Source organism: Uloborus diversus, chromosome 6 (genome assembly GCF_026930045.1).
Source record: "Uloborus diversus isolate 005 chromosome 6, Udiv.v.3.1, whole genome shotgun sequence".
Lineage (NCBI taxonomy): Eukaryota > Metazoa > Arthropoda > Arachnida > Araneae > Uloboridae > Uloborus > Uloborus diversus.
In genome coordinates, this window is record NC_072736.1 from 48,062,060 (window position 1) to 48,350,417 (window position 288,358).

Consider the following 288,358-nt stretch of genomic DNA (forward strand, 5'->3'; position numbering starts at 1 on the left):
CTCTTGGCTCCTTTAAGAGGTTTTCTGCTTCCAGCCCAGTTACTTCCTATTCCAGACTAATGAGTGTTAAAAAGCACGAAACTGCAGTCCTCGGATGAAATAACAAAGCTGGTGGTGTATTTTATGTAATTTAACATAGTTTATCTAGCGCCTAAAATATAATAAAAAGTAAACAGCTCGTGTATTTTGTTACAGGAAATAGTATTAAGTTTATTGCAAACAGATATCATTTTTTTTTTTATTATGAAGTGCAAAATATAAAAATCAGTTTGTAGAGGAATAAACTATTGATATTTTTAAATAATTAAGGGTTTTTTTCCTCCTCAGTTTAGCCTAAAATGTTTCAATCAACCATTTTGAAACACGATTTTTTTAATGTTTGAAAGTGAAAAAATAAAAATAAAAATAATAATAATAAAGACGTACGAATAATTTTTATTTGATTGCTCAAGATTTTTTTTTTTTATTTATTGAAACCATGTTATCTATACATATAATAAAATAAGATGTTTGTGTGTGTGTGTGTGTGTGGCGCGCATCCCGAGAAAACGGTAAGACCTAGAAAGATGAAATTTGGTATACAGGTGCAGTTTTTGCTGAAGATGTGCACCTCGGGCTCGGATTTTTGATATTTTAATTAGAAAAAAAGTTATTTAATGTTTTATGTGTTTTTTTGCACTTTTTAACTCACAGACCCCGAACCAATCGCACCACACAAATATTTTTTGCACTATAAAGTAGAAGATTTAATTTTAAATATGATGAATGGAAAAATTTTGAAAATAGAGCAATGTTTGTATTTTTTATGAATTTTTCAAAAAACCTTTAATTTGCATTTTTTTTTTGTTTTGTTTTTTTAAATATCATCCTGCGAGAAGTATCAAAGCCCCATTTCTAAAATTTAAGTTGGTAATAGTAAAACCATTTCGCCCTCTTCAGAAGAAAAAAGTTCTTAAAAATACGCAATAGTTTTTTTTTAAACAATTTTTTAATGCTGAACACATTATGTCTTTGAACGCATCAGTCGAAAAAAGCGTTCTTCAATCTTTTATGCCTCTGACGTCACTACTTGGATTTCAATTCGGTATTTACGATGGAATCTTAATCGCAAACAATGTTTATCTTTTCTTTTTACTATACAGCTTACTTCTACATTTTATGACGTGAGGACCACGTGTTTTCCGGCAGAGCTTGCTTTTTTCTTTCCTTTTTTTTGTTTTTGTTTTATTTAGGGAGTGCATTTATTTCTTTTTCCATCCCCCCCCCCCAAGCTGGAACATTTTGCCGAAGCTATATTACGTTACATTTCATAGTTATGCACATTTAATTCAATAATAACAGTTTTTTTTTCTTTGTCAAACGTTACTTTTTGCACACTATGGGGAATTTTGAAAATAACTTTTTTTTTACTCTACTTAAATAAAAAAAAGATGTTTTTTTTTTTTTTTTTTTTGAGTGATCTTGGTTTTTATTAGGAAATAGGAGGGGAGGTTAAAATAAATAGAGATGGATAAGAAAATTTAGAGAAATATCGTAAAGGTAGATAGCCGCCGAAGGCGGCAATCTTGGCGTAAAAATGTGAATGGCACAACAAAAGATAGAGATGTATGATTAATACTGCTGCCAAATTTATTTAAACAGCCACCGAAGGCGGCAAACTTGAAGTAAAAATTTAAATGACAAGTTAGCCAACCAGCCGCCGTTGGTGGCTGCTTGCATAGAAAGGCGAATGGCGTAAGAAAGCGGACCGGCTGGTCGCCGCAGGCGGCTAGTTAAAAATAAAAAGAAAGAGAGAGAGTGAGAGAGTCTTATTCTCTTATGCTGAACATCCCAGCAAATCATTTTGTATCATGAATAATTCGGCAAACTTTAATATTGCAAGCAATATGTTAACGGGGTAGTCTTTTTCTTAGAAAGTCGTAATTCTACTTTATTACAAGCTACTTCTTGATTTAATTGAACTACGGTAATGAAAGAATGGGGCTTGCTTGCACCTTTGGTATTATAATGTAGTTAATGTAATGAGACAGTTTAGCCTTGTTTATGTAAGCTTTTTGGACATATTTGTTTTCACACATATACGTAGCTACGTGATACTCTATTTTTTTCTTCTTCACCAACATATGTTTTCTCTCTAGCATCAAATCTTAGTAACTAATAAAAGTCTAAAACTGGATGTAAATTTTGCCGACATTCCTGTTTTCAACAACCAACATTCCATATTATCATCTGTCTCATTAAAGCACTACCTTCCTTTGCACCTACAACAATCGGTAACGGTCAAACCACCTTTTTTGTTTGGAAAAAGCTGTGAATCTCAGGTAAATCTGTACATAACTGATAGAAGTATTTTATGTTGGGGTTCTACCATTATTTAAAATTTGTGTAGTTTAGTTTAAAACATTTAAGAAAATCAAATAGAAGTCACATTTCAAACATCATTCACTAACACTCATTTCAAATCCATGAGAAAAAATGTGACTGACGCCCATTGAAATCAAGAAAACTTCTAAGGTTGAATGCAAATAGTTTTCAAAAACGGTATAACTGAAGGAACTTGAAATCGCTGATCGTCTTTTTTTTTATACAAAGCAGGATACATGGATGTGCTTTTGAGGAAGCTCTTAACAAATTTGTAGGAAAGGTCAAAAATAAATAAATAAATAAATAAATGCATAAAAAGGATCAGTTTAAACCAAAAACTTTTGATTGCATTTTAGATTTATTTCTGCGGTCAAAATGATTTGTTTGGCCGACCTAGAGTTAATATTTTCAGTTCTGCTAGTCGGAATGCATTTGAACTTGGTATTCAGCATGCTTTTAAACTTAAAAACTCATTTAGATAAAACATGTACTGATTTTTCAATAATTCAAATTTTGTTTATTTTGCTAAATAGAATATCCTTTCTTAAAATTTCATTTTCGCAGTTTTTAAACCTCGAAATTTTTTGTACCTACGTCTCTTTTTTCCCTGTAATATGTTTCTCCCCTACCCCTCAATTATTGTAATAATCTGATTGTAGTATATTACAATTTGTATTACAATTTATATACTTTGCTTAAAAAATATGATGTAATTTTGATATACCAAAATATATTCAGTAATTAGTATGCTAAACGTTAGATGAGTACTGATAGTTTTACTGCAATAAACAAAATATTACAAATTATAAAAATATACTAGATATATATGCATTCGTGAAACATCCGTGTGACATTAATTTCATCAATGGTGTTGCGAGATCAATTTCTCAAGACATAGTATCATTGAAAAGATATTACTCTTATTAGTGCAGACGTTCAAACCCAAATGGCAGAAATAACCCTGACCGATTTGACTTTTTTTTTTTTTTTCAGTAATGTTGAAGTAGCTGAGTGCCCCCTTGTAGCTTATACCTACGTCGCTTATACCTCCCTTGGTAATAACCCATACTACAGTTTCAATCCATTGCGATTGTTGCCTCTCTTTTCGCTTTTTTCCATGAGTGTTAAACGTAATCCAATCTCACATCTCTTATCATTCTGTTAAAACTGTTTGCGTAAATAAAATAAAATTAAATAAGCGAAGAAACACAATACTTATTTTTTATTTTAAGTTTCAGCGCTTCCAAATACGCTTAGCACTAATCTCTACTCTGAAAAGATATGTGAAGAGTCTTCATCCTGTAGTTGTAGCATTTAAGAAAGCTTAGATAACTCATGCAAATAAAAGTGTATACTATTCCTTCTTTTTGAAGTGCAACTTTTTATGCGATGGTCTGAAATTCCTTATCGGAAAGATTTTGTGTGACGTGAGTGACGCAAATTTTTGTGTGACGAAAAGCGCTCTTTTCGCTTTCTTTCTTTCTCGTTGTCTATACAGTGCTGGCCAAATTATTAGACTAAGAGTGTTTTAAAAGCAAATTCTTTATTGATTACATAACTATAGACACAGTAACGAACAGTGAAATAATTATCTAATATTTAGTAGGCATTCCCTTGTTCTTGATGAGCATTTTAAGTCTTTTTGGTATACTTCTCACAAGGTTTACACCATTTCTTAACTTTTTAAAAAATGAGGTAAAAATTATTTATACTGACTATTATACATACTCACATACACATGCTCACTAATTACCTAAAACTAACTTTAAATATAACAGAACACACCAATAAAAAGAACTAGTGAACTGTTTAAGCTGATTGAGGTTATATTCCTGGTAGGTAGATAAACGAAGAACATAAACAAAGCAGACTGTGCTGCCATCTGCAAACATTAAATTATGCTAAAATAACGTAATAATCAGTGTACAGTATGTACTGTACTTTAACAGTAAAATAAATAGTATTTTAGTACAAATAGTGTACAAAAAATAACTCTTTAGTCTAATAATTTGGCCAGCACTGTAGTTGCATGCACTGTGTTGAGTACATCTGTTGAATATCAAAAGTGCCAATCAACGCACTTCGAGTACTGCTTAGTTTTATCTTTGTGTATAATTTATTTTCTTTATCAAAATATACAATATTGTTGTGAATATGCATGAAACGTCTTGACTGGGACTCTATTCTGGGTCTTATAGGTTTGAAGCTTAACGCACTGTTGATTAAGCCGCTGTGCTTGACAGTCAGATTTCACAGTACGGGAACATTAGTATGTGTACGAATACAGCGTAGAAGAAAACCTGGTGTTTAAACATCAGACGTATAGTTGATTGATGTTTGACTGTTTCAGTTGGAAAATGAAAATATTTGATTTTTTTAAATTTAACCTAATTTAGGTGTGAATATTGGGTTTTAACGGGAAGTTTTTATTATTTATTTTAAGAAATTAGTTGATAGATTTCTTAAAACTGCGTTTTACTGAACTTTTTATCAGTTATTTTTCCGACATAGCAACCATCAGCTATACAATAAAACAAGTCTGAATCCAAATTGTTTTCGAAACCAAATGAAAAACTGGTCAACTTGCCCTCTGGAGAGGCTCTATAACGAGTCGCTGGCTCATCTGGTTTGTCAAATTAATAGGCTATACAACCCTTTCCCCGAATTAGCGTTTCCCTAGGACGCAAAATGTTTACTTCTATCGTGTGTCCTTACGAAACACTGATTTTAATCTCAGACAATTTGTAAAACAAAGCTTTAGAATATTTTACTAATGTTTCAAGTCAAACAATTGACTAATAATTTTAAACACATTTTTTTATATCATATTACTTTAATATATATTTTGTCTGGGAATGTTTTGCTGTAATTTGGTTCGGAGAAATTTTCTAGAGGATGGGGACAACTGCATTTGTGAGTCAAAACGAAATGTAAAAATTTACTTCCTAGCTTGTCCAGTACATGCACCATAAGTATTCAAATTTCTGCAAACTTTATTGGACAAGCTAGAAATAAATATTAACATTTTATTTTGACATGTAAAAGCATCTTTGCACTCATCCCGGTTCTTTCCTACCTTTAAATATGTTATTAAAAAACACATAAAATGCTCTTGCAAGTGTTTTGCTTGTTACCCGTGACAAAATAAGACTTGACAGATGGTGCATTTTTTTTTATTAAGAAGAAAATAGACAAATCTGTAGAAAATTGATATAAATAATGAAAAAGCAAGTCCACTTAGATGATGCAATATGTAACATTTTAGCAGTTCAGTAACATTTCTTCCACTTTCACGTTTTCGGATTTTTGCTTTCAATGTGAGCGTCCAGTTACTTCAGCTTGTTTTCTTTCTCTTATAAGGCAGCTAAAATATCTTCATTAATCGTATCGTCATAAACTCTGATTCAAAATGATAATTCTGCAAGAAAACATGTTGAATGGGATTAAGAGAAGAAATTAGAAATTTCTGTCTAAATACACGGACATTTATTTCAAGCTGAAACTCTTATTACACTTATTTCAAGTTAAAAAAAACAAAAACTTTTTGAAGAAATTTCAGTTTGTGGATTTAGGAGAAATACATGAAATAAATGTTTATTTGTTTATTTTCTAATTTTTTAAAATTTTAGCTAGCTGATAGCGAAAATAATTTAGAACCAAAACAACCTGATTTTAAAAGGTAAACATAGCATTCTTTTCAAATTTAGTCATGTAGAAAAACAAAAACAGAGTAATGTGTACAATTGTATCGGTACAATTCAAAGCTAGCTACATACGAGGGTTATTTTTTTTTCAAGGTTCGATCGATTGCGGAGTGAAAGCCAGAAAGTAAAGCTGATTACGCTGTGCGTAGATTCGTTGCGTATCAGGTCGCTGTTGTTATTTCGGAGCACGCAGTGAACGAAGAAACATGTTGCAACGAACAATTGCGTATCATGTCAAGTGTGAAGTGAGTGCTGTAGTTTGATTTCTAAATGCTGAAAAAAATGGTAACTCAGAACAAACGTAAAGGAATGTTGTCATCAGGCATTGTCCTTCTGCACGACAATGCGCGCCCACACACTGCTGCTTTAACCAAAAATCTCCTGCAGCAGTTTTGCTGGACAGTGTTTAACCATCCTCCATTCAGCCCAGACTTGGCGCATCTTCCGATTACCATCTCTTTGGTCACATGAAACGCTGGCTAGGAAGACACGTTTGGCACCGACGCCGAGCTGCAAACCTGCGTACAGAATTGGCTGAAAGTTGAGGCGGCTGTCTTCTATGACAAGGGTATCGAAAAATTGGTACCGCGCTACGACAAATGTCTTAATCGGAGCGGCGACTACGTCGATAAGTAGTTGGAAGGTGTGTGTATACATTCCAAACAAAAGAGTTTCCATTTTCTTTGTGGTCTTCATTTCGTGATCGATCGGACCTTGAAAAAAAAAAAATCCTCGTATGATGTATTTTACCCACATGCTATATAAAACTAGAAAATGAAGAAAAAAAAAGAAATAGACAGAGGCTGCTTTCTTTTCAGAGGATATGATCAAGTTCAAATGCGGTTCTTTTAGCTAATTTGAAAAGAGAAAAAAAAACGTAGAAAAGTAGTAACTTACTCACCAGACTTTGTGCTTGATTTGAATTAGAATGCTAACTAAGCAGAAAGTAATCAATGAAAGGGAAAGAAAGAATGAAAGAAATAACAGATTATAACCTACTCTTTACCTCTAAATTTTACTATTAGGTGCACTTTCTGGAGATGGAATACTGCGTTATTTATTCTTTTTTTAGAACAAATCCTGAAGAAAAGGTTAATTCTTACATTATATTTTTTATTATTGAAAGCAAACATTCCAATCTCTTTTGAGCGGTAAAAAAATGCACAATTTTTGATTGTATTTGAAAAAAGCTGCACACAACTAGGGAAATGTGAAGAACGACGGGTGGTGAGAAAACGACATGTGATATACGCAACACTTAGAATGAATGTATAGCAGCACAACAGTTTCACTTGCAGGAACTGCACTATAACGGAAGAATAGATTAATTGTCATTAAATAGTTAATGAGCAGAAGAAAAAGGTAGGAAGATTCATTCCACTAACTCCCAGGATTACAACTCAGGATTACGTAAGATAAGAGAAAAGTTCAATGGAAAAGCATCAAGTCTGTAATTTGGCTACGCGGTTGGGATTCTAGGATCTAAGAAAGTTTTTGCTCTTAGGACACCTAGAGTTAAGATGCTGATAATTCTCATTCTGATTAAAAGCTTCGAACATCTGCACCAAGAGAAAACTTCAACTGAGGCAGTTTTTAAGGGATTTGACAATACAGGCGAGCCCGCTTATTGGGACATCGGATGAAAGAATATCCCGCTTAATGTAATAAAATGTCAGTGTACTACAACGTTGATGTGTGATATTTTTATCCGGATAATGGAATATCCCAGTTATTGGAATAATTTTTCATGGCAAATTGGTGTATTCCATAAGGCGGGCTCGACTGTAATTATAATGGTAGTTTCGTCTAAACATTTGCAGTCTAAACATTTGGTAGTCGTCTAAACATTTGCAATAGCAGCTCAGTGGTGAGGTGGTTTTGCTTTGGCTGCATACGCCTTGGTCTAGGAGGCAAGGGGGTGATTTTAATAACCTTCAGCGCCCTTTTCGAGTGACTGTGCAGTATGTAAAAGGTTTCGCTTGCAAAAGAGCCCAGGTGCCTCCATCTGATGGTAAACTTTGCGTTAAATACCCATGTGCAAATTACATTCGCGCTTTAATTGTGGCACATAAAAGACTGGATGTTATATCAGGAGATTGCACTAGTTCTGAAAAGAGCCAAAGTACCTCACGTATCCTAATCATAGATAAAACAATCGTTACAATAGTAATTTCGATTTAAAAAAAAAAGGAATTTAGAAGAGAAATCCGCTTAAATTTGAATAAAATAGATGAATAAAAATCACTTTTTTTTTGGTTTAATAAAAAAAAAAAAAAAAAATTCAGATGCATAAGCAGATATTATTATTTAACATAAATTATGTTTTTATAGAAATTTTTTAGCTGACCGGAAGGCAATTTTATGATCGTAGACAAAGTAGTATTTTTAAACCGCAAAATTAAAATTAAATAGCTCACACATTATCTGTCCAAATTCTACTTTCTCCATTTAGCAGAACAAAAGGCAAAACAGGTTCCTCCTCAAAAAGAGCTCCCTTCATGGGGCTTTTTGAATTTCTTCAGCTTTCAGTGAAACTGCAACTCATGTGAGCAGTAACTGCAAAATTAAAAATAAATAAAAGCAAATAAAAATTAAGAAATGAATGAACTCCATGAATACATCTTTTTGTCAGCAGTAACAAATAAAGGTACAAAATGTAACATTAGTAATACGTTCAAACATTTTAGATCCAAATGTATAAATAAATAAAATTTCAAGTTCAAATTCAAAATAATGTATTTAAAAATTGGGTGTATTTAGTAACAAAATTATGGAATTTTATAAATGTAGGGGAGGGTGGCTCAAAGCGAGTAGGTCACCCAAAACGGGTAAGCCTTCGTATGCCCCCCCCCCCCCATGGTGTGTAAGCGGCGATGCATACGTATGTCACGTTTAAATGAACACCCTCGAGTTTTAATCAGTCCCAGCGACGCAGCAGTGAAGCGGCATGGCGCAACCAGGCTTAAAATTAAAAAATTCTAAAAAAATGAAGTTTTGTAACTTGTGATTAGTCGAAGACCAGTTTATTTTTTTTAATTGTCAATAATATTACGTTATTCTGACACCATCAACCTACAAATTACAATAGTCATTTCGTTAGTTTCTTTTTTTAATTTAAGTTATAATTATTGAAATAAGAAACGGGAATTCGTTACAAGCGGGTCGGGCAAAGCAGGTATAGGATTTAATTATGTATTTATTTATAATTTCTTTACTTGTGTGCTGACTTAGATTCTCTATTTCAATAGGATAAGTATAACTTTAAAAAGCTATTTTTTTTTGGATGGCAAATAATTAGTCCATTAATTTAATCAGTTATTTCTTCATATTTTATAAACGAATGTGCTGACTTTAAATTTGATGAGTACATTTTTTTATATTTTTTTATAAGGGCAGGTAGATAGTCAATTATTTTATTCATTTATAACTTCATATTTGGCAATTGTACCAAATCACAATTAACACTCCGTCGGGCGCAACTGATCTATTAGGCACACCTCGAATTCTTTAGTTAGCCACGCCTCCTCAATAGCTCATGGAAAAATGTATTTTCATTTTCTCAAACTTGTGTTACATTCGAAAAATCATGAAAAACTGTTTTATTTCTCTTCTTTGGTGTTTGTAGTTGACAATTTTTTCGTAAGAAAATGTAAACATGCGTAGAAAAGATCAGTAGATCAAAGTGTGCTTCCCAGGCTCAATGCGCCCGATCGTGTTCTACAACATATTGCGCCCGACGGAGTGTTAATTAAGCTTATCCGCTTTGGGTTCCCCGGTAGGGCAAACCGGGCTTTTGAATGTTTGTAAAGTTTGATAATAAATAAATATTGGGTTTCAAATAATACAAAAATTCCTTTTTATTTTGAAGTTCATGAACGCTACAGGAAATAAAATCGAAATTGTTTCCATAAAAATCCAAAAACTAAAATTTTCGAGCGTTCTTCGAAAACCTACCCGCTTTACGCCACCCTCCCCTAACATGTGTATTCAAAAATAGAGATGATTAAACATTCTATCTTTCAAAGCACATTCAACAGCACCTAAAAAAAGTAACATGGTGAAATTATAACTTATAAACATGGAAATAAATTATGATTTCTAGTTTACGTTAGTCCAATTCAACTCCGTTTGACGATACTGAATTTAATGTCTCCAAAAAATAAGTGTTTTAATTAAAATGAGCACTGCTGCTGCTGGCTTGTACAAATAATGTTTTTAATTTAATTTTCTTTCGTTTTTTTGGCGCAAAAAATATGTGACAAAGACCTTAGGATGGACACTGATGGAAAGTATAACAAAGAAAAAAAATAATTTTTCTTGTATTGTCTTTTAAAATGGTTAGATCAAAATCTAAAGAGTTAGTCAGCATGTTACCGCCCTATAACCATGGGTAAGGCAGAAATACATGAAATACACCGCCAGCTCAAACCGAAGAAATGGTTCGGTTCAACTGGAATATTGAAGTAAAGTCAGGTATATTCAGTACGTTACCAACCTATAGCCAGAAATACAAGAAATACACCACCAACTCAGTCAATTCCAGCCGAGGACTGCAGTTTCGTGCTTATTAGCACTCATTAGCCCGGCATAGGAGAGGCTGAGCTGGAGGTGGCGAACCTCTTAAGGAAGCCAAGAGTGACAAACAAACTGGTAGCTAATACAGAATTAGTACTTATGGTTAGTGGGTGGCACAAGGACCGCGGTTTATCCACGGTCCTTGTGCCACCCAACTCGGCGGATAATCGGGAGTTTACTGAGTATAAAGTGCTGGCCAAATTATTAGACTAAGACTGTTTTAAAAGCAAATTCTTTATTGATTACTTAACTATAGACACATTAACGAACAGTGAAATGATTATCTAATATTTAGTATGCATTCCCTTGTTCTTGATGAGCATTTTAAGTCTTTTTGGCATACTTTTCAGAAGGTTTACACCATTTCTTAACATTTTTTAAACGAGCTGATGTGTGCAGCACATGACTTCCTTTTACTCCAATTTAATGTCATTTCCCCATTATTGGCAATATTAATGTGATTCAATTGTTTACTCACTAACTATCACCAACAGTAGCCAAATTTAAACCAAATTAAAAATTTAAAAAAATCGTCAAATTTGTCGCCAAAACTTGGCAACCAAAAGACCGTTGTTAATCGAAATTTACAATGATTTCCTCCCCAAAAGGTTCAAAAGACCCCCTTAGGATCATCCGAATGAAACCAAAAGTGAAGGTGCACATTCCTACGTACTCCCTAGCACACTCCTAGACCCCACTAGGAGTCTACGTACCGAATTTCAATTTTCTAGGACATGCCGGTTCTGAGTTAGGCGAGATACATACACACATACACACATACACACATACATACGTACATACGGACGTCACGAGAAAATTCGTTGTAATTAACTCGGGGGTCGTCAAAATGGATATTTCGTGTGTCTGTAGGTTCCTAGGCTTATATCCACGTGTGGTCTGGTCGTAAAAAAAAAAAAAAAAAAAAAAAAACTCAACATTCATTCCGGTAGAGAAAAATGGAAATTAAAGGTGATTTTCGAGTGAAATTTTTTTCGCGAATACAATACTTCCTTTTTTCTAAAAGGAAGTAAAAAGGAGGTAAAAAATTGCTTGTACTCACTATTATATATATATTCACATACACATAATCTCTTATTACCCAAAACTAACTTTAAATATAATAGAACACACTAATAAAAAGAACTAGTGAACTGTTTAAGTTGATTGAGGTTATGTTCCTGGTAGGTAGATAAACAAAGAACATAAACTAAGCAGACAGTGCTGCCACCTACAAACATTAAATTATGCTAAAATAACGTAATAATCAGTGCACTGTACTTTAGCAGTAAAATAAATAATATTTTAGTACAAATAGGGTAAAAAAAAACAAAAATAAAAACTCTTTAGTCTAGTAATTTGGCCAGCTCTGTATATATAAAAAAAAATAAAACTTGAAATAAGCTTAAGATCTGTAAAAACTTTGAATCAATGGAAACAAACTATGAAAAAAAATAAAGAAAAAGTATTTCTTATTTGAGATATATTTATGTTTTAAAAAGTCTTTATACTAGTCTTCACTTACCCTGAGTTAAAAATTGTAACAATGCTGAAGTTATACGCAGGTTTGACTGCTTTCAATCGTGTAATAAACCTCTGCTTTCTTCGGAAGATGAGGTGATGTGGAACATAATTCAACTGAAACTGAGGTCGTATAAACTAGAAATAAGGAAGAAAATCTTTTGATTATTTTGTTTTGGATACTCACTTATATAAAGTTTACATTAAGAAACAATGTTTTTTTTTTTTTACCAAATCCTGAAAATGTAAGGTTTTCCATTTTTCAATGTTTGTTACGCATGTAACAAACTCTTTGTTACTCATGTAATGTCAACAACGTGTAACTGCAACATGTAATGTAACAGCAGCATCTCAACATGTAACAAACATGTTTGTTACTCATGTAATGTAAAGTTACTCATTAAGATTATATACTGCAGTAATGAAACATTTGTACTGGGAAATATTTATACTGTGAATCATACATAAAATGTTTTAATAAGGGTGGTTACGGGAAGAATATAATTCTTTCCTTCGTCCTGTTTAATTTAATTCAAATGACATAATTAGGAATTTTGTATAACTTCACCATGAAGTCATACTAAAACGATTGGGATATAACCTAGGCAAACTCTCACTCAATAGTTAATGAATTAATGTAACATAGTATCGTATAAAATGTGTATCATATAAACTATAATGTAAAACATAGTGAATATCTTTAATGTGTCCATAGCAGGTGCATTGCACATTTATATGAAAATTAAACTTTAAAATTATAAGTAAGTACTTAAAATCATATCAAACGTGTTAAACATTTGAAGTAAAAAATCAGTACGGTAAATCGCATGTTACCAATTCGCACACAGAATAATCATTGATAGTTTATAGCAATTTTCAAAATATATCTTTTGGAATCTTTTAATTACTGCAAATTTCATACAGCTTCATTTTTGAATCAATAGAAGATGTTTTATGCACTAAAGCAAGGTGTTTTCACCATCAGCTAACAAATCTCAGGATGAAAATTTGGGTCAGGGTATCTTTGAAGAAACGCGTCTGCATAGTTGCTAAGTTATTACGGGGTTGCAATAGTTGTTTTGATTGATATGGATTTCAATGAAAAAATAATTTACCTTCTATATCATTTGGCAACGGAATTATGTCTGGGCTTTTCTCATTACCATCCAACAAACTGTCGGTTGGTTCTTTTTTTATGGGTGATGCATGTCTAAAAACAAAAAAAGAAAAATTACTGCAAATAAAGATGAAACATGAAAGATAAGAAATTACCATACAGCTTTAATGAAAACAATTTTGTAGAAAAGTGCAGGCACGAGTTTAGGGGCTACAATTAACATCTTTCTTCAATGCAGTAGAGATGTGCCTTGTTCTAGATCTCACAATTAAATAAAGTAAAATAGACTATAAAATATTTATAAACGAGCTAATGTGTGCATCACATGACTTTCTTTTACACCGATTCAATGTTATTTTCCCATTATTGGCAATTTTAATGTGATACAATTGTTAACTCTCTAAATATCACCAACAGTGGGCAAATTGAAATCATAATTTAAAAAAAAAAAAAAAAAACGCCAAATTTGTCACCAATTTGGCGAAAAAAACTTGGCAAACCAAAAGCTTTGCGATATGTCCCCAAGTATTTGCCAAATTATAACACCACTTGAGTTTGCATCGAAAGTGTAAAACACCCCATTAGAAACATCCGAATGCAACCAAAAGGGAAGGAGCACAACTATACTACACTAGAAGTCTACGTACCAAATTTCAACTTTCTAGGACATACTGTTTTTGAGTCATGCGAGATATATACGCACATACGTACATAAGTACATATACACCTACACACATACACACATACGCACATACATATGTTCTACGGACGTCACGCGAAAACTCGTTGTAATTAACTCGGGAATCGTCAAAATGGATATTTCGGGTGCCTGTACGTTCCTAGGCATATATCCAAGTGTGGTCGGGTCAAAAAAAAAAAAAAAAAACTCTACATTCATTCGGGGGTGAGAAAAATGGAAATTTAGGCCGATTTTTGATTGAAAATTTTTTCGTGAATATAATACTTTTTTATTAAAAGGAAGTAAAAACAAGAATATTTTTAAAGTGGGAGAAATTAGCAAATGATAAGTGGTCGTCAAAATAATTTAATTTCTTTGAAGGTTCTGAAAGATTTTATATTTTTGCTTTCAATATAACGCACGACATGGCTCAAACTATAAAAAAAATGTAAGTTTACATATTTATTTGTTTCACATTTAAATTGATTATCTAAATTGCAAGTAACCTCAAAATATAATAGAGAAACGTGTTTTGCAAGTAAAACCGCCGTGCTAATGTGAAGCCATAGACACAAGCGTAATCAAAATCATTTTAATTAAAACTTCATAAATTGAAAACAAATTAACAGAAAAGTAACAAATAAACATCAAAATTAATCTTTAGAATAACCTATAAGCCTGATTAACGTACTACAACTAATATTATCTTGCAAAATTTAAAACTCATTTAATCTTACGCAGGATGTGCGGTTACGATGGTCAATCAGCTATCGATGATTAATTTTCTTCTCAAGTTCATTACTGGGGATGATAGAATGTTTTGCAAAAAATGAATTTTATCGAGTTCACGTACATACAAAACATAAAAGTAATGAAGAATAAAAACATTAATTACCTGCTGGGAAAAAATCGTTAGCAGGACAATAATTAGCTGCACTGTAGTTCATTATTATACGATGGAATATGTTGGTTTAATAAAGTCGTAGTTTAATTATGTTCAAAGGAAATGCCTCTTTAAAGTAATGCTGGATCTACATTTCGGACAAAACTCACAATTGTGTGATACTGACACATACACAGATTCACATACAGACAATCGCGCACTTTTATACACAATATTTTACTTTTACAGATATACCATTATCGATATAACTTGTATTTAAAATAAATAAAACTTTACTCGAAGCAAAAAATGTGTTTGAGTGTATATATATATATATATATATATATATATATATATATATATAAGGCACTCCACAAGGCCGCGACATAAAAAAAAACGGGGGATCGTAAAACCGGGGCGGGGGGGGGGGTCTTGCCGCGAGAAATTTTCTAAATTTGAGATGAAAAATAGTGAGTTTTAATTTTTTTTAAAACATTTTATAGTTATATAATCAGCATTAGAACCCCAAAAACTCGACGAGCCTGACACGTATTCTTTGGCTTTGAAAAGAAGGAATAAATGAATTCCAACACGCACAGTATTTTCGTAAAAAGGTAATTTAATTTAAGCATGTCTTTTAAGACCAGTTGTGTTTTCATTAGTGATATCGGTTAACGTATTCAAGTGTAAACAGTCTCTCGATGTCTAGGTCCTTTTTGAAAAACTCAGTTGATTTTTCAAAATTTGTTTCACCTCTTTTTAATAAAAGCAAGAACTCTTGTTCAACTACAATGACCTGTGTGAGTACAGTTGATGTAAACCACACAATAATGCAAGATTGCACCATTTCACAAGCTTCAATGTAATACTTTTCTATATATATATATATATATATATATATATATATTTTATATATATATATATATATATATATATATATATATTTATATATATATATATATATATATATATATATATATATATATATATATATATATATATATATATATATATATATATATATATATTATATATATATATATATATATATATATATATATATATATATATATATATATATATATATATATATATATATATATATATATATATATATATATATATATATATATATATATATATATATATATATATATATATATATATATATATATATATATATATATATATATATATATATATATATATATATATATATATATATATATATATATATATATATATATATATATATATATATATATATATATGACATAGATACATAGGCACATATATAGATACACATGCTTAGTTTTTAATTATATAAAATTTGGGTTTAAACTATAAAAAATTCAAAATCAAAAGTAAGGCACATTCTTATTTTAATTAGTACTCTACATATCGCACACATAGTAAAACATTGCCGCATCTGAAAAAACTACTTTAAGAGAAAATTCAATTTAAATGTAATGCATCTTAACTTCTTATAATAACACACTAACACATCTCAATTTTTAATTAATCAATTTTTTTGGTTTAATTTTTTTTTCGTTTGTCGCTGTCTCGCATTTTAATAAAACTAATAAAAAAGCACCAGGACATGTATACAACTAAAAATCGAATATTTTTGACTTGTGGCGGTGTTGTATTAGGTGTGCGAGAGGATTGAATTTCGGATAATTCTTCTGGAGAGAAAAAAAAAAACAAACATTTTTTTACAAAAAAGTGCAAACGAAGTCGAATTCAACTTACTTGTATTTTTCTTCTTCGAAGTAAGCTCCTGAAAAATGCATTCATTTTTCAGAAATATGACAGAAAATCAGAATTACGAATGAAATAATAAAAGAAAAGCAATATATGGCTTTGAAAGATTGAAAGAATAATCAAAATAGACTTCCAAAGGGTGTCTGTACGTATGCCACTGTAACTGACTACTTGATTGTTAAATGAGCACATGTTTGGTAAAATGCATATGTAATATGTATCAATAGTAATAAAGTTAAATTATACTTAAATTAATCTTAGTACAGAGAGTGGCAAAAATATTATACTCAAACAAACCTTTCTGTATTTTTTGTTGAATTGTTACACAGTTTTATTATCTGAACACATTTAAATGTTTAAAGTTTATTAAAAGTTTAAAGTATATTATGGTAACACTTTACTTGAAACATGCAATACAACAGACTGCCCAGTTATCACATCCAGAGACTGTAGTTTCGTTCTTTTTAGAACTCCACATTCAGGAATAAGGAATAACTGAGCTGGACGCAAATAATGTCTCATTGAAGCTGAGAGTGCCAACAAACTGGTAGATAAAGTGAATTTATCTCACTATCGAGTGTCCGCAACATGGTACGGATCAACTCGTGAACTGAAGGCAAAGCTTGGGTAACTTTTGCAGTAGGTGACCGCCTCTAAGCCAAGATTAAAGCCCCCAGAACTACATGCTATATACCATACAGTCCAGTTATCACATCCTGAGACTGCAGTTTTGTTCTTTTTAGAACTCCTCATTCAGGAATAAGGAATAACCGAGCTGAAGGCAAATGTCATCTCATTGAAGCTGAGTGGGACAACAAACTGATAGATAAAGTGAATTTATCTCACCAACGAGTGTCTGCAGCATGGAGCGGAACAACTCGTGAGCTGAAGGCAAAGCTTGGGTAACTTTAGCAAAAGGTGACCGCCTCTAAGCCATAGTTAAGACTCACCAGAACTACATGCAATATACCATACAGTCCGGTTATCACATCCTGAGGCTGCTGTTTCGTTTTGGTGCTTAAGCATCCATACTACATCCAAACTGTGATAGCAGCAATGGACGGAGTTACTAAATACAGTTGGCTCTCTGTTTAACGACTTTCAAGGGACCACAAAAAATCGTCCTTAAGTAGAAAGCGTCCTTAAATAGAATGTTTTTAACACTATAGTGAACCATCTAAGATCGTGAAAGTCTTTAAATAGAGAAAGTCGTTAAATAGAGTATCGTTAAACAGAGAGCCTACTGTTCTAAATAATTATTTTTTAAACCTATTTATAGTATCAATCAGAAGGTAGCTAACGTTTAAATGTTTAATTCATATTTTAAAAGAGCTTTAAAATATGTTTAAACAATAACACTAAGAAACATCAAGAAAAAAAACAATAAAAATTTGGAAAAGTTTAGTATAGGAATTCGGCCAGCTTCTGATGTTCTTACATAATGATGTTCTTGACATATACTTATCGGCTATAAGTTTTCCCTACGTTTAGACTTTCTCTGAAATAAGAGTCTTTAAAATATCTTAGCAATAGCTAAAAATATAGTCAGTAGCTGGACAAATCCGGTAAAACATCATACTCACAAAGTTAGACACATATTTAGTAACGAATATGTTAAAAAGAACTGTAGGAAAATTGAAGCACAGCTTACAATTCATTATCTTTGAAAATAAGCTGAAAAACTAGCTAAAACTAATGTTAGAGATCCCAGCATGTACATTGTACACTCTATGATTTAAGAAACATTCACGAAATAACTCAGTGAAATTGCGTTACTGTTATGAGTTTGAAAAAACAAAAAAAATGACATTCAGACGGGCGTCATTTAGAGATTTGTTTGCCATTTTGATGGGAAAAAAATTGTCTCTAAAAAGTTCACGAACTATGTGTAGAAGTCTTATATGTCACCAATTTCTCGCAATTTTTTTAATATGTATAGTTCTACACATGCATTTATTCATAAGATTCCCATTGACTTGTAGTCCTTTAAGTGCATTAGAATATTTTACTAAAAATTATTTCGCATTCTACTTGAAAAATAATCAAATACCAGAAGGAAGGAGTAAACCTGCACAATACATAGAATGAATGATTGTAAACTCTTGTCCGTGATGACAAAATGTTTTCGTACGATTAAAACATTTTCGAAGATAATAAGGTAAGAAATTAGGCAAAACAAATTTAGGAAACATTTGTTCTGATGATTAGAAGAGTAGGAAAGCTTTCGACTTAAAAATAATTTGTGAAAATTAAAAAACCTTTATTTCGATCACAAGAACTGGGGAAACTGGGGAAAACGGGAACCTGGGACCACAGGAACAGGATAAACTGGATTAATGTACTTCTTACAAGCCAATTTAAATAAATTTCTTACAATCTCGCATAGTTTACAGTATATGAACACCAACTGATATGGGAGAAGTTTTATGTATCTTCACTATGCCATTTTTTAGAATTCCATCTCTATAGATCCATACAAATCGAATGCTAACTCGGACACAAGCTCTGCAGCAATTTAGCTTCTGTGAGAGTTAGTTGGAAGTAACATATTTTTACGAAGAAAATTACAGCAATAATAATAGCAACGACGCTAAAAACAAAAGTTGTGGAAAGTATTCCACCCCTCCAACAGTGAATTTGCTGCCCCCTCAGCTGCGGTATACTCCTTTGTAGCAAAAGAAGAACTATGAAGTTTCTTCATAATGTTTTCTTCATTGCGTAAGAAAGAGTTAATGAGCTCCACATTTCTTCAACATAATTCCACCTTTAAAGTCAAGAACATGAAAATATCCTTATTTATTCATTGGAGAAAAAAACGTCCTGCTCTGTGGATCTACACAGTATAGGAGAGGTTTCGTGTGAATTCAGAAAAAATAAATATGTAATTTTTAATTTACTTAATGCGTCGGTTTTTTGTTTTCAACTGTGTTAACTATGAATGAACAACATTTGTACTGCAGTGGTTATTATACAAGTAAATAAAGGGGAAACTAAATGTACAACTTAGAAAATAATTTACCTTCACTTTTGCACGGGGATGGGCTTTGAACTCGCATAACAATCACAATGACAATGGCCATAATAACAAGTGCAACAACAACACCTACAAGTACTCCTACGGCCGGTGACATAAAACTTGAAGAACTTCCTTCCTCATCGTAGTCTTCGTCATCGGTGGAAGGGGCAAGCAAGCCCATATCAGTTGAAACTTCACCTTTGCGACAGAAAAAGAAAAAAAAAATCAGTTAAAAAAAAAAAAAAAACTCCGTGAAATGATAGCAAACTCGACACTTGCTGGAAAAGTTGTCAGCACATATCAAGTTTTTTTTTCTTTTAACTTGAAACAAATTGTTTGGAGATAACTGATGGATCAATAGTTCGTACCGTTGTAGTTCAATAAACAAGGAATATGCAGTTATTATCATAAATTAAGGAAAAATCACAAAAAATAGCGATAACTCTTACAAAAACAAGTCAAACCCTGTAAAATTTGAATATGTTGCCGAGTAAGAATTGCTCAATAAAAGTGCAATATGCAAATGAGTGCGCTGAAATCGGAGTGCGTCATCTGTGAGGAGCATAAAAAGTCCATGTTTGAGATCAAGTCTATAAACTTCGCTGTGATACTGCCATAAGAAATCCGAGATAGTCATTTTGTAACAATGACTTTCAGGCATCATTTGTCTGTAGAACTACGATAGAGAGCCATTGGGAGACTAGAGGCAGAGAAAAATCAAACAGAATTAACCAGATGGCAAAATATGAGTCTCTTTCTGGTTCATAGACTTTGGAGCCAATTTCCAACGACAGATTCGACATCCAGGAGGTTTAGCCAAGCGGCTACGACGAGCGCCGGTTTTTGAGGTTATGTGCAGGCTCTAATAGAGCCCCTACTCTGACTCATCTCAGATCCTCCCTTGCTGCAACAATCGAAAGATTGTTGTCAACGTCAACTGTACGTAGAAGGCTTCACAAAGGTGGTCGGTATCCGAGGCCACCAGCCATTTGTGCGCCACTCACACCTCGCCATAGAAGGGACCGTTAACAATGGACGCTGATCAATGGACGGCTTTTCTCTTTACGGATGAGTCTAGATTTAGTTTTAGGCGTTATTTTATATGGAGATAACGTGGAACCTTGTTACCTTGCGTCAAACATTTACAAAAGAGCTTGATACGAAAGAGGCAGTGTCTGTGTTTGGGGTGTCATCTCTTTGGGTGGACGCACAGACCTCCATGTCCTTCCAAGGGGAACCGTGAATGCTCAGGTTTGTAGAGATGACATCCTTGATGATAATGTGCGTCCATATGCCGGGGCAATAGGTGATGCTTTCCTGTTGCAGGACGATATCGCAAGTCCACACAGAGTTCGCATCGTAGATTATCTTCAACAGGTTATAATTCTCCGCATGGAGTGGCCAGCTCGATATCGGGGCTTGAATCTTATCGAGCACGTTTGGGATGTTTTAGGGAGACGTTTAGCTGCTCTTAACCATCTCCCTCGGACCCTTGCCGAAATTCATAATGCCTTGCAAGAGCAATGGCTCCCGCTTCCTGTGTAACTGATAAATCGCATAATTGATAGCATCACACATCGTTGTATGTGCTCTATTGCTTCTAGAGGGGAACATTCATATTTCAGGCACTTTTGCTATAGGAAACTGAAACTCCCGATTTGTTCATTGTATGGATGTGTTAATTTCTATACTGCCATAATTGTCTGATAATTTCTTTTTATGTTTTTTCATATCTTACTATGTGTTGCATATTGTGGGTAAGTTTCATAAAATTCTACATGTAACTTTTTGATTAATCGTATTTTTTATTATTTTTCCTTAATTTATGATAACCAGTGTAGTTTCAGATTAAAAATTTTGGTACTTGGTTTTGTTTATAAAGAAAAATTGTTGCTGCAATAAAGTGTAATTGAAGAAATATATGCATCTTGAAGAGAAAATTCGATTCACAGCTGGATAAATGCCGTAAACTTAATCACATTAGTCCAAACGCCTCCTACCCAAACTTTGAAAAAGGATAGTAACACGAAAGCAAGGAAAACAGGGGCGTACAACCTTTCAAAACATTTTCGTCCCAGTTAAATGTAAGTAGCTTTATTTTAAACTTGTATTTCAAGGTGAAAAAAAAAGTTTACAATATAGATTATTGAGTAATTACTCATTCTCTAGTTTTCAAATGTAACTCAAGAATATCACATCATCTATATATTTTAGTTTTTTTTTTTTTTTTTTTTGACATATGCTCACCGATTAGTTCCGTTGGACATTCGGAAAAAAATCCATAATAGTATGTTCATATTTTTTTATTTAAATATGGAAAGATGGTATAATTTTAACTTCCTGAATAAAATAATTGTATAAGTTCTTAGTTTAGTAACGAAATCAAGTTCTGCATATTTTTATTATGACTGGTTACATTTTTTAAAATTCAATATAAAAAAAAAATAATAACACAACTATTTGACTTATAAAATTTTCAAACTTCGAGGAAATAAGTAGAATTAAACATAACTTGTTTTAATCGCAGTTTAAAATGCAGTCATGGATGACGATCTTGATTTAGTTTGTGCTATTAATTTTCAGTTATTTAGTTTACGTATAAAAACGAAGTAGCCTTGCCCAAATAACATAACTGCAACAGCACGATGAGAATAAAATTATCAGTGAAAGTTATCCATCAGACATATCAAACATAGCTCGTAGATTGTTTAATTTAGAACATTTAAAACGCCCGAAAAAATGCTCCCTTCAATATAATTACTTTCTAGAAATGCTAAATTTAGCAATTCATATCATTCCCCATATAGTCTGACTCTTCGTATTTTTCGTCAAATCTGAGAGTATTAGCATCAATAAGGACTTTTTTATTGCATATTTTTGGATTGCATGCCACTATGGCATGTATTAAGGAGATATTATGTTTAGTTTAAAGCAAAAATATTTTATTTGCTCTACATATTATATGTTTCAGATTTTTAAAAAATATATTAATCAGTTGTTTCTTTCTTTTTCTTGTTTTGTTTACAGAATACTAACTTTGAACCTTTAAAAACCTAACAAGTGTTTATGGTTAAATGTTCATGTTTTCTTTCCAAATTCCACGAAATACGTACATCAGTATTTATTTAATCATAATATTATACATAACTCAACTCCAACTGAAAGAAGAAAAACTAGTGTATACATCTTAGAATACACAAATAGCGAAAATAACCATATATATATATATATATATATATATATATATATATATATATATATATATATATATATATATATATATATATATATATATATATATATATATATATATATATATATATATATATATATATATATATATATATATATATATATATATATATATATAGTTAAGATAGAAAACATATTACTTTAAAATCTTCCATGCTCTTCATACGACTAGACGTGTAAAAAAGTCGTACGAAAAAAAAAATTCCTAGGACGAGGATTGAATTTTCGTTTATATATGTCTCTTTATGAGCATATATGACGTTACATTTATTGCTAGTTCAATTTCTTTCCAGTTTCTCCTGCAAAAATCTCTTCTATATTTCATATATATTCCCCAGTCGTATCTGGCTAAACGAACACGGTGGCTCAGTTTCCTTCTGGAGCTTTGCTCTGTCAGGCAGTTCCTCTTTTTTTGGCCAATGGTAGAATGTTTTCGGGGATGAATCGGGCCGTTTTATTGACATCTGGCGCTACTCCAACTTTCGCCGGAAACAGCTATAAATTTTAACTTTAAAATGAGAATTCTTACTTTGGTCTGGATTTTTTTTCTTGAGCATTTTAGCAATTGCGTATGCGAGTGTGTATTTTTATACACATTTTATCTTGACTTTAAAGTATTTCTTTAGATTTCAGTAGGTAAGTTCAGGTAAAATATTTCACAAATCGCTTAATTCAAAGAACTTTAAACACCTAAAATACAACTGTTTTTATAGTTTTTTCATACGACTTGTTTAGAAAACTAAAAAGACAGACGCTTACTTATTAATAATACGTTGCAATAATAACAGGAAAACTTAATACTAGTGCCGTTAGCAACAGCAAACGTGTTGCCATTACTGTTAAAAATAACTTCTTATACCGAGTAAGTAACACTTTATATCTAATTATCGCCCCAATAAACTTCGATTGCACTTATAGGTCATGGTAACCGCTGAAACTCATGGCAACAAAGAGAGCGCTACAGGGAACCCCTGTTTTCCATTACTTTGCCATTGATTGGTGGATGAACGGGGTTTTGTTCAGCGCCTCTCGCGGTCAAAATGGGCGACATCCAATCAAAAATAAACCAACATTAAAACTTGTCATTGATTGATGGATGCACAGAGCAGATTATAAGTGCATCAGGTAGAATCCATGTCAATTCAACAAGGGCTGTAACATGATAGTCTCGGATTTGTTTTGAATTTAACATATGTTAAAATTCGTAAAAAGTTAAGAAATAGTTTTTTTTTTTTTTAACCTAAACAAATTCCTAGGTCGAGATACCGGCCGCCAAAGATGGCGGTCCTGTCATGATTTCTCACTTGAAGATTTCGTCAAAATCTTTGAAGTACATTATCTCAGGAACGGTAAAACATATTTTGTTGCAGTTTGTTTTAATGAAAAGGATATTTTTTTCTAGTTAAAAAAATATGTCACATTTTGAAATATGTGCTTTAGTTTTTTTTTTTTTTTTTCACAGTCTTTTCAAAAACTGACGTTTAAAATAATGGTTTTGATTTTTTTCAAATATGTCGATTTTAAAAAGTTTCATTTTTTTAGTTTATTAGTACCACTAAGCACTACTTCCCTGAAAAGGAGAGCTTCCTTTTTTTCTTTTCACAGATTTTAAAGGCATTTGGAAAAATGAGGGTTTTTAAGGAACTATTTACGTAATTGCAGACCAGAAAATTTAAAAAAAAATCGCAACAGGTGGCCAGAAAACACCTTTAATTAAGTTATGTAGCGAAACTTTAATTTTTAGTCGCCATTTTATTCTTTATATGAAATTTAGTGAGAACATTCAGCTTAACGATTCTTTCGGCGCTACGCTGAAAGGTTGCGTGGGGAAATGCAGCGAATCGGCTGGAGACCGCGTTCTAGTTTTCATAAAAAATAAAACTCCTGCATTAAGCAGAGACTCAAAATGAAAATTTCGCTATATAACATAATTAAAAGTGTTTTCTGGTCCCTTGTTGAGAATTTTTTTTCTGAATTTTCAGATCTGCAATTACGTAAAGAGTTCCTTAAAAACCCTCATTTTTTCAAATGACTCTAAAATCTGTTAAACGAAAAAGTGGAAGCTTTCCTTTTAAGGGAACGTAGTGCTCAGTAGTACTAATAAGCTGTACAAAAAAAATGAAAATTTTTGAAATTGACATATTTGAGAAAAATCAAAAACATTATTTTAAACTATTTTTTTTTCAAAAGACTGTGGGAAAAAACTAAATCACATAATTCAAAATGTTGCATATGTTTTTAAACAAGAGAAAATATCCTTTTAAATAAAACAAACCGCAAGAAAATATATTCTACCGTTCCTGAGTTAATGTACTTTAAAGATTTTGACGAAAATCCTAATTGACAAATTATGACAGGACCGACATCTGTAGCGGCCTGTATCTCGGCCCAGGAACATTTTGGGGCAAAAAAAAAAAAAAAAAAAAAAAAAAAAAAATCGTATCTCTTAATTTTTTATGAATTTTAACATATATTAAATTCAAAAAAATTCCGAGACCATCATGTTACAGCCCTTGTTGAATTGACATGGATTCTACCATATCAGTTTAACACAGAAAAGTCATTAACTGTCAAGACCCGAAAGCTTTAGCGCCATCTAATTGGCCCATGAGCTCATACTTTTCTTTCTTATGTCATTAGAACACCAAACGTGTGAAGATACGTAAGAGTTCTGAGAAGAATAATCCTCATCTTTTAATCGTTGAAATTATTCTTCTCAGAAAAAACCAGAATAAACGGATCTGGATCTTCGTTCAGAATAAAAGGATACATGATAAAAGAAATACACTTAAACAAACAAGATTTTGAGAATATTTTTCTGTTTAATTAGATTCGCAATAAAGTGTGAAATCGATTTCAGAGCAATGTGTTTGCAATAAATATATGAGAGAAATAAATATTTCAAGAAAATATTATTACATTTTTTTTCAGCATCAAAACCAGTTCAATCCGTTTTTAAAAATTTTACCACAGAGCGAAAAGTTTCACATTTTGTTACTTCATTTTTGCATTTTTTTCGTCCAATATATTACTTCATTTTCGCTTTTAAATTAGCAATATTGTCCAATTTTTTACAAAAACAAATAAATTTGCTTGAATTGGTTTTGAAGAAAATATGCGTATTCCTTTCCCAATTTTTAACTTTTGCATTTTGTACTTTCATATTTACTTTGTATCTCAAGTTTAAGCAGTGCTTTAGTTTGCCAATCAAAAGCCTAATATAATGAAAAATGCGCTGATTAAGAATATTATTGCAATAACCGTATGGTATTATATCGTCTTTACAGTAGTATAAACATGGATTAAGTTGGTTTTGGAGGAAAAAAAAAACACGCTTCTAGCAATGTTTTTCGACCTGATTTAATGGGATTTGTTTCTAATTGCTTTGTGGCGTGATAATATAACAAAAGAAGTATGAATCATGCATTCAGTTTGTTTTGAAACAAAATAACTCATATAGATATCACTACTGAATGTATTTCCCAACATACTGGTTTTGCAAATATAAGTAATTTGACACTTTAATAATTCGTTGCATTTTTCAAATTTTACAAACGTTATAAAATGATATTAAAAACACCTTCAATACAGTCAATAATTTAAGCACAAAGCGGTCCAAAATAATGATAAATTTGTTTTGTATAAAATACGTTACAACTGTTTGTTTTGGCAGTAAATTGCACTTTTTGGCGTTAGATTTATATACAGTGTGTTCCAAATTAACCTGCACAACCTCTATTTTCGCAACCGTTAGTCCTAGATGCATACTTTCCATTGAAAAAATGTTCAAAATTAAATGCAGAGTTCAGGTATTGAAAGTTTGAAGTGAAAATGAAAACGAGTGAAAAAATACGAAATTTAACTTTTTACACGGGCTCTAGGTTCCCTGACTTATATTTTAGGAAATAATATCCATTGATAACTATTACAAACACAAAAAACTTGACAACTGGGGGACCAAAACTCTATGAGATAATTGAGTTCAAAGTAAGAAGATGAAATTGGAACTTATCGCCCTTTCAGAAGAATGACAGGTTGTCGATATATATATATATATATATTAGGGTGATGCTTAAAAATGAACATTGTAAATTATCATCGCTCACCCCTTAAAATTGTTCTTTGACCCAAAATAAATCAGCAGAATTTTTTTCAAATTTATAAAAAAATATTTAGGGGGCGCTACCACGTTTAAAAAATCGAATAAATAAACAATTTAAAAAAAACCCCTGAAATTATTAACGCATTGCAAATGCTACTATTTTGGATGAAGATTTGCTTTTTATGTCTTTTAAGCTATTTGGCTGTGTATACAATCGACATATAACCTCTACTTGACTGTCTGTCCAGCAGTGTGTGGACTGTGTAGCCTGTCTGTCTGAGCTTGCTTTGCTTGTTGCAACGCGCTCGCTAGCCCCTCCCTCTTCCCACGCCATTCAGTCTGCACTCCAGTCTCACTCATATCAGTTGTGTATTGAGTATCCTGTTTCAATATTTAAAATTAACTCTCTTTTATCAGTCTGTATTACCAGCTCATTTTTATTCGTTATAAAACTATGTTCATTTTTGGTTTGTGTTATTTTTTTTTAAAGTTAGGTTAGATTAACTCTCTTTGACTATTTTTCAGGATGGCTAAATGTGGTACTCAGGCTGTTTTGACAAGAAAGAAAACTGAAATATGGTTAATAGGTCCAGTTGCCTCTCAATTTAATGAAACAAAACTACCAACCATCAGGGAGGCCCTTTCCGTCCTTTTTCATTACAAACAAGAACAAAACCAGACAATTAAGGAATCTACTTATTCTACAGTGAATGATATTCTGCTAATCTGGGATAAAGCTAGAATACCTACTAGGCAAAAGATTTATGTCGTACAGAAGCTGGAAAAAATATTCAACGAATGGCAAAATTTGAAAAAGAATAATTAAAATAAAGCATAGAGGTCAGAGAGTTTGAAACAACGTGAAACCCAATGGCAAGATAAAATCGATGCATTATTTGACATAGCACATGCAAATGCTCTTGACATGATTCGAATAGATGAAGATCGACAGTTTTTAATAGCTCAACGTCAAGCAGGCCGTCCAGGAAAAATGGGTAGTGTTGACAAAAAACTTGCCAAAAAAGAGACTGAAATTGAGCTGAAAAAAGCTCGCTTGGAAATTCGACGGGAAAAGGAGTTACAACATATTAAAACTATGATAGATAAAAATCCAGCTGAGGACAATCTTACCGACAGTGATACTAACAGTGAAACAGAACTACCCGAAAAAACTGTGACATGTATGCCGGGGCGGGGGCATTCATCAAATTCTCTACCTAAAAAGAGGGGGAGAAAACAAATAGTCGGTGAAAAAGTTGCAGTAAGCTTGGATGTTACCAAGCTGAGTGATAGAAATGCAGCTTTGGTTCTCACATCTACCATTAAAGAGTTAGGATGTGATCCTGCCGATTACAGTGTTAACTATTCATCGATAAGGCGACAACGAATCAAAACACGACAGTCTTTGGCAGAAAATTTGAAAAAAGAGTTTTCTCCTGACGTTCCTTTAACTGTACACTGGGACGGAAAAATGCTAGAAGATATAAGTGGTCATAAAGTTGTTGATCGTCTTCCAATCCTTGTGTCTGGAGAAAATGTAGACCAACTCCTTAATGTACCGAAACTAGAATCTGGGTCAGGAGAATTGACAGCTACAGCGGTTTACGACACTGTTTTGTCCTGGGGACTATCGGATAAAGTTAAATCTTTGTGTTTTGATACGACAGCTGTCAACACAGGTTCTCGTAATGGTGCGTGCGTTCTAATTGAACAAAAATTTGACAAAAAAATGCTCTGGTTAGCATGTCGCCATCACGTTCTAGAGATCATGCTGGAAACTATAGTAGTTTCTGGACTAGGACCTTCAACAGGCCCTGAAATCTTATTGTTCAAAAGATTCAAAAATGTCTGGTCAGAAATGAAACTCCAAGACTTTCAGAGTGTAAAAACAGATCCATTAGGCTATGGTATTGTGAAAAATCTTGCACCAGAAATCGTTGAGTTTTCAAAGGATCAGCTGAAACAATACCAACCCCGAGATGACTACAGAGAGCTTCTTGAGCTCAGTATAATTTTTCTAGGAGATGTTCCAGAGAAGGGAGTATCCTTTAAAGCGCCTGGAGGAATGCATAGAGCTAGATGGATGGCAAAGGCTATTTATTCGTTGAAAATTTATCTCTTCAGAGGCCAGTTCAACATTACTAAGCGAGAAGAGCATGGAATCAGGGATATATGTATTTTCACAGTTGTGATATATATAAAGAATTGGTTTCAATCAGCTGTAGCCAACTACGCTCCTCTAAATGATCTCAATCTTTTGAAAGATTTGGTAAACTACAAAACAGTGAACGAAATCTTTGCTGACAAGGCGTTGAAGAAAATAAAGAATCATCTCTGGTATCTGTCTGAAACACTGGTTGGCCTAGCTTTTTTTGATGAACGTGTCTCAGATGAAACCAAAACTCAAATGGTGAGTGCTTTACAAAATGATGGACAGAAACATTTGAAAAAAAGAACTACCGTTGACCTAGAAGTCATATCTACAAAACGTTTGGACAACTTTGTCACGTCCAACACCATGGACTTTTTCAGAACTCTTGAACTTGATACAAATTTTTTAAGAAATCCAGTTCAAACATGGAAACAAGATGAAGTCTTCAAGAAGAATTAGGCTACTGTTAAGTCTTTAAGAGTTGTGAACGACATTGCTGAGCGGGGATTAGCTCTCATCGAAGAGTTCAACAAACTTATTACTGCTCAGGAAGAACAGAAACAGTTCCTGTTACTTGTAGTGAAAAATTTCAGGAAGCAATTTCCAGACAGAAACAAACAAACATTGATTAAAATGTAGTTTCAAAGCTGTGTTTTTGAAAGTATCATAAACATTAAACAATCAAATAATTTAGCATGTAAGAATTATCTAAGTCTTACTGAATTTCGTCAAAGGTTGAATGAGAACAAATGTTATTGTTAATGGTATATTGTATATGTTATGTTAATGTATATTATTGTTGTCATACTTATCTATTATCTATGTAATACTATTTTCACATGTATTTTAAACCAAATTTTGATGAAAAGTTAACATGTCAAGATTATTATGTTTTAAAATAATAAAGGAAGTTGAAATCCAGTTTTGAGGTTTTTTTTTTGAAAACCCCATAAGTTTAACCAATGGTAGCAACCCCTAAATATTGATCAAAAATTCTGAAAAAAATTACACATTCTTCCTTAGGTACAAAGACTAAAATAAGGGGGTGAGCCAAAAGAAATCTGACAAAAAATTTTTATGGTAATGATAAGCATCACCCTAAATATATATATATATATATATATATATATATATATATATATATATATATATATATATATATATATATATATATATATATATATATATATATATATATATATATTTTTTTTTTTTTTTTTTTTTTTCATTGCTATTCAAGAAGAAATGCAAATGTTATACCATGTCATTAAAAAACACAATACAAAACCTCTAAGAATATGAAAAACCGCACTCTATGCACACATATAATTTTAAACCCTTGTCAACCGCTATATTTCCCCTCAAAAGGTGTTATTTACGGCGAGTGTAAAATGGTGTAAGTCACAAAATGCTGCTTTCATATCTCGGTGAATATTCTTTGTATTAAAGTCAAACGTTTTGTAATGGAATTACTTTTCAATGGAGATTATTACCCTGAAAATAAGTTAGGGGACCTAGGGACCATAAAAAGTTAAATTTTAAAATTTTTGACTAATTTTTATTGTTGCTTCAAACTTTCAAAATCTTATCTCTGCATCTGTTTTTGAACATTTTTGCAACAGGAAGTATGCATTTTGATCTAACGGTTGTGGCAAAAGAGGTCTTGCAGGTTAAACTGAAACACCCTGTATGTGCATATCTTACTTTCTGATTTTTTAGTTATGTTATCTAAATATACATTTAGGTGCTAAAATGTTTCACAGCATCACGTTTCTTTCGGAGAACTCTTTATTAATATATTTTCTATGTCTTTTTTTTTTTTTTTTTTTTGAAGTGATAGCTTCTTATAGGAGGGTACACCGATTTGTGACATAACGCGCGTAACGGTGCAACTCTCGTATGGCATTCCTTTCGTTCGCGCGTACGACAGAATTGCGCATGCTCGAGGAAATTTTGTTTCTTTATTTTTTGGGTCAGCTTTAAGTCTTAAGTCATAGTAGAAAAAGTAGTGGAACTAACAGAAAATGGATGATCATCGCAACACAACGCAATCTCCTAACGAAAGGTGAGTTTAATAATTAAATATAATACCAATAACATTGTAAACAGTTTAAAACATCATTTAATCTTTAAATTTATTTTCAAAACAAAAACATTTTTGCGATTAGTTATACTAAAAATATCTATTTTCATTTAGGTTTTTGAACTGTGATAAGGTGTACTTATTTTAAACGAACTTCATTCCCGCAGAATCTGCAACGCGGGGGTTATGGGCGGCCTAGAAAACAAAAAACAAAAAAAAAATAAACATTTAATTTGTGCTTCAGAGAATAAAATCTAAACTGACTTAAACTTTAAAATAATCACTCGTTAAAAAGTTAGTTATTTGGGGGGGGGGGGATCCAATAAAGTGTGCGGTTAGAGTCCCTGGTGATTTTTTGCAGAGGGGGGGGGGATATAGATCCTAGCCTGGTCGTAATAATACGCCAGTTTTATCGCTTCAGATTTATGCTTAAACTTATGATTTGTTTATGGTGATAACATTTATTTACAATTAACATTTTAAAACGGTATTAAATCTTTAAGTTTTATTTTAAAAACAAAAACAGTTTTGCGATTAGTTATACTAAAAATATCTCGCTTCATTTAGGGTTTTGAACTGTGAAAAAGTGTACATAATTAGAACAAACTACCGTATTGCCCCGCATTTCCCGGCATGCCGCAAAATATGAGGGTCACTAGATTTTCTTATTCCTTTCCGGCATGCCAGAAAAAACAAGGTCAAAAAAATCATAACGGAGATTTTAATGTTAATTTCGCTTCTGATCGAGCTAGAAATTTAGTATCGTTTCTACAATCCAAATTACAATTACAAATTATGAATAAGCCAGAAGAAGCCACTACAAGTCACGGAACTGTACTTGACGCAGTCTTTGCAAATTTTAGATAACATACAATGGAAAAATTTCGTTGCTTATTATAGCTACCATAAGCCAATTGTTAATTTCATAGGATTAAATAATGATAATAATTTAATCCTACGAAAGTTATCACTTCTGCCGAGCGTCCCGTGACGCACATTTTTTTTTCTTAAGTTTGGTTTCAGTATAGAGAGAGAGAAACGTGACAAAAAATCTGTATATTTGCAACTAAAAATCCACTTTGAAGTGAATATTTTTCCAATTAATAATAATAAAAATAAATTTGAATATAGGAACAAATATAAGTTTTATGTGTATTCTCGACTACATAACAACATGTGTTAAACTAGCACACATTTACCTTTACTTTTCTACTGTATATATTTTTTTTATTTAGTACTGTACATGTCATTAAAATTTGAATTGTTCCCAAAATTGATTTCTTTTTTCTAAAATTATTTTTAAACATTACTGCAAGTAATTGATTTCATAGAAAATTCGCTACATTTGTACATGTGTTACAATCGCACCCATTAAAATCTTATAAAATAATTTATTTTCGATTTAATATTGCAAATGTCATAAAAAATAATCGAAATAAAAATACAAAACTATTTTCGATAAAAATACGTATGATTATTATGGAGCCAGGCTGGAAGAAAAAAAGAGAACTATAAGGCTTAGAAATACTTTTAAAAATATAATTTGCTTCAAAAATAAGTTATTCTTCTTTTATTCCCTACTTTTGCCATTATTAAATTACTTTCTAAAGTGCTAGTTTTCTATCAAATTCAGAGACATAAAAAGATTAAAGAAGTCCTATTGAGGGGAAATAAACAGCATTTCAGCAAAAAGTTGTTATTCTTTTAGCATATTTGGAATAAAGTAAAATCGGCTAAAATATAAGCTCTAAGGCCGTTCTACTGGAAAATAAATAAGAACTTCCCTAAATACAACATATGCTGCCAAAATACGTTCCAACATATGTGGACATCATCCAAATGATATCACTTAAAGTAATGTGCAAGAATTACGCAAAAAAAGACTAAGAAAGAGAAGGAGATAACACAGAAAATGTCTTGCCGGAGAGAAAGAATATAGACTTATATTGGAAATTTAAACAATTCACTTAAATAAAGAAGACCCACGTTGAAGAAGAAGTATTTTTGGAAAAAATTATTTGTTTGATAAAATTGTACAAAAGCAAGGCATTAGTGGAAATAGGTACCATTAAAGTGATTGTGATTAATTTTGTTTCACAATTTTTCAAAATGTTTCTTTGATATTTTGATACTTTTTATTGCATTTAATAGTACAAAACAAACATTTAAACAAAATTTTCTAAAGTATTGCATATTTTTATACAGAAGAAAGAACTAATAGTATTAAAAATTACGCTAAATGTTTATTAGCTTTTTTCAAATTGGTTCTGCCCCCTCTGGTGAACTTGCAACCATTTGAAAAAATTGATGTAAGAAAAATAATTTTAACAATTGTGAAAGAAAAGTTTGAAAGAGATAAATGGCATTCATTATTTTTTTAAAACTTCCCACTTCTATTTCATAGCAGCAAAATAATTCTACAATTAGACATAATACAATTATCCAATAACAATGTAGGTTGAATGATATTGGTAACGTCTTATTATAACTGAAATATTGATCCAAAACAGGCTACTTAAAGGATTTTTGTTGTAGAATAACGTTCACACGGCCAATACGGAATAGGATTCTACATGCAATGCACCAATAAGCTGAAAATCGCAATTTTTGGTAATGTTTCTTGAAAAATATTGTGCATTGTATCTCCTTGAACTGAAAGGAAATTATGTTTTTAAAACATTCAATGAAATTATATTCTCATATTTTAAAAACAAGTTTTATAAAAACCTAGTACAGGTGTCCCTCGTATAACACGGTTAATTCGTTCCCTGTTGTATCGAAACCGTGTTATACGATACTTAGAAATAATGTAAATCAAATGATGTGTACCGTGTTGTATCGAAACCTAGTGTCATAAAAACATGTTAAAATATTAGAGTCATTGGAATTTAGCGTTTTTTAAGTTTGTGTTACTTCAGGCCTGAGAGCCCCAAAACAAATTACATGAACTTTTGCACTCGCCAAATACTCTAGGAGAAGTCATCTAGATCCCAACCTAAACTAAAAGCTACTGAAAGAGCCAACGTGAATCAAAGAGAAAAATATTTGTCTCTCAATTTAAAAAGTATACTGGTCAAATAGTGTGCATGTAAAATTAATACTATTGAAAAAATAAATTATTTAATAACTGGTTGTTTGACGTTTAAATCTCTACATAGTATAAAATGAAGTCTCAAAAAAGTCTTAGTTTGAACGCGCAAGTTTCGAGAACTACCCGAACGATTTCGCTGACATTTTTAGTTTGTTTCTTTAAGGCGGTCCAGGACATGTTTTGAAACTAGTATGTTGTGGCCATCACGAAACTTTCTTCTATCTCTTTCGTATAATTATGATCACTCCCCATGCTTGACAAGGTAGCAATATTTCCAAAAAAAACAACAAAAAAAAAAAAAAAAAACAAAAAACAAAATTACACGAGCTAAAACCTCACCACCATCCCATTTCCCGATTTATCTCAAAAGCAAAGCAAAGAATGAAAATTGAAAATTATTTTAAAAACCTTGCTTAAAATAATTACTAACATTTATTTGTTAACAAAACAAGATGGCAACAGTTAAAACGTTTAAATCATCGCGATTTTCTTCTCATTTTCCTACAATTAAAATCACGCGAATCACGCAGACGACAGTTTATAAAGATTTATCTTTCTTATTGTTGCAATTATAAAGCTATTTTTATTCACACAAAAAAAATCAGTCCCCCATGGAGTGATTGGCCTCCAAAATTGAATCAACGCCTGTTTACATAATGGATTGGCATTTATTCCAAATTTCATCCAGAATGTAGCATTACTTCTTGAGATATTGCACTCACAATGGAAAACAAAGAACGTTCGATTGCGCCCCCCCGCCTTTTCAACTATTGACTCACAAAAAAGATTCAGCTCTTATACCCTCTAAGGGCTACTTGTCGATAAATTTTTGTTTGATTCCGTGCATTATTTTTTGAGATACAGCAGTTACAATTGACGACAAAAAAGTTCTATAGCTCAACCCCCGTTTGAGCTATAGACACCAAAATTGAAGTAACTGTCTGTGATGAATCAGTACCTGTACCTGTTAAGGGCAACATATAAACCAAATTTTGTTTGATTCCGCCAGTTACTTCTTGGGGAACAGCAGGCAAGCATAACTCAATAAACGTCCCACTGCTCCACCCCTCTTGGAGGAATTCACGCCAAAAACCAATGGGCACAAGTTCACATAGGAACACAAATGTGTACCAAATTTCGTCCAATTTATGCGGTACCAAAAACTGGTCACACACATGCGGGACTCACACTCAAACGGACACGGACACACACGCACACAGACAGACAGACATTTTCCAAAAATGGTCGTAAAGGACTCAGCACACCTCAAAACATTCGAATCCGTCAAAATTCGAAATTCGAAAATTTACACGAATCCAATACTTTCTTCTATACATTAGATATAGAAGAAAGTAAAAACAATATTACGCAGTTTAGAGTTTTGGAATTTTTTGCACTGATTTAACATATACTTAATGACAAAAATATTTAAAAAAAATAATTAAAATTTAATTTGAATAAGAATTTTTATTTTTTTTTTCAAAAAGATGCATAAATATCTATGCTTTAATTTTTATTCTGTGATTAAAAAAAATTTCAAACAAAAAATATTTGAAGAAAAATTTCAAAAATTTCAAAGATACTTTTTAAAAAAATATTTTTTTGCAGAAAACGCTTTTTTTTTTAATTACAGAATAAAAATTAAAATAAACTGTTTGAAAAAGATATGCTCCAAATTTCATTACCTTATCTTTATCCGTTCTTGACATATAAGAATTTCAATGGCAAAACAAAAAAAAAGCAAAATGTGAAGATTTTGGTATCCCGGACCCCCTTAATACCGGAAAAGGTTTGCAGACCAGTATCAAAAAATTTCGAACACTATTACACATTTTTATACGCCTCAATCATCAATAAAACACTGATAAAAAAATTATAGGAAAAATTATTACAGTTTTTTTTTTATTACGAACGCAACCTAGTGGTTATAAAGTATGCAAATTTGCAGGCATATTTTTTAAGCACCCTTAAATTAAATAGTAAGCAGCATTCTGAATTTTGCACCAAAACATTTGAATGACAAAGTACATACGAGTATAAGCACGCACTATTATGCTGCTAATATATATGGGTGAACATTCTCCTTAAAATTAAAAACAGTTATATAGGAAACAACAGGGATAAAAAATATAAAGCTACAATTTTTGAGACATACCCATCCGACACACACTTACAAAAAATATTAATTAATTAATTAATTTTTTGTTATTATTTTTCTTTCATTTAGAAATATATTAAGAAAATTATGTTTAAATTCAACATTTTCATTAAGCAGACTATCGCCCATTGTGAAAAAGGAGCATTGTATGCACTAGCTAGTTTTAACGCAATCTTAACTGTAAGTTAATGACCAAAGCCGAACTTAGTAGCCGAACAAGCTTATCAGGGAACATCAGTCTGGAACAGCCACAACAGAGCATCAGTAGTACTGCTAGTAGTACTTTCAAAAGAATCCATCTTCAACTCCGTTATGACACTTCCAGAAAGATGATCGTTAACATGCAGGAAAATGTAGTATCTGGATGTCATAGGCTGCGGTTTGATGTACTCAATTTCCTTTCGTACGCAGACGCACTCGCCTTTCCTGCTTTATAGAGTTATACATCGACTTTACACTCCAGGGTCCCATGTACCTACCACTATTTGTGGCTAACCAGTTCAATGGAACCCTGACGAAAGCTCTGATTTTTTTGATCTAGAACAGCAGTCGAGCAATCCCTGGTCCGTCAACCCAGAGGTATCGTTTCACTGGGAGGACCACGAGTATATTTAACGTCCTCCCAGTCAGCATTAATGAAGATGGTGGAGCTTTGACCGGCCAGGATCGAACCCGGAACCCTCCGGTCACAAGTCCGATGCCTTGGCAAACAGGTCAACACGTCCCTTTTATTGAGTCATAGAAAATGCATCAAATGTGGCTCTCGTAAGCTAAACCATGATTTTGACAATATGTACTTTTTTTTAAGGAATTACGTGAAAAGGGGACGCATTATTTTTGCAAATTTGAGCTTTAGAACTTGAGTAAAACTACTGCAAAATTCACCCAACTCTACTCAGTATCAAATACGCTCAATCCCGGAAGCAGTAACAGCATGACGCTGCGACGTGCAAATTCTTGAGGAAAAAAGTTTTTTCACTTCCTCCACGAATGAGTTGAACTTACAGTTCAAAAAATATGCTTCAGACTGAATAAAAAGAAGTAAAAACAAAAAAGGCTATTTAAATAAGTACATTAGTCCTTAGTGGGTTAGAGGTCAAAATATGTTTCTCCCGAGACTATCTGCGCCGCAGTGTTTCGTTTATTTTAAGGCATTTTAGCTTACGTTTCATTTTTTTTAATTTAATGCCTTAGTCTCTGACATTTCTTGGTGATGATTTTTCATGCATACTGCGACTATTCTTTTGCTGGCTTACATTGCAAACTATTTTTTGGGTTTTGGCCTAAGTCGCTAAGCTGAAAAAAAAAAGAAACATTATTGGGACATACCTCGTACCCCAAACAAGAGGTAAACATTGTCAAGGTCATGCCTCAATTACTGAGAGCGACGCTATAATAAGTAAATTAAAACTGAAACTAACAATTAAGAACCGTAACTTACCGTCAGGTATTAGATGTACTACGCATGGTACCTTCTGTACTCCAGCTTCGTTTTTCCCCCAACACATAATTGTGCCATAATCACCAAGGAATTTTGGAGTGTAGTATAAAACGTTAAAAGTCCTTGGATGTCTTCGTTTTAAGTCAACGTTCCCTCTAAGTGTGTTGTTGAGAGACCACTGGAATGCTTTTGGTCTGGGATCAGCATCGACTTCACAAGTGATGTTGATTGACTCGCCTTGCATTACACTAAATGTTGCTACGTCACGATATCGGCAAACTGGAGAATCTGAAAAAAAATCATTTTTTAAAATATTTTATTTTTTTGTTAGTATTTAGAGAAGAAATATGTAACTAGAGTCTCCTCCCCAATTTGTGCGAAATGCATCACGTTCCATTTTTTATTATTTACTTGGGTCAGAATTTTTTATAGCCAGTTTGAAATCTTGGCAGACAAAGTAAGGCAAGTTGTAAGATAATTGGAATATAATGTAGTCTAAAAGCTATTACATATCACCTTTTATGTTTTTGTAGAGCTAAGTCAGAAATGCATCGAAATTTTAGTATATAGTCTTGTTTGGCACAAGAAATATTATCCGAAATATTAAATCAAACATCATTATCAATAAACTTGTTTTTACAAATACATGTTCTTGAAGAATCGATGATGTTTCAATTATTAGATTTTGCACAATTTACGCACAATTTAAAAAAAATCTACATCAAAATAGATAGACTGCAAGGATGTAAGGCGGACCGAACAGTGAACGAACATCACCTTGTAAATGAACAGCTCGTAATTTTTCGAGTAAGTAAGAACTTAAAATCTTTTTCTAAAACGAATTGGTAGATCTAACTTCCTTCTACGCATTTTTGGAAAGAACACTGCAATAAAATGCTATATTTGTCCACTGGTACTGGTGTTACTCACTGGGTCGGCGTGTACATCTAGAAGGATTAAACATATATCTAAGTATCTACACAAGCAGGATAACACAGGGTTTTCAGATCGTTTTCAATGCTTCCAGTCTCATTAATTTTCGAACACACATTGTACTTTAACCAAACCAAAATTTCTCGATACATTTTTTTCTAAATTTTCAGACAAAAATGTTCTTTAAAATATTCACTAGCTATGTGCAATTTGCTTAAACTGAATTTCAAAATTAACGTCTTATACATTTGTTTCAAGCAAACTGCTACAAAACAGTAATGTGGAAAGGTAAAAGACAGTACCTGCAAGTGTTTGATTTTATTTTTTGCATTTTTGTCATCTATGGTGAGCACACCAGTAGTGGCCAGTGCTTCAGTAGTGGCCGCTTCAAGGTTTGAAGCGCACTAGTAGTGGCCACAGTAGACTATTTTAAACTGTGTGTCAACAATATTAACTACCTCTCTTGAAACTCAATAAGCATAATTTTGCTCAACCTTCCCTTAATCGTCCCATTTTCTGAAAATGCCAGAATTTCAATTTGTTCAACTGTTCATCCATCCCCCCCCCAACCTCTAATTTGACCGAGAGAGTGGCTTCTCCAAAACCTGAAAATTTCAATTGTGGACATCTGGCATTCTCCCAACCGTATAATTTACATTCCTTACTTTTTAATTCAAATAACTAATGAATAAAATGGATTCAATGTGATATTAAGTTAAATTAAGTATTAATAACTTAATCATATTATAGTTTTTCATTTCTTTTTTCAAAGTATTTAAGTATTCTTAAAGTGGCCACTACTGAAGTTACAGGTGGGCAATGTCATTATTTTCAATGATCCGTTCATCAGAGGATCGTTCATTCTTTTGATCCGTTCATTCAGCTCGTTCATTTGAACGACTTCGTTGATTTAAAAAAGTTGCAGGTGAACTCTCTGCATGACATGCTCAAGTACATTCGATATGTTACATTAAATCAGCAATATTCTTTAAAGGAAAAATAACTAAAATATTATAAAAGTAATAAAATATTCCTATGAAAAATAAACAAACCTTTATTTGGGTTTAGATGCGCAAAAAAAGTTATGGTTCATTTTGTAAAATATTTCTCAGTTGCCAAATGGTAAGATATGTTTTCCACTTCAAAAATCGCAATTTTCATTTCAGCATGTCAAAAAAATTCAGTTTTTCAGTTTTGCTATACAAGAAAAATAAATTGTTTGTGACGTCTGAAATTTGAATTTTTCGTGAAATAGTGCACTAATTCTTAATAGAAATATCATATCTCCAAGTTTAATATGGTCATAGGTGAAAATAAAACAAAATAGGTGTCGAAACTGATCTTTTTTGTCCCCAAAACAAAAATGGAAGTTGATAGGAAAGTTATAGAAGACAAAAGATTGACAGAAAAGTGTCAAAGGTATTTTTAGAAAAAAGAACGGTCGTTCATTTTTTAGGTGAACGAACGGATCCATTCGTTTTAAAGATTCGTTCTTTTTGACCCGTTCGTTCGTGAACGACACATCCCTATCCTGAAGCAGTGGCCACAACTGGTGTGTTTATCTTATTGTAGTTTAGTTTAATTGTGAAAGTTTGCTTCTTTGGTTTCCACTGAAAATAAATCACGAAAAAATCTTCAAATTCAAACGCATCCCCATTTCTTGTATGAAGTACAAAGCGGGTTTCCCCAAATATCTCAAAATCTCATGTCTGAAGATACTGTACTTTACCTTCCCATTGTAGAGTAGCTGTAATTATGTTGCGGCATGACAAAAAAAAATATTATTCCAAAAGAGTGGATTAAAAACTGGTTGGGTTTCACCTTTCGTTATAATCTTACCTCATGATGAAAAAAAAAGTTTTAGTAATCTAGTACACATGAATGTTCCTTAGATTTTTTTAAATGATTAATACTGAAAATCGAAAACAGAGAAGGAAGTAAAAAATTAAATTCAATCACGCAAAACTTTCCATTAGTTATAATCCTTTAATTAGGGATTTAATTTTTTTTTTCTATCTCAACTTTCACTTATGCTATTATTACGCTAAAGCACAATCTATGAGAAAATAAAACATTCAACAACGGCAAACTCAGTAAGCGAATCTAGAAAAATATTTCCATTTCATTACCTTATAAGATTAAGCTTAATTAAGTGATGTTCACGGTGGTAATTATCTGGACTTTTTCGTTATTAGAAAAAGTAAAGGATTTTTCAAGTTATGCTGTTAAGTCGAGCTTCCAATGATAACGAGCGTCTATAATGTATTTGTTACTAATTTAGTAATAACACTGCTCTTCCGTTTTTTTTATGAGAAAATAATTATTCTTTATTCAAAATTCATGCAATGTTAGAAAATAAAAATTCAAGAGATTACCTATAAACTGTAGTGATTTATTTTAGTGAGACGCAAATTGCATTTCTTTTGCTAAGTATATAGAATTAAACAGATGAGTAAAAAATAAATTATTTCATAATACAATCTTATTTACAGCTATAATAACCTACTTATTATAACTTGAACGATTTGCAAAGGCTCTGAAAATAATTTATGTAGCAATATGTATGTATTTATTACTTAATGTTTTGAAAACGCCTTATTTGAGGTCCTTTTCTTTTGTTGTTTTTTAAAGCAACCTTCTTGTTAAAATTTAATGTAACTTTGAATTAGGTTTTATTTCCTATTTAAATTTTTTTTTCGGTGTCATTTCAGAAGCCAATTTGTATCCCCGTAGCAAAAAAGAAGGGGTAATAAGTATTAAAAGTGTGTATCAGTGTGTCTATTTGTGGCATCGTAGCTCCTAAGCTGATGAACCGATTTTGATAGTTCTTTTTTCGTTCAAAAGGTCACTTTATCAAAAATGTTCTTAGCTTGTCCTCGCTTTTGTATTATTTTAATTGCTGGAGACATTAATTAAAAACCGACTTAACGTTTTTCACAATTATGGTAGTGAAAACTTACCCGTACGTTAAAAATATTGGCTATAATTGAAAGAACGAAGTTTTCTGCGTTTGATATTTGTTTGGAACTTCCAAGTTATGTACAGTAGGAGCTATAATTTTGTTAAATAAATTATAAATGTAGTTCTAAGCCTTTATACGCGTGATTTGTAGCGGTTTTCATAGTCGGAAGATAAGGAGAAAAACTTCGATTGTTTAAAATTTCTATCTACTGTCAGTTCATATTTATTAACAATGCGTATTTTGACCCACGAAGTTCATCTTGATATGAGGTCGGCCTTCTGGGAAATGTTTTTTTGAATTTTAATTTAATATTAGTTTTGTTGTTGATTTGGGGTTTATGTTATTCTTCAATTTGTTTTTCTTTGCATCCTTAAAAAAAAGCGACACTAAATTCTCTATTTACTGGTTGTTTGTAAAGGTGTTCCCGTCTCTGTTATTTCGTCGGTTGGAGTAAGTTGGGTGTTGGGTGGAACAGGTCAGCGCTGCATTTATGCTGAAATAAAATGCGATAAATTATTTCTAGCATGTCCAGAATCAGCTTTGCTCTTGATCCTGTGTCCTACATCTACCGAGCAAGCTAGAAATAATTTTTTACATTCTATTTATGCATCAATGCAGCACTGTCCCATTCCTTCCAACTCTTTCTCAATTTTAACGGAGATTTCTTTAAAGAGGAAATCATTGTCTTGATTATATTTTCGCCGTAGACGACACTTTTTGAAGGAACAGTGCCATCATTCTGACGGAAATACCGCCCGTAACAGATTTTACACTCGGATAGTTGAATTGGGAAAAGCAAACTTTGAGGTCCTTATCCATATCCGCGGATCTTGATATCAATGATCCGGATTCGGATCCGGATCCGCGGATCTGCTTTTTTACGATCCGGCACATCACTAGTAACAACATATTCCAACATTAATATAGCACTATCATTTTAACGTGGGGTACTTAGGTTTTATAATGGAATTACTAGTTTATATACAGAATATGCTTTCAAAAACCATTAACCGTTTAACCGCCGAACTATTGACGGATGATCAAATTTGAGTAATTTTTTGAAATTATGTCTATTTATGTCTAGTAAATACAGAAATAAAATAAAATTTCCAGAAAAAAATTTTTTACTATGATTTTCAGTGTGTTCCATTTTTGGAACATTGGCGTTTTGCATGAAGTTTTTTTTTCAGAGAATTTTTTTAAACTAAGAGGTTTTGAATGCGGTTTTTATCTTAGCATACTTTATTGCGGAAAAAATAATATTTTAAATTGCATTTGTGTACATATCAGAATTCAGAAAATCCAATACTGAAATATCTAATGCCCATCATATGAAAGGAAGCGTTGCTGGTGAAGTCGTTTCTCGCAATGGAAACATTTCTTAGTCGTATTTTTTTGCACACCGCGCAACGTCCTTGGGATGCAAATACAATATAATGTCTGTCAGACATTCTTGACCGTTTATGTAAATGACAACGAGGCCCTGGAGGACTTTCCACTCGTACTTTTCTTCTTAGGAGGTGAGTTGTTATTTCTCTTCGGAACTCTAAATGCTTCATCTTGACTTCGTGTAAATCACAATGAAGTAACCAACTAGCTACAACTGAAATATTCAGCGCATTACTAAAAAGATTCCACCACCATTTTTTACTCCTCAAATGAGGTCTGTAGCTCCCTAAAAGTTTATCCAAGACGTCCACACCCCCCATTCCTTCATTGTATCTCTTGATAAGATGAGGTTGTGGCACATCTATCTTGCATTTCTGCGCATTTGAGTAACATTTTACAGATGCAAGTGTCTCATGTGTATAACAATTAGATGCTACTGTAACCACTGCATTATCTTTCCAGCTGCACATGTACACTGATCCATCAGATCGATAGTCAAAATTTCCGCGATCTTCTTTAGAAAGGGCTTTTTTGGATTTCCGTGGATAATGGCCAGTTCGGTTTTCACGAATTGTTCCTGTTGCTCGTACACTTTTTTTTGATAGCTGAGAAATTAAGTCATATGAAGTAAAAAAGTTATCAAAGTATACTTCATGCTTAGACGTGTCAGTCAAAACTGATAATAGATCATTTACAACTCTGGATCCTAATTGCAGATCAGGGGATCCTTCTTTTTTGCCTGAATAAATCTCCATGGAATATAAGTATCCACTTGAAGAGCACAGCATCCAAATTTTGAAGCCGAATCTTATTGGGTTTCATCTAATAAACATTTTACATGAATGCCGACCGTAGTAGGGAACCATAGATTCATCTATGCTTAATTTTTCATGAAATACAGCAAATTGTTGAGGGTTTTTACACTATTCTTCGTAAATAAGGAAAACTTTTCTTAGTTTGTCATTTTGTTTTAATTCATGGTTGTCCATCAAATGAATGTTGTTTTTTATTTTTCGAAAACGATTTTGAGGCATAACTGTTAGTACAATTGGCACAGATGTATCTTCTGCACTGGTCCAATACATATCTTCAGAAGGAACAGAATGGTACCCACTCAATAGCAACAAACCAAAAAATTGTAGGATTTCATCTCTGTCAACATCTATTCTTCCTCAGTGATATTGCCTAGTTCATCAGGGGGTAATTGGCATCTATCTACATCTGACAAATCCGAGTCTGACAATGTCTCTAAATAAGCCACAGCTTGTTCTACAGTAAGAAATCTTGTAGACATTTTTTAACATTTATGAACAGTTGGTATACGTCAAACAGAATTTCGTTTCGCCCGAAAACAAAGCTAGCGAATTATTGAACTGCATTTAAAATATGAAGAATAAAACTCTCACTAATATTATTTTTTATTATTACGTGACAATGCAGCTGTCCGAGCAGGTGTGGATTCGGAGCCATATAGTCCGTCAAACAGAAGACTGTTATTATTTTCTTTGCTAACGGAAACGTCATATCCTTTCAAAATATAAACTTACTTGGTTTTGCCAACATCTACATCAGAGTACATTCAAAATGAGAAAAAAAAAAGAAACATATATTACGAAAAATGAAATTTCCCCTTGGAAGTCGAACGATTTACTTCTTGGAAATTTGACTCCCTAAAAGCGCCAATGTTCCAAAATTGGAACATGCTATTTTGAAGGGGTACACCTTTCGGAAATATCATTGTACATTTCTACAAGCATTTTAAAATCATACATTGAAGTATTTTTCACGACTATAATAAATATCATCACATTTTCTGAAAAAACCAATTTTTGGTAAATTTTATAAGAAAAAGTTGCAAAAAGCTAAAAAAACACTCATCTTTGAAAAATCGCAATAAATAATTGAAAACATATAAACAATCAAGCAGGAAATCAAAAAATACTTTGAAATAAGACTAAACTGTGTTAAAAAAAACTTGTTTATTTTAACGTTATTTCTTGGGAAAATTTTCACTTAAATATGATGTTCCATTTTTGGAACATTGGCGGGTAAACGGTTAATGAAACTATTTTAAACCACAACTTGGATCCACAACAATTTGTTCCGCCTAATTTTATATTTCCGAGTTTTAGAATGTCTCTCCAGCGTTGAAGTTCATACGTCGAAGATCATCGAAAATAGTAAGCTTAAAAATTAAGCAGGGCTTAAATATAAAATTCATCGTGACATTAAAATTGCTTAGTAAAAACATATTTCATATCAAAGTTTTAAATTATGAAAGGAAATTTTTGGAGATAATTGCATGTCACATAATCAAAATTCTGGGTTGTACAAGGAGTTTTCAGAAGGTGTAAAGCATATTGAAAACGATAAACGCTGTGGTCGACTTGGCACAACAAACATTGATGAAAACATTGAAAATTAATAAAGTCTCTCGTAAAGTCTGGTGTTAAATTTTCTGGTTTGTAGTAGTTTGTCAAAATAAGTTTATACTTCCGACTATATATATTTATTACCAGACATTAGTCTATATTTTGTCAAATGATACACACGATGCACTCTCTGTTTAAAGATTATTGGTAGACAAATGCATTACTCTGCTGTAGTATCCACTGAACACACCACATCTTACACCATCCGTTTTCTGACGGTTAACAAAAGTAACAATGGGGTAGTTTCTAAAATTTTAAAAGTCATTTTTTCTGAAAGAGCGTGCTTAAAAATATAGGATCTGTCCATTTTTTAAATAAATTGTTTAAGTTTAATATTTTTAAAAAAAAATACTTAAATCGGTGCGCTTTCATTATTTACATTTCTTGCCAATGACATCCCAAATGAAGAAATGCCATTCTGTGTTGCCATTCAGCGAGCAAAATATTTAATTCGCATCTTTACTCACGTGTATTGGCAACGATATGCTTGATATCGCGTAGAGCGCAATTTTAATTCGCTTCTTGATTATCTTAACGTGGAAACGAGGTACAAAAATGCGAAAAATAGCATCATTTGTGACGTCATCAAGACCACGCCTTGTTTGAAAAATCGGACATTTAAAAAAAAAATAATTAAATTAACTGTTGGGAAAATGAAAGTATTTTCAGGGCCCATGTTATTATTTTTGCTTATTCCATCAATTTCAGTGACTTAAAGTACTACTTTTGACTGAAGGAAACAACCCCATTGAAAAAGGGAATTTTTTTTTTCGTGAGTTGAAAAGTTTTAGGCTAAACCAAGACGCAGCAAAATATTGTGAGTAGTGATACCTGCTGACGCGCAGCCCATCTTAAAGCAATGGACACTTCAAGCAGCAAAGTATCCAAAGACAGGAAACTATGGTGAAGGGAGATGAAATGTTTTCGTAAAATGTTTTCAATATTATATTCTTCAAGACTATCCCGTTTATTCAATTGTAACACCTCGTATATTATATTACTATGGAAGAACGAAATTAGAGGATACCAACAGTTACCAGGCGAATTAATTGGATGTCTTTACTACGTGAATATTAGCATTTATCAACGAATGTCGACATTTACCAGTGTTTTTACAATAACACACACATACATACACACACACGTATATATATATATATATATATATATATATATATATATGCGCGTGTGCGGGTGTGTATGATTGTAAAATAGGGAAATCAACCCGTAAATGCTGATATTTGCTTACATAGATATATATAAATGAAAATTTATCATATAAGCTTTGTGCAAGAATATGATTAAAGTGAAGAACCAACTAAAATAAGACATAATTTTGCATATCACGGCATAACATTTGCATGAATTTTTTAATAGAAAAAAAAAATAAATAAATAAATAAATGCCTTTTTTTTTCACTTTGACAATCTCTCACTATTTTGAAAGGGCGAAACTTCTAATCTTATCTTCTGTATTGTCCCTTAAAACGTTGAACAGGTATATTTTCTTGAGTTTTGGGAGTACAAAGTCAAGTTTTCTGCGACAGTATTAGTTTTCAATGGAGAATATTTCCATTGTTAGTTAAGTTAGGGAATATAAGTTATATTCCCTATATAAATATAAGTTAGGGAACCTTGGGTCAGTATAAAAATTTAAATTCGTATTTTTTCTCATGTTTATTTTCGCTTTAAACGTTCAGTATCTTAACTCTGCATCTAATTTTGAACATCTTTGCTGTTGGAAGTATGCATTTAGGACTAACGGTTGCAAGAATAGAGGTCTTGCTGGTTTAAATGGAACACCCTGTATATAAGCATGTGGGTGCGTGTGTGCGGATGTGTATGATTATAAAATGCTGAAATCCGCCGGTGAATGCTAATATTCGCCTTTATAGATATATAGGCGCTAAAGTCACGTAGTGAATTATCTTCAAATTGCGCTTAAATAAATATCTTACATTGCACATCAAGCTTTACGACATCACTCTCTCCTTCTCCCTCAGAATTAATAGCTCTGCATTTGTAAAATCCCCTGTCTTCTCTTCCTACTTTCTGAAGGATTAGCGACTGGTTGTCAATAAGAATTCCTTTAGAGATGTTACTGTGCATTTGGTAATTGTCTTTGAACCACATGATTTCTGTAGCGCTTGGATTAGCCTTGATGTTGCACTCGAAGTATACATTACTGTCTTCTTTGATGGCTGAGTGTTGATTGCTTGCTCCAAGCGCTAATTTCAGCTGAGGAGGATCTGAAATAGCAAAGTTAATTTTACACTACTAATGCAGCATAAGTAAAAATGTCGTTATCTGTAGTAAATAAGCTAAAGAAGATTTTTCAGAATTATAATTCAAATTTGTAAATAAAAAAAAAGCTGCAGCTGAAATATTGAGTATGATTTAAAGGAAACGTAATTTGAAAAATGTATTTCATAAATCATTTGAAAAATAAAGATCTACATTATTAAGAAATTTAGTTAGTTAGAGGCAAATTTGCTGCAAACAAACTTTGTAGGAAAAAGTTTTTGAAGACCATGCATAGAAAATATCTTTTAAATTTGAACGATTTTTCGTTAAATTTGAACAGTTTAAATACTTTAACGTCAGTGCCAACGTCGAAACTAAAAATCAATGTACATCCCGAACTTAAAGGCAGGTTTAAATCAAACAAAGTTTGATAGAAATACTCTTGATGACAAACTTCCGACTGCGACGACTATAATTTCAGGACAATCGACTCGGAAAACGACTCCTGTACCAGAAAATTAGTCGGATTTCGACTGCACGATCAGGGCCCGATTAAGATATCAATGGGTCCTAGGCTAAATACTTTTTTTGGGCTCCATGTATTCAAACTTCATAACTTTAGCCATTGATTGTTACGATTTTAGCCATAGTCTAAATTAATTTCAGTCATTTGGGGGCCCCTAAATATTGGGAGCCCTAGGCCACGGCCTAGTTTGCCTATTTAGTAATCAGACCCTGTCCACCACTCTGACTCCGTAGCTTTGGCAAAAATTTTGACACCGAGGTGAAATGACTGACTCTTAAAAATTTTTCTGACTTCTTGAATTAAAAATCTTCGACTCCTGACTCTGACTACCTAGCCCCAAAATGAGACTAACTCCGACTCCGCAGCCATGGTCTAATTATTGTTGATATGTTCTGTTTTTCTTTTTACTCTAAATTTTTAGTTTTAAGATAAAAACAAGCGCAGATGATTGCGTTTTTTTTTTCTTTATTTTTATTCTTAAACTAGTGATACCCGCACGGCTTTGCCCGTAATAGAAAAATCAAAAGGTCTTTTGGTTCAACTGTGTATTTACAAATAATGTATGGTGAATTTTCTCGCCAGTTGGCTTGTACCCATCTTATGATTCCACGTTATGATAATTTCGTATCTCGCCAATTGGCTTCTGCCCATGTTACGGTTCCACGTTATGATAATTTCGTAATTGACTCGTCTATCTTATGATATTTTTTTTCTGAAAATTGGAATAGAAAAAGAACCATATCGAATTTTCGAAAAATCGCTTCGAGGTGCACACCCCCATGCTACAAACTAACTTTGTGCCAAATTTCATGAAAATCGGCCGAACGGTCTAGGCGCTATGCGCGTCACAGACATCCTACGGATATCCTACAGACATCCTACAGACATCCAGACATCCTCCGGACAGAGAGACTTTCAGCTTTATTATTAGTAAAGAAGTGCATTTGTTCGGGTTTTTTTAATTATCTTTTGGCAACAGGGGAAAACACAAACATTATATGTACACATATTTTTTTGATATGATGCATTTAATTTAATGGGTTTATTATTTTTTATTCTTTGAAAGCGATTTATTATTATTTTTTTTGAATGGACAGTAATACATTAGTTGCTCTGTTTAAAAGGTGCTGCCACTGTATTTGTCAGTGTATTTAATTTTAAACCATCCATTTCTTTAGATGGGCGAGACATATTTTATTTCTAGAAATCAGCTTAAAATAGTAAAAAGTTGTATTCGGAATAACTTGTAATTTTAGCCAATTTTGAGAACATTAATCAAACACACTAAAAAGTCAATATTGGTATATGGGAAAGTAGGCTCGTTTAGTTCTGGACATAACTTCTTGTTCGGTATTATTTTTTAGGTTAAAATGAAGAACTGATATATAAATAATGTTTTCATTTTGTTCAAAACCATAGTATGATTTTTCAAAGGCGAATAGTCAACGTCTAAGTAACATTATCTGAGTTGCTGTTAGTTATTCCGTAAATTCCATGTAAATAGCCTTTGCATTATATGACACTTAAATTTTAGTTAAGTGCATAAAAAATCATTTTACTGTGACACGTTTAACAAAATTAACAGAAATAGTGAATAGAAAAATCCATTTCATAAAAATCCTTTTTTTAAACACGTTATTTGTCCAAACTTTACTTCATAAAGGCATTTTACTTAAATCCTTGCTGATATCAATTTACACTTAAAAAATGCCTTTTTGAAGTGTAAACACTTAAATACAAATTGGTTGAGTGAATTTATTGCTTGAAAGAATTTAAAGGTAGTTTAAAGATGCTTTATGAAAGTTTTATCCGACAAAACATTCCTTTTCTCTCACTTTCTTACCTGCATTGAGATCCTAGATAGAGTATAACTCAGTGATATACTTTTGCAAAATATAGTTTCAATTGTAAATACACAGTTTTTGTATGTTTAAAAATCGCCTTTTTGTCTTTTTTCAAACATTATTACCAAGTTTAAGCGTATATATACGTGATTGTGTGTTTGTATACTGAGGATGGTACTTTTGGTAAAATTTACAAGAATAAGATATACCTGAAAATAATTTCTCACCACTTGTATATAAAGCTTGTGTATATAAAGCTTTTCTGCAAATAACTTACAATTTTTTAAAATAAATATTTTATACATATTATGTTCAAATTAGTTTTAAATGTATGAAAAATTGATTGCTATAAAATACTATCGGTTAACCTATGCAGTGGCGTACGTAGCATGGATGACACCCGAGGCGGTAATTTGTGGTGTCACTCTCCCACCCTACAGACGCATAAGAAAAAAAAAGGATTTAAACATTAAATTCATGAAATTTTCAGAAACAATTACAATTGCATTGTATCGAAATTTTTTGTTTACTAATGTACAAAAAACAAATAATAGTGGCGGGTCCGGGGGTTTACTCGAAAGAAATTTTTCATATTTGTTGTCTTAAAAAGGAATTTTAGAGTTATATTTTTCAAAAACTTGCAATTCCTTTTAGGGTGACACCACCCAGCAGACAGTGACACTCGGGGCAGACCGCTCTCCCCCGCTCTCCAGGAGTGACGCCACTGCCAATAGCATTACAAAAAATCTCGGTATAAAGTCATACCTCGGTGTATTATGTTATACCTCGGTGCATTATGTTATACCTTGATATATTATGTTATAACTCGGTATACATACGGGAACAAAACATTTTAAAAAAGATTGAAACTCTCATTTCCGCTTTCATGAATGTTTACAACAGTATTACTTTAAGCAGATATATCTTCTTTTATAAATAATAGTGATTAGAATTAAAACTAAAAAGGTGTAATTGCTCTCAATTTGAATTTTCTTTATCTTTCTAAAATTTGTGAGATAAGATAACATGTGCATGCGTTACACTGTTATTAAAAAAATGTGGAATTTACTTACCAAACTTTGCTCTTTAAACTGCTGATGTGTCTTTTAAAAACATTTTACAAAAACTTTTACTTGAATACTGAAATTTCAATTTATATATTTGTTTATTGATAGTATTTTTATATTTTTGTGAAATAAACAATAGCAAATTTAATGCATGTATTGAAGTATGTGTTGTTATAGCACGAATAGCAGTAGTTCCCGAAAATCACAGATGCTTAAAATCTATGAAATTATTTTGTGGAATCAACGTTTCTGAACTGTAACATAAACCTCACTAAACAAATTAGATAGCAGACAAACTGCATTTACACACACATACACAAGTGGTTATTGGTACTCCTCATACCTATTGCTCGAAAATGAAGGAATTTGTAACTACTGTACTAACCAATTGGTAGTAATATATTGGATAGGGTAGACCGGATCACGTTTACGCATGGGGCACGTTTACGCAGTGCCCTTTTATTTAAAACGAATTATAACAGGAGAGCCAATAGTCATAACAGATTCATGCTGTTCCCTTTTATTCTGTTCCCTAGCAAATATTCTCAAAAGTTTTTGATCATCAGTCGAGTTTCAGTCTTGCATGCCAAAAGGATTATCGGTTTTTCTTACCAAGTTGAGTAAATATTGTTGAACGTTTTGAAGCTTATTGTGAATAAAAAATACTTAGTCAAGAAAGGACAAATATATAAAAATTAGCAGAATTTTATCCTTTTTTGAAAATTGTATGTGTATGAGCTAAATTGTTAATAAACTTCTTTGCACGTTAAAAATAGATCCAATCTTCACGACGGGGCAAGTTTACGCGTTGACTTCAGAACACCATCACGCACGTTCTTACGGTGTCTTACTTACAAACGTGCCCTGACACTTTTTTCGCTGTCTCAAACCTTTTTAATATTTGCCGGGTATTTAATTTTGAAAATTGCCATTTAAATTTAATTAAGTTACGCATTCGTATCTTTATAGCTTACAATCATATAGTACTGTCTTCATAGCTTTCAGCTTTAACTTTATACACTATTCAATCTGTAAAAAATTTGCTTCATTTAAACGATGGTAAGACAATATGTTCAAAACACTTACAGAATCAGCGTTAGGCGTCAAAATAAATGTGGACACGGGGCAAGTTTTGCAACCGAATTAGGCTAAAAAATAATTTTTTTAAGTGTTGAAAACACAAACTGAGCACCAACTGAATATAACAATTATGACTCCATTAACTACTTCATAAAACCGCAGTATCTAAAATTTCCTATGTTAACATAAAAATTAAAAAAAAAATCATTGAAGAAAATCCTCGTAAACGTGCCTCGGTGTGCCCTACAATTTATTCGTAATGCGAATCAGTCAAAGGAATACTAGTCTCATCATTACATGTACAACGACCTGGCAGCAAGCATTTGCACTTCATACATATTAGTTGAAATTGACTCGTGAATAAATCCAATGTTTGAAATGCTCGCCCAACCACATTATATATTAGATTTCATTATTTCCTAACAATCACACCCACCTTTGTCGTAGATAGATAGTATCTCTCAAGTTAGTTTATCACCTTTTCATAAACATGTGTCGGTAAAACTGCGTTCACAATAAAGCAATGCATTTACGTATATTCCGGACGCTCATTAACAGAGTTGCGAATGGAGAAAGAGTTCTCCCATGGATTTCTCAGACACTTTGTCTCCGTCACGTATGTATATGTAGTTACTTGAAGCAATGATTTCTATAGTCGTTGTATTATTTTTCTAATTTCATTTTCAGATATGATAAAAATAAAGGAAAATTAGATTATGTATATTTCAGGAAATATATTGTATTTTATTCATAAGTAACAATTGGAAAAAATCAAGGTTGTAGGCAGTACAAGTTTTAATTGATTTTAGTATTACAATACATTAAAAAATAAATAAAAATAAAACGACATTAACTAGTTATAACGTTTTACGCTTAGGTAAGTCAAGTTCGAAGAAAAATTTTGTCAAGAAATCAAGAAAGAGCCTTACATTCTGATTTTCAATCAACAGTTAGTACGTTTTTCCAAAACTTTGAGCTGCACCACTTTCGTTGATGATGCTCGATGGTTTTTCAATGCATTATATTTGTTATAAGCAGTCAATAATATTGTTAATTTGACTGCAATGTTTACACTTAACGTAATGTGTCATTGTGCTTATTGATCGCTTGACGTACAGTAATATCTGGGATACATGAAAAAGAGGAAATAATGACAACATCTCGAAGATGTCAACCTACAGCGGGACTTGGAATGCATGATGTCTTAAAATACAACTTTACAATAACCTATGAAATGAGCGGTGTCTCTCAATCATTATTGAATGCTAAGGAATTTATTCCTTTTGTGTGTGTAAACATATTAGTATATCAAGTCGGAGTTAAGATGGAATATTTTTTGTGAACCACAGTTATAAAAAGAATCATGCACCCGTGAATATTAAATGTCAAAAAGGATGATGTTACTAATGGATAACCGGAATTCACCTTACAGAAATCTGACTGCCCAATATTATTTAGCAAAAGATCAAGAAAAGAAAGTACATTTTAAAGAAATAACGTCACCATGGTAGACAAAAGAACAAACAAGGAAAAAAGAGGGGTCGAGTTCACTCAATATAGTTTATAAGAGTTATCACAGTTTCATATAATGTGGGCAAAGTGTCAATACATACACATTACATTAAGCGTCGTCGTATCCGATATTGGTTCCATGGGTAAGGTGGGATGGATTCCTTGACAAGTCACAGTTTTGCCATTGTCCTCGAGTTTTGGTGTAAAAGCGTATGTGCTCAGGGTGAGATTTCCATCTTCTAACACAGTTTCCGTTGTTCCTAATACTTCTTCTCCATCCCTCCACCATGTTATGATTGCTTGTGGCCTGGCTCCTCGAGCTTCACACGTGATCTGTGCTATCCATCCAACAGACAACGGTACTCTTCTGGGCATAACTTTCACCTCCACTGGTCGCACTAAATACAATATTGTAAAGATAGATATAGAAAATATGAATAATAAGCAAAAATTGTTATAATGACTTTTTTTTTTTGCAAAACTTTTAAGTTCTCGACCGCTTACTGATACTGACACTTGCGGATCACCGGAATTCAACCCAGAGATCTGGAAACCCAATACAGTGAATTCTCTCTATCTGAATGCTACCTAATGTGAAAAACTCATATTCTGAACCCATGTTGATGGTTACGGCAATTAAAAAGTCTCCTTCTGTAATTAACGTCCCCATTATTTCAATGTTTTAGTTTTGTCCTATGAATGTCTAGAATAGAGATAATCTACTGTACTTAATAGAGGAACAAGGAACAAAAATACAACAAGTTATATCTTAAAAAATCGTTAAAATAATAAAAATAATAAACAAGTTGCTCTTTTAATTTTATTTTTGATAAAAGAACGTTGAAAAAGCGCAAATAACAATACACTCAGTAAATGTGTTTTCAGCAGAAAAAAATGTTCTGCAGAGCGAAAATCCATATAATTTTGTAGTGCATGTTTTATTATATCTATAAGTTTGTTTTTTTAGATTTAATAGAAAAGGGAGTCCCCTCAAATCACATTTCTGAATTCATTGTTGCTATTTTTGCCATTTAAGTTTTTCAATGAGGAAGGGAGACGAGGGGAATCACCTATGGTAAAGATATCACAAAAATCGTTCATGGTATGTGTAACAAAAGTTTCGCAAAATTTAATGTTTACACAGATCAAAGATATTGTCACACCCATTTAACGATGTGACTGTCAAAGAAAATCATTTTATTAAAAATATGACAGTTAGTTGTTTCTAAAAATCGAAGTATCAGATTGGTACTTAAAATTGCATTTCGGTCCTAAACTTTTCACTGTGATAAAATAAAGCTTTATTTGAGCTTATGCTGATCATTTCAATGAAACGTGATTTATCGTTGATTGAAAGTTACATCGATATTTCAACATTATTTCTCCTCAGAACATCGAAATAGATTTGAATTGATGTACAGCTTGTTAGTTCAAAAGTATGATTTGAAGTGTCAGAGCTCGAAATGAAGTAATTAGTTACAAGCTCCAGAATGGTATCTGTCATACAAACAAAGGCCAATGCATATGAAATGAGCAATGTAATTGATAGAAACATTTCATAGAACATACTCCAATATTTAACATATTTTGAGTATATTGATTTACATCAGACTGAATTAGGATTCATTTGATATAGTATTTGCTGCAATATTAAAGCAAACATTTGATAGTTTAGTGGCTAACATGGAAAAAAGAATCTATTTTAAATTAGATTTAAAAGTAATACGTTTTCAGGTATGCTTATTTGCATATGTGTATTGCAACAGTATTCCTTCTTTAGAGACTGTACTCTATAATGATCTAAGATTCGTCTTCGGATGACCTACTCTAAAGCAGTTTTCTCCTAAGTTACAGCAGGAAAAAATATTACTAATATAATAGTATAGGGTTATCAGAGCAAAAGTGGCCAAATCCTAGGGTTGTCGCGAGTTAATATTTCAATAAAATAGTAATTATGCAATTTTTCTACACGTATCTTGAAATTTTTCAGGAATGTCTTGCTATTGCAGGAAATCTTCCAAATGCCCAGCATATTTTTTTACACCAGTAGATCTAAATTTTCTGCGAATGGCGCATTTCTGGCTGAAAACTTGACATTTTTGTAAGAAACGGTAATATGATCCCTTTACAAAATTCAGCAAGAAATCTGCAGAGATTTTACAGCCTTCTGCAAAATTTCTTCTTTAATTTAAATATATCTGCAGAAAATCTCAATTTATAAGATTTCAAGTGGCAATATCCCTATGATTTGACCACTTTTGCTTAAACAACCTTTACATTCGTATTTGCATTACTTTTACCTGCATTTTTATACATAAAATGCGAGGGAACTCGATGAGGATAGGTCAGCATAAATCGGATCTTCAACACCTGATGACAACTTTTGAATTTTGGTCATATTTCTGAGTGTATTGTCCATTTTTCACGAGAAGGCACTTCGACCCGCCTCCTCGAACGCAGATAACCTTAACTTGGGAGTACCTTTTAATGTGCAAAAAAGTCTTAGTGTCCTTAACATCATTTGCCTGTTGCCATTTTAGTTATTCTTACATTTTACAAACTGCTGCTTTTACAACAAAATGCTATGTCCCGAATATACCTTCTGCCGAAAACAGCGAAATATAATCATCGGATACCACGTGACGAAGGAGGAGTCAAGTGCCTTCTTGTGGGAAACGGACAATACTTGGTCGATTTTGTTGCTTCTTAGGTGTTTATCAGTGTTATGGGGGCTAACGAATTACACTTATTTTTTCTCTTTGTTTCCATTGCAATTTTTTCTTAGGCGCTGTCTTTTCCCGTTTAGGTTAAAACATGAAAACTTCTTTGGAAAAATGTCAAGTTAAAATCCAAGCAAAATCAAAATATTCATACCAATACAATGGAAATTAATTCAAGGATTCGCATTTGGACTAAATAAACGTCCAGATCATAAGCAACATCAAACACAGTAAATTCTAACGTAAATTACTGTTTGCTAACGTTGGACAAAAAAGTTTTAAAATAAAATTTACCAGTTTACGCATATTTTTTTTTTTTTTTTTTTTAATGATAGCAATCGTACAACATCTAAGTGAACCCTCAGCTGTAAAATATGGTCTTACACCCTTGCAATATTTAAAACTAAAACTTCGTTTTTTTACTTGAGTAGATTGTGCTGTTGTATTTATTTAAATAAATAGCTCAAGTTTCATGGTAGTTTTGGCGTAATAAATGCAATACATTGAAAGAGTGAAGCTCACACTAGAGGCAAAATTTATTTTACATGATACTATTTTCTTACTTTAGAAAATCTATTTTTAAATGCAAATATATAAAATATATTACTTACGATTTAAGTCTAGCATTACCATCCCAATTCTTGGCTTTGTGAGATTTGTGTTCGAGGCTTGGCACGTGATTTCTACAAAAAGATCGGATCGTTGTAAATCAGTAAGAATGAGCTCATTCCTCGCAACTAGCTGCGGTGTTATGTTATATGAATCATCTATAATACTGTTTCCTTTCCACCACGTTACTGATGGCAGTGGCTCAGCTAAAAACAAATACATTGCAATGAGTTTTGTGGGGATATTTGCAATTAATCATTAATACATTGGCATGTCTATGAAACTACTTTCATCACAGTAAAAAAAAAAAAAAAACTTCATTGTATCTTCATTTTTTCTTTCATATGAGGTAAAAAAGACTATTTTCTATACAACTATTCGAAAAAATTATAAAAACATTTTTTGTAAGCTTTATAGGCAAATTTTGACACCACTACTCAGTGCCCATGTGTCGTTGCATTAGCGATTCTAAAAGTTAATCTTTTTTTCACTTAGGAAATTAATTGTTATGTCTACATGTCTACAATCTTATTTTTATTAAAATGTGGTTTATCTAGGAAGAGATTAGACCAACAAAGAAACTTTAAACTGTTATAATTGTCTTGTAGTAATTGTTTTTAAACTATGCCTGATACTCTAATGTAACATCAGTCACAAAATTGTATAAAAGTTTGCATTGCTTTGACAAAAACAAACCCAAGTTTATAACAAGTCGTATTCTCTTCATTTACGATGATATCTTTAATATTAATCATTTAAATATTTGGAAGTATCTTAATTTATTTATTTTAAACTTATATAAAATATGTAACATCAGTCACATTTCTCTTATCGTTAATAAACCTCGAAAAAATTGCACAAATCGCATTGACATTTGCAGAAATGCAAAAAAGGAGGTGATATAAACTAATAAATAAAGAAAAACATGACGATTATACAAAAAAAAAGAGGTAGAAGTTGAAAAGAGCGAATGATAAAAAATAAATAAAATAATTTTAAAAACCTTGCATAATTACCAAAGTTAGTTTAGAATAAAATTAAAAATAGAAATTGGGTGAAGAATTGGAACACGTATACGACAAATTTAAAGTATTGAAGTCCCAGGTTTAAACTAGCAGCTGCATTGCCCCTCTTTAAAATAATGAAACCTCAGTAAAATCTGTTAGTTATTCAAAGGCTTTTTGTTATATCTTCATAAAAGAAAACTGCTGCTGTAAAAAATTTCCTGGCATAAAATTTGATAAAGAGATACTCCTAGTTCTTCATGTATTACATTTGAATAAATGTGCTTCATCATCGATGCAAAAATATTTCCAAATGTCACAGCTTCATGCAAATTTCAGAGCTATCATCATCCGACTTGCAGTCAGGTTATAAAGAGTTATATTTGAGTAATACTTTTTTTTTTAAATTCAGAAGCTGTATTAGATGTTTAGCAACAACCCTTTTTTTACAGCAAAGGAGGGGATCCACTTCCGACAGAACACATTCCAAAATTTTTGACTGCAACCGGTGAACGGGTTCTTGAAGAATATGACAAAAAATTGTATCATGAAATGTTAGATGCATAGAAATTAAAACTATGAGTATTTAGTAACTGTCAAGATTCAGGCAGTAAAACACAGGAAATAGCCTGTCAATGTGAATGAAATTTATTATTCACATGAGAAAGGAATAAAATATTTAGCGCATTAGATGTAGTAAAGGCCCGAGGACTTTTTATTTTATGAAATACATCAAAAGTATAACTTTTATAACTTTATAAGTGAACATTTCTAGTATTTTAAATAAAATTTTACAATTTTGAATGCTAATTTTATTTTCAAAGAGAAATAATTTATTAATACAGCAATTTATTGTAAATGTAACATCAGTCACAAAATATTTGTATCATTAGTCAAAGGTGTTAAATTTTTTTTTAATACTTTAATTTTTAAGTTATTTTAATAAAACGAAGTGTTTTCATCAAGTCTAAAATCTCCTTTTTAAGGGGAAGAAATCTGTTTAGATTTATTAGTTCGAAGAGAGTTTGAAATTATATATAAGTCAATTTTCTTAATGTCTCTTCTGCGTAACATCAGTCACGTTTTTTCCTCCTTAATTTCATGCAAAACATTTTTTCCTCAAGTCTGAAAACAAGTGTGTGGGCAGTGATGTACCATATAATGATATGTTAGATCTATTTCAGAAGAAACAAAATTTAATTTCAAGACATTGCTGAATTTATAAGTTAAAGATAGAGTCAAATTGTAACGTCAGTCACCGTGAACATGCTCACATCAAAACTTAGTGAACTTTAAAAATTAGAATACATATACATAAATGGCTACTCCTGTATATAAGGATGTTGGGAGAACTAATGGCCAGATTTTAACCATTTTTTCACCACCGATTGCAACATTATCAGGAAGCAACATAGGCTATAATAAAAAACTTAGTTTCAAAAAGTTATGATGTAAAACAGTAAATTTCATGTAATTTGATTGATTAAATACAAAACCCATAGTAAAAATTCGTTGCCTTACAACATCAATATTAAATCTTGTTGAAAGTTTTTAATCCAGGCTTCTCCAGAGCAAACATGAGTTTCAAGTCATTTAAACATTTAGGAACTCTACTTTTTGCAAACTTAGAGAAACATAGTAGAGAGCTTTTTTTTTTCTTTTTTTTTTGTGTGTACTATTTTAAAACTAAATAAAGCGCACTGGTTTTTGTTTTCAGTGATCTTTGTTTTTGTGAGTTCATATTTTTGAAATTCTTCAAATTTTTACATGCTTAAATGTCGTGCTTTCGTTTCTAGCTGAATACTATTTCGTTCTTTATACTTATCGCTATTTTACTTTTATGGATAAAGAAGAAGCTCTATTTTTAATCTCGTCAAAGCGGTGTGTTTTGACTTATTTCAATTAACACAGAAAACGCATGAAAGTAGCGATTGTTTCTCACAATTATTTCTAGCCCAGGCAACCCCGTGTACTTCTGCTAGTATATAATAAATGTGTTCTAAACTCTAATATTGCGAAACTACTTTCGTCTTTAAAAACTCCATTAAAATCTGTAGTTTTCATATAACTGAATGGTTACAGATGTTACGAATTAACAATATTTTAGATTTGAACAGAAGTAAAATTAAGAATAACCAATGGCAATAATAATTGATTTATTTTTAATTTGCGAAAACATAATGTTACGAAAATTTACATCAAATAAATAAGTAGACATTCAGTACATAGCGCGTTTTTAATTTCAATATGATAAATAGCAAAAAACAAAAACAAACAAACGAACACACACCTTGTATACGAAAAATATTTGTATTGTCTTTTATTTGTATTAACATTTAAAACACAAACATCGAAACATGTTTTGTTTATCATTGTTTTTGTTAACTGAATTTAGATCCGAAATATTGAGAACTAATGTAGTTTTTAGTTTCTAAAGAGTAAGGGAATACATTTTAAATATGGTTAGAGAGCTTTTGATTCATCAAAATGCATGAATCGTGTAATGTAAATCTGAATAGTATTTTTTTGAACCAGCACATATACATTTACAAATAAGCAGGAATTCGTAAGAAAGTGTTCGTCAATTTCCGAAAGCTGCATTTTCTGTAGCGGTCCTGTTAAATAACAAAAAAAAAAAAAAAGTATTCCTATGAGTCCAAAACACTGCAAAAAGAGTTGCAGCACGTGTTTTTCTCCCTCCATTATAACTGTTAAAGGAAAAATACGTATAAATAATACACTGTTAAAACCAGAGGTGCCAGATGGGTGCTATTTGTCGCCCTTAAGTGCAAAGACGGAGCCTCAAAGTGCAATAGCGGCTAGAAAAGATGATTCTGATCCCTTTTGGTACCTTAATGGATGAAAGTTGTTAATGTGCCTCTCTTGTACATGCGTTCCGGCATAATTTCATCAATTTTGATGGCGGAAAAAGGAGTTACAACGTAGTTGTTAGTAAAACATTTTAACATTGAATAGAGTACGAAATTGGATTACAACTCAACATATCTTAGACAAATCCTCAAAATCTAGCTTAAGTACAAGCATTTAAAAGGACCTTTAGCATTCAAAATTTTCGATTTTATGGAAAAAAAATATATGTTATGCATAATTTAATTCTGAACAATTCGATATCTTATTTATTACTATACGCCAAAAACTCTTTAAGTTATCGTAAAAATGCGTAAACTTTCCCCATAGAGATTTATGTTAACAGCAGCTGTTTAAGCCTCTTTTTCTCAGGTGCCGGTTTCTTCGGTTTTCTCGTTTTGCACGCATGATATCTCAGAAAGTGTCTCATTTATTTCCGTAAAACGTTTTTGCATGTTTGTCTGGTATAGTTTTATGATCTGAACCTAAATTTCAACTAAATAAATGAATAATTTAAAAAAAAATAAATAAATTTAGGTTCAGGTCATAAATATAAACCAGATAAACATACATTAAAAGTTTTACGGAAATATATAAGGAAACTTTCCGAAATATTATGCGCGAAAAACGAGAAAACCGAGGAAACCGGCACCTGAGAAAAAAAAAAAGGCTTAAACAGCTGCTGTAACATAAATCTCTATGAAGAAAATTTACGCATTTTTACGATAACTTGAAAAGTTTTTGGCGTATGGCAATAAATAATGTATCAAATTGTTCAGAATTAAACTATGCATAACATATATGTTTTCCAGAAAATCGAAAATTTTAAAGGTTAAAGGTCCTTAGACCCCTAAACCGTAGTGTAACATTTAGTGTTTTTCAACAGGCTTTGTGTTTTCAGAGTTATATGTAAAAGTAGACAACTACTCATTATTCAATTTACTGTTATTAATATTGCAATGTCTTGATGTTTCTATAATAAGTAAAATATACCTAAAGCATTTATCAGTATTTTCTTAAGTAATGGATAAACAACATTTAATAATCAAAATGTTTAAAGTAGTTGATATTTAGAAATCATAGAACTTTTTAAAATTATATTTTTTTAAACTCTCGAATCCCTTTTTTAAAAAATAATATAATGTTATTTGCGAGAGATATTGCGAATTTTTTCCATTGATGTCTATTGTTAGCTATACGAAGCATTTTATAAGTAACTGTAATGAAAATGCAATGACGGAACTAACTGCTACAGCAGACATACTAAATGCCCATTTCTTCTTCATGAAGACGACGTAACTAGCAGAGGAGCAAAGGTTAAAAAAAAAAAGTTTTAAAAATAAATATATCTCTGCTTGATTCCCATGGCTCACGAGTTTCATATCGTGTTTACGTTAATATTTTTCATTAGTAAAAAAAATAACAATAACCTTTGAAATATTTTTTTTTAAAGTTGCAACAGGAAGTCATTTCACCATAAAAGGAGTGTTTCAAAACATAAGTTTACAAACCGTCAGAAGCTTCACAAAATAGAGATACTGATGATCCCTCATTATAAGGCCCAATGATGTCTTGCATAGTCTGACCATGCTCGTCCATTATCACAATTTTTGGAGGCACTAAGAATAAACAGAAGAAAATTATGATTATGTTAAGAATATGCAGGATGTTTTAGCTCACTTTAGTTTCAAAACTGCTAAGAGGGCAAGGGTTCATCGTGACGACTCGAAATCATATAGCAATGTGAGGCCGAAAAAGCTTTCCTGAAATGACGATGTACACAGAAGCAACATAAAGAAAAGAGGCCATCAGTGAAAATTTATTTTAATACAGGCAAAAGAGCAAAAGCTACATGGATCAAAGTGAGTGTTCGAAGTTTTTTCCATCGGCTACAATGCAAACCTCACATCTTTGGCACATGAAACTCCAAACAGTCTGGAAAACTCTCGACATAACTCAAATGTCTTGGGTCGAGAAACCATTTCCGACTCCGCATTGCTATATGATTTCGAGTCGTCACGATGCCTCCTACCCCTCTTAGAAGTGCTGGAACAGTCAACTGATAGCAGTACACACCTTGTAGATGTGCATGGAAAAACGTAGGGTAGAGCAGGGCTAGTTGGGCAATTTTTAACATGAGTGGGTATAGCTCCTCAAACATAAGTCTCAATTGATTGCTTTGCAACCTGATGGCTTAGTAATGTATCACTTTTCAAAAGTGTCCATAATATCTCGTTTAAGAGCTACAGCTGTTGGAATGCAAGAAGTCGAACTTGCTCAACGTGCCCCATAGTTGCGGTAATTTGAGCAAGGATATGGGGCAAGTTGAGCACTTATAATGTCTAGCCGAACCATAAGATAAATGATAACTAGGGATGAAATGAAATTTCTGTTTGACAATAGACTCTTTATTTATAACCTTTTAGTGACAAATTAAAAAAAAAAAAACTTAAAGGTTTTTTTTTCAAAGTAACTGAAATGATTCTGGTTTTCGGATGGATAGTTTCTGATTTCGTTTTTGTAAGCCAATCTTATTTGGAGTCCAGGCGGATGGAATTTTAATGATAAATTTAACAGCCCACTCATAGGCAAGGCAACGAACGTCTTTTGAGGAATATCCATACTAGATTGATGCCATTTTCAGCAAGTATTTTTTTTATAGAGTCCTCTTGTTGGGAAGAAAAAAAAATTGCCTCGGTTTTTCCCAACCCATAAATGAAGCACCACCCTTTAATTTCTTCAAAAACCTTTTGAAAAGTCATCAGCTTGATACCGAATTATTTTGCGGCGGCATTCACACTTTTCCCTCATCATAAATAACCTTTGCAGCATTATTCAAGTCGTCTGTAGTGTAAGAACATCGTGTAGTTTTCCTTTTATAAGTCCGCCTTCTAACAAAAGGAAAACATATATTACTATTTATGTTTTAAGTCGCAAGGATCAGCTGAGCAATAATGGCTCAACTAACCCCAAAAAAAGTCTTAAAATAAAAGTGAGATTACGAAAAAATGGTACAAATTATACCCAGAATCTCTATACACATCAAAAGTATAGTAAATTTATGAAAATTAAAAATTACATGACAGAAAACAGATAACATCGGACTAATACAGACGAAAACTTTCAGCAAATGAGTTTATTACCTTTGTCACAAAATAAATAATGTGCACGTATACTTCACTCATTTGACGAACTGCAATTGTCGATCGCGTGATGAGTTCCCTTTCTATAACCTTTTCTTTCCGCCATTTGATGCATACACGTATGGTGAACAGTTTTCGAGCTACATCGATTGCTCAACATGCCCTTATGCTAAACTAGCCCCACCCTATTTGTTAAATTAAGAACATGGGTATGAAATTGGAACTCTTTGACTTTTTGAGCAATCACGATTGCTAATTGTTTACACTTGACCATCCTTGTTGTTTGGTTCCTTTTTCAACCCCGCCATCCTCCGCAGGTGCGACTTCTCCGGGTAACTGCTTCTCCTGGTCGGTGGCGTCCATGTCCTACACACAGGCACGGTCATACAATCACACACATACACACACGCAAGCGTGCATACACACAGGTCTGCGCACACACACAAGTCTACACATATACATTCACAACTGTACACACGTAACCGCCAAGAGGAGCGACATGAGCCATTTCTATAGAAACAAGTGATTAATGTAGTAACCAATAAGTAGGGTCCTGTAGTAACTCGTGATTGCGTAAAACATAGTTTGAATTCAAAATTTCAGAATTCAAATTAATTATAAACTTAAACAGTTTTTTTTTTTCAATTCTGTCAAACAAGCCAACAGTTTCTTTCGAGTTAATAACTGTGTATTAAAGCAGTTTAAATGTTTAGTACGAAGTTATTTTAATGTGGCGACTAGCTTTAGACAAACTTTCAAAGATATATGCAGTGACTATTAAGAACGAGGGAGTAACAGCTTTCTTCAAAATGTTATAATAAAAGGAAATTTGGTCGAGCAGTTTAAAGAAAAATCCCATTGGCCAAATGCTCTGCTTGATTTATGGTAATTATAGCAGCTACATGTGTAATAGATTTTTTTTTTTTTTTTTAATACAGGGAGTTTATAAAACTTTGCACTAATAACGAAAATTCGCTGATAAAATAAACTACATTAGATTTAATGAAAAATATTTCATTTACTTTAATCATTATCTGAAAAAGTATTTTCATCAACGCTTATACACTTCTAGGTTTGCATCCAAAGTTCTGAGAAGATTTAATCCATTTTCAATTTCGTGCTAGGCACTTTCGCTGCCAGAATTTATCTTCTGGGGAATGGAAGTTTAGTAATAACACTCCTTATTTGGATATAACCGGTTATAGGCGCATTTCACGAAAAAGTCAACCCTTTGTCCTGCTCGTGATGGTTATATATATTTTAATTAAAAGTAAAAATTTTAAAGGGTAATGACATAATTTCTTGCTTAAGGAATCGCACATAAGTTTGTAATAAGTTTAGCAGAAAAAAATATTGATTAATATTTGAAAGTATTATTCTTAATAAAATATATAAGGCGTCTCGTGCAGAACAAAATGACCGTTTTCCGTGGAATGGCCCTATATTAGAATTGACAATGTGTGTTTAAATCAAAGATCCTGGGGAGTTTACAGTCGAAGTCTCCCTCCCAGCGCCCCTTGGGAGTGTTTTCTTATAAACGAGACTTTTAGTTTTCGATGTTAGCCCCATCTACATGGCTTCAGATAATACTTTAACAATAAGCAGAAAACGGTTATGCGATAAGAATAAAATGCAAAAGAAATAAAAAGCATAAATCTAAAGTACATTTTTAAATAAATTTTCTTCATTATTGCAATTGTTTATAGACATCTTATAATATAAAAAAATCTATACAATTTGTTATATAAAACGTAAAATCTAACCTAATATTATGAGACGGATGTAATGAATGAATGTTCTCGACCTCCTGAGGTCGACTCGGCACTTGTAGTCCCCTTCGTCTTCTTTCCGAATGGGGTATATCTTAAGCAAAGGGGGATGAACACTAATGTCGAAATAGGCCCTTCCTTCCATCTCCGGACTTGGAAAGTGCCGTGACTTCTTGAGGGCTGACTTGCGGATGTCTAAAGTATAAATGGGGTTGTCTAAATCTTCTCTGTACCAAAGAATGAGGGTGGCAGCGTCATCAGCTAAGGGCGTAGAAATGTTGCAAGGTAGGGTGGCCATTTCGCCAGACACTGCTAGGAATTCTGGGCGGCCTGAAAGAAGAAACGTGAAACTTAGTAAGAATGACTCTAGTAAAGTATTAAAAAAAATATTAAGCACCGAAAAAGCAATGATGTGATCAATTTTTATTAAAGATTTAAGCGCGAGAAAATCATCTATATATGATGTTACTTGCGCGAATTAAGATTGTTAGGAAAGCATATATTGCAAGGAACGACTGTAAGTAAAAGTTTTGTTTTTTAAAGTAAACACATTTAAATTTATTTACTTCTACGAGGAAAAAAATCATCATGATTTTTAAGAAAAGAAAAATAACAGTTAATATTGGAAACATACTTTTATTATTTAAAGTTTTTTGAGTCAACAAATTTGCCGTGTAAATGACATAGAGTAAAAGTCTTGTAACTCACAAAACACTATCAAAATGTGTCTTATAAAGTCGTTTTTGAAAGGGGAATCAAATGCAATCTTAAACTAAAACAACTCCCTAGTATACTTCTTATCCAGCTAAGTTGCTACATTTTTAGTCCTTTTTTCAAACAAAAAATACTTTCAAAATTTAACAGACTGATAGTCTTTGCGACAATGTTTGCTTTCACTTTTACTTTCTTCGATATGTAATGTATAGTAGTAAGAATTCAATTCGTGAAAAATTTCGAATTTTTACAGATTTGTACGTTTAGGTGTGCTAAGTGCATTTCGATCATTTGTGTGTCTGTCTGTATGTGTGACCGGCTTTTGTTGCCGCTCTAGAGCAAAAATTACTATATAAGATGATATGAAATTTAGTACACATATCTACTCCCATGTGAACTGGTGTCCAATAGTTTTCAGCGTCTATTCCTCTAGGGGGGGGGGGTAATCGAACATATTCTCTGGAGTGAGTGCCTGCTAAATCTCACAAAGTAACGGGTGGAGTAAACAAAATTTCGCCTATATGTTACGCTTAGATGGTACAGGTGCAGATTTAATTATTTTGGCAATCACTCAATAGGGATTGAGCAATCAAACGTTTTTTCTTGTTCCTTTTGCCTTCTTTAACGCGAGAAGTATTGAACAGAATCAAACAAAATGTGTTCGACACATGGAACTTAGAGGGTACACTGGTTGATTCGATTTTGGTACACATAGCTCAAAGAAGGGTGATTCAATTAAAGGTATTTCTTGTTTATTGTTAGTGTTATATCTCCAGGAGTTTTAGATGGAAATTAGAATAAATATGTACTTATATGGAAAAAAGGCGTTGTTTCAATTTTTGCGCTAATAGCTTGAATGAGGGGTAATTTTTGCCATCGTTTGACCGAAAGAAACTATCTCAATTAACACATCAGTATAAAAGATAATTCATATTAGTTCGTCTACCTGAGAAAGTCTTTTAAGCGATTAATACTGTTCGCAAGACTTTTAAAATAATTTAAAATGTTTGCTCTTTGATTCTGCTTTTCCGAAATTTTCTAACTTTGATAAAATTACCTTTTATGCTCTTATATAAAACGGATGCTATTTTAACATTTGAGGTACCATAAAAATGGGATCGCTAAAAGCTGCATACTTTCGAACTAAATCAAAACCTAATTGCTCTAAAATCTGCGTGAATGTAGCCTCAAGCAAACGTTTTTTGCTAACTGCCCTACGCATTTTCATAAAAAGCTTAATCCTTCCTTGATGTTTCCTAAATAATGGTACTGTTTAATGATATAAAACTCTGAGGACTATTGATTTTTTTAAAACCCAAACTAAAAAGTCATACCTAAAAGAATAATTTTGAACCTTTTGAGAAAAAAAGGAATGCAAATACATTTACTGATGCTGACACATAGCAGAGCCTAAAAAAATCGTCTTAGTACGCATAACATTGCACGAACTTGAATCATTTATAATGTTTTTGTAAATAATAGTTTGTCTCTAGTTTCTGAAATTCAAATGAAACAGCGCTGGTCATTTTAATGGTTTTACAACTTTTTTAAATGATGCATTATACATCCTTAAAATCACTGAATTATTTAAGTAAACTGTAAATGTTCTAAATATGTTTTTTAAACAAATTTTAACAAATATACAACATTGTGTAGGGAATATGCAGATTTCTTCTCAAGGGTCAAAATGACCCTTGCCGTATTTCTAGGTATTCGAAGATCGCCGAAATTCTAGTGTTTAGTGTTTTTTTTTCTATTAAGCGGTGTCTTGTAGATATATTTAACACACTGTGAGCAATAGGGAAGAAATGTGTATATTTATTATTTAAAAAAAATAGACATCTAATTCTTAGATGCTTAAACAAAGATTAATCTGCGCACTTTCTCTTTATCGTAACTTTATCCACTTTCTTTCAGTGTGTCAAATATACAAAAGAAATACTTTTTCGACAATAACACTCTGGCTTTTATCAGAAATAAATTGAAAATGGATGGTATGTTCATCTATCTTTTAGAAATGGACGGCGAGAGCAAAGACTGGTAAATAATGTTATTTTATCCGTAACAAACATTGTTGAAGTAATTAGAAAGAAGAGACTTTTATACAATTCTTTTGAGCGAACTTCACTCCCCTTTGAGTAATGTCTTAGGGAAAATAAATCATAGAAATGAGCAATAACGTTACTTTAGAATTACGCACTTGGAAATATGCTTTTAAAAAGATTTATTTTTACAAAAAGCGACAATGGTTTAGTATGTTATTTGTCAGTTTAAATATTAAGTAGGTGACAGGAAAGGAGGATGGATTCTGTGTTAGAAATATTGTTTCCGAAGAAGAGTAAAAGCACGTACTCTCATCGATTTTCCATGGGAAATAGAAGAAAAATAAAATTTAAGAATAGCTTACAATGTCACAAAGTTTTAAAACACATAATGTTTTTTTTTTTCTTTTAATAAACAGAGTGTTCCGTTTTAACCTGCAAGACCTTTATTTTCGCAACTGTTAGTCCTAGATGTATACTTCAAATTGCAAGAATGTTCAAAATCAGATGCAGAGTTAAGATATTGAAAGTTTGAACCAAAAATAAAAATGAGTCAATAAAATTAAATGTAACTTTTTATATACGTGCAGAAGAATGACAGGTCTTCAAATTAAAAAAAAAAAAAAAAAAAAAAAAAAAAAAAACAAGGTATTTATATTTTTTATTGCTATTCAAAAATAAATGCAAGTGCTATGCCGTGATACGCAAAAACACACTACAAAACCTCGAATAATTTGAAAAATCACACACTACGGACACATGTAATTTGAAACACTTGTTAACTTCTATATGTCCCCCCAAAAGTGTTATTGACGGCGAGAGAAAAGTATTGTAAGTCACAAAACGCTGCGCTTCATATCTCGGTGAATATTGGTCGTACTAATTTCAAACTTTTTGTGTTGGAATTATTTGTCAATTAAGATTATTTTCCTAAAAATAAGTTAGGGGACCGGAGGCCCGTATAAAAGTTTGTATTTTTTGTCTAATTTTTATTTTCACTTCAAACTTTTAATATCTTAACCCTGCATCTGATTTTGAACATTTTTCAATCGGAAATATACATCTTGGTTTAACGGTTGCGAAAAAAAGGTCTTGCAGATTAAAACGGAACACCCTGTGTTTATGAAGGCATTTAAACTACAATAGTTTTGTTATGACTCAATGAGAAGCAATGTAGTGATAAAAATAAAACTTCAATGGACAATAGTTTTACATCTCCAAAAATAAAAAATAATAATAATTAAATTTAATTTCAAGATAATTGTTATTTATTTAAAATTTGAATTTAATGCACGTAATGCTACAATACTGGGACAAAAAATGGCTATAAGTCAGTTACATAATGACGTAAGATTATAATATCATGGGAAGGTAAACGGCAGCATCTACAAAATTTAATTTTATAGATATTTGAAGAAACGTGCTTTTCATTCCCCCAAACAATAGCAAAATGTTGGAATATGACAAAAAAAAAAAAAATGCTGATACTGATATTTCTTTTCCCATGGCAGTACAATCAACAATGGCGCATATTTAAAATTACATAATAATATAATATTTAAATTTGTAGAATTTGCAAAGCTTAGCATTTAAACAATGCATTAATACTAACTTTTTTTTAAAAATCCAATTAGGCTTTGAACGGATTTTAGCCATAGACTGCAAAACGTAGTGAGAGTAAAAATAACGAATCCGATTTTTTTAATGTAAATACATTCAACCGTAGTATATTTTGAATATAACTATATTATTGGATTTGAGACAAAATAAATGAAAATTAGTTAAACTTATTGACATCCAGTTTCTCCGATAGCAGTGTTCTTTCTTTCTTTATTTTCACGATTGCTTATTGCTTTTATTTGACTGTTTTGATGTCCTATGATTTTATTTTTCCCCCGCCACGATGTGCAGCATCACCGTTGACCGGCTCATCACGATGCTGCTCCTCTAGCGAAAGCCGTCTCGAGGTTGCGTCCATATCTTACACTTACACGCATACATACACGCACCTACACACACACACACACACATATATATATATACCTTCACACTCACACGCATCACACACACGCATAAATACAGACACTTACACATACACACACGTACACGCACCAACACATACACACACGCATACAGACACACAAACACATACACACAACTACCCACACATAGACATACCCCCCACACAAACACACACCTACCCACACACACACATACCTACACACACACAAACAAAAAAGGCCTACATACACACACACTCGTGATTGCGAAGAACATAATTTGAATTCAAGATGTCAAAGTTCAAATTAGTTTTTTTTTCTTTTTTTTAATGAGAAGTTCCCTAAATTATCGCCGGTGTGTACATCGTTTAATGCCAGAGCTGGTTGAGATACACCGATAAGATACAAACTACTCTCTTAGACTATATCAATAGCATCTTATATAAAATAAGAAGTAAAGATAAAGAGACACGTGTCTCAAATTTACAGAAATAAGAAAAAGTTTTGCTATTTCGTTGTGGAAAAAAAGTAGCCCCAAACAGTTTTTATGAATCATTCTTTCCCAAAATTTCCAAAACTGACAAAAGTTTCTTTTTTTTTTTTTTTTTTTTTTTTTTTTTTTTTTCACATTTTGGAGGCAGTTAGTTGTTAAAGAGCAGATTTTTTTTCTTTTAAAAATTCAAATGTACTTGAAAATGAAAATTAAATATATTTGTGAAATGATTTTTAAAAAATTCTTATTTTTTTGTCTTTCTAACTTTTAATTTCTTGCTAGAAAGAGTTTTTACTATATATTATTCCTTATATCAGATCTTTTTTAAATCATACTCAAGAGTCGAAAGAAAAATAGTAAAAAAAAAGTCCCTTCTTTTCGACAAACTTTTTTGGAGCTAGATTAAAACGAAAGAAAATATGAAATGGGCGGATTAAATTTCATGATGAAATTCTTTAGGACATTTCATATTAATAAAGTATGCAGTAAGTGAAAATACCGTAGTATATTTTAGAAATTTTAATTAAAGTCGAAGAGTTAATAAAAAAAATAAACATTAACGATGCTTGAAAACAATTAATGCATCAACTTACATCATGGTTTTAACAATATTGATAAATATCTATAAGTATAAATATTTTTACATCTAAAATGATTTTTAGAAGTGAAAAGGACCGGTTACGTGTACTAATTGTACTAAAAAGCGATTTTTCTACATCTGACTTATATTGATACAATAAGTATAACAAAAGTAATAATATTTTGAATGAAAATAATGTTTAAACAAAAGTGTTAATGTGATGATAACAGTGTCTTCAAATATGTTTTTGAATTTAAAACTTAGTGGGTTATTTTTAATTAAATTCTTTAAAAAAGGCTGGGTAAGAAAACGAAATGCAGTTGAACCCGCTTAATGGAATAACCATTTCGCCACGAAACATATTACAATAAGCGGGATATTCCACTAACCGGGATCGAAATGACACATTCCATTGGATTGATACGTAGAAAATGTATTATATTAGGCGGGATATTCTTTAAACCGATATTCTAATAAACGAGCTCGAATGAATATTTTGCTGTTCGAACGAGCATGTCACTAAGAAAAAACAAATGTAATGTTAGCATAATAGATCCATTACAGAATTATCATAAGCCATATTATTTAGGTATGCATAGAATAGAAATTATGGTTGATGATAACGATAATACAACAAAGTTATTTTTCCGACCATGTATTTTACGATGTGGAAGAAATTAGGAAACCTATAGAGAAGGAAATGCATTTTATTAGTCTTTTCAATATCACTACGAACATTTTTTTTTATTCAAAAACCTATAATAACCGTTTCTCTCTTCGTTCAGTGCTTTTTCGTTCATCATCAAATTAAGGGCGACATACATTTATAAAAGGTTAATTCAAAGGCATATCAGTTTATTCTACGGTCACGGAAAACATTGACCGGAAGTGAGTGAACAGGTTACCAGAGTGTCGCCACCATAACCACATTTCAAGATTTTTTCCCGTATAAGAAAAGGTAGCCATCAGCTTGGCACCAATATTTCTAGTTCAAGTCAAACACTTGGCGCAATTCTTTATTTGCATCTAGTCTTTACTTCTCGTGACCACCGTATAGTACGCTAAAATGCCGCACATGATGAGAGGCGTTCAATGTGTTACATATCATGTAACACATTGAACGCTTCTTTAAAACGTGATTGTAGACAATGTAGGGGAACATGGGACAAAGTGAAATAGCGGGACATGTGAAATGGTGAAATATTTACTCTGTTTTTAGCTCCATCTATCTGGTATTATTTTAAGTATATAGTACCATATGTAGTACATTCCAGTCAGGAAAAAAATACCACCGAAGATTAAAACATACGATAATACAGGCAACTTTCAAACATTGATATTCATATTGTAATATTTTGTCGTAAGTCAAAAATTATTTTTGTTACTATAAAACGATAAAGTTCTAGTTAACAGTTTAAATATTAATTGAGACCTCATAGTATTCAATGCAGGAAAGATTTAGTTAATATTGAGCTTATTTGTATTTAAAAAAAATTGTACAATTAGTCAAGTACATACGGGGCAAAGTGGATGGGGCAAAGTTAAATAGTTTGTTTCATTTACTCACTCAATCATTGAATATAAATCACTTACGTTTTCATTCATTAATTAATTCATTTACTTTCCTTCATTAATTAATTCATTTATTTATTCATTTATTCACTTTTTGGTTTCATTCATTATTTTACTCGCTCATTTATTTTCCCTTTTTTATTAATTGATTTAATCATTTAATTATTGGTTTATTGTTTCATTATCTTTTCATTTGTTCATTTAACATTTTATTTTCTCATTCTTTTAATCAAAAATATGTTTTATAATTGAATTGAAAATATTTCATTAGAAAAATATTGTATTTTTCACTTTGCCCTATAAAAAAAATGTGAAAAGTTTCCACCTTTTTTCCAATACTCAAATTTACTGCCAAAAAAAAAAAAATATTATTTCAATGCAAGTTTCATTTTTAAATACAATGTTCTTTCTTTATGTACTGTAATTTTCAAAACAATTTTCGATTTGTTCATTTTGAAAAAACCTTTATCTTAATAATTTCACTTTGCCGCACCTTCCCAACTTCAGATCATGCTACTCGTGTGTCATGTGGCTGAAATTGTCTTTAAAGCATACACATGCACACATGCATGTGTGTGCCCGCACTTGCACCAAAAACATCCGCCAATGTTACATAAACACATGCAGAACCTCGGCAAGAACTTGTTTGAAATGGAAATAGCTATACGCTCGATCTCAACGGTGTCTGAACAAGTAGTTTCACGTCACAAATTAACTTGTGTGGTTAGCTTATTTTAAAGCTATTTCCGCATTCGTGATTTTTTTTCATGCATTGCCTTTAACATGACTTAACAACTATAAAAACGCGAGTTCTGTAGTTGCATTAGTTATGACAATTTGCAAAATTCAACTCGTAAAAGCAATGAGCAAAACATGCTTTCGGTCATTTTCATTTCCTTTTGTTTAAGCATGACTGTTGTGCATGAGTTTACGCGTACATCTTATCAACTTCAACGTACAGGTAGTTATCAAAATAATCAAAACACCTGTAAATAAAAGTGACATTTTTGAATGCGCTTTGTAAGTAATAAAAAATAAAACTAGATATCTATTTTTTTATAAATAGCAATGTATATGATCTGGTAGTATTTGGTAGTTTAACGGAAGTTATGCAAATCTTGGATTTTTTTAAGCGCGTGAAATGTCGGACCTCTCAAATTTTAATTCGAGGCCAAATTGTTGGAGCGCGTCAAGCTGGAGTAAATGTAACTGAAACATTTCAGATTTTTGGCGTCTCTAGAGGTACAGTATCTAAAGTCATGCTAGCATACACACATCGCGGTAAGACAAGCTTGGCAACGCAAAACAGTGGAAGGAAAGAGAAGTTCACTAAAAGAAACCGACGGGGGATGAAGTGGATTGTAGCGTCTAAAGGTGAACAGCAACAAAAGTGACCACAAAACTCAATCACGATCTGGATTCACCAGTGAGAGTGATTTTGCTTAGAAAGGCACCTTTATAAACAGAACATTTATGGCAGAGTAGCGATTCCGAATTTTTTTCCAAGTGTTTCCATTATTTTGATAACTACCTGTATTTGCCTGTGGCAAGAAGATAGCCTGTGCATTCGAGTGCAAACTTCACTTTATTTTAACACTAAAGTTTTAGATCAAATAAACTTCATTTCCATGTAATGCGATTCGTGTGTGCTAGACAATGCACATAAAACGTGTTAATTTTGTTAATTTTTTATGTAAGCCTTTTTGATTTTGTTCCCCTAATATTTAATAACATGACCTTTATTGTGCTTTGTCTCTAGCCGGGCATTCATTTAGAAACATTTGATATTAAGTAGAGTAACTGATATAATAAATAAAGCTAATTCATTCAGTGCCAGAGTTTGCATTGAAAATTTAAGGGTCAGTCAAGCCAGTTAATTTTGCATTGCTGATGACAGAATTAGAAAATCATACGCGAACGGCCCTAATTTCTCGTTTCAGATGTAAATATTCGCCAAGATTATAACTCTAAACTATAATACCGTACAGGAATGGAAATCTTGGATGGGGAACAATCGCTTTAACACCAAAGTGAAATAGTCTTAGAAAACTAGAGTGCATTAGAAGGCAGTAAATGCTCCCGCTTGGATTAAATGAGCGCTCATAATTAATCAATTGTTATGGAAGACGGGTGTCATGAACTCCTACGAATAATTTTGCGAGAATGCGAGCTAAGGATTTAAGGAACAAACTATTTTCATGTCATTTATCGATTTTCATTGCACTTTGACAGCTGTGGGTTACTGCAGAAGAATCTTTGAACATACAATAAGTAAATTCACATTAAATTAAAGAAAATAGAGTTTTTTATTAAAATATTCCAGCTTATCACTTAATGTTTTCAAACACATACGTTTTTGAAGTAAAAATATTTAAAAAATAAATTTTATTAGATAGAAAAAATAGCTCGTAATTGCATTAAAGATTATTAAGATATATAAATGGCGTTTAGAAGATCTTGTACTGATTTTAAAAAAAAGTATGCGCATTAAAAAACGGGCAAGTTTCTAACCCAGTTTTTTCCCTTTTGGTGCATTATTATCTAAAGGCATGCAAGTGCACCAAAAACTGAAAATGGCACACACGAGAGAAAAAACTCCCACCGTCGCCAAGGGCTTTTGGTGGTCACTCCCGAGAACTTTTATTTTTGATGCGCAATGCAAATACAAATATGACACTTTATGTCCATATAAGAACTGTTATGATCGCACTGTACGTATTACAGCCTTTTATTTTGAGCGTTATACAAGAAACTCAAAATATTAGGAAGATAATATTTTTAGTTATATCTTTAATCAGATTTCAATTTAAATTAAAAGAAAGTTGGCGTCTGCTTTTAGAAAATTAAGTGCATGAACATCATGACTGTAAGGCATCAAACACATTCTTGCTGAATATATTTAAGTAAGTTTTTGAAAAGTCTACATACTTATACACACAGCGTCTAGGAAGACATATTCTCCAGAAAAAGACCGTGAGCTACTTTAATGCACTTCGAACTTGCTTTTCTGATACACTTTCGAACTGAAAAGTCTTATCTGCATTTCTTAATGCAAAAGAAGGTCTGGCGGAAATCGATCTTTTGATACATTCAAAAGAATTCGCTCTTGTACTAATAATTCGATTATGCATGCGTGGCTGGAATTTTGCTCACCCATTAGAATTTGATCACTGATGCATTTCCGAACACCAAGGATTTTCTATTTCCAGAGGTTTATATTTCCCACCAGATTGATATTCTTACGAAATTAAATGTGGCAAAAATTGAATATTTTTCAGTAAAAAAAAATGGTTTCGGAAATTGAAGTCGTTAAAAAAAGTTGGGCATGTCGGGATATTTTTTCAATTCTCTAGAAAAATAGGTCGGATATGAAAGGAATAATTTTGTGAAACCGTTTGAAAATCTAAACATGGTTTTCTTTTTTCCAATTTCTATATACACTCTGTCGCAAAAAAATATATGCACCTAGAAGAATAAGAGCCACAATCACGAAACTCGGCACAGATGCAGTTTTGTAGCCGATACGCAAATGATTAAAATTTCAACGCCAATGAAACAAGGCTAAGCGCGCTATGAGCATGTGAGTTGCACAGGTGGTAGAGTTTAAAAGCATGAGTACTTGTGCCGTAGGGCTATTCAATTGAATCTGTTGACTTCGATAAACTGTAGTGTGACTCAAGATGCCTCTAAGACGTAACCGACGGCAGTACGAACAGCTGACGGAGTTTGATAGCGGCCGTCTTTTAGGCCTCAGATAAGCAGGTTGGTTAAACATGAATATCGGCCGCCACCTCGGTCGGAGTGATTTGGTAGTTGCTTGGTATTGGCAACAGTGGATCACGGAAGGGAGAGTCTACCGTCGCGGAGGGTCAGGGCGTCCCAGGGACACAAATGAACGCGAGCTTCGCGCAATCTGAAGAGCGGCCACGTCGGCACCGAGAACGTTGCTAGCATCGATTCAACGCTACTTACCTCCTTCCAAGCATCCGGTGGTATCAAGGGAAACCATTAGGAGACGACTGGCCGAAGTTGGCTTAAGGAGCCGACGCCCATTAAGACGCTTGCCACTGACCCCACATCACAGGCAGTGTCGACTGGATTTTTGTCGAACCTCGGGCAGCTTGGAGTGTGACAGACTGGAGGCGTGTGATCTTCAGCGATGATTCCCGATTCAGTCTCAGTGCTGATGATCACCGTACACGTGTGTTGAGCCTCACCGGCCAGCGCTCCGATCCGGCATTTGTTGTCGAGCGTTATACAGCCATTTCACATGGTGTGACAGTGTAAGGAGCGATTTTTTGGGATACAAAATCACCTCTAGTTGTTCTCCAAGGGACTTTGACAGCTCGCAGATACGTGGACAGCATTTTAATGTCGATTGTTCTGCCCATGCTATCAAGTCGCCTAGTTGCTATTTATCAGCAGGATAATGCTCGTCCACATACTGCGCGACTCTCCACATTGTCTTCAGGGACATGACGTACTCCCATGGTCTGCCAGGTCACCAGACCTTTTGCCAATAAAGCATGTCTGTGATGCCTGAGAAGGCAACTGCAGCCATCCCGGGATACAGGGCAATTAACGACGCAGTTGCAAAGATAATGGCATGATCTTCCGCAGGGAGTCATAATTGACCTAATTGATTCTATGCCACGTCTTGTTTCAGCTTGTATAGCTGCCAGAGGTGACTTTACTACTTGCTGATTTGTAACCTTTTGCATGCTGTAACTGCTCAATAAAATTATTTTTCATTCTGAATTTTTAATCATCTTCTTATCTCCTTATACACTAGATGTCTGCCAAATTTCATGAGTTTAGCTTAATTTCTTCTGGGTGCATATACTATATTTTTTTGCGACAGAGTGTATTTTAAAGACACTTCCCAACAACAAAAAATTTAAATAACTATTTGAATATGTTAAAATAAACTCTAACAGGTTTGGATACTATCCCTAATAACAAAGCTGTGTCTAAAGGGGTGGGACTCTGGGACCCTGTATTTGGGGACACGTTACTGAAAAAATGAATGAAGTTTAAGCACATTTGACTTAAATTAACCATCATGTTACAAATTTGTGTTCATCACTTTTTCAGATACTTTTTTGGAAGTTCTTTAGCAATTTACGATTGTTCTCTTGTTATGGGAAAGCAGTGGTGGAAGGACCGCTTAATCGTTGAACGGTATATTAATACTGTTTGACCGCGGATTGTATGTAATTTGGCAATCTGCCAAATAAAGACTATTCCATCTGAATGAATCTAGCAGGGGAGAAGGGAAAATAACGATGGGATTTTGATGCACCCGTTTTTTAATGTTACTAGTGCCTTATTCATTTATTGCATTCTTTAAAATAAAATAGGGGAAAACAAAAATAGTTACCATGGAAACAACAAAAAGAAAGGAAAATATTTTCATTCCGCTCACGAACGTAAAAGCAAAATGGTAAGCTCAAAGGCGTTGTTGTGAATCAATAAATCAATTACTTTTTGCCGTGAGATAATAGAGCGAATATACTTTAGATTAAAAAATGTTGCTGAGAGAGCAAATTTTCATTTTTATAAAACTAAGGCTAAATAATAAAGAGGCAAAAGTGCACATCTGTAACAAACCGACTAACACCCTTATAAACTGATAGATACATCCATTTCCGCCTGTAAACCGGATATTAGTCCTTCCATGAAATCGATGGTCAAACAGCACGAAGCATCAACTGCATTAATATTACATCTGATAAGAAGGTTATGAAATACTGTGAATTTGCTGAAACGAGAAGAATGTAGCCGCTATAAATTTCGTAAAAACTATGTTTAGTAATGTAATTTGCATTTTTATAAAGATTCTCTTTTTTTTCAGTTTATTAAACATTATTTCAGTGTATAAAACTTGCTTTACGTGACATTTTAGGGAAAAAATTGCGAATGATGTTAAATACTTATTTTAGTGTACGACATAGTAGACAGATTATAAGGTTTGAATCGAAGGAAGCTTCAAAATGAATGAATATTGCGGTCAGCAGCACAGTCAGGCTTTATCTTCAGTCCCCTTCCCCTCCGTAAAACAACAATCCTTACATGTAATATTAGAATTATGAATATTATTTAAAAAACATGGGTTCTGGAGGATTTTGAACCTCCCCTCCTCTCCTACGTCGTCAATCACTGTGACCAGAAAACAAAGAGGAATTTTTTAACACACTGATATATTTTCAAGACGATTCAGATAAGGATAAAATAAAATTTTTGAAACTCCTTATTTTAAGAAATTCAGGACACAGGCGTGCATAATAGCACAGCGACTGAAATGAAAACGTATTAAGTGACCGTAATACAGGAGTTCCCGTCGCGTTTTTTAACGCGTTGTATTTCAGTTTTCTTCACAAATCAAAATGTACAGCAGTGCTAAGAAGGTTTGGGAATTGCAAAGCATACCATTATAAGCAAAAGAAATTAATAGAAATCATAAATAAATAAATGAATATAATTTTTTTAAACTGCCATTACCAGACAACTAATTTGAACTACATATTTACACTTTTACAAGGTGATCGCTGTGTAAAATATCTTCTTTGGTAGAAATTGCTGTAATAGAAAGATGGGGGAAAGAAATGATAGGCAGTTTTATGAGCATCTGGGGACATTTCGACAAAATTATTCCTTGAATAAAAAGAATAAAGTTGGGGGAGAATAGAAATAAAGTGGTAAAAGTTAGTAAATCAATCTTTTTGAAGCAAAGTGAAAGAGCGACTGTTATGCTATGATATCAAAACATTGAAGTAAGATAGTCCCATCCGAAAGTTAGAAACCGAGGTGCAACAGTTTGAATGAAATTATACTCCGTCAAGCCTCAGACAGTAATCCTAAGTCGGCAGAAGAAGAAGAACATTTGATTTGATATGAATGGATTGCAATCGTCTGTACTTGGTCAAAAAACAGAGGAAATGTATCTTAATTACTCAAAAAACATTATGTTTTTCCTTTCTCTCTCTCTCTCTCTGTTTGTTATGAACTTCTCTTCCATACAGGATGAGTAAAGATGATAGGGAATTTATAAGAGTTTACAGACATTTTGTATTCAGTGAAAGTAATCAGCCCTGGAACAAAATAGCTACGTTTGAAGAATATATGGAATAAAACAATAAAAAAAAAAAAAAAAAACATCAATCAATTTTAAAGTGCATTTAGTAAACTAAGGTTCGGTATACTGCGAGAGCTATGAGGTACACAGTTGCGTTCCATAAACTGAGCTAAAATGAATCATATTGCACAAAAAATAAGTATCACCTAAAATTACACAATAATAACACTTCGAATTAGAAAAGTGTTACGTAACACAATTTAAGTCTAACTGGGTGCAAAATTGCTTGGCAAATTGATACATGCAAGTTACCAACATGAACGGCCATCAACGACGAAGAACAATGATGGAGTTTTAAATCGTAAAACGTGTGTGACTCTTGGAAAAAAAGGAAATGAGAATTTTGGCTTGTGATATTTACCATCCCATATTTTAAGATTTTAATCCGATAACCTAGTAAAATTTGAATGTACTGAAAGAAATTCAGACATTCGGTGATAAACATACAGTTTCACTCTCTTGATAACTGAATGAGTTTGTCTATGATCGAAGTGGCAAACAAAAGATAAAATTTTGAACTTGACCACCTATAAAATAGAATAAGTGTTGAAACTTGAAATTTTTAATAAATTAAAGAATACCAATTAAACTGAATCTGTCTATGGACCTTCAAAAAATATATCTGCTTTTTGAAAAGAAGCTGAACTCCCTTGGTTTTATTTATATTTGTTTATCTTTATTGTTTTCACGGTTATGTTGTATTTTTTATTTGAAACCTTCAATTTTTTTTAATTCGAGGTGTAATTAATTTGGTTCGGAGTGATTTATTAACGGTTGTAGCCCAGTTACATTGTAAAGTATAGTACATCTTAAATGTGCGTCCTTATCGTTGTTATACTATATATAAAATCAATGTTCGAACCATCACTGAACATTATCTATAATAGTTGCCTTATGCCTTCCGATTTCTTGCACTTTCAGCAAAATAGTATGTATTTTAATTTTTTAAACTGCCAGACTATTTTCCTGACGATCCGACTATGCCCGACCATTAATCATGTACACTATATATATGATCATTTTTTGAATGATAACTGAAGTTTATTTTTAATAGTTGCCTTATGCCTTCCGATTTCTTGACAGAGTTTTTTTTTTCTCACGTTTAACAAAATAGTATGTATTTTGAATTTTCCTTTAAAACGCCCGATTCAATCGCATGCGCATGAAATCAAATTTATTTAAAGTTGTATTATATTAAATATTTTTAATGTACAGTAGGGGAGATTGGGCACAAGTGATAAATGTTTTGTGATTTGAGTTTTCTATATTTTGTTATTTATACTATGCACCATAAACTTTTTTCTTTCGTTTGAAAAATCTGAAGCAACCGTGCAGCTCTTTTTTTTTTCAATTTGCAGTTCCGCAAATCTTTACGTTTTTTTTTTTAAAGTTTAAAAATTATACTCAATTCTGGTCTAGAAAATATACCAATGAATAAACTGTAATGTTGACCTAATAAGCAATGAAATAGAGTTTTTAAGAGATTTTATTTTAGTTAGACTTTCAAAGTGCTTGTATCCTTAACTCGATTGAGTTGATAAACGTAAATTTAGTTTATAGTTTATGCAAATAGCACTACGTCTTATCTTGTGAGAAAACAGTTCGGAAAGATAGCAATTTCTGCTAGGTAAAATGATGCCGCCTATTCAGGGAACAGTAGTATCTTACCTAATCTGAACCAATTACTATTTAATTTCCTTGTATGACAGTTGAATGCAAATTAAAAAAATGCATTTTTCTTGGATAAATTAAAAAAAAAATGAGTAACTCAGAAACAAAAAAAAAAGAAGAAGTTCTCTCGCGTACGGATGTTGAATAAATGTTAGTCGGTTGCAGTTTCATAAAATTCTCATTTCTGGGACATGCTCATTCAAAAATTAAAGCTGTTGTATCAATTTAGCTCTGTATCAACTGGACTCGGTCTCCTTTAATTACATTTCTTTTAAAAATTACACTATATCGTTGTAGCAAAACACAATTATACCATGTTTCTTAACAGTTGTTTGCTATTGAGCGCAATAAAGAATTTAACTCTTCTAATTTTTAAAAATAATTTACCTTTATTGCGAAGTATGTTTCAGCAGCCCCAAAGTTAATTGAAAACCAGATATTGCTATCAATTTATGTTTAGTTGCATTAGTGCCAAGAATATATGCGTAGTAAACACAAAATAAGCTTCAACTGTAAATCTCTTAAGACAATAAAATGGAAGATAAGAATATAAGTCATCACAATGAGGGACTAATATAATTGATATGTCATTCCATAAAATCATGGGCGTAGAAAATTTGCAAGGAAAATTAAATTTATTACCAAGCAGAATAGTTAGAGTATAGAGCCAAACGAATTAAAAGACTCGGAAGCATAAAATCTGTTTAGCAAACAGTTCTGGAAAGTTTGTGGAGTTTCGCTTATTTCATGAAAACATTAAGAGAAGCTACCGGCTTTATGTAGCGGAAATCTCATAATGAAATTACAACGACGAAAAATGTGATTAAATACTTCGCAGATGGCTATATAATGCTCTCGTCAGCTAAAATGTGAGGACTACTTTGGAATTAGAGCGTTACTTTTGCTTTCACTAATGTATTTGCATTGATATTTGGTAAGGCTTATTAAAGCACGTGTCGTAGTGCAAAAGGACTGAAAGAAAGAAACATAGGTTATTTTTGACAAATATTAAAATATATATATCTTTCTTGCGTTGCTAATACATTGACGCAACTGTAGAAATTAAATGAAGCTGAAAAAAAAATTTAGAATTGGCGCTTTTTCACTTTAAAAAATGATTATTTTCAAACAATAGTTTTTTTTTTTTTGAAAAAATAAAAGGAAATATTGTTTTTTTGGTAAAATTGTTCGTGCTTTTATAGAAGAAAAGTAGGTTTTCGAAAAAAAAAAAAACCTACATAGATTACAATGGGAATTTAATAAAATAGCAAAATAGCAAAATAATAAAATTGCTCTTTGAAAACCATTAAATGCTGCCGGAAATTTATGTAGTTTAATCAAACAAAGTTTTTTTTGTTTGAGTTGAGTAAACTATAACTTTAAGTTTTAAAGCATAAGAAAACCTCATAGAAAATACGCTTAAGGATTTTTAGAGTGTAGAATTATTAGACTTTGTAAAGGCAATTTTTCTTCTAGGCAACAGACAATAATTTCCAATAATACAAACGCATTGTAAAGAATTGCTCTGTATCTTTGAAAGAAAATGATGCTTTGAAAATTGTTTCATTTTGTTTGTATTATTCAAGAATCAAAGTGATATTTTCAGGATCTTAAACTATGATAAGTTGCACACATAATCTACAGTACTTTACAATAAACTATCTTCCTGACTTAAAACTTTAAATGATTAAAAATAAGTAAAAAATAAAACAAAAACCTTTTTCAAGAGTAAACTCTTACATTTACTTAAAACCTATGTCATGTTTTGCATCTAAGTAACGTGTACCATCGCTATCTTTCAAATCATGAAAAGTTCGAATGATGCAAATTACGGTGAAAATGGGTACATATAAATAAAAGTGTCACCAATCTTTACACTGCGCTAATAAATTAAATACATTTTACCATAAACTTTTAAGAATTAATTTCTTAAAATGTAATCGTATTTATAGGCCGTTTGATGCTTTGTATTATTATTTCATTTATTTGGGTTTGATTCAATCAACAAATTGAATTATTGTTTGATTCTATTTACCCAACAGTCAAGACACAACAACATCAAGGTGTAGAGAAGCTTTTAATTTAAACCACCTGGAGTTTTTACAAGATTAAGATTCTGTACATTACGTTTAACTACGATATCTCTAATGTGATCTTTATCGTTATTTTTCATATTTTGAAAATCACCAACTCAAAACTAACTATTAGTGTTTATTGCTCTAGAAAAACAAAATATTTTTTTTTCAAACACGGCTATTATTTTACTTATAGAATGCGGCTGACTTTTATGACAATATTTCTTAGGAAAATCAAAAACTTAATTATAACCTGATTTAATTACTCAAGTTACAAGTGATTTACATCTCGTTTATACAAATACTAAGAGTACCCACACGGCGATGCCCGTGCTAAAAAGTTAAAAAAAGTAAGTTGAACAAAAAAGATTTACTCTTCCGCCCCTCTTCTGATGTGAAATGATCATTTTTCTTCAACTAAAATGCGTACACACCTTTTCAAAAGACCTATTAAAGTCTCTTTGGAATTTAAAACTATTTTCCAAAACACATAAAAATATTAACGGTAGCTTTAAAACTCAAAATAATCCTTTAACTACATAGTTCATCGCTTAACGCGCCAAGCAACCACGCTACCGTAACCCTGCTCTTTAGCGAGTAAAGCGGTTTTTTTTTCATGCAAGTTGAAGTGTTTCGCCACATAAACAATGCTATTCAAAAAACGTTATAAAGAACAATCACAATGGAATAATCCGTCAAATAAAATTATTTACTTAGATAAGTAACTCTTTTCAACCGTAAGAACAAAAACAAACGATGAAGAAATAAGGAAAACAAAACCCATTAGAAAAATCCTTCAAAATCAAATTATGTACCTGAACATCGAAAAAAACGCCTTCAAAAATCTGTTTGCTGATCACAACAGCGTAGCATGGGCATTAGGGTGGGTCAAATATTTTTTTTTTTTCGAAATGTTAAGATGCATGGGATTAAAGAGGTGCCAAATGGTCTCAAACGAACATGTGTGAAACTTTTTAAAATTCTGATAAGCTTTTTTGCCTCCGGATTGACTTTGAAGTTTGGATTTCCAAATCCAAATAGGAGAGGGATGCGTTCCATATAAGATTGCAATAATAATAAACGTTACTTCGTTTACAGAAACAAGTGATGAAACTTTCAATTTGCACCTGGTGTGAAATTCATTTTTTGCCATTTAGGTGTTAGAATTGGTTGAAATGTGGGAATTAGGTCAAACGCTACCCTGCCTACCGTGCAACGTAAATGAGCAAGAAGTGCTAAAGATCTTTCTTTTGAGATGCAGCTTTTGATTGCAAATCCTATTCAAAAATAACTAAGACAATAACCAGAATCATTTTACCAAGCTAGTAAATTGCTATTTGACACTTCATCTTGCAAATGCAAAATTATTAACAACTACATTTGTCCGAAAAGAAAAGAAAAACATGAGAGAGGGAGAGAAATTGCAGCTTTAGCCTCAAGAAGAAAGTGAAGAGTACTTTTAGTAAGATTACTTCATCGCGTCTCATCTATCGGATAAGGACAGTGAGGATGAATTCAACGGACTTTTACAAGCTTCAAACTACAAACGCTTATGTCAATAAATTTACTACTACAAGTAATGCAATGGCTTTTTTTTGTTTTCACACTGTAAAAAAATTCCAAACGTTACTGAGTATTTTCGTGTTACGTTTCGGGATTTAAATGGTTTTCATCCACTTTCTGGAAAAATCAAATATCATTGTCAAAAAGTTTCCTTTATTGCTATAAGTCGCACGAATGCAGACTTTTCACTGTTGTGAAAAATATTTTAGCTCCCAGTTTAGAGGTTAACTGAATGCATTTAAAAAATGAATCGGCTTCAGCTCAACTACGGCCCGTCCATGCTAATTAAGCTCCCAAAGGGAGCGAATAAGTGTGGACTAATTTGCTTTGCTAGAATTGCACAGGCGGGTAAAGTTGTCGTCACTTACTTACAATTCTGACTTAGCTTTCGCCATGTTTGCAAGAATGCTTTCGGAACTTCCTTGATAAATCAGAAAGATGCCAAGCTGTTATATTATACATTCCTAAGTTTACTCTAATTTTCCAGACACACAACTGGCTTTTAACAGAAAGATTTCTGAATTTCTCAGGAGTGCTTCCAGGATAACTTCAGGAAGGTTACTGAATTTTCATGGATAATATTCTTGGCCTTTGCAAGATATGTTAATGGCAGAAATTGGGCACATCAGCTGTCCATTATTTTCCAGAAACGTTTCTGAATCGTTTTGACAGCGCACGGACATGTGATAGATACAAAGTACCCGATAGGGCTGGAGTAGCTTTTGCTTCAGCAGTACTTTACCCCACCACTTCAGAAATTATTGGGAAAAACATGCTTCGTCGGAAGCGGAAAATAGCACAAAAATCTGCCCTGACAAGCCAAAACCTAGCAAATTGTCTCATGTTCTATGACTAACTAGTGATAATCCAATTCTAATTTTGTATGTTTCAGTGGAATCTCCTTCTGAAAATGTAATAATTCTTGCAATATAATTCGTCAACGTTCATGCACCTGGTTTGCTATCAAAAGTTACCCTTTATGCGCAGATTGGCTCGACAAGTGTTCAAAATCACTGCAACTAGATATTTATAGAACTGTTTACTATGCTGCCATGCCATACACACAGGCTATTGAAAGGCAGGGGTGCCTACCAGGGAGTTCATACGGTGCAGACTGAGGCATTAAAATTTGTAAGTGGGTTAATTTTACAGCTTTTTTTTTGGGGGGGGGGGGCGGTAGGGATCTCGTTCTGGGAAGATACTTCACAGCATGTGGGGGGGGGGGGAGTGCCATCACCCTATGGGAATGGGCACCCCTGTGGAAGGGCAGTTAAAATCGACGTAAGTTACAACTACACTGTGCAAAAAGAGAAGCTTTAATAAAGAACATGCTGGAGTCAAGGAAAGTTATGTCAAACCTAGGTAGTAAGGACTTTCAAGCTATTTTAAAATGAATATTTTTAATTTTGAAAATTAATGACGTTTGAATGACTATCATAAACGTTTTAGTAAATGAATGATTAATACTTGGACAACATTAAGTTATTATATATATTTGAAATTTTCTTTTTCTGTTTTTCTTTTTTTTTTATGAAAATAAACTTTTTTTCCTTAAATACAGGTTTTTCAAACTCAATCCGGAGGCAAAAAATGAACTCCTAATTGAATGATATTTTATATATAAACTTAAAACGTCATTTGGAACCTTTTTCTTGCCCTGCCCGATGAAAATCAGAAACTTTTTTTTTTTTTTTTTTGCCATAGGACGATGATGCTCTCTCGAATAGTTAACTTACCTCGCCATCTATTAGGAATTAATAGGACTAAACAATTAAACATTTAATTTGCAATTACAAACATTTCGGTTAATCTGATTTGAAAAGTTTTGCCTATGTCTTCCTTAAAAATGGACTATTCAACACAAAAATAATTTTTCCATTCGAACCAGTAGTTCCTGAGATGAGCGCGTTTAAAGAAACAAACTCTGCAGCTTTATAATATTACTATAGATATAATATTTCCCGTTTTTATAACATTTTTTATTGCTGCTATACTCTAATTTGTCATAGCGTGATGTTATATAGCCTATAGTCTTCCTCAATGAATAAACTATTCAACACAAAAAGAATTTTTCAATTCAAACCAGTAGTTATTGAGATTAACGCATTCAAACAAACAAACTCTTCAACTTTATATTATTAGTTAATAAGAAAAATAAGATAATGATACGTATATATTATTTTTTTTACAAAACATTTTTAGCATCGTTTAGGATTTTCTCTGAAAAGTTCCTTCGAGTTTGCCTCTTAGCTGACTCCAACCTACGCCTATTGAAGCGTGAAGCCCGCATCTTCCTGTCGAGCCACCGTGGCTACGCATATTCTGCATTCCAAGCATTTCATATAATAATATAAACTTTCCCGTTTTCATAACATTTTTTATTTCTGTTTCACTCCTATTAGTCATAGTGTGATGTTATATAGCCTTCCTCAATGAACGGACTATTCAACACAAAAATATTTTTAATTCGGACCAGCAGTTCCTGAGATTAGCGCGTTCAAACAAACAAACACTACTGCTTTATATTATTAGTATAGATTTACAATAACAAGTTTTAGTTACTGTATAATATTTTAAACGCCATTCATTCACAAATATTTATTTTAAACATAAAATATTTAGTAAAATCATTGCGTAAGAAAATGAAACTTAACAATTTAACTAATTTAAAAGAAATGACTGCTTTTAAAGAAGGTGTCAAAGAAGTAAAAATCATGCTTCAAACATTTTTAATGCAAATATTTATTATACAACAAGACAGAAATTGTAATCCAATAATTCATTGTTTGGCTTGTTTACTTATTAAATAAATAAATAACAAAGAAATAAAATAAATATACAAGTCAATTTTTATTTACTTCGGATCATAATCTTATGTCAAGTTTTCAAAATAAAAGCACGCATTTTAATCAGAATAATAAGTTACTTAAACATTGAACACATTTAATTCATTTTGCTAAAAAAAAGGTAAAGTCAATTGACTTTACGCTTTTAAAATGTAAGAATGCAAAATATTTTGCAACTGAACACATTTTAATTACGAAAGAAGTATAGGCTCACAATTTAAAAGGCAAAGTTAAAAAAAAAGTAATATGGTATGCGAAAAAATACTTTGCTTATGCAAAGTTCCTTCGTCTTTATCAGAAAGAAAAACCGGAAGGTGAAATATATAACACAAGCTATTTGTTCCGATAAAGTTATCTCAAGCAGTGTTTTTTTTTTCTTTATCTAAAACACTTATTCTGAGTATTTTACAGGTTCATCATTTATTTTCTTAAAGCGATTAATCACAGAAAAGTACATTTTCTTAAATCTATTTAGTAAAACTTGTTTTTCTATTTTCGTTGAAGAGACTGCTAAAAGTGCATCCCTATTTTTGTTTAAAGATTTTTTTTTTTTTTTTTTGGAGTTTACTTGAATGTTGTGTTAATGTCACTTACTGATAAATGAATTGGATATGTTTTAGTTCAGGAACAGATTAAAATGTTACTTTTAAGACAAGTATTTTTCGAAATAAATATTAAAAAAAAAAAAAACAGGACTGAATTTTATGCGTAAAATAGTTTTATCGTTTGTAAAAATAACAACATTTCAAAGTGAAACTTGAAACTTTCCACATTTCTAAAATTAGTAAATTTTAAATTCCTTATATCGAAGAACCTCGATTAAGCGACGCTGTATTAACCTAAACCTAGTTTAATCAGCGTCAGTTCCTTTATATCTTAACATTTAATTTAATTTATTTATTTAGTAAGTGAGTTAGTTTATGCTGTCATGAAGCAACTATTCCTACTAAGGACACCTACTTGTCAATGTATTTCAGTCACTTCAGCTTCTCTTTAATGGAGGATTAATTGTGATCTACTGGTTAAAAAAAGTAATGTACAATGCCATAGAAGGAAGGATTGCACCTCATTTGTCTACTTGCATGATCGAATTGTCGGCACTTGACCTCAGAGTGGGACAGTTGTTAATAATCTACCATGCGTTCTTGCGGACATTAGTGGTGGTGAAAGTTGTGTAGCACTATTTTAAGAGCGTATTTTAGCGTGTATAGGAAACCTTGCTCTTCCGGAAAAAAGTAGCACACTATTTTTTCAGTGCACTTCATTTTTTTTAATGATGATTACCGCATAATCTTGCGAGGAAAATATTGATTATTATATAATCAATATTTTCCTTGCAAGATTATATGATGATCAGTACTAAAAGAAATTATTTGCAAGTTAAATACTTTTACACTTAATCAAGTAAAAATCTACAGGCGCAATTTTTATCAAACAATTCATTAAACAGATGACAGTTGAAGCATTTGTCAAGCTCTTTTACTATGCTGAATCATTAGGACTCTTTACAAAAACACTGCACTTGTTGTTTTTAATCAGCGGTCCTTTGTCAGTAGGTAAAAAGAAATTAGAATTGGCGGACAATCGGAAATCTGCAGTAGTTGTAAAACTCTTGGTGGCATTAGACTTTTTTTGGCGGTAGAATCTTCATCTGCCGAAACCCAACGTGAGTTATGCTTTATGTTAGTACAAAAAACACACGCCTTTACACTGCTGCCAAAGCCAAGAGGATAAATATTTTCGTTCTAAACTTCTGGAAGACACTCCGAACAGTCTCAAATTTTTCACCTAGTGACTGCTTTTTCTTCTTGCATTTAAAGAAGTGGCTGAGTGAACAACGATTAAAAAACGACGATGAAGTAAAGACTACAGTCACCAACTTTATATTCTCCAACAGTAGATTCCAATGTCTATGGGGTAAAATATGCGTAAGTTGCAGAAAGTGTAGAGACATGAACGACGACTATGTAGAAATAGTAAAGTGCTAAAAATGTACTAAAGTGTACATGCTGCTGTGGGCAGTATCTGAAGAAATGAGTTTACGCGGTATTTGAAGAAACGCATTTTGGATTCAATACCAACAATAAGAAAATATTTGACGTTTTCTCTGCGCTTTTTGTTTCAGCGGAAATCAAAGAAAGTTTGTACGATAAAGATAACAGGCTCTAACACCCCTGATTCCTGTGGAACCCCGCTTAAAACCTCACTCCATTTAGAATAATTTCCCCTTACAACTAACCTTTATTTCCGTTCGGCCAGCCAGTTTTTTACCCAAATGAAAATTTTCCATCCTATTCCTATATCAGCTAATTTGCTAAGTAGAGCAACATGCTGTATCTTATCGAAAGCTTTTTGAAAATCAATGCAAACAACATCTACAGGCTTCTAATTGTCTAAAGCCATGGTAAATTTGTCATAGAAATGTAATAAACTAGTTGCACAAGATTTGCCTTTCTTGAAACCGTACTGAAAACTAGTCAGTAGATTATTCTGACTGTAAAATCTTTACTATCTTGGTTTTTATCAGTGTTTCAAAGCCAAGCCTTAGTTTTAGTATAGTATATGACTCACAATTTTTCTTAATGTGGATCAATTGTCTAAATCAATATTTTTATCTTAGCACATTAAAAAAACGCAGCTTGTCTTACAGAATTATCTAAAAAAAAACCCTGGACAAGTAATGAAAAAATAAGAAAAATAATTTTCAAGAGAGAAATAGAACTCCAGCTCTGCTCTTTCAATCGAAAAAGATCAATGCCAGTGAATACGTGAACGTGAAATGCCGATGATTAGAACATTTCTTACGAAAGACCCAAATCGACATTAAGCTTCTCCTTTGGTTTTCTCTAGACATAAAATCTATTTTTAGGAAAGGTGAGTAAATGAATTTTTCTAAGGGAAACTAAAGAAGCATCAAAAGTGTATATTTGAGTTAATTTAAACTAGAAGAGTTAAAAAGGAAAAACATATTTTTTCTTCTAATTTTGAAATTTTAAACTATATTTAAAGGATATTTTATTTATGAGCATGCATAAATAGCTAATTAGCTTTAGATTGAACTTAAGGAACTATTCTAAATCGAAATAAAATATTTCACGTTTAGTTTTATTGTCTGAAATAATAAAAGCATTGAAAAAAATAAATAAAAACTAAATTTATACGTACAAAAGAGCAGACGATAATATTTCATGTGAGTAAATGAGTTTCATTGATCTCGCAGCGTTGTATCAAAATGGAGTAAAAATCCTCCTACCCCAAGAATAAATAATTTAATTGAAATATGTGCACCTTCAGAATAAAATGAAAATCCATGCTTCCTCTAAAGGAAACACATTTTAATTGAAATATGTGATATAGTAGTAGTTAAGACAAATAAAAATCATACCCTCCCCACCCCGAAAGATTACATATTTTTGTTTAAATAATTAACTATATCCCTTTTAAGTTAAGAAAAAACATTTAGATCCCAAGAATGTTGGAAATAATTAACTCTTTCTCCAAGTATTGCGTATAAATAATACAAATAAAATATACTCTTCCCTTCCTTAAAAAAAAAAAAAAAAAAAAAAACATTGATTATTCTGAAAAAAGTTATGTAGTTGATTATTGAAACTAACTTTCTTTGGAATTGATGATATATAATTTCCGACTGCTTCCCATTAGGAATAAAAATTCATTGATGATTTAATTTAGTTATGATTTTGGTGCAAAATTCAAAAAAAAATTTCCTTTACTTGATTCTCTTTAGTTACCAGCTCTCGTTTTGTTTTTGATTTAAAATGTTAAGGAATTTATGTAAAACCTTAGGGGAGACCGGGGCTAATATACGAAGGGATAAATGTGCAAATGTTAAATAATTTGCTAGTTTTTGATTTAACAGTTCAGAGTGAGCTCTTACGCAAACACATAGATGCTTCGTTACTGTCAGTGTAGTTTCAGTGAAATCTGCCAAACCAAACAAGTTGCACGAGAGAAAGTTTTTTTCGCAGTGTTAAGTAAGTTTTTTCACCTTAGTTATTTTCTTATAAAACGCATAATAGTAGAGTAATTTACCAAATCTTATTAATATTGAAAAGCCCATGCTTCTACGCAACAAATGACGTCTTATTTGAATTATTTTATGAAGCGATTTTTAAACCCGTGTGCGAATTCGCATACTTGCCCTTAGTTAAGTTTTTAGAGTGAAAACATTAAACAATTGAAATTTAAATTCTGTAACTTGTCAATTAAATGAAATAATTGCATTAGTTACACAATTCTTGAGCTTATCAATTCATATATAGACATGCTTATACAATTGCCAACATACGTGCTCTTTTTTCCGGAATGAGAAAATACAAGAGAAAAAACAACAATGGGAAAATCGCAAGAGATATAATGCTGCATGTATGGTGCATTCCCTAGAGAGTAGATGACAGTTGAAATGTTTCTAGATTTCTTAAAGGATGTGCTAAAAACGCTAGATGTTCAAAGAAAAACCTCTGATTCTTTTACTAGACACTTACTACTGCCACGTCAATAAGAAGGGCTTGGTTTTTGTAAGGAAACTACAACATTATTGAAAAATAATAATATAATAACATCTCCTGGATCTATGAGTGAATCTGTTTGTCCCAGTAGGGAAAACCACGTTGGAAGAAAGAATTAAAACTGGATGTACCTGTTCTAGAGCAGATTCATTTGCTACTTCTTTCAATGATTCATATTTAGAGTTTCTTACTGAAGATAACTCTATGTCTCAGCTAAACCCACATCTGTCCGTGAGCATTACTCCAGATCATATACGACCTCATCCTAAAGCTGTAGAAGGTCAGATCAAAAAAGGTTGGAAACAAAGGAGGTCTACAGCGATACTCTTTAATACTCCAGTCAAAAAGGCTTTTCTGGAAGAAAAAATCTTAGCAGAAAAACGCAAATCATCACAAAAAGTTCCCAAAATATGTTAGAAACCTCGCACTCCAAGAAAAAAAAGAATGTAAACTCAAAAGAAACAAAAAGAAAAAAAAAAGGCAAATAAAATTGTTCATTTCAAATAATGTTTGCATTTTTCAGGATTTACTTCTAAAATCAGTTAAATCTTTTATATGGTGTAACATACCTAATTTTAAAGCAAATACAATACTAATTTCGCTTTTTTTACTAGTTAGTAAGTTTTACTTGCTTATCTTAAGCATCATTGAAGCTCTGTGTGAAATTTTCTGTGTCTATTATGAGTGTTTATCAGTTCGGTAACTTATCCCATACTGCTCGCTAACTTATCCCGTGACGGGACAAGTGTACGAACTCTAAGAAGGTTTACAAAAAATTATGTAAAAAATAGACAAAGCATAGTACGTACTGTCAAAACAAAAATACGACTCCATTACTGATACCATACAGGTTATCCAAGCAATAAAAGAAAATTTTTCTACTTTATTTACAACTTTGAAAAAATAAAGTCTTAAAAGTTCGTCAACTATCCCCGGTCTCCCCTACTGATCACAGGTATTTTTTGATGTCCGAAAACGTACTCTCATGGGCTCTCTAATACAACCTTCAACTACTGATGTATCTCAAACATACTATTATGCAGATATTTTACCTAGTGATATTTTACCTAGTAGTTTCCTGCAGGAAAACAATTGAATTTCATTACTTAAAATATTTCTTCTGGCTGTATTAGATTAAATATATTCATGAGATTAGAAAGAATACACAGAAAACAATTGAAAATTCTCTATTGTGTTTCATTCCTTAGAGATAAAATGTATGATATTTTCAATTTTATCCTTTCGCCATTTAAATCATGAAATATATTATGGTAATTAAATTTTGAGTGAAAAATATTTCAAGAATATATTATGTTTGCTATGCAACTGATAGAACAAAGTGTAATAACTGCATAGTTCTTATTATAGTAAACTCGAACGTGTTTATTTTGTAGAAATATATCTGCAAAAGATAAAGCGTTGCTTCAAATGGTATGTGTTTGGTATATAAATAAATGATGAATTAATAAATATGCATGTATACGTAAAGCTTTTTAAATGAGTTTTTATCATAATTTGCTTGAAAAAGGGAAACTCTGCGTTCGATGGGTTTTTTCCTTCAAACGGGGCACAGTTTAGTAGACTTGAAATTTACAGCTAAGCTCTATTAATTTACTTCTATATTTTGGTTTCAATAATTTTATTTAATGCTATGATATGTAAAATTTATGTGAAAAACCTATCCTTGCTTCTGTAATTACACACTTTTTGGGGTCAAATATTTTTATCTATCCATATAAGCGATGATATGATGTTAAAAAAATAGCTAATATATACTAAAGCCTATTTTTGAGCAGTCTTTCTTCGTGTGGTTTAGCAGTAAGTTTTGTTGTGAAAATTATTTTTAGTTATACGTGAAATTTTGAACGGTTTTTATGTGATTTTTTATGCGATTTCTCTCCTCCGCAAAAAACCGGTTTGAGTGTTAAAAAAGAAATGTCTTAATATGTAACTATGTATAAAAACTACCATGTATTATAGAAGTCGATTCTTAATAATAAATACTTTTAGGGCTTAATGATCAAGAGAAAACACATTAAGAAAGCGTTTATAAAACACCTTTATGAGATTGTTTGATAAATAATATGATTAAAACCTTTCAACAAATTTAACATTTTGAAAATTCGTCGATTGTATAAATCAAAATATTTATTTACAAAAAGTTATATTTAAATACAGGGTAGGCATAAATGATGGAGCCGATTTCAGAAACTCATATTTTCGAAACTGCACACGTCACAACGATTGATGCATGAATTTCAAAAAAAAAGTACCAAATTTTAATCCCAATAAATTTCAATTACGCAAACGTGCAATGTGTGAGTACAATGTGTAAAATGTTAAATTTCAAATGTTCAATGTTATGACCTTTTGTTACGTGACATCATCCATCCGTAATCAAGTTTGCTCCAGATTATCTGGGATATGTCATCAGTTCGCAATGATGTAGAGATAAGCTCTTGAAGTTTTGGTAATGTTTTCGTCAGCTGAGACTGACAACACTGTCTTTAACGCGACCCCATATAAAGAAGTTACACTGCGCATAGTGTTTCGATTAGTACAATCTAGATAGACAAAAGTCAAGTTCAGAACACATTATTTCATCACGTAAATTAAAGTTTTTATAAATTCACATAATTTAATTGTTCAAGATTGATATTATTTATACTGGTAAGCACTTCTTTTCCCTAAATTAATTGCTTTATATAAAAATTGAGCAATATTTTAAAAAAGATAAATGAAGGAGTTTTTACTTTTAAAAACTTTCAAGTGATGGTAATGATTTTACCCATTTGTACTCGGCCTAAATTTTCTGTATATGATAGCTGCACTTTTCCCATTAGTAATAAGGTGTATCATTTTTAGCACACTCGAGTACAAAATGTTTTTATTCCCTAGAGTACTTTCTTTCGAGCAGGGATTTCTTTGAAGAATGATTGAAGCACCCAATGCTTTGGGATAATAAAAATATGTTGTACTCGAGTGTGCAGGCTATAATACGTCTTATTAGTAATGATAAAGGTGCAGCTACTATATACAGAAAATTTACCCCGGGTACAAATGTGTACAAGTCATTACCATCATTTGAAAGTTTTGAAACAAGTTAAAAATCCTTCGTTTATCTTTAAAAAAAAAATTCACATTGTTTTCCTATCAGACAAGACATTAAATAAATTAGGAGAAAAAAACACTTACTAGTAAAAATAATATCCATGTTGAACAAAAAACTATATAAAATTAGGAACTCTTCAATTTTGTATGATGAACTGATGTCTGGAACTCAACTGATTTATTTTATTATAAACAGATAGGTACCCTTGAACCTTATTACTCACGTGGCAGAAGGGAGTTAGACATAATCAAATAATGAGGTATTATACGTGAAAAACACCGCCAGCTCAGTAACTTACTGAATATGTAACTTACTGAATGAGTTATCATGTTTTGGTTTATTTTTAACATTTTCCCAATACCAAAGTTTAGAATTTTAAGCATGACTTTTGCCAAAAAAAAGAAAAAAAAATCACTTAGCGAGCATTTGTAATTTTAAAAAAAAAAGTATATTTCTTTTTATAATTGTGTATCACGTATTGTCATATGTGTAATGACTTTGAAAACATGTTTCCTTTTTTTTAACTCGGGTTCATCATTTGTGTTCACTTAATTCTTTACTGAGCCGCATGTTTATTTATTTATTTATTTTTCTCATAGTTCCATACTATACATATGCTAATTGTATACGTATTTTCTGTAAAACGTTTTACATCGGAAAATGATGATAATAAATTTAAAAAAGGTTTTTTCTTTTGCTTTAAAAACGCAGAAAATGTACAATAATATTTTATAATTTACACGCAAATGCTAGACGGTTTTTTCTTTTTAAGTTTGTTGTACTTTTCCGTTGATCAAAGAATCCTTGCGATAATCTAAAAATCAATTGTAGTAAAATTAAATTTTTCCCTGAACATTATGTTAGGAAAAAAATCTTAAATTTATCTTCGTTGAAGAGTAACACTTCACAAAATAATACATCAAAAGCAATTGCGTTCTCTTCGTTTAGATAATGTAATTTATAACTGCGCTCGATACTTAACACGTTTGCGGGTTTGGAAACACTCATTTAAATAATTCATTGCTGGAGTCTTGCATAATATTTAGCTTAGGCACGTGCACCACCTCCCGAAACACCACAGCATGTACATTGTTTGTGGTTGGATAGTTCTGATAATTTCTTTCCCTAAATGTTTACATAAGCTGTTTTAGTAAGGAAAAATTTTTCTGCTCCTTCAAGTAGTATGCCGTTCTTCGATGGGGGTAAAAACCGATCCAAACTTATTGTTGATTCTGTCTTTCCTTAATTTCCAAAACAGTTTTTTAGTTTTTTACTCAATGCTATAAACTCAGTCCAAGTTAAAAATATTGCCCAAAAAGTTCTTATTGTTTTAAAAGCCAGAAATGATTTTTTCCTCTGAAAATTATCATTTAAGATCTAACTAATATGTTATATTTATAGTTTAAATACTTTTTTAAAGTGATCTACTGAGTAACTAATTGATCTGCTTAAATTGTGTTAAGTCATTTAGTACTTTGTTTATTTTAAAGTTTTTTTGTTCTTACCTTTTTTAAATAGTCGATAAATATGTGTCATGCTGATAAAAAACAATTGCTCTTGGCACAAATGTTTTAAGTAAACAGTTTCCAGTTCATTCTGTTTTAAGCGAATGTTAAAGATTTCTTTCTTTTTCCTTTTTTGGAATTTATTTGCATTTTACATAATGATATTAATGATTGTACATGCTGACGGAGTAAATCTTAACAATCAACATTTTTAGCTATTAATTTTCATGTTCATGCACCCCCCCCCCCGAAAAAAAATGCAGATATGTTTTAGAGTGATTTTCAAACATATTATATTTTCTGTACGTAAAAAAAAATCATTTCGATAAAACTAAGATTACCAAAGGGTTCCGCCACCTACTCGCTTCGCTCGTCAATTCCTGTTAACCTCCTGCGGTGGCTTAATGGTGCATGCGGTGGGTGAAAATTGATCTTTATGCTTTAATGCTCGTCAACTGACTTCAAAAAAGGAGGTTATGATTTCGTATTGCGGCTTTTTATGTATATTTTCGAATTATTCCAGCACTACTGGACCGATTTGAAAGATTTTTTTTTTTTTTTTTGGAAGGGTATACTTCCCAGATGGTCCCATTGTAATTTGGTCTGGATCTGATAAGAAATCCAAGAAACCTTAAATTTTATACGTCACGGTCACGTTATTTTGCTGTGATCGGTGTAATTTCACGCCTAAGGTTTTGACTTTCTCTTGAACGATGTTTAATTCTAGCGGCACATGGATGATTAATTTTCGCAACGCTGCACCGCTTGTTAATTTTTTATCATAGTAGGTGTTACTAATGTATTTATTACTGCGTAGCAAAGCAGTAAATTAAATATATTTTGCTACTTTAATAGTTGAATCAATTACCTTAATATTTTATTTACTAATAAACAACTTTATTTAGGCACAAAAAAATATAGAGTTCTTTATTTAATATTCCAATTTTTTAATATATTTAGTGTTCAATTGAGGAGGAATTGAATACAGAACACCCCTTTCCCACGATTTAATTTATATTCTTTAATAATATACATTATAACTGTGTATGATTTCTGTAGTTTGACCAATATTCTAGATTTACTATTTTACGATGCCGCCAGTTCAATTTGAAATTAGGGTCATATTAATTAGCAGGCTTCAAAAAAAGGAGAAGGTTCTGAACTCGTCGGATTTTTTTTCCCTTTGTACAATGTTCCATAATTCTTCTCCCATTCTTCTTTTGTTTGAAAGATATTCTTCCTCTGCGGTCTAATGGTAATCAAGTTCAAATTTGATGAAACGGATGAAACTCTTCAAATATCATACTCACATTTAAATCAATTTTTACTTTATTAATGTATATCGTCTCACTTAGTGAACCGGTTTTTATGCCTTTTTTTTTTTTTTTTTTGTTTAGTGGTGGTTTTCTTTAGGGAAGGTCTAACTTAGATTCAAAATCTTTGATTTATGTATTTGTTCTTTAGGGAAAAGTTAAGGATAAAACAATAAATTTCATGCAATTTCCCTCACAAACGATTAAATATAACTGATGATGAAGACAATTTTTTGTACATAGTTACGCATTTCAAAAAGCCTTTCTTCATAGTCGTCGGAAATCTCCGAGACGCTCGCCGTGTTATTTACACCACTAAAAATAAAAAAAAAATAATACTTTTAAATAAAGAAAAACCGCCTTCAAAAAATACCCAGGAACTAAGAAGCAAAAAATAACTTATTACACTTACATTCTATTTCCTATCCAAACACAGAAATGAAATTTATTTTACAATTCCAGTACAAAAATCAACTAAATTAAACACCGAATTATAAAATAAACATTGATTTAAATTACTATAAAATGAATTATTTTAAATACCTAACTAATTATATACGATCTCTTAATTTTTAATAACCTTTTGATGTCGGGGCCTCCTCTAAACTACTACCTAACGTAACTGAATAGGTTTAGTTTTAAAGACAAGTTTTGCGTATAGTTAAACTAGTGTTTAATTCAGGACTTGGTGAGTTGTCAGTTACGTTATGTAGTTGTTTATAAGAGGCCCTCGACTTTAAAAGGTCATTAAAAATTAAGAGATCGTATATAATTAGTTAGGCATTTAAAATAAATCATCGTATAGTAATTTAAATTCGGTTTATTTTATAATTTGGTGTTTAGTTTAGTTGATTTTTGTACTGGAATTCTAAAATAAATTTTATTTCTGTCTTTGTGTAGGAAATAGAATGTACGTTTAATCAGTTATTTTTTGCTTTTTAGTTCCAGAGTATTTTTTGAAGGCGGATTTTATTTTTTTAGTTTAAAACTAATTTATTTGTGTTAGGATATCCCTGGACGTCCTCAGGACTAAATGTATGGCTCCTTATCTCCGGTACCTAAAGATTTAGAGGAGTGAAGCTGAAGGAACTCGCTTCTCTTGGATGTTCTGTACCTAACGGTGTCTGTTTTGGCCTGGTAGGAATTGCCAGTCCGGAGGACATACGGATACAGAGACACACGCAGACACACATACAGACGCGCACATATATTAATATAGATTGCTTAAACCAAGCACAAAGGGATGTAATGAAAATGTATAATGAAAATATACTATATAACAGAAGCATTGGGATTATTAACGACGGAAAATCGAAGTTGGTAGAAGGGAAAGTAGGTTCCTTTGATTTCTGATGAAACTCTTGAATACTATACACTGCTTATTTTCACATTATTTTCCCACCCTATCAACTTCTATACCTCATAACACAACGACTTAGGATTGCCGTACAGCTTTCACCGTATGGTTAGGTATCAGAACATTACGTTAAAAATTTTTTCTAACAAAGCAGAACTTTAAATTGCCTCTGCAAACTACATCAATGGTGCTACATTAACAAACTTAAGCATACGTGCGGGAAATTCACCTGCTTTTAAGAGTAAATATTATATTAAAACTGCAGAGTTATAACACATAATCTAACATAGCAATTGAAGTTCAAATGTCTCTATGGGAATATTTGAAGAATATTAGATGAAGACGCAAATTCAATTTTCCCTTGAGAATTCCAATTCTATACATGCAATAAGGAGAAATAGAAAAATGGTATTTTAGGTAAATATTCTAGCTCCGTTTCTCCAAAAGTCTTAATTAATTTTCTCGAGAAGTGAGGAGCCTCGAGAAAATAATGCATCCTCGTTGTCTTCGGCCGTCTTTGGTGTGAAGAATAAAGAAAATTCTTGGCAGCTGTTCATAAGCAGAGAGCGTGTACTTTAAATATTCCCTCCGGATAATTTTCATTCCTCATATGATCTTTAATCTTACATTTTTATTAGTTTAGCTCCACGCTTCGTATACATTTTAAATTCTGATCTTTAAAGGTTTCTCTATTTTATGACTTCGTTCGCAAGTACTTTTAGTTTTTACGTTGTTTTTAAAATGTTTAAATAAAAATTTACAACTTCAGATAAAGTGTAGGAGAGAGTGCTGTACTTTGAGAAACTGCTAATTTCTAAGAATCTACTTTTAATATCCATGCTAATCTCTAATTGTAACCTTCACCACTCAATAGTGACATAGTAACAATCAGCATTTAAAGATTTAAATTGATGATATTGAGAAAGAAAGAAAATTTCTTGACTCCAATTTTAATATTTTCCTCATTATTATTTCATTTTCCGTCTTTGTATTTGTAAAACTAATCAACTGAATTTCATTTTGTTGTCAAAACGAACTTTATATATTTTGGTTATGAAAAAATAACGATAGTGCATTTAGATTGACCACCATTTTGGTTTTTTTAAACCACGTGTTGATGGCGCCTTGGGACAGCCAAACATACACATATTGTACTTTATGAGACGTCTTAAGCAGCAACATATGTATGGCTCTGAATAATTAAGATATATTTAGGATTATGGGAAAATATTCTAATCTGATGTAATCTTTCTAACACATTTAAAGTTACATAATAATTCATTTATCTATGATTAAGTATTAATTATTCAAGGTTTAATTCATTACCATAAAAAAAAAGGTTTTTGGTGCGAAATTGATTCAAGTATATGGCTGTTTCCTGAATCATGAAATGCTCCCATTATACAACAGGATGTGTCCCAATGTATAATAGGATGTTGTACCTCGGGACAGTTTGGAACTATTACTTACAAAGTAAAAAATTACAAATTCTTAACAAATTGTCTGAATATTGAAAAATATATTGCAGAGAAATATATTCGGGTACTTTAATGTGACTTTTAGATTTTAAATTTGATTAAAATACTTGACATTAAAAATTAAAATATGAAAAGTGTTCCAACGTACATCACTCTCCCCTATGGTTTTCCATGTTTAAACCTAAGACTACTCAATGTTTAAAGAGTAAATTCCTACTTTTATCGTAATTTTACCTGGCAGAATTAATACGAATGACTTATTAATTTTCAAAATAATAAACAAGATGTTTGAAAAGTTCTTCTGAGATTAAATTTATAAAGAATGTGAAATAATGTTCCTTAATGGGTAAAATAAAAAGTGATGACATCAGGGAACAAGTAAAGGTTGAACCAATGTGGGAAATTATAATGAACTGCAGAAACAGGTGGGGAGAACAGTTCAAAAGGGGAAGAGATAGGTTAAGGCCACGTAAGCGATGGCGAGATGTCGGAACAAGCTTATAGCATTTAACGGTATGTATTGTGATGATGATATAAAACTTGGGGCTCCATCCGCATTGCTCTTCAACCCCTGCTCGATGCCTGTGACAGTTGAAAATTAATGATTTTAATTGTATTTTATTAATTTATATACCCAGTCCCTTAAGGTTTAAAAACGTGGGACAGGGCGGAATGGCTTTCTCAGAATGCCCTGTATTCAACGGCATTAGTAATGATCTGCTAGACATTGTCAGTCCTCAGGAGATAGGGCAGACACGTGTACACACAGACACAAGTACACACATTTTAATGGTACGGGTATACACTGCATTTTTTAATAAACGCTTATCTCAAATATTTAAAAACACAAAAATGTTACTGTATTTGCACCATTTTATAGCGGCATAACAAGTCATTCTATTTGTTTTGTTATTTTGATTTTTATTTTTTTTTTTTTTTTTTTTTGAGCAATCACGATTGATTATTGTTCTCACTTGACCGTTTTGGCGTCCGTGCCTTTTTTAGCTTGGACCAGGCCTGCAGCACCACCGTCCACCGGCGGCGGCGCGGCTGGTCCTGAGCACTGTCCCCCGAAATCCACTTTTGCTGGGCGGGTGGCGTCCATGTCCCACACACACGAACGCCTACACACACACACACACACACACGAACGCCTACACACACACACACACGAACGCCTACACACACACACACGAACGCCTACACACACACACACACACGAACGCCTACACACACACACACACGAACGCCTACACACACACACACACGAACGCCTACACACACACACACACACACGAACGCCTACACACACACACACACGAACGCCTACACACACACGAACGCCTACACACACACACACGAACACCTACACGCACACGCACGTACACAACACTCACTCACACACATGCATACATACACTTACGCACCCACGCACCCACACACATGCGCCTACACAAACACACATGCTCGTGATTGCGAAAAACATAATTTGAATTCAAGATGCCAAAAATTGAAATTAATTTTTCCTTATGTTTTTTTTTTTTTTTTTTGAGCAATCACGATTGCTTATTGTTCTCACTTGACCGTTTTGGCGTCCGTGCCTTTTTTAGCTTGGACCAGGCCTGCAGCACCACCGTCCACCGGCGGCGGCGCGGCTGGTCCTGAGCACTGTCCCCCGAAATCCACTTTTGCTGGGCGGTGGCGTCCATGTCCCACACACACGAACGCCTACACACACACACACACACACACGAACGCCTACACACACACACACACACACGAACGCCTGCACACACACACACACGAACGCCTACACACACACACACACACGAACACCTACACGCACACGCACGTACACAACACTCACTCACACACATGCATACATACACTTACGCACCCACACACATGCGCCTGCACAAACACACACGTTCGTGATTGCGAAAAACATAATTTGAATTCAAGATGCCAAAAATTCAAATTATTATTTTTTTTTGAGCAATCACGATTGCTTATTGTTCTCATTTGACCGTTTTTGGTGTCCGTGCCTTTTTCAACTTGGACCAGAATCCTTTGCAGCACCACCGTCCACCGTCCTCTGCTGACGGCGCGGCTGCTCCGGTTTTGAGCTATCCGCTTCTCCTGGTCGGAGGCGTCCATGTCCTACACACACGCACGCTCACACGCACACACATACAAACACACATACACACACACGACTCCACACACATACACACACACGACTTCACACACATACACTCACACACATCTATGTGCATATACACAGGTCTGCGCACACACACAACTATGCACAAGTAACCGCCCAGGAGGAGAGGCAGACTTGGGGGGGGGGGACAGAAGCCGTTTCTAGAAACAATAACTCCAATGAGTAGGGTCCTGTCTCAGTTCGTGATTGCGAAAAACATAATTTGAATTCAAAATTTCAGAATTCAAATTATTTTTTTTTTTGAGCAATCACGATTGCTTATTGTTCTCATTTGACCGTTTTTGGTGTCCGTGCCTTTTTCAACTTGGACCAGAAGCCTTTGCAGCACCACCGCCCATTGTCCTCTGCTGGCGGCGCGGCTGCTCCGGTTTTGAGCTATCCACTTCTCCTGGTCGGAGGCGTCCATGTCCGACACACACGCACGTTCACACACATACACACACACGACTTTACACACATATTCACACACGCCTACGTGCACACACACAGGTCTACGCACACGTAACCGCCCAGGAGGAGAGGCAGGCTTGGAGGGAACAGGAGCCGTTTCTAGAAACAATAACTCCAATGAGTAGGGTCCTGTCACAGTTCGTGACTGCGGAAAAACATAATTTGAATTCAAAATTTTAGAATTCAAATTAATTTTCTTTTTTTTTGCAAAATTTGCAAACAACAAAACAGTCTGAACTTTAACAAATCAAACAGACTGTTAGGAAAGTTTTAAAACCTTTTTCCTAAAATCGTGGTACATTTATCTTTAATTGCAGGTTACGATGATGCATTGATTTCATTTATCGAAAGAAAAAAGGTGTACACAAATATTTTTCAGCTTTTCCCCCTTCGTTAATGCACTATTTAATGCAACAGCGAAACAGGCAAAAAATGAGACTAAGAATTAATATCCAAGTAACTTCAGAACTCTTTTCAACCAGAAAAAGAAAACATTAAACCCGATACCATATTTATTCCATTAAAGAAAAACCATTAACGTGTTCACGAAAGATACAGGCGGAGAAAAAGTGGTTTGAATTAAGCATTCGCTTGCACTACTTTATCCACGGGATAGTAATCAACTGCACACTCTTCAGAATTTCACTTCCAGCTATTCAGAGATTCTTTTACAGACGTATTCACTAAAAATACATTTTGTGCTCTAACCAGGGCAAACGAAAAAAGCTTAATGGCAAATTCGTCCCTCGTATGGGATTTCCTAATCGTCTGCGTTTGGTGAGCATGTTCTCATCGGCATTGATCTTCTGAGATTGGATGGAAATCGTTCTTTTTCTTCCATTTGTGTTTTTTTCACCGTTTCTTCTTTTGTGTCGTTGATGATTAAATTCAGGTTCCGCAAGACTTATTACAATGACACAGATAATTCTATTATACAGAACATTAGTTAATGATTATACATTAAAGAAGAAGATCGGTTAATCTAGCTTGGAGCATAGCTAAAAGAAAAAGAACTCTTGCCGAGGTTTAAAAAATATAATCCATAATTAAATGCTTTCAGAATAGCAATATATCGTTCTTCTAATGCCACAATGCTTTTGTTTGTCAGGTGCTATCGACTTTCATAAAGTCATTTTTAGTGGTATTAGTTACGCTTTTAAAAATTCATTGTTCAAAATATACAAGGAAGTACATTTTAATTGTTTACCTTTTAAATATGATAGAATAAAAGTAACGAAATTCACGAAACTCTATGAATAACAGGAAAAGAAAAAATATATATATATATATTCATATACTTTGTAAGGTATATCAATATTTTGAAGGAAAATTGGGTTTTACTTAACTTTTTTACGCATATCACTAAATATTATTATATTTATATTAGTAGTAGCGGTACTCGCACGTAGAAGAATATTAAAATGTTATTTAGTTCGCCAATTAACGTCTGCTATGCGCTAAGTATTTTCTTCAGAGATCTCTTTATATTTTTGGTAGATTTGATAACTTAGCATGTTGCTTAACAGAAAAAACAACAGGAGCCTTTAAAATATTTCAAACTAGCGGTACGCGCACGGATTTGTCCGTAATAGAAAATTAAAAGGTCATTTGGTTCGCCTGTGAATTTACAAATAACGGATGATGGATTTCTCGCCACTATGCTATGTTAATTTGCGCGTCCATGTTATGGTAATTTGTTGGTCCATGTTATGGTAATTTGCTCGTCCATGTTATGATAATTTGTTGGTCCATGTTATGGTAATTTGCTCGTCCATGTTATGATAATTTACTCGTCCATGTTTTTGTAATTCGCTGTGTAAAATGGGCTTAAAATTGAAATAGAAAAAGAACATACTTGAACTTAGAAAAATGCGCTTCGGGGTGCTCCCCCTTATGCTTCGAAATAATTTGTGTGCCAAATTTCATAAAAATCGACCGAACGGTCTAGGCGCTATGCTCGTAGCAGACATCCAGACAGAGATCCAGAGTTTCAGACTTTCAGCTTTATTATTAGAAAAAATGACTATGCTATGGTATATGGCACGTCGATCTATAGCGCAAGCTAGATTTTAATTTAACAAGAAGAAGAATAATGACACATTTTTTATTATTTGGAATGACCGGGATAATTTAAATCGAATGCTTTTGAGGAACCATTTAAAAATGAATTTAATGTTAAAAGTTTAAAATGATTTACAGCAATATAAAAGAAATTGCTGTATCATTTAAAACTTCCAAATCTCAGCGTCGAAAAGTATTTGCTCTGACAGCAGCATGAGCGCAGTAAAAGAAGTCGTGTATTATATTAATCCGGTGCCATGTGTGGTACATAATTCTACCAGTTATTGTTAATCTTAGCTGGTTATTCGTTTGGAGGAAAACCACTTTGTTCGCAGTCCTTTGATGTATGTGAAGCGGTTCAGATTTTTAAATAGTAATAGTAATGTCCATTGTGTTTAGCAACTCTGGCATTGATAAAGAAAATCCATTAGACAACAATACATTAGGATTAAACGTAATTATTATTGTTATTATTTTATATATATATTAATCCTTAGCTTAAAGATTTTTTTCTATAACGTTAATGCACTTCTATATGTGCAACTTTCGTTGTTCTGAGAAGGTTAAGACATTTTACAACTTCGATCCAGGTACTACAGAATCCAGATTTTTTCTTTTTGGTTGAGAGAGTTGGATCAGATATTACACGAAAAAAAAACTAGTTTATTCTAAAATTGGCAATATGTATTAAGAGCATAAAGTTTGGAGTGTTGACGCTCAACTCCCTACACCTTTTTTTACGGCTTCGTTGAGAGTATTAAGTTTTCCATATTAGTATCATCTGCACCACTTTAGCAAGCATTGTACCAATGAGGAAAAAACTTGATAAGATACAAACCAAGTTATTAAAATAATTATCATAAATACTAAATAGTTTTTTTTTTATCAAGATTTTTTATTAAAGCAAGATATTGTAAACATCCTTTGCTGTTGAAGTTTTACACAATACCATTATTTACTTTTTTAGTGGTTCAAACATTGTCTACTTAAATATTTCTGGACATGAACTTGCCTAATTTCTCGCTTTATATTTTGCAATATAAAAAATGATGATATTTTCAAAATCAAAATGTTAAAGCAATATGCATTATTAAAAAAAAAAAAAAAAAGAAAAGAAAGAAAGAAAAGAAAATACGAATCAGCAGTTTTGGTTTAGGGTGTCCGAGACAAAAAATCGTCAAATTTTTCCTTTTTTTTTACTATTATTTTTTTAAATCATTTTCTCCTGCTTAAAATGATGTTTGAATCTCGTTTCTATCTTAATTTGAACGAAAGAAATAATTATGTTTGTTGCATGCATTTAATACACATTATTTTTAAGTTTAAAACCTTAATCATGTTTTTCTTCATGATGCAATTTTTCCCAATTTTCGCATTCAAACTCTTATAAGTCAAGAACTGATAAAGATAAAATAATGAAACTTGGATCTTTTTTCAAACAGTTAACTTTACTTTTTCTTCGTTAAATTTGAAAAAAAAAAGGTTACCGCAAATACGTGATCTAAAAATTAAAAAACAAATAGGGGAAAAGGGGGCACATGTGAACATTTTTTTTTTTTCATTTCTGAATTTCTCAGAAAATATTTTAAATTTCTCACAGAAAAAAGTGCCCGCATGGTTTAATAGTATTTTCCTTGCGCCATGGATTTTTTTCAAATTATTTTTTAAAAATATTTCTATACTCTATGGAATTTTTAAAAAAATGTCTTCAGTTGTTCACATCTGCCCCTATAGGGGGTTACATGCGATTACGATTGAAAAATGCAGGATGAACATCATATTTCAACGAAAAACTCGTTATAATAAAGCATATACGTATATACTAATTACATTCAAGGGCTTGTAACCTATACTGTCAGTCTGAATTGTACGGTAGCTGTTATTAAGAAAACGTGTTTCGCTGAATTACAGAACTCTGCTGACTTTCAAATTTTAAAGTTTCATAGTATGTTCTAATCAATACATCATAAAGATAAAATCTTATAAGACTACTAAACAATACAAGGAATACTTTATTACTTAAAGTATATTCTTTCTATATAGTACGTTTAAGCTTCATACAGAATATGATGATGAATTTTAAATTTTTTTTAAACTTCAATTTTTAGGCAAAAGAAACTATTTTGTCTTTATTTTCAGAGCAAATATTATATACCACTAAATGTTTAGCCAACTATTTAGTAATTAACGAATTAAAAAAATAAAAAAAATAATCAGTAATTATGCAATAATAATTAACAATAAATTTACTAACTAATTGCAGAAAAACAATAGTTATAAATCTTACATCTCTCTTAACACTTATAATAAGCTTACACTAATATTATATTCGAGTAGAGGATTTCGGAGCTGTTCACATCTGCCCCTACACGTGTTCACAAGTGCCCCGGCATCTACCTTGGAATCAATTTTCAAAAAATAAGAATTTTTAATTTAATTACAAAATTTAAACGTTGGCAAAAATTTACGTGAATAATATTTTAATGGTTTGCAATAATTAAATGTAGCTTATATTAGTTAGTTTAAAATATGTTTTTACACGAAGAAGACAGGAAAAAGTACATCAGCATCTGTCACAAAGAAGCTGTCACCACAGAAACAGAAACTGGCTCTTTGCTCTGAAAGTTTGATTAAATAGTATGGCTAGTACTGCTATTACTTGAGACTTTTTTGAGATATTTTTTGCTTGACGATATCCTAGTAAAATATACCATGACCACATGTGCCCTCTTTTCCTCATCTCAGAATTTTTTTATTTCTTTTTTTTTTTTTGAAATATTTTCTATTTTCTATTGAATTAATATTTTTTAAATTACAGAATACAAAGAAAAGCTTACATATTTTTCCATTACTTTTTGAAAAATATTGAAAATTGTCCAATAATATTTTGAGCTTAAGCGATTTAAAGCAATCCATTTTTAAAAATAAATTTAATGTTTTTTAAAATATTTATGTTATGATTTTGTTTGTGAAATGTGTGGTGAATCAGTGCAAAACATTTCAAAACTCTAAGCTGTTCAATGACATTATTTTCGAAATTTTTCCGGCTCTCTTAATATGAACATACGCTAAATATAAATGAAAGGAAAGTTTCAGAAAAGTTTTGTAGTCCTCATTGGCAGTTAACGCTATTGTGACGAACGTTATAATTACAAAAGTATTTTAACTCCAAAACTATACTCTAAATTGTTACTTTGAAACTAGATTGATAGCAACTTTAAACTCATCTGATATTCCTCTTCAGTTTCATCTGCACTCGTTAAGCTTTCATAAATGCTTTTTAACGCACAGCCCACGCCTTTGAAGAAACTAATAAAAAGGCGGGATTAAAGATCAGGCATGGAATGCAAATTATCATAGGGGTACATTAGGAATAAATGCTTTCAGCGAGATGAACTGCTGCCAAGAATTTTCTTCATTATTCTCACCAAATACTTTGGATGACACTGAGAAGAATGATTTGGGACTCTGGAAATATTAATTACGAGCTCTTCAGAGTCAAAAGTGGGAATTTCGAGCACAAAGCGACTTTTCCATTCAGTTCTTACCCCCTGTTAGAAGTAGAACACGCTGAATGCTAAGGAGAATTATTATAAATCTTCGCTTCCGCTCCAGATGGATTTTTGCAAAAATCCATCGATAATGACGGTCTTTTTGTGTAGAAAATCTTTATCGAATGACGTGAGCTGGATTAAAAATTTTCTTACTTGTATTATTTAAAACCTTTTACTTATAATACAGCTTACTTATTAGACAGTTTGCTTATAAGACACTTCGTATTACTGTTTTTTATGAAGCAGTATGGTTAATCACATTTCAAATAAACCATTACAAGCGTTGCTGTCTCTGGCAAATAGCTGCTAAGAGTTTCAAAACAAAGATTCGCTTACTAGCTACAGTGCAATCAGAGATCTGCCTTAATATGCTGAGCGTAAAATATTGCTCCGCCAGCAATTGCAGTATTTTTCGTTTTCGTTAGTTTCTTAACTTACCGTAAGATGTCATAAGATAGCTCTTGAACTGCGAATTACAAGGTATTTATGGTATGTTTGGTACATCGAGACATCTTGAGGGAGAAATATTGTTAAGTAGTTTATATTTGATCAATAATTTTATTATTTTCCATTTCAGGACATATTTTTACATTAATATATTTATCTTTATACATAAAGGTCTAATCTCTGTCCGGATGTCCGGGGGTAAACTTCAAAACTTCTGGAGGGATTTTAACCATTTTTTCACCATAGATAGCTACATAATCGGGGAACAATTTGTTCCTAAAAAGGCTATAATTTGTTCCTAAAAAACTTAGTTTTAAAAAGTTATGGTGGAAAACAGCAAATTTCATGTAATTTCCCCATTAAATGATTAAATATAAAATCCATTGTTAGGAAAATTTGTTGCCTAACAACAGCAATATTAAAAGTAATTATAATGTAAATTTTGAATCAAGGCCTCTCTGGAGCAACCATGACATCTATTGCTTTCTTAGGAATTGCACCCTCATCTTTATACATAAAGGGCTAATTCTGCCCGGATGTCCGGGGTAAACTTCAAAACTACTGGACGGATTTTAACCATTTTTTCACCATAAATAGTTACATCACCATATATAGAGTAAAGAAATATACATAGAGAGGCCCCGTCTATGGTAAAAAGGAGATGAAATTGAAGCCGGAATTGTGGGGTACAGCGGTGCAATGATTAGCGGGGTTATGATAACGTGATCGCTTAGCGAGTATAGTTTTCACCAATCTCGCAAAGAGACCGTATAAAGTAGCTGACGGATTGGTTTGCATTTTAATTCATGTATTAATGCAATTTCAAAAACGTGCTCCATAAACTTGCAACAATATCTAAGTTTAAATTAACAACCAATTGAGATTCAGTAATGGAATGTTTGGAATCAAGATGTATCATAAAATACTTAGCAAGAAGCTAAGGACCTTTGGATACAGCGGTGCAACTTCCGGCTTCAATTTCTTAGTATAGCAGGGCCTCTCTATGTAATTTCTTTACTCTATGTGATTAAACATAAAACCCATTGTTACAAGAATTCGTTGCCTAACAACAGCAATATTAAAAGTAATCATAATGAAAATTTTGAATCAAGGCTTCTCCGGAGCAAACATGAGTTTAAAGTCATTTAAACATTTGGAAACTCTACTTTTCGCACCTTGAGGGTAGGAGAGCTTTAGTTCAGAGTTAAAGCTTATAGTAGAGCCTTTTATTTTTCTTTTGTGTGTGTGTACTATTTAATTAAATGAAGCATGCGTACGGTTTTTTTAGTGATCTTTATTTTTGTTAGTTCATATTTTGGAAATTCTTCAAAATATTAATATGCTTAAATTCGTGCTTTCGCTTCTAAATCAATATTCGTTGGTTCTTTACACTTATTGCTATTTTACTTTTACGGGTAAGGAAGAAGCTCCATTTTTAATCACGTCAAAGCGGTGTGTTTTGAGTTCTTTCAGTCAAAACAGAAAACGAAAGAAAGTAGCGATTGTTTCTTACAATTATTACTGACCCAGGCAACGCCGGGTACATTTGCTAGTATATATATATATATATATATATATATATATATATATATATGTGTGTGTGTGTGTGTGTGTGTGTGTGTGTGTGTGTGTGTGTGTGTGTGTAAAGGAAAGGATGCACCTTTTGCAATTTCTTCACAAACGTTTTTTTTAAGTAGTTCAAGTACAATGAAGCACCGTTAATACTTTTGTGAAGGGACCGCATGAAAAAAGCGAATGAAGAAAAAACGTATAATAGGTATATGTTAACATGTATTGGACTCTACTGTGATCAATTTAATAAGAGTGTAAATGATACAAATGTCTAGAAGAGGGATGTATAAAGGGTGCTTCACTGTGCTTGAATTTAAAGCTGCTAGATTAATGTATATTTTCTTTTTCTTTCCATCCATTCTTTTGCATATATGAAGAAGAAAAATATAACTCTTAAAACTTAACTGACATTGTTAAAAATAATTTCATAAACTCTTAGTACGAAATACTAGGACAACAAAAGTAGTAAATGCAATTAGGGCATCGCTTAATTAGCCATAAATGCATAGCTCCATCACCGTATTTTTTTGGAAAGTAGTGTTTTCTTGATGATAATAACAAACATCTATTCACTTTAATGTTACCAGGAAGCAGGATCACGTTCCCCGTAAGAGAACGGTAAGTGAATACATAAACTGTTATTTAAGATTTCATTACTTGAGCCCCCATTCGGTGATAGACTGAGGATTCATGCGAATATGAGCACTGGAAGAATATAGCATCACGTACTGCCCTAAATCCTTAGGGCTTCTTCTTCTCGAATTGTTTTGGGTCCTTGAAGGATTGCAGCAGCATTCGCTACTGAGTGCAGGGAAGTTTCTTCAATTTATGCGATGATGACGCACATGCTTTGTTGCACTATTTATCATCCAAATAGGGGACAGTAAAAGTTTTGGTATTGTTATTTTATTAAAATGTATGCATACACATAAGCACTTCAAGAAGCACTTATATTATTTACATTAAGTTATTATTTATATTATAAGGCGTTTTATATAATTAAATGACTGAAATAATTCTTAATGTGATTATTAAGTCAAAAATATAGATTACAAAATTTTTTTCATGTACTTGAAACTAACTTAAAATCTACAAGGATAAAAAAAATTAAAAAAAAAAAAAAAAAGATAGATCCGATTTCAAAATTGCTTTAAAAAGTGAAAAATAATTTTATTCTTTAAACACCGTTGAAAATACTTCGAAACATGGATTTTGAAGTTGGCAAAAAATAAAAAATTAAATCCAGTGTAATCATGCTTCGTTCATATTTTTTTCTGAAAATCATCCAAAGTTAAGAAGGAAATATTTATATCGTTACTCAAATATGCTGTCATCAATGCATAATGTATGTGGTACGGAAGAAGTTGGGTCTAGTTAAATCTATAGTTTTAGTTGAGTTATGACTGCGGATGATTTTATCTATCGTTTTTGCGTCAACTTCAAAAATTATGTTTAAAAGTATTAGCTTTCGTGTTTAAAGAATAAAGTTATTTGTCACTTTTTAGAGCTATTTAGAAGTCGATTCTATTTTTTTTTTATTTTATTTTTTTTATTTTACTATTTTTAGTCTAAATGTATTTCAGAAATAGTAAGAAGTTACTATCATGAAACTTCACCGTATTTTTTTTCATAAAAATTCTCTATACTAAAACAAAAACTAGAATCATGCCTTAAACTTAAAGCGATTGGCACTAAAAATTTATATTTTTTCCTTAACTAATTTACATTTCACAGCATACAAGTTGCTTGTGATGTAATCCTGTATCTCCTTACTTAGCCCCTGATCATATGTTATTGGCATATATGAAAACGATAAAAATACTATAGTTGAGGTGAACCTAAACTGGTAGCATTGTGAAGGCTAAGCAGATCCTAATCGCTGCATCAGTGCCATTGCTTTATAACAATTTAGGTTTAACTCTACTATAAAGCAATGGCACTGAAGAAACTTGATTCTTGTTTCAGAGAAGCATTCATTGGAAATTATCATTACAATTTCTATTGATATTACTGTTGTATGACACCACACTTTTGTAACAGTGAGTTTTATATTTAATCACTTAATAGGGAAATTGCATGAAATTTACTGTTTTTTGCTCATAATTTTTTTTAAAGTTGAAATATGGTCAAAAAAAAAAAAAGGCACCTAAGTTGAGCCATCCCCTCTCCATTAAAAAAGGAATCGCCAAAGTCTGTTCACTAGGTGAGACGCTGTGAGTGGACCAAAAAAAAAAGTGCGTCACAGGACGCTCGGCAGAAGTGATAATTTTCATAGGATTAAATTATTATCGTTATTTAATCCTATGAAAATAACAATTGGCTTATGGTAGCTATAATAAGCAACGAAATTTTTGCATTGTATGTTATCTAAAATCTTGCTGACTGCACCAAGTTCCGTGACTTCTAGTGACTTCTTCTGGCTTATTAATCATTTACAATTGTAATTTGGATTGAAGAAACAATACTAAATTTTTAGCACGATCAGAAGCAAAATTAACGTTTAAATCTTCATTTCTTAAAGTTAAAGGAATTGTATAATACTCTTCATTAACTAAAGCAGAACCTTTTTGGGTATTATTTAAAAGTTGTTTATGAATAAATTGAATAATACTTGAAATACTTTTGTTTGCAGACATTTTTTTTTCTTTGATCACCATTAAGACTTTTTTTAAACATTAGTTTTGATGTCGGCGCATTAACAATAGATTAAATCACGTGTCGTTTCTAAATATTACATTAATCAGAAAAAACACTCAAGCTTACGAAACATTTTAGATTTTACTCTGTGATGAAAACATTAAATGTTTATTTATTATTTTTATTTTCTCGGCCGTCCCCAACCCCTACGTTGCGGAATCTGCGGGGATGAAGTTCGTTTAAAATATGTACACCTTATCACAGTTCAAAATTCTAAATGAAGCGAGATATTTTTATTAAAACTAAGGGCAAAAATGTTTTTGTTTCGAAAATAAATATAAAGATTAAATGCTGTTTTGAATAGATATTGTTTACAATTTTATTGGTTTTATATTGTATTATTAAACTCATATTTCTTGAGTAGATTGCGCTATGTTGCGACGATCATCCATCTTCTGTTAGTTTCATTACTTTTCTACTATCACTTTACGCTTAAAGCTAACCCAAAGAGTAAAGGAACAAAATTTCTCCGACCATGCCTGCTTCTGTCGTATGCGCGAACGAAAGGAATGCCAGACGAGAGTTGCGCTGTTACGCACGCTATGTCACAAATCGGTTCACCCTCCCATAAGAAGTTATCACTTCAAAAAAAAACATACATACGGTATGAACTGATAACTGTCTCCTTTTTGCAGTCGGTTAAAAAGAGACAAGAGTTCAAAAACGCAAACAATGCTCAGTATAAATAATCTTACTGTTAGTTTTTACTTTCTTCTATATCTATTATATAGAAGAAAGTATTGGATTCGTGCAAATTTTCGAATTTCGAATTTTGACGGATTCGAACGTTTTGAGGTGTGCTGAGTCCATTTCGACTATTTTTGGAAAATGTCTGTCTGTCTGTGTGTATGTGTGTGTGTATGTGTGTCACGTCTGTGTGTGACCAGTTTTTTGTGGCTGCTGTACAGCAAAAACTACCGCATGAAATTGAACGAAATTTGGTACACATATGTGCCCCTATGTGAACTTGTGCCCATTGGTTTTTGACGCGAATTCCTCCAAGGGGGGGGGGTGGAACAATAGGACGTTTTTTGAGTAACGCGTGCTTGCTATTCCTCAGAAAGTAACTGGCGGAATCAAACAAAATTTGGTCCATATGTTGTCATTAACAGGAACAGGTGCTGATTCAATTTTGGTGTCAATAACTCAAACGGGGGTTGAGCTATGGAACGTTTTTTGTCGTCAATTGTGACTGCTGTATCTCAAGAAATAATGAACGGAATGAAAGAAAAATTTATCGGCAAGTAGCCCTTAATGGGTATAAGAGCTGATTTTACTTCGGTGTCAAAAGCTGAAAAGGGGGTGGCGGCAATCGAATGTTCTTTTTTTTCATTGTGAGTGCCATATCTCAAGAAGTAATGCTACGTTCTGGATGAAATTTGGAATATATGTGAATCCATATGTGATACGTTGTTTCAATTTTGGCGCCAATCGCTCCATTGGGGGGGGGTGATTTTTTTTTTTTTTGTGAAGAAAAATAGCTTTATAAATGCAACAATAAGAAAGATAAATTGTAATACTGTCGTCTGCTTATTTGATTTGCGTGAGAGCTGTAAAATAATAATTCGTATTAAATCAATCAAATTTCGAAAGCGTCAATAAACGGCATACTCAAAAATAAGAATAACTTAAGTGCATAAAAAAGACAGTTTTGAGTAAGCAGTAGAGTAATTTATGATTTTCAATTAATATTGGAGCATCATATTTTACATTGCTTTAAAAGTTGTCAATGCCTTTTTAAAGCAGAATATACGCATTTTTTAAAAAGTTTATTGCAAATGAATGGACTAATGACTATCATTTAGTTTAAACAACACTATAGTAACTTTAACTTCCTTTTATATCCTTCCTTTTTAAAATAAAGTATTTTAATCGCAAAAAACCCCTCCAAATTTGACTTAAATTTACTTGTTGCTCACCCCAGAATGAATGATGAGTGGTTTTTCCGACCCTTAAGCAGACTCATCTTGTATAGTCCTACCATCAGTCCTACTCTTCGATGGCATGATCTGATTTAGAAACTGACTCAAAGGCAAACCCTATTTTTCCTTACCGCTGACAAAATTAACGTATTTGTTCGGGCACCTGTGATAAAAAGTCCAAAACATTGTTTGTTACCAAAGACATGCAGAGTCAACTGTGACAGTTTAGGGAATGATTAGTTGGGCAAGTCTGCGATCCGTAGCTCTTATGAGAGGCACTCTGACTGCTCACAGAAGGGGAAAAATCATTTTGTGGACAATTGCGCTACATCTACTAGCAAGTTACCCTTTTCTTCATCAGTTTGCTACATTCTAATCTTAAAGTCTTCAATTTTCTATAGAGCGCGGGAATGAAGGAAATGGTAAATTAATCCAATGATTTATATCGGGGATAACACTTAGGGTATGATGGATAACGGACATGCCCCAGCCAATATTCTCTTTATCTAGACTTTATAGAACACAATCAGGTGCTCTGGTTCTATTTTTTCTTTCGGGATAATACTCGGCCACATGCATAACTACTTTTAGAACAATGTTTTCAAGTGCCTTTCTCAAAAAATGTCGCTTATCGAACTGGTATACTTGCGACAGGTTGTAAACTCAATTTTAGCAATGATAAAATTTTTTCCCATTTTCGCCAAACAGTTTCTTAATATGCAAGACCCACGGTGACTTTACCGCATAAAGAAATATATTATTCTTTATGCGGTAAAGTCACCGTTACCGTCATACTGGTTAATAAATATCTTTCTTTGTGTCTAATTTCGATCGCTTAGAATTGTACTCAAATACTCTCTTGCTGTCAAGTTTTCTCATAATGTTCCTGTTATTTTTGGAGGGGCATATATTTTCTGCAGTGATGTATGTACTAATTCCAGTATCTAAATTTAATATGACTCTGATACACTTTCCCTATTTATTTAAATAAAAGAAAGACAAAAGAAACTTCAAAAAAAAAGTGAAAGTATTATTTGACTAATTAAGTTAAAAGAGTTTCAGGTTTGTGTTAATGTAGTCCTAAAATTCAATTATCTACTTAAAAGCTTTTCTTGGAATCCTCTCAATTTTAGTCACCTGACAGAAGTACCATTTTTCAACACAATACATTAGTAAAGTAGTTAGAATTATTTTTCAGACACATTCCGTATTTTTTAATCTTTTCAAGTGAGATAGTTTTTTATTCTTCTGAAGAAGTGCCACGTGGGACTTTTCATCCTTCTTTCTGACTTCGCTTTATTTCTCAGATGGAAACTAACGTGACTTACCTCACCATCCTAAGTTTGCTATTTCACTGATACCATTTACCTGATTAGTTTTTTTTCCCCTCTTCTCTAGTTTTATAATTTGCTTTACAAGAAGACGACGAGTTTACAAGTTTGTTATACACACACACACGCACATTTTTATACATAGCAAATGATGTAGTTGTGTTGGCAGTATTTTATATTTTCTTTTTTATTTATTTATTTAATATTTTGCAGTTTTTAATTCACCCTCTTGCATTCAAAATGCAATAATGACTGTACCGTAGTTTTTTTTTATGTACATTGGCGTTATTTGTACTTTATTTTGTTTAATCCGTACTTTCATCAATTATTACGACCTGTATCCTCTATAAGTATACAGTCGAGCCAGCTTAATGAAGAAGCCATTTTTAAATAAAAATGTATTCTTATACGTGGGATATTCCATCAAACGGGATTAAAATAATAGACATCAACTGTTTGGTACATTGAATATATATTACATTAATCAGGATAATCTTTTGACTGATATTCTAATAAGCGGGCTTGACTGTATTTTTGAGCAATCACAATGGGGTTGTTTCCTTCAGTCAAAAGTAGTACTTTTTGTCACTGAAATTGATAGAATAAGCAATAAAAAAAAATTGAATTCTGACATTTTGAATTCAAATTATGTATTTCGCAATCACGAGTTGTGACAGGACCCTATTCATTGGAGTTATTGTTTCTAGAAACGGCTAATGTCCCCAAGCTTGCCCCGCCTCCTGGGTGGTTACATGTGTATAGTTGTGTGTGCGTAGGCGCGCGTGCATGCATGTGTAGGCTTGTGTGTGTGCATAGACCTGTGTGTATGCACGTAGGCGTGTGTGTACCGGACATGGACGCCTCCGACCAGGAAAAGCGGATAGCTCACGACCGGGGGACAGCCCCGCCGCGCCGCCTGCAGAGACCGGTGGGCGGTGGTGCTGCAGAGCCGCTGATCCAAGTTGAAAAAGGAACCACAATGTCAAGAACGGTCAAGTGAGAACAATAAGCAATCGTGATTGTTCAAAAAAAAAAAAAACTTTGACCGAGAAAATACTTTTATTTTCCCAACAGTTATTTTTTAATTATTTTTTTAAAATTTCCGATTTTTCAAACAAGGCGTGGCCTTGATGATGTCACAAATGATCTTTTTGGCGCATCTTTCTATCGCGTTTCCACGTTACGATAATCAAGAAGCGAATTAAAATTGCGCTCTACGCTTGCTATCAACAATATCGTTGCCAATACACGAGAGTAAAGATGCGAATTAAATATTTTGTTCTGTGAATGGCAACACTGAATGGCATTTCATCATTTGTGATGGCAAGATTTCTAAACAATGAAAGCGCACCGATTAAAGTATTTTTTTAGAAATATTTAACTTTAACAAGTTATTTAAAAAACTGTCAGATTCTATGTTTTTAAGCATGCTCTTTCACAAAAAAATACTTTTAAAATTTTGGAAACGTCTCCATTGTTTATTGTTCTCATTTGACAGTCCTTGGCGTTGTGGTTCCTTTTTCAGCTAGGACCAGGGATGCAGCACAACCGTCCACCAGTTCCTCTGCTCCTGAGCACTGTCCCCCGAATTCCGCTTCTCCTGGTCGGTGGCGTCCATGCCCTAGACACACGCACACTCATACGCATACATACACACCCACACACGCGTCGTTACACGCATACACACTCACACACATGCGCCGTTACACACACACACACACTCAAACACACGCGCCGTTACACACATACACACAGGTTTAAGCACACACACAAGCCTACACATTCACGCACGCGCGCCTGCACATAATAACAACTATACTCACGTAACCGTCCAGGAGGAGGGACAAACTCGGCGGATTAGGGGCCTTTCTAGAAGCAATAACTCCAATGAGTAGGGTCCTGTCGTGATTGCGAAAAACACAATTTGAACTCAAAATTTCAGAATGGGGTCGTTTCCAAAAATTTTAAAGTATTTTTTTCTGAAATAGCATGCTTAAAAACATATGATCTGATATTTTTGCTTATTCTATCAATTTCTGTGACTAAAAGTAGTACTTTTAATTGAAGGAAACAAACCCATTCAAATTAATTTTCTTTTTTTTTAAATTTTATTTATTTATTTTCTTTTTCATGAGTTATAATATTTAAAAGCAGAAGTAGCTGAAACCACATATTTTTTCTATAGATAATAACTTTTGAATTTTTCCTTTAAAAACAACTTATTAATACAGTCGAACCAGCCCAATAAAATAGGCAATTTACTTTGAAAAGTTATTCTAATAAACGCAGTCTTCCATTATCCGGGATCAAAATACCAAATTACAACGGTTTGATACATGGAAAATGAATTACAATAAGCAGGATATTATTTTAACGGATATTGAAATAAGCGGGCTTAATTGTAGCAAAACTCATTTCTAAAGATGCTAATGTTCACTTATGAGGGTATGATTATGTGTTTCATATGACCAATTGTACTTTTTATAAATAAGCCTTTTTATTAAAGACATATAAACATGAAATTATTAAAAACTTTTAAATTTATACATAAAAGAAACTAAAAGTAGCGATTCCCAAGTGGTCATTCTTTTATGAAGTGCACCTGCTGGTCAGTCTATTCTAAACTATTTTGTGGACAGTTCAAACAGTTTTTGACTAAAATTGATTTTTTTTCTATTTTGATTAAACATCGTTATTTACATTTTTTATCAAGTTGATTCATAAAAAGGGCCACTCATATCATAATGAGAAGTCAAAACTATGCGATACATCATTCTCGTAAAGTCTCTTAATTGATAGGATAAGAGTTAAGCTAACACTGTTTGGGATAGTCAATTTTCTTTCTCATGCATTCTTCACCATTTGTATCCCCCCCCCCCCAGATTCTGTGTCATTGATCATAACCTTAAGTTTATTTCAATGCCAGGCACTAGTGTCATAAAGTGTTTGATTTGCTGTTGGGAACCTGTTATTGTCCTAAATAGGAAAAATACCTACCTGTTGATAATAACTTTTGTCCTTTAAAAACAACTTATTAATACAGTCGATAAAATAGGCAATTTACTTTGAAAAGTTATTCTAATAAACGAGTCATTATCCGCAAAATACCAAATTACAACGGTTTGATACATGGAAAATGAATTACAATAAGCAGGATATTATTTTAACGGATATTGAAATAAGCGGGCTTAATTGTAGCAAAACTCATTTCTAAAGATGCTAATGTTCACTTATGAGGGTATGATTATGTGTTTCATATGACCAATTGTACTTTTTATAAATAAGCCTTTTTATTAAAGACATATAAACATGAAATTATTAAAAACTTTTAAATTTATACATAAAAGAAACTAAAAGTAGCGATTCCCAAGTGGTCATTCTTTTATGAAGTGCACCTGCTGGTCAGTCTATTCTAAACTATTTTGTGGACAGTTCAAACAGTTTTTGACTAAAATTGATTTTTTTTCTATTTTGATTAAACATCGTTATTTACATTTTTTATCAAGTTGATTCATAAAAAGGGCCACTCATATCATAATGAGAAGTCAAAACTATGCGATACATCATTCTCGTAAAGTCTCTTAATTGATAGGATAAGAGTTAAGCTAACACTGTTTGGGATAGTCAATTTTCTTTCTCATGCATTCTTCACCATTTGTATCCCCCCCCCCCCAGATTCTGTGTCATTGATCATAACCTTAAGTTTATTTCAATGCCAGGCACTAGTGTTGTGATTTGCTTAACCTGTTTTGTCCTAAATAGGAAAAATACCTACCGTTGTAATGTCAGATGAGTGACAGCTCATTAACTTAATTAATATAGTGCAAAAAAAAAAAAGAAAAGAAACGTCGTCTTGTCATTCTTCCCTTTGAGTGTTCTTAAAAAAAATACATACCCTTAGTACATTTTCTTACACAGTTTCATAAATATCTTTAAAGTATATAAAAACATACGTATGCGACCTGATGAAAATTTTGAACAAAAACGTCCGATTATCTTTATTATTATTATTTTAGTACACTAATAATAAAATTGAAAGTCTTTCTGCCTGTCAGGATCTCTATGACGCGCATAGCGCCTAGACCGTTCGATTAATTTTCATGAAATTTAGCACACATTTAGTTTGTAGCATGGGGGTGTGCACTTCGAAGCGATTTTTCGAAAACTCGATGTGGTTATTTTTCTATTCCAATTTTAAGAACAAAATTATCATAAGATGGACGAGTAAATTACGAAATTATCATAATTAATTTTGTTGCATGCATTTAATTAATATTATTTTTAACAATCGTACTTAAAACACGTTTTTCTCCATGATGTAATTTTTCCCGATTGCTTTCAAACTCTTATAACTCTGTAGAAGATAAAGTAAGGAAATTTGGGGCATATCTTTTAAAAACATTTAACTTTAATTTTTATGCGGAAATTTAAAAAAAAAATCTTGACTGCAAGAAATGCGATTTAAAAAAAAAAAAGTTTTTAAGAGTTTTTCGAAATTTTCCTTCAAATAGTGTCTATTTTTTACTGAATTAATATTTTTTAAATTGCCTAGTAGAAATTAAAGCTTAGATATTTGTGCATTGTTTTAAATTTGAAAATTGACGACGAATATTTTGAGTTTTAGCGATTCAAAGCTACGTCATTAAAAATAGTATATATTTTTTTAAAAATATATTCATGTTATGATTTTCCTTATTAAATAAATGGTAATCCATGCAACAAATTTTAAAACTCTAAACTGTTTCGTATTTTTTTTCAAAATGTATTTCGTAGCCCCTTAAACAACCTGTATTTTGGACGTAATATCATACTTGATATGTTTTTTTCTCCACAATGCTTTCTTCGTTTGATTATGGTTTAATTTTTAAATATTTGTTAGACATTTTTGATCATATTATGACGTCAATGTTCAAAGCGAGTTCGAAGTTCGTTTTTTTTTTTTTTTGGCTTGACATTCCACAAAACCCGGAAAATTTCCTTACAAATCTAAGGGTTTATTCTAATTATTTATTTGTTATTTTTGAGGCATAGAACTACTTTTTTTTTGTCATGAAAAGGAGCAACTTTCGGAAGAAAATTTAAAAACCAAACAACTTATTTATACTCTATTATTTTCAGAAGGAAAAATTCTCAAGAAGGCAATTTATTAAGAGTCAATGTATTTCAGAAAGCAAACTAGGAACGAAGGACGATTTTTTTTAAGCGTCTTTCATCGACAAAAATAGAACAGCAAATCAGTACTTGTTTTCCTTCCATTTCCAAACAATGAAAGAAAATGCATTAAGGAGAGAAAGAAAACATAAATAAAATTGTTCATAAAAAAAGAATTTTAAGAAGTTTTCTCCTTCATATTCTGTTTTGGTATTGCTCTTCTGAATTTTTTGCCGAATATTTTTGAATTGATTAGATTTCTTCAGGAAGCATTTTTCTCTTTTTATTTCAGAGTAAATGAAACAAATATTTTAAATGCTAGCAAAGTTTTAATGAACTGAATAGAGAAAATAAGGTCTTCAGTTAAATAAAATCTATTGCTTTAAAAAAATTCTATTTCTTTAAGTTCACCAATGAAAGGTTTTGGATGAAATTTCATAGCAAGAAAATGTTTTCTTTTTCATTTTTTCTTATAGTTGCCAAAAGGGAAATACTAGCTCAGATAACATAGATGTAACCTTATGCCTCTAATAATATATAATACACGCAAATGTTCCTTAATTATGAAATATTTATTAAGTCCAGTTAAAGTGCATTTTTGAGCAATCACGATTGCTTATTGTTCTCATTTGACCGTCCTTGATGTTGTGGTTTCTTTTCCAGCTCGTACCAGGAGTCTCTGCAGCACCACACTGTAAAAAAATTCCGAAACGTTACTGAGTATTTCCGTGTAACGTTTCGGGATTTCAATGGTTTTTATCCATTTCCTGGAAAAATCAAGTATCCATGTCAAAAAGTTTCCTAAAATGCTACAAGTCGCACGAAATCAACACTTCTCACTGTTGCAAAAAAAACATGTTTAACTCCTAGTTTAAAAATTAAATGAGCTTATTTATAAAGCGTATCCGCTTCAGTTCGATTGCGGCCCGTCCAAACTGATAAGGCATTTAAAGGACGCAAATCAGTCTATGGACTAAGTAGCTAAGCAAGAATTCCAGGGTAAAATTCTTGATACTTGCAATTCTTTTTTTTTCAGATTTGGCCTTGTTTGCAATACTGCTTAAGTTTAGTCTAAGATTCCAGAGACACGACCGGCTGTAAACGGGATGATTTCTTAATCGTTCAGGAGGCTTCCAGGATAATTTCAGGAAGGTTACTGAACTTTAGCGGAAAATGTTCCTGGTTTTTGTAAGATATGTTACTGGAAATACTTGGGTACATCAGTTGGCCAATAATTTCCAGGAACGTTTCTGAATCGTTTTTACAGTTTACCGCAAACTGGCCTAGCTCCTCTGCTCCTGAGCACTGTCCTCCGGAATCCACTTTTGCTGGGCGGTGGCGTTCATGTCCTACACACGCATACTCATACACATACACACTCACACATGCGTGTGCCTTTTCACACGCCTACGTGCACACATGTAAGCCTACACACACACATACACACTCACACATGCGTGTGCCTTTTCACACGCCTACGTGCACACATGTAAGCCTACACACACACACACACACACTCAACTAGACACACGTAACCACCCATGAGGAGGGATATGCTAAAGGGGGGGGGGGAGCCGTTTTTAGAAACAACAACTCCAATGAGTAGGGTCTTGTAGCAACTCGCGATTGCGAAAAACATAATTTGAATTTAAAATTTCAGAACTCAAATTAGTGTTGATTGGGGGAGAAGTGGGTCACAGGTCTTATATCTTAATTTTTTTGATTATTTAATTTTTATCACTAAAAACCTTATACTTAAATTTTTTGCTCTAAAATTGTCTAGTAAACGTTTGCTAATGTTAAAGATCACAGTTAATGTAGTAAATAATCCAGTACAGTGCGTTCCATTGAATCAACGATTAGTTAATGCAGCCATATTAACGATTCAAATTCTAACAAACAGAACGAAATCCATCAATGACGTTAAGAAACTGCCGGAAATTCGAACACGCCGCTTAAATGAATCAAATGGACATAATTACTTATTTACCACAAAATCGTGGTTTGTCTCATTGGAGTTTTTTCTTTCTTTTTTACATTGTATTCGCGAAAAAAAATTCACTCAAAAATCGACCTTTATTTCCATTTTGCAAACTGCCGAATGAATGTTGAGTTTTCTTTTTTTTTTTTCTATCCGACCCCACTTGCATATATACCTAAGAACGTATAGGAAATATCCATTTTAAAGATTCACGAGTTACTTACAACGAATTTTCTTGTGACATCTGTATGTACGTATGTGTGTGCGTATGCACGTATGTGCGTATGTGTGTACGTATGTACGTATGTGCGTATGTGTGTATGTGCATATGTATGTAGCATAAACTCAAGAACGTTATGTCCTAGAAAGTTGAAGTTTGGTACACAGACTCCTAGTGGGGTCGAGTTACGTACCTCCCCTTTTGGCTGCATTCGGGTGTTTCTGAAGGGATCCTTTGCACCTTTTTGGGGGGAAATCATTGTTAATTTCGATGCAAACTCAAGTGGTGTTATAATTTGGCGAACGGCGATATATTGCCAGTCTTTTGGTCGCCAAGTTTTGTCGTCAACTTGGCGACACATTTGGACATTTTTTTTTTATTTTTTTTAATTTTTTTTTTGTTTTTGATCTCTGTGTGTGTGGTTTCAATTTGGCCACTGTTGGTGATATTTAGAGAGTTAACTCTTGAATAACATTAAAATTGCCAATGATGGGGAAATAACATCAAATTGATGTAAAAGGAAGTCATGTGATGCACACATGAGCTCGTTTTAGTTTTCATTTCCAAAATGGAGATTACTATTTTTTACTAATAAGGAAAGACAGGGGGGGTGCAGGATAATGTACCCTTGTGGAATACCTGGACAAAGTCTTGCAAACCTTGTGCACTCCACGCTTCAAAACCATATTCCGCCTCAAAGCATATTAAATACTTTAGGTAAAATTACGCCCATCTCTTATATGATCTGCTGAAAAACACGTTTTTTTCCTTTTTAAAAAAATCATTCTAGATGAATTAAATAAGTTTCCACTTCTTCATGTTTTTATTTTTTTTAAATTGTGTTTTTTGTGAAATATTCTTTTTTGTTTCAAATAAATTAAATCCTGTCTTTAAATTAATTTAACACAGTTGCGTAAAAAAAATATAAGTTAGAGCGGTTTTCTTTTAATGTTTCTCATTTCATAATCTTATACAATAATAGGTTTTACAATCTTGCAACACTTTTGCATAATCAAAGTAAGCAAAAAGTGATTAAAAAAAGCTAAACAATATAGTAGTCCTCTGGTAAATATAATGATGCTTTTAAGAATATTACAAAGCATCTAACAAAATGACATCATGAAAATGTGTTTCAAAACAACAATTTTTCATTTATGTTTATCTAACTCACAGAGCCTCGTAACATAAATGAAAACGTAATAATCAGCTCATGGCTGGAAATGTAAACACAATATTTTAGTTGCAGTATTTGCTAATTAAATGGAATTTTATGGGGTAATTATGTTAATTTAATCATGATTTATTTTGAAAATTGCATGACATTATTACGCAATTTATCTCAGTTAATGTGTATGATACTTGTCTTGTGGTTAAATTAGATGACAAGTGGCACATTCTTGAAAAGTTTGTTGTAGCAAGAAAAAACAACATATGTCGGAATTCGAAATTTATTTTATGATGATTTTCCAGCTGGTTAGGTTATAAGATTTTGTGAAATGTTCCTAAAAAAACATATATGATTTAAATTCAATTGTTTTTTTCTTTTTTTGTTTGTTTGTTTTTGTTTTTAAACGAGGTAATTCTTATAATTGAACATCAAAGTAGTTATTCTAAAATAGAAACAAACTTTTATGATTTTAATGATTTAAAAATTCAAAATCTCTATAAAAAAAGCAAAAAAAAAAAAGAAAGAAAGAAAGAAAATCCATCTTTCTAATTAAAAAAAAAATATTATTTCTTAAAAGCCAGAAAATATAATATCAAATATTTTTCAACACGTGTATAACCACATACAATATACCAGACAACATGATTATCACATCCTGAGACTGCAGTTTCGTTCTTATCAAACTCATCAGCCAGGAATAGTGAATAACCGCCATGGAGGCAGATGCCATCTCATTAAAGCTGAGAGTGCCAACGAAGTGGTAGATAAAGGGAATTTATCTCACCAGCGAAATTCTGCAGAATGATGCGGCTCTACTCGCGAATTGAAGGCAAAGCTTGGGTATATTTAGCAGTAAGTTACCAACTTTTTTACAATCTCAGGATGTGATGACCGGGCTTTCCGATACATTGCAAGTGGTTCTGCATTAGCCCTAGCTTAGGGGTGGTAACTTACTGCTAAATAGTGTATAAGCGTTTATACTGTTTTTTGCTCAATTTTTGTTTTTGATGAACTCTAAATTGGTAACATGACTAAGATTGCGCAAAAAATGAAGTAGCAGGAAAATTTCGTTCTGAAAAGTGCCAACTGTGTGGTTCTATATGCTACAGTTTTAAGAAAAATAATTTATTTTAAATAAATAGTTATAACATTCAATATTGTGAAAAACAAGACAGAACTTCATAAGTTCCACATTGAACCTAACAAAAAGGTTACCGCATTTTCTACATTTTGATTAAAGAGAGGTTTGTACTTAATATACGCGTAGTGTTAAAATGCTAAAGTTTATGTAAATTTTTCTCAAAACGTTTTATTTATTGAAATTACTATTTTCGCATTGTTTTCACTATACATCTAAGAATCTGTTGAAGTGAAATTTTATGGCGAGTTTGATTACTTCATAATTTATAAAATTTAAAACTCCCTGAGGACCAGTGCCCGGAAATCGAAGCGCAATCACGGGACTGAACGTTTCGAAATGGAACGCCTCCATCGGCCCGTTTAGTCACAGCAGTTAAGCCTTTACAAAAATATTCGTATAAAATCAGCATCTCAAAATATTGACTTCAAATTTTTAAGTTGCGTGAACAATGTACTTCTAATTGCTAGTTATTAATATAAAGAATATGACATTTTTGGAAGGAAGTGAACTAAGTAGAATACTAAAATTTTAACTATACGCACAAAACTAAATGATATGTGCACAAAAAATTAAAAAAAAATGATACAGACATCTCGAGTGAGGAATCAAAGAAAAAGAAATGTAGCAATAATAATCTGTATATAATGCAATTTTAAAAAAATAACTGAGGTCAACGAATTTAAACTAGTTTAACCCATATTGGACCACTCATAGAACGCGACAGCAAATTTTTTTAAAATTGTAACTACATTATTACTAGGATGTGTTTAGACATATAAAACAAAAATTTTGAAAATATCTTTTATATTTTAAAAAATACAAGCTGTCCTATAAATAGGACAACGGTCCAAAGCACTACAAAAATCTCAAATTTTTATCTTACCTTCTGAGGAAAAAAAATTAGAAATGAAACTTTGGAAAACATACTAAACAAAGTGCAACATTTCATTTTTGGCATATAGTTGTTGGTTTCCGCTTGCAATTTTTCAATTGGCATCTTCTTTGGTAACCATCAGCATTTTTTACCAGTATATGCTCATTGTTGGGATGAAGGAGTTCTTTGTTATTTTGTAGCAATAAACTGTGCTGTCTTATTCCTTGGAATTGATTCATCTAAGTAACTGATAGTTACTGATCTTCAGAAGGTTAATCTATCTTGTAATTCACTCGTACAAAATAATTTAGAAAGGTTCCAGGCTGCAACGAGAGCTGTTTCAAAGCAGTTCAAGAAAAGTGGCCAATACCACTTTGTCCCTTGGATTGAAGCAAAATAAACTTCAGCATGACTGTCAAAAAGGTCTATTCCATTTTCATATTTGTTATAGGTGTTGACACAATATGGCACATCGACTTCTTTTCTGCCTTCCTTGACCCGGTGTTCTACTTTGTTTTTTACTTTTGTATTTTCAAAATTACTCATCAAAGAAACGACACGATTATCATTCCAGCGTACAGCAGCAATTTTGTTGGCAGAGTGAAATGCTGCGTCGGAAGTACCTCTTTCTGTCTTAGACAACTCTTTCACAGACTTCAACGAACATTCTGCCATCCTTTTGTCTCTTACAGTCCCAGTTGCACAAATTCCCTTTGTTTCAATCGAACAAGTAACCCATGGGAGGTAAAAAAAGTTATCCATGTATACCTTGTGAAATGCAGGATTTTTCACAAGATAGTAAATTTTCAACAACGCGTTGAGAAAGTGTTTCGTTACATTTTTCATGAGCTCCTTGATAGAGAATGATATTGAAAGTGCCATCGTAAGATGCCAGCATCCATAATTTGTATCCAAATTTTACTGGCTTGTTTTTCATGAACATCTTACAGCTATGTTTACCAAAATAACGCACCATTCTTTCATCAATTGTTAGATTCTCTGAAAAAAACTCCAAAACTACTGCAAGCAACATTAAGTTTTTCAAACAATGATCGAATTTTGTAATAACGATCTCTTTTGTCGATTGTGGAATTGTCATTGAAATGAAGATAATGTTTGATGTCACTGTATTTTTTTCTTGATTTTTTTCTTTTGCATTACTAATGTTGTGCATATATCTGGAGCATTTTCCCAATACATTTTTTCACGAGATAACCTGTGATAACCGCTATAAAACATAACACTAGGAACAGCTTGAATTCACTCTCAGAAAAGAATGATCATTCTTTTGGGAAGCATATCAGTTCGTCTCTCTAACGGTGTGTGATATCATGTCTTCAGCCATTATATGAAAAAGTTATTTTGATTCACAATTTTTCCACTTCACATCCTTCATTTCGAAAATAGCCGCATCGGGTTTGTTTTTCGTAAAAATTTCTACAGTTCCAGCAGCATCTTATACATCAGATTTGTCATTCAATGCTGGTGTATGACAATTTGTGAAAGAGTCGTCTATTTCATATTCGTCACTAACTAAATCAGGTTCGGGAGGAATAATAATCACTTCTGGTTCATCAATTTCATCATCAAGAGAGAATTTATATAATCAAGAGCTTCCTCAACTGTCAGAAATTTTTTCGTCATTTTATAAAAATCTCATTATTTCACATATCATCTAAGAAACACCCTGCACTGCAAAGCGAGTCAAAAAGTAAATGATACTCCGCTCTTAAAGGAAAATTTCAGAATGGTTTCGTGAAATCTTCCACCTTAAAACTCCACCCATTTGATCTTGGTTTGTTATTGTATGAATACAGCTTGTTTCACGACTATTTTTGTAGGAATGTGAAACAGAAAAAAATAAGGGTTGGTATTGGACTGTTGTCCTGTTTTTAGGACACCCGAATATTTCGCTAAATAAACCTATAAAATATAATTGTTTTCTTGAATTTTATTATTTATAGCAAAAGCACTGTTCTTCTACTCCAAAAATAAATTCATAAATTTCTTTTTAAAATGAATGTATAATTTTTAATTAATCATAAAATAACATACGTTTATTAAGTTCTAAGTTTTATGGTTAGTTCCCAATTTAAATTAAATTTATTTGTCAAACTTTTGCTTGTATATTATACACACCTACGTCAGAAAATGTATGTGACAAAGTTTATAAAAATCGGTCTATTTATTTGTGATTTATACTTGTTTATTTCAGCTGTCCTATTTATAGGACAGCGGTCCAATACACGACAAGTTTTAAAACTGCTTCATAATGCACTCAAAAACATTCACCTTCACCCACTTCGCTAACCATTTTAATTGCAGTTTTCCAGTCTCCAAATGAAAAAAGATAAATAAAGAAGAACAAAATCAGAAAGGATTTTAAAAAAACCATGAACTTCACTGTCACTTTAAATTATTCGTGTACTTCCACTGAGCGAGAACCCCAATAGTCTGGAACACATACGCAAAAATATTTTAACCTTCCATCCCTCCCCCATAATTTATTCAGCTTCTCTTTCAATTACTTGTTACAAAAAAAGAAGAAGCAAAAATATAAACAATAGATATTGAGATCTTTATATGATGATATTTATATGATCCAGAGCACTGATTCACTGTATGTTTACATTAATAAATCTATCCTATTCAGAGGCCCAAATAAGAAATCGGCGCCTGTGCATGAAGGTCAAATACCATGAGACTCGAATATGATGAATATTTTAGCCATTTGGCGCCATCTATTGTCGTTTAAACATTCAATTCAATCGTTTTATTTCGAGAAAACGTGACGTTGGGATGTCAGCGTCGATCAGAGCGCATAGTAGGGAAGTGCCGCTGGGCTGATAAGAGAGGAATCGTTACGTCGCACCAGTGAGACGCTGGGTGCAAAGGGGTTAAACCAAAAGTCACATTTTAAATAAAAAATAAAAAAAGACAATTTTTCACCTTAAGAACAGCTGTTTATGAAAAGGTATCAGTCCTAAAGCAAAATAATTTTACTTCAGTATAATTTTGGAGGTATAAATAAAATGCTGGAAAATTGTCAAAAGTACGGTTGACGCTCATTAATTAAATTATTAGTTAAATGAATCAACCGCTTTAATGAATCAAATTGCAGAAAACAGAACAAAATCCAGCTTTATTGAATTATCCGCTTTATTGTACCATCAGTTGTGTGGAATAACAACTGTTTAGAACAAACATGATTCATATAAGCGACAGTTACTGTAGTATGGTAGTAGTTTTCTAGAAAAAAAACCCATGAGATTTTAAAATTGACGCTTTGGGAAGATTGCGTTTAAAAGCTTACTATAGATTTCAATGCATTCCTGCCCTTTTAATACTTAAATTTAGTTACTTTTAACCTACATAGAAAACATAATTTGGTATCGCTTTAAAGTTGTTAATTTGAGCATTTTAACACTTGAAACTGGTTTTCGGGTACAGGTTTTAGGGTATCAACTTTCGACGACTGTACAAAGAAAATGATGCTGTCTACTAATGCTCATTTATTAACTTTATTTTTTCATACTAGGTGTTTCAGACACGCTTTCAGGAAATGCCATATAAATATCTTTAAATGTCTCTAAAACTATTGTAGATTTTGTAGTATATGCATTTGTAAGCGTGTAGCACTTGAAACTGGTTTCGGGTGCTGGTTTTAGGGTATCAATTTTCATTACTGTACGAAGAAAATAATACTGTCAACTAATGCTCATTTATTGGCTTTATTTTTCCTTATTAGGTGTTTCAGACACTCTTTCAGGAAATGCCACATAAATATTTTTAAACGTCTCTAAAACTTGTAATTTTTGTAGTATACGCATTTATAAGCGTGTATAAGCGAAATCCTTCTAGTTATTTAATAAGAACACAAAATAAAAAATAGTAGTTAGAAAAATAAAGTTTTTTTCCTTCACCATAGAAACCCGAGCTCTCAAATAAGTACTCTTCCGTCTGAAAAGAAATAACATGGTAAAAAAAAGTTCTAAAAACTTTTCCTTTTTTTTTCTAAACTTCTGATGGAAAAAGTTTTGAAAACCATTCAGTACTGTTCTCTTAATGGTTCTGAAAATTTTTTAATTTGTTTTTTGTGTTTCACAGTGATTGAACTAAATCTAACAAAATATTTTTTACTGTGTTGTTAAAAGATGCGTCTTTACAAAATGTTTCATGGTATTTGTAAATTGTTCTTAGTGTTTTTATAATCATGTTTTTAAGGTAAAATATTTCAAAGGAAAAAAAATCACGTTTCAAAACTCTCATTAAAAGGAAACTAGTTTTTCTACTGCCTAGGTACATTGTAACACTTATTTTTGCTCGAATGACTCATACAGTTCTTAGTATATATTTTGACTCGATATCTAAATATATAATGTAACGACACCTTTTGCCTCCATTTGCGATTTCTATGTCGTTTTTGTAGGTGTTAATGTTAGTTAACTAATATTGTGTTATAAATACAGTAAACCCTGTACAACAATACTGTTGAGACCAAAAAAAAATATCGTAATAGATAGGTTATCGTTATAGACAGTTTGATCACTATGCTGACATTTTGCTGAGGCCAAAAAAAAAAGTGTTATAGACAAGTTATCGTTATAGACAGTATCGTTATACACAGGTTTCACTGTATACAGTTTTTGTCCTTCGATCAAAAAAGTTAACTATAGATTTCAATTTGATGTCGTTTCATTTTAGCTCACATTATCATGGATAGATAGAGAGTCGCCTGATGAGTTGCTTCATTTACCGAATAAACCTTAGGTAAGAGTATAACTTTATGTCACCTACCTCTTTTTCTTTTACGCTTACGTTGAAGCGGTAAGTATGCACTGATTAATTCAAATCATTTTAAACTTAATTACGAAATATTTGCATTAATGTATTTAGAGCATTGTTTTCGTTTTTAGTTACTCTGCTTTGTAATATTTTTTTTTTTTTTTTTTTTTTTTTGAGCAATCACGACTATTTATTGTTTTCACTTGACTGTTTTGATGTCCTTTGATTTATTTCTCCCTCCGCCTCCCTCTGCAGTAACCACCGTCGGCCGGTTGCCTAACGATGCTGTTCCTCTTGCGAAAACCGTCTCCAGGTTGCGTCACTTGCCTACACACACTCATAAATACACACACCTACACACATATACACGCACACACACATACGCTCACACACATGCACGCACACTAACAAACACATACACACAACTACCCACACACACACACACAACTACCCTCACACACACAAACACACAACTATTAACGCACACACAGACACACAACTACCCCCCACACACAAACACACATGCCTGTACACATACACATAGCTCCCCCACACAAAAAAACATACCCCCCCCACACACACGCACGCCTACATTCGTGATTGCGAAAAAAACATAATTTGAATTCAAGATGTCAAAGTTCAATTTTTTTTTTTTCTGATGAATATTTTGAAGATTTTTATCATTATTTTTTTTAAACGTGAGAACGGTTTATGGTTCTTATGGCATTACTTTTAAATTTTTTTTTAAATATCTGATTATACTTTTTGTACGATACACAGTATAAATAAAATATTTATAAAGACAGACAATTATGCTAAATTGTATGTTTTTGAACTACTGTTAAACAATAGATATCATAAGAACCCCAGTCGTTGATTGCCAAAATTTTTTGTCAGAAAAAAATGTATCTCTCTTTTAATATTTTTAATAATTTCTTTAGCTGATAAACGTAGCCGACACAATCGGTATCATATATCCTGTGAATGTGAAATATTATATCAAATCTTGATTTCCCTTATGTATTTTTCATCTTTACTATCAAAAATTAAAAATCATATTCATATTGGCATGTAATGACCAATTATATAGTTTTTAAAATGTTTTGGGAATTGCAATTCATTTCGAAAACCATGTATTTTGTTCTTACCTTTTTTTCACTATTTCTTTGTTTCTGATATATACACTGGGTTTCTAAAAGATCATACAAGTAAATAAAATAAATAAAAATACGTCCGACAGCGTGACTTCAAAATATCACTCCCCCCCCCAAAAAAAAACCGCATAAAGTGATTTTTACGTGTTAATGTCCTACAAACATACCTCATTTCGTCTGTTTAAATACTTTATATATATATATATATATATATATATATATATATATGTATATATATATATATATATATATATATATATATATATATATGTATATATATATATATATATATATATATATATATATATATATATATATATATATATATATATATATATATATATATGTATATATATGTGTATATATATATATGTATATATATATATATATATATATATATATATATATATATATATATATATATATATATATATATATACATATATATATATATATATATATATATATATATATATATATATATATATATATATATATATATATATATATATATATATATATATATATATATATATATATATATATATATTTTTTTCATTTTAAATCCAAAAATGTTTTACATTTAAAAGAAAACGAATAATAATAATAGTAATAATGAAACAAAATATGTATGTAATTTTCTACACTTAAAATTCCGGTAGCATTATCATACTTGTTTTCAAATTTGTAAAACTTAAACAAAGCTCTATTATTCACAGTGTTTTTAAGGACTTGGCGAAAGGATAAAATTAGTACATCAGAGCCAGAGTAACGTAAGTTCCAAAATTGCGATTTTCTGTTTATTAGGGCATTGCAAACATAATTCAATACTAAAAAAATCCTTTGTAATGTTTACCATCACTGTTAAACGGGCGCATGTCCCATCCTTTGAATGCGCCAGGCAAACGTTTTCCCTCTATAGAGGTGTAAAAATTATTAGAATAATTGTGAAATGTATAGTAAAATCTTGTTATATCAAAGAAATAATACTTTATTTTATAAATATCGATACATTTAATATTGAGGGGGCATCCTCTTATTTTTAATAAAGATTTTATCCCTCGTGGCATTCTCTTTATAAGTTTTTTACAATTAATTTGTATTTCCTTGTCATGGTGCAAAATTTGAATGAGTCCTTCTGTCGGACAATTCTTGTTTCGGAAGTTCTTTGTTTTTAATTTTTTCTTCACAATGGTTCAAATATTCTCTATTAGGCTCATATCTGGACTGCTTCTACGTTGTGGAAGTGTTTTTACTTTTTTTGACATGCAAAATGTTGGTCACAAATAAAGTTTCAAGACACAGAACTCCAACATGCATGATTATGGATCTCGTTTTGGAAACCAAACTTTTAACTATAAAACATTTGTACAAGCACTTTTTTATGCTAATATTCGGTCCTCACGCCTTCTACAATGCCTAACCCTAGCGTCAATGACCGAACTTTTCCCTTACTTTCAATAACCGGGTACCCGGGTACCCATTTCCAATTTCGAAGATTTAGAGCAGAAAAACAATTTTTTTTCTGACACCTCTTTTATTTAATTAAAACATTTTCTTCCACCCTCTTCTGGGGCAGTTTGTGTATCCTGTTTTTACCAAAAAACGAAATGGCTTATTGCTTTCTAGCGTTTTATGTTTACGTTTTACGCTAAGTTGTCTGTTAGAAAAAAATGTGTTTCTCCAGTTTTTTCGTAATACTGGATGTATTAGATTTCCCACATTGGTATTTCGTTGTGAATTCGTAGTATTTTATTTATTTACCAGTGAAGTTCAAATTACCACCCGCGGACCACATGGGGCCCACGAAACTCATACCATATACACATAGGCCTGCTGCACCGAAAAATATTATCTGTATTTTTTATCCTCACTATCATTTGCTCAACCTTTGCTGTCATGCCGTCTGACATTCGTAGGTATACTCAAAAAAAAAAAAAAAAAAAGACAGATAATATATTCCAACTGAAATATTATTGTCTACATATTGAGAGATACGAAGTTCCTTATTCGGTATCGATGACGATGTAACAATATGTTCGTACATCAAAAAAAAAGAGAAAAAGCCGTAATATTTTTTTCCACTTCACATCATAACAAAAGCAGCTCTGGAGCAACTAAAAGTCACAACTATTAAGTTTAATAACAAAACAAAATCTAGTGCTGACACTATTGATCAAATATTTTGATAAATTCGAAGCATTTGATCGAATGGTGAAAACCAACGAGTGTAGCGCCCTCTGAAATATAATTATGAGTATAACTAATTTCATTTAAAATCTTAATTATAGCTGAAAATGTAATTTGAATAAATGTAAATTACGCGGAAACTTTCTTATACGGAAAGTCTAAGATCTGCAGTGTGACTCGGATGTAATATGCAATGTTTTCAAGTGTTTATAAAAAATTTATTTATTTTTTTTACAGCGCGAAAAAATTTTCGGCCATGGGAAGTGAGTTCAATTCTTCAGTTTCACACCAAGAAAATAAGTAAAAAAATAAAAAAACGAACCTTTATCGAAAAAAAAATTCGTTTCTGAGGATTTTTTAGATTTTTTATTTGGGGGGGGGAGGGGGTACGCGCTTGAGTGTCCCAACTTGCTACAAATGTTCATGCTTTTGAACAATACACTTCTCTTACCCTTCAGAAGAATATTAATGGTGAATACAATGCTGTTTTCCCTATCAAATATAAATAAATACTATGTAACTACCGAAGCGTAATACAATTTGGCGGCGCGATGTCAAAGGGGGCAGGGGGAACGATGAAGGATAACGGTGGTCATACTTTGATTCAAGAGCTCATTTTACATGAGAGTCATCAAATATTGGTGTCAGAAGCATTTTCAAGGGGCATTTTCTGACGTGCAGTGCAATGGTTACTCGGGTACCTGGTTATTGAATCTAAGTATAAAAATTTTAAAGGCTAAAAAACTCCCCCCAAACCTTTTTTGAAAACATGGTTACAATTTTCTTTAGTTCAGATTCATGCAAATAACAAGGATTAAAAGCAATTTTACCAAGACCTAGTTACAAAGCGAAACAATTATGATAAAAGTCGCAAAAAGGTACCCGGGTACCCGGTCATTGACGCTAGGGTTGAACATCTAGCACCATGAGCTGAAATTGCGCTCCAATCCATAATTTGGGTGGGGTGTTTAACCGTTTGTGTCATGCGACGCGAGAAAATACTTTACTGGTACTTCTCCTGACATAGCTACTGATTGCTTTCTTTTGATATTTTAAGCATTGATTTATCAGAAAACTATACTTGAAAGGTAAAAAATACCTTAATGCATGTAGTTTGTTGGGAAATATTCTCATAAAGAAAATTTTAGCCACATTTAAAAACAGTTCTGAATCTTTAGTCAGTATGTAATAAATTTAATTTTAGGAAAAAAAACTGAACTACTTGAATTCAACTAAATAATTAAAAGAAAATGAATCTTTCTCACCTTGCTCTAATTACTTAAAAATAATTTATCCACAATTTTTGCCCAAGCAAGTCGAAGAGGCTTGGGCAAAAATTTTATATTGTAACTGTATTGGGCAGAAATTCGTATAGCAAATGTGATTTTAGCCCTCTTTACGAGGACGATGAACACTGAGTTTAACTGAGATGAGCATTCTATGAATAGAAGTATCAAATACATTTACTCTATACGCTTGTAGAGAGATTGTTAGTTAATGATCACTTGTTTTTTTGTTAGTTTTGGCAAGATGAAATAATTCCCCTTCTGTTTTTGCAATAAATTTATTTTAATGCTGCGTTTCCCTACTCTGGAATTTATATATTTGCATGCGACTTTCAAAGATCATTTTATTCTACACGCAGATGCTTGAAATTTTTCTCTTTTTTTTTTGGCGATTACTTGTTGTGTGTATTGATTTTCTTGGATGAGACACTTTATAGCAGCTAGCTTTCTAGGGAAAATATAATTTGCTTCACCCATGATCACGCAATAGTTCTTCAACAAAAGAAAAAAAAAGCTGCAGATTATAAACTAATTAAAGCTGCAGAAAAAAATGCTTTGAAAATAAAATAAAACTGATGCCAACCCAAAAAAAAAAGAATATAAAATACCAGCACAGCAAGCAGACAGTTTATTTTAAATTCAAATATTAATCAAACACATTCTTTAAGCAATGCGAACCATTTCACTAATTTAGGTCAAATGTTTTCCTATTTTATAAATGCCATTATTTAACAAAATAATGTCCACAAAACTACTCTAAAGGAGTTAAAAAATGATTGAAATAACAAAACACAAACTTTTCTTCATTAATAATTGCACGTATATACAAAATTAACTGAAAAACTGAAAAAATCGCAATTATTCTAATAATTTTCACACTTCTGTATCTTGTAAATTTGCAATTATGTCACTTACTTTGTTCTGGCTCTGAGATACAGAAATGTTGATATAATTTTATTACTATTGCTCATAGACCTAATTTTTGTGTACACTTACGTCTAAAAGTAAGTTTTAATGTTTTAAATGATTAAAAAATAATCATTTAAATCAGTCTGGAATTTCTACTCCAATTAGACCACGGCCAATAAGCCCGGAAATGTTATCTTCCCATATTGACGCCGGCTGTGAAAGCCTTAAACAGTATTTAAAAAAAATAATCGTTTATCATATATGAACAATTATCTGAGTAATTTTTAACGCTAGGTAGAACTCTAATTGTATCTAGGGCTGTAGCTCAGGAAACGCATGTTCTGCCTGATTAATAGCTTATTATGCTAGAACTATCACGAAAAAAGTTTTGCTAATGACTTACTGAGCTACAAGCTTGCTTTTTTAACATTTATGTAACAATTCTGGTACACACATACTATTTTTTACCTATTAAGATGTAATTAAATCTCTTTTCGACGCTACCCTGCACTAATAGTACACTAGTTTTCACAATGCATTCAAAATTAGTGATTGGCTCCATGTACAAAAATCTGTCTTATGAAACTTTCATTGAAATATTTTTCAAATATTGTCTTTAAAACTTAATGGCATTGAATACCTATTGTAAACGACATTGCACTCGGAATCGGATGGTTCCCGGTTCTCAGCATGATTCCGCAAAATAAAACTGTAGAGTATGCGAAGTGAGTTGCTAAAGAGTTAACGTACTGAATTTAAGGAGGTATAGCTATCCACCGAGTCTAAAATTGACTACTTCCTATTTGTTAGCACACCTCATTCTTTCAGAAGCTACTGCTTAAATCCATACTCGCTCCATAAACAGGCTTGTATCACCAAAATGGCATTTATAATAACGACATAAACACACAAAAAAAAAAAAAAAAAAAAAACATCTGCGTCTGTCGATGGGACCTTTAGGCCCTTTTCATTTGAATGCTGGAAAGTTGCATTCAAAAGATGTTTACGCAATCCGAATTGCGATAGCATCTTTGTACGTTAGTAGTGCAATAGCACGTTCTTCATTGGTTAGTTTTCGTCGAAGCTTTACAAAACTATAACGTATAAACCAACCTACGGTAGGGAGGAAGACGGTTTGAACTAGGTTTTCTTTTATGGAATATATATAATTTAATAACATATTCTGTCGAAACTTTCACGTTCTCTGATGGGCATTTTCTTGAAATATATAACCGAAAAGATCTCTTAGCTGTCGTTAGCCATCTGCAATGACTGTATTCTTTCTAAACTCTGAATTATTACTTCAAATGTAAATGAAGACATTGTTTTTACATGTAAACAATACTTGAAAGGAAAAAAATGATTTCAGTAATTTTTTCCATCTCTTATTTTTTTCAATTAAATATCTGAAATATTTCTTCTTTTTATTGCTTGTGAGATTAATAACTAAAGTTTGTGTTCTACTAAGTGCTTTATTCCTGGCAGATTTGATGCTTTTTGTTGACACCCAAGCAGTTTTAGAAATTGTTCGTATCCCAGACTCTAGGATCGTTCATGTGTGCGTGTGTGGGGGGGAGGGGGGTTCAATTTTCAGCATAATTCTCTCTCCTTAATGTGGTAGTCTGTATCTGTCCCTGTCCGATAGATCAGCCTCAATTATTATAAATGCTGCTTTGAAAGATATGGGAATAATTACCAAAGAAGATTAAGCCAAGGTAGTCGATCGTAGCAAAATCAGAAAAAAAATGAAGAATAACACTTTTCAGCAGAATATGATGTACTTTGACGGTCGAAGAGGCAATACTTTGATTCAAATTAAGGACTGAAAAAATAAAGCTAGAAAGACAACATAAGACCAAGTAGTTTTAATTTGCTCTTGTAACCTGTATTAAAGTATGATGTACCGTACCCTCCTGTGTCTTGTAGCTCTCATAAGATTAAGATAAGCATAACAGCATTTTGAAAGAAAGATATTGATGTTTCTAAGTTACGAGCTATGGTTAAGTGCAAACAGTGATTAATAAATGTTTTTTGAATATGGAGTTATGAGGAAAATTGAGATTTACATTGGACGTTCACTGCAGCGGTTTATTTGTTAGTTACATACAAATAAATTACCATTACGCCAGAAACAAAATATTAGGTGGAAAATCAGCAGGGCCAAAGGGATATTGTTTAGAAATTATTGACAAACTGGAATAATGTAAAAATATGACTGTGGTAAACATTGTACAGATCAATGGTATGTCTACGAAATATGGGAATGTAATTTCGAATGGAAATATTTCAATCAGTTTATTAAGAATTAATACAGTCATTGCAGAGGGCTAAGGAAAGCTAATAGATCTTTTCGGTTATATATTTCCAAAAAATGCCCATTAGAGAACGTGAAAGTTTCAACAGAATATGTTATTAGAGTATACTCAATTATATTAAACCTAACTCATCACGTATTATCGGAAGTGAATACTTATACAGTTTAATAGAATAACAAATCTATCTCATTTACTTTGATGAAGAAAAATCTTGACTTGTAATTGTGTGTTCTTTTCTTTTCTTATTTTTTTTTTTTTCAAACTGTTTATGTGTAAAATCAGCATCTTCATTTATACTTGAAGATTTAATACAATAGTTTGAATTTAAGTAGAACATTTTAAATAAGAAAGACAACAAACTAGAACAAAGAACTCACTTGATAGCGGTGATCGCAAAGAAAGGACAAACCAGAGCTGAGACAGCACATTCGATGTGCGCTCTTGATGCACATTTTAAAGCCAGTTCGCAATTACCTACGTCATTCAACTATCTATACACTAAGTATTTAATTCTCCAGAGTTTAATTTCAACCATTCATAGATTCAAATGGAAGATAATTGTATTTTATCAGCTCATTTTCGCGAGTTTGGTGAAAAATGAGGCTAAATACTTATTATTGAACCTCAAATGGGCAGCTAAAGATATTGTTTGATTTTGCTGAAATTTTGTATGATAAAGGCTTGGTAAGAGGTAACTTTTCCACATACAGGCTAAACATAATTCTCAATTTCGTTTTTTTCACCCCCCCCCAATGGACAGTATGCAAAATATTTTCTTGAATATATTATCGCAGAACAAAATGAAAAACGTTTAACCGAGAAAGAATTTACTTTATTGCTTTTATTCTCAGCTGAAAGGTTTCGCCAAATTTGTTTAGGGTTGTAGTTTTAGTGAGCGAAGTACCCTTGGCGAGATTCCGCATGTTTACCATTCCACCATTTTTAATTTTTTATCATGAGTGGAATAAAATGGTAGAAAGATTACAGAATTCGTTAAGTAAAAAGAAATAATGGTAGATCAACTGAAGAGAAAACTACCACCATATATCCGTGAGAATTTTGTTGATGATTTGCATAGCATGACATAATTAAATCATAACTCAAAAATTAGAAACATCGAAACAGAAAAATTTTAAAATAACCGATTCGGGAATTTGAGAGAAATAACTCAGCTACAAACGCGAAAACAATAAGCGCTAGCCAAGCAAGGCAAAGAAGTATCATCATCTTTTGATAATAATTCGTAATGTCATATTAAATTTTCTAGCATTAACTTGTCAGGCCACAATTATTATTTAGTTTTATCAAGAATTGATAAATATCGAATTCAAAATCGTGGAAATGGCTGCTTAGAACTACGAACTACATAGTTTGCATTAATATTTGACGTTTAGTAATGCTTCTTGAATTCTCATTTCTTTCTACGTGGGCCAGAATATCAAAAAGACTTTGAAAATTTATTTAAAAAGAATAAAGCGAAAAAATCATGCATACGAACAAAATTTACTAGGCTTATTAGCATTTTCTTCGTTACCACGAGCGTTTGTTTTACCTTTTTCATCCGCCATTAGAAAGTGGCTACAGTGCCCCCTATAGTTCGTTGGAGTAGCGAATACCCTAATTTCCAATTTTTAATTTTTCAACTTTTATTTAATTATTCTTTTTATTTTTGACTTTTTTTTTGTTTTTTTTTGCGATATTTTCAAGATGTATTAAGCCTTTTTTCTTGCTTTTTTCTTCTTTCTGACTTTTACTGGAAAAGTAGGCTAAAAAGAAACCGAAACGTCAATAGCGGTCAAGTGAGGATAATAAGCAATTCGGATTGATTAAAAAAAAAAACACAAATTTAATTTGCTTACAAAAAAAAAAAAAATATTTAGATTTTTTTTTCTGTAAACTTCTTGTTTTAAACCCATTATTTATTTAATTTCTTTTTTTTTTTAATCCAGAATTTATGAAAACATTTTACTTCTTAAGCTCTAAAAAGTTATGAATAAAAAAACATGAAGATACAAACTGAGAAAGAAAATTCATGGCTAGAGGTTCCACTCTTATGGAGAGAAATGTGTTCACAAATAAGTTCTTTCAGGCTAGAGGGCAAACTTCGGAAGAAAAAGTAGAATGTAGAAGGCCATTTTCTTTACGTGAAATGCTTAGTAAAGAATTCTTTTCAAAGTTCGAACATCATTCAATATTATGCTTTTTGTGAAAAGGTGTACTTTATTTATTTTCAGATTTTTCTTGTGTATAATGCGTGTTTTGTTGCCCAGGAACTAAATTGTTTAAAATGTTTTTTATTCAACTTCGAATTATTTTAGCTTTGCATGCAATTTTATGTTTTAAAATAAAGATAGCTACCGAAAAAATGAATGGGAGCGTTGTTTGGTAAAAATCTTAATTTCTTTTTAGAAATAGAAAAAAATGTTGCATTTATTTCAAAGGTAAGGTAAATTCTTCAACAGCGTAAAGACTGAAAAAAGAAGACTTTTAAAGAACTGCTTTTATTCTTCACTGCGCTACTCACTGAGGTAGAACATGTGTGTAAAAAAAGTAAAGTATTAATACAAAAGGCCGTTTGATAAGCATGTTGAGTCTGAATTTGTATCATTTGCCTCCACGAACCTTTGCGCCTTAATGTAATGAAATTCATTCTGTATATCTGAATACAAGAGAAAAATATACAAAAGATTGGACGCAAGTTCTTTTAACCCTGGTAAAAATTAAAAAGGATTTTTTTAAAGGATTACGTTTACATAGCTCGATGTGGAATAGGCTTCTACATACAAAGCACTAATAAACGAAAAATTGTAATTTTTGAATTTACATCAGTCTGACTCTGAGTACAGAAATGATGACGGGTTTAACTTTCATTTGAAGGTCTTTAAACCTTATTTACATAATGCATCTACAGTCTAATTCTAATTATAACTTTGTTAGGAATATATCTGTACTAAAATAGATACAAATATTTAGAAATTAACTAAAATCGACATTATTAATTATCGGAGCTGTACTAAATTCATGCCTTATATATTAGAACGAAGCCATAGAAGTGAACAACAATTCGCAGCGTCAATTCTAGGAGTTGAGTTGCTGTATAACAGTATCGCAGAGGATTTTCTATTTGCAAGAAAAATCCCATACTTTGCACTTATTATACTTAATAAGACTTTTTTTCAATATAAAATTCAAGGCTATGATAAGCAATAACAAATACAGTCTGGTTCACCCAAAATTTTTTGAAAACTAGCGGTTGATTTCTTAAGCTGACCTCTTACAACTATTAAGAAAATATAAAATGGAGGGAGTGAAAACTTGCATTCATGAATCAAAGACTTGAAGTCGCATGATATATTTTAAAGCAAGTCATTGGGAGAAATTAGGTTTCCCTCACGTGTTTAACGCAGAACGTGCCAACCATTCGTCGCTGCTGAGTCACGTGACTTGGGGTCTTAGGGTCAGCTTTTGCTAAGCCAATGATTGGATTTGCTCCCTCTATTTACTAACTCCTGCTCTAAGCTTATTACGCCCCTGATTTAAACATGCTGGGCGAAGGGGGGCATGATACGGCATTTTTATGTAAAACATCTAATATATAGAGATTTAGTCAAGAAGGTTCCCAAAGTATTCCTTTCCTTTTCTGCTAAAAGCGGTATTTTAAAATTCCTTTTTAGGACTTAGATTTTGTTATAATTCCCGGGGGAGTGTTTCTATACCCTCTCCTCCTAACATCAAGAAAGGTCGCTTAAAATTTTCCGTTTTGCAACTTTAGTTTCGGAAAATATCAATGGATATCCCCTGACCTCATTTTTTCCCCTAGAACTACCCGATATACCCGCAATGGCGTCTTTAAGACTTACGTTATGCAAAATGACCGGAGGAAGGCTTCCAAACTCATCCTAACATCGCTAAAGCTCGTCTAAAATTTGTTTTTCGAAACTTTAATTCCAAAAATGTTTCACGATGGGAAATCAGAACTCTATTCCTTTTCTTTACGTCATCAAAAAGGGCCTAAACTGTTAAAAATTCAGGACAATTTTCGGGTAAATTACTGCAAAATGGAGCGTTGGAAGTGCAGAAAATGTTTTCAGTAAATTGTACAAGAGAAAATAAATGATTGCAGCGCTAATTTGTAGACCACGTAATATATACCGCAAAGCATATGTTTCTCCATCCCAAATTACCGGTAGTAGAAAACTTTTTTTCGATATTACTTAATGCATGAATAAGTGGCACTCAGTGGAAAACGTTAATGTTCTTGCAGGACAAAATGCAAGGATCTTAATATCTGCTCAGTGGTTTAAGAATCTTAAGTGTTAAGAGAATGTTATTGGGTGTCGTGAAAAAAAAAATAATAACGCGAGTTTTTAAAGTTTTTTCCAATTTGAAGATTTTTAAACATCTTAAAGAGCGGCAGGCGGTTTATATAGTACAATAGGAAGGGTCAAAAAAAATTTTTTTCGAAACGTAAAGGGGCAGGGGATTAAAAAGGTGCCAAATAGTCTCAAACTAACATGTGTGAAATTTTGTTTCATTCTGATAAGTCTTTTTGCCTCCGGATTGAGTTTGAACTTTGGATTTCCTTATCCAAACAGGATACGTTCCATGTACGTTGGCAAAAATAATAAATGTTACTTCGTTTACGGAGACAATAGATGAAACTTTCAATTTGCACCTGGATTAAATTCACACTTGCCATTTTAGCTGTTAGAAATGGCTGAAATGTGTGGATTAGGTCAAATACTCCCTGCCTACAGTAAATAAGTAAGAGATGCTAAATATCTACCTCTTGAAATGCTACAGCAATTTTTTGAAATCCTGTCCGAAAATAACTAAGAAAGTAATCAGAATCATTTTACCAAGCTAGTAAGTTGCTATTTGACACTTCATCTTCGAAAGGCAAATATATTTAAGACTATATTTGTGCGGAAAAAAAAGATGAGAGAGGAAGAGAAATTGCAGCTTCAGCCTCAAGAAGAAAGTGAAGATAGTTTTAGTAACATTATTTCGTCACATCTCATCCATCGGATACGGACAGTGAGGATGAATTCAAGGGACTTTTGCGAGCTTCAAATTCAAATGCTTGTATCGATAAATTTTCTACTACAAGCAATACAGTGAACTTAAATTTGCTTTCATAGACATGTGATAGATACGAAGTATCCGACAGGGCTGGAGTAGTTATTGCTTTAGCAGTACTTTACCCCACCACTTCAGAAATTATTGAGAAAAAAAGTGCCTAGTAATAGGAAGCCCAAAATAGCAGAAAATCTGCCCTGGCAAGAGACAAAGCCTAACAAAATGTCTCATTTTCTATGGCTAACTTGTGCTAATCGAATTCTACGTTTTTGTGTGTTTCAGTGGAATGTCCTTCTGAAAATTTAATAATCTTGCAATATAAGTCCTCAACGTTTATAATCCACTATGGTTTGTTATTAAAAATCACTCTTCATTTGCAGATTGGATCCCGGCAGTTGTTCAAAATCACTGCAACTAGATATTTATCCACTGAGTTGAAGTGCAAACTAGATACAGCAATCCAAAAAAACAGTGTTTTCGTATGTCCTAAAACTTACTTTATTACTATGCTGACAGACTTGGAACAGAACATCCGTGAATTGGTCATCTGTTGGATTTTAGAATCTCGCAGTGTTCAGCAAAATAGACTCCCAAAAGACAAAATTTTCATTCTTATTGTTAAGTTTGATTCAAAATCTTACAGTGATCTCAATGACTGGAAAAATGTCTTATCCACCTATACTGAATTCAACCTCTGAAGAAGAAATTCAACTGTTTGTTTCAGACAAAAAAGAGCTGTTTACTATGCCTGCCATGCCATACACACAGGCTGTTGAAAGGCAGGGGTGTCCGCCGGGGGGGGGGGGGGTTCATGGCGCAGACTGCGGCAATAACATTTTCAAGAGGGTTGATTTTACAAATTTGTTTTTTTTTTGAGGGGGGTGGTTCTTGCTCTGGGGGGGGGGTTCTTCCCAGCATGTGGCAGGGGGGTGCCATCCTCCTTTGGGGATAGGCACCCCTAACCCCAAATTTGGTGTTAAGTTTGGCGTAAGTTTCAACTACAATGTGCAAAAATCGAAGTTTGAAAAAAGAACCAACTGGAGCCCCGGAAACGTATGCCAAAACTAAACAGCAAGGACTTTCAAGCTATTTTAAGACGAATATTTTTAATTTTGAAAATTAATGAATATCATAAACATTTTTGTAAATAAATGATTAATACTTAGACAACCTTAAGTTGTTATATATATTTGTAAAATTCTTTTTCAGTTTTTTTATGAAAATAGACTTTTTTCCTTAAATAAGGGTTTTTCAAACTCAATCCGGAGGCAAAAAATGAACTCCTAATCTAATGTAATTTTATAAATAACCTTAAAACGTCATTTGAAACCTTTTTATTGCCCTGCCCAATGGAAATCCAAAACTTTTTCTTTTCTTTTCTTTTTTTTTCTTTTTTTTTAACCATAGGACGATGACTCACCCATACATGTCAGTTTCCTGTGAAGGGTATAAGGGGCTGCATGCGAAGCCAAAAAATCCAACTTGACAAAAGGTATCTTATTACTATTAAGTTAAAATGTGATGTCTATACTCAAGTTATAGTACTAAAATGTGTCAATTTTAAACAAAAAAATGGTAAAATATCAAATGAAAATTTTTCCAAAAAGTAGTCGCTTAGAGGCAAAATAATAATTTACCTAAAAAAAAAAACCAACATCACTTTCAGTAATCAAGTCCTTTGTCCTGAAATTAATAATGCAACTTATCTATCTTATTGATGGTAGTAAAAGTTCTAAGTTACATAATCTTGATATACAATTTTCAAAACCATAAAAAAAGTTTTTAAATCTTTTAAAAGTATGTTTTTTTAAAGCTAGTCGCTAAGTACTAAATAATAATTCACCTAAAATAAATCAAAATCAACTTCAGTAATGAAGCATCTTGCCCTGAAATTAATAACTCAACTTATTTATCTTATTAATGATAATAAAAGTTACACAATCTGAAAAGTTTTATAATCCTAATACATAACTTAAAAATTTATTCAATGAAGTCAAAAAGAAAAGATTCAATTGCAATTTTTAAGTATTTGTCCTTTGTGTAAGAGATATTAACTTCTTAATGTTATTTATCTTTCTACCACATATTCTGAACAGTTTATAGTACTTGCGGATTTTAATTCAAGAAATTACAATCCTGTTTTCTGTCATTTTCAGCGAAAGAACTGCACCCTTTTGACTAAAAAAAATAATGAATTATTAAGGTGAGCAATATTTACTTTCAAATTTAATCTGATAAAAAGATACCATTCCTTTCATTTAATCCGATTAACTGGCTTGAAGCAAACTCTTGTGCAGCAAATTTAATTAACTTCCATGGTAGCAATTTCTGGAGATAGCGCTTGTTGAAAGAATATGTTAGGAAAATAAGCCCCAGGAATTATTCGCTGTGTTCATGTTCTTGTGAGGCTGTTCTTTGGTTGACTTAATATCTTAGTTCACTAACTTGGTTTTAAGTCAAAATGAAGAATGATTTAGACGTTCTGATGACAAAAGTAAACAAAAACCTATTTATAGCATTTAAATATGTCCTAAGTATATGTAAAGGGTGTTTTTTTAGAGGTATAGAGTTTTAAGTTCAAATAAAACACCGTTAAATGATGTAAATCGCCATGAGTTTGACTTTATTCGGCGGGCATCACGAACCGCATCGCGATCCAGTGGGCGTAGGATCGAGTCAGCCATAAGGCAAACATCGAGGGTACTTTTCGTAGAAAATCCGGAACGTTGCTGAAAATGATTTGTAAAAAAAATAATGTATATACGTACCATTGTCATACTTTGCTTAAAAATTAACCAATAATCCTTATATATTATTTCTAAAGTCTGTTTTTTGTTCCTACGCGAGATCTTCTCCTTATTTCTTGATCGATTTATTTGTCTTACCCCTCAATTTAAATCTTATCGTGCAGTCCAATGACGAAAAATACACCAACGTTCTAAGAAAAAAAAATCCGTTTTTTTTGTTAAAAAAAACTTTTTTTAAAGCACATGACTGAGATTTTCGGTTAATTTTATAAGTTTAATTTGCACTGTGACTGACAGAGCTGAATGGCTCGATCGGCAGAGCGTTCGACTGGAAACCAGAAAAATGAGCTCTCACGCATATCAAAAAACTAACAGGAAGATTATTTATATTGAGCATTGTTTGTGTTTTTGAACTCTTGTCTCTTTTTAACCGACTTTAAAAAGGAGGCGGTTATCAGTTCATAGCGTATGTATGTTTTTTGAAGTGATACCTTCTTATGGGAGGGTAAACCGATTTGTTACATAATAGGCGTAACGGCGCAACTCTCGTCTGGCATTTCTTTCGTTCGTGCATACGACAGAAGCGGGCACGGTCGGGGAAATTTTGTTTCTTTACTCTTTGGGTTAGCTTTAAGCGTTAAGCGATAGTAGAAAAAGTAATGAAATTAACAGAAGATGGATGATCGTCGTAACATAACGTAATCTCCTAACGAAAGGCGAGTTTAATAATACATTATAATACCAATAACACTGTAAACAATGTATTTTCAAAATAGCATTTAATCTATAAATTTATTTTCAAAACAAAAACATTTTTGCGATTAGTTATACTAAAAATATATCGCTTCATTTCGGGTGTGGAACTGTGATAAGGTGTACATATTTTAAACGAACTTCGTCCCCGCAGACTCCGTAACGCGGGTGTTTGGGACAGCCAAGAACACAAAAATAATAAATAAACATTTTGTTTGTTCATCACAGAGTCTAATGTGTCACAGAATCTAAAATGTTTTGTAAGTCTGAGTGTTTTTTCTGATAAACGAAATATTTAGAAACGATGCGTCATTTAATCTATTATTTTTGCGCCGACATCAAAACTTATGTTTAAATGTAGTCTGAATGGTGATCAAAGAATAAAAATATCTCCAAACAAAAGTATTTCAAGTATTATTCAATTTATTCATAAACAATTTTTAAATTATGCTTTTAGATTATAGTTTTTAGATTTTTAGGTGACATTCGATGCAAAAATTTCGTTGCTGATTATAGCTACCATAAGCCAATTATTACTTTCATAGGATTAAAAAAATGATACTAATTAAATCCTATGAAAATTATCACTACTGCTGAGCATCCCGTGACGCACTTTTCTTTTTTGTTCATTGATGCGTTTTTTATTATTATGTTTTAAAACTTTATTATAACTGTCTTAAATCATATAATCAACTTTATAAGTTCACTACCTGTCTAAGTTGACCGCAAACACCAGGAGTGGTCAGGTTTTACTGTACTCAAGTGTTAAAAGTGTTTTTGAGAAATTAAAGAAAATATAGATGTACTCAAAAGTATACTTAACTCCCATTATCTGGTGTAAACAAATTAAAGTTTTTCAATTAATAATCGGGCCAGTTTTAAATTTTGGTGTTTATGTTTCGAAGCAGAAAAGATTAAGTCACTAGATCACAAGACAAGCATGCAAGAAAAATAATTGTTTCAGTAGTAACTCCAATCGATGACATGACTCATTCTGCATTTTTTAAACACGTGTTGAAATTTTACTTCACTGCATTAAAATAAGTGCAACTTCAGAAATAAATTAAGTAGCTAAATTACGGCATATATTAGACCTTATCAGAATCAAAACTTTTTGTACGGCTTTGTGTTATTTTAAAAGTTTTCCTTTTTTTAAATTTATCTCAAGATTGATTTGTGTTAATGTATCTTAAAATGTTTATTTCGTTTCATTTACACTAACTTGGCTGAATGCTCATTTAAACTTTTCAGACAATAAATTTGCTCTTACGAAACTCAAAAATACCATGAATAGAGAAATGCAACAGTAAAAATATGTAGCGTAATTTACTTGGGCAGTTATGTTTCGTTATTTATAACGAAAATTAGTAACATCGTATGGGAGTTTTTAAAAAATACGGTTTGTAAAAATAGTGATACATTAATAGGATCATAACTATTCTAGAAAAGTCTTCTTAAACAACCATCATCTGCATCATTTTTTGATACAAACTCAAACACATTAAGTTAAAGTGGAAAGCTAGCGCATTTAAAAGAACATTAAGACGAGTATCATTAATACATTTATGAGAGCATTATCTAAAATGAATAGTTTTAAAATCGAGCTGCAATCATATACATATATTTTTTTTTTCAAATAATTGCTGAAAACAGAAAGATAAATGATGTCCGATTTTATTCAGTACTGGAAAATCGATGATATGACGGGTGAAAATTGCTTCCACCTTTGAAGGATTCAATTGCCTCTTTCAAATGTAGAAGTGCCTGTTTGGTTATATTTTGATAGTTGAAATTTTAACCCTAACTTCAGTGAGTTAACTTCAGTGGATTGACCCTAATATCCGGTAGATAGCGTTCATTGTTTTCCACATTATCGTCTCTTGATACCCCTGAGATGACACAGTCTTACCAGTAAAACAGTTAAGTTACCGGATCCAGTTCAGGCTTGTCACAGTAAAGCATTTCTCTGCATTTTAAACATTATCATGAAAATTATCAAATTATCATGCCGTGGTGAGAGTTTCGTTGTTGATGACGTCAGGAGCGTGACTCGATCATTGGTTATTATGTGTATGAGGACAACGCTTGATCATTCATATTATTTATAAAGTTAAGTACTAGAAATAGTTTGGGCTAAAAATTTGAAGAAAAAAATAAAAAGGATGTTAATTAAGCACTGTCTGTTCTATTTTATACTGTATGACGCTGTAAGAAACGATGTGTACTACCAATAATCTATAAATACAAATTCTTAGGTTGTCGATGATCAGAATAAGTACCAAGCATAAAAACAATTGAAACTTAGAGCTAACTTAACTCTAAATTTGTTAATCACTTTAAATGAAGATACATTTCATACTTCTTTTATAACGGTCTTTTTCTCGTTCTGAATTTTATGACCTAGTGGTAGCTCTAATGAATAACTATTATTATTATTATTATTATTATTATTATTATTATTTTATTATTATTATTATTATTACACATTTAGTACACTATAAAATTAAAATTGAAATAAATGTATGTATTTCGATTTTAGTTCACTACATGAGTTCGTCATAATACTTGCAATAACGATTTCTTCAAGTGTGTTCTTTATTTTGCTTTATTCAGCAGTGTGTAAAACTCCTATTGATTTTTATTATTATGTCTTACTGCTATTAAAGATACAAGCAGTTTCGAAACAAATATACTAAAGGCTGTTAAAATACATTCTTGGGAAGATCATCCTTTTAACCATAATAGCAAAATTTCATTGCTGGATCATTTTTTCCAGAGTCTGAAAATAAAACTGTGTTTTTTTACTTCACCTTATGAATTTATTAAGAGTAATTAATGTCCCCTAATTCTGGTTAAAAGTGTTTGAAATTAATGAAAGGGCTTTAATTTTTACGTAAAGTTATAATAAACATTTAAAAAATTTATGAATCGATAAAGTAAATTGAAAAAAATAATATTTATATGCATGTGTTCGACCTAAAATAGTGCATTGCTCATTATGTCTCTTCAAAGTTTTGAGAATAAAACTGTTTTGTCTGACATATATTATTCCCTTGTTTTGTTTAATAATTTATAAATGTTGCTGCCTGTTTGTTTATTTAGTATGCATAGATAAACAACATTCATTATCTTTCTATTTAAAAATGTGCTTCAAAAAAAAATCTATTTTATTTTTTAATTTTTCTATGCATTTGTAATGTGAAATTTAAATTTGAGTTCCTACTTTTCTAATAATTATTTCGAGTTATTTAATGCACTACCTTTATGTTAGAAATAACTACATTAAGAAAACGTGAATACTGAATATTTTAATGTTCAGCAAATCAGTAAAGAATTCCACTACAGTCGAGAACGCTTATTGGAATATGGGTTGAAAGAATATGCCGCTTAATGTAATACATTTTCAGTGTACCAAACCAATGTGATTTATACATTTTCAAAGTACCAAGCCAATGTAATTTATTATTTTGATCCCAGATAATAGAATATTCCACCTAAAAGAATAGTGTTTTTCGAGAAAATTGGCTATTCCATTAAGCGGGTTCAAGTGTAGTAATGCACTGTAATCAACTAAATTATGCATCATTCTTTAATGAGCAATATTTTATTCGAATACAATTAAGTATACACATAAATATAATTACTTTTTGTCTCGTTTTCAGTACTCTAGTTTACCTCTTTATTTTTCATTTAGTTGTTATGTATTTTTATGCTAAAAACAATGTAACGTTTGTTTTTAAGAGAAAGGTTCATGGATTAAAACTACCTTTGTACTTAATAAAAGGTGATGTTACTTAATTTGCATCGTTATTATTTTTTACTTCTTTAGATTCAAAATTATATGTTTGCGACAAAACTTGGCGACCAAAAGGTTGGCAATATATCGCCAAGTTTCCGCCAAATTATAACACCACTGGAGTGATACATCGATCGGACTAGATACATCGAAATTAACAATGATTTCTCCCCCAAAAAGCGGCAAAAGACCCCTTTAGGAACATCTGGATGCAACCCAAAGGTCAGGTGCACAACTAGACCACACTAAGAGTCTAAGTCCAAATTTCAACTTTCTTGGACATACCGTTCTTGAGTTATGCGACATACATATTCACATACGCATATCCGCACATACATACATACATACATACGGACGTCACGAGAAAAGTCGTTGCAATTAACTCGGGGAATGTCAAAATGGATATTTCGGGTGTTTATACGTTTTTAGGCACCTATCCGCGTGTGGTCGGGTTTAAAAAAAAAACTTAACATTAATTCGGGGGTGAACAAAATGGAAATTAAGGCCGAATTTTGAGTGAAAAATTTTTTTGCGAATACAATACTTTCTTTTTTGTAAAAGGAAGTAATAATATATTTTTAACAGAAGTCTTTCCAGGATCTAAACTTCAAACGCAATTTACCCGAAACTTTAAATAGTTCATTTACACCCCTTTGCTTCTCACTGCCTCATATAACCATAGCGACATCACAAAGATATTCTACTTTAGCTCTGAGGCGAAATTATATTAAGTTTATTTGATTCTATAAACTGAATTAACTAACTAAAAAGTTCACTCTTCTTTTCACATTGTTTTCAAAAGCTCTATATGCTTAGTTTTTATTTTTAGTTATCAAAGTAGAGGAAACTTTTGTAAACAATCATGCTGACTCATGTTTTAAGCTCTTGGGAAACTCTAAAAGTAATAAAGATCAAGAATGAATGTATGTACTAGCATAATTTACTTACTGTAGTTTTGGAAATTATTTTGCGCATAGGAAGCTATAATTTGTGGATAAAATATTTCTTTTAATAGGAAAATTGTTCTTTTAAATAGAAACTAACCATTAAAATAGCATTCGTATTGAACTACGACAAAGCATTGCGCAAGGCATTTTTAATATGTATCTCCACTTCTCGATTATTTACACAGAATTCATTGAAACTAATAACTAGTTTAAACAAGTCAGGCACTTATTCAATTACAGCTGTCAGTTTAATAGATAGCTATTATTGACTTCAATAACATTTGCTCCCGTTCGGTTAGTGATTATGCTGTTGACTTAAATGTTGGTAATCAAATGGAAACATGCTCTCTTTGATTACAATCTATCTGATTCAGGCTATCTCTTTTGGAGCTTGCATTTGGGATTCGACAATTAAAACTCACTCAGCCACTGATCTTAATAAAATAAATTGTTAGATAAAATGTAATTAACTGTTTCGGCTGCTATAAAAGACATAAATGGAGTAAAAAGCTATTTTTTTTAAGTGTCACCCTTTTATTCTGCTGAAATGTTTAAGCTGTAGTGGAGGGCTGCATTAATTTTAAATAATGTACTACTAGAATTATAAATAATTAAAATAATTAACCTAAGCATATGTTTTCGTACTTGGGGCATTCCTACCAGCAAATGAGCACCCACCCCTCCCCATAATTGAGCAGTGAACGACCTTTTTTTTCTAAATCGGAAGACTAAAAAGGATCTTTTCTTACAAAAACAAAAAATGCGGCAGTGTAATGATAATTAAAAAAACTTGAATTCATGCATCAGTTACACTTATGCCACTGTAATCTAAACAGAATGGTTTAAAGTCTGCTAAAATTTTTGAAGGAGTCACCAAAGTAAGGCAGTTTTGGTGAGAAATGGAAGAAATATTTCACATGCTTTGCAGATCTATTTCCTATTACATGCAGACACGCGGAAGGTGAAGTCACATGTTATCTTCCATTTCTCGCCACATCTGGTGACTTTTTTTAAAATTTCGTCGTACTTGGAAACTTTTGACCACGGGGATGCGAAGAAAAATAACTAATGCATCAAAAAAAAAAAAAAAAAAAAAAAAGTATATTCTTTAGATTGCCACCTATGTATTTTTTTTTATTTTGTAATATTATCCAATTTCTTATGGTTCCCTAATTACATGAATTGGCAACAACAATAAAAGCAGAACTATGAAAATTCTTCCGCCGTTTTAATCCATTCATACCAATAGAAATGTTTTCAATCTTGTAAACCAAAATGTATTCTTAAATATGTTGTAAATTTTAGAAAATGAAACTTTGTTTAAATGTTCTATTAGAAGTCAGACTATCAACAAACATTAAATAGTGTTTTGTGTTGCTCGGCTGCCGCCATTGCTAAATTCTGTACCCCAGAGCCAGAACGACGTAAATCACATTATGATAATTTTACAGTACAGAAGAATAATTTTTCTGGCGCATGCAAAGGATGGGACGAGCGCTCTTTGAACCCTGGTAGAAAATGGCTGGGGATTTTTCTTTTCTGAGAATTGCGTTTACATGCTCGATGCGGAATATGCTTCTTCATACAATGCACTAATAAACAGAAAATCGCAAATTTTGGACTTACGTCACTCTGGCCCTGAGGTACAGAAATAATTGTAATGTTTCAACTAATTAGTTCTGTACCTCAGTTGTTGTACTTTGTTTGTTTCAACTAATTGTATTGAAACTTTATAAAACGGATAAATTTGCTGGTAAAATTTGTTTGTTAGAAAAACCCAGAGGCATAATTTGAGTACGAAAATAAAGAGACGAAACATTAGTTTACGATTTTTTGATTTAAAAAAAAAAAGAGCTAATGGCTTTAAGATTCATTTCTAAGTACAGTAAAACCCTGAATTTTTGTCCCATGACCTTCGTTTTTTCTGCCTTTTAATCCTTTCATCGCTTTGTTTTTTTATATATTTATTTTAATTTAAGACCCGGGTTGTAAGTATGAAACTTTCTGCATTTTACGTTTTCTCAAAAAGAAACGAACATAAACTAGAGAAGAGCATGTTCTAATATAGCAATACTTCTCATTTCCTTCTTTTTAAAAGCTGAAAAAAAAAAAAAAAAAAAAAAAAAAACCGAGCTGATGTGTGCATCACATGACTTTTTTTACTCCAATTTAATGTCATTTCCCCATTACTGGCAATTTTAACGTGATTCAATAGTTTACTCTCTAAATATCACCAACAGTGGCCAAATTAAAACAGATTAAAAAAAAAAGCCAAATTTGTCGCCAAAACTTGGCGACTAAAAGAGTGGCGATATATCGCCAAGTGTCCGACAAATTATAACACCTCTTGAGTTTACATCGACATTAACAATGATTTCCCTCCAAAACGGGGCAAAATACCGCTTTTGAAACACCCGAATGCAACCAAATGGAGAGGTGCACAACTAGACCCCACTAGTAGTTTACGTACCAAATTTCCACTTTCTAGGACTGCCGCACTTAAGTTATGCGACATACATCCGCACATACGCACATACATACATACGTACGTACATACAGACGTCACGAAAAAATTCGTTGTAATTAACTCGGGAATCGTCATTACGGATATTTCGCGTGTCTATACGTGCTTAGGCACTTATCCACGTCTGGTCGAGTCGAAACAAAAACTCAATATTCATTCGGGAGTGAGTAATATGGAAATTAAAATCGATTTAATACCCGACATAATACGACCGAATGTAATTTTTGTCCACCGGTAAAGATAACCAAGAAGAACCGGAAGCGCTGCCCGTTACTTCTTTCAATATTGATTCGAAGAGTTTACAAACAATGAAAGACTAAAAGACCAGGAAAACGACTTTTTAAGTATTTTAGTTTTACGAAACCTTGCATTTACTTATAACTCAATGACTAAGAAGCAAATAACTCTAAACTACTATTTTGCACCTAGACATTTGGATCCGCAACTACAGTCGAGCCCGCTTATAGGAATATCTTTTAAATGAAAATTTAAGCTTAATGTAATAAATTTTTAATGCACCAAACCGATGTAATGTGCTTTCACATGTACCGGATAATATGATATCCAACTTATTAGAATAATTTTTGTATCAAATTGGCTATTTCAGTTAACAAATTCGACTCTACATGTGTTAAAATTAATCTTTAAAATGTATACATAATACTCTCCTTTTCATAAATAAAAGATATTATCCGCTTTTAGCAGAGTCATCTTAACAACCCTTTTTTTTCTATTCGATTTTTTATTTTTTTCGTATTTCCGCATTTTACGTTTTTTCCCAGTCTCTTGAGAAACGTAAAATCTAAGCCTCACTGTATCGTTGTTTTATTCTTTCTAGTTAGAAATATAACTATCCAATTGGTCATTTTTTTCTTTTACGACACCTAACTTTTTTGTTATGCACTATGTGATGAAAAAAGGGAAGTCTTAATTTCTAAACCGTTATTTGCAGTATTTAAGAAAAAAAAAACTGCATGGGAGAGATGCCAACCGTCCGTTATTTGAACCTAATTGGCATATTTTCACTCAGAAGTAGAGTACCTTATTTCGATTAAGCGAGCAATGACGTAACATACAAAATACAAATTTAAAAAAAAAAAAAAAAAAAAAATTGAAAACGTTTGATACCTCACGGATGGAACAAGGCATTTTTAATTACGTTGCCACTTGCAACATATTAGTTTAAAAAAACGATCACAAACGTAATGACATAAGTTCTTTAAATGTGAAAAAAAAACTAATATGACGCTGAATGGGGATAACGCGTTTGTATAAAACATGAAACTATGCAGAAATCACTGAGTTGTATATACGAATACAGAAAACAAAAGAAGGCAACCAAATGAAACAAAAAGAAAAAAAAATATAAGTATTTTTATTATTGTTCTGTCTATTGAATCTACGTAGTTTTAATTTGACTTTTTTACTTATTATGCTATTCATCATGTTTAGATGATGTTTTTAGCTTACGCGCAAATGTTAAAAACTTGTCCAATGTGGATATGATGTATTTTACTATTTTGTGAAATTATTTTTTAGTTTTCTTAATAAATCCGTACTGAAATCATTTGAACATTTTACGTTTTGAACATTACTTTTATTTCAAGGATCTTCCGCTTAAATATATTATCTCAGTATGAAGCAGTGGAGAAAAATCTAAATGTCTGGTAATGCCCTATCTGTTTATACTGGTAGACTGTGTGATATTATTACTGGTTGTACATCGAGTTGAAATTGCGAAAAACACCCCTGAGCTGTTTTTTTTTTTTCTTCTTTCAACTGTTAAATTTTATCTAGTAGTATCTGGTATAATAAACATTTGTATATTTTTCTACATACAAAGCATAGGTTTAAGCACCACTGAAAGACACTCCCAAAACCTTGTTTCAATATGAAACAAATATGTAACTTCATCTTAAGCATTCAATCTTAAATTCCAGTGCACTCAGTCATTTATGATTCTGTAATGATCTACTTTTATTGATATTTCTGGTTAAAAAAAACATCAAACAAAAATGTGCTTAGAGCAGAACTTCATTTTTACATATTACATTTAAGGGGGTCCGGGACACAAAATCCTCAAATTTTGCAATTTTTTTTTTATAATTTGAAAAATTGCTCCGTTTTTTTCTGCTTAAGAGGACGTTTGAATCTTGTTTCTACCTTAAATATAACGAAAGTTATAGTTATTTTTGTTGCATGCATCTAACGAATGTGTACATAAGTTTAAAACTTTAAACGCGTTTTTCTCCATGATGCAATTTTTCCCGATTTCTTGCATTCAAACTCTTATAAGTCAGGAACCGATAGAGATAAAATAATGAAACTTGGAGCATATCTTTTTCAAGCAATTTACTTTAACTTTTATTCGGCGAATTTGAAAAAAACGTTTACTTCAAAAATTATGATTTTTTTAAAAAAAAGTATCTTCGAATTTTTCGAAATTTTTCTTCAAATATTTTTTATTTTTTATTGAATCAATATTTTTAAAATCGCCGAATAAAAATTAAAGCTTAGATATATGTGCATACTTTTTTGAAAAAAAATTGAAAATTGACCAACAATATTTTGAGTTATAGCAATTTAAAGCAACCCCATTTTTTTGAAAAAAACTAATTAAATTTAAAGAAAAAAATAATTTTTTTTCATATTTATGTTATGATTTTGTTTATTAAATAAATGATGAATCAGTTCAAAAAATTTCAAAACTCTAAAGTACATAATAAAAAATTTTTCAAAATGTGTCCCGGACCCCCTTAACTGTATCTTTGATATTTTATGTATAATTAAAGTCAGTTAAAAACTTACAATTCTAATCCTTTCTCGTTCCCAATATGTGCTTATAATGTAGGAGGATTTCTTCTCTTTTTATTTTCTTTTCTTTTTTCTTCTTCTTCTTCTTTTTTTTTTTTTTTTTTTTTTTTTTTTTTTTTTTTTTTGCGAACGTTGCTAGTGTAAAATTGAAAGCAGTAACAAACGATCGAGAAGAATATTTACTACCCAGTATGTAACTTAAGCTGAGAGAAACTTTATAGAGGTGCATACGTGCCTTTGAAACTCACCTATACAAATTTCCAGCTTCGAATACCCACACATTGAGGATCTAGGATCGATAAAAAATAGGATCCAAATTGGCACATCAGCTTTTTGAAACAAATTGCCATTTTCAGAAACGTTCCACCGATTGAGGCTATTTTGGAGCACACTTTGTTTTTTTTCTTTTTGAGGTATCCTAGATCCTTATGATTTGTGCCTTGGAAACTGAAAATTTGCATACGTTAGTTTCAAAGGCATGTCTGAGCTTCAATAGATTGTTTTCCATATCGGAGATGGTTGAAGAACTACCAACAGGTCACGGGACATGGAATGAACCCATGATGTTTAACTTTTGTAGCAACTTTACGCTCCGTTGCTACCTGTTTCCAGCCAAAGATCGTGCAAATCAGCTTGAAAAAATAGCGAACAATTCTTACCAGTTATGATGTCATTACACAGAAAAATGTTAGGCCGTTATACTATGACGTACGTCTGGCATTCATAGGCTGTTGGACTAATACACTACATTTCGAAATATCAGTTGTGTGGGGAGGCGGGTAGCTAAAAGCGGGGTGCACGATAATTGTTACTGTTAAGAACCTAGTGCGCAAAGGGTACATGATTCGATTACATGTTCATGTTTCCTTTCAAAAATGAAATTAAATCAAATTGTTATACTTAAAAGCAGAATGGCTATAAATTCAATGAAAATTGATCTACGAGTATTACCTTTTCCAAAACAAGAAACTGCATCATAATAAAGAACTCCAAACAAGCTATTAGGTTAAAGAAAAAGTGCCTCATAAATAGTGCTATTTCTGGCAAATAATTTCAAAATTTTTTTTTATATCTGTTTTTTTTCTGGAACGAATCTCAGATTATTCAGGGCATTAGAAATAAAAAACCGCGTGATATAAGATGCCCATGTGAGACACGGGTATGAGCAAATTTGTCGCTATCCTTCGACCGTGTTAGACACGGCCAAATGTGTTCAGTGATTAAAGCGTTGTAAAATGAAAAGTTGAATAATTATAAAATCTTACATAACATTAATATAATTTCTTGAACTAAAAAAATAAAAACTGCTTCGGTTCATTAAAACTACACTGTGGACAAAATTGAGAGATGGAAGACCCATTTTCCAAATATTTCAAGAAATACTGGATAAAATATAATGAAATTTGGTATGGATATAACTTATAGTATGACAATAATGTGTGCAAAGCAAAAATTAAAGTGCCGTTCACTGGCAACAGTTGTTGCCAAAAGTAAAATGTGAACTGAATTTCATGATGGAAGATGGCAGTGAAAGTGAGGCTTGTATGGTGCGTGGCCGCCTCTAGTATGATCAATGGTCACCTCTGACAGATAGACAGCATGCACAACGAATATTTATTCTGTTGATAAGATAATTAAGGAGTGCTTGTAGAAGATCCTTCCACTCTCACACCAGATCAGTTTTTAATCTCGGAATGGTTCTAGATGGGAGTTGGCATCGCAAGCGTGATCGAAGGGGTTAAGGTCAGTATATTTGGCTGGCCAATTCATTCGACGAATATCTTTGCTTTCCAGATACTCCACAACCAGAATAGCCCTATGTTGTCGGGAAATGCTGTCCATAAAAACGAATTCAGGGCCAACAGCACTCCTGAAAAGACGCACATTAGAGTTGTAGGGTCTCTTGCCTCTACCTCTCGGCTTTCCTGGAACTAGTGTCAAACACATGGAGTGGTATGCGGGTATCTTGCATGATTCCTGACTGAATCATCACTCCTCCACCAACATAATGGCCCCTTTCCATATGTTACTGGGATGGTATCGAGTCCCAAGTTGCCTCCATATGAATATTCGCCGAGATTTAGGTTGTAGACTGAATCTGGATTCATCTGTGATGAGAACATTAGCCCATTGGAGCTGTGCCCAGTGTTAGCGCTGTCTGAACCACTGAACACGCTCTCTTTTGTGAGAGGGAGTGAGTGGCATGTAAATGGTGAACTTCCTGGCATACAACCGTCTTTTACCGAGCCTCCTGGCAACTGTCTTCCTAGAAACGAATGTTCCTTCGGCAACAGCGAGGTCCCTAGACAGTCGAGTTGCTGTAGACGTCCTCTGGTGCTTGTCTGTAAGTAACAAATACTGGTCTTTATTGGATGTTGCTGCTCTCGGACGACCTTGTCCGTGTCTTCTGGACATCGTCCCGTTGTTTTTAAACCGCCACAAATTCTAACCACCGCTTGGAGTTACACTGAATTCCCTAACACCTTAGCTTGGTCCTATTCTGTTTCAGTTCTAAATACAATTTTGAACCTCATACATTCGTCTAAACGTAATGTTCACTCATTTCACCTAAAAATTAAAAAAAAAAAATATTGAAGAAACACAATACAAATCGCTGCTGTGTAGCAGAGTGGAATAAGCTAAGCAGCTGGTTGCAGACCTTAAAGCCTCCTTCTGCCTTATCAACATCCACAAGATTACGTGAACTCATCTCAGCGACATAGCACCATAGTGCCATTATATGGCAACCAACTGTCCTGGTTTTATGTGATATTTTCCAAAAAATGTGTGAAAATGCCTTCCATCACTTAATTTTGTCCACTAGTATACTTTGGCAAAATAAACTCATGCCTTCCTGGTTTTTTCTAACATAAATGCACGTACTTTCACCAACCCGTGCAGTACAGTACCCGTGTGTGAGTAGTATAAAATGAGAATGAACATTGAACAACTACTTCAGTGAGGTTTTATACCTTTTATCGTCAAAACGATTGCTCAAATTTAGAATCTTTCCTATTTGACTGAGGAATAACTGAGGAAGACTGAGGTTTCGGCATATTAGCATAAATGTCAAACTAATCTAATTGTTAAAATGTTTTTACACGTAGGAGAAGAGGAACATGGAATATGTTTCATCTTGTTCCTAATAATTTGATGATCATAGCATTTGTGTTAGTTTTGTGCTCAGTTGAATACAGAATGTAATTTTGTATGGTAAAAAGTAATAATAAAGGCTATGCTAGTATCATTTTAGATTTCTAAACCATTAATAGTTAAAATTGTCTTTTAGTGTTCTTAAATTTGTGAAAATTTATTTCTAGGATATAAGTAGAGATTTTTTTGGAAACTATTTCCTCCTAAGTAAATTAAATATATAACCCATTATCACACTTAAATTACATAAAACCTTTGTAACTTTGTGGTGTATACTTTTCCTCCCGTCGTCGTAATTTTGCTAGCGGGAAGATCTACTATTTGGAAAGCTGTAACATAAAAATCCCAACATTGAAATCAGAAAAAAACATGTATAACATGTGTAGCAAATAGTGACATCAAGATCTGAAAAAAAGTTCAACCATTGTAGTTCATAAGCTAGATTAGATATATTTATACATACAGTATATCTATTATTAATTCTTATTTTAAAATTAATTAATATTTATAAATTATAGTTATATCTATCTAAAAATTAATATATATATATATATATATATATATATATATATGTGTGTGTGTGTGTGTGTGTGTGTGTGTGTGATTTTTTAATTTTGTTTTAAACACGAGACGTATTCCTACGATTGATTAATGCATCGTGAATCACTATAAGATGTCCGAAAAATATTTTTCTACCCTACATAATATCTTCCTTTTCAATTTGCACATTGTGCGCTGTTATTAATTGATTAACTGATTCCTCCCCTACGCAGAACCCAAAACTGTAATTATGTTCAGCCATAGGCTGTAATTAATTTCCACCTCTGGAAGTGGCATTTGTGTTCGTCGAATACAGCGATTGAATTTTGGAACGTTACGGATCACTAGTCATCCCATAGGGTGATGGGCAAACAAGCTGTTGTCAGTAGCCATCAGCAATAAATGCACGCTCGCAAAACCACTAGCCTAATGAGATTTATGAAATTAAAATTTATTGGAAACAAATATCGACTGCGCTCGATTTTAAACGTGTTCTAGTTACCATTTTGTCCGGATAACGATTTATTAAAAGTACACTTTTATTTTATAATTTTCAATGAAAAATGTTTAAAAGACACGTATCGTAAGCAAGCAATATGGTTTTTCTTTCCTAATCAGAAAGTCAAAACGGTGAAAATGATGTATTGCACATAACGTTAGACCAAAACTACATATAATAAATTATCAATATGAACTAATAATATAAATAATTTTTTACATTTATTTTAAATGGGATGCACAATTGCTGATAAAATACGCAATGAAGATATTAGAAAATAATTAAGGATATTTAGTTTATGTGATAGAGTTAAAGAATACCGCATCAAGAGAAAAAGTCATGTGCAGCGCATGCCGGTGCAAGACTCTATAAGGCTGCCCTCAATTATGCTCCTGAAGGCGGAAAAAATCGTGGCAGACCCAAAAAAAGGGGAAAGGATCAATGAGGCCGGAATAGACATATTGCCAAATCCTTGCAGCTGTTGATGATGGTGATTTATATTTCGTTCAGTCAGAACAAAGATTCAAGCTAAGCTACAGAGTGTTCTTAAAAAGTTTCAAGACTGGACAGCAAATGCGGAATTTACTAAACATTTTTGCACAGCGAACTAAAAGTCTTCAAAATATGACCCTTGGGTATCAACTTTCTGCTGTCAACGTTTTTTCCATTGTCCATACGCTCCCTGGAAATCTTCGCGGGCAACAGTTTTTAAAAACTTTTGGTAAAACTTACACTCACGAAAACTTTATTTATAGAATAAAGAAAAAGCGAAAACCAAATAAAAAGTGCATAGTAAAAACCTAATTGTTAATAAATACTTCTTTATGTTGCGAATATTTTTCGTTAAAAATCGTTAAAGCTTCCTAAATCGCTTAGGTCGTATCAAATCGCTTCCTTTCGGGCTTCCATAGAAAAAAAAGTCGCTTGGAATAAAGTCTGGACTGTAGGGTTCTTGCGACAGTATTACCACGTTGAACTTAGCGAAAATTGGAAGGGAGGCGATTTCAAGAGTTCAGTTAGCTTCAACGAGACTACTTCGCAGCCTTACTGGAGGAAACTTTCAGGATAGCTTATTAGTTCACCGATATCTTGTTCAAAATTTTAATGAGCTGTATTTTAATGGTTCTGAATTAAAATGTGGAGAATCCCAAGGGATTTTTCACAAATGATGTTTTTGTAATGAATAATCCCATAGCGATAACAAACAAGTGCTTCCAATTTAGTAACGATCCCTTTCAGGTCATCGCGAAACCTAAGATTAAATAATATATGCTCATTTGGTCGTTGATATCTTTTTATGTTTTCATGATATTGAACAGGATTTTTTTCATAAGTTGCTACATATATTTGGCTACCAAGTTTAGTAAAAAACTTATCGAATTTTTAAACATAAGTAACTGAAGTTCATGGTATATTATATTAAAGAAACACAATTATCTTACAAAATCTTTAAAACATATGAGGAAAGATCATATTTTTTGATATTTTAAACACTACTAAGCAAAATGAATCATTCTTTCCGTTGAAAGACATGATAGCAATTTCTGAAAAGCTGCAATTTTATTAAATTTGTCAGAAAAATTATTAAAGAAAAAACAAATCTAGCAAGAAACTGGTGCAATGGAAAAATAACCATAATGAATAATAAGTCGGTGCATCGACTAAGTCGAATGTTTTCATAATTGAAGAAACTTAGGAACTTAAAATTGAATTATGCTCTTGAAATTAATCTCTGCCAAATGTTTAAGCAAAGTTGAATTATTAATGTGAGAAAATTGCTGCGGGTATCACGTGCGGTGTACATTCTTTGACTTTACGTTTTGAAAAATATCACTACAGGCGATGCATAATTTTCTCTGTCACGCTAGATGAGCAACAGTGAGAAAATCGGGATTTATGTTGCCTGCTGTTGAATTGCTAAAGACAAATGCAGTTTCATATACTTAAGGGTCACAAAGGTATACAATTTGAGTTGTACTTATTTGTATTAAGGGGGTCCGGAACATTTTGGAAAAACATTTATTCAACAGTTTGGAGTTTTGAAATTTTTTTTACTGATTCGCTATCTATTAAATAAGCAAAATCACAACATAAATATTTTTTTTAAAAAAATTTAAGTTTAAATTTAATTAATTTAATTTTAAAAAATGGTGTCGCTTTAAACCGCTAAAACTCAAAATATTCTAAGTCAATTTTAAAAAAAAATTCATAAAAATAAACACACATAACTGAGCTTTAATTTTTATTCGGCGATTAAAGCATTTTTAATTCAATAAAGAGTAAAAAATTTTTGAATGAAAATTTCAAAAAATTCTAAGATACTTTTTTTTAAAAAAAATCATATTTTTTGAAAAAAAAAACATTTTTTTCAAATTCGCCGAATAAAACTTCAAGTAAACTGTTTGAATAACATATGCTCCAAATTTCATGACTTTATCTTCTTTAGTTCTGGACTTATAAGAATTTGAATGCAAAAAATCGTGGAAAATTGCATCATGGAGAAAAACGCGCTTAAAGTTTTAAAGTTAAAATTTACGTTGATTTTATGCATAGATACCTTTTAAAAGCATCCTGAAGAGTAAGATATTCCTTCTTTTTTCTTCAACCTTTGGTTTAACTTCATTTTAGCTAGCTCAACTTTTTTACGATACAGTTTAAAGTTTTCCGTTGACTTGAATAACGCTTTTCGCTGGTGACGCGTTCGCAATTTTCTTAACAGTGTTACTGATGATTGACAGGAGGACAAGAAACCAAAATCAAATAAATTCGTTGTTGAAACCTTCACACCGTTGTTAAAATCAGATATTCCTCTTGCCGCGGCAATATCTACCCTCACTTTTGAGCAGTTCACGTTTTTTGAACAACGGCTCCAGATAACGCTATGAACTGATTCATTTCTATTTCGTGTTTCCCCTTTCGAACACCTTTCCAACAGACTATTTGAAGCTAGCCGTTGGAAAATGGGCAGCAACTTCTCGAAGAGGAGTTTTGATGCCTGTTTTATGAGAAGAAGGTTTCTGATTCAATGCGATGGCTCGATTAAAGAAACACCAAGATTCAGGTCCAGCAGGGCAAGTTGAGTGTCTTGGTTTTGAGTCTGTGGATGCACAGTGTTGCAGAATAGCATAGATATCCCTCTTCATCCCTTTAACATTGCTCTTATTCCGAACTATGGAATTGCGGTAATATCTTGTTATTTTTTTTATAGTCGTATCACTCAGGCTTCCATGTTTTTTCCACCGAGTGTAACGCCTCTTTTCTTTTCAGTATCTACAAGTGTACGTGGAGCGGTTCCCATTCTTTTTCCGACATGATTGATGCATTCAATTTTTTCAAGCAGTACGTCTTTACCGTACACTTCCGAAGTTTGCAACTGTTGGAAAGTTTTTGCATCTCCGTCTGAAACCATTTCAACATATCGAAATCCAAGCTTCTCGGATCTTTTCCACAATTTCAGCGCCATGTCGGGTTCCATACCACCAGGCGTTCCTGCATAATTAATGTGGCAAACGGGAGCATGGCCTTCATACCACAAAGCAAATTCCGGGGACTTTTCGTCTAAAGCTTGCTTACTTTGCGCACATAAGTAGCATATTTTAGAAGCAACTTCGTGATCAATGACATATCCAGTGAGAACGTGTATAACACACCCAACAGCATAGTTGGATGTATGACCCCTTTTATGCCAAGTGGCGTCATAACTTACAGCGATATCCAATATATTCGAAGGAGATTTGTCGAAGACGGAATGAGCGTCTTTAACTTGGGTGCAAATAAGTTTCTGCTGCTCATGAAAATTAGTCAAAGACGCAGAATGGAAATCTTTAAAGTGTCTGGTGAAAGTTTTTGAATCCATACATGGTAAGTTCAAAATACACGATAGCTTTTCCAGTCCTGCGTGTCCTTTCCCCATTTCGGTAACTGCAACGACTGCTCTGCGGTTTATGTCGTATGACTCCTTCTGCCCCATAACTTTACCTGAGGAATTCAACGAATATTCAAACTGTTTGCCAAATTTAACTAGTAATGTGTTTTGTTTGCATTTCTTACAGCAACAGTTCGACACAATGCTATTTAAAACAGTATTTTTAATAATTAAGTAGTGTTCATCGAGTTCATCAGACAAATTTGTTTTCACTGGCGATGTCACGTATCGATCAGACACTCGCTTCACAACAGTTTCAACTGCCACTGATGGATCAGGTTCTGTTTTTCTCACTTTTTTCATCCTTTCAGACCTCAAATTTTCAAATTTCTTCTTTCGAGACATTTCAAACTGTTTTTTTCAACAAAATTGCGGAAAAAGTATCAAGTAATACCAAGATAAAAAAGCACTGTAGAAGCCGACAGCGTAATAACTTTTCGCGGCCAAAAACTCTCAAATAAACAATCTATCTCTTCATTTCAGTTCACTACTGATAAAGTTGAGTTGTATAGAAATAAAATAAAAGATGTTTAATATATTTCTCTAAAATTGGTTTTAAAAAATGTCAAATTATATCTGAAAAAACTCACCGAAAAATGTTTGTTTACATTTAAAGTGAAGTCGTTGCCATGACAACAGCTGTCTGCCGGCAAAATTTTCAAAACAACACGCAACAAAAATGATTATATCTTTCGTTCTAATTAAGATAGAAACAAGATTCAAACATCATTTTAAGCAGAAAAGATCAGAGAATTTTTTGAAGCAATAAAAAAAAAATTGTAAAATTTGATGATTTTTGTGTCCCGGACCCCCTTAATATGAAGAAAAAAATCTATTCTCAAGTTTCATAATGTTTTAAGTAATATATTTTTATTGATTATGTTTATTACTATTATCGCAATATAACTATTAATTATACTTTTCCTATAGATTAGCAAAAAGGTTTTTACTGTTTTTTTTGCTTGTACTTTATTCTGTAAGTAAAATAATCGCTTGTTTAAGTAGTAACCAAAAATTTAAAAAAAAAAGAAGTTTTGAACCTCTAAAGGCTTTCAAACGTTAATTGCAGCTTTATAATAAACGAACAAATTTTAAACAATGTTCACCTTACGCAAAGAAACAAAAAAAAAATGATAATAAGTTCTTGGAAAACTAAAAACTTAGGCGATGAATTCAACCCTCCTTCCCTTCTTACACAAAAGTGTCGTTGCAATTTTCGCTTGATGACAGAGTGAAAATAAACAAAATCGATTTTTTTTGAATATTTTTTTTCTCTTTATGAGCATTTGCGATGCATTACCATCCGCCAAAAAAAATGGGGGGGGGGGGGGCGGATGTGGTTTCATGTTGATACTTTTGTGTAACAATATTTAGGCATAAAAGATAACATTACAACTTTAAATTGTACCAGTTTGCAATGAACTGCAGCAACGTGTATTGGTAATACGTAGAATCTCCTTTTCAATAAGAAATAGGTATGTATGAAGATATAGCCGACAAAAGCTGCAATACACATGCAGTTCTTTGTACATTTCTGAAATTTAATAATGTGGCACTATCTTTACTTTTGTGCAAAAATGTATTTCTTTATTACAATGCTATGCACGTTTTACTAATGTGTAAGTATTAAATTGCACTAAGAGGAGTAAACCAAGTGCTTAAAAGACTTGCAATAAAAATTAAAGTAATTAAAAAAAAACTATTTAAGATTTATATATACAGTGAAACCTGTTTATAACGATACTGTCTTTAATGATAATCTGTCTATAGCAATATTTTCCTAGGTCATAGCAAAATGTCAGCATGAATAATCAAACGATCTAGAACGATAACCTGTGTATTATGATATTTTTTTAAGTCCCAACATCATCGTTATAGACAGGTTTTACTGTAATTATATTTTATTTTGATTATCATACAGTTAATTTTGCGTAAAACGACCCTGATTTAACGAGAACCGAGGTTAAGCAAGGAAATCAGAAATACTTGGTTAGCATAATGCTAAGTCTATGGGAGCAGAAGTCGCTTTTAACGAGCAAATCCATCTTAAAGCGAGCAATATGTTTGGGATTAATAGAATTTCTACTGACTTCCAGCTCAGCTTTTTGGTAAATTTTCTTTAACACTCCAAAGTCAACCAAAGCTAGTGATAAATCCTAAATTCCGAGATCAAGCGATGAGAGAACTTTTTTTCATTTGTGAAATAAAGACACATTTAAAAATTAAATATATGCGTATATGTGTATTCCTCGAAAACAATGAAAAAAGAAAGTGACTTTCAGACAGTTGAAAGCAAAATAACCAACTTCTTTGGCAATACACTGTTTAAAAAGAAGAAAAAAAGCAAGTATGATGAATTTTCAGGCTTTTTTTCTCGAACTCGTTTTTTACGAGCACTTGGTTATAACGAGTCGCGGTCCCATTGCGTGCGTTATAAACGAGTTCGACTGTATCATTTATAGCATTTTCCTCTTTATTGATAGAATATTAGGAAAAGGGAAGTGGGTAGCGGCAACATGAAAGATTTATTATACCATCTACGAAGGAAAAACCCAGGGTCGCCGTATAGAGAGTTTTAAGGTTCAACCCCCGTCTAAGTTTGGTTTTCCGACTCTAATTTAATATTTTATATACTTATAAGTACTGCTGTGACCAAATCATCACCCCTCAAAAGGTGAAATATGTCTCTACAGGCCTGTCCGGCTAATTAAATAGCCAATTAGCCACGAAAGCTATTCTAATAAAACGAAATATCCATTATCCAACCGACATTCCAAAAAGAGGACTCGGGTGCATTAATGCCATAAGTTGAAAACTGTTTAGTCGAATTATTAAAGGGAACCCTTATATATCTTTAACCATGAAACTCTCCCCATGGCATGATACTTTGATAATATGTTATGGTAATGTTTAAAAGGCAGGGAAAGGCTTCATTGAGACAAGCCTGAAGTAGATGCGGTAATTTAACTGTTTTACTGGTAAGACTGTATCATTTCAGGGGAATGAAGAAATGAAAAGTGGGCAACAATTAACGCTATGTACTGGAGTTTAGGGTTAATCCTCTGGAGTTAGGGTTAAAATTTCAACATCAAAATATCACCAAACAGGCAATTGCTTCGTTCTAAGTTAAAAGCAATTTTCACCCGTCATATCTTGACGGGCGGTTTTCTTGTGCATTAATGTTGTGAAAATAATGGTTTGATGCAAGAATAAAATCAAAAAATATTTGTGCTTAGGTCTCAAAATCTCTTATACATCACAAAACAAACAAAACAGCTATTGTTAGCAAATATCTTTCTGCTAAATTAATGTTCAAAAAAAAAAAAAAAACCTCTCCCTAAAATTTCCGATCCACGCCAAGAAATAATTTCTTAGACACATTTTTACACCCAAAACTTTCCGATAAAGTTTTAAAACCTGAGTAAAATGATTATAAGAGGCGAAACCGGCCGTCTGAGAGGAAAACGAAGTAAAATTTTATGAAACTTGACTGGTTCGAAATAGGAAATGATCGCTTGATAATTAGACTGACTGGCATTCCAGCACGGCGAGGGCATAAATTGGTGTCCAAGTTCCATTTACGAAATGAGGGTTTCCCCCTTTCTTCCTATTCCGTTCGCTTGTGTTTCTATCGCTTTTCGTTCGCTGTTTCTGATAAGGCACGACAACTAGAATGTGCTTTGGAAACTAGAATGGAGATTGATTCGAATATTTGTAAGGCAAAATGGTTTAAAGCTCCCAATGTTATGCATGAATTAATGCTTTGCATTATTCTCTAGCTGGAGTTAGGAACGCAATTAAGCAATCGTTTGGATGTCTTGAACTGTTTTATTATTTCGATAGTCATTTTGAGCTTATGCTTTTTTTCCTAATATTTTTATTAAGGAAAAGAAAACGTTGATGTACAGGGTTCAATAATGTCATGATATTTTTAAAAATATTAAAAATATTCGATATTTTGATAAAAATCGGATATTTTGATATATATTCGATGTTTTCAATCAGTACAAACTAAAGTCTTCAAAATAGTTAATGCATTGTCCAATCTTTAATTTCTTATGTTATTCGTACAATATGTAAACATAAAAATTAAGGTTTCTTTCATTTTATTTATACCTATATTTCATTTTATATTTTTATCAAATTTAAGGGAGTTAATTTAGCATTAGTTCTTCTACTCATTTTTCTTCTGAGAGCAACTTTTACCCAGTTATATAATTCAGAAATAAAAAATATGCATTAATCCACAGGCATAAGACAATCCTTTTTTTTTCTAATCAACATTTAATATTTAATTAGGCACACTTAAATATGAACTAAAATTGTTACATTTCTAATAATTTGTGAATATGAAAGAAAAAGGAATATTTTTTTATTCTGTTATACTAATGATGCATTCATATATCACAAAACTACAGCACATAACTTTCTGGTTATTCTGAATAATAAATAAACATTACTATGAATAATATACTTTATGTATGAAAAAACCATAGTTGAAAAAGAAATATCAAAAATATCAAGATATCATGATATTTTAAAAAATAAATATCAGATATATATCGATTGATATGTTATATCGGCGAACCCTGACAAGTGGTTACCTTATTTTTAAATATTACTTGTTATTTCGTTTTTCAACTAAAGTTACTATTCAACGAGGACAAATTGTGGTGTCAAAAACAAATTTTAATCACAGTTCGAAGTGCAGCTAAAACTCAATCAGTTTAAATGAGATTCTAAATGTAAATTGCAAATTTATATGTTGGAGAACATTTCTTAAATTACAGAACGTATTTTATTGGAATTTCACTAGTAATCATGAAATGAGCAACGTAATATATAGAACTTTTAAACATGATAATTAATGACACTTTATTACGTTAAAATCTGAACAAATCTAGTTATTTTTTCCGTATGGTTTTTTCTCTCTTCCATTGCTTATTTTCTACCAGCCCTTGATTTAATTTTGAAAACACACTAACTGATAACTGTTTTGTGTTTTTATAACCATTATTATTATGTCAATCAATCATTTTAATCTTAAATAAAATTGAAATAATCAGACAAATTTTACCTTGTGTTCGAACCCGTCAATGAAACGATTAATAATAGTAATAATAGCGATAATAAAAAACAATATAATAAATCAAGTTAAGTTATATTATTTCAGTTTAATTCAAAATGGAAAAAAAAATAGGATCAAACCCTGGGATATATTTTTGATTTATTGAAATTTAACAATCAAACCAGTTTAATTTAGTAAACAAATGTTTAATAATTAATATCGCTAACAAATGTAAAAGTGATCTATGTAAGAATAAATAAAGTTTTTATAATTAATCTATTATTCACTGTATCATTAAGTGTAGCCGTTACACGAGTTTCGCAATATCAGTGTTTTATACATTCTTGGAAGAAGTGTGTACGAATGTTTCCACTTGTAGATGTAGATGCGGATTACTGCTGTCACATGACAATAAGGAAATAGTTTGATCTAAGAAAGCTATTTCCGTTATTTTTTTGAAAAGGAAAAAAATATCCCAAATATGTGTCAGAGAATGTTTCTAATCCGCAGAAATGTCCACGAACTCAGTTATGAGCAAGACATAAATAATTATATTTTTTATGATTATAAATATAACGAATTCTTAAGAAAAGTACAAATAATTTCGCAAACAAATAATGAAAATCCAAATCCTTGTTAGAAGCTGTATTACGTATCTCAACAAAGTAAATAAAAAAATCAGTTTCAACGGTTTTTGATATTCTTTAAATTTCAAAGAATGTTTTTCTGAACATTTTGCGTTTTACCATTTCGTTTATACAACTTGTTTTGTCGCAACCTTGTTTTCCAGTTTCCAATCATTCGCCGAAAACAAACTAAATAAAAAATAAACAAAAAAAAAAAAAAAAAAAAAAATCTTTTTTTGGATTGACTAAACCGATTTTACTAAGACTTCAAATAAAGGAGAAAAAATACTTCTTGTGCTAATAGTGTTCCCAGGACACTAGGCTTGAGGTAAATAAATAAACAAATATAGGGAAAATCTTAGAAATTGTCTGCGGAAATGATTCTGAATAGGTACATTAGCTTTCCCGGATGTTACTACACAGGTGAAATGAATATAATGACATGTTTTGTTATTGCTTACTTTTAGAATTATTTTTATAAACTTAAAAGATGTGAATGTGTATGTTATGCTGGGTGTTTATAAAACTTTGCACTGAGAAGTAATGTTTAATTTTTAAAAACTATTCATAATTTTACACAATTCTCTTTTATTTTGGTCCTTAAATCATTATGTTTTTTCCGTCCATCACATAAATTGTGTTTACATGAGGCAACTAAGTTAAATAAACTTTTTTTTTAATAAGCCGAATTAATCAAAGTAGCTGCTCCACAACATTGTTAAAACTGAACAGTGTTGACTCTCAACTAGTTTACTCGTGTAGAGCGAAAACATGTTATCACTAGAAGTGTTATCAACGAAAAGTGTCATCAACACAAACGTTGATTACGCTTATTGGGATCATAATGATAGCGGCACATATGCGGCTACCATTCTCAGTCACTACATTCAAATACAAATACAAATACAAATACAAAAGTGACGACCAGTAACAAACTCTGGGCCCAGCTAAACTAGTCCTAGTCAATTTACAATCCCCAGTGAAGATCAATGGCACTTTTAAAACTATCTACTCCCTTGCTCAATACCACCTCTTCCGGTAAGCTGTTCCAAGGTCCCGCTACCCAGCTAAATTTTTTTTCCTAATATCCATGTTAGCATGAGATTTAAATAGCTTAAAACAATGACCATTTGTCCTGCTTTCAGTGCTAAACTTCAGCCCCGTAACATCTTTCATTTTAATAAATTTAAACAACTGAATCATGTCCCTTTTAGTAAATCAAAAAGATATTTTCGATACATGTTTTTCCTCAAAAGCTTTTCCCTACAAAGTTTGGAGCCACTTCGTCTCTAAATTCAAGATTTATTTTCGCTTTGAATTTCCCCGTAGGTGTTAATAATAAGTATTTTTTTGAACTGTTCAAAATTGAACGAAAAATTGTTGAAATCAAAACATGAATTATAAGAATAAGATGTCCTCGCCGAGATCTTTCTAACAAAAAAAAATTGTTCGAATCGGACTATTCATTCAAAAGTTATAAGGGGGGGGGGGAGACAGAAAGACAGACCGACAGATATTTTGCCCCATCTCAATACCCTACTTTCCAATTTTTATTTCTTCAATATTTATCTAACTATTTTTTTTTTAATTTTGACTTTTTTTTTTTTTTGTTCTTCGGGATATTTTTAAGATGCATTAAGCCTTCTATGCTGTTTTCTTCTTTCTCTGACTTTTACTGGGAAAGTAGGCTAAAAACCATGTTCGACGTATGGCACGAGTGAGACTTCCAAGAGCTGCCTTTTCTGAGACCGTGCTAGGCCCAGGAAAAGGTGGGGCGACCAAGAAGCCGGAACAGGCTATATGCCTAATCCTTGAAGAAGAAGAAGATGATGATGACGATTAAAATAATATATAACCCTTTTTTAGAAGGCTTTTACAAATGTGACATTGCATAATGCACGCCATCAAATTAACGGAAACACAACTTAGAGCAAAAATACGAATCAAAATGTCATTGTAAATATTGTTCGGGTGCAATTACGTTTTTAGCGAAACCGATTGATAAATTAATACTAAAATCGTCAAAGATTTGGAAAAGCGCAGAGGAAAATTTAAACTAATGATAACACTGAATGTATGGATCTCCGTCTGTCTGTATGTCTGTATCTCTGTGACGCGCATAGCGCCTAGACCGTTTGACTGTTTTTCATGAAATTTGGTACATAGTTTATACCATGGAGTGTGCACCTCGAAGCATTTTTTCGAAAATTCAATTTTTTTCTTTTTCTATTCCAATTTTAAGAAAATTTTACCCGGCAAATTATCGCAACGTGGATTAGAAAATTACGAAATTATCATAACGTAGAACCGTAACATGGGAGAGACATTTAACATAGCAAATTGGAAAAAAACTTCATCATCCATTATTTGTAGATATACAGGCGAACCAAATTACCTTCTAATTTTCTACTACGGGCAAAGCTGTGCGGGTACCACTAGTACTCAATAAAAGTATAAACATTGTAATTTATAATCCTATAATTGTTTCAGATCTTTATCCAAATCAAATTGTTCCTTAATCTCGTTCAATTTTAATTTCATTTTCAAAATGTTTCAAATATATATGAAAATGTATTTATGATAACGAAAAACATTGAAAGATAATATTTGTTTAATTATGCATCATCTATTGTTTACCGTTTAGAAAGACTGATGTATGTTTTAGAGTATCTTCTTGAAAGCTAATAAACTATTAACACTACCGTATCAATTGAAACAAAGTACTTTTAAAATTTTATTTACATTAAGAAAACATTTAATAAATATTATTTGTTTGAAATTATATTTAATGTCATTCATAATTGCCTTGGAGCCTTATTTGAGTCATAAATAGGGATATTTTTTTAATTACAGTTAATTTGGTACTTTTAAGCAATATCTTCTGTCTGAAATATACTACAGATATTGTTTTCGCTCTGAAAATTATAAACATGCATTTTTATTATTCCAGAAATGTTAGTTTAAACATTTTATCTGTCATTTTTGTATATTTGAGATAAAAGGAATTACAGATTTTACATTTCAACTATTAGATGTTAATAGGACAGATGAACAAAGGCATGCAATTAATCTACAATTATGTATTGCTTAATCCATTTGCACAAATGATATTTTTTTTTGCAAAAATATACAATTAAATGTATCTCAATTCATTTTTGTAAATGAGAAAATGTTTTGCATGCTTTGATAATTATATATTGCTCAATCGATTTGCACAAATGATATTTTTTTTTTTACATATATTACCAATTATATGCTGCTCTTTCCATTTGTGCATTGAGATTTTTTTTGCATATATTTGCAATTACACATTGCTCAGTCCTTTTGCACAAATGATTTTTTTTTTGCATATATTTATAATTATATATTGCTTAATCCATTTGCACAAATTATTATTAATGGTATTTTATTTATTTATTTATTTTTTTGCATATATTTGCACTCTATTCCCGGAATATTGAAAATACGTTCTTGATTTTTAGATCCTTCTATAAAAAGAACTATTATGCATCATAATATGATGTAACACTTGTCTAAAAAGTTTTCTTGTATTGAAATAATACTGATTTGTGTATGTTGCTGTTGTGATAGTATGCTAACACCTGCAACAAGCACAAATCCTTGTTTTGTAAAAATAAACAAATGGGCTATTTCAAGTGACGGATATGGTTTTGTCAATAGATGTTGGTTCATAAAAAAAAAGCTAAAATGTTTATTTTTGACAGCAACAGTAAATATGTGGCATAAAAGTTGCATAAAACATTAAGTTCTTTTTTTTATTTTAAACAAAACTGTATTTTTTAATAAATACGCCCGCCCCGCAACGGGAAGGAAACTCATTTGAGTCCCTTCCACCACAGGGATTTTATTGCATATCGTTTAATCTTTACTAATAATAAAGCTGAAAGTCTCTCTGTCTGGATGTCTGGATATCTGTGACGCGCATAGCGCCTAGACCGTTTGGCCGATTTTCATGAAATTTGCCACAAAGTTAGTTTATAGCATGGGGGTATGCACCTCGAAGTAATTTTTCGAAAATTCGATATTGTTTTTTTTCTATTCCAATTTTAAGAACATTATTGAACAAATTATCATAACGTGGAAGAGTAGATTACGAAATTATCATAACGTGGAACCGTAACATGGGAGAGCAAATGAACATAGCCACTTGGCGAGAAATTCATCATCCATTATTTGTAAATATACAGGCGAACTAAATGACCTTTTAATTTTCTACTACGAGCAAAGCCGCTCAGAAAATTAAAAGGTCATTTGGTTTATATTAAATAAATAATCATTTTTATTTCCATAAAAATGATTATTTCTTAATGTTCTACGTATAGTTCTTATAAAAAATAGTAACTGTGCCTATCAGAATTAAAATTTCTTGTTTGTTTCATTTGCGTTCATGAGCCAAAATCTGTCTGCAATGTACTTCAAATGACCCTTTCCGTCAAATGATATGGCCCATTTATTTCAGAAAATTGATACCATATATAGTTAGATGCATAATAATACATTCCTTTCAATGATACACTAAATAAAAACATAGACTTAAAATTCCGGAAACGAAGTGCAAATACAGTAAAACCTCTTAATAAAGGCCACTTAGGGGACAGGATAACATGTCCCTTCTTCAGAGGTAGATGAATTCATGCATATTGCGTAACTCAGTATGATTTCATAATAAGCGTAAACTAACAATATTTGAGATTATTTATTGAAAATGTTTCATAAAAATGTATACTAAATAAAATTCAGAAGTATTCAAACTGGAGGAGGAAAAAATGTTAAAATTGTATCAAAAATTTTGTCGTAACAAAGTTCTGTAACTGATTTTCATTAATTACAATTTTGACAAATGCGTTACATGGATTTGTTTGATGTCATGTAATTTACAATCCAAAATCAATCACACATTCCAAGTTTTCTATACAAAGCTTGTCACGGGCGGCACAATCTGTCGGGGCTGAGCTCATCATGTGAAAAAATCTGATGGGAGGGGAAAGCATGAATGTAGGTCTCAGCAAGAATTTTAGAATACTTGTTTATTTGCATGTAAATGTCAAGACAAACTTTTACTGGTTAATCTCTGGACAAAAAGGGAACCGTGAATTCCAACAAATTTGATATTTCTAATTCATTTATATGTAATGTTTTTGAAAGATTTTTTATGAGTGTCAATTTAAGGGCACGGTAGACCTTGAATTCGGTAAAAATTGACTAAAAATTTAAAATTTTGGTTTTTACGTTTTGTTGCATTTCAAACATTTCTCTTTCTAACTCCCAAAACTTCTTAGCCATTGAGCATTTTTTTACCAAAGTTAGGACTGCTTAAAGTTTGCACACAAAACGATTTTTCATGAGATATTTCTGTCAAACTTGGCTGTTCAGATGTAAACAAATCAGGAGAAGCTAAAATTTATTATTTTAATTAAAATATTATTATAAATATTGTTCTTATAACAAAACATGTTTCAACGACAAATAAAAAGACGTTTTGCAGAGTAAATTTTAATGGTAAGTTCAAAATTATACTTTAATTGCATTTTACTCGAAACGAAATTTTCTCGATTTTCATAACTACAAAATGCTCCATGCGACACAATTTTGGCTCAAAGTACACGAAATTCAAAATTTAGCCTCATGTTTTACTAAATAATAAAACTTTGTATGCATTATAGAATCTAATTTGTGTTTGTCTTGTGTCTAACATTATAGAATCTAATCGAATGTTTAAAAAAATTGACTAAAAATTACTAGCAGGAGAAATTTCAGGGAATTTTTATCGAAGTATTAAAAAAAAAAATTCTTAAACGTTTTATTTTTAAGAAGTTTACTAACTAATAGCATTTTTTCTTTTTAATGACTTATTATGTAATAAAAGGAGAAAATTAAGCAAAAATATAAAAAAATATGTCGAGTGGAGCAATTATAATTTTTCAATTTTTTTTTTTAAATTTGAATTTAGTAAAAGGTAGTTTCTCTTCCTTTTTTTGTAATACTCTATATGTTTATGCTTAAGTAAATATGCACACAAAATCATAAGTCTCTAGGGTAAAAACTAAAGAAAAAAGTATTTTAAAGTCCATAGTCCCCTTAAATAGAGTGTCCCTTAATGAGAGGCAAATGTATGGAGGTTCTTAATCGAAGGGACTGGGACAAGAAAAAGTATCCCTTAAATAGAGGTGTCCCTTATTCAGAGGTGTACCTTATTCAGAGGCGTCCCTTATTCAGCGGTGTCCCATAGAGGAGGTACTACTGTATATGCATAAAAATGTAACGCATATTCAAATTAATTGAGCAATAGGTACTTGTGCATGCATCTTTGAAATCACTTTTTTCCCCTTACCTATTGCAAATTTTGTAGGACGAACTCTCATACTTAAAAATAAATTTTGTGATACATGATCTTATGTTTTCATCATTTTATTAATCTGTATATTTTTTTTCTGGGTCGTTTATGCTTGAAGCATATTTCTCAAAAACACGAAATAAACGAGGTAATGATGCAAAATCCATTTAAGTAAGATATTTTTATAGCTACTTATTTATTAATTTAGTGATATATTTAGACGAGAAATAGCTGAACATATAAATAATTCCAAGCAGTTTCACTTGAAATATCTGTATGTAGTTCTGTTTTCCGAATGAAGATAAGAGAAAAAAAAATACGTTTCATGTAGATAAACTGGATAACATAAATGCAATTTCGAAAACATATGCTTTAAACTTAAAAGGAACTCCAATTTTATGCATTATAAATAATGCAAGAAGTTTTTGATTCGGTTGTCATATGCTCCTGTTTCACTTCGCAGATTTGTAGATAACGAAACGTAGTATGTTCCATTCATATATTATTCATACATATTTAAATTTAATAGGATCGTGCCTAAACTACTAATATGCGTATAAATCTTTGTAAAAGCACGGCTAGAAAAGAAAAGATTTTTACGTTCTCTGTTTTCCTCCCGCAGGTTTATTTTTACCGAACACTTAGTGTTGAAGTTGCTGTTAATTGAAGTAGTTTAATTTTAAGTTATCATGTACCTACTGTCTTGTAAATACTGTAAGTTTGTAACTTTATGTAAAATGGATTACATGTTATTAAAATGCTGTACACGACTAAAAGGGAGTTTGCTATAAGAAGTTTATAACATTAGAGTAAAAAATTAATGTTTCGAAAAGTAAGCGAAGCGTAAAAATTTATTCCAGTATACAAAGTTGTAAGTTTCGAAAACAAAATTATTAATAATGCTCTATATTTAGCAAAAAAAGGCATTGAGGAAAATATATTTTAGCTACTCCTGTTCTCTGTTTAAAAAATAGATAGGTATTACGCATGTGGTTTACACAGTAATCTTCTATCTGGGCATCTTCGCCTCGAGAAAAAAGATTGCCCGGTGAGTACTTTATTTTTTGTCAAAATTATTCATTCTATGCTTGATGAAGCTTTTTGACAAAATTAAGCTGCAATTTAGCGCCATTTTGTGAAAAAGCAAAGTTTCTGAAAATGAAAATGCAATGTCAATAAAAGTACAGTGGCCGCGAATTATATGAATCACGCCTGTTTCTAAAAGAGTTTTTATTCCATAAAGCGGCTAATTCAATAAAACTGGACATTGTTCTGTTTTCGACAATTTGATTCATAAAAGCGATTGATTCAATTAACCGGCGTCCAATGTATCTGACTTTATGTGTGCATTGTGCACTAGAAGTTTTTAAGTTGTTTCTTATAGAAGAATTAAATGTGACGATTGAATCGTTTTTTCTCATAATAATTATCATTATTTTTTGAATGTTGTTATAAATGATTTAATTCAGCAGTTGTTTGTCCAAGCAACATGTGTTGCATTGCACGTTTTTATGCATTTCAAATAAATTTAATACATGTTGTTTTCATCAACTCTAAATCACACTCAACTCATTTTCATGTGAAACTATCTGGCTTGTTTAAAATTATGGTTAACGGTAAAAGATCAAATATTGTAACACTTAACATCGATGTATCAGTAGTTAAAACAATAAATTTACTTAAAAGTGCTGCGAATGGTAAAAAAAAAAAGAGAGAGAAAGAAATGTAGTATTAATAAGAATTAAAGTTTCTTTTATTTTTTATTTTTCTAATGATTGCTCACACACTGCTTATATTTAATCATTATATATATATATATATATATATATATATATATATATATATATATATATATATATATATATATATATATATATATATATATTATATATATATATATATATATCGTGTCACGATGTTTGTTCGGGGTAAACTCCGAAACTACTCAACCGATTTTTCTCAAATTTCACATTTATGTGTCATTTGGTCCAACTTAAAAGATAGGATAGTTTTTATATTTTTTATTGCAAATTTCATATTAATTATGCAATAATAATGTGAATTAATTGTTCTAAAAATTCTTAATAGATGGCGGTGTAAGTTAATTAATCGATATAACTCTAACATCGTATGATTTACTGCTAAAAACACCATGATAAAAAAACTCAGAAATGTTGCTTAGAATTTCCATATAACGTTTCGGGATATTACAGGTTATTATTCACTTCCTGAGAAAATCAACTATATTTTTCAGAACGTTTTCTTGAGTTGCTACAAAAAGCAGATTTCACACCGTTGTGAAAAACATTTTTCTCCACCAGTATCAAGATTAACTAAACGTATTTAATTGGTGTATCGGTTTCGGAGCGATTAAGGTTCATCCAAATTGACTCAACACCCAATGAGTGCGAAAAGATATCTGGATCACGAAGAGTTGCAGAGGAACTACATTCGAGCTACTTGCTTGAGAGTCTGTCTTCGCGTTGGCAATGCGTGCATTAATGCTTTGAGAGCTTTCTTAGAAAAGCAGGAAGGTTCCAGGCTGTTATATTAAACCTTCGTTAGGCTTCTCTGAAGGTGCCAGAGTCATAACTGCTTTTAAACAAGAAGACTAATGAATTCTTCAAAAATTTTCCAGTTAATTTCAGGAAGGTTAATGAATTTAAGCAGCGAATACAATTATTTTATTTATTTTGTTCCCCAAGAAATTTTTAATATCATTAATTCTTGCAAAGATACGTGAGCAACAGAAAATTGCAGTGATAATTGCATCGTCAGGCATTGCTGCTACTTTTTTTAGATGACAGACGAACAGCACATTCAGCTTTAAAGTTGCCTATTAGATATTTATAACAAACAAAACGCAATGTGTAACATTAAAGAAAAAAAAAACGTTGAATGGCTGTAGTGTTGCAAGAGAGTGAAATTATAATTTGGGATAAGTGTACTAAGGCTCATGAGTAAAAACATTCATTCGAAGCACATCATAGGATTGTGCAAGATTTGAACGGCAACGATAAACTTTTAGGCGAAATTGTCTGAATACTGCTGAAGACTTCCGGCAGAAATTACCAGTTATTCCGATGAAATCAACGCATGATTAAAACAATCGTTTTTATAGCGTAATATCGAGATAATGCGATTGGCCATGAACATGCGAATATAAATGCAAACTAATCTAATCGCACAAGTATTTTCTAAGCAATTGCTGCTTATTGGAAACGGTGAAATTGAACTGTATCAAAATATACATTACAACAAAGAGCCAGACAATTTCTGCACTGCCGTTGAGACGAAAAGTGAGCTAATTGAGAGTCTATTCCCAGATAAATTTAATTTTTTTAAAATCATAATTGCCTCTGTAATCGCGCTGGTTTTGTAGCAGTTTTGTTTTCGGTAAACATTCCCGAACAGACAGGAATATTTGTGGATCGTCAATTGTCGACTATCAAATACGTATCCCGATGCATGTCGCAAAATGTATTTATTGGTCGCACAAAGTCATTGGGAGTTGACACTTTCTAATGCAGGTTTGACATAAATGAGAAACAGTATTCGTCAACTGTTTAAAACAATTTTGACGACATACTATCCAACACAATCATCATTTTTTAAGGAGAAACTATATAACTTTTACGTTTGAAGACGTATTTCATAAAGTTTAACAAACACACAAATGTCCAAATCCAGATTTTACGCCAGAGATGAATATGAAGCTTTAGTTTTAACTGAAGGTTTTTGCGTTTCAATATCAAATTTACCACTTAGATATTATGATATGTCGTCACTTGATAGTTGGGTCACCGACTTAGTTAACATTGATTTGCAACGTATAACAACAGAGCAATGGCGCTGTCTTAGCTACAATTATTGCGAATAATGAGCCATTGCTGACGGCTGGAAAAAAAGCTCCTCATTGATGCAGAACAAGCTTATACAGTTGTCGATGAAAACAAAGCAGTAAACATTCCAACTGAATTTTTAAATTCCCTGGATACACCAGGAATGCGAGTACACGATTTCCGGTTGAAAAATGGCTCAACAATTTATCCTTTTTGGCGATTTAAACCCACCTAAATTACTCAACGGTACACGTTTCTTCATCAAAAGTCAACAATTTTGACGGGAAAGTTGAAAGGAGAAATGTTTGTGTTGCCACGTAATCCATTAATAGCGTCATAATTTTCAAACACATTTGAAAGGCTTCAATTTTTGATTCGTTTAACTTTCGCAAAGACCATAAATACATCTCAAGAACAAGCATTGTCTTCTTTCGGTTTGGACTTGAAACATAAATAATTCTCTCATGGGCAACCATATATCGCCTACTCACAAGTGGAAAGTTATCATACTGTTCGTATTAGCAAAAGACTGGTTAAGCAAGAACATTGTGCACAACTTAGTGCTTACACAGTTTTCGGTTTTCAAATAATAGAAACAATAGTTCGAAGTCAATGTTATCTACTTCATTGAAAAAAATTTAATTTTTATATGTTTTTAATTTAGTTAGTGTACTTTGTAAAGACGTTATTGATTGCAAACTATAGAGAAAGCTGAGGTGAATAAAATGTAGTGTAGAATCTAAAAGTGTATGGTGGTTTACGCTTAGTTTCTACATTCGGTTATTTTACAATCTGTTTCGATATTTACAATCACTTTCAAGATATTTTTGCTTTTTTTTGGCCAAAGTCATACTTACAAAATTTACTAAGCGTAAGTACAGTGCCTTTTCCATAGAAAACTTAGTTAGTACTTACTGAATTCAATAAGTACTTTCTTCAGCCTGCACTGAAAAAAAAAAAAAAAAAATCCGAAACGTTATTGAGTAAAAATTTTCGATACTTGCTTGCAGTTCTGGCTAAGCTTTGGCTATGTTTGCATTACTGCTTATAGAAGTTCCTTAATAAATCAGAAAGGTGCTAAGCTTTTTTTTTAAATCCCTTCCTAAGTTTACACTAAAGTTCCAGAAACACGACTAGCTTCAAACGGAAAGATCTTCGAATTTTTCAAGAGGCTTCCGAAATAATTTCAGGAAGGTTATTAACTTTTATCGGAAAACTATCCGGGTTTTGGCATGACATGTTACTGGCAGAAATTGGCCACATCAGCTGCCCATAATTTTCCAGGAACATTTATGAATCGTTTTTACATTGAATCACGCCCATTATCAATATATATATATATATATATATATATATATATATATATATATATATATATATATATATACAGTGAAACCTCCCTTAACGGACACTCCCGAATAACGGACACCTCTAATTAACGGACATTTTTGCAAGTCCCAGTCCCTCAATATAGGCCATTCCATGTAATTCACTCTGAATAACGGACACTCCGAATAACGGACAGTTATTTCACAAAAAATTTCCCTTGTGATCGTAGCACTTCCGGTTTTTTTTTCTTTTCACAGAATATCTTAGTAACTGCTTGCATTACAAAGCTTTTCATCCTCCACAACTGATATCCCCCCCCCCCCGTCATTTCCTTATCACTGTTTCTTGGAATTAAAAGGGTGGTAATGGGCAGAGGCAGCGATGGGGGCTTAAAAGTTGGGGGCAGAAAAAAAAAACTAAAAGGCATGGTACTTTTTGCGGGCAGCAAAAAATGAAAAAGAAAATAAAAGTCATAATTTTGTAACGGCTAGTTTTGAAAGTATTGAAGCAGATAAGTGAAAACTGATGTCAGTCTAACAATTAACGTACGTTTTTTTAAAGATTTTAATGAATTTTGTATACAATAACTATTCAAAAGTTACGATAAAAAGAGGAAATTGGGCGCTTTTTCTAACTGCGGCTCTCAGGAGATGCAATTGAGCAGACCGGCGCCGGTAGTAGTCGGCTTTATGGCGCCGTGGTTTCGTTGGGTTGTTTAATTTTTAGACATGAAAAAGATTTGCCCATATTCAAGGTCATATTGCCAACTGTCCATCATGCAATAGTGATACTCGAGATAAAATAAATAAATTAACCACAAAAAGTGTGTGTGGGGGGGGAGGGAGGTTGCTCCGCCGAATCGCCGCCGTTGGCAATGCAAAAAAGAGATGTCAAACTGTTTTAACTGTTTACTTTAATTGACTAAATGCTTTTTAAGACAAGTGTGTGCTGTCAGTATACCTTTATTAAGAAAAAACAGATTAATTACACTTGACGTAAAATGTAGTAAACCTTTCGCGATTGTTTCGATTGTGTTCTAAAAAGGGAACAACTGCCCATTTTGAAAAAGGTAAATTAAGTAGTTCCTCCTAATAGCGGACACCTCCCAATAACGGACAAAACTTCTAGTCCCTTGACTGTCCGCTATTGGGAGGTTTCACTGTATATATATTAGCTGTTTTACTGGTAAAACTGTAGTTTTAGGAGATTAAAGAAATGTGAAAAAGGAGAGCAATAAACGCTATCAACTGGTTTTTTTGGGGGGTTAGTCCACTAGAGTTAAGGTTAACATTTCAATTACCAAAATATCATCAAACAAGAATATATGTTTTGTTCAAATGTAGAAGCAATTTTCACCCATCATACCTTGACGGGCGATTTTCTTGTATTTATATAAATATCGATATTAAATATAAACAAAATGTGAGTGCAATAATTATACAACATTATAGATACCTGCAAAAAAGCAACACTTAAATAAATAAAGTCTTAAATATTGCATGCAAACAGCACTTTCATTTTGAAAATATTTAGAGTTCAATTCGAAAGAAAATTTGGAAAGTTTGCTGAAATAGAAACGTGAGCGAAATGCTTAAGTGCTTTGCTTCATGGAAATTTTACCTATCTTTCTAGTATGACTTTTAACCGTGGTTACAAAATTTTGAAACTCACCAGTATTTTTATTAATCACGTTATCAGCTATTTAACTTTGCAGACATGGTAAGATCATAAAATATAATTGATTAATTGATAATTTTACGCTTTATTTCTGTAAAGAAATAATCTATCGCTGATTGTGCATATCCTTTCTTCTATACCGTATTTCTGTAAGCAACAAATATATTATAATCATGATATAAATAACAGCCGATGATCGAGTAACCCGCGTGTTTCAACAATGAAACTCGCGCCACGGCTTGATAACTTGATAATATGTTTTGGTAATGTGTTTTAGTATTGTTCAACATACAGGGAAAGTCTTTATTGTGGGCAGACTAAACTCGATCCGGCAACTTAACTGTTTTACTAGTAAGACTGAATCTTTCAGGGAAATAAAGAAACGAAAAAAGGGTCAACTATGAACGCTATCTACTGGATTTTAGGGTTAATCCACTGGAGTTAGAGATAAAATTGCAACTATCAAAATATCACCAAACTGGTAATTTCTTCGTTAAAATGTAGAAGAAGAGAATCAATTTTCACCCGTCATAACTTGACAGGCGACTATCTTGTTCTCATAAGTTACCGCCCAAAGCCAGAACTAAGTCAAAAATACTTAAGATAAAAACGCCAGAAATACTGGCTTTTGGGCGGTAACATACTACAAAATACCATGCTTTGCCATCAATCTTTGAGTTGAACCGCACCATTGCTGCGGTCACTCATCTGGTGTGATAATTCTACATTAGCTACCAGTTTGTTTGGCTCTTTTGGTTCCCTTAAGAGGCTTTTCGCCTCCAGCTCAGGTTATTCCTATTCCGAACTGACGAATGCTAAAAAACACGAAATTCAGTCCTCGGATGGAATAACTGAGCTGGTTGTTACTTTAAGAATTTTATTTATAGTTTGATAATATTTTTTGGCAGCGTTTCAGAAGAAAAGAAGTGATTGCTTTAACAAGGCAAAACTAGATCCAATAAGCAACTGCTTTGCTAGTTAGACATTGAGTAAAAATAATTTGACACTCCATGTTAAGTTCAAGCCATTCGGAACTCCAGCGCTCGAATACGCTACCTTGCGGTGATTTATAAAACTGCGTCTGCACCTAAAACATTGCCACGTTGCGCATCACGTGTGTCTGTTGACGTAAACACAGGCAGTTTGTTCTGAGTATTTATTAACGCAATCGATGTGTCTTAGTTTGCTTTCAGCTACAGAAATTAATTCGTCCCTTAGTAGTATTCTCGAGCTTCTCAAAATAATGTTAGTTTTTCTTATTTCTTTCAAAAAAGTATTAAATGGTGGAAGCGTAAACAAGAAAAGTCTGGATTAACAAAATTGGATAACGTAATACCAGGTAAAATTTTTTATTGTTTTGGATGAATTTGTAAGAATATGAGTTTTTTTTTAATCTTAAATTAATTTAACTAATCATATTTTACAGCAGCATTTAGTTGGAATGGATAGTATGCAAAATATTTTCTTGAATTTATTATCGTAGAACAAAATGAAAAATGTTTAACCGAGAAAGAATTTACTTTATTCCTTTTATTCTCAGCTGAAAGGTTTCGCCAAATTTGTTTAGGGTTATAGTAGTTTTAGTATTGTGCAAGCAAAGTAGCCTTGGCGAGTTTTCGCATTTTTAGTTAAACCATTTTTAATTTTTATCATGAGTGGAATAAAATGATAGTAAGATTACAGAATTCGATAAGCAAAAAGAAATAATGGTCAATCAACTGAAAAGAAAACTACCACCATATATAAACTGTGAGTACACATTTTATTTATTTTGTTCTGAGTGAATTTGAATCAGTTTTTCAATTCGATGGAAAAAAAAACGAACTTAACAACATTGACTGGACACTTTTCCTTAACCTAATTCCACATAAATGATTTAAATAACCTTTGTTACTACAGTATCCTACTGAAATAGACAGTATGTAAATAAATTTTCTTGAAAATATTTATCGCAGAACAGATTGAAAAATCCAGAAAGAACGTTAAGAATTTGAACAATAAAAAATAAAAGTTCGCCAAAAATCTGTTTATAGGCTTATGGTTTTAAAATTATGTGAAAGAATAATGTATCTTGACAAGATTTCGCATATCAGGTAAATCATTTCCATGACGAATGAATTAAATGCATGATTTCTTTGGATATCCAATCATATAGTCATAGAAATAAATTATCTAGTGTTAAACGTTACTCTTGACAGTCTGCCACGTATGTGCACTATGTGACAAAAATGTCAACAAATGCTGGAAATGTCACGAAACTGAACTTAATATGTACTAATGTATAGAAAAAACGGTACAAAATGAAAATGCCGTTCGAAGCGAACCAAAAATTTATGAATTCCGAATTCAACATCGTGAAAATGGCTGCTTCAGAACAACTTACTGTGTGTTCTGCATTAATTGTTTACTTTCGTAATACTTTTTGGTTTCTAATCTCTTTCTATATGGGTCAGAATAACCAAAAGACTTTGAAAAATCTTTTCAAATGAATAAAGCGAAAAAATCATACATACGAACAAAAATCACAACACTTTTAGCATTTTCTTCGTTACCACATGCGTTTGTTTTAGTTTTCAATTCCGCCATTAGACAGTGACTGCAGTGCCCCCTATAGTTCGTTGGAGTTGCGAATTATGGCAATGATGAATTTAACTTTTTCCTATCAATCTTAAACGTTTCTCTCTCTTATCTATCTGAACAAGAAAACATTTCCGGTAAATATCGCTTATAAAGAAATAATTTTCACTCGTCACTTCGTTCAATTTTTTGAGAACAAATCGTACAAACTAAACTATTTCAAGTATGAGAGTAAGTTATGAAATATCATATTAAACTGTTAAATAAGTTGGTCGTATTTGATAATTATTATTTGTTTTGCATAAAAGCTTAAAAAAGAACATGTCATTCAAATAAAAATGATATTACTAACTACTAAAATTTTTTCAGAAAAAGGATCATCATTACAAAATAAGTAAATAGTAGAATATTAAAATAGAAAACCTCACGGATTTGAATGCAAAATTGCTGCAATGTAAATTCCCTTAAAGTAACCCTTCACTTTCAAAATTAGCTCGCATCATTCATATGAATTTCGAAATTATTATAATGGAATATTAATGCATAATTATTTTTATGTAACTCTTTAAAATTCAGAATTGAGAAGGAATTGAATATTTCCCCCGGGGCTTACTGTCCATTAAGACCCCAAAATTAACAAAAGCTAGTCATTTGAGATATAGGGATGAAGAAGTCATTAAATTAACATATTTGCGTTACTTCTCGAAAATGCGGTGATTTAAAAAAAGTACCTTAATAGACTTCAACATGGAAATGAGGATTCACAACCAAAGCAAAACAGTAACTTCTATTATCACAGGCAAGAACATTTCCATTTAATTCTACTGAATCAGAATAAATAAGTAGAATTGGTTTCAAGTGAATAACTGCATGTAATTTCCGCATAAATTATGCACGTAAAGTGGAAGAACACTTTTAAAGACATTTTTATACGTTTTCTTTCAAAGTATAATTTGCTTTAAAATTTGAACTACCTAACGCCCTTTCTGTAATTTTGTCTATTTGACGTTCATTTATGCTCAGCATTTATATAAAAGAATAATATATATATATATATATATATATATATATATATATATATATATATATATATATATATATATATATATATATATATATATATATATATATATATATATATATATATATATATATATATATTACTGCATGTAGGAGACTATATTGTTTTAAAATGCTTAGTACTATTGTAAGGAAAAAAAATGAACACGTGATCAAATGCCCGTTTCAGGAGTACAAGAAACCTGTTTAAAAATGAAAAGATAATTGATAAAAGCAGATATCAGGTTTACATTAAAATTACAATATTAATACGTTATTTTTTTCAAATGCTAGTCTATTAATGCTAGATAAATCTATTTACTTTTTTGCAAATTATCTACACAACCGCTCCCATCATACAGACAATAGTATATATATATATATATAATAGACTAGCATTTGAAAAAAATAACGTATTAATATTGTAATTTTAATGTAAACCTGATATCTGCTTTTATCAATTATCTTTTCATTTTTAAACAGGTTTCTTGTACTCCTGAAACGGGCATTTGATCACGTGTTCATTTTTTTTCCTTACAATAGTACTAAGCATTTTAAAACAATATAGTCTCCTACATGCAGTAAATGCGTAGTTCTAAAACAGTCGCAAAGTCATGCATTATTGCAAAAATAGGTAAAACTGGTTTTTGCCAATGTTACGTAGCAACAGCCAGCAATTGGCAAACAGCGGTCAAAATCCGGATCGCGATCAGTAAAAAAATTGGACGGGAAAACTATTTTGAAAATATAACATGAACAAATAAATTACTTTGGAATATTTTTCTGTAGCTAACATTAACTTTGGGAACTAAAATTACTTTAAAATACTTTTCAGTGGATAATATCTTCGAACATACCTTTCTCGCCACTAATTTCAACGAACTATAGTTGAGGCAAGTCAAACCTGGTAGCATTGCAAAGGCAATGGAGATCGTAAACACAATTTAACAAAGCTACCAGAGTAAGTTCTTCCGCAACTATAGTTTCCTTTGTTTTGGTTTTCAAGTTCTTCATATTTTCTTAATAATTAATTGAGCAATTTGATCCATTTACTTACCTATAATTAAAGGTTCACACACGTTTGGGGAACTTTTGGAGAACAAATATTAATCAAAACTTAGGGTGCCCACTTTAAACACAATCTTTGCCTAAACCTCACTTGCAAAATCTCAAGACCGTAAATGCAGTTTCTCCCGTTGCATTTTGAATATAAATCATCCTATCGATTGTTATTATTATTAATTTGGGAGTGAAAATTATTAAAACAATTTTAAAGGAAGACTTTTTTTCCCCGGCACTTCGAATTTTCTTTTTCAAAAGTAACCGGACCCAGCTAAAAAATACTTACCTATCCCTGTTATATAAATTAGTATTAATGCAACAGTTGATGCTATCGATTATAAATAGCTTGTTTTCCAATATAGGACTTGTACTAGGAACAGGGTGCGCTAGTGATTTTTTTTTTTTTTTTTACCAGTATCACATTTTAAAACAAGATGTTTTTGAATCATGAACTTATTCGAAAAAAAAACCTGATGTTCAATCGAATGGCTGTTTTTGCGTGTTAATAACATATCCAAAGTATACAGCAAATACTTTAAACACAGACATATGACAGTTTTTCTTTAATACATCATAATTTCAAACGTATATTTCGGATTTCAGAATTCAAGGACTGTCAGAAAGACTAAATATATCCTTATACTAAATTTTTTTGACATTTTTGGTGAAGTAATAATTAAGTACACCAATAAGCATTTTGTTTACAGGTGTTGGTTTCGACGAGTTCTGAATACGATGTCTTGCAGATGGTCAACATTTCTCTGTATGCTTTCCTTTAACCTCGACCAGAAATATTCCATTTTGTTAGATAGAATATTAACATGGATTTTGTCTTATACCTTGTTCAATTATTTAGTAGAGTTCTAGATTATCACTGAGAATTTGTGCTTTTAACTTTTCAAATACTTTTAAGCAAACACTTTACTTTAAAATACCTAAACAGAAAAAAATATTCAAGAACTAATATCCGATATGATCGCAAGACAAAGAAAATACACGTTTTTTGACATGACATGATAAGGAAATATTTATAATTCGAGAAGTTTAGAATCCGAAAAGTTTGTAACAATTCTTCAAATCGCTCGTTTAATTACAATCGTTCGTTGTTCTCCTGTCCACCTATCTATATTTACCTAATACTTTTAAACTTTGAAAACGATATCAGCGGTCCAACTTTCGCCAATAGCACGAAGCTGGTACAGTGTAAAATTGAAAAATGCCTCTTTTGGTGGCAGACCCTGTATCATACCTTATTGGTTTCAATGTCACACCTTCTTTCTAAAAATAATCTGTTCGGTGAACAGATAAAAAAATAATTCAATGGCGGCGCAAGAAACCAAATAAATTGCAAAATAATGCCGGCGCCATTCTCAATAACAAGTTTGACTAGGACATAAATTTTGCTTAGGATAAATCCTAGTATCTATACAAAACTAAATGTCGCGCAATTGAGAATAGTTTTTTCGATTAGTTTGTTAGTTTGTTTTACTTCAAGGAAATTTAACTACTGTTAAAAAAAAAAAAAAAACTGAATATTTAAGGTAAAAGTTACTAACATCCATGTTTCCAGTAACTTTTACCGTAAAATCCTATTTTACTGTAAAATTTTACGGTAGAATAAACGAGAGTTAAAAAACAACAACATGCAAGCAGCAGGTTCGATCTCGGGACCTTCGTAATGGTAATAGGCTATGCTACCCAACATTCCAGTTGGGACACATCGAGTAAATGGAAATACGATGTTATTTGCTTCGCACTGTAAGTCACGTGGTGTATCAATTGGCACTGCAATCGTTCATTTTTTTCAGTACAATTTTCTGTTATTTTTTTCTGTACTGTAAACAATTCATTTTACAGTAATATTTACCATGAAAGTTTCCTGAATTTTTAACAGCGTAGAGAGAGGGCAATTTTGTTTTTTATTGCAACGTAATGCAAAACAGAAGCTATACAATCATATCCAAATACACTCATAAACCGATATTCAAGAAAAATGTAAGAAACATTTACTATCACATTTACATAGACCAGGAATTTTTCGCATATAAAGAATAATATGATACATTTCCATTAATACCTTATTATTTCAGACTTTTCTTTCGATATTTGTATACCATATATTATTTGTTTCAATATTACATCGCATTTCAAGGAATATCCACATCAGCGCGAAGGCAGAATTAACATTAAACTGAAGTGAAAGGAAGCATTTCTTGAACAGAAAAAACAGAAGAATTGAATTTGGGTATTGAATATTGAAATTCCGGAGCCAGAGAATTTTCATGGATTTAAAAACACTTCGTCCCATGTTTCAGCTTTTCTGAAAAGTATTGAGTTTAGAATTTCACAATGGGGATATACTATGCATGCAAATTCTGCCGCAAATGTAATTTCAAACTTTTCTTTCACGTGGATAAAATTTTGGAATACGAACGTCTATGACATTGCTGAAATACGTTCTCAGCCAGAGTTACATAATTTAGTGAGGGAGAATAAAGCTCTGGTGGTGGAAAGTATTGGCCGGTGCAGTAGAGTTTCGCAGAAACGAAACAAAATGGAACAACTGCACATATTAATTCAGAATACAGTCGAAATCCCTAAAACGGGAGCGATGGGGCCACGATATTTGCTCGTTATACTCGATTGCTCATAAAAAAACAGGTTTGTGAAAAAAAAAATCCTAACATTATGTTAGTTTTTCCTTTCAGTATCACTGTAAAAGCGATTCAGAAACGTGCCTGGAAAATGATGGGCAGCTGATGTGTCCAATTTCTACCAGTACCATATCTTAAAAATACCAGGAACGTTTTTTGCCAAAAGTCAGTAACATCCCTGAAATGTTCTTGAATCTTTTTGAAGAATATGGAGATCTCACCGGTTGAAGCCAGACCGTCAAGGGAAATCCGGTAGGTTTAATGTTATTTCATGATCCTCCCAGAGTTACTAAGAAAGCTCCTGAAGCATCGTTGCACCATTGAAATAAATGCGAGTAAGAACTATGCATTTCTTTGCCTGCAATTCTAGTCGAGCAAAACTGCTGCTATCGAGAGACTTATTCACTCCCGTTGGGAGCTTAGTCAACCTGGACGGACCGTAATCAAATTAAGCACTTAATAAAAACACTAGGTTAATCTTTAAACTGGTAGCTATTTTTTTTTCAAACCAGTGACGAGTATACATTAAAGTATTCCAGGAAACGTTTTAAAAAAGATACTGGATTTTACGGGGAAATAGAAGAAAACCCCTGAAATCCCATAACGGCAATAATCAGTAACGTTTCGGAATCGTTTTATAGAGTACAGTACCAAAGGAAAGTTTTCAATTTTGCTTTTAACCATATTATCATTTTCCTAAGTAATGCTTTTTCTAAAAATACTCATTGACTCCGAAAACATTGTCACCTGCACTCTAACTTCGAAAAAAAGAGAAAAAAAGAAGTCTGTACGGTATATTCGCCAAATGAGGCCAATCCATGAATTAAGGTAAATGTATCGTTCATTTATGATTTCATTCCCTGTAACGTTTTGTAGATTCATAAAATGACAAATAAAAGGACGAAAATAATCAATCCATAAAAAAGAAACTTTCGCTTACAGTCTGTTTTTCAGCACAAAAAAATAGCGATTCGGGTTCTTAAGAGCACGGATCGTAATAAGATCAACCCTAAAAAAACACCAAAAATTATATGAAACTATTTTTAAAAAAAAGGTTTAAATCTTTATCGTCAATATAAAAAACATATTGACATCTTTATCGTCAATATAAAAACATATTGACATCTTTATCGTCATTATAAATTCCCATTTGATAAACTCAGTTACATTATCAAATGTTCGACTTACTTCAGTGAAAAGGAGAAATATCAATCGTTCCATTTTGGGCACTCATTGATCTTGACGTCCTGTTCTTTTTTCTTTTTTTGTTTTGCTCACTCCTGCAGTTTGCCCACATATGTGAAGCATGTGCAACACAAAATCATATCGCACGATCTTTCAGTGTCCTAACAAGGAAACCAGAGTCCGAATAATCCCTATCATAGCCTTATGGGCAACTATCAACTTTTCTTGGGTTATTAACCTGAGAGAGATCGCGCGGAGCACATAGTTACCCCATTCTTATCCAAATACCTGTAGCAATATAAATATTTACCTTTAACCAAATCACCCTTTCAGTGTTCTCCTGTCTAACAGTCTAATTGGTAGGTAAGTGTTATTTTTACTTTTCTTTTCTTTCTTCACGTGAAACATTTCTTGGTATTCAAATGAGACTGGGGTGACTCACTCTACCCATGCGACTGTTTCTGCTTCGAAATTTCTCATTCCAAGCTCTGAATAATGGCATGCAAACGTAAACTTACGGATTATGAAAAAATAGAAAAGTACGATTTATAGAAAACATTGGATAAAACTGATTGGGGTAACTCACTTACCCCGCACGATCTAAGAGGCAAGAAAACAAAACATTTAGTTTGATTGAAACAATCATTATTTAATTATTATCATAACCGTAAATATAATAACTTAAAGCTTTAAAATAAGAATGAAGTTTTATTCCTTAATAATTACGCGTAGAAAAATATTCCCTTCCAAAAAGTTTTCTTTCCCCTGAATAAATACATTTCAAGTATACCAAAAGAAAATATCCTTATCTTCTTTATTTTCCAAACAACTTTGATGCAAATTTCCAGCTTTATAAATACGTGATGGAAAACATTCTAATCACTTTTCACGGAGTTTCAACCTCGAATGTACACACCAATGATTTCCCCACCGCTGTCAGTTTCGCGTATTTGGAGTTGTTTTGCTGTCAGGCGATATAAGAAAATGCGATAAGCCTCATATGAACGCAGGTAAGTTGATATTATAAAAGGCATATTTTTCTTTCATTTAGTGTATGTTTTAAAAAATATTTTAAAGGTGATTAAAAACATAAGCAAATATTTAAAACTCCGGATGCTTAAAATGCCACTGCATTTTCATTCATCTATTTTTTAACTTACTAATATTGTTTCACGTTACAAAATCTTTCATTGGAAAAAACAATAAGCTACGTACCTCATTTTTTTGGAAGACATTATAATACATCAGGTTTTAAGTAGGTTTGTTTTAATAGTTATAAAAGCTATTAAGTTGGAAAAAATATTTCAATTAAAATGGCCTTATTAAAAACATCGATATTTTGCAATGAATATGTTTTGTATCGTTTGATGTGCAGTTGTTATTACCCGAAAAATTTTACTCAATGATTAAATATCATATTTCCAAAAACTGTTTTCTTAGAGTTATATTTAAGGAACACACGTTTTTTCTCAATAGACACTCAATAAGATAATTATAACTGGAAAACTAAGTGATTTACTGTTAGACAAAATATAACAATCAATGTTTGAACTTTGCCTACATGTAATGCGTTGAAATTATTTAACAAGATTTACCAATGCTATTAGCCAAGATAACATTAATTATTAATAATAAGAATAGCTTTTTAATGGATTTGTGCATGCACAGCAAATGCAGTCAGCTTCCCAAAAATTGGAGTTTTATAACTCGAATATTGCTTTATCTCGAAGTTTCATTGTGTCCCAAAGTAATTTTGTTTTCAATGCAAAACTATATCTACACCCTGAACGTTCACTTTTTTAAGACGAAGTTTTTGACGAATGTTTCGTCTTCATTATATGCATAAAAATTCAGCGTTAATGGGATTTTTTTAGCACATTGCTTTGTTTATGATATTGTATGAGGTTATTAATATATTTACAATAGTGTTCATTGATACTCAGACATTGAGTAAAAAGTAGACAATTGGGCAACTTTCTACCGTGGGTAACGACATAAAATGTCATTGCTGACAAATTATAAAGAAACCCTAAATTTTTACAAAAATTGAAAAAAGTAGTCTTATTTTCTTGATGACTCAAATAATAGCGCTTTTAAGACAGAAATACTCTTAAAAGCAACGCGAACTAAAGTCAAGAGAAAAGAGTTTGGTCATACGACAGGAATAGTAGTTAAAACTGCTTTAAGAGTTGTGGTGTCATAAACAACAATGATAACGAAGCTAAAAGGTCAAACGAAGGGACACATTTTGAAATCTTTGCTGATGTAGACAGCACGGAAATGAAAAATTAGTCAAAAACAAGATCTCTTTTTTCGAAGTATCTTTATAAAATGTATTTTTTGTAATGATATATTTTTGTAGTACTAATAATTAATTTCTTTCAACCAATAATAATTATAGTATATCTATTATGCACTATTTTTGAAAAAAAAAATAAAATTTATGGTAACAGCACCAGTAACAGATAAGGGTCCAGAAACAGACAGTGATAAGTTTGGATTTAAATAATAAGAATTTTAAGCGGGTAAAACTGATATTGTTGTGACCCATGAATACGGTGCAACCATCTTATATTACTGTCCGACCATTGATTACATGAAAAGACTAATATCCGGTTTATAAGCGGAAATGGACTATCTATTAGTTTAGAGGGATGATAGCTGGTTTGTTACAGATTTGCACTTTTGCCTCCCTATTATTTAGCCTTAGTTTTGTAAAAATGACAATTTGGTCTCAGCTTAATGTTTTTAATCTAAAGTATATTCGACCTATAGTCTCACGGCAAAAATTAATTGATTTATTTATTCACAACAAAGTTTTGAGCTCACCATTTTGCTCTTACGTTCCTGAATGAAAATATTTTCTTTTCTTTTTGTTGTTTCCATGGTAACTAATTTTGGTTTTTCTTATTTTAATTTAGAGAATGCAATAAATGAATAAGGCACACTAGTGACATTATAAAACACTTGCAACAAAATACCATCCTTATTTTCCCTCTCCCCTGCTAGATTCATTCAGATGGAATAGTCTTTACTTGGCAGATTGCCAAATTACATAAAATCCGCGGTCAAACAGTATCAGAGCGATTTTTTTTAGCCAATCTGTATTTACAAGGCAGCGGTGGAAGGTTATGGACAGGTACCACGAGGTTAGCTGGTGTTTCATGTTCATTTGAATTAAATAAGGCTTTAGGTTTAAAAATAAAGAACTTTTGCAATTTTTGAAGAGAAAAACGGAATTTTATCCAATACTCATCCTTTCCTTATTCTATCTGTTACTGGATGTCATCAGAATTTTCGGTGTCTGTTACTGGGAGTCAGGCCATGTTTTCAAAATTGAGCGAATAAAAATGTAATTAACTAATTCAGAGGTTTCAGAAGCAGCCAATTGCTATATGAGATGTAATTGCATTAGAGAAAATAGTTTTAAACTCTGCATACATTAAAAGGCTCAGGAAATTGAGTTTACCTAAGAGTGATGTCTTAAGCAAGTTTGTTACTGGTGGCGTTACCCTATACTTAAGATGGTTGGGAAAGAAACTTCCCACAACTCAAACTACCGATTCGTTGAAGGTGTCATCGGGTCCCTTGGAACTTTGAGCGATCGAAAGTTGACTGTATATAAAAGCATATTGTGTTTAGTAGAAAAATCTTACGTTATACATTCATAGTTAATGTAGTATGTTTCTAGAAATCATATATACAAATCCCTATCGAATAACAAATTTTGAGTTAACACCCCTTTATTTAAGGCATTAAAATGTAAAAAAAAAAAAATTCCATCCATTCAGAAATATTTTTATTTTCCTTTAACGGTATTGAAAATTGGATATTGAAACAAATGGATTCAGAAAAAGACATTCAATCGGGGTATTGAAGCACTAAAATAAAACAGCAAATCTACGATGATGCTAGGTTGCTTGATAAAATTGAGAAACAATGCAGTTACATTCTATTAACATGGAAGTAAAACAACTTAACTTTTCTTTTTGAATTAGCTCTTAAAAAAAAAAATCCGATTTGAATTTCCATCGAAAGGAGTGCTGAATCCGAATTCAAATAAAGAAAACCAATAAAAGCAATATTTTCGTTTCGTTTTATCACAAAACTTGACATTATTGGAAAGTTACAGGAATTGGTTCAATAAAAGTTTGTTTCCCTTTTTTTAAATGTGTAGTGTGTTTTTTTTTAATTTATTTTTTCAAATATTTTTAATTCGCTTTCAGCCGAGTTTCTCTGATTTCTTTTTCTTTTCTGGTTGTTGAGAAATTTTCATTTATTCCAATTTTAAATTAAGCGGAGACGTGACGCAAATATTGAAACTTCAGTGTTTTAAGTTACGACATTACTTCATTCTTTTTATGATTTAATAAACTGATTTTCGATTTTTGCTCAAAATTCACAACAGAAAAAATTCAAAAAATGAGAAAAAAAATCTTTAATGTTTTTTTTTTTCTTTTCATTTTTTGTTAAAAGACTACAAAATAAAAAAATATGTTTTTAATTTTGTTCTTACAAAACTAAATCGAAGAGGTAATAATGAGTATCCAGAAAAAGTCTTATTCTAAAAACGTTGCATGGCGCGTAAGTGATTCAAAATTCTTTAATTGTTCTTATTTTTCCTTAAAATTAATAAATTTTAAGAAAGTAAAATGTTCTGATAGATATATGTGTGTATGTGTAAGCGAATGAAAAGGCTGCCTAAAAATATATATATAATCTTAAAACCCCCTTTTTTTGTATCATGTGGTTTTTCATACAAGTTAACAAATTTCTCTTTAACACTATAACTCCATTGTACAAGATCATACAGGACAAGTTCAAGTCCAGACCGAAATTGATACAGCTCTGATGATTTATATATCGTTTATCATTACTCCCAAAAGGTTTCTCTTTTTTTGGAATTATACGATACACGAAACCACGGTATTGTTCTAGACACAAAATTAAAATTTTTGTGTAAATATTTAACTTTCATAATTTAACATAAAAGAAGGATTGCATTCGCGTGTGAATACCAACTCTAGGTAAAAACCCCATAGAAACAAAAGTGAAAAGTACACTTCTAGCATTTCAGGAAATTTTTATGGTAAATATTACTAAAAGATGGAGTGTTTACTGTAGAGAATAAATGTTAAGTAAATTTTATTGAAACGAGCTGATTTGTGCATCACATGACTTCCTTTTACACCAATTTCATGTTATTTCCCCATTATTGGAAATTTTAATGTGATTCATTAGTTAACTCTCTAAATACCACCAACAGTGGCCAAATTGAAACCAGATTAAAAAATAAATAAATATAATTTTTAAAAACTCGCCAAATTCGTCGCCAAGTTGGCGACAAAACTCGGTGACCAAAAGACTGGCAATATATCGCCAAATGTCCGCCAAATTATCACGCCACTTGAGTTTGCATCGACATTAACAATGATTTCCCCCCAAAAAGGGGCAAAAGCCCCCTTTAGAAACACCCGATTGCAACCAAAAGGGGAGGTGCACAACTAGACCCTACTGGGAGTCTACATACCATATTTCAACTTTCTAGGACATACCGGTCTTGAGTTATGCGACATACAAACGGACATCCGCACATACATACATACGTACATACTGACGTCACGAGAAAATTTGTTGTAATTAACTCGGGGATTGTCAAAATGGATATTTCGGGGGTCTATACGTTCTTAGGCACCTATCCGCGTGTGGTCGGGTTAAAAAAAAAAAAAAAAAAAAAAAACTCAACATTCATTCAGGGTTGAGCAAAATGGAAATTAAAGCCGATTTTTGAGTGACATTTTTTTTCACGAAAACAATACTTCCTTTTTTGTAAAAGGAAGTAAACAAATACACGATTACAGCGCCAATTGATGCACATCATGACTTATATTACAAAGCAGAAAAAAACACAGTATTTTTCCATACACGATGTAATCCAATTGTTATAGTGGTCAGCAAAGCCCTCGGTTAATATAATGGTCATGAGTTCGCACCTGCTGCTCGCGTTTTGCGTTTTTTAACTCTCGTTTATTCTACCGCAAATTTTACAGTAAAAAAGGTTTTACAGTAAAAGTTACCGGCAACATGGATGTCAGAAACTTCTTAACGCCGTAATTTTTTTTAAATTTTTTTAAACAGTTTACCAAAGAGCTTTAATATTGCTACTCATAAATTAAAATATTGCACGAAGTTTTACCCTTGTACTATTCCTTAAAATTGACGCAGTGTAGTTCCTTTCTGGTGAAATTGGACAACTGGCTAACTTAAAAGCTTAGAAGTCACTTAGGCTGCCCTCTGAGAAGTGTGATACAAGACAAACGCATCTGGTTTAACAAACCTTCTTGTTCACCAATATCCATTTTGGCTATTCTCGAATTGATTACAACTAATTTTCTCGTGACGTCTGTATGTGCGTGTGTGCGTATGTGAGTATGTGCGTATGTATCTCTTATAACTCATAAAGGGTATGTCCTAAAAAGTTGAAATTTGCTACGTAGACTCCTGGTGGGGTCTAGTTCTACACCTCACTGTTTAGTTGCATTCAAATGTTCCAAAAGGGTCTTTTTAAACCTTTTTTTTGGGGGGGGGGGAATCATTGTTAATCTCAATGCAAACTCAAGTGGTGTTATAATTTAGCAAAAAATTGGCAATATATCGGCAAGCTTTTGGTCGCCAAGTTTTTTCGCCAATTTGGCGACAAATTGATCTGCATAAAACATTTTTTTTTGCTTTAGTTCACAACAAACTTGTCGTAAAAATATTGAAAGTTTCTTTGCTTACTCCAAGGCACTATTATCATTAAATTGGCGTAAAATGAAGTCAAGTGATACACACATCAGCTCGTTCTTTTGATGATAAAGTTGCAGTGTAACAGCAAAATCCCGTTGGATGACTTAGATCTTGTAACAGCAAAAGTTGTTTTTTGCCGCAGTTTAGCGCCTGAATTCAAAAATATTCTCAGTTTAAGTTCAACCTGAGCGTTTTAGCGTGATAATGCTCAAAGTAACCGATTGAAAAAATATCGGTCATTTGAAAGAAGGAAGAAAAAAAAAAAAAGAGACGAAACGAAAAATGTTTTTGCAACTAACAATGACATTTATTGCACATAAAATTCAAAAATCGTTTACCTTTAGGCATTTCTGATGAACTTTGAATTATTTTTCATTTAAACCCGAAAATTCATTTATTTATTCACTAGCGGTACCCGCACGGCTTTCCCCGTAGTAGAAAAATTAAAAGACCATTTGGTTTGCCTGTATATTTACAAATAACGGATGAGGACTCTCTCGCCAATTTGCAAAATTCCTTTACTTGCCCATGTTACGGTTCCACGTTATGAAAATTTGGTAATTTATTCGTCCACGTTATGAAAATTTGCTCGGTAAAATGTTCTTAAAATTGGAATAGAAAAAGGACAAAATTCGAATTTTCGCAAAATTGCTTCGAGGAGTTCACCCCTATGCTACGAACAAATTCTGTGCTTAATTTCATGAAAATCGGTCGAATGATCTAGGCGCTATGAACAGACATCCAGAGATACAGAGACACAGACTTTCAGATTTATTATTAGTAAAGATTTATTGTTGTGACAGAGTACTGTGAATCAAATTTGTAACAAATGATAATAACAATAGTACTATTTTAGAAAAAAAAACAATAGATTTGAATCTAAATAGTTTTTTAAATATGCCAATAGGAAAGCAGTACTAATTTCTGTGATAATCACTGTCCCGCAAAAATTGTCACATGATTTGCATTCAGATAGTGTATAAAGTAAAAACCTGATGGGATGGAAAACTACAGTTCTGTAAACAGCATAACTGCATTTCAACCATGATTGTGTGGAATAGCCAAACCTCCAGTTACGGCGAGTCTATCTGAATGAGGAGGGGGGGGGGGGGGGGGAGTTAAAATTTGACTCGCGTGTTCCGCTTATTTGAATGAGACTCTGCTTAATTTAGAGACTAACATACATCTGCAAACGTTGACATCCCTAAAAACTAATAGATGCGTCCATTTCCGCCTATATACCGGATGTTTGCGTTTTCATACAACCCGTGGTCAGACAGTATTTAACACTAAAACAGCTCAAGAACTGATAAGAAAGGGTTCAAAGAGATTTCGTTAAAATTTGATAGCTCATCAGTTCTTTTTGATGTGCTTTCTAAGCACATATTAATTGTAATACCATGTGGCATTGTTTCATAAATATTTCCACAAAAAACATTGTTTTACCTTAAAAAAAAAAAACAATCAGAGTCAAATTACAGAAATGCTCACAGATAGCAATTCCATTTCTTAGACATTATTGTTATTTTGCATGATACTTGTGTCTTAAGCCTTTTGTGGCATCATGTCACAATAGAAAGTATAATATTATAATTTACTCGTAGGAGCAAAACGACACGTTTCCAAAGGAATTATTGCTCTTACCAACGGCGCCATTAAGTTCACCTTCATTATGATCATTTAGAGGCAGATGCCGAAAGTTAAGATGCTTACTTACCGACTCAAATAATCATATAGCTACGTTATGTATAAGAATATGTTTAGTTGTGTTATGATAACAATGTACAAAAAACTATCGAAAAATTAAGCTAAAACATTTATTTGTACTATTTTTAAATTCACAGTTGCAGTCTTTTCAGAAAAAGGAAGAAATTAAAGAACTGCAAAATGAGCAAACATTAGTATTTCCCTCAGTTGAAAAAACAATAAACAAAACGGAATTTTCTTCTTCTAAGGAAGTATTATTAATCTTCGAATAAAGTTTTTTATCATTAGAAAACAAATCCCTCCCACAAATTCAAGGAAACATTTAATTTCTATGGTTATGATATTCAATGTCTACAATGAATATAAGCAGGGAGAAATAAATCACATCTGTCAAGAAACAAGCTCACAAAAAACTGAGAGAAAGAGCTTTAAAAAAATCTCACAGAGGAAGTTCCAAAACTACAATTTCATGGGAATTTTAAGATACCCCGGGGCTCTTCATTTATCATGATGCCACTGACAGTGACTTTTTCCACAGGTGGTTTCTCAAAAGAAATGCAATTGTAAGTCAGAAACAAATGTATGCAATAGTAGATTTGTTTTTTATGATAAAGTTTTCTGAGGCAACTTAAACCGTAACATTCGCGTCAAACATTCAAAGTTTAAATCTTAGTATTTTTGAAAACTCAATTTAAAGTTAGGTGTAGTGGAATGAGAAGCAAAGTAAAGTATTTAAGATAACTTGCATTTTTACTTTCTTCTTTATCTTATATATGGAAAAAGTATTGGTTTCGTGAATTTTCGAATTTCCATTTTTGACTTGAAAATGTTGACCAAATGTCTGTCTGTCTGTGTCCGTGTGTGTGTGTGACCGGTTTTTTGTGGCCACTCTACAGCCAAAAGAACCGCATGAAATCGAGCAAAATTCGGTACACATATTGCCCTTATGAGCTTTGTTTCATTAGTTTTTGGCGCGAATTCCTTCAATGGGTGTAGAGCAATGGAACGTTTCTTGATTTATGCGTGTCCGCTATTCCCCAGGAAGTAACTGGCGGAAACAAACCAAATTCGGTCCATATGTTGCCTCTAACAGGTACAAGTGCTGATTCAATTTTAGTGTCAGTAGCTCAAACGGGGGCAGAGCTATCAAACGCTTTTCGTAGTCTTTTGTGACTGCTGGTATATCTCAAGAAATAATGAACGGAATTAAATAAACATTTTTCAGCTAGTAGCCATTAGAGGGTACAAGAGCGAAACTCTATTTTCACGTCAATAGCTGAAAAGGGGGCGGTGCAATCGAAAGTTATTTTTTTTTTCATCGCGAGTGCTATATGTCAAGAAGTTATGCTTCGTTCTGCATGCAATGTGAACATATATGTTGTTGGTTCAATTTTGGCGCCAATCGCAGTAGGCCGGGGGTTGGGGCTGATTTTTTTTTTGTGCGAATAAAAATAGCTTTATTAATGCAACAATAAGAAAGATAAATCGTAATAGACTGTCGTCTGCGCATATTTTGCTCGGTGAATGGCAACCGTGAATGGCATTTCATCATTTGTGACGTCATCAGCAGAAACGTAAACAATGAAAGCGCACGATTAAAGTATTTTGTTTTTAAATATTAAACTTTAACAAATTATTTTAAAAAATGGTCAGATCCTATGTTTTTAAGCATGCTCTTTCAGAAAAAAATACTTTTAAAATTTTAGAAACGACCTCATTGGGATGGTCATCAATTTTTTGCGTGTGTAATTTTGTTTTTGTTGGGAATATTGCTTTCTCGTCAAGCATTTAGAGGGATCAGAATTAATACGAAATATGTAGAAGAAAATTTCGAGATTGCCTGAACATTTAACAAAACATCATTTTACGGCAAAAAGTACAGTAGGTATGCAAGTACTGTTTCCGCAAAATAACAGGAAAATAGTTACCAGTGTAGATGAAAATATATAATATCGATTCCTTGTCTCAGAGATGGCTTTATTATTTCTTTATGCGAAACTAGACAATAACTTATGTGTCGAAAACGTTTTTATAAAATTTAAACTATTTTTAATGAGGGCAAAAAGTTTTTAAAAATCATTTAAAATTACTTGTAGTGTCAGTATTAAGAGAAGCAGCTCTTTTATTTTAAAATAAGTGCTTTGGTATGATAATTCTTTAGATAATGCTCTAAATTAGGTAAAAATTTCTCTTCATGAGCCCTCTTTAAGCTGCAATCTAATGGTGCGAAATACGATTAATTAGTGATTTTTTTTTTGGAACTTTGGATAAAGTTTTCAAAGAAATGTCATTAATTAAGAGTTCAGCAAAGTTGAAATGCTTTCTTCATTAATTTTCCAATCCCTTTAATTAAAATACATTTAATGCCAAACGTTATTAACTTAATTTCATTAATTCTCTTTCCTCGCCAGCGAAACTGGTGCATCGTATGATTTTTTTATTGACGTTTAACAACAAAAAAAAAATAAATAAATAACATAAAATTAATAATGTCTGTTTACTTAGGCAAACTGATAAACTATAATTAGAATATCTACCTACGTTTGCATTAATAATAAACACACTGTTTAATTAACTTTGTTAGCTGCTCGAGTCTATGAGAATGAAGATGAGATTTTTTAATATAATGAGGATTGCGATCATTATACATTTAAAACTTTTGCAGAATAACTGAAATTCGAAGTTGTTTATACTTTAATAACCATGCTAAAAATACGTGTCATTAAGAATAATTTGTTCATTAACTTGCATTGGTAAAGCTTCAGTCTTATTCCCGTATTCTATATTATCACTGCGACCATTTTTTTTCGGCGATAACTCGAAAAGTGTGTTTACTCGCTTGTGTTTTGCTTATCCTTTATAGTTTCTGTAGCCCTTTTGTTTCTAGGTTTTCTTTTACATTTTTTGGTGTCAAAAAAAATGTCGCGAAACCGAAAGGTTCCGAACCCGAGTATAATACTGAAGCTATACCAGGGCTGAACGGTGCCTCCCTAGTTTCGCCGACACGAAACTTTTTTTTCCTGTTTTTCAGTTTCAAATTATACCTTTTGATTCAAAAAAGGGGAACTAAATTTGAAATGTAGGTGAAACTGGGTGTAAACCAAGCGGAACAACTTCAGTATTACCCCCGCGTTGGCAACTTTTTGACTTGGCGACATTTTTGACGCCAACAAAAAATTAGAACAAAAAGTAAGAATGAAACCTTAAAAATAAAATGACAACAGAATCTACAAAGGCACACAAGAGAACGTTTGGCAAGAATTTGGCGAAAAAAAATTGAAGCCAATCCGGCGAGAATACTTAAGAGCCATTATTTTGAAGTTCAGGCAAGGTGTGGCAGTGACCATTTTTGATTTTTCTAATTTTTTTATATGTCAAAGTAGGTCATGAGAAGTGAACATTCTGAAATTTTTAGCCTTCCAAAAAATTTCTTACGCTCGTTAAAAATTCCCAAAGTTTGAGGTTTTGCAGCGCTTTTTTAGAAAAATTCTAAAAGTCGCATTTCAATGCGCTTTAGCTCTTTACAGAAACACCACCCCACGGTTATGTTTATATTTATTGGTTGTACTGTATCTAGTGATGATGACTTCATAGTTATTTTGGTTGGGGGTTGTTGCTTTCTTCAGATAAGGGGTCGCAAAGTATGGATTTTATCCGTTTTCGCGCAAGTTTAACCTGCGTTATTTCCCCCCAAAAGCCATCCCCCCCAAAAAAATTTAACAAATGCTGAAAGTTTATACTATGAAGAGAGTAAATAGCACACAATTTGTTTGAGGTTTAATTTGTTTTAGGAGAAAAATGCCCTGATATTTTTCAAATTTTCAAAAATTGTGCTTTTTTGATCGCAATTAACTCAAAACAGCATCACTAGGAAAATAAACCTTTTATATATTATGGTACCCGGCTATGTGTAAAACATCATGAAAAAGAAAACAGCATGGGATCTCTTCTTGTTTTCTAGAAAATAATTTTTTTGTAGCTCATTTTATGCGTTTTCTCGTGCGAAAAACGTGTGTCTAGTATGCAGATTAGATCTGCTAAAACTTAAAGTATAGTCTGACCACGGATTGTATGGAAGACAAACATCCGTTTTACAGCCGGAAATGGACGAATCTATTATTTTTTACCGATGTCAGCTTTTGCAGAAGCAGAGTCTCATTCAAATGAGCGGAATACGCGCATAAAATTTTTACTTTTCCCCCTTTTTCACATAGATACGTCTTATTTGGGCATTTGAAAATTCCATGCAATCCGTGGTTGGACAGTATGTAGTAGGAATGTATATATGTGTGAATAGAGAAAGAGAAAAAGACTAGCAATACTTTATTTTTCTGATTTTTACAAATTGATGGTATTTTAATTGCAGGTACATCAGAAAACGATAAATCGATATCATATTTGTGTGTGTGTAAATATATATATATATATATATATATATATATATATATATATATATATATATATATATATATATATATATATATATATATATATATATATATATATATATATATATATATATATATATATATATATATATATATATATATATATATATATATTGATTTATCGTATCAATCAAAAATTATTCTTTTTTATTTATGTCCATAGCAGTGGAAGAAATTTCATGAATAATAACTGCGTCACTTTCCTCTAAATGTCTATTTTCTATGTCATCTTCAAATACCTGTTCAGAGTTATGTTTCTTATGGTCTTGGTCAGGCATCTACCAGTCAACAAAGAGAAAACAAAGAAGAAAGCATTTTGTCAATTTCATGTGAGGGGTGGGCTCTCCCAACTCGTAAAAGTACACGATTTTCAATGAAACAAAGTGAGTTTCTTTAAGAAAAGTTCCTTTATGGTGAGAAAACCGGGAGATATCAGACGCCCGACCAAGTAGAACATGCAATGAGAATAGAGATGATTGAAGACATAAAAATATTCCAACCAAACAATATCTGACAAAAAGTCAAATTCAAGCTGCTTTTATCCGATATACAAAGCAAAGAAAAAAGGAAATAATACTGATTAATCAAGAACCGGCAGCCTTTTAGAGGTATTTGAAGATAACATAAAAAATAGACATTTACAGGAAAGTGAAGCAGATATTGTTCATGAAATTTCTTCTACTGCTATGGACATAAATAAATAAATAAGAAAGAATTATTTTGGGATTGATTCGACAAAACAAATCTATATATATATATAGATTTGTTTATATATATATATATATATATATATATATATATATCGATTTATCGTTTTCTGATTTACCTGCAATTAAAATACCATCAATTTGTAAAAATCAGAAAAATAAAGTAGTGCTAGTCTTTTTCTCTTTCTTTTATACATGCATATATACATTCTTACTACATCTTTAAGTTTTAGCAGATCTAATCTGCATACTGGACACAACGTTTTACGCACGAGAAAAAGCATAAAATGAGCTACAAAAAAAATTATTTTCTAAAAAACAAGAAGAGATCCCATGGTGTTTTCTTTTTCATGATGTTTTACACATAGCCAGGTACCATAATATCTAAAAGGTTTTTTTCCCTAGTGATGCTGTTTTGAGTTAATTGCGATCAAAAAAGCACAATTTTTGAAAATTTGAAAAATATCAAGGCATTTTTCTCCTAAAAAAAATTAAACCTCAAACAAATTTTGTGCTATTTACTCTCTTCATAGTATAAACTTTCAGTACATGTCACATTTTTTTCCGGGGGTGGCTTTTTGGGGGGAATAACGCAGCTTAAACTTGAGCGAAAACGGATAAAATCTATACTTTGCGACCCCTTATCTGAAGAAAGCAACAACGCCCAACCAAAATAACTATGAAGTCATCATCACTAGATACAGTACAACCAATAAATATAAACATAACCGTGGGGTGGTGTTTCTGTAAAGAGCTAAAGCGCACTGAAATGCGACTTTTAGAATTTTTCTAAAAAAGCGCTGCAAAACCTCAAACTTTGGGAATTTTTAACGAGTGAAAGAAAATTTTTGGAAGGCTAAAAATTTCAGAATGTTCACTTCTTATGACCTACTTTGACATATAAAAAAATTAGGAAAATCAAAAATGGTCACTGCCAAAATTTCCGTTTTTTGTCTGAATTTCAAAATAATGGCTCTTAAGCTACTCCTTTGCCTTTATGTGAGTAAAGTTGTCCCTACACCCACATCAAATTTAATGCTATTTTTTGCAGATGTGATATAGAGGTAAAGCAAGCAGAGATTATAAGCAGAGATCATTTGTATGACAGCAGTATTCAAGTATGCATCAGATGAAAGTGCAAGCTAGTTGTTCACAGCATTTCCGATAAAATATCGCAACTTACCAAGCTAAGTGGAAAGTTTTCATACATTCTTTTTTAAGTGAAATGATTTTGATTTAAACAGTTTTCTATGAAGCTAATTCCTTAGGCAAACATTCTTAGCATCAGTAGTTCTTTCTGGCAGTGACTTAAAAAAAAAAAAAAAAAACAGCGCAACCTCTAATACCGAAATAGGAGTTTTCGAGCATCTGGTAGTTGGGAGATATGGTTCCCTGCTTTTATACATACTGTTACAAATTTTGTAAATAGTAATTATTTTTATGATTTATTAAAAGTAATCTGGCTAAATTTGGCGTTTATTCCATTAATCTTCATCTAAAAATTATTGTAGCAACTTAACCTGTAAATAGTTTCTTGTAATGAATATACAACCCCTTTAAATTCGAATGACGTATATGGTCCCTCCATTTCTGCACGCTAAGATTTGTGAATGGAATAAAAATAATATACGAGAATCATTTCGAATTTTGTGGAAACTTTTCTAGGATTTATAAATAGCCTCCGCGCGTGATAAAAAGTCAGACTGATCTAGGCCGTTGCGCTGAGAGCATGTATTTGACTCTGTGTGTATTCGCCTTTCGCTGTGTTTTTGCGTATTTTGAAATAACTACGTGTGTGACCGTTGAGTTTACGGTGTTTAATTGTTATTTGCTTAATTGCTGATGAGTGATTTAGCAGTTGTAACTAAATTTTCTGTACGTAGCTGTAAATAAATCTCCCGTGTTTCCTCAAGAGCTGTGTCGTCATTTAAAGGAAGTTTGAAGTTGGCATCGAACGTGTAACATTACGTTTACATGGTAGGAGATAATGCACAGCTCATTGGTTATTTTGTATTGAAAAAAAGGGCACATTTTCAGTTCAATGAAATAGGAAGTAACCTAAATATAACTTAAAGTATTTTTTCAAGTTCTTTCTTTATTTACAATTCCTACACTTTTTCTAAAACTTGTGCATTTTCAAATTCTTTACTGATTAATTTAAATAAGTTACTCTTACCATAATAATGGTTGTACACAAAAAACTTGCAAAAATGTCACTTTTTTTGTTGTTGTTGTTGTTTATACATTTTTGTTGAAGTTCAACAATTTAATTGTAAAGGTATGTATATAATTAGGAACACAACCACAATATCTCCTACGCATGAGCGCAACTTCTCTGTTCCTATAAGGACAGATTGCGAGCTCATTGCGTTAATTTATTTAAACTATTAAGCAAATAAGTTAAGTTAATTTAATATCTTTATGCACAAAAATTCAAAGGAGAAAAATCAACGTCAAATAGCATAGATTGTAGATTAGTGTAGACACGTGTCTCAGCGTTACAAGGAACGTCCTTTTCAATACAAAAGAAATGAGCTTATGGATGGAAAGGCATCCTGTCTTTTCATTTTGTGCTATTTGACGTTGCTTTATCTAATATTACTATTAAGCAAATAGCTAATATTTTTTAAGATAATATCGCTACAGTTATTCAGCATTTTTTTTAAATGTTTGTTTTCAAATACTAGCTAACATTTTACAAAATGTATTACAAAAGTAACTACATACCTTTATTTGCATATTTTTTTAAAATACAAAATAGTTATAATTTAAGTTCTACTCTAATTCTAAAACAGATTTATGTGCCTTAAAAGCCTATTTTATTAAAAAGTTTCTTTTAAAGATGACTTTTTTTTTACGCTTCGTCTTTTCCATTATTATTTTATTGAAAAAAACTATTTACGTTATATTAACGTTATATGAATTTACGTTACATGAATTTTACGTTATATGAACTTTTTTTCACGTATAAATAAAACATGTCAAAGGAAACCAAAAATATAAGAAGATTTATCGAATTGTTGCCAAAAGCAAGAAACATTCTTACACGGGCAGAAATGCTCAAAATTTCCAGAGACGCCTTCCAAGACCTAACACATCCTTCTCTAAAGCCATTTCAGTTAGTACAAATGCCGACGTGTAGTCGAATTTGCGACTAATGTGCCGCTACCAAGCCCCCTCCCTAGACCCCCGTCTCGAGACGGAATGATAAACGACCTTAAAATAATCGATAGTTTTAAGTTCGTGCTGTTTTCCAGCGGGTTTTTGCTAAGAATCGTTTAGCGAAGAGAACACCGAAAGTAAACTGAAATTAAAAACTTGGAAAGTTTGTAATGGGATTGGGGTTCTAGATAATAAAAAGGTTTTTTCTAATTGAAAAAGAAAAGAAAGTAATTGTTTTCCAGATGAAGTTCAGGTAGACTTAGATGGCATCAATCATGAAATAGTGTAAGTACAAAAAGAGCCAGATTTTTATTTTTGAAGAATACATACACATACGCACACACACGAACCTACAATATATTATATATGATAAATTTAGAAAAAAAAGGCTATTTAAAACATAAAAGGCATTTTACTAAATCTGGGTTACTTTGATTGGAAAAATTTAATTTTTAAGTTGTCACACTCACATTACAATAGTTTTAGTGTATTTCGAGTATAAAACAGAAGAAACGCAGCAACAATACTTCATACTAATGAAATATTAGTAACCATTAAATCCATTTAAAACTAATAACTAGCCTGTTCAAAGCGACCCTGTCTAATTAGGAGTCACTTTGAGCCAAGTCATTATAATAAGAATATTAAATTGTTTTAATATAAGAAGTGCAACTTTCGAGCATAAACAATTTTAATGTTTCTAAATGTTTAAAAAAATTTAGACAAACAAAGTTTTTGAAAAAAAAAACATTACAGCATTTCTATCATGTATACTATTGAATAAAATATTATGATGATGGAAGAGCAAGTACAACAACCTAAAAGAAAACTTCCAAGCAGTTACTTAAAAATTATAGAATTATTGAACGTGCCCATATGAGGCATTGAGATGCAAAGGGATGTAAGTGCTAAAATTAAAAATTTGGAGATAACCAATACACATGGTAGGAGAACCTCTCCTCTGTTTTAGGGCAAGAGACAGAACTGATAGTCCTAGTATAGGTACTGTTAAAGAGCACGCTTTAGAAAAAATTTCAATAAAAACCTACCCAGCACCACAATTTTCATTGCGTTTTTCTCAAAACTTTGAAAATGTCCACCAATACCCCTTGCTTCTTACTGCCTCAAATGATGTCACGCTTCGAGAGGGAGGGGGATTTATGAAATAGCGAGTTTCTGAGAAGTGTAAGGGGGGGAGGGGTTGAAAATAAGTGTGGTATCATACATTTTTTTTCAATGAATCTATGTAATACAGGGTGTCCGAAAAATCCTTGACACATTTTAAAAAAATCATAGAAAATCAACAAATTGTCGAATGAATTTGCGATTTGCAATTTAATACTTTACAGTTTCAAAAGCTTTTATGACATCGAGTTAATTAAAAGTAACTTTTAATTCGTTTTTGTTGACACGGGAAACCGCAAAAAGGAATGAAAATTACTAAACGAAGCGTAGCATACACTGACACCCTGGCTGCGAAATGCCTTTTTTCTTCTTTTTCCCGTTTTCATTTTTTTTTCGATGTCATAAAAACTCTTCAACCTGTGAAGTATTATGATGCAAACCGCAAATTCAAACAACAATTTGTTGGTTTTCTATGATTTTTTTAAGTGTGTCAAGGACTTTTTGGACACCCTGTATAACATGACATGTGACAATGGGAGGGGTACGGTGAGTATTTATCCCTTCCTCCTCTCCCATAGGGAGAATGGGAACATAGTATGTTTCTTTTTTAGGTATCCGATATTATTTATTGACAATCCTTCAGCTGAATTAAATGTTGCCAACTTTGTTTCCAAACCAAAAGTAAAACATTTTATTAAAACTATGCAACGTAAAATTCAACAATAAGCCCATATTTTTTTTTAATAATTAAAAATACTAATACAAATTTGAAGTGCGCGAAATTTAATGAGATCAAATGCAATATGGGTGATAGAAAATCTGGATAATCCGCATATTGCGGGTAATAACCAAAATAAATCCTTCAATAAGCAGATTTACCGCAATTTACCAGAAAACTAATTTTCACTGCTTATGTACATACAACTGTACAACAGACATTATCAATTATCAAAACAATTTTTCATATCAAAACAAAGAATCGGCTAACTGTCTTCGGGTCCAAACACGTGATTTTTTTGTAAAATAAGTCATGATTACACCATGACTCATTGTACAAACTATTTAGTAGCTGCACATTTAATCAAAATAAAAAAAAATGAATTTTTAGCATAATTACATTAACGTTTTTACTGATCATGATTTTAAATTTTCTATGCGAACATATTTTTTTAAAGCTACAAATTTGATCTGGATACTCCGGAAATCCGGATAAACGAGAAATGAATAAACGAGATTATACTATACGCTCACTGAACACAGGGTAAGCATATAAAATTGAATTTTACTGATCAATTGAGGCTCAGGTATTCCATTCCAAGAACGCATACTTTGCTTTACTTTCTTAAGTCGCATTTCAAGCACCGACCTCTTATTCTATCAGAAGCGGAGAGGGTGACAAGAGGATGAATACTTGAGCACTTCTCGCCATCTTCAAACTGAATGATGAATGTCCTGGAAGTAATATCTTAGTTTCGGCTTCGGTGCCCTAGAAGCAAATTGTTGGCATGGATTGCCCTGAGCAGCGAACATAAAGTACGATCAAAAAGTTAGGACTGGAAGGAATATGAGATAAAAAGATAATATTCGGAGAGACGCGTAGAGAGCAATCACTGATATTTCGATTTTATTGTTTCAAAAAATGGCGAATTTGGACGAAATTGCTAAATGGCTGTTTTTACTATTTTATATTCTTAGCATATTTCTTGGTGGATATATGCATGTGTATATAGTAATCATCATTTATATACTAGCTAAAGATCGAGTTACCTGCGAGTTTCAAGAATCAAACTCGTGCCACGGCATCATAATTTGATAATGTGTTTGGTAATGTTTAACATGCAGGGAAAGGCTTTATTGGGAAAAGGCTGAACTCAATCCGGTAAATTAACTCTTTTACTGGTAAGACTGTCATTTCAGGGGAATGAAGAAACGAAAAAATAGTCAGCAATGAACTGGTTATCTCCAATACCTACTGGAGTTTAAGTTAATTCACTGGAGTTAGGGTAACAATTTCAACAATCAAACTATCATCAAACACACAATGGCTTCGTTCAAATGTAAGCAATTTTCACCCGTCATACCTTGACGGGCAACTTTCTGTTAGTTAATTTTTTCAGAGTAATATTTAGTAATTACCAGAAATTGGTTTCATGCAGATTACAAAACTCTAAAAAAATATTGCACATTAGCTGCAAATGTCATAAAATGTTGCGCGTGTTTTTATTACGAGGTCAAATTCTTTAAAAATCATTCAGATTATTTGTATATGTGTTTTCTCTTCAATACTTCTTTTTTTAGTTAAATTATACTTCGTACTTTACTTGACATGAAAGCTTTCAATTTTTCTATAAAAAGCATAAACTTGGTGTTCTTGGAAGTGATTCTTCTATAAAGGGTGAAGCAGTTTTTTAAGGGATACATATGCTGGAGCACAAATATTTCTCCGTGAAATCAAACATTCCATAAAAATAACAAGGTTACATGGATTGAACGCGAATACAAATAATGTTTTTTCTACTAAGATTTCTATTTCTCCGTGCTTGATAACTAGAAATTCAAGAACTCTATTTCATTCTGTGGTATGCAAATCAGTCCAGGATTTTTTCTCGAATCGTTTGATTTAGTGCAATTCTAGAATAATATCTAGTGGAAATATTCCTTTCTTCCTCCCCTCTCTGCAGAATGATAAACGACCGATAAATAATCTATGGTTTCAAAGTTACGCGACTTAGAAACAGATTTCTGGCTCCAATAGTTCTGAATATCGGGGTCAGAAGGGCTGCTGAAAATGGAAAATGTCAACGGATAGAAATCTCAACAGCTGCCAGTTTTTTTTTTATCGCTGTTTCTTTGCTTTTTAAATCAGATTAGTTTCCTGCCGATGAGATTTTTTTCATACATGGTATATATGGCTTTTCTAATAGTCAAGAAATTGTTTTTTTTTTTTTTTTTTTTTTGTTCCTTTTTTTTTAATAAATAATATTTTTGGAGGAAAAAAAAATCACGTTTCTACGAAAACATATTGAGACTATTGTTTCAGACAGATAATAAAACAAAATACATTTCTAAATATAGTTGAAAGAAGGTTTTTGATATTTTAATGTAATATAAATGGCTTAAACTAGACTCAAAACATTTTAAAGAGAACCAGATTTAATGCAGGGCCGTAACCAGACTTTCGGAGAGGGTTTTACCAAGCACATTACTCGTGAAATCTATATGATCCACTAATATTTGAATATAATAACGAAAAGGATGAACGCAATGTTTCCTTTTTTTTTCTTTGCTCTTGATTCCGTAAAACAAAATATAAAGCAGAGATAATTCATCCATCCTGAAAGTTATTTCAGAAAGGACCTTGGTAACTGAAAATAATGTATTTGTACTCAGAAATTTTATAAAATTGAAAATCAATCATTTATCATTCTCTTTGTTTTAAATAGTAACACATATAATTACCATGTATTTTAAAATATATTTTTTTGTTATAAAATTACTAAAAGCTACGAAATCTCGGTTTTATACTCTTGAACTTTTAAAGACTGTATGACTGATTTAATGGTGCCTTTTTAAAAATATTTATTGAATTCCATAAAAAAGAAGCACTCAAAAAGATGAAAAAATATGAAAAAATATGAATGCAAAAAAAGCAATTAGCATGTTGTGTATTCTTAAACGAAAATAAAATCTCAAACCGAAATAGAAACAAATTGGGAATTGCGGAAAAAATATTTCAAAAACACAGCTCCGTGTTTTTTCCGTAATAAGCTATTTTTGTTGCCCAAGTGAAGCGCTGTTATTTCTCTCGTTAAAATTCCTAAACATGCTTTTTTCATTCTCTATTTTTTGTCCGCGAAAGCAGTGAACTTGAAACATTTTTTATCGATTTACTTTGCTTGTTGCATGCCTCTAAATTATAATCGTTTCCCATGATATGGAAAAAAGAACACGAAATGGACTTATTATGTTTTGAAATTCCATAAAGACTCAAGGCGTCTTGCGATGGTATTTGAAATATCACATAAAAATTACATCACTATGTATTTTTTACAAAAATAGGTCTCATAAATCATATATTTACTGGTGTTATTAATGTTCTTAAAATTATTGAAGAACTTTTAACAGTAGCATATTAGAAAAAAAACGGTTAAAATGTTTATGAAAGTTCGAACGAGATTTTATATGTATTATTATCTACGAAGAAATATTTCTATTCCTATTTATAAATTCAGTTATTAAGCATAGAAAAGTTTTAAAAAGTCAATGAGAAGTAAAATCTCCTTAATTTCTAATACTTATTTTTCACATAGGGGAAAAAAGGGCACTCGTGAAGAATTTTATTTTCCATTTCTTCATTTTTCAAAATAAATAAATAAATAAATAAATAAAAATAAATTTCTCAACGCAAAAGTGTCCCCATGATTAAATAAACTTTTCTTTGTGTAATGGATTTGTTTGAGATTAAAATATATATATATATATATTTATTTATTTTTATTTAATGGTATTTAAAAAAAAAATTGCAGTTGTTCACAAATGTCCTAGAGGGTGCCGATGTGAACAGGCCTGGGCACATATGAACAAGGGTAAAAAATGCAGGAAAAACATCATATTTTATAGGAAAATTCTTCGATATGAAACATATACCTAAATAACAAACATGTTGAAGGGTTTGTAACCTATACTGCGTTAGATTCAATTGTACTTAATTGTTCCACTAAGAAAATATTTTTTCCCCAATATATAACTGCTCACTATAAAATTCTAAAGTCTCGTAGTCTGATCTGATCACTTAATGGACTAGAAAAAAACTGATACGACTACATTTTTTTATTGTGTAAGGGTTATTCTATGTATATTGTGCTTTTAAACTTCGTACATTATATGATAATGCATTTAAAAATGATTTTGAGCTTCAGTTTTTAACTAAATGAAAATATTTTGTGTATTTTTATTTCCTGTAAGTATTATATAACACTAAATTATGGATCAACTATTTAGTATCAAAACATTTAAAAATAAAAACAAATAAACATAAATAAATAAATATATCATAATATTAATGACAATTCGCAATAAATTTACAAACTGATTATAGGAAAATATTAATTATAAGTGTTTACACATTTTTTAACGCTTACAATATCCTACAACCTACACTAATAGTTATATTATAGCGGCTTTGGGAACTGTTCACTTGTGCCTCAAAATGCTGTGTGCAACAGTCCCACCTTGTCTGCTTTAGAGCAAACTCGCAAAAATAATTTTTAATTTAATAAAAAAAAATAAACGTTTTCATAAATTTACTTGAATGTTAATGCAATGGTTTGTAATACTTAGATTTGGATAAGCAGTTAGTTTTTAAAATGTTATCACATGAAGAAGACAGTGATGAAATTCTTTCAACACCTACTAAAACAAAGAAGTTGCCACCACAGAAACATAAAATGGCTCAAAGCTCTAAATGTTTGTTCAGGAAGCACACACAACTTGTACTGTCCTTATTTGTTTTTTTTTGTGTTTTCAGTTTTTTTACCTGAAGTGATCTTAGTAAAATATACCATGTTCACATGTGCCCCATGTTCACAAAAGCTACCTACCTTTTCCCCTACATGTATTGAATTTATGTTTCGTAATTGTCTTCATGTGCTCATATTTTAAATATGAGTTTATTAATATACATGCATTTTAATGTTATTTGCTAGCATAAATATCAAGTTTCATTGAAAAGAAATTTAAATAATACATCCATAAAAATATTGTTTCTTTTTAACTCTGAACAGGCTAAGTATTTTTTTTCTTTCAGAAATCCTTCGACAAGAAAACGTTCAAATGTTCTCACTTTAACTAAACGCTTATCATACCCATTTTTTTTAAATAGCTTAGTTCATATTTGTTGCATGTGTTGTCTTTCATTTTTCAGTAATATAGTATTTTTAAGCGTTTTTCTTCTTAGTTAGGGTATGGTACACCATCGTTAATTGCATTAAAAAGATGTCGAACTGTTTATGATGTTTTAAGGTATTACTGGCATTAGTTTTAAATGCATATTATCCACGAAGAAGCAATTTTGGAAATATAATAATTTATTGCGCAATACTTTTCGAGAAAGATGTTAAGAAACAACTGATTCAAACAACTGCTACAATTTTTCCCATGATTCAAAAAATAATTATAAAATTAACTTTCTGTATTGTATATTATATTTGCATTTTTGTAAACTAAAATACTTTTTCATTTAACATATTTTACAAGTTATTTTCAAAATTTAGCATCTATACCGAAAATTTAAAATATTGGTTAAAGTGACTGCACATGGGAAAAATTCTTGTTCTTTTTTATTTCCTGAATTTATATTTGTAACGTACCTAGCCATTGGAAATAAGAAAACAAAAGCCTTAAAAGCTTCATTTTTATTGAAAATATAAGCAAATTTAATAGCAAAGCTTTACTGTACCTAATGAATGAAGTCATTCCTTTAGACATCCTATAAAACCACTGTACGCTTTTAGAGTGCTCTTACTAAAATTCTAACCAGAGAATTACTTTTATGTTTCTTTTTTCTCTTCATTGTAATGCTGGAATAAATCTCTGAACGTCCTTTCAGATACCTGCCTCTCACTGCTTAAAATGTATGGAGAACGTACATAAATCTTTGGAAAGGTGAATTTCGCAGCCGCCAAAAAACAATTTTCCTTTGAAATGACGTATTTCCAGGGTGCTGAAGTGTGAGTATGTCCTGTGGGTTTTCATCTATCATAACTTTGCAATATTTTACTTACTCCCAGACTTCCTTTTCTTAAAAAAAAAAAAAAAAAAGGAAAAAAAACTTTTAGATATTGTGATAGACGACTTTTGATAGCACACAGGAATACATGAATACACTAAAGAAAAAAGCATTCACCAATGCATATTTACTAGCATGATGTAAGCTATTTACATATTAAAATCTTTACAAAGAACTACACTACAAATCTTTAGACACCTTTTGGTCACGGACACTTGCCCCGATTTTTGGAACACATTAAAGTACAATTTTTGGAACACTTTTTAGCACAATTTTTTGTTTCAGCACACTTTTAAACATATTTGGGAAAGCTTTCAAGTCTATTATGTGAGCCCTGATACGTGTCCTTTCTTTTTCAACAGTTTAAAGCACTCTTATTTCAGTGCCTATGAAACATTCCTGTGGTTATATCAGAAGTGTTTGCTGCTAATGTGTCAGTAATATTGCGGGGCAGCTGTCAACTAGCGCCATGCAATAGAAGATGGAAGGGAGACGACCAGGAAAGGCAGTCCTCTTTGGCCACATTTGCGACACCATTTAACAGTGATTCATTGCAATGAATATTCTCGTCGTATCATATTGAGATATTATTTTGACTGGTTGTTAATGAAAGATTTTGAAAATATATTTGTACGAACGAAAGCCGTTATTGAAAAAAAAAAAAAACTATAACAGCTCTCTTTTAACAGCGAGAATTCTGCCTATCTTTCTAACACCATCAAAAATATCCTGAAATGTATTTCTAGGACGTTATGCCCAAAAAAAAAAATCTGAAGAGAGCATCTGAACTTTCCTCATATCCTTAACATTACAAATCACCAAAAATAACCTAAATTTGGGTTTTCAAAACTAATTAATTACGAGAAAAACCCTCTGACTTCTCAAACTATAACATAAAATTCACTGCAGTTTTGAAAATTAATTTAGGGGAGAGAGTAGCAACCCCTCTTTCACTTAATTTTACTAAAACTTCCTGAAAATGCTATTTTTTGTGAATTTGGAAAATTTCTTCAAAGGTAAACGTTGAAGCTTCTTCTTCAACCATTCCTAATAGTACCAGAAATTGACTAAAAATGCGTTTTTAAGTCTTCAATTTGGAAAAATTATTGGGGATATGACTCAATCCCCTCAACTACTTCTTCAAGTCCTTCCTCTGTTTCATAGACAGTATAAAAAGTGTTAAGGACATATTGATTTTGGTTTCTTTTTCCTTCAAAGCAACAAATTGCACTTTTTGAATTTCTCAGTGTTACCTTTTCTTACATGTTACAAATTCGGTCATTTTTTTCTATGAATAAAATTTTAGTTTAGAAAATTAAAGCAAGATTGGTAAGGGCGGCAGCGGCAGCACAGTCAAGTCTTTATATGATGAACCCGCCCCCCCCCCCAAAAAAAAATGCATGTATGGAACTTGGCAGATGGGGAACAATGGAGCAGCTATAAACCTCCATCTTTTACCTTGACTTCGCCCGTCCCTAACTACTGACTGCATGCATGCTACTGAGCGTTTATTTCAAGACAAATATAGGGGGGGGGGCGGGGATGCTAACGTTAACTAAACCATCTGAATTGAAATATTGTTGGATTGTTGGCCCACCGTGCCTCAAAAAATTTACAATGTAGCCCTTGAGCAAAAAATGTTGAAGACACCCTGGTATAGAATTTAAAAACCAATGAAATAGTTCTAACGATTTATCAAGTTCTACCCATGTAACAATGCTTACTGTAATATAAAAAGCAATTTAATAAGAAGACAGCGAAGTATTACACCAATCTTAATTGATACAGAATAGTAATACATCTTACTAATAATAACTAAATGTAATACACAATTTAAGAGTTAATACTACAAAAGTTGAATCCATAGCCATATACTATTACTTAAATAGTTTATTTTATGTACGCTAAAGAACTTTTAGAAGGACTTGTTTCCAGGTTTCACTGTCATTACTGGAGGAAAACCTTTTTGTAATCTTTGCCATCTAAAAGTATAAAATTCAATTTCTCAGCAAGGCGAAATTAACATCGTTACCGGAATAGAAAATTATAAACTTGGTAAATTATTTTCAAAATTAGATCTCTCTTGGAAAGTCAGATAATAATTCAGGGAGAGTTTAATAATTTAATACTTAGAAACGTGTTAGGAAGTTTGCATGTAAGAGTTAAAATTAGTATGTGACTCATGAAGAGGTGAAGTTTGTAATTTATGAAATGATTTTGGAAAGTTTTATAGCACATATCTCTGCATTAACGTTAGTTTGAGTAAACTATACTCCTAATAAGAAAGTATATAAGATGTGCTTTCAATTAAATGTAATGTTTCTTTGAATTAAAGAAAAACGCATTGTAATTTGCTTCAAACATATGAAACTTTAAATACCTCAAAAAATATATTTTAACGAAGTAAAACTAAGTTCGTTTCTTTAAAATATAGGAAGATATAAGTTACGAGTTATTTATGGAAATATAGCGATATTTCTTTCATGTGCCCTATTTCGGTTCCCAACGTTTCTCTGGCCTAACACTACGTATCACCACCAATGATATTTTTTTTCTGCTTGAAGTCAAGAACAGTATTAATTTGTTGAAGTTGCTGTAATTTTCCATTTAGTAGGGTCTGGTGGGGGAAAGTGGTCAATGGGGTAAAGTGGTCATAATTCAAATAAATGGCTATAGCTTGGAAATTAATGTACGAATAAATGTGAAAATTTTATTTTAGGGTAGTGCATTTATAAACTATATTTTGAATACAAAATTTTACAACTGGCAAAATTTTATTTGATAGAAAAAAATATTTTGTGTAAATATGAAAATTCTTAAAATCTAAACACCTTTTTTAACTTCCTTGGGAAATTTTGTTTGTTAGAATTATGAACAGATTGACTGCACAGGAAGCTTCCTACATGTCTCAAGAACGCTTACTCATTAGCAGTTAGCTGAATCTATTTTGAATAATTTGTTAGAACAATTTAAGTAAGATGGGGTAAAGTGGTCATAATATTAGGCTTAACGAATATTGTTCTTCTAAAGTCACTAAATCATTAAGTGTAAGGCAGATATAAATTAAATATTAATTTCACTTAACATGTATTGTTTTTACAATAAACAGGGTTAAATATACGAGTATATGTGTATGTATACGCATATACTCGTGTAGGCATGTATGTATACGTATTCACATAAATGCACCAATAAACACGTATTTGGGTACCTGCAAGTATTTTTTATCTATACAGATATACATTCGACTATACACGTATATTCCCGCTTATATGCTCGTATATATACGAACAATTGTATACTCAAGGAGACACGTATATACGCATACATACTCGAGTAGACACTTGCATACAAGCGTATGATATACATGTATACAGGGTGAGTCTAAACTCTTGGTCAAATTATTAAAAGGTTTTAGACGGGAGGATAAGAAGCAAGAATCATAAGAAACATCCAGAATCAAACTCAAGGCTGACGCGCTACATGCACGCAAAGCCAGAAACTGATGGATGCAAAACATGTCACAAATTTATTACACAAAGACAATTTTACACAACATTTTAGGTTTTACGAAATTTTTAAAGTTATTGATGAAATTTGCGACCGGCAGCTGTAATACATGCATCGCAATCACTCTGTTGCAATTACGAGACTTTTGAAAAACTTTCATCAGTCGCTGCACTTTCGTTGCGATGCGTGTATTAGAACTACTACAGGCCGTAACTTTTAACAACTGCTCTAAATATGTCTTAAAAACTAAAATGTCGGGTAAAATCATCTTTGTGTAACAAATTTGTGACCTGTTTTGCTAACGTCAGTTTCTGACCTTTTGTGCATATAGCGCGTCAGCGACCATAAGTTCCTTATGATTCTTTGCTTCTTATCCTCCCCTTTCACACCACTTAGATTTTTCAAAAATTCTTGGATTCATTCTGTAAGCATACATGTATATTAGCGGATATACTCGTGGATATACGTGGATACATGTACTGGTGTATGCACGTAAATACACGTATATACGTCTAACAGGTATATAATCGTGTTTACACGTAAACATACGAATATACTCGTGCTTTCATATATATTTACGTGAGTAGACATTTACAAACACGCACTGGATATATCCACGAATTAACTCGTGTATACTCGTATAAGTATGTATGTACACTTATATATGCGTATATACGTCGACTGTACACGTATATACTCAGGTATGCACGCATATACTCGAGATACAAGCGCAAAACACGCATATGATGTTCTTTTCTACGTTTTACTCGCATATACACGTGATACGTATATACTCGTGCAGACACGTATACACTCCTATAGGTAATCACGTATACATGCGTGATTATATACGTGTATACACTCTTGTATACACGTATATCCTTGAGTAGGCATGTGCATGCATCTGATGTATACATGTATCTATTCATATATGAACATGTTTACTCATGTCTACACGACACGTATAGTAGACTCGTGTATACCCGTATATACTCGTACATATACTTGTAACTATAAAAATAACCGAAATATACAAAAATTAAGGTTATTTGTAACGGTTTTGCAGTTTTTTTAAACTATGACCACTTTACCCCATGCTATGACCACTTTACCCCATGGGATGGGGGAAAGTGGTCATAAATACAAAGGGAAATGAAAGTGTTATAAAACTACTTAAATTCAATATTTTTTCCCTGAAATGCAATGTACCGTGTTCTTTAATAATGCAATGTAAAATAACAACAAAAAAAGTTGAAGTGTTTAAAGAATTTATTGTTTTTATTATCCACCTAAGTTGAAAACCTACGATTTTATGACCACTTTACCCCACCAGACCCTATTCTATTTTCTAATGAAAGTTTGATGACGCACATAAAAAGGATTCCGAAGGTTTAATGTACGTAAAATGATTTCTATACAGATTGTGGATAACATTTATTTAATATGTGGATAACATATTAAATAAATGATTATGGAAAAAGTACTTTTTCGAGACGGATAAATATATGAATGTCGGTATGTCCGTTTATAGGCACGTCTGTACGTCTGTCTTGCTGTTTGTCTGCATCCATCGAATAACAGCACTAGGGCTCCTTTAAAAGCTTTTTTTTTTTTTTTTTTTGATCAGAAGATCTCGACTATGACACCTTATTCCAGGGATTCGTTTTTTTTATTCGAACTACGTTTCGTTCGATTTTGAAGAGTTCAAACAGACTTCAGTGCGAAACGCCTGAATGTAAATATTGAACTAAAATGCTTCGCTTTGAACAAACTTTGTTGAAAAAAAAAAACCCCTTGGCTTAAATCTGCAAAAATAAATGAATAAATAAATAAATAAATAAATAAATAAAATAAAAAATATATATGACAGTTTAGAATTGTTTTTAATCAGTTAAAAATCTTAATGTTGATATAAATGGCTGCTTATACATTTATTTAGGTTGCTGCTTTTATTATTAAATGTATTATTTACTACTTTATAGTTTATGGTAGGGATTATTTTTTCTTTGGAAATGACTAAAAAGTAAAAGAAAACACTTTTTAAAATAAAATTTTAACGTTTTATTGCTTTATTCATTTTAATATTTTGGCAGTTATTAAGAATTAAAAAAAAAAAATTTCAAGACTTTTTTTAGACAATCCTACTATGATTAATTTTAAAAATACTCTCAAAAAAATGTTGTATACTTTTTTTATTTATGATTAAAGATGGAGACTTCGCTTTAATGTTTTTGCTGTTTGAAAATATATTGCCGCAAATATTTTATATTAGCCCATAAAAATATTGCCACAATTATTTTAAATTACTATAGTAATACAAAACCCTCTATCAGTGTAAATGAAATCACACAGTTTAATGAATAAGGCATTAAGTAAAAGGAGAAAACCATGCACGAACTGCTCGTTAGAAAATATGAAATTAATACAATATACTAAAATGAAATTTAAACTGAGGTATACATTATTACACATTCATATTATTAAAAACTATTTATACCTTCCCATGCAGACCAACCTAAATGCTTTTTTTTCACGTGTTTGTTTAATTGAATGCAGAATTTATGGCCACTTCAAATTATCATCAGTATTAATTATTTCTAACTTATCTTAGAAAGCGTTTTGTCCAGAATTTTATATGCTCTTTTTTTACTTTCATACCGAATCTAGTTATTTGTTATATTATTTAATTGAAGCTAAATGCAAAGGCTAAATGCTATGCATATTAATGCTTTCAAAAAAGCAATTAGTAAGGTGTTTTTGTAAATAAAAATTTCAGAAAATGCGTATTTTTTTTCTTCATTTCGAGTACTTGTAATTATATTTAAAAATGAATTGAAGATGATTTCAAATAGTTTTAAGTTTTGCGATTTTTACGATATATTTCGGAAAAAATATATAACACAGCCGCTATAAATTATTTATTTAACATGATCACAATAAAAATAAGTCAAGAATCAGAAAAGCAATCTTATGAATGAACTTTTTCCTTTTGTTTTAAGTTTGTCAACAATCTGTGTAGTTTAATACTTCAGATGAATTGGTGCAGTGTTCAAAAGTCAGAAAACGCATTTTAACTCTTTCCCAGTAAAAAAAAGAGTTAATTATAGAGTAAGAGACTCTACAATTTAACGCATTAAGCAAATATAAAACTTAATTCAAGGCTGAGTTTTGGAAAAAAGCTGTACGGATATTTATAGAGAAAAAAGAATTTACTCGGATTTTGAGTTATGATTCTTAAGTTCACGAAGCAGTGTCAATAGTGTTAGAAAGGTACCCACTCTTTACATACAGGCTGCTTCAGTTAAATGTTTTAAAACTCCAAAGGAGAGTAGAATGCATCCTGATGGCTCAAAATCTTATAGCATTGCGGGGTCGTAAATGCTTTCCCGATCAGAAATTTCTGAGATATGCCAGGAGAATTCCTGACTCTTTGGATTACCATGCACTGAATATGTGAGCTGTGCATTGCAATCGGTTGAAAAACTTCGAACACTTAGTTGGTCCCATGTACGTTTCTTTTTTAACTGTATTATTAACAAGATGTTTTACTGATGGTCTATTTTCTTTCTGGTGCTTCTGAATACACCACTGCTTCAGAAAAGCACTTCCGACCCCACATTGCTATATGAATTTGAGTCGTCACGATGCAGCCTGCCCCTTAAATTGTACCAGACGAGGGGTATACAAAGCAAGCCCCTTTTATAGTTGTGTTCGGAGAACGTCAGCGATCTGCAGACGTGGTAAACTTCAATTCAGGGAAGGTACCGCATTGGGCGCCAGCCCAGCTTGGAATTTACCCCTCAATATGTGTACCTGGTCAATAGTACACGCATTACGATTAGAAGATTTATCACCCAATGTTACGTTTTACAACCGAACCTATCTTTATTCATCGTCTTGACACTGTCTAGAGTTTAAACATCCTCGGTTGCCTCAGTTGACGTCCGTAGCAAAACCGGTATTATATCCGGACTGTGTATGTATGCCCTAGACGTTGAGCTCGTTGTAGAAGAGTACACAATTTCATCTTTTTACCTAGTTCAGTTTGGTTTTATCACTGTCTGAGTAAGGTCTCGTTAAATATCTCGATCGCGAGAAGCGTAAAAAACAAACAGCAGATAAATTTAACATTCCTCGTAAATGCGAATAATGATTAAATTATCAAAGAAGCAGTTTTATTTTTTGAAATGAAAACTTCTTTAGGCGCGTTGAACATTTTTGAGGTAAGGAAAAACCATCCATTCCACTACACCTGACTGACATATGGGATACAACGCATGCACGGCTTCTCTCTGTTCCTTTACATGAGTTGTTTTCGTTCGAATAACGAGCGTCGGTAGAACAGTCGGCAGCGAGTCAGTCTCGGTATCCAAATTCTGAGTCAGCAATTTAACGCTCGTGAGTTCGATCCTCACTCGGGGCATTGTATTTCTTCTTCAGAAATAATCACGGCTCTGCTTATATAATATTTTTTGAATTGAAAACTTCTCTAAGCACAATGGCTATTTTTTGAGATTTTTTTTTGATAAAAGAACTGAAATAGACCATATCAAAAAATATTTAATTGATGCTCGGATTGCTGATAAATGTAAAAGCTAGAATGTAACTGATATTTTGAATTTACAAATTATTAAAATTTAATTTTTGAAACTGCAATTAGCTTTAAATGAGAATTAAACACACACCACACACACACAAGCACACACAAACACGCGCGCGCATAAACAAACAAAATTTATTTTGTAGTTTTAAGTTTTCAGTTCTGTTAACTATATTATGACTGCTTAATTATTATTCTTTTTACTTACATGTAGTCGGATTTGTCAATGGTGCAAACGGTTAGTAAGGTCGAAAGGTTTTTTAAGGGGATATACGAACTGTTTGATCTGTGTCATCAAGGACGAATGTAAAAATTAAAATATAAAGCAATCTTTCTTAAACACCGTCGTTAGACCGTTCGCTGGTTCTTAGATATTACAAACATTGACGCAAAAAATTACAAAATTTTTGACCCAGGATGCTCACAATGTGCCTCAATGAAATAATTCTTGGTTTACAAATGCTACACTGTGTTCAAGAATTCACCACACTCAATCGATCTCGAATCATTCGACTTACACCTGATGTATCAGAAATGCGAAGTTTTTTTCAATACGATCAAACCTGGAGCTTATTAAAATATTTTATACCACATCACATTTCTCTGATGACTCAGATCAATCAATGTTGAAATTCCTCACAGATGTAATGAACTTTGAATCGTAAAAAAAGCAAGTTCAACATTTTCTTTCTAAACTAAATATTAATGATCTAAAACTATAAATCACAGCCTAACTTCATTTCATATTTATTAGAAAATATTTCATTTGTGTTATTTTATCATCGATTTTTTTTTATTGTAAGAAACTAAAAATAATATTAACTTGACTGATCAAAATGCATTTTTTTTAAGTAAGGGATTGTTTTTTTTTTCACTGAAATACTTAAGCTGTCGATACGTTTTATTGCAATACGCAAAAAGACACCTTGTAACGAATTTTGTACGAATATTTAATGTTTCATATTTCTACTTTTTACGCAGCACTTCATTTTTTATACGATGTAGTACGAGATACTACTTCTTTATTCCGAAAAATAGTGCGTGAAACTGCGTGGTTTATAAAGTATTCAGTATTCATAACTTGCACGTATGGTTGTTTCTTTTTTCGTCACGTTTCATTGTTATTTTATGATACCTTTGTTATGGTTTTAGAATTTTTCCTGTGAAACATTTTACGACTTAATGTGTTTATTGCACATTCTGTGTTTTATGTACACAAATATTAAAGCTGCTTCCTCCAACGTCAATAATTTGGTTAAGGACAAAAATATTACTTTTGAGTTTAAGGAAAAGTTGAATCGTTATCACGAAAAATTCAGATATTCAGGGACCGTTGTCTTGTTTAAGATTTTTTTGTAAGCTTTTACACTTAAGTCATTATTAAAGAAAATGTATTCGTTAGAATAACTTCATAAAGTGAATTTTATGTTTAAGTGTAATGTAATTCCGTTTTCTTGGATAAAAAAATACCTTCTCAAAATGTTACCACTGCCAAATTTAAGACTGCATACTATTCATTAAATATAGTCATTCATTCATGTTTTAAACAAAATTATCCTTTCTAAAATGAACCAAAATATATCATATGATCAGGCTATGGTATTAAACTCGAGTATAATATACTACTATCTCAGAATCAGCGATGATGATGCGTTTAAACAGATTTCAGGAGGATTATAGACATATTATGTAACTTCTAGATCACTACAGACTAATCTATAATGATGCTGCAGACTAGAAGTGATATTATAGTTAAAGCTATGTGTTGCAATTTTGTATTAATTTATAATTTCTTGCTGTAGATACACACACTATGCACATGTAAATTCATAATCAATTACTTTACGCTCTTAGGATCGATTTTATACGTCAGTTATTCAAGGTAAGCTTGATTTACAATTCCTGTATTTAAAAATGTCTTATTTATATTTTTATCTCATTATTACTCTCGATCGTCTAAAACTGATGAAACTTTTCCAAAATCAAATACTGATTTTTATGAAATTATTAAAATTGAAATATTATTATGGTTCAAAATTATCCTGCTGGTCTGTTTAGTTTTAAAACAAGTGAGTAATATAGTACAGTAAATACCCGATCTTAAGCGGAATAGGGTGGTACAAGTGCCGCGAATGATAAAATCGCTGTTAAGCCGCAAAAAGGCTAAACTGAGGGAAAGCAGAGGTAAAAATCATGGCTGTATTGATATATAGTACTTTCTGCAGTGGACAATATATGCAGCGCAGTAAAAATGTTTTATATTTTTCACATAAGAGAACTAAATATCCTTAAAGAACAAGCGCATGTAAGATGAAAAAAAAAATCAATCAATCAATAAATAAAACAAAAATAACTACAAGTTTAACTTTACAATTTTTTGGAAAAAAAAAACATTGCCGTGGTTTTTGCTATTTTTAGCGAAAATATATGTTCCCGATTGTTGGTTGTCTCGCGGATATTCGGGAGTTTAATATATTAAAAAATAAATAAATGAACGTAGCGCAGTTTTGAAAGATAAAATTGACATTGCTTAATACAGGGTAATTCGTACTAAATGGGACAAAATGGAAACACTCATGTAGACGTTGAGATTGCTTTATGATAATAAACCAAAAGACATTGAAATGACACTTATGCTAGATTTTAAAAGATGTTCTTTGCGCACGGTTCTGGTTGCATGGCGAACCTCTATGTAGTTTTCTAGTTTCTATTACACTAATCGTAGTTAATACGTTGTTAGTGATACGAGCACTTTAATTTTCCGCTGCTTCAGGGTGCATTTTCCTTCGACTTACCGGAATTATTCCTTCATAAATGGAGGCGCAAATAGCTTTCTGTTCAACGTAAATACTAATATTAAGAAAATTCCATAAGAAATATCACAAGGGGTTCGATCTGGTGATCTCATTGGCCTATACAACAATGGCACAGATATTGACCCCGATTACATCGTTATTCGAGCACATTAGTTATCCGCTGCTTCAGGGTGTCAATTTTCTTTGGACTTACCAGAATTATTCTTTCATAAATAGAGGCCCAAAAGCTTTTCTGTCTACAGATAGACAAATCTTCAGAAGATTCCATTGGAAAAAATGCAGATTGCTGGATTTGGAGATCTACTTGCCTAACACAGCAATGTTATAGTGTTTGGTCCAGAATACATTGCTAAATATTCGAGATTTTATTCACTGCTTCAGGGTGTATTTTTCTTGGACTTGCCGGATTTATTCCTTCATAAATAGAGACACAAAGAGCTTTCTGTCTACCATGTAGACTAATCTTAGCAAAATTCCATATGAAAAAAATCACAAATCTGGGGATCAGATTGGGCAACACAGCAATTGCAGTGTTTGAATTAGATTACATGGCTTCAGGATGTCAATTTTTCTTGCAGTTATCTAAATTGTTTCTTAAAAAATAGTTCAACAAGTGGCTTTCTGGATATCGAATTCCATATGAAAAATGATCCAGATAAACATATCTTGGCAGTGGTAAACTATTTATTGAGACTGAGTCTCCCATCATTTGATGCTGTGAATTTGTCAAATGAAATTGGTGAGAGAAGTAATGCTCTGTAAATATGATGTGATTTTTAAATAAATTTCATGCGATAGCGTCTGTGGTAGATGATAAGCGATGATCGTTCAGCGTTCTCCGAAACAATCCACTCTACGGTTTATACCAGCGATAGGCAACCTTAACTGACTGCCGATCCAAGTAACACGAACACTAAGATCGACTTCGGGAGTGAGCGGGGGAGTGGGGGGAGTATCCTCTCCTTCACTGTGCCACTGTTAAAATCCCGTAGAAAACAATGTCTTCATGCTTCAAGAATTTATAAAACATCTGTACTAAGCTTTTATCTGTAAATCCATTAAAATTTTGGTGGACATTTTTGAAAAACAAATTTTAAGAATTTTTTTTTTTGGAAACTTCAAAATTGTGGCAATTCCAGCAATTATAAAAAGTTCCGAAAATATTCAAATAACTTTTGAGTAAGAAATTAAGCCTAATTGTTTGTCAATAATACGCATTTTTTTCTCTGACAAAAACATGGCCCTGAATGATGTCGCGATCGACCGACAACAAGCCGGAGATCGACCGATCGATCGCTAGCGTCGGATTGCCTACCGCTGGTTTATACTACGCAAATGGGGCCATTTTGATCAACAGTGCCCTTAGATGCAATTTCGTAACGTTTTTTTTCGCTGTAATAAAAGCTTGTATGATTATCTTCAGGATTAACTATTTTCAGATGAATAAATCCGTTAGCTTTTGTACAACTCTATTACTATTGTATCACTCAATATGAACGAAACTAAACATAAAAATCGCCATTTTATTCTGTAGCATTATAACTTGTCTACGAATTTTTTTAAATAATAAATAGAGCTTTGCAATGCAGGACAAAAAATTTCAGCATTATAAAATCCATCACATTCAAGAATAGCTTTAAAACAGTTGCCGCAGAATTATTGGATTATATCATCAGTTCTACACCTGTGGGACGTAGTATTCGTAAAAGAGAGTATAACAGAAAATTAAAAAGAAAAAAAGCTTCATTAATTAAGGTAACACAATATTCATTTTAGCAAAACTAGATTTTTTTTAAATAATCATAACTTCATGAATATTCAGAAAAGTTACATCTTTATTTTATCGTCATTGCTTGTTGCGATCCTTTTAAATAAAAGCACTGTTTATTTAATGACTGAGTTTAAAAATTTCGTATCTCTGATGATAAAATGTAAGTTATATGCACATAAAAGCATTAAATTAAGCTAAAGATAATGCCCACAATTTGTAACGAACCATAACCGTAATGTAAGAATTTTACCGTAAAACGTTATACTTTAGTTGTTTTATGTCAGGCATTTGAAATACTATTCTTCTTGAATGAATGCATTCTCAGCTATTAATTTACGGCATTGAGTAAAAAATATTCAAGTAATATTTACTATTAAAACTGGTGCATGTCCGTCTATGTCTGCAAACCTATCTCCTCTGGATTGTCACTGTCTACCAAGTCATTCCTTTTACCGTTGGATGCAAGACTTTCAGCGCCGTCCTGTCTCACCACTCTAAATCTTACAAAGCTGGACATCCACGATGTGCGAAGGAAGTTAAGCTAATAAGAGAGGTTTGAATCCGCTAGATTGCAGAATGAACTGCCAACTTATTTAGAAAATATATTTAAACAAAGAACGAATACTAAAACCTACCCATCAAAGTAGAAAATTGAACCTCGTACGGTTAATTTTGAAGTCAAATAAAAAAAAGCAATAATGATGCAATAAAAAATGATGCAAATTTACCTCACATGGTTTAAAACTACCCTAAATGACTGATACATAGGTCAAGAAACTAAGATTTGAAATTTTAAATGAATTAATTGTACGTAAATATCTTGTTTTTCTTTAACACAAATGAATAAGCTTCATATCACAAAACATTGTTGCCGTAATAACAATAACTGTGCCGGTGAATGCGAGGAAACTGTGCTAATAACAAGTAGAACACGGTTCTTCCACGATTTCGTGACAGAATGATAAATTACTTGAAAGCAATCGATGTCGCCTGTAAAACTGAAGAATATTTTCGACATCGCTCAGAAGGAAAAAATTAGAAGAAAAGTATTAGAAATTGAAATCTCTATAGATCCGGAAGGTTAAAGTGGGAAGGGTAAAAATCGCAACTTTACAAGTTTAAAAATGTATATTGCAATAGCGGTGTCTGAAGGTTTGATTTTAAATATTTTTTTGCGCGTAGTTTAGATTTGCTCTGTTGAAAGATGTTACGTGATACAATTTTTTCGGAAAGATAAATGTATAAATTTAGTTTAGACTGCTTAAAAAAGGAGAAAAAAGTTCGAAAAATAAGTTAAAAGACACTTTTATACATTAAAAGCTTTACACAGTAATTGTTAAAATTTCAAATTAACACCCGACGACGCTTAAAAAATGCGTACGTAAAAAATTAACATTTATATAGTTTTTTACTTGTATAGTTCGTTTAAATACTAAGTATAGTGTTTTGTATGCATCTATAAAAAAAAAAAAAAAAAACTTGCGAATTTGAATTTTTTGAAAAACACAAATTAAAATTTTGCAGATCTTTATAGTTTTTGGTATGCTGATATTGAAAATGACCTCCATTTTTCACCTTAACGTCAGAAACTTTTGTAAAATTAATTTTAATTTTTAATGAAATGTTCCATAAAACTCTATTCTCTCAAAAAATTTATCGGGCAAAAGTAGGGGTTTTTTCATTTAAATGCCTAAAAAATATAGCAATCTTTTAGATATTTAAATTATTTAGCAACCAATTAGTTTTTTATGGTTTAAATGAACGAAACAGGATTAAAATGCCAAATTTTACTCTTCCGCCGGAGCAAAAAAGAAAAAAAAACTTTATCTCAATAAAATGTATGGGATTACATAATATTGATACAGAATACCTACTAAATTTCATCAAGATAAAAAATGATGATGAAGAAAATTTAAGAACATTGTTGATTTTATATGAAATGACCCTGAAACAAATTTGAAACCTGTAAACTGAAACACAAAAGGTTTCTATTAACATAGTCGGTGTAAAAAGTTTACACTTAAGATAAATTTTGAGCTTTTCTCTCTCACTGAGGATGTTCGTTCAATCTGGCTACCGCAGAGATTCTCAACCTATAGGCGATCCCCCTAGGGAGGGCTCGAGCACACTCGAGGAGGGAAGAGCAAAAATATATAAAGAGAAAATATTATTTAAAAGAATTGATTAACTAACTGAAAGGAAAAGCAGACATACAAATAGCAAAGAAAATGCAATTTAACATATTTAATAATAATCGTATTAAAGCAAACAACTTCTGAGTCAAAACTTACTTAATAAAAACATACCAAATTAAAAAGAAATCTCGTAATTATTAGTGAACTCCTTGGCCCTGTCGTGAAGAACAAAACTTTTCGAAGGAAGGCTTAATATTAGAAATAGCCACTCTCAGTTATGTTTCTATAGTTGGCCGAGATATATATTTTGTTTTCAAAGAACACACAGCAGAAAATCTAGTTTCACAAAGGCAGGATAGTGAAAATGGTAATAGAATGCGAAATGGTAATAGAAATGCCTTGTTTTAGTGCGGAAAAAGAATCCTCTACTCCTGATCAAAATTCAAACAGTGACTATTTGTTAAATTGTCTTTTGGTTTCGCCACTTGTCGTAAAGACTATGAATGTTTCTTCCTTATCAATGGAAAGTCTTTCAGAAATTTTATGAAGTGGAACTCTAACCCACTCGTAACTTGCTATCAGTCTGTCGTCATCAAAAAAAAAATACTCTTTACAGTTTTTTGCCAGCATGGCAAAATGATTTTCAATAGTTTTAAAAACAACTTTCACATGTTCTTCTGCAGCTTTTTAAATTTCAGTATTTGCATTCAGTTCTTTTATTTCCTATGTTCCAATAATACTATACTGAAAACAAAGTTATGCGTGGTCACATTAAATTTGTTTTCGACATTATCAATCTTTTAATTTAATAATCGGCTTCTGTTATCCCAACTAGCTTCAGTTTCAGATTCTGTCTGTGCCCTCGTATTGACGGAAGGGGGACCGGGGGGGGGGTGTCACATGAGCAGTCAGTGATCAAAAGGGGGCACGTTATTGGGGGTCATCCCGTCAGTGATCAAAAGGGGGTGCGGAGCAAAAAAGGATGAAAACTCCTGTGCTATACAGCGTCATTCCATGAAAAATCAACAAATTTTCGTGCCGTACCATTTTGATCTAAATGAAATTTAGTAGGAAATCTTCATCAAAAATTAGTCCTCCCAAATAGTTTTTTTTCCTTCAAATCATTTTACTCCTGAGACGCAGTTTTTTTTCAATCTGCGGATGATAAAATATTTTGCATTTTTTATTACTTTCGTCCGTTTTAACCAATAAAAACTGATTGATTGCTGAAGAATCAATATGTGTATCACCAAGAACAAAATGTTTTCTATACATTTAAATGAAAAAAAAAATCTTGTCATAACTTGTTTTAGAAAATACGTTTTAATAATATATATATATATATATATATATATATATATATATATGTATGTTCATACTCTCTGCTCATACCTGTACAGTATCCACACCATGAAAGTGTTTTTATATACATCCAGCACCTCGAGTGGAAATTATGCTCCAATAATTTGGGCAGGATGTTTAAAAGTTTACGCTAGGCAATTCGATGAAATACTTTACTGGTACTTCTCCAAATATTATGACTGCTTTTTTTTAATTTTATTTTTAAATTATAGACATTGATTTATCAAAAAATATACCTAAAAGGTAAAACATGCCATAACATACGTGATTTGTTAAGAAATATTCTAATGAAGAAATTTTTACCTGCATTTAAAAAGAGTTGTGAATCTTTAGTCAGTATCCAATAAATATGATTTGAGAACAAGAAATGAGCAAATTGAATTCAATTAATATTCAAAAGAAATTTAATATTTCTTACCTTGCTCCAACTACTTACAATTTGTTTAAGCACAATTTTTCCCCAAGTAAGTTCACTTTTCCATAGCAAATATGATTTTAGCACTTTTTTTAGGGCAACGAAAATCGAGTTTAACGGAGATGAGCTTTCTACGGATAGAAGAATCACATAAGTTTTCTCCATACGCTTGTAGAAAGATTTTGTGTTCATAATAAATTATTTTTCTGTTAACTTTAGCAAATTTGAATTCATTTCCATCCATCCTTGCATCATTTTTCTTTTTCTACTGTATTTGCCTACTTTGGAATTAATATACTTGCATTTGAAGTTTAAAGATCTTTTTATTCTACATAAAGATCCTTGCAAAATTTTTGAATTTTTTTAGTCATTTCTTGTTATGCTTAATAGATAAATATTTTCAGCAGCGTTTCTATATACTAGAGCAGCTAATTCATGACACTTGACTCACAATTTTAATTTTAATGCTTGTTTGCTTTCTTAAGATAGATTATTTTTTACGTGTATATTACAACATAGCATTTTTGCTAACAGCATAACCGTACATCATATCTTGACTTTTTACGTATAGGCCTGTGCCAATAATGTTTGAGACCAAAAAAATTTAGAAAATGATGAAACCGATTCGAAAAGTAAGAAAATATAATAAAATTAATAGGAAAAATAATTTACTAGCGATCTGAGTTCGGGAAGGGGGGAGAAGGGGGGGGTTAAGGGGGGAAATCGGTTTATCACAATTTGCGGGAAAACTACCAGTCCTATCGAAAAGAAGTAAATAACAAAGTTGTTGGTAATAAAAAGAACTACAACTTTTGCATATGCCATTTTTTACATGATCTCAAAATCCATGCGCAAAATTCAAAAAACCATTTTATTTTTATCTCCCATAAAACAAAACGATTTTTTTCACGAAACTTTGAGAAAAGTTACCTTTTTATGTTTCAAATACACTGATTTTTTTTTTTGATTACAAATATTTATTTTTTTTCTATTTTTGATTTAATAAAAGAAAAAGCATTGTAATTTTCAATCAAAAAATATCATGTCAAAATAACTGATTTTTAAAAAATTCGGAGTTTGTTTTTTTCGTTGGAATCTCTACTTTCTGACGCTATTAAAAATATATAAAATAGTATAGGAGAATTTTGCAGAAAATGAAAAAACACAAAAAAGTACGAATATATATATATATATATATATATATATATATATATATATATAAACACATCATTGCGTAAAGTTTTAAGCTATTTACTATAATTTACGCATTAATTACTCAAAAAATGTAAATTTCCATGTTAAATTGCTAAATTAAAAACTTGAAAATCCGCGAAATATAGAGATTGCAAAAAACGCGAAAATAGTAATAAAAAGTCGACATACAAGCAGTACGATAATGCACTTTTACTGCAATTAAACAGAAACATTTCTCAAACGAACTATAATGTTTTTATCGAAATCATTCACCGGGTTTTATTTTTGATTATGCTGTAATTTGTAATGTAATATCTCTTGTATTGTAATTTTGTACAGCTTCACATATTCAATGTTCGAGTGTATTAAAAAGAAAAGTATGAATGAAATTTTTGATTAGAAAACAACCATTTTTTCTGCATCATTAATTTTTTTTAGGTTATGTTACTTTAACCATACTATTTATGAAAGAAGATAATAATACTTTTATTTTATAGCTGATTGATTCAACTTAAAATACACGTAGTATTTTCCTTACTATGTAGATTCCAAAATTTTATTTTAAATAAGTAAATTCGTCACGATTTACTTTAAGTAACCTGCACGTGTATGTTTATAAATGATGTTGTTCATTGCTGGAACGATCTTAGCAGTTGCTACGAAATAATCAGCAGGTAGTAAGGCCCAGACCTTTCTAGACCATTTCCCTCTTCTGTACGAAACATTTTCTGAAGGCTACACTGTTCTACAGATCATTCAAGTAAAAACGTTTTCCTCACATATAGAACAGCAAACATCGCTGAGCGACTAATGCTTTGACGTCACCATGAAGAGAAGTGCAGCCAATAAACACAAAAAAATTGATAATTTAACATTAGCTTTAATTCATCGAACTTGTCAAAGTCAATATAAAGATGAGACTGCAATAGCTACGTTTCGTACTTCAAGACAGAGAAAATCAAAGGAGGAAAATGAATAAATAAAGACGCTCTCGCATTTTATTTCCAATCTCATGTTTTTGTTTGTTTTTTTTTTGCAATGATTTTTTTTTTTTTTAATATTTCAAGAGAAAAAAAAACGATCGGTTCGAAATAGCAATACAAGAGGTAACACAAAACAAATTACAGCATATTCAAAAACAAAACACACAAAATAATTTCGATAAAAACATTACAGTTCGTTTGAGAAATGTTCGTGATTTAGTTGCAGTAAATGCGCATTATCATACTGCTAGTATGTCGACTTGTGTTAATTTTTTGCGCGTGTTTTTTGCCATCTCTATGTTCCATAGATTTTTAATTTTTTAACTGAGCATTTTAACATGGAGACTTATATTTTTTTGGTAATTAAAGCGTAAATTTTAATAAATGGCTTAAAATTTTACGTATTAATGTTTTTTTTTTTTTCAAATTCGTACTTTTTCGTGATTTTTTGTTTTGTGTAAAATTTTCTCATACTATTGTATATATTATGTTATACCATCAGAAAGTAGAGATTCCAACGAAAAAATCACGATCCAATTTTTTAAAAAAAGTAAGATATTTTGACCTGAGATTTTTTGATTGAAAATAACAGTACTTTTTTTTATTAAATCAAAAATGGAAAGAAAAAAAAATAAATAAAAAAAACTGTGTATTTGAGACATAAATTAGTAACGTTTCTCAAAGTTTCGTGAAAAAAATCGCTTTTTATGGGAAATAAAAATAAAAAAACCAAAAAGTTGTTTTTTTGAATTTTTCGCATGGATTTTGAGGTTATTTTAATACAGAAGTTGTAGTTCTTTTCATTACCAACAAATTTGTCATTTACTTTTTTTTCGAAAAGACAACTAGTTTTGCCGCAAATTGTGATAAACCATTTTCCCTCTTAACCCCTCTTCTTCCACCTTCCCAAACTCAGATCTCCCGTAAACTATTTTTCCTATTAATTTTATTACATTTTCTTACTTTTCTAATCGGATTCACCCTGTTCTAATGTTTTTTAACTTTTTACCATTTTCAGAGGTATCGGCACTGGCCTAATAAGTTTAGAATGTTTTAAAAAATGTATTCAAAATTGGGCAAAAAAATATTCATCTATTTATAAATCTTCCGAAAATACTTAGAAACCTAAAACTGATTCAAAAGTGAACATTTTAATTATGGTATAAATAGCTAAAATCAATATTGTGCGATCGGTTAGTAACACTACAAGTTTAAATGTAGCATATGATTGGGGTGAGGTGTTTCTCGTCTTCTCTAAATTGCTTTTTGAGATTTAGGTCTCCTTCACACGAGACAATTTAATTGAATGGATTTTAGAACGGTCTGTTACCAGAAAGTGTAACCAGGTAGAAAAGTGAGGGAATCACCAGGATCACGTCAAGCACACCAGGCGCATCTGCTGCTATCATTTTCATCCTGATGTTTTGAGCCAGCTAAGAGAGAATCCCCAAGCTTTTGCTCTACCCACGAGTGACCTAGTTCAGTTTTAAATGCGTTGTGGAGCACTTGCTGGAATAAATATCGCCCATTGCAATGATGTGAGTCATGATTTTTTTTTTTTCGATTTACCCTTTAATTTTAGGAAGAAAAGTTTATTCAACTCAGTTGCCTCGTGTTAGCGCAATGAATAATGTTACTGAGTTGGCAGGCAACTTCTTCAAAAAATTCATTCATCTAACCACCTCGTGTGTAAAAATTTTTAGAATAACATTTTAGGCCATCTCTAATAATAACCCGCCTCTTATCGACACACCTAATACGCACAAAAAATTAAACATCTTAATCATTTTTTTTGTAAAGAAACATAATGTATCGCAAATGGAAAAGGAAACATAGTTTTTAAAATTGAGTTCCTAAATATGTAGTTACTAGTGGTACCCGCACGGTTTTGCCCGTAGAAGAAAATTAAAAGGTCATTTGGTGCGCCTGTACATTTACAAATAATGGATGATGAATTTATCGCTAACTTGCTATGTTCATTTGCTTTCCCATGTTACGGTTCCACGTTATGATAATTTGGTAATTTACTCTTCGACGTTACGATAATTTGCTAGGAAAAACTTTCTGCAAATTGGAATAGAAAAATAACAAAAACGAATTTTCGAAAAATCGCTTCGAGGTGAACACCCCATGTAATAAACTAATTCCGTGCCAAATGTCATGAAAATCGGCCGAACGATCTAGGCGCTATGCGAGTCCCAGAGATCCTGACAGACAGAGATCCGGACAGAGAGTTATCCAGACAGAGAGACTTTCAGTTTTATTATTAGTCAAGATATATAAATAATCCATATGACGTGACGAGACGTATATTAAAGCATGTATAATATACTTTATTTTTTAAATATGCAAATTATCAGTACCTGTCGTATGCATTTTTGTTACGTAACACATCAGTACAATTGTGACAGGAACACGTTTTCAGTGTGTAATCAGATTTCTCGAACCTCGATTTTAATAAATTTGAATTAGTTAAACATATGCTCAGACAAAAAATATTTATTTTAAAGCGACAGATAAAATTTCCAATGCATTTTTTATCCCTTTCTTACTCACTAAGTCTTTAAAATAAAGTATACTTATTTAATTATAATAACTGAACATTTTTTTCAAATATAGATCAAATAAACAAAAGCATAAAAAACGTGAGTTGAAAAAAAAAGAATAGCAAATGGGGAAAAAAGGACTAAAAAAAATTAAGGGAGAACTAAAAAGTAAAATACTTGCGTAGTTGCATTTGCAAAATCGTAATATATAGTTATAATTTGAAAAAAAAAAAAAAAAAACGGAAAACTAATACAATTATTTGTAATCATTCCGCTCATTTGAAACATGACACATTCACAATTTTAACTTCATTCAATTGTTTAAAAAAAATTTTTTTTGTCAACTGATAGAAATTATTTAAAAAAATATTTCTGTATTTTGTTAAACGAATTTCAATCAATAATCATTCTTTAAAATTATTATTATTATTATTATTATTATTATTATAAGCTAGCAAACAAACATATAAAAAATTGTTAGCACTTACCGGGGTTGATATTTGCTCTGCATATTTGTGCGAATCCCAGAAAGGATAACACCAAGCAAAGAAGAAAAGTTTGTGTCTCTAACTTTTTCCTCAAAGTTGATATGTTTTGATGTGTGGACCATTGCCACTGCCGAAGAGTACCAGAGAACCTTTGCACCAAAGTACGCGGAAGGCACATCGACATCCAACTGTACCACACGCGCGCATTACGCGAGAAAACCATGCGGCCGGTACAAACCAATGACCAACCTTAAAAGAACCACAAATTAAAATAAGCAAAAAGGCCTTCTAATGGCCCTAATGCAAGGTCACGTCATCAAGTCGTTTAGTTGATTTTTTTCAACTGCAATTCTTGATATCTAAATAAATGAGTCAATTTTTCACAGCAATTGAAACGTCAGGAATGCACTAGATCTCCTAGTCCTTGAATGACTAGCCGGATTCTAAGTAAGGCCGGTGAGGTGTCAGAGGGTTGAGGCCGGACAACATTCTCCGGAAGGAGGCGCTGTACCACTATCCCGCCGTTCGATAGGGAGAAGCGGGAAATATTTTAATAGCAGCTGCATCAAGTAAGTCCGGGAGTGGAGAAGAAACTTTTCTGGTTGCGCATTATGTAAAACGAGATCAATGATACAACTTTGCTAAAAAGAAACAAAATGGGAAAGTGATCAGATTCAAGTAATTCGCGTTATCGAAAGTACCGTATGCCTTTAAATTTGTTTTTAATCAAACAAATCACTATGGTTTTTTTTTTAATATAATTTTCTTAAAACTATTTAAAAAGCATGTACTGAAATACATTTTTGTTTCCAGTTCAATTTTTGAAATCCTGGATTTAAACCAGTAGATAATTTTGAAAACAAAGCGAAATATGAAAAATAAATTTTCCATCATTCATTACATCCTGGATATATAGTCATTTCAGAACAAGAGAAGTATAAATCTTACTGTTATTTCTGTTACTATTGTCCGAGGCAACTATACGGAGTTAGTGAAGTTGAAAGTAAAAATTTACCAGTTGGTATGTTCATTTAAAAAAACAATAAGTTAAGTGCATTTTATGCATGTAAAAATAGCCACGTTGGTTTCAAATAAATGCCTTAAATATTGTATTTTAATGTAAAATGGTTTTCAGATAATGTTATCAACAGTTTCTAGTCGAAGATTTATTTGAAACACGACTAAGAAGATTATTTTTTATGATGTTTTTTATCTATTAAAATTTACTCCAAAACCTTAAATATCACGTACACATTCTCGCTTTTAGACTTTCTCGCTTTCTCATACTTTCTTGTTTTTTGCGTAGACTTTTTTCGCGTTGACGCAAGTCAGAGGATATACATATAACTGAATCAAAATGAAATAAATTTAAAAAGCAAATGCTTTTTCCAAGGTTGCAGATTTGAAGGGAAAATGACCAATTCTTGACTACGAAACTAGAAATTTAGCTCCGTTCTACTTCGCTTAGTGGACACCAAAATCATCCCGACTCCGATACTGAATCTGCAGATTTGACTCATGGAATCCGACTCTAGGAATTTTAAAGTCTTCAACACCCAACTCCGACTGTGAATCATTTATTCCACAATAAATCCGACTATCCGCCTTTGAGAATTTTAGAGCCCCAGATTCCAATTTCTGGAAGGTCAAAATATCAAGGACAAATTTCCACGAAGAAGTCGTTATTGGAATGTGTTAAAACATTTTTTTAATTAAAATTTGTAAAGTCAAAAATCAGACATAAAATAGGATAAGAAGAGACTTCGTAACCTATTTATTTATTTATTTATTTTTTTGAAGTTTTTAATTAAAATGATTTTTAATTGACATAAAGATTTTTTTCCGAAGCATATTAAACCAGGAAAAATAACATCAGCAAGAAAAACTTTTATGATTTTCTCAAAACATATTCCTCTTATTTATATAAATGTTCTCAATGTTATATTAGGTGAACTATTACATTTATTTATTTTTCATTGCACACTATACTTGTGGGACATTATTTTGCGGGATTTTTTTCCCGGCTATTTATAACTAATCATGTCTTAACCGCCATTGCAAAGCATTTGTTTTAATTTTTATGCAAAGGTTGGTTAATGCTTTTCAAACAATATTTCCCTCTTAGAACAATCTTTCCCTCTTATCAGCCTCTTTGAAATTTCAAGACTTTATTTTTAAATATGAAATTAATCATGAAGGAATTATGCACAAGTGTGAATGTTAAATATTTATTAACAATTACTTCAGAAAACTTCAAGATTAATTTTAGAAAATCATATTATTATCTTAAAAGAATTTAAGCCCAATAATCAGGTTAGAAACGGAAAAAAAGCTTGGTTTTAGCAAAAATTTAAAAATAAAAATGATTTTTTTTAAAACCAATCCTGTACCTTTAAGAACTCTTAAATGTTTGAATCTAGAAATTTATTTTTTCAAACTATGCATGAACGACATACCTTACCGAAATTTTTTCATTGAAAAAATGTCAACATTTACCACGATATTAATGAAAACAAGTTTATAAGTAAGTATAATAAAAATTTCACTGAGTTTTTAAGATATATCTGTGAAAGACATATCTGTGATAGAATTTTGTGTTTTCACGTAGGAAATGAACGTTACACGAATTGATCACATAATTTAAAATTTATTAAAACCTGTTGCGTAAAAATAGCAGAGTGGATCCTCTTTTTTTTACAATAGCTTTGAGTTTGTTGTTTAATTTTTAAAATCAAACTAAACATATGTTTTAAAAGTGTTTAATCTCATATTAGTTCAGAACTTTGCGTGTAACTTAGAAATTGAATATTTTGCTTGATTCACGGTGTGTGACATTTCTAATTGTAAGTAGCTAAACGCATGTTTAAACTGTTATCTGAAATAATATTATCTTCTATTTGATGACTCTTAGTATTATAAGGCATGTTGTATACGTATAGCTGACACGCACACACAAACTACACTATTGGAATTTAAAGTTTTAAAAAAAATCATTTTAAAAGTATATTTTAGAATTATTCTAATCATTCTATATTAGTCCCAAACAAATATGTGGTAAATCTCACTACTGTCAAGATGACATGAAATTTACTTTTCCAAAGGTAGCTCGTAATAAAACCAAACGGCAACAATCATTCATATTTTAAAGGTAAAATTAAATTCTTTCTAACTACACTAATTCAAAAAAATATGTGTCTCACTGTTCCCACTTTCCAAAGCGAAAGCGAGACAAAAATTAAGTTCCGTTTTTTTTTTTTTTTTTTTTTTTTTGTCTCTCGTTTATGTTAGTTCGTAGTTTTTTTTTTTTTAACTTCCTTTTACAAAAAAAAAAGAAAGTATTGCATTCGCAAAAACATTTTCACTCAAAAATCTACCATAATTTCCATTTTACTCACCCCCCAATGAATATTGAGGTTCTTTTTTTTCGACTCGACCACACGTGGATAAGTGCCTAAGAACGCATAGACAGTCAAAATATCCGTAATGACGATTTCCGAGTTAATTACAACGAATTTTCTCCTGACATCTGTATATACGTTGTATGTATGTGCGTATGGTGCGAATGTGCGTATGTGCGTATTTATGTCGCATAACTCAAGAACGGTAAGTCCAAGAAAGTTGAAATTTGGTACATAGACTCCTAGTGGGGTTTAGTTGTGCACCTTTCCTTTTGGTTGCATTCGGGTGTTTCTAAAGGGGTCTTTTGCCCCTTTTTGGTGGGAAATAATTGTTAAAACCTCAAGTGGTTGTATAATTTGGCGGACACTTTTCGATCTGTCGCCAGTCTTTTGGTCGCCAAGTTTTGTCGCCAAATTTGCGACAAATTTGGCGATTTTTTTTAATTGTTTCAATTTGGCCACTGTTGGTGGAATCACATTAAAATTTCCAGTAATGGGGAAATGACATTAAATTAGAGTAAAAGGAGTGTCATGTGACGCACACACATCAGCTCGTTTTAGATCCCATTTTATAATACCTGTTACACAATGTAAAAATTTTTTGTGTAACCTTACTCCACAAAACCAATGACAGCTTAACTGCCTCCACTACTCTGGAGTAACTTAACTAATATAATTTGTGTAAAGTTAAACATCGCTTATGGAAGGTTACAGCATGGTAATGTCACTTCTGCGTAAAGTTATACCAGATTTTTCCGTACGCTTATAGATAAATTGCTTGAAAGGTTACACATTAGCAGAAATTAAGCTTTCATTTGACTTTCTTGTGTTAATTTAAATTGTATAAGTACTCTTACTTCAAATTTACTATACTTTGGTATACGAATATAATAAGTAATCAAGTAATATTGTATTTCAATATATTTTAAATTGAAAGTACAAACATAAATTACTAGCCAACAATACTTGAAATTTCGTTATAATAGTATTTTAAAAAATCATCTTAGAAACCCCTTCTTTATAACTCTTGCTTTTAATATAATTAGTTTATTAAGTATTATTCAAATTCAAGATTTTTCGCAACCAATATACAACAATTATTTATTTATTTTAATATACAAACAAGGCATTTTTATTGCACTTGGCAGATATATATGCTGGTTTTAGCCTATCAATATTTACATAAAATGTTCTATTTTTGATGCGAAGTTGAAAAACTTTATCTGTTCTATCGAGAACTTCAGATGGTCCTTCATAAGGTGGATCAAGACTTTTTATTATCCTGTCGGTTCGTATGAAAACGTGAGTACATGTTTTCAAGTCCTTGCTTACGAACGCGGATTTGTTTTGACACTAAGATGACGTAGGGCGTATGTTCCGCATGTCATCTTTTAATCCTCCAATAAATATTGATGGAGCAGGAGGAGAGCCAGTCGGAGGAAGAAGTTCTCCAAGGAGTCATATTGGCACTCCAAACAGCATTTCAGATGTTGTAGCACGTAATTCTTCCTTCAAGCTGCACGGAAACCCATGAGTATTGTAAGTAATACTTTTGTCCAACGAAAAGTGGCATTAGCTCTAATAGCATTTTTTAGATCTCTGGAATCGTTCCAATAATCCATTCAATCGGGGCGGTACGGTGAAGTACGATGCCGTACAGTACCCAGTAAATGATTTATTGCGTCACGTGACAACTTCAATTCAGAGAGTGGAACACTTTCCGAATAGATGGGAGTAACCGCCTAAGAGAGGAAATAGTGGGGTCCGAACACGCAAAGCGAGTTTAACGGACAAGTCGCAAACAAGAGATTTTCCCGCTCGGCCACAAAAGCCGGTTCTTGTTGTGTGCTATACTAATAAGTGCTTAGCTGCTCTGTGCCGATTCTGATCTTTACACATGCGATCTGAAGTCTAATGAAAAAATGATTCTACACAATCCAGAATTCATGTAACGTTATACCCATTAATATTGGTAACCTTACACATTTGTTTACAGTGCAGTCACAAATATTGTACCATTTCAAAAAAAAGTTCAGTGTTTTTGAACAATAATAATAATAATAATAATAAAGAAATGTCATGTCTCACTCTACCCACTTTTCTCCTATACATATTCGACATGAGAATTTTGGTCTGACAAAGTTTTCATGAATTAGAAAATGCCACAAATTTTATATAAGAACCAAAATAACATACAAATTAAAATTAATGAAAAGTAAATTAAATAATGTTACATAAGTAATTTTACTTAAACAAGCAGCTAAATTTATCTTTTCTGCTAAATACGCTTATTATATCATATCATTTAAAATTTAAATAACTTTTAATTAAAGCTTGCAAGTACGTCAGTAATGCGCTCATTATCTAAATAAATATACGAGTAAAATTTAATTATTCAAAACATCTTAATTAATCTTGAAGCAACGTTTGATTTTCGAGGAAACTTTTAGTAGACTCATTTTGAGTTTAATTGAAATAAAGCATTAAAAACATTTAAAAAAGATTTTCGATGCTTTTGCATACAAAACCTTTGGAAAATGTGCTATTGACAAATGCTAATATTGTCTAACAAAGTATGTATTCATAGGCGTACAAATACTCTGTAAGGAATAGAAACAAATCAAGGGAGATAATGAAATGTTGCTCTGTGAAACAACGACGTAGTGATAAAGTTTGATAAAAATTAAAAATTTTATTTCATACACAATTTGAGCACATTCGGACTTTTTCAGTCAGAGACATGAGTGACGAATCTGCTGTTTTTATAATATTTTTAACGGGAAATAGGATAACTACTGTATAAATTTAGATACATATGTTGGACCGTAGCGCTAAAAAGTAAAATTAGAATTAACAGCGTCCAAAAACACGAATTGCTGATTTTATAACACGTGTTTGAAGAAATCTGCAATTTGTGATTTTTGACGTTGTTATTTCTTATTTTACTGTATATTTTTTTAAAGAAAGCCGGAATCCAAGGCTTATTATAAGCAATGTATACGATTCTAAATGACTATGCTTTAGAATTCAATCAAAAATTAAAGATAAATGGAATTTATTTTTCAAACGGAAAATAATGTATTATTTGTTATCATGGTTACATCTTTTAGTCCCTTTGTTTCTTTTGCAACTGTATTTTTTTCTTTTTTAAATGTTTTTTTTTTTTTGTATCCAATCTATTTGGTTTAAAGGATTAAATTGAAGTATTTTAACTGATAAGTAAAAGTCGTATGCTTTTATTTTCTCAAACTTTATAGAATTACTATCGGTACTAGCACGACTTTGCTCGTAGTAGAAAACTAATAGGTCATTTGATTCGCCTGTACGTTTACAAAAATAAATATGATGAATTTCTCGCCGATTTTCTATGTTAATTTGCTCATCCACGTTATGGTAATTTGCTCGTACACGTTATTGTAATTTGCTCGTCCTTGTTATGGCAACTTTCTCGTCCACGTTGTGATAATTTGCTCGGTAAAATGTTTTTAAAATTGGAATAAAAAAAGAACAAAATCGAATTTTCGAAAATTCGCTTTGAGATGCTCAACCTTATGCTACGAACTAATGCTTTGGTGAATTTCATGAAAATCGAAAGAATGGTCTAGGCGTTATGCGCGTAACAAACATCCTGGCATCCAGAGACAGACATTCAGAGACAGATATCGAGAGACACAGACTTTCAGCTTTATTATTAGTAAAGATGCTCAGTAAATTATTAAAATATCACATAATGATTTTAACCAATAAGCATACTCATTAAAGCAATAATGAGTATTATTGCTACATTTTTTTCTAATATGATAGATTTTTCAAAAATTTATTAGTTTGCATTTTAAGCTAGGAAGCAAAAATTTCTTCCTTCTTTAAAATAATTCAATAACTTCTGCTGGTGTCTGTAAGCAACGAAATTTCATTTCTTGTCTCTTACTTATAAACTTTTAAAGAATTAAGTTAATGATGCAAAGCCATATCTTATATTTTACATTTTTTTATTGGGCTATATCGGTTTATTACTACCTACTGGTTCTAAATGAGAACTTTTTTTTTAAATAATAAATGCATTTTAAATGTACGCTAGTTCCAGGAAGAAACGTTTACTGTTATCTTTCGTTAAAATGCAAACAGCTAGCGGTTTGTTGTTTGATTTATTGTTAATTGATTGTAATTATATCAATATTGTATTTACTTATAACCAAACTGATCAAAAGGATATTAACTTAATAAACAGACTAAACGTTGTTTAAAGTTCAAAGATCTAAAAGTTACACTACTTTTGGTCCGATGGAAGAAAGAAGCTCCAATTTACTTTAGTACTAAAATCACAAAGTAGAGCCGTTGTATACAAGTGGCCTTATCACGAAAGTAATGAGGCGTCATAAATGGGCGAGCATTTGACGACAACTTAGAGACATCTTTAACATTTGAAACCAATAATATTGCGCCAAATTCAGCGATTGGCATAAAGCAACTATGTTTTTGTTCTTTTTTACATTTTTCTCAAAAAAAAATATATATACATATATGCTCTTGTTGTAACAGCCGCTAATAATTTGGCAGTTGTATTGCTAAATTTTCAAATCTGCCAAAGAATGGGGTTGTTTCCTTAAGTCAAAAGTACTACTTTTAGTCACTGAAATTGATAGAATGAGCAAAAAAAAAACAACATGGATCCAGAAAATTCTTTCATTTTTCCAACAGTTATTTGTTAATTAATTTTTTTTAAATGTTCGATTTTGCAAACACGGCATGGTCTTGAGGACGTCACAAATGATGCTCTTTGGCGCATTTTGTATCGCGTTTCCATATTATGATAGTCAAGAAGCGAATTAAAATTGCGCTCTACGCTTGCTATTAACCATATCGCTGCCAATACACGTGAGTATAGATGTGAATTAAAGATTTTGCTCTGTGAACGGCAACACAGAATGGCATTTCATATGTCATCGGCAAGAAATGTAAACAATAAAATCGAAATGATTTAAGTATTTTTTTAAAAATATTAAACTTAAACAAAGTATTTAAAAAATAATTAGATCGTATGTTTTTAAGCATGTTCTTTTAGAAAAAAATACCTTTAAAATTTCGAGAACGACCCCATTGTAAAGATCTTGAGAAAAAAATACTATATGCACAAAAAAGTTAACTGTAAATATGCAGTCACGCTAAATTACCTTTTAAGTTTTAACTACAAGCAAAGCCGTGTGGACATCAGCAGTAACAAATAAAGAAACATCGTCGCTAAAAATAAATAGTTTTGTAAGGCAAACTTTTTTATGGATTATGAACAAGCATCTTCTTAATTCCAAATTAAGAAGTACAAAAAAAACTATGTAGATTTAATTAATAATTCTCGCTCGTAGAATAGGAAATTTTTACTCAAAGGGAACACGTAACTTGAAAAAAGTACACGTGTTGACTTTGTGATTTCATTTTGAAGAAACTAATTTTCTCTCAGAGAGATTGGAGGACTACTTAGTTTAAGAGGAAAATGTGGACTTCTTATTCTTGGGCTAATTAACTTTGTTTTCAGTTAAACTACTTTCATTCACAGTTTCACAGCGTGGATTCTGTTTTTACCTGTTTAAGATTTCGACTTCGTTCTGTAATTTTAAAAAGAAAGATTATTTCATGCAGTTTTTTTTTTTTTTTGGTTTCTTTAAAAATATATTTATTGCTGCCCACGTTTTAAAGTTTCACTTATTTCAGTGTTGGTATTCAAGCACACAAAGGCGAATATGATGCTTCATAGCGTAGAAAAATAATTTTAATTTACAATTAGCAGGTTATGATATTTTTTACTAATAATAAAGCTCAAAGTATCTCTGTTTGGATGTCTGTAGGATATCTGGACCTCTGTGACGCGCATATCGCCTATACCGTTCGGCCGATTTTCATGAAATTTGGCATGAAGTTAGTTTATAGCATTGGAGGTGCACTTCGCAGCGATTTTTCGAACATTTTCCGGAGCAAAATTATCATAAGATGGACGAGTAACTTACGAAATTATCATGACGTGGAATGGGAGAGCGAATGAACATAGCCAATTGGCGAGATATTCGTCATCCATTATCTGTAAATATACAGGCAAACCGAATGACCTTTTAATTTTCAACTACGAACAAAGCCGTGCGGGTACCACTAGTTTATAATAAAGGGCCATTCCACGAGAAAGTCACTCTTTTGTCCCGCGCGTGTCGGTTCATATATTTCATTAAAAATTACTGATTTTTTAAAGTGTAATGACGAAATATGTTTCTTGAGATATTACACATAAGTTTGTAATTTGTTAAGCAGAAACGAAATGTGTTCATAAATATTTTAAGGTATTATTTTAATGACATAGATGAGGCGTCAGGTAAAGGATAAAAATACCGTTGTCCGTGGAATGGTCCCAAATCGTTTATAAAACGGATACGCAGTGTTTCATAAGTCCTATTGCAAGTACATACACTGGTTTATATTTTGTAGCACATTACTTGCGCTGTTCTTTGTTAATTTTGGTCTTCTGATTCCGGGGTATTTGCAAAAAAAAAAACATAAATAAATAATGATAAATAAATAAATTAAATAAAATAAACTTTAGACACACAGCGAATAGAGCCCCGTGTCGAACCTCTGATTTCATTTCCTATTGAAAATTTCAGTTCACTTAGTTTACTTTGCCTGTAATCTTAAGGTACAGTCAAGGAAAAAAAAAACTTTCTTATTTGAGACTAGTTACTGTAGAAACATATGGAAAGTAACATTTTTCAAGGAATAATGCATTCTATATAATTTTGCTAATAAATTTGCGCTATGAGGTAGTCTTCCTGTTAAAATGAGAAAGAATTTCAAATTATCAATGAGAATCAAATTTTTAATCCTAAACACCATCATTTAACTTCATGTACGGAAATTTGTTAAAATTAATCCAGTCATTGCTTCACAATAAAATTCAGAAAAAGATATCATGCAGTGTCTTCTTCCTATAACATTTGTAAATACAATACCTAAACTTTCTTGAGTATGATTCTTCAAAACATATTAAAGTATGGAAATAACCCAGCGTTATTAATATTTTTTAAAAAATGAAGATATGTTTTTTTTTTTTTTTGAATAAAATTGATTTAAATAAAATAATAAAAACATGATTTAAAACCACATTATTTTTTACAGAAGAGACATCGAAGAAGAGCTTTACATAGGTAGAAGAATTGGCAAGATGCAAAATTAATACTAAGTTTTAGGTAGAATGTTTTTACATTTTTTTTTTAAATCTGAGACTCGATTTTTCTCCGCATTTTAAATACATATAACATCAAATATTAACACTATTCAATGAAATACTTTAATAAACTAAAGCTACTCGTTACAACGACTTCTTTTAGTCATTTCTTTCGAAAAAAACATACTTCATGAGATTCCTTTGACCTTGAAAGAAGAGTTTAATATGTAGTGACGGGCTGCACGCTTTTTGACAACGTTTCATGTTAATATATTTTGCTCTATTTGTTAGAATACAATGAAATTTGTCATTCAAACCGCATTTTGCAGTAAAAACATATCTCAGTTGTGAAAATTGAGAAATCTCATCAAAAACTGACTCTGTGCTAGTTTTACTTTACATATAGCCTTATTAAAGTTTTATTAACGGAGTTTTAAGGGAGACTTTTGTCCATTCCAAATGACTTCTTTCTTATACTATTAGTATGTTCATTAGCTAAATAATAGTATATGTTTCTTTCTTTCCATGATTATGCCTCAATGTTGACATTTCAAGGCTATTTCATTTTCACACAATTTTGTTTTGCATATTTTAACATGACTAAGAGGCAATACTTAGTAAAACAAAGAAACATATAACAGGTAGTCATCGAAATAATGGAAACACTTGGAAAAAAATTTGAGGAATCGCTATTATGCCGTAAATGTTCTGTTTTTAAAGGTGACCTTGTAACTTTAATCACTCACACCGGTGACTCGATATGGTGATTGAGTTCTGTGGTCATTTTTGATGCTGTTGTTTGCTTTTAGACATTACAATCCGCTTCAATACCCGTAGGTTTATTTCACTGAGCTTCTCTTTCCGTCTACTATTTTGCTTTGCCGAGCTTGTCATACCGCGCTGTGTGTATGCTGTCATGACTTTAGATACTCTGTACTTTTAGATGCGCCAAAAAGTTGAAATGTTTCAGTTACACTTGCTTCTGATAGACGCACTCCAACAAATAGTTCTCTTTTAAAATTTGAGAGGTCCGACTTTTCACGTGCTTGAAAAAAATCCAAGACTTGCAGAACATCCGTTAAACTACCAAATAGTACCGGAATATGTAAATTGCTATTTATTAAAAAAAAAAAAAAAACAGATACCTTATTTTATTCTTCATTACTTACAAAGCGCATTCAAAAATGTCACCTTTATTCTCAAGTGTTTCCATTATTTTGATAACTACCTATATGTTTATTCTATTTATTTATTAAACTCTCAAAATTTCTTGCCCCGAAAATGAAACAATCGTTTGTTTGAAAAATTTATTCTGATGCTTTTGTTAACCTAGTTTGCAATGTTTTGAGAGCCACGAAAAATATCTTACAGATCTTTATTAGCAATGGAGTCTAGTTTCTTGCCAGTATTATTACGGATAGCTACATGTTTATGTGTAATTTCTGTTTTTCAGTTCAAGGCATGATAATGCAGCAAAAATGACAGCAACATACAGCTATGATTTTATTAAAACACCTTGCAAGATCCATACTACTAAAAAATTAAAAATGTTACACACATGAAACTGTGACAGTATCTTCTTCTGACTTTTCTCACACGAAAGGTGGTAGCTAAGTGCTGTTCGCAGATGGTGTGCTTATTTATTGATTTTTAACTTTATTATGGCATTATTTGTAACATCAGTTGCTGCTGTAACAAACTACCAATGTCTTCACAACCAGCAATAATTTCCTCTAACTAAATACCTGGTACGCGCAATTGTTTCTTTTTTTTTTTCTTTTCAACTTTTCAAATTAATTTTCAGCTCAGGATTTATGTAGGACTTCATTTCCGCACAAGAGCTAACGTTTTGTTTTTGCTCTTTCACTGTTAAAATTTTTACAAAACACTGATTGCCGAAGCATTAAAACAAAACGAAAAGAGAAATCGGGTGTTTGTTCGATCTCCTACCAGTTTTGGTCAGAATAAAGTTTAAAAAGAAATAACAAAATTAATTGCAAAGTGCTTAAAACTCTTATTAAGATAATGCAACTATTGAATTATTTACAACTACTAAAATCAGTTTTCGAAGTAATAAATTTACAAAAAGGGTTATCTCTGCTTTAGATCACAGCATATAGAGTCCAAGCACGGAATTGAAATAAATTATTTTGCCATTCTTTCTGGTTTGTGATATTTATTTAAGAAGAATCAAAACAATTTCTTATCGTTAGAGCAGCAGAAGAATGGTTTGACATGCAGAACTGCTGAAAATAAAGTAGAACTGTCTAAAAAGATAATTACTGTGGTAAAGCCATTAATTTTGATGTGCAAACAAGACTCTAAGTATCTAAGATTTTGGCAAAGTGCCGACGTTTTGGAATTTGAGGATCTAGAAGACTGGGAATCAAATGAAATTAGTATACAGTACATTCGATATCTGAATGTAAACACTTTCTGTTCAAGCTCTAGAGTTGTTTCTAAACATATACGCAGAAAATTCTAAAACATAAAAAAAAAAGCAGAAAACTACAAAAATTAAAAATGAAAAAAAAAAAAAAAAGAAAAGTATTAGAAGCAATAGAGTCTAACATTTACTGAAGATACGTCAATTGGATAGATAAGAATTTTTTTCATAGCTGAATCGTAAAAACGAATTTAAATAAATAGATTACACAATTGATTAAAATCTATGTACGAAAATAAAATTGCTTTAAATTTACTAGCTCCACATTAAAAACACATTTTGCGTATCTGCTTTTTTTCTAGTAACGTTTTCATGCTACTTAGTACTTATTTAATTAGGGGTCTTTAGTACGTTTTGGTACTTTGGTTTTGATGCCACAAACCCATTGACATCAGAAGTCACATTATTGTGATTAATATTTTTTATTTTATTTTTTTTACTTGTAGTGCGGTTATTATAATCCTAACTTCATTCATGAACTTCGTGCGCTTATTTATAAAATACTTTTTGATATGACATTTTCTTTTACTGTTCTCGTTAACATTTCTGGGTTTTTTTGCTTTTGAAAGGCTATGTGCATTAAAAAAAAAGCATGATGCTATTGTAGAAATGATCAATATGTTAACCGCACCGTTTAACGCTATAAAACACAAGACGCGTGAATTAATGGCATTGGTGCATCACATATTCTAGCGATTCTTGTTGTTATCTAGTTTTTTGAATCTCAGAAATATTTTCGGATTCTGAATACAAGCAGAACGACTCTTTTTAGAGACTAATCAATGGTTTTGAATAATCTTCTTTAGTGATTAATGGATATCGATTTCGGGAAAACGGAAAACCGCTGAATATTGCATCGGCACTATTGGCAGTCACATCAATCCTGCAGATAATTCTCGATTCTCCATTTGTAACTTAGATATTTATTTAAACAGCTCATGTAACAAAATGCAGCTAATGCAACTATGGAAATAAGGAACACGTCTTCCTTTTTTTAGTTTTACGTTGTCAGTATCGTAAGCGTTAAAAGTAATGATCCCTAATTGTTAAACTAATATTTTTTTCACAACTACTGAATGCGAAGTTATGGAATGAAATAAAGAATAAAATGATTTTCAGGAATTGTGACATTTTTTCCCTTACAAGAATAGCTAATACCCCGTTTTTTGGAGTAACGGATACAATACTTCAGAAACTTTTGCTCTCTAAATTGAACATATTTTAACAACAGGGCTTTTTGAACAACTAACCCTGTAAAGGAATCTCTTCTTTCGTAGAAAATGTACTTTTACTTTATTTTAACATCAATAATTTTAAAAACTATAGGTGCCAAGAATCTGTTTTAACTCTTCTGTATTGTTATTTGTGATGGGAAACAACATTGCTATTTCAATTTGGACAAAATATACCTTACCAATAATACTAATTAAAGAGACATGCAACATAACGACTGCCCGGTTATCCCATCGAGTGTTTCAAAGTGACTAGGGAACACTTATTACGTAGAAAATAAGCATTACCTTCATTTTAATACCAATAACACTGATCAACAAGGTTTCTGTTCCTCATTAAGTAAGTGGTCACTTTTATATTTTAGGGGTTACTGAAAAAGAATATGACAATGAAAATATTTCATCACCCACATATTTTTGGAAAAATCCAAAATCTTTAAAATTTCAAATGAGTGATATTTAGTCAATACATGTACAATTATTTTGCCATTTACCTTTTTATAAACAATTAAAAAGCTTAAAACTAGTACAAAACACAAAACACATATATTGTTTAAAAAGTTGTAGAAGAATGGAAGAGATTTTTGATGAATAAAATGATACTTGTGAAAAAAATATCCGAAATTTCATACTTTATTTAGCTGTAAATGTCATAACTGCGAATGCTTTATTATTGGCACTAACAAAAACCTAAATAAGACATAATATTCTAATAAGATTCCAACTGTAATCCCGAGCATATTAGGTCCGTTATGTCTCGCTTAAATTGCAGAAATATCCTTTGGGAAACGCTTATTATGCTCGTCGCTCACAGTTCCCATACGGAGGGAAAAATCAGTGACATTGAACATCCTAATTTTTGTAACTTTTTAACATGTCCTAAAATCATTTTTCATAATTAAACTTTTATTATTTCTTAAAAACTGTGTTACGACATTTTTAATATAAAGCCATGCTGTTTTTTCTAAATAACTTAAACCCAGCTGCTCCACTTACACAGAAAATAGCCTGTATGTTGTATAATCAAGTTGCAGAACAATGATAACGATAATTACTTTAAAAAACTGTTCATATGCCACAATTCTTATATGAGTAGTCAATTTCGTGAATGAATATCTTCATATTTTAGTAGGTGTCTTTCATTATGCAAGGTTTAACTATGGGAACCGTTGGCAGCGCATTTCCCAGCGCCAAAACACAACTTCAACTGCCGTGATCTTGCGTGAAACCGAAATGATACGAAGTGGCTAGCGCCATCTGCTCATAAGGTCGCATATATAAACCTTATCAAAGTGAATTCGGTTTCTACTATCTTGTTTCATGTTTTATCACAATAATAAGTTAAAAAAATATGTCTATGGATCAAATGCATCTGAAAGAAAAATACAGTAAACTTTTAACTGTAATAAGATAGCTTATGTAATCCAAAACTTATAAATAAAATTTCTTAAAATTGGAGGGTGATGGAAATTTTTTACAAACATATTCTTTTTCAACACCTTGAAATCTATAAGAAATACCCAAAGAACATTAAGGAACAGAAAATTCGTTAAAATTTGTTTTTCAGTGTTATTTTCAAAATTATAGGCTAGGAATCGGTTTTTACAGCTCTATATTAAAATTTTTGTTAGTACAACCGGACTGTCAGTGTATTGCATGTAGTTCTGCCTTAGACCTGGCTTAGGGGTGGTATCTTATTGCTTAATAAGCAATAATAGTTTCTGATATCTACGTCAGATTTCCATATTTCCCCAAGTTTGCGTTTCAGATAAAGTTAACCCTAAATAATAAAGAACAATTTTCATTTGAAGATTTCTTTTACGCACACAATCAGCAAAACAGATATAATTTTTATAGAAATAGTTACCACATGCAAATGAAACATATTCTGAGTGAAACACATACGTACCGTACACACAATTGCAATTCTAACACATAGCAAATTGGAAACACAATAACTGCAAGCCAATAGGATATTTATGTGCCCAAGTACATCGTTTAATATTGAAACTGATTTGGATACATAAACACGGAACAATTTAATGCAATTATAAACAGCATTTAGGTTAACAATGCAGAGCTGAAAGATGACGATACTGGGTAAATGAAGAGTAAATTGGATATAATATTTAGGTTATGTGTGTCGTACCTATGATTGTATAAAGTGGGCATTGCTTTGGTGAACTACATCTTCGCGTGGTTGACATTGGATTAAAACTTGTTGACTATAAACAGATTTAAAATACAACTCTCTTGAGTAATACAGAAATTTAACGTTTGAATAGATGACACATTTTGTTTTGAGTATTTTAAAAGTTGTTTCATTCATTAGTGTGCATTCGTGTGTAGCTTGTTGATTTAGAATTTAAAAAAAAATACTGAACATTAGAAGACAGCAGTGAATTTTTAATAGATTCCACCATTTTTTATTTTCTTAACACATAAATGCTTGACGATACTTAAATTATCAGTACTTTTTATTCCGTCTGGTGGAAATTAAATAAATTCAATAAATAAGCATTAATTTACTAATAATTTTTCTAACTACTCTTATATCTAGGCGGATCAAATATAAACGGGAACATGATCGTATAGCTAATATTAGTAAAAAATCTGAGTTGACACTTTGCCAGTAGTGTAGAGGGAATGTCTGAAAAGGGGCTTGTGTAAGAGCATGAACAGTGAATAGTTACGCTGCTTCTGTGCGCAATAAGTATGATGCAAGATATGCACACGTCCGTTAAGCAACGCATCATTATTTAATTTCTCACCAAACATTGTGTTTTGAGAGGGCTTTTTGCACCCCATTTCGAGAATAAACACTTGGTAGGAAAAAAATGTATGGCAGATAGAGAAGCTGTCGAAAAATGAACCTTCTGAAAGGACGCCACAAACAAGCATCACTGCATCCAACATTGCTAGTTATTTTGGCTATTACTGTCGCCTTTTGTGTGTATATATATATATATATATATATATATAAATAAATAAATAAATATATATATATATATATATATATATATATATATATATATATATATATATATATATATATATATATATATATATATATATATATATATATATATATATATATATATATATATATATATATATATATATATATATATATATATATATATATATATATATATATATATATATATATATATGTATAAAACTACCTGACATCATGGAATGAGATACTCAGAATCATAGAGGAACGGAACATATTTTTTTATCTGTAACGATAATATTCAAGCTAATAAAAATAACGTTATGTAACCTTTTTACAAAACGATGGTCATATGTAAATGCATCATAACTATTAAGTTTTCAGGTAATTTAAACGCATGTTTTCCTTTGCGTTGCAAAGTATGAGTAAAGGCAAATTTAAGAATGCATATTTTTTATATTTTACTAAAGAAGTATCATAAACCGATAAAACCTTGACGAAACCATATGAATATAAGAAAAAAATTATTCTCTTGCTTCAATTTTTCGAACAGTAATGTAAGAAAAAAAAGAACAGTTTTTATTATGCCTATGGCTCATAAAATTTCGCATCAAATAGATCAAACATTTTTCTCTGTACAATTTAGCAGAGAGAAATATGATTTATGCTTTAATATTTTTATGATGTAGTTTTTTCTTCTTGAAGCTGGGTGCAGTAACTACTACGTACCATTCCGATTTACTTTTTTAAGCGCAAGAATACAATGTGAGTTGCTATAAAATGAAATATGCTTAAACGTTGTGTTATCAATTTAGTAGCAAGCAGAAAATACGCGAGGGAACAAAGAATATAATTTTCTGTAGAGTATAATTTAAATAAAAATATGTGCTTTCATTTTAAATTTATAAAGTAAGCTACGGTTGTTTTGCTGGGTTGATTAGAAAGTTCTCTACTGAAATTTCCTTGAGTTTCCTTTTACCATTATTTCCAGCAGCCTTTACAGTTCAAGTACAGTAATATTATATTTTTCAAGCGATATTTATCCCAAATGGTTTGTACTTATTAAGCAAATTTAAGAAGAAGAAGAATATTTTAAAATGCATTAAAAGGATATCGTGGATTTCCTAAAATTGATTCAAAAAAAAAAAAAAAAAAAAAGAAAAAAAGAAAAAAAAAAAAAAAAAAGAAAAAAAAAACACGAAAACAAAGACAACGAATGCAAAGTACTTTAAAAACCATTAAGCATTAGTAAGTTTTAAAAAGGGGGATTTTAATTGTATTTTTTAAAATTTTAAACTGCTCCTTTAGTGTGGTTTCATTTAAAGAATCATTTATCAAATGTTTAACATTAATTGGAACTTTTAAATTCTCTGCAAATGGTCACCTTAAAAACACATATGCATTCCAGTGGTTAGTTACGATTTTTGTTTTTGCCTTAGTTAGGCCATAAGTTGCCTATGCGGCGTAGACCTTCGAAAAATACGATGTAGGCAGTGTAACAACGCGGGGGTAGAAGGGATTGAGGGTCAAATCAGCTAGAAGCTTTTTTTTCTTTTTCATTTTCTTTTATTATTCCTACTAGCGGTACCCGCACGGCTGTGTCCGTAGTAAAAAAATTAAAAGGTCTTTCCGTTCGCCTGTCTATTTAAACATAATGTAGGATGAATTTCTCGCCAATTGGCTTGCCCATGTTACAGTTTTACGTTATGATAACTTGGTAATTTACTCGTCCATCTTATGGTAATTTCGCTCGGAAAAATGTACTTAAAATTGGAATAGGAAAAGAGCAAAATTGAATTTTTGAAAAATAGCTTCGAGGTGCCCACCCCCATGCTACAAACTAATTCTGTGCCAAATTTCATGAAAATCGACCGAAAGGTCTAGGCGCTATGCGCGTCATAGAGATCCTGACAGACAGAGAGAGATCCAGACAGAGAGACTTTCAGCTGTATAATTAGTAAAGCTAACCAACCCTTTTACGGTAGTTAATTATAGAGTGGGTGGCCAAATTATTAGGGGCACTTCTCAAATTCTCTTCTTTTCAAGTTTAGGCTCACTTTTTAAAGAAATAAACCAGGATTGGCGGATTTTATTCTTTTTATTTTGATTTGCTGCGGGTATCATTATTATTGTTTTTTAGAAGTGGAAAAAATACCAGTCTGCGTCAATTTACAAATATTTGCGGTTATTCAAGTTTTAGTCTATACTGGAAAAAAAAAATGCCGTTGTCGTGAGGGTATATTAAGTATTCTAGAATTATTTTTCGAAAGTTTTGGGTTTGCTATAGTGAATGCGTGATTAACACCTATTAATAAAGCAATGTTACTACATTTTGCGATTAAATTTCAATATTTGATTCATATTGTTGCTTGATATTGTCAAAACTTTTTTTTTAAAGAATGGACAAGGATTCAAATACATCTCCTGGAAAGGGTAGGGAAATACAAGCATTGCTACTTCCCTGTACACATACCCAGAGAGTTATTGCAAGTATAACAGGTGTTTTTAGGTCAATAGTTGGATATATCAAAATTAAAATCTCCCAAAACATGCCATTGGAAGTGGATCACTTAGGAAAATTTTTCAGGAAACACACATCATCAATGCTCGTACCGGCCACAGATAGAGACATATCTCTTAAGAATCGCAAAATGAGTGTAGTTCATCTTACTTATGAATGAACAGGGTATTGAAGTTTCCACCAGGATTGTCCAGAGGCGATTGGTTTAAAGAGTAAAAAAGCCGCGCTGCACCAAGGCGGAGATAAAGCTTATACAGTGGGCAAAACAAACAAAAACAAAGAAAGGGGGGGGGGGGCTCCTGAGCATTGCAAAACTGCAGTTTAATTCGTTTGAAAAGTCGTTTTTATATTCGTGGTCTCTAGTAATATATTTTGCTCTTTAGCTCGGTGCTTGAACTGAGTTGAGCCTAATCTTTTCCGTTAAAATCGAAAGTAAAATCTTTGTAAATAAGTACGAAGGAACATGCGAATCAAAAAGACGTAACTATGGCAACGTCAAATAAAGCATCAATAATTTCATTGGAAATGAAATTGCTCAAACTTAATTTTAACGGCTTGTAACTTTTTTACCTTTGAAGAAAGAAGGTTGGTTTTTCGACCATAGGTCGAGTTAGATCCATGGAGGTAGGAGTACAGGAGGGAACATACCGTATCTACTCCCATTGTCACGTTTGAAGTAACTGTGAGAGAGCGGCGGCCATGTTGGGTGGTGAGAAAGGGGCAAAAGACTCGCATTACTCGGGCGAAAATTTCGCATGTTTTACTTTTCTCGCTCAAATAGATAATGAACGTATTTTTTGCCTACCCTAAGAAACAAAAAAATAATGCAGAACACAATTATATTTTAAGCTTTCAATTTCCAAGGAACGAATGAATTGCATAATTAATGTCTTTAGTTAATTAAAATTAATTTAGTGAAAAATGATGATCAACTGGTTTCAAAATATTATTTTTATTTATGAAACACAATGTCTTTCCCATAAATAAGAATGTACAGAATTATCAAAACTTTGCAACCTATGTCCAGATTATAAAATTAGAATACGGCACAATAAAAAAAGCAGCTAGAAATGAACAAATATAAATAAAGGAATAACATAAATGAAAAACTAATTTTGATAAAGTTGGCAGAATGAGGATAAAACTAAAATAAAACTGTAACAAAATTTAGATAGTTTTTTAAAAAGGAATCCCATGTAAATACATGTTAAATAGCATGAAATTCTAAACAACTTCTTGAAAACCTACCCATCCAGTTCTTTGAATTTGATGATTTATTCTTTCTTCCGTTATTTTTTTAGAGATGCATGTCATACTTGGATGGTATTCGGTATACTGCATATCGGCAGACAAACCGAATATTTTTTTTTCAGAGTACTTCAATATTCGGCAACCGAATAGTAAAAAATTTTAAACTTCGTAAGTTCCCAAAGAAACTTTTTTTAAATGCAATGAATGAAAGAATTAGTATAATTGTACCATGTCACAATATTAATAAAAATTCTTACTTATTAATTTTATCGTATCTAATTTAACTTTAATGTTTGAAAAAACGCTCAGACCTTAAAGTTAAATTGTGTTGCTTTTAAATGTTTCTTAAATTTTCTGACTCAATACATTTGCTTTATTATTATAAGCAAATACGACACATTAACTAGAAAAAAAATTCATAATGTTAATTAGTAATAAATGTAAAACAATTATTTATCACTAGTTTATATTAACTGCTAAATTTTTTACGTAAAATCATGGATGTAGTAACCTCCATGCATAAAATATCCAGCTAAAGTTTTTTTTTTTTTTTTTTTTTAAGAAAAGCACTTGACTTTTAAAGTTTGTAGTATTTTAATTTCTAATTTTTACACCAAATGAAATAATGAACATTGATTTAAAAAAACAACCTTTTAAAATTAATCTTTGTAATCAAAGTTTAATTAGAACTTAATAACAAAAAATGAAAGCATCTTACAATGTTTCGAATTTCATTTCACAATTTTATTGATAGAATAGTTTATAAGCTGCCGAAGAGTAGCAGCAAATCAATCAATAAATTTTAATTTGTAATGATATTTTAAGCAACTCGGGTTTGTATTTGTAAATAAGATAAATGCAGGATTATTTATGATACAATATGTTACCATCATTAGCTGGTATTGAATCATATATTATGGAAGAAAATAATTATCCATTTAAGTAGAATTAGCTAGGAATCTCCTTCCTACGTGCATTATTAGTGCAGTTGAAGACTACACAAGACGCCATAAAGTCGAAATCCGTTTGAAATTCGATAAAAAAGTTCGACAATTTCCATATCTTAAACATTGGAGAAACAGTTTCCCCGATACATGCAAGATGGAGGCCGGTCACGGTTATCGTTTCCAGGAATTCAACCTGTGCTCCATCCTGTTATTCCTACATCGATGGTTAGATCTGGAGTGAAAAAAGACGCTCTTTGCAGTGGTGTCAAAAAGAAAACTGTGGGACAATTCCTTCGCTTTTTACTGATAGATTTGATGACGAAAGTAGTGCCTAAATTTTAGCTAAGCCCAAAAAAATTCGAGATCAAAATGTAAATAACTCCCGCCGTATTCGAATCGGAGCATTGAAACAAATAACGTAGAATGCGGAAAATTCTACCCACTGCAACGATATATAATATTAGTGTGTGCAAGGAATTTTTCATCCCTTTACTAGGCAATAATGAGCAATTTACGCGAAATTTCAGCTTAAAAATTAATTTAAAAAAAACTAATTTGAATTTTAAAAAACAAAACCAAAGGCGCATATTTCTGGTTACAAAATTTCAAGGCTGTATGTGCTGTGGGGTCTGCTGGACATAGGTTTGCCACAGACTTCCTTCCAGAATTTGTTTGGAACCTTATTTTTATTTACCGTAAACGCGGTCTACTTTGGCCTTAGGGTCCTTCTTTGGACCAAACGGATAAGGACCTCTCTCAACCTTCAGGGCGCATTTATTTTTCAACATATTTTGACGTATTCTACTAGAGAGCATGATCAAGCACTCGGTTATGTATACCAAGCAATTCTATAGCTCTGCTCAAGAAGCAAAACTAGTGGTTCTGCATTTCGTGTGCTAACATGTGCCTTCATAACCTCTCAAACTGTTTCATGTAAAAGCAGTTCTACAACAGCTAAGAGTTTTTTGAGTACCTATTTACGAGCACTATTTAATACTCTATGCCGTAGTAAAGTTGTACTTCTCTTTTTTGTGTAGGTTTTTAAAAAATGACAATGACAACATATCTCTTTTTCTTAAAATTACGACCTACTTTGACCCAGCATAAAAACCTGAAAAAATCCGCCAGAGAGATTTGGAAAAGTATAGAATACAAAAATTAAGAATCTAAACAGGAAAAACACGCAAAAAAACCCCTCTGGAATTCTCGACAACGTGTAAATAGAGAGATTGCAGAATCAATTCATCAGGGCTCAGTTACATGGCCTTCATTATGGAAGATGAAGATGAGTTAAAAATTGCAGGAGGTTTAGAAAAAGGTTTACCCAATTGCATCCACATATTTCAAATATTGTTAAATTTATTGGAAAGTTTATGGAATTTTTTTACTGTAGAATGGAATGAGCTCAGGTTTCCAAAGATAGCTATTGATGCGGGGAGAAGAATGAACACATGTTAAGAGCATGGAGTGCAACAAAAAGTTTTGGAAGTGACCGAAAATTAGTAAAATCCTTTTGTTTTATACGCATGGTGTTGTCTTAGTAAAATTATTCAACCTTCAAAACTGATGAATAAATGACTTTTCTGAGTCGGTAATTTCTGTGAGAATAGCTAGGTATGCACACACATATTAAAAATAATAAAAAAAAAAAATTGAATTTTGACATCTTGAATTCAAATTATGTTTCTCGCAATCACGAGTGTGTGTATGTAGGCGTGTGTGTTTGTGTGTGGGGATATATGTTTGTGTGTACGGGTTATGTGGATGTATGTGTAGGCATGTGTGTTTGTGTCTGTGGGGGGGGGGGGGTATGTGTATGTGTGTAGGCATATGTGTTTGTGTCTGTGTGCAGGCGATGAATGTGTGGGTAGTTGTGTGTATGTGTGTGTGTATGTTTTTGTGTGTATGTGTGGGTGTCTGTATGTATGCGTGTGTGTGTGTATGTGTGTATGTGTTTGTGTATGTGTGTGTGTTTGTGTTTGTGTGTGCGTGTGTAGGACATGGATGCAACCTGGGAGACGGCTTTCGCTAGAGGTGCCGCATCGTGAGGAGCCCGTCGATGGTGATGGTGCGGAGGGTAGCGGTGGGAAAAAATCAAAGGAACGTCAAAAATAGTCAAGTGAGAACAATAAGAAATCGTGATTGCTCAAAAAAAAAAAATAAAATATTTCAAACAAATGTGTCACTTAAACTTCTTTTAAATGTATTTTTTATTTAATTGAATAGTTTTTCGCCCGAAGACGCGTATTTCTTTGACTCTAATTAGTTCTACAACGATTTAAAATAGAGAAAACCACTTTGGGTCAAAGTAACCCTAACGAAAGGGTAACATTGGCCCAAATAAAAAACATTAATAAAAGGTAAAAAATTCTTGAAAATAAACTGATCACTATTCAAAAAACTAAAGTAGGATACCTCTGGGTGTGCAAAACAAGTTTCCACAGCTTCAAAATATGAATAGTTACAAAATTATTGAGAAAATTGAAAATTCTATGCCAAAGTAGCCTGCGTTTACAGTACTATAAAGACACGTACGTATTAACTATGGTAGACACTAAAAATTTTGAAAAAATAATTTTAGAATACTTAATATAACCTCACGACGACACAGCAGTTTTTTCTCAGTAGAGACTAAAACTGGTATATCATTAAATACTTGTAATCTGACGCAGTCTGGTATTGTTTCCACTTCTAAAAAACAATAATAATGATACCAGCTGCTATGCAGAGTAAAAACAACATGTGGTTTGATGTTTATTTCTTAAAAAAAATGAATGTAAACTTGAAAATACGAAAATATGAGTAGTGTCCCAAATAATTTGTCCACCCGCTGTGCATCTAAGGTCGGTTATAAACTTTCTCCGTTTAGAAGGTCAACTTTGCCTGTACTCGAATCAACGGAGGTAACGGGATTTCATTTCAATTTGTCGAGTTATCTAGAATATTTGATCCAGCGACAAAAATGGTTTAGCTACAACTAATCAGCTTTGAAAAAGGGCAATCGAAGCTCTTACTACTTATTCTTGTAGCTCTCAGGAAATATATTAGTTTTCCAGGCCCTCCTAATTTGCCACATTTTTGTATCACCGACTGGCCCCAAAATCAGCGCCTTGTAGTTTGAGATCTAATAAATTGCCTGACGACCGTTTTTTTTTTTTTTTTTTTTTTTTGTAGACGATCATGTAGAGGAAAATGATACGGTGCTAGTCTGCTGGCTGAATCAGGGCACCTAACCACATAAGCATGAAGAAGTTTTTTATACGGAAAATGTCTGTATAACATAATTTTGAGCATGGTGTGCAAAATTTTAATTTCCAAAAGGAAATAAAAAGTTGATGATGATCTTAATCATGTATATGTTCATACTATTGCTGGAATTTTAATCAGTTTCATATAGAATTTATATTTCGTATGTGTTTGTAGATTTACCTGCATAGGAAAAGTAATAATACGCATTTAAATGAGTGTTCTTTATTTTATAACCTAATTCTTGATTGGAATATTTTTCTAGAAACAGATATATCAATAATATTACGATTTTGAGAACAATGGATATACATTGATATTAGTTATAATATCGTAAATTTTAATATTTAATCAGGGACAAAATAGTAAATTTTTATCTGTTTCGTAGTTTCACTACTTATCAGCTAAATAAGTATTCATATTACTTTGTCTGGTACTGTTTTTGAAAAGGAAAAAATAATAAAAAAGAAGTTAGACAGCTGAAATATTACCAGTACAAATTAAATGTTACAAATGTTAATTACTTTTTGAAAGTATGAAAAATTCGCTCATTTTAATGAAACCTTTATAATTTCAGTAAGTACAATAAATAGTATTGGGTTATAGTTTGACACAATCTATTGCCACACAATACAAAATTTGTGTTTATAATTGCTTTCCAGTAGTTTTTATTTTATTGTTAAGCAAATCTGTAAATCTATCGGAATAACAAAACTTGGACTCGCTCCACTTTTAATATAAACGGTTCATTAAAAAGGGTTTCAATATATTTTTATGCATATATTTCATTCATCATTATCCTATTGGCCAAACACAGTTCTTCTTCCAGAATTTGCACGATAGTTAATTAGAAAAATAGCATCAAGTACCGCTGTTTGCACCAATTACACTCTTGTCGTGATTATGATGGTTACTTCGTTTGTAACCCTTTTACTTGCTTTTACTTTTTGCTTCTTGCTTGTTGAGGTAATATTTCTTTCATCAATATTTCACTGGGTAATAATTGTTTTTGAAAGTTTTGTCAGGCTAGAGAATGTTGGATTTAGTAAAAGGTATTTGAATGCAAGATAAACAAATTTGTTTGTTAAAACCTACATTCTGTGCTGAGGCTCTGTTAATTTTTTTCTTGAGTCGAACATAATAATAAGTGCATTTTATTTACTTTTTTTCCCCTTCAGTTGAAAGTCGGTGTTTTTTTATTAATTCTATTGCACCGTTTATTGCATGATCGTGATTGTTACAACTCTCTCTTACACACACACAACACACACACACGCACACACATTATGCATTTTTTGTCAATTGAAAACTCAATTTTAAAATGAATAACTTTCATCTGGCTTGAAAATTTCAACGACCTTATATTAAACAAGCAGAAGTCTTGAAAAATGCATTTGTTGTTTTCTTAAAATAGTTTTTTAATTTTTTTTTATAAGTTCTTCAATGAAGCAACTTCTGTACATCTTAACAACTTCCATCACTAAAAAACTTGTACTGCTTCGTATTGAGCCTTAACGCAAATATAACAACATGTTCCAGATGGCACCATTTTATATCTAACTAGCTGCGTTGCACGGCTTTGCCCGGTCCAGCTTGAAAATAAAAATTGTGTCAAGTGCCGTATATTCAGCAATCAGCTTTAAATAAGTAATACAAATAACAGTAATAATAATAATAATAATAAAACAGCATGCAAAATTTCGCTTCCAAACAATAACGACAGATATTAAAATCTTTTTAAGACCTTAAATCGAGAAAGATGGATTTAAAAAGCGTAACCATGGAAACACAAAATAAAATAAGTTTAAGAAATTAAAATGCGAAAGAAAATGGTTATAGTCTGACCACGGATTGTGTGGAAAGACAAACATCCGTTTTACAGCCGGAAATGGACGAATCTATCATTTTTTTAACGATGCCAGCTTTTGCAGAAGCAGAGTCTCATTCAAATGAGTGGAATACAGGCATCAAATTTTTACTTTTCCCCCTCACTCAGATAGATTCGTCTTATCTGGACGTTTGAAAATTCCATACAATCCGTGGTTGGACAGTAACAATTTGAATCGACATGATATTTTCTGAACTTGATTTGAAAAGGTTTGTAACTGTTTTGATATTTTCTGAACTTGATTTGAAAAGGCTTGTAACTGTTTTTCCTTCTGAGACAGAAGCTTAGTTTTTAATCCAAAGGTCGAGATGGATCTGGGGTAAAAAATATCACAACGTAACTTTTGAAAGCAAATATTCTTCAATTTCAAAACTTTTGTTTTCTTTTTTAACATGCTTTTATTAGCTTCACTTGTATGTTTGTGAGTAACTCTCCTTTTAACTAGGAGCTAGCGGCTTAATACTGTGCCAAGAGCTAGCGGTTTATTACTGTTTGTACATTCCCCCATTTCATTAGCGGTCGTGGCCAGGCGGTTAAGGCTGCTCTTCAGTGGGAAAGAAAAACGATCTCGCTTGAAAATGGGCTTTTTCTTTAAACGAAAGCAATGTTCATCAGTGAAGTGATTGACACTTCAACAACCAATAGAACGAGCGGTGGCCGATGAAAGTGTGGATCATGTGACCTGTCACATTTTGCAGGGGGACAGACCGGACGCTCCCCTGCTGTGCAGAGTAGTCGAAGGAGGTAATAGCTGACGGCGAAATGAAACCGCAGCTTTTTACAGACCCTTCCAAGGAAATTCTAGTTCTTTCCCTCTTGAGTCTTGACTACATAGGTAAAAGAAAAATTACTCAGTGTAAAAGGCGCGGCATTTTGCAATCCCACTTGTGATATTAATTTATTTGCATTCGCACTAAAATTAATTTTTGAAACGAAGATTTTTTTCCCCATTAATACGGTTCCTGATCTCATCTAGGAAAAATTAACGAATGAATGAATATTTGCAATAAATAAATTTATAAATTCGTTTTATTTTTAGAAAAATGTTCGTTATTGAAAATTGATAATATCAAAAAAGGAAGGAAAAAGAAAGATAGCCTACATGACCACACTGAATTTTAACGAAATGAACTCCAAATTCTAACAAAAAAATATTCTTTAAAAATGGATGATCCTACTTAATAAATCTGAAAAATCGAGTGCCGAATAAAAGTGGGGACTAACTAGTTATCGGTTGGCGAAATTCTTTCACTTCCTCTGCCTGTTTGCCACTCTCCCCAACCCCATCCGAGTTAGCAGTAAACATTCTTAAAAATGAAACTAGATCCTCTTTGCATAGTTAATACTTGATTGTACAATAAACATTAATGCCACTAATTACTTACATTAACCTTTATTTGAACTGATAATATTTATATTTTAGTGCTAAATTAAATACTACTTTGTTGGTTAGTTACCTGTTTTACAAATGTAGTGGCGACTAGAAAAAAATGTGGCTACTATAAATGCCTTTTCTCACCACTGGTGACCAGAAAATTCCCCTAATCTTTATCTTTGAATCCTTTTCTTTTTGAAAAAATATTTATTTATTTATCTAAGTACTATATGCAGATGAGAAGGCTACGATAGCATTTCTCAAGGGGTTGTTATGGTGAAAGTTCTTTCAAATTGAGCATAACAACGGCAAAGTCGCGGACGGCTACGGATAAGGATTTCCTGAATTTGAAAAATTAAAGATTTTTCTCTGATCTTTGTATGCAAGGGTGCTCACCCTGCTCCAAGCTCAAAGGCAAAAATCACTCCTTCCCCCATTCTCAATGTTTGTAAACTATCTTGCGTTGAAATTTTGCAATAAAACTAAACCTAGCACTTTTAGAGTCTCAGATTCCCAGTTACTAAATTCGGCAAAATACATGAGGTATTACATGCATTATATGACCAAAAGTATTGGGACACTTTCAAAAATTCACAATTTTACGGATTTCTCAAAAAATAAAAGACCAATTGCTCTCTGCTCTGTAATTTTTTTCTCATGGAAAGTATACTCCAGACGTCAAATCCAATAACAATTAAGTCTGATATTCATTTAGGGGACCAGCAACAAATAATCTGTTCTTATCATGAATCACTCTATAACGATGGCAGGAAAGTGTTGCCAGTTTGCTAACAATTCCTTACCATTCGTCGCCTATCCTAGAATTATAGAAATTCGGCTCATTAGATTGCTGATAACTTTTTTAAAATTTAAAGAAATTGCGGTGGAATTTTTTTCATGGATTGTAGGATGTATCTGAGCTTTGAATTATGAACGTTATAAATTGCTATCTTTCGTGTCTGCGCAGTGAAAAATTAATAGCTTTAACTGTTCATATTTCAACAAATTTTCAATATTTTAACTTCAAATTTTATTATTATGTTTCTCTAAAATGCTGTCAAATATTTTAAAAGTTTAGTAACGTTTGACGAAATACTCTGCGTAATATAAGGTGAAAACCTTCAAAAAAATTTTGCATTTTTGAAAGAAATGCTTATATATCCATGGGTATAAGAGATACTTTCACAAAAATATAAAAATAAGTTTTTGATAGATTTTTAACTCATTTCTGAAAATTATAGCTTATTCCCAGCAATTTGCAATGAAAAATTATCAAAAAACTTTTTTACTCAATTTGTTGTCGGTCCCCTAAATGAATAGCAGACTTAATTTTTATTGGAAAATGACAACTAGAGTATACATTTTATTCGAAACAAATTATAGAGCAATTGGTCTATTATTTCTCGAGAAATCCCTAAACATGTGAATTTTTGAAAGTGTCCCAATGCTTTTGGTCATATAGTGTATATAGTGCTCAGGCCCGTGTCCAGTATTTCATAAAGGGAGGGGTTGAAACTTTTTACCTATGTAACGTATGCTGTCAAAGGAAAACTAACTACGCGTGTTGAATAGTTCATTTTAGTTCGATAACTAGGCTTTTTTTTTATACGTTTTGCGTTTTTTCTTTTTTTTTTATGAAATCTTATTTGCACAGTTGAACATTTTGTAACAGCATACATATTTCTTTTATGCCACCTAATTCTAGTTTCTTTTTTTTTTTCTTTTGTTTTTCCATCAAATAACATTGAACAGGAATTTAATGAAAATAAAAATTGTGTTAAAAAAATTGCTGTTCCGCATAGAAAGATTTTTCCTAACGTGTGAAACGACTAATTCATCCAACACTAAAGGCGTACCATAAAAAAAAAAAACAGTAAGCAAAGTAACCATTTTCCGTGCTCCTAAGTTTTTTTTTTTGGGGGGGGGGGGACGTCATTGTCTAATATTCGTTTAGATAATTTTCCCTTGCATGCTTATAGCATTGCCGAACTTTCCAGCCATTCCATTTTTTCAAGCACTTAGAAGCGAAGGGGCTTGGACATCCTACAATTAAAGAAAATGGTAATTGTTAAACATGGGGAAATATTAAAGAGGGTGAATACTGTATCAGAGTTTAACTCTAAAATTAATTAAAACTTAAAATACGTTTTGGAAAATCGTTTAATGATTCATTGATTTTTTTTTTCAATGGGAGGGGTTTAACCCCTAAAACCCTCCCCTTGGACACGGCTCTGATAGTGCTTCTACTTCAACACATTGAGTTTTTATTAAAATTTTCTAATGAGTCTTGTTGGTGTCTGATCCTCGTTAGTTGTCATAATAAATATTAAGGGTTGTCCTTTTTCTCAGAAGGCACGAAAATATTACCTACATGTATATCTGCCTGAAAAAAAAAATAATCTCGAAATACTTAGATGAAAAAAATCTCAACGCCTCGCTCTGCCAGATTTTAAAGTTTTTATCGCTCTGCCTCGTTTTCATGCATCTTGCATTTAATGAATCAATAATAAAAAATAAAAAAAAGGGCAAGAAACAGATTTGCAGGAAATACATAAAGTTGAAACAAAAATGAAAATGAACAGCTTACATTTAGGAAAGCAATTATAGGTACAAGTAAGGGTTCACAATTAAAAAAAAAAACAAACAAGACAAACTTTTTCTTTTAAGTTCTGTGTTACGCACTTCTGTGCCGAAAAATTATCGTATCCTGTCTTCAGTCACAGAATAAAATGAATGTTCTAATCCAATGATTATCAAGTAATTTTCATTCGTATAGAACAAAAATCTTTTTTGAGATCCCACATTTTCTATTCTATTGACTCCTAGTAATATGTAAATACGGCGAGAAAAAGGATTTAGCTTCTTGTTTAGGAGAGGGAACCATTTCTATATTTAATTAACATGATCTTTATCGTAAGCATACTATTTACTCAGAAATACTCCCTATTTTCCCAAGCACTCTGTTTGGGGGCTATGCCTTTTAATTTTCTCGAAAATAAAAATTTTCAAAATTCACTTTTAGACGATCTCTGGTAGTATTTGGAAGTAAGTAAGAGGTCCTGTGATCTTCCACCAGCAAATTTTTGAACTTGAAACGCCAAAAACACAATTTCAGGTTCTTCAATTCTGTTAGGAAACGGGGAGTTCGGAAGCTTTCCCCGGAATTTTTCGAAATAGTCTAAAAACGCAGTCTTAGTGTGATGTTGGGGGGGAGGCAAAATTTTTAAAGTGTTATAAACATGATTGTAGGCCATCTTTATTAACGTTGGGGACATGCAGGTTTTTGAAATCCAAAAATGCAACTTTTTTTTTTTTTTTTTTTTATGGTCAAAGAAGGACTTTTCACAAACTCCCTTCCCGAAATTTTTTGAAATTAAAGCCATAAAAACGAAATTTAAGACGATCTTTAATGATGTTTTTTTAAGGGGGGGGGGTGCTTATGTGACCTGAAAACCTTTATGCCTGTAATTAATTTTTTCTACATTGTATTAAAATGTTGATCTAGCTTCTGAGAATGAAAATAGAAAACAGTGAAAACTTGTAACCCCCATTCTATATTGTTCACATTTTAGTTAGCTTTGTCGGCAACATAAGGCTGAAAACGTCATTAAAACTAATACATACAATGCTTAGTAATTCTACCACGGTGTGTTTTTTACATTAACTGAATCATATTAAATTGCTAATATATTTTTCATGATTTTCTATGTATTTAATGAGTATGTTGGTGTACGGAATGTTTTCCGCTATTGAATTTTCCACCTCCCAAACCTTCTAAAGAAATTTGACGAGTCTGGCTCTTAAAGACACAAATAATTTTCAAAAATGTTTGTTGAGCTGTGGAAAGCACTTTATGTGTGTACCATTTGTAGTAACATAAAACACATGTAAAACGATGCAAAATACCCAGTATCTGGAATACGATTTAATCTATGTATAAAAATATTTTTCTACTGGAAGGGAAAAATGTCAACTTTTCGCATTCGACAGCATTGTAACAATGTTCATTATATTGTAAATAAACAATTTGACTCAGAAATATTCCTTTCAAATCTATTTCTTTTCAAACCACAAATTTGAAAAAAAGCAGACGTTGCGAATTTAACAGCTAATAGCACCACGCATCTACATGGATTCACTTTCAAAAGCACTTGATTCTTCACGAAAGCCTTAGGAAAAGAGGAAAGAAGAAAGGACGTCCAGCGGAGGTCATTGAGGGGAACTAATGAGAGGGTAATAAATCTTACACCCCATTAGCTTTTACCCCTCAAAAAGGGGAGGTAACTATTCTAGGGCGTGGCAAATGCAAAAAGTGAACGTATTTTGAATTTTTTTTCAATAGTTAGAACATGATATTTGTTTAAAAAATGGTCGCATTATTTCAAACAAGATCTCAAAAGAGAGCTGGAAATGTTTTGCGTGTCAGGGCGTTCTTAAAATTTCGATAGCACGAGTTGCAGATGTTTTACAGAGCGAAATGTCCAACAGTACCTCGTTTTCGAAGAAATTCATTTTTTCTCGAATTTTAAAAAATCGGAGAATGGACACATCAAAAAAGTAAAAACTAAAAGAAACAGACATGGTCTTGAAAAATACTCAGAAAAAAAAACGGATCCGAAAACTTTACAGGAATTTGTAAAACAAGCTCCAACTCCCCCCCCCCCGTAGGTTAACATTAGATCCGAATCTTTCAGACTCTCAGTGAAGAGCACCCTTAAGGTGCGTGTTTTCGCTGACAACCACCTCCGGGAATCATCGGGCATGCGTTCGAATCCTGTCTCACCGCAATTATATTTATAATCTTGCAACTCAATTTTCACCCACTTTTTGTGATCGAATTCCTTTAAATTTTGAAATGCAACCGCAGATCCGATGACAATACACTATTCTATAATCAAATTAATTTATTAACGATAAGTTATTAATTTATTCTAATTAACATGCTTTTATTGGCTTAACTTATATGTTTGTGCGTCCAACTTTCCTTTGGACAAATATCCAGTGGCTTACTAGAATTACTTACAACGTACAAATCAGAGCTGCGGAGTGTAACAATGTTTGCATATGAATTTACGAAAAAGCATTCAAAATGTCTGATGCAAATAATGCAATAGAATACTAAGATACATTCCATCATAAAAATCGAACACACGCACAAAGATTTCAGTTAAGAGTTACAAGTGTTAGCGATATTTAGTATCTAAATCTTATTTGAAAAAATAATAGTTTAAAAAAGTAAAAAAAAAACACGCTTTTGTAGCAAAATGAACTAAAAAATAAAAATAAAATAATAGTTTAAAACTAAAAAAACACGATTTAGTAGCAAAATGAACTAAAAATTTAGAAATAATCTTCGAAGGACAAGTATATAAAGTAATTGACCAAACACTTAATTTTACTGTAATGGAAAAAAAGCGTGGGGGGCTTCTTATCAGTTGTCTTAAACTTCTTCCACATGTTATCCATGAAAAAATGTAAATAGGCAGCCCTTTCACGCTTTTTTTTATTACAGTAAAATTAAGTGTTTGGTCAATTACTTTATATACTTGTCATCCAAAGATTATTTTTAACTTTTTAGTTCATTTTGCTACTAAAGCGCATTTTTTTAGTTTTTTAAACTTTTTTTTTCGTTCTTACATGAAAGTTTTACCTACTAGAAGTAACCATAAACAATGGCCCAGCTAAGTTCCAATTATTTCACTCATAAATAAAAAAAATGAACAAATGCCTTGTTCACGAAAAAAAAAAAAAACTGTTAGTATTAAAAAATCGAGACCAATTTAGTATCAAAGTAGTAATTTTGTTAATTGTGCAAACAATGAACTATTTTAATAATTAGTGGGAACATAATATTAAGATATCTTAATTAAAGTATGGTCTAATTAGTAGTTTCAAATATATGTTAAAAATAGTATTTAGTAAATTTGAAGCAATTTATAATTTTGGTAGAATGCCTATTATTGATGTATTTCCTCTCCATCATTTATTTGCACCTCAGAAATAATTACATTGATAAGGTCTGTCACGGAGGTGAGGAATTTTCTCCATTAACATAGGCCTAATAGATTAAATTTTCCGGGATTTTTTTCTTCTTCGTTGCAACAATCTGGACATCTTTTTTTTTTTTGCATTAATTTACTTCCCTGAAATTCAAGTTTGCGGAGGTAAGAAGTCAGAGTAACCACATTTAGTTTTTAAAGCAAAATCTGTCTTCTTGTTTTTCGAAAAAAATCTCACTACTTCTTTATGGCTCGTAAAAAAACAAGGAGGCTCCCTTGCATAATGGAAAATAAAATTTTATGTCATTACAGTTACGCGTCATTGAAAGTGGCACTTTGTGTTTAGGTAATGGAGGTGAGAATTTATTGCGTGACATGACTCCTTGTCCTACTAAAACGAACTAAAACACAATATTAAGAAATTAAATATACTAAAACAATTAGTATTTGAGACACTTGTGAAAGGAATAATAACTAAATAAGTATATACTTTTAATTCAAGGAGGTATTAAGCAAAACATAAACAGTCATATAAGATGTGTGACATGCCACAGAGGTGCAAATTCACATGTTGTGAACCAAAAATATACTGGAACAAAAATTAATATTAAAAAAAATGTTGGTTGGTTTAAATAGGTATATTTTTGATGAAATTAAAAATCATTGTTCAATGAATTTTTCTTTAACGTTTTTACTGTAAAAGGCGTGTGACAGAAAAGTTACACTTTTTGAGGAATGATCCAGAACTAATTACTGTAATAAAATGAAATTGACATAAAACGAAAATGAACATTATATTTGAGAGAACCACAAAACCTATTAAGAAAATATAAGAAATATAGTCATAAAAGATTGCTGAATACCGCTAAGCAATAAATCGTTCATTACACGATAAGAAATTCTCTTTAGTAAAAAAGATTGATTACTTTTTTAGAAAAAAATGGCTTTATCTTATCAAAGTGGTAAACGAAAGTAAATGAATTCTCCTTTAAACAACCACTTTTTCTTTTCAAAAAATGCATGGAGGTTTTGGCTTTTTTGTTTGAAATTTTATTAAAACTGATTAATTTTCCTCACATTTGAGGATAAAGGTTTACAATTAGAGATTACTAGCAGTACACGCACAGCGATGCCCGTGCTAAAAAATTAATAGAAGTCCGATGAATAAAAAAATTGTCCCCTTCCCCTCTGATGTGAAATGATCATTTTTCTTTGTATAAAATGCGTACACACCTTTTCAAAAAAATAAAACCCTATTGAAGTTTCTTTGGAATTTAAAACTTTTCGAAAAATTATTAAATTAGATTTACAAATGCTTTAAAACTTTATTAAGTGAGTAAAGCGCTTTCTACTGCAATTTAGAATACTTTTCAAAATAAACAAAAAAAGACATCAAATAATATCTTTCAAATGTAAAAATAGTTCTGAAACTCTATTGTTTATCGCCAAACTCACCCAGCAACCATGCTTTCATAATCCATCCGTCTAACGAAAAAAAAAAAACATCCAGCGGAACATTCAAAAATCATCGTCAGAAAAAAAGAAGAAAACGTCGTACATTTCAATGTACGTTTAAAATGAAAAAGAAGCCTTTTAAACGTACAAGACTATCAGATTATATTGCTAAACTTGTCTTAGGTTATTCTATTTTATTGTTTTATATTTTATTAATATATGTTAAACGATCAATAGTACTAATAACGGTAATAAAGTGAATTCGACATAAAACGAAAATGAACATTATATTTGAGAACAGAGCCACAAAACGCATTAAGGAAAATATAAGAAATATAGTCATAAAAAAATTGTTGAATACGTCTAAGCAATAAATCGTTCATTACACGATAAGAAATTCCCTTTAGTAAAAAAGATTAATTACTTTACGAGAAAAAAAATCGCTTTATCTTATCAAAGTGGTAAACGAAAGTAAATAAATTCTCCTTTAAACAACCTCACTTTTTCTTTGCAAAAGATGAATGGCGGTTGTGACTTTTTTTGTCTGAAATATTATTAAAGCTGATTAATTTTCCTCATATTTCAGGATAAAGGTTTACATTAAGAAATTTTTATTTTGCAGCCAATACGTTTGGGACTATGATTTTTTTTTCTAAATTGAAATTATTTTGAAATGCGAGTAAAGCAAGTTTTTTTTTTTTTTTTTTTTTTTTTTTTAATCAAGAGAACGATAATAATGCATAAGCATATATTTTAAATTTGTCTTCTATTTGTATCGTAATTATTAATATTGAAAAAATAAGCCTTTAATTGCTTCAAGGCATGTTTGGTTAAACGTAACCAATTAAAGGCTTGTAGGTACTTGGTTAACCTTAGTGTCATAAAATGTTGGCATAATTGAAAAATTAACTTAAATTACCATTCTTTTTTTAAAATCAATTATGCAATCCTAAGCACTGTCAAGTTTTATAGAATCGCATCGTGTTCTGATCACTGAATAGTGAAGAAAAAAACTGATACTGAAATCATACTATTTATTGCTTTTAAGTTTTGTACAAAGTGCGATAATTCATTTGAATGGATTTAAACCAAAGTTTTAGTTACATTTTAATTCTTTGTATATTTTTATTTCCTGTAACTGTATAGTTGTTGAACAATTATTTAGATTAGAAAACATCTTTTTTAAATAGTTTAAATTGATTCCAGAAAAATAATATTGTTGTATGTTTTCACGCATTGAAAACTAATTTTGAATAATAGCCCTTTGACAAAAAACTGTAAATCATAGTCAACAACTTACCTGAATATTGTTACTTTGCCTGATTATTTATACAATGATTTGCAGTCATTAAATGTAGCTTTTTAAGTAGTTTAACCATGTTTTTTCTTTAAAGAAGTCGATGATGAAATTATATTTACCACCAGCTAAAACAAAGAAGTTGTCACATTAGTAACACAAAATGGTTCATATGTCTAAAACTTTTACAGGAGCAGGACTAGTACTACATCATGATAAATTATATGGTTTTTACATTATGGTATCTTAATAAAACATACCATGTCCACATGTGTCCTCCTTTGCCGTGCTTAAACTAACCATACTTGAGGTAAATTATAAGCATTTTTTGTTTTGATCATCTCATTTTTTAATTCAGAAGTTAAGAATCCGCGTTTCAATTTGTTTTTAAATGTATACCTTTTATAGAACGTCGCGCCTTTTAAATTTAAAGCTTTTCAACCATATTACAAAAAAAAAAAAACCGCACACACACCCACGCTCTTCATTGTTATTACGAAATGTTACGATTGGCTAATAGTCATCTGCTTGATGTTTTTAGAAGTTCAGAAGACTTTTTAACGTCACTTTTGGAACGAGTTGAACACACACACACAAACACACTCACAAAAAAAAACTTTTAAATATATTGAAACATAAATCATTTTTGACTGCCAGATACAATAAAAATATTTGATCTATTTTAGTCAAAATTTTATGAGCCATTAAACATAATAAAATTTCTCATTTTTCGCACTGTTTTCTGAAATGCAACATAAAAATGTATTTTCATTCACATTTTTCAGCTTTTCGGCTCCTAAAACGATTCTCAAAGTTTTGGAAGTGCGCTGCAATCTGATATTTATTGTTTCACATTTCATTTTTTATCTCTATTCTTTTTCTTAGTAAAAATTGCAGTAACAAACCATAGTAACTCATTGGACATAGCCAAAACAACACCATTTCATAAAAAAGAGCAGCATTTAAAAAAAAAAAAAAAGTCGCTTTCCATAAAAAAACTGAAATGATCAATGATAAACATCGTTTTTATTCATTCTTTAGAAAATATGATTAAAAAAATTAGATGTTTTTAAGGGTATTTTGAGGATTTAAACAGATTCTAGTGATATTTTTTTATTTTCAATTTTAGTTAGCAAAAGCCCATAGTATCAGTTTTGGAATATAGTAATGATGATAATGATGAAGCGGACGTAAAAAGAATCAAGATATTTTTAAAGAACTAAAAAAATATAATTTTACTGATTAAAATCTGATTTTCAATATTTTTTTTTTTGAAATAAACCCAAAATTATCTGGCATGCCTCAAAATCCAAATTTTCTGGCATGCTGGTCAATCTCACGGCATGTCAGCTTTTTTCAGCATATTAAAGAGAATAATAAGTAAAGTGGAAAGTTCAGTATGTGCATTGTTTATTATTTTTCTACATGGAATACTGAATAACACAAACTAAGAACTTATTTTCAAATATTTCCTATATTTTCATGTATGTTTACTTTTTAAGCGAACTGAATAAAAAAACAATACTAAAATATATATAAATGATGCTGGAATTACTGATAAACGATAAACTAAACTGTAGCTCATATTTTGAATCAACAAATTATAAAATTTTAATTTTTAAATATACAGTAATTTTAAATAAAAATTAAACACAAACCACACACACGACAAACATACCAAAGTTATTTTGCAGTTTTGAGTTTTTACTTCAGTCGGCAGTCCCATGACTGTGTATTTATTTCTTTGTATATTGTTTCATACAAAATACTTATTCACGATGATTCCCAATATTTATTTATTTTCACTTCTATTCTGCTTTTAAATGTCTTGATATATCACCCATGGTTATACCTACCTCAATGTTTTACCATGCATGGCAATTACAACAAATAAGGTAAAACACCAGTAGTGTCCAGTGCTTCTGTAGTGGCCAGTAGTGGCTACTTCAAATTTACTTTTGCACTTTGAAGAAAGAAATTAACATTAATAATGTGATTTTTCTTTGGTACTTCATGTAACTATCATATTGAATCAATTTTAATCATCGCATTTTTTAATTTATAGTAAGTAATGTAAGTTCTTCGGATGAGAGATTGTCAGATAGCCGCTACTAAAATTTTAAGATTTTGGAGTGGCCACTGCTGGAGGTTTGAGAAAATGAGGCTGGAGGTTGAAATTTGAGGTTTGAGAAAAAATTGATGAACATTAAACAAATTGAAATTCTGGCATTATTAGAAAGCGATGGGCTAAGCGCTCGTTGAGTTTCAAGAGGGGCAATTAATATTGTAGACATACGGTTTAAAAATGTAATTCACTGTCGCCACTACTAATGCGCTTTAAACCTTGAAGTGGCCACTGCTAGTGTTTTGCCTTATGTTTACAAATCCTCCAAACACTGCTAGTCTAACGTACCAGCTGATTTCAGCTGATTTAAAGAACTTCGTTTGTACGCGTTGTCAATGTTTTCTTTTCTCAAATATATATATATATATATATATATATATATATCATATACTGTCTGACAATCGATTACATGGAAAGGCTAATATCCGATTTACAGGCGGAAATGGAGGTATCTATAAGTTTATAGGGGTGTTAGTTAGTTTGTTACAGATGTGCACTTATGCCTCTCTAATTTTTTAGCCTTAGTTTTGTAAAAATTAAAATTTGCGCTCAGCAACATTTTTTTAATCTCAAGTATATTCGATTTATATTCTCATGGCAAAAATTAATTTATTTATTTATTCACAACAAAGTTTTGAGCTTACCATTTTGCTACTTCGTTCCTGAACGAAATGAAAATATTTTCTTTTATTTTAGTTGTTTCCATGATAATTATTTCTGTTTTCCCTTATTTTATTCTAGATAATGCAATAAATGAATAAGACTCTTTTTACATTATAAAACGCGTGCATTAAAATCCCATCGTTATTTTCACTGCTAGATTCATTCAGATGAAATAGTCTATACTTTGCAGATTTCCAAAATTACTTACAATCCGCGGTCAAACAGTACTTTTAACGTTAATTTTGTTTTTATCGCAAAAAATAGTAGGGGAATGTGGGCAAAGTAAAATGGTTAAGATGACTGAATTTTTTTCAAACTGAACAAATCGGAAATTTGGTTTGAAAATTACAGTACATAAAGAAAGAACATTATATTTTATAATAAAACTTGCGTTGAAACAGTATTTTTTTTTTTGACAGCAAATTTGTGCTTAAAAAAAAGGTGGAAAATGTTATTATTTTTTTCTTTTTTGAGGGGCAAAGTGTAAAATAAAATATTTTTCTAATGAAAAATTTTTTACTCGATTATAAAACATATTTTTGATCAAAAGAATCAGAAAATAAAAGGTTGATAGAATAAATAAAAAGATAATCTTTATCTTGAGTTTACTAATAATACATTTGTAAGTCTGAAAGTCTCTCCGGATGCCTGGATGTCTGTGTCGCGAATAGCGCGCAGACCGTTCTGCTGATATCATGAAATTTGGCACAGAACTAGTTTGTAGCATGGGAGTGTGCACCTCGAAGCATTTTTTTTTTAAATTCATGTTTGTTCTTTTCCTATTTCAATTTTAAGAAAATTTTATTGAGTAAATTATCATAACGTGGACGATCAAATTATCATAGTCTGGACAAGTAAATTATCATAACGTGAACGAGCAAATTACTATAACATGGGCTAGCAAATGAACATAGCAAATTGGCGAGAAACTCATTATCCATTATTTGTAAATATAGTCTAACCAAATGACATTATAATTTTCTACTAAAGGAAAAGCCGTGCGGCTACCGCTAGTGAAACACTGAACGAATAATTAAATGCATAAATCAATTAATCTATGAAGAAAAAGAAAGAGCGAGCAAATGAATAAGAAAATAAGTGGATGAATGAATAAATAAGTGAATTACTAAATGAAGGAATATAAATAAATTATTTAATAAATGAAAACGAAAGTGATTTATATTAAATAGTAGATTGAGAAAATAAAACAAGCTATTTCACTTTGCCCCGTATGTGCCTGACTAATTGTACAATTTATTTTAAATACAAATAAGTTTAATATTAGCAAAATTTATACTGCATTGAATGTTAGGAGGTCTCAACTTATACTTAAAATGTTAATAACAAGAACTTTATCATTTTATAATAACAAAAATAATTTTTGACTTTTATTTCAAAAATGCTATTTTATTTGTTCGTTTATTTATTTTTTTTTTCGCATCTAATTTTTCAGATGAGTGAGGAATATTTTATTCCTAGAAATCAGCTTAAAATATTAAAAAATATGTTTGAAACAATTTGCGATTTTAGCTATTTTAGAGAATAGTGATCAGGTACTAGAAAGTAGTATGGGTATACGGAAAAGTAGACTCGTTTAGTTTCGGCGGAACTTCTTTTTTAAAAACGGAAGGGGTTTTTCGGACTGGCATTATGTAAAAAAATATCATGGTTTAAAGATTTATCTCGTACATTTATATATATATATATATATATTACATTTTAATCGGTCTTTCCTATTTTCCTATTAAAAGTCCATTTTACTATTAAAACATTTCAAATATTGCCCTTTTTTAATTATATTATGTCCTCATACATTATTTCGTCAAAAGTAATGATTAACTTGAAAAAAAAAAAAAAAAACAATTCTAACCGCATAAAGTAGGTTAAATGAAAAAATTTCTAAGTGCGTTTTCACATTTTTAAATATATTTTTAAGGCGTAATTTTTTGAACAAAACTTCTGTAAATTCAGATTGAGTTAAGAGTTTATCATTTGAAAATTATTCACCAGCTTAATTTTCCTTGTTTCGATTTTTGCTTAAGGTCAAAAATACAGCACTACGAAGATTTCTCCTTAAAGTTTTCTTTCAATCGGATTTGAAGAAACCGTAAAGAAAAAAAGGCATTTTTTTTCTTGCTTGTAACTTAAGTAAGTACCATTAGCACAAGAAAAGTAAAATACTAAGAGACTGAATAAAAAACACGTTGTTTCCAGCGTCATAATATTATTTACTCCTTGGTAAAACAAAACAAAAAAGGGAATTTTAACAAGCATTAAATGCACCTGCAATGAAAATTGAAATATCTTTGATTACATGAAACAGGTGCCATTAATGATCTCCGAAGCATAAATATTTCGTTATTTTAACATTTCTTTTTGAGTCATAAAAATATTAAATTTTTCTGAAGATACTTCGCAGCATTAACATTTTTTATTTGATACTCGAAGGAAGCGCTCTTTTCACACAGGCAGTTTAATTAAATTGCATTAAATGTATTCATTAAAAAGTATTGATATTTTCTTTTTAATTGTATTTTAAATTAAATATATTGATTAAAAGTCATAATGTTGTCGTAATAAATGCCATAACGTGTAATTGTTGTAGTTTTTAAATTTAATCAGACGTAAGTCTTTATTGAAAGCATGTTTTTGGCGTAGATATAATAGCTTCTGTTATTACTACACTTATGAACACACATTCATACAACCAAAAAAAATATATCTTTATCACTATTTTTAAAATGTACTACGAATAGTCTGCGTTAGGCGCTTTTTGGAAACAAGTTAAAAGTTCTCTCACCTATAATTACATTGGTTTTTTAACAATAGTAATATAATATTAATGTAATACATTACATCAAAATCAGTATTTCTTTTATATGGTACCGATTTTATGTTTACTTTATTATTTTACTGTATTTTATGTTCACATCTAAATTAAACAAACAATATTATAGCAAACATTACGGGATTAGTATCAATATGTCTTATATTTTAATTTTGCGATAGTCTGCCAAAAATGCAGGTGTTTATTAATAAAAGGGGAGAAAATCGTATGCTATGTTATATTAAAAAAATGATATTTCATATTTTCAACTTGAACTTGGCTTACTAAACGCAAGGGTTTCAAAGTATACCCTCATATTTTTCCAAAATACACATGAGTAAATCGTCATAATTAAAGTTTTAAGCTAAAACATTTTTTTTCGACACAATTACTCTCAATTTAACTACTGCAAGTGTATAAATGAGCTATGGCAAAAATAAAACGTTGCCATTTTAAAAAACGTAAAAGTTTTTTTCCCGAACCACTTTACTTAAAATCAAGCAGTAAAAGAAATATTAATCGTGTCCTGCATAATAGAAAGAAACTAGATTTTTGCAGTTACTTATAAAGATAATATGTTTTATTTTTATTTGACTTGATCAATGCAACTATCACTTCATTTTACTCTTTATTTCCTATCTATATTAGTCACAACAAGTGAATGTTAAAAGTTTTCAGCTACATTTAAGAGCCTATTTGATCAAAATGAGTAGTTTAACAAAATATGTCCATGTATGTGCCTTAAAAATTTGTCATGCAATCCTTAATCAATTATAATATTAAAACCTGCTCGCGTCAGTATGCCTGTATATATTTCTGTAACTCTGTCACCTCCAAACTGTCAATGCCTAACAGGTCAATACTAATCTGTTGGGTAAAGAACTTACAGAGAATGTCATCTCGCCCTGTCTCCTCCTTCCAAACCTTAAGGGATCGTAGAAAGGAGGGGGGCGGACATCCAGGGGTAAGAGCCCTAAAATCGTACCAGAAGGACGTAAGTCACATTATGGTAATTTTACAGAATATAGGATTTATTTTTCCGACGCATGCAAAGGTTGGGACGCGCGATCTGTTAACTCTGGCAAAAAGTTGAAAATATGTTTTTTTTTTTTTTTTAAGAAATACGTTCACATGGCTCTATCTAGAATAGGCTTCTACAGTTCTACATATATTAATAAGTGGAAAATCGCAGTTTTTGGCTCTGAGGGTAGTCTGGCTCTGAGTTACAGAAATGTCACCCGCCGCAGGTGGCATTAAGCGACTACAGGTAGCAAACGGGGGTTGGCGAACATACAACTCAAGGGTCAAAGCCCCCTAGTTAGTATTTTTTTCCCAATTTTTAATTATTATTATTATTATTATTATAATCATTATTTTCAGTTTTGTCCCAGTTAGCCAAGACATATATTTCTCTGAGAAAAAAGTTGTGTTTTATCTCCCAATGATTCTTTTTTTTGAAAGGTAGTTTCAGAATATACTTTAATTCTATATTACATTGAAAGTGAGTTAAAAAGCTATAGTTTAGCACATAGTTTTATTAAAAATGAAAATATTGCATCTGACTTTAGATTGGATCCTTTTTCAAACAAATTTGTGGAAATTCATCTAATAATATCAAATACTAGCTGCGTGCCCAGCGTTGCACGGGCTACCTAAAAAATGAAAGAGATGTCCAGTTGTGTTTATGTAGTACTCTGACATCAGTTTCTAGCCTGTTAAGGAATAAATAAAAGCGCGTAACGCAAGGTTTGCAAAACACCAGTAAAACATATTTTTGGCAAAAAATCTTATTAGTTACGAGAATTTTCAATTAGCACAAAAGATGAAAATATATGCATTATCAACTATAATCTGTGCTCACGTTAAACTGAATTACATCTGAAATATTTATGTTCATTAACGATCAGCTTTTTACATAAAATGACACATATTGCTTGGTTGATTATGTGAAACTTAAGCATCAAGTATTAAAAATACCAATAAGCATTAATTTAATTCCAAGTCATCAGATTCCAATTAAACTTTAGCTAAAATTATTAAAAGCAAAATTTTTTGTTCAACTCTGTTTTGTTTAAAGGAATCCAAACAATCTTAATTTAACGTGTTCTTTTAACTATCCAAAATAAATTTTAAATTGAAAACAGGAAGGAAATAGAAAGTTATTATAATTTGAAAACTCCAACCCATGTGAAGGGAAAAAGTCCAACAAAATAAACACAAATAATTCACACATCCTAAATTTACCAAAATATGAGGCTGGTAATGATAAACTTACACTACATTAAATAAAGATAACTAAAGAAATTACTTTCATATGCTGAAAAGAGTTAAGAACGTTGGTTGCAAAAAAAAAAGGGGGGGGGGGAGGGGGGCAGACGATAAATAAAGGTTATGTACGAATAGAACAACCAAATAACCCGGTTGGTTGTTTTGATGACGTCGGTCCCACTGAAACAATTGTTAAAATATTATTTATTAACACAAATGTAAAATGGAAACATAAAGAAATATAAATAATTTCTAAGAATAAAAGAGAAACGAAGCTAATTTACAATAAACTTCCAAACAAAAGGATTGTTTTAAAGAGAAATTTTAGGATTTATATAATTCGCAACTCCAGAGCTCGAATACGCTACCTTGCGGTGATAAACAATACTAAAGAAAAAGGTAAAACATTATATTCCACGTGTTTTCTTTGGGGTAAATTACAGACTTCAGACAGTTTACGGTGTAATGTAATTTCAGAAGAATAGAAAAGAAAGCTTCCCACAAACAAAATGAAAAATTACTGCCTTTCAAAAAGCGTAGATGCACGTTATGAGTTACAGCATTTGTCTTGTCTTTTTCATCCGCCATTAGACAGTGGCTGCAGCGCTCCCTATAGTTTATTGGAGTTGCGAATAGAATGAAATATAAATTAAACTAATTTGCAATAAAGTGTCAGATGTGAACGTTGTTTTAAGATTTGGACAGCAACCAAATATTTCCCTTTTGAAACAATTATTAGAATTTTATTTGCTCTCCCATATGCAAAATGACAACAGGAAAGTAATAAAAATTCCCGAATAACGTAATGTTAATTAACGTTTTAATTAAGGTATCCGCTAATTAAAGTCGACCAATTACGAAACTGGTCCTATTGTTTTCTTTGGAAATTTTCGAATTGATCGGTATCTCGTTCGACTATCGATTCGCAGTGATTCTCGAGAAGATTGATCTTCAGATGGACAGACAGACGGACGCGAACAGATTTTAATAGTACGGATAATGTAGTTTAGTACTGCTGAATTTTATTTCGAGGAGAAATATTTTATAATCTCAAAGTTTAAAAATTGTTTACATTGTCGCTGATGAA

At 31.8% G+C, this 288,358-nt stretch overlaps 1 protein-coding gene across 1 annotated transcript; it reads right to left on the reverse strand.

Moving 5' to 3' along the window:
* Positions 1-5,541: 5,541 nt before the first annotated feature.
* On the reverse strand, positions 5,542-242,357 carry LOC129224742 (protein turtle homolog B-like). The gene is made up of 13 exons (XM_054859291.1): positions 242,174-242,357; positions 65,995-66,330; positions 62,600-62,707; positions 57,219-57,422; positions 53,989-54,285; positions 47,573-47,863; positions 37,900-38,187; positions 19,624-19,818; positions 16,593-16,620; positions 13,277-13,371; positions 12,166-12,299; positions 8,486-8,624; positions 5,542-5,782 (listed from the first exon to the last, which is right to left on the reverse strand). Exons 1-11 carry the CDS (start codon positions 242,355-242,357, stop codon positions 12,196-12,198), a joined length of 2,130 nt encoding a protein of 709 aa, XP_054715266.1. The 3' UTR covers positions 5,542-5,782; positions 8,486-8,624; positions 12,166-12,195.
* Positions 242,358-288,358: the final 46,001 nt, after the last annotated feature.

Coding starts and splice junctions, on each gene's coding strand:
- LOC129224742 (XM_054859291.1), bottom strand. CDS start 242,357: ATGTCGATGTGCCTTCCGCGTACTTTGGTGCAAAGGTTCTCTGGTACT. Junction 16,621..19,623: donor ATCCCCGTGCAAAAGTGAAG/GTAAATTATTTT, acceptor TGCATTTTTCAG/GAGCTTACTTCGAAGAAGAA. Junction 12,300..13,276: donor GTTGCCAAATGATATAGAAG/GTAAATTATTTT, acceptor CCTTATTTCTAG/TTTATACGACCTCAGTTTCA.